We start from the raw sequence: 288,358 nt of genomic DNA, 5'->3' as shown, positions 1-288,358 counted from the left end.
GGTCCAACCGACCAATCAGAGCACATTGCACATTTCGGAAGCTGGGGCTTCATAGAGACGTTATTGACAGACTGGGAAGAGAGGTGCTGCAACAATGTAAAATGTGTAAAAAATTATGTTTTTTAAATTAGATGTTCTTTAAATATCAACATGTGGCTGTGGGTTTTGTTACGTTTGCATTTTACGTTTTAGTGTGAACAGACAAATTCTGAGAATGTTTTTGCCACTATAATGTTATTAGGGCAGATTTGCTAAAAATAGTAAGCTAGATTCAGCTATGTTTCTTTCGAAACGCAGAACAAAGGCTGATCTGAAGAAGATATTTTTCATACCTCTTTTGCAGACTAAACTATCACGCACACAGAAACATGCACTAGACGAAACTTCGAAGCAAAGCCAAAAATGGCAACGTTATCCAAGATGTGATCTTAATCCACTGACCAAAACATAAGGGTCCAGACGAGAGCAATTCTCCCATGCGTCCGCGCAAACAAAATCCTGCCAGCTCTACCGTGCCACTGACGTTACTATAGCAATTCCCATCACAGCGCCAACCAAAGAGCGGCCTTCAGTGCGTGCTTATGTCTGTGTGTCAAGAGATTAGTGTAGTTAAAGGGAGTGCCAGCCTCGTAGATGTGTGTGAGCTTGTCTGCTGTGTGTTTGTTTGTGTGCACCTGCCTCTAAAGGTGGGCATGATCGTGTTGGCATTGCTCAAGTCCAATGCAGGGCCGCTGCATACCTGAGCACACCTGAGCCTTGAGACGATAATCTGATAGCGGACGTGCACGTACAGACACGAAGATGGAAATTCCTTTCCCTCATTCACAAATCCGAGCAGAAAAAAAGGGACAGGTCTTTCTTTCTTTCTCAGCCGCTCTCTGAAGTAGAGGCGTGTCCAACTGTACATCTGCGTGTCTGCGTATTTGTTTAATGTAAATCTGTCTTTCGAAAGTCTTTGGTGAGGCAGAACGAAAGCTTAGACTGTGACTGAGAAAGAAAAAAGACGGCCTTACAAAATCACCGATCAGCACCCACCCACCTACTACATCTGGGCAATATATCTTGCAGATGAAGAATCATCATATACATGTAAGGCAAAATGGTATTTAATCATTTTCATTTATAACTACACAGTAATAAACAGCGATTTTTACCAACATGTAATCTTTAATAAAATATTTTAAAATATAAAAAACGTATGAAAATAATTTAAATGAAACGTCGAATCAGAGTTTCAAATCACTTAATTGAAACAGGCAATTTCAACAGATTAATTTCATGTAAATGCATAGTCCTTTTCAAGGGATCGATTTGGAACTCAGATTCAGTGATTCATTTGCCTCATCTCTCAAACTAAAAATCAGAGACACTCTCTGTCTTAACCCACTGGAACTCGATTGTCACTAGAAAAGCCTTAAGGAACATTAAAATCATTCTGATGGACACAATAATTCTTAACTTTAGATTGCAAGCAAATCATATATAGCATGAATATCTGATATATCGCAAAGCTCTTCCATGCAAACATGTGCCCAAATGTTCACATCCCCCCTACCAAATCCCCCTTAAATTAAAAAACCTACAGTAAAACTAATTTCCTACTCTAGGAGACGAGTGACTCTCTCTCTCTTTCTCACACACACACACACACACACACACACACACACACTAAAACACACAGTAATTATGAAAGTGCCTTGGGTTCTAGAGCCTTGCTCTCTTTAAAAGTTGACCTTTGCCTCAGTTCAATCTGTCGAATAAAACTCAAAGCATCAATCATCCCTCTCAGAGCTCTATCTCTCCTTTTCTCTCTCTTTCTGCCTTTGCTAATGGGTCTCATCCCTCATTCATGAAGACAGACAGGAGCGAGTTGTAACTCACCTCATAAAAGAGACAGATAGCGTGTCATACGCAGAGCATATGCATCATGTGAGAGGAGCAGAAGAGAAACGGCGGAGGGGAGAGAAGGAAAAGAAACTTTCCTATCCTTTTATCTTGTTTCATTAACATTTCATATTAGCATATTTTGGGGGCGTCGAATAAAAAAGAATGTGCGCGAGACAGTGCGTCTGCACATTATTCATCTTTCAGCACTGCGAGATACACTGTCCGTCTCCACACCCTAGAAATTCTTGGATAGACTTTTGTCTTTTTTTCCGACTTGCGTTTTCTTTTGCTCCCCTTCTCTCTCAGTTTGCTTCTTTCGTTCTTGTACTCTTCAGTGTCTGGCAGAGCGAGTGTTTTTCTCCATGGAAACCGACATAACAGTCTGCCTAAGCCAAACTCCAGCTCTACAAACAGAACCAAATCAAATCTATCATCCAGTCCTGTTATTCCTCTCTCTCCCTCTCTCTGTTTTTCACTCTCATGTTCAGCTCAGCCAGTTCTAAAGGATACAGTTCCGAACACAGACGTCATTCCCAAACTCCTGGGGATCGTTAATATTTGTATGATGAGGTTGCGCATGAAACGAGAGCGTGCGCAAGAAATATAAGGAATATAAAAGATGAAATCACTGACGCCACGCGAGGGTGTAAATTCAGTTTGAACGGTGCGGTTAACCTTCCTGAATGCTAACACAATTTTGAGCATGCATTCAACCAGAAAACTGGCCTTTTTTTGTTTCAAACCCACTTTCAATGACAAAACCCACAAAAATGGATATTTGTCTTGGTTACATAAGCGTTTAGCCCGCAGATGGAAAAGATGACGGATGTCAAGAGGTACTACATTTCCACAGGCTTTCCCAATGAAACACATTGTTCTCTCTGGACTTGACAGATGCATTTGATGGCTGAATTCTCGCAGCAATGCCTATATGCGTAAGTCTGCATGCAGACAAGGTAGAGTGTATCTATCCGTCCTTAGCAGAGTGTGTAGAGTGTTTGATGTTAAGTTCAATCCATAGACTACGAGGTGAAAGGTCACGCACTGTTAAGAAGCTTAAAAATACCAATACAGCCAATTGACTCTGGCTTCATAACTTCCGCATGCTAAGGGATTTGCGAGAGTGTGTGTGTGTGTGTGTGTTTGAGATTTCTAACCGCCGTATTACTGGTCCAAGTCCACAGCTACATTACAAAACAACATTTCGTAAAGTGTTGCTTTTCTCGCCACAAACCATTCTCTGTGACATCTTGCTTTGTCTGTGGCGCTGTTAATATTATGTGTTTAAAGATACAGAATGGAGAAGAATATTTAGTTCACTCTCTAATTCTTTTGTTTCTTTCTTTCAACAGGAAATTCATGTAACAAAAGATCAGCAAAAAAGCAGTGAAACGTCCACGCCAAATACTGAAGAAATTCTCAAATGAAAAATACTTTGGTGCGTAAGCTCCAAAAATTATAACAATTTCCAACAAGAAACAGAAGCTCGCACACACAATCGTAGATTTCTTGCCAAATGCTTTTATTCACAGGCCAAAAAGGGACAAAAAAGTGCAACATCGTCGTCATCAGTGTCACAACAGGAAATGTATGGAAATGATAGACAAGGTAGTATCATTAATTTAGCCATGATCTCTCCCATTCCTACTGATTCAGAAGTGCATCTCAAAGCGACACAATCACAACTTTTCAATGACAGAAAGGCTTACTTAAACTGCCATTCACAATCATGTATAAGGAAAGCATTCAAGGGAAAAAGAAGCTTTGCATAATTTTCCACATTGACTCAAAAGTGCGTTCCTTGGCTTGGCTGAGGCTTCCGCTTTTATATTTCCCCAGTCAGCCTGTGATGCAGTTTGTGCTCTGTAAAAACCTGAGTGAGAAAAATCGGAAGAAGGCAGCTACCTCTCAGCAAAGAGAGAGAGAGAGAGAAGGGGGGAAGTTACAGCGGGGTTGGGGGTGTGTGGATGAGGAGTAGGATGTACCAGCATGAGTTGGCAAGACCCAGGATTTTCCACTGACATGCCTCCCCTAAGGTTCCCCTGTCTCTTCCACTCTCGGACACTCTCATATCCTCACTTTCTCCCTTCCAGTGTTCGCGGTCTCCGAGCAAGGCGAGAGGGGCGTGTTTCCTGCTGTTCTCATTGCCTGTATCTTGGCTCAGAGGAGAGCGTTTTCCACACCAGGAAAAGAGATGGTGGAAAGGAACAGAAGAGGTGGGGAGGTTGAAATAAAATGAAGCACAAAATGTAAAGGAAGTCGCAATTCAACCCGTCTTAAGAGGGCCTGTTTACAAGAACTTTCGATATAGCTCGGTATAGTTTAGAAAAAGTTATTTTACAATATCCATTTTGTTCTCAATAAAGATTGGTAGTAAGCATGATCAAATTAGCTATTATTGCCATTCCGATTAAGAGTAAAGGAAAAGGAGCTCTGTGTAGGTCTTCTTATTGGTAGTTGTCTAATTAAAGTTAACATACTATTCTCTCCTCTCTTTCTGCCTTAATCATGCATGTTGTCTTTGCAATTTAAAACATTCAAACGTATGCATTTCCACCTGCAGGGCTGCATTTTAATAACCGTGTTCGACAGGATATTTTGAGTCTCTGTGGTGTGTGTTTTGCTAGCACAAATATTCTGCACAGGCTCATCCAGCCACCACAAATTTTTTGTCTTCTTCACACAGGTGTGTGTGCTGGCTTTGCAAAAGAATTTGGACTCAAATCTGTTTTGTTGTTTGAAGTCTGACCTGCAACACGAGCTAAAACGAAAGCTACTAAAACACTTGCCCGGTATTGATGTAAAGCTGAACTAAAATAAAAATGTAAATACTGTATGAAAAACTTAAGCTTGAGAAGCAAACTTGAGAAATGTTGTCTTGCAATCTAACTAAAATAAGTTTACTAAAATGACTAAAACAGAAATAAAAGTAACATTAAAGCTCTAAATAGAAAAGTAAAAAAAAAAAACTAATAAAAATGACAAAAGAACAAAAAGAAATGACTTAAACGAAAACTGAAAATATAAAAATAAAATACTATAATATTACACAAAGAATCGCCTACTAAAATAACACTGCAACAAAACATGAAATCTATTTGAACCGAATTGAAAAATCACATTCATATGCAGATTTTGTTTGAAATCTGATTTTGAATGTAAACCGTCTAATCAAAGGCAGAGACCAAATGTGATAGCATATACCGAGCACACAGAACAAACAGATCAGATTTCAGCACTTACAATATTATAATATTTAAAGATTGGATTTGAAACCCAAATCTGATTTATGTGCAGTGTGAACAAAGCCCTCGGGTCAAAGCCAACGAACGCAAACAAATGAGCACACTGCAGCTGAAGCCAACCAGCCAAAGCAGTGCCCTACATGACCACATGCTCTAATGCAAAAGATTGCCTGTGCCCTGATGGCAGACATCTTAATCTCTCAAGGCATTGGCTGGAGCGTTCTTGTGCCAGCAGTTCTCTGAACAGCAGTTGGGCAGCTGTGAGCGTTTTAGGGGGAAGATTTGCACCAGGTTTCAACCATAAACAATGAGCTCATTCTTTTGCATCTGCTCCCAAAGACGCCACTCACTCAGCCTGAACTCGTGCTAGAGCTCTACAAACCAAGGCCGTTCGCTATTTGAATGCTTTGTTTTGATATTATACCTGATTTAACACATTTCAATCATACGTCAGCATTGGAATAATAATCTGATGTGCGTAAAATTGGCCTGCTATGTTACAACACTTTTGTGCGCTCATTCCTGTTTTTATTTTCCATCCATTCACTTACATCACATCAAACATTCTTCTGGGAAAAACTGGCCTGAGATCAGCAGAAAAAGGGAAACATATATCAACACCCAATATGGAAGCGAGAAAAACGTCAAGCCATTTTGTCTAAGCCATTTCCTGTTTAAAGTAGGATGTGAAAGGATAAAAGCCTGTAAAGCTTTCCTGATGGGTTCTTTACTCTTTAACAGAGTCGCCTCTCTCTTTTCTTTTTTTTCTCCTTTTTTTTTACAAGTTCTCTCTTGGTAAACAGCATTTCAATTAACTTGGCCTTCGTTTAAAAGGGATGTTTTCTGACTTTGTTACTTTAATGTTTGAAACAAACTGGAGTTACGTGGAAAGGGGAAACAAACTGTTTTGATAAGGGTGGTTACTGACAAAATTTCATTCAAAATGTACTTCAAGGGCCCCAAAATTTACAAAAATTTATTTTTAACTATAAATATAAATATACTTACATAGACAATCAAATATATATATGCATGCAATCTATATTAACAATATTATTTTTGCCATATGGGCTGTCTAGACATTTTTGTACTGTTATAATTTACTCACATGTTCTAAAATATAAATGAGGGTGCTCTGTTAAAGAATGGGCTTCATGCTAAGAGAAAGCGCAGATCAAAAAGTTACTCTCAATAAATGCAATAACTGTGCATTTGACTTAATTTGGGTCAGAGACAGAAAAGGTCGACTATGTGCTTTTCTCGCTTTGTACAGTGTGTGTATGTGTGTGTATACATTCCCATGCCAGGGGAGGTGCAGGGGGTCACAATGTGTTGTGACTGCCGAGGAGGAGGACAGTGCGTTTGTGCATGTGGGAGAGAGCAAATGCCAGCCGTGCGGTGGGGGGTCTCTGCGCATTTTGACTGCAGTGCGAGGACAGACAGAGGAGCAGGTGGCGCTCAGGTGGGGGTGAGTGTGGGGTGTGGGGGATTGTGGGTAATGCCAGACTTCTCTGCCCTTTACGCTCCACATGTCTTCATATTGCACATGCTTCAAACAAGTGCACCCCTCCCCACCAGTTACTGTGTGAGCCTACAGCACGTGTATTGTGTGTTTTAAGTCTTTTCTGACATTTTATACAGTCTGAGCTGGGTTGAGCAGTAATAAGCCATACTCAAATGCACCATTGAAGCTCTGTGCAAGTGCTTAGATGGTATATGAACGGCCCCTTACACGCTATCATATCTATTTAGCAGTCAGCAGGGTCAGTCCAACTTAATAGTTGTGTATGTATGTGTGTATGCATGACAAAACAGCTCCTGACAACAGTCATTCTCTGTTGAGTCCCTGAATAAACACTGAGCAATCAGGTCTAATTATCTCATTGGACACATGCTCAAGACAACAACTCACAACCGCCAATGCGCACTTGAGAGTGATGAGAGCGCTCATTCGTCAGCAAGTTACTTAATGGAGGATGTTTATTCAATGAACAATGACATGGTGGATTATGCGAAAGGTAACAAGGATCTGTTAGAATATGTCAATATGTCATAAATTTATTACAAATAAAAGGATAACAAAAAAACAAAAAACAAGTGCAAATATCTATATTAGAATATATCAAGTGGTATGTAGCAAAACTTTATTAAAAAATGTTTCAGTCAAAAACCTTATCAGGCCCATTTAAAAAAAGTATGGGACTTCTATGCAAGTGTTAGGTGTCTATTTATTTGTTATTTAGCTTTGCATATCAACAATAGCAATCTATTGCATTTCCACATGTAGATAGCTATGCAAACATGAGTATGTGTGTAAGAAATGGAAGACAGAAATGAGGGAAGAAGCCCTGTAATATCAGCAATATTGGCTTTCATGCAGCTGTGAACACAACTTCATTAAAACATAGACTCAATATCATGTGAAGTACATTAAAATAAAGTGTTTCTAACAATGTAAAATTGTCTCTTTCCTCTCAAATTTTCACTTATGAAGGTCTCTGCAATTTGCAAGCAAGGTCATTGAAAAAAATGGCATTGGAATTAAGCCAAGATTACCTCTCTCTCTCTCTCTCTCTCTCTCTCTCTCTCTCTCTCTCTCTCTCTGTCTCTCTCTCTCTCTCTCTCTCTCTCTCTCTCTCTCTCTCACACTCACATGCACACATTCACACACACACACACACACACACACACACACACACACACACACACACACACACACACACACACACACACACACACACACACACACACACACACACACAGGAAGTCAATAAGTTTCAGCAGTCTAGCCAGAAGGCTACAGGCCCAGACTACAGATGTTCCATCTTCTCCTTCTCTCTCTGCAGAGTTACTGCAGACAAGCCTGTTTTGGCTCTTAAAGTGACAGGCACCGTTTTTTTTCTGGTCTTAGTTCACTTCAGTTATGGTCGCCGCTAACCAGGAACACAGAGCGCCATTCTTCTCTCCCTCTTTTTTTATTCCTCATTTCCCCACATTCCTCTCTCTCTCTCTTTAAACAGAATGACTGGCCAGAGAGGATATAAGGCTGACGAGAGCTGGGCAGAAAAACTGTAGGTCTTTCAGGTGACGCTATCACAGAAGCCAAGACGGCTTGTAAAGTTCTGCAATAAAGATGGAATCACAGCAGCATGGCTTTCTTTATGAGAAAAGAAGGACAGTGAGTTTTTTTTTCTCTTAAAGGTGAAGTGTGTTTAAATACTTTCTCCAGTACCAAATTAACACAAGTGTAAACAATGTTGCATTTGTTTACACTGTTTCATTGTTTTAATCTTTTTGTTTATTTTAGTTTTATTTATATACTATTAGAGTATTTATTAATATTTTGAATTAACTTGCATTTTTATATTTTCAGTTTTCATTTTAATCTTAGTTAGTTTTAGTAATTTTATTGTCATTTTTATTTGTTTATTTGTTTTATTTCGTCTATATTTTATTTTATTTCAGCTGTATTTCAAAAAACAAATACAATTGAATAGTTTTAGTTAACAATAACAACAAAGGTCATCCTAACAATATAGCAACAATGGTTCAACCAGTTAGGTGAGTTTAGGTGCGGTGACTATTTCTTTGTCTGACCATTGGGTGGAGTGTTCAAAAAACCTGTTTGAAAACAGTCAGTACTTTTGTAATTCCATTTAGTGGCACTAGTGATTGCACACTGTACTTTTATAATTTCCTCTTTTAGCCATTTGCCTTGTTTTATAGATAGCATAGACCTTATGCGCCAGATAAACAAGCGCGCAGCCATCTTTAGTATAATTTAGTTTGAACTTCCATTTTTGCGGTAGCTCTGTATATTTCTATGGCATCGCTGTCGAAGAGTAATTAGCTGGTGAAGTGGATTTACTTACTGTAGAGTTAACAAAAGTTATCATGGGCAATGTAATGTTTGAAGCCGATGTCATAACAAATGAAAGTAGACCGGGAAGATTTTAAAATGAGCAGCTCATTGATCAAATCTTACCTTCATGCTGTGGAAATACAAATCGGAAGACAGAACACAACGAGCGCAGAGCTGGAAAAGGGGGAGGGGCTACATAAGGTCTATAGACAGAGATAATTAATCATTAACAATGCCAGTACTCAAACCTAAATTGAACCCAAATCAATGACCACAAGGATACTGCTTGGACACACACCTTAACTTTAAAGAGAATATGATCAAGACATTATGAGAGTTGGATTTAAACCTTCAAAGCACTTGCTAACCATTGCAGCCTCGAATGACGTCTATAATTTGAGCGTAGTTGCATACATCACTGCTGAAAGTGCGAAACTATACGAGGTGCCTGTTGAAAAGCGTGGCCTCAGCTGAATCAGCGTTGTCACGCTCTGCAGAAGCAGACGCTGCTCTCCGCAGCCAGACACTAGCATGTGCTGAGACTGTCAGCATTAGTCCTTCCTGTCCTTCGCTCTGATCTACCTGCTCAGTATGCACACTTGCATCTCTCTCACTCGCTCGCTCTTTCAGGCTTTTTTCCTGCTCGCTGAGTGAAAAGTGGAGCCTCGTGCCAGCCAGGAGAGGAAGCCATTAAAGTTTAATGAGAGCTGAGAGATACAGAAACCCACAAGGGTGTGCCTACCTCTTTCACACACACACACGCACACTCCTCCACAAACTACCGTCAGCTCTTTTTTTAATTCCTTCACATTCCAGGCATCACCATCACAACAGAAGTCAGCTTCAGTGTACACTTGCTGAATGGTGATGAAAGGGGGGAAAAAGTCAAGGATAGAGAGAAAGCAATTATGTGATGTAGTAAGAGAGTTTTGTGGCTCTTCTTGGCCTAGATGATGATTCACATGATTTAGCCCCACACATTAAGCCCAGAGACTTTCAAGGGGTAATAGATTTACTGAAGGAAGAGTGGCCTTATCAAATGTCCACTTAGTAGTGTTTTCGCTCCCCCCATCGTTCATGTTTTAGCCTTGCTTTTTGATGAAAATGCTCAGCAGAATGATTTTTGAAGGCATGTGATACTGCGCACACAAAGATACTCACTTCCCTTTCAGTTCGGCCCTTCATAAACCTTACAAATCAATTTGACCTTTAAAAGAGTGTGCAGATTCAAGTAAGGCTATAGCAATAGCATTTATGGCATACAATTTATTACCACTAAAATTATTTTGACATCCCTTAATTTATTATTTTTATTTAAAAATTACAATTCTAAATTACCATGGAAGTAAACCAGCATTCTGGAGGGTTACAAAAAGCCAAAATATGATGTTCTTTCAAAAATATTACATTAAAAATTTTTTATAATAAATAATATTACTTAATAATAACATTTTATTTAATAATTTAAATAATACTATTATATTAAATGTTAATGTAGTAGTAGTAGTAGTAATCATCATCATCAATATTATTATTAATTATTCATAATCCTTATTATTTTTATTTAGATTTACCAATGCAATTACATAGTAAAACAAAAATTGAAAAACTATATAACTTTCAGACAATGTGAAAGCACAAAAGTTAATTATTTTCTGTGGTAATTCACATCAAGACGCAAATGCTGACTATAGCGCTTGAACTCTGAAAATATTTTCTTACAGTAACCCTATTATTTTGAATCTCATTGTCTTTAAAAAGAAATATTTTTTTTGGTTTGGTTTCCCCACAAAGAATTCAAAAACCAAAACCGTAGCGAGCTGTACTGCTGTGTACCTTTCCGATAAGACTTGTGTCGGGTGGTAAACCGTCTCGGCCGCGGTAGCAGTCAGTGTGGTGTGTGTCTCGGTCTGTCTTAAAGCCACGTTGGCCTGCAGTTTCACTACATTTTCTAAGTTCGTGTGTGTGTTTGTGTGTGTGTGTCTGTGTGTGTGTGTGTGTGTGTGTGTGTGTGTGTGCACATATATGTGCACTGCAAAAGCCGCTACCGCAAAACCATTTTACCCAGATCCTCCCTTGCTTAGGTCTAACACACCCACATGCATGCATCTCATTTACAACTTACCAGATAGTTTATATCAGAAAAATGAATGACACTTACCTTTAAATGGTAGAAAGCAGGCCCAGAAACATGAAAAAGATAAGAAAAAAAAAACAGAGAAAGTTAGTAAGTTAGTTAGTTCAAGCTAGCACAACCCCCCAAATTGCAAAACACATACAATTTCACTTATTCTGTGCATGTTTTATAGGGGAAAAAACAGTATCTCTGAAGTTCAAACGAAGGAAGACAGCCTGAAGCCTGACTCTGTTAAGCACGTACATTTTAGTTTTTGCAGTAAAAAAAAAAGAAAACAAATTCCACCCACACAAAACCACAAGCCTGCGTACTGCCACATAAACACACACAAAACACACAGAGCTTGTGAAAAGGAAGACCTCTGCAAGTCTTTCAGCACCTATTTGCTGATCTCGCTCGATCTTTCTTTCTGTCTCTCTCTTTGTCGCTCCCTCTCTGTTTTCTCTCCGTGTAAGTGGCGGAGGGCAATACAGCGGAGCTCATTAGAGGTAGTTATAACTGAGAGAATTTCAGCCCATAAACCCGCCGTCTGTTCCCCACTCTACCCCAGAAAACCACCAATTACACACACACACACACACTTTTTCGAAGATTTGTTGCACACATAAAACAAATGGCACACAGCTCAAAATGGCACACAGCTTGTCTTTTAGAGATTTTTTGAAAGACATATTTTATCAGAAATTTCATGTCTCAATATCTTATTTCCAATTCTACAAATCCACAGAAGACCATAATTGAATTGTGGTCTTCTGCTAAGCCGCATGAGTGATGTGTATTTAGTGTGGTCAGATAAGAGCAAAAATAGTACTGATAGCAAAAGCGATTTACTAATCTTCAAAGTGCAAAACCAAACCTTGCCTAACAAAGCTGTTGCTTTGAGCAACACCGCACGTTTTATTTGTGCTGAAGGTAAATACTGCGCTAACACTAACGCTAAGCTAACGAGAACCTCATGGTTTGAGTGGAACTCAAGTGGGACCTTTACAAATAGACACACTCGCATGCTTACATAAGAATTGCATGCATGCATGAGGGGAAGCCTTAGCAAATCTGTTTGCTTTTCTCACCTCACCCCCTCATTACGTCCTACTTCAGACATCCTCAAACGATCATCATTCACCGTTATTCAACAGAAAGAGAAAGAGAAAGAGAGAGAGAGAGAGAGAGAGAGAGAGAGAAAGAGAGAGAGAGAAAAGGAGGATAAATGGGAAAGGGGGGGGAGAGAAAAGTGTTCAAGCTCCTAAATCCTGAAAGCTAGCTTTTTTGTGTTACTTTTGACAAAGAATGGATAAAAAAAAAAAACATATTTCTTTTTTAAAGCAAAAATCACAATCGCAACACACAATAGAAGTTTAAAGCCAACCCTGTTCAGTAAACCTGTTTATACTTTTAAACACTACAATTGTCTAAATCAAACTTTTTGAAAAACACCACAGACCTCCGAATAGGATGATGATCTTCAAAAATGATTATATTTACTTTGATTATTACATTAAGCAAAACTTTAATTCATTTAAAATTGTATAATACTAAAATTATATCTCACTAATTTTACTGACTAATTCTAAGGTATTTCGCAGACTCATTTCCTCATGTGATGCTGGTGGAGGCTCAATCCTTGCAAATTAAAATGGGTCACCGAAGAATTATAGCGTATCAGTTTATGTTACGTCCTCAGTTGACAGATATGTTTGCTTTAGTAGCCAGGAAAGAAACGCATTACCCTCTTTGAGGGATAAACTGTGAATATCTGCCGACGGATGGGGTGCAGACAGATCAGCTGAAATTTTAAGGTGGATGATTCTCTTCAAAGACGCCACTTTCTCATGGAGATTAATCACTTAAGAAGATTGTCTTCTCCTCTTTTTCAATACCGATGCTGTTAACAGGATTGCTTTGGCTAATGTTCCTTATTTAACATAACCCAGACTGACTGAAAAGTGGCACGTTTTCATCTGAAAAGGGATCAACCCAACAGACAAAGAGTGCGAGATGATAGTTCTTGACTTCTTTTTCTCTTTCCCCCTCTTTTCCCTGTGCTCTTCTTTCTGTTTCTCAGCAGGCTAAGTCGCCCGCCAAGAGGTCTTGGTGCTAGCTGGGGGGCTAGGCTTTCTTTTCTCTTGCTTTGTGTATAAACTTCCCAAGTTTATTTCTCTCTTTTTTCCCCCTCATAGCTCCAAGACCCTTATCACTGTATAAAATGTAGTCTCACTATCCCTGGTGGGACACATTGCCGGCATACATAAGTGGTGATAGGGGGCTCTGTTGTGTTTATCTTTCTTTAACCTTTAAACCCCTAGTCACTAACTGTGAACGCCTAGTTTAGCTAAAGCCCATCTGAGAAAGCAAGCACATTTCCTTTCTCACTACCTTATCGTCCGGGCCGCATCTGAAAGCCTGGTCTGACTCTAGTTCTGTACGAGCGCAATGTTCAAAGAGGAGAAAAGACACAAAAATGAGGCGAATAAGAACTGAGAATGGAAAGAGGAAGACGCAAGTACATACATTAGGCCCAGAATGCTGTTTTCGTGAAGCATCTGTCGAAAGTGTCAACCAACAAAACTCTCACTCGAACTGAGAACAGTCTCAGAACACCCTCACCCTCACTCTGACTCTTCTCAACTTCTCAAAAGACTTTCTGAAACATGCAAGACCTCGAGAGGAAGTGTTTTACTCATGATTAGCAATTTGTTGCTGTCATTTTTGACACTTTCACCAATTGTTTTTAAGATAAACATGGGAAGTAGCCTATGCCAGGATTTTAAATATGTTGTGATGGCAATAAAGACAATGTGTTGTTTGTTATTTAAATTAATAGTCAAAAAATATATATTTTTGCATATATATGCTGCACGAATAATCGTTAAAAGATCAGAATCTTGATTCAAACGCCCACACTATTTTATCCTATATGACAACGTTTCGCTATGTTTAAATATACTACAGCAATTAACATTTTGTCAGAACCTCTAGTAAATTACATTATTTTGTACACACACACAGTTTTCTAAATATAATGTATAATATTATAAAAAAAATATTAACTGATAAGTCAAATTATTTTGACTAATATTTATAAATATATATATATATATATATATATATATATATATATATATATATATATATATATGTATATGTATATGTATATGTATATGTATATGTATATATATATATATATATATATATATATATATATATATATATATATATATATATATATATGTATATGTATATATATATATATATATATATATATATATATATATATATATGTATATATATATATATATATATATATATATATATATATATGACATGTACTTTTTTATTATGTACATTTTGTTTTTTTGTTTTCTCTCAAATTTTCTACAGATTCCTCTTGTGACCGCTTTGACAATCCCTTGCACGTACAAACTCCGATATAAACACCACAGTGTTTAACTGTATTGCACACAATGGTTGTATGACCTTGAGATGATGGTCATACATTTTGAAGGACCCCCCCTCACCCCTATTAAGACCAAAGGTTAGGCGGCCATGCCACTTTATGGTTGCCAGATGTTATGGATCCCACATTATGCCTGTGAACTAGCCTGAGCCTCTGTTAAGAATGACCGCTTGACCCTGGTCACATAAACCGGGCATTCAAGACCTCAAGGCACAGATAGAGAAAAGACACAGTGACACAACAACAACATTGTTAAAAAGCAAAAAGGAAAAGTGCTACGTAAAAACTGTGAGAGACAAAACATGCTGTTGGCAAAACTGAGGATGTCTTTGGTAGATCAAATTCTTGCACTTTTATTTTCAGGACAGTTGAAGTACTAAAGGTGACCAAACGTCTTCATCCCTTCATTATGAGCTACCATCCAATCAGCGCAGCTGAGACAGACCTGTGCTTGTTTTGGTGAGGTCGCGAACCCACGACCGCGCCACGTAACGGCTCACACCCATTTGGGTTTATAACCCTTCACACTGTAAAGTTTAGGAGGGGCAGTCTGGAGCCCTTTTAAGAATAACAGCCAGCCACTTTAAGTGCTATCTTGAAAAGTGATCAGCAAAGACAAATCAACTTAATGACGCCAAATGCAGCCTAATGAGTGCGGGCTTGCTAACGGCCCCTGGCTCGGGTCAGTCTCAGGTCAGGTTGAAACACAGGGCGTCAACTACCCTATGGCAGGAACTACAGAGGGAGGGAATGAAAGGTAAAGCGGAAATAGGGCACGGATGGTTGGAAAGAAGAATGAAGGAGAACCAGATAATCAGAGAGTGTCTTCTTTAGAGGTTTTGTAGACCGTCAAAGGGCAAAGGTTGTTTGAAGAACACAAAAGGAGGTTTGAGTTCATATATACACAAACACACGTTTGTTTCACTATATTAGTGAGGACATTGCATTGACTTCCATTGATTTTATATCAGGTTATGATATTTTCTATCACCTAACTCAAACCCAGCCCTAAACCTACCCATCACAGAAACATGCAAAATACAAGATTAAAAAAAAAAACAAAAAAAAAAAACAGTTTTGGCCAATTTATAAGCCTTTTAACTAGTGAGAACCAGTAAAATGTCATCACTAGTTGGTTTTCATAATATTTCACTTTATAAGTTAGGACATGTGGCCCTCACAAGTATAGCCAAACCTCTACACGTTTAGTATAAGCTGTTTTCCTATTCGTCAAATAAACAATATGTAACCAGTATATATTGTGCATCCCTACTAAATAATACTCCACTTCTAAATAATATTCTACTGATAGTACAAGAGCTAAGATATAGAGACTAGCCTGCTAAGCTTTTGGAAACACATCAGCCATATGTTCAAAATATTACGAGAAAATATGGCAAAAATTGTGGTAAGCTTTCCGCAATCCCATAATTCACCATGACAAAAGCAGGGCATTCAGTGAAATTGTAACCGTAAGCATTTTCGCGCTCCTGATAGGGAGGCCTCTCCTCCGTTAAAGAGAAAGAGGGAATCTGAGATTGTTAAGAGCAGGAGAGGAAAGAGGCGTCCATTTTGTTTTACAAGATCCTTTTTACTGCACGCTTTTATTCCCCTCTCTAGTTCTATTACACATCTGGAGAACAGGGAAGTTACCCCCTCCATCTCTGTTTCTCTCGCTCTCTACTGACGTCATCTTCATTCTCTGGGCTGATTAATAGCACATGAGGGTTCAGTTGATGGAGATGGGGGGACTGGAGATGCACAACCATTTTCCACCAGAAAGCCCACTTATCTACAGCCGACACATTTTCTCAGTCCTTAATTGTACATACCTAAATATACTTTAATATACATGATAATAAAAGTTATAAAATATACTCTCAATTTGAATCACTTATCCATAACCCCTGATATCTCTATATTTAAAACAAAATGACATTTTAGTAGTATGTCTAGAAATTTTTCCAGCTCTAGTTTCTGTAGTGTGTGAAAGGGTCAGATGCACAGAGGCAATAAAGGCCGCTTTGTTCCCAAGCGAGAATCACTCTCTCTACCTCAGCCATTATCACCAATTAGAGTGTCTGTCCTCATTTATGTGGGACGGCTCTTGTCTTCTCCTCCCCTCCCTTCGCACAAAGACCCATGCGCAAACACCTGCCTGAGGAAAAGCTTCATCGTCACTGTGTCCTTATGCCCTTCATTACAAAAGAATATGAGTCAGGATCTCATGTTTAAAGGAAATTGAGAAAAAGGGAAAGAAAGAGATACAGACTTGGAGGCGATTTTAGGAGACTTCAGAGCTTCAGAGAGTGAGCTGGGGGTTTTGTTATAAGGAGAAACAATCTTAGCCCTGAGGTTCAGCCATTGTGGGGTAAAGATGCTCCTCCAATTTTGCCATACACTGTTAATGTGCTATGGTTATAATACCATGAGCTCAGATGATGGGATCTCTTTCTCTCAAATCAATGAATATGGGTGTTGAATGGCAAGCACTTCATATTTTTGTATACCAAAAGTATCTGTGAATTGTCTGAGGATGCATCTCGATCTCTGTGCTGGATCTTTAGATGCATGTAACAGCTGGCTAATGCTATTAGTTTAGGATATTTAGGTGGTGGTGGAGGAGGTGGTGGTGGGGGGGGATCATTACACGCTAGTCAGATAAGCCTGCGTAATGAAACACAAAAACATCCCTGAGGTCTGCAATGCAGGTCAGCATGTTTAACCCATCGAACGCAGACTGAGCTGCCGAAACTAAATCTTAATATCATTCGTATGACTCATGAGAACGGAAATAAAACTTTGATTATAATGCTACACACGCTAGGCTGAGGTGAGCCTCGGGGGACTGTGGTCGAACGCTAAGACAGATGCTCTTCCAGTGAACAAGAAGCGAATGCTCCTATACAAAAGGCAGTTAAAGTGAATAATGTACAGTTTGCGGTTGATAATCCTTTCGTGCCAAGACGAGGTGCTGATTACCTGTTGTTGACAATAATCTGAAAAGCGGCTTAAGGGGGTTTAGAGATGCGGAGAACCGGCTGCTGTCGCGACCTGGAGAAAGGTCTCTCTGACTGGAGGTGATATCACGGGTAGGCCACAACTGAGATGGATTAGATAGAACGATTGATTAAACCTATTGATTATCTAATCTTCTTCTGATTGTCATTTTAACTCGTTTGTGAGTCCCACCCTTCCTCTGAGAACAAACACCCCCGTACGTGATGATCGTGGTGTTGTGGAGAGCCTGAATGAATCTAGATTTGCATACTATCTATCCTAAATATTATGAAAATTAGGACTGGTGCTCCTAAAGCATTGTAGGTTAAAATAACTAGCCTATCCTAAAGGTGCCCAGATTGTGATTGTGTTTAGAGTGGGTTTTTAAAGTGCAAATGCATGCAATGGGGTAATATCCCACAATCTTGCTCTGTAAAAGAGAAGTGGCTTGTGAGCGTAAGAAATGGCAGGGGATGTAAAGCAGAAGCTGCCATAACAGTCTTAAAATGAATTTTGACTTTAGCTATATGCTAACTCATCAAATGCTGTTGGGTTTGTGATGTCCAGATAAGATGTGATGCCATTGTTGTGCATCTGTTCTAAGTAATCAAAATAGCTTTTCTTGACCAGTTAGTGCTATGCTAAGCTAGTAGACTAGACTGTTAGCTTGCTATAAGAAGGCTGAGTGAAAACACAAAGAAAGATAAATGTTTTAGCTCTGGTAACAACGTGATTTTTAATTTAAACAACCAGGCTCTTTGGAAATACGCACTTGTGGCAACAGTTCGTCAAATTTAAATTGCATTGCTTCTTACACAATACACAACACTTTCAAAGAGATAAAAACATACCGGAGCATTCCACAATGCAAGCGCAGTGCGCAATGCACTACCGAGCAAGTTTACTACATTAGAAAAGTCATATGGAGCTGATTATGTGATGCAAACACAAAAATGTATTATAGTTTACAAATCATGTACTATGAGATTTTTTTTTTGATGCAATAATATAGTACTGTGCAAGGAACTGCTAGAAAATAAGTCTTTATCAATCACTAATCTGCCCCCGTAATCATAATAAAATAAAAGTTTTATTTTGCTGCCTCAAGTGTTCATTTCAGGTGGAAACTGCAGTGAAATGTTTGTATAAGTTATGCAAAAATGTAGGTAGAGGCATGTTTTCCTAGTGAGCCTAGTTTGAATTTAAAAGATATTTTCATGACTATTAATAATTCATAAATAATAATAATAATAATAATTAAACAATTTTCTTTCAATTTTCAATCAGGCACTGCATAAAATAAAGTGGCTGCTGTAAAAATAGTTCCAGACTTCCTTAACTCTCCCACGACACGAGCAGCCACACAGGCACAAACATCACCACAGAGGCCAAAGGTGCTTTGCTAGCAGAGCGATAAGCTAAGACTAGCGACAAGGGCCTCTTTCTGAAGCTGAAGGAAACTGTTTTGGCTCTATCTCAATGACAACAGAGGCCTCTCCTCTTCCCCCTCCCAGCCCTTCATCTCTCATCTTGTCCCTTAGAAGAGATCTCTCGCTAGATGATACGGTGAAGAGTGCTATATAATGCAGGCTAATGTCACACTGGTGAAGGTACTTGGAGAAATGAGCCCTGCCTGTTCAAAACCGGCATGAGTAAAGGAGCAAGGGCTATCTTCTGGCACATAAAAGGAGACTAAAAGGGTAAAAGAGCCAGAGAGAGAGAAAAAATGAGAGAGAGACAAAGAATGGTGGGATTAAAAAAAAGAGAGTTGAGTAATTGGGAGTGACAAGCCAGTGGTGGTGTATCAGGCCTTCAAACAACAGGGTTAAGTGAGTAATAGATGGAAAGAAATGAGAGAGAGAGAGAGAGAGAGAGAGAGAGAGAGAGAGAGAGAGAGAGAGAGAGAGAGAGAGAGAGAGAGAGAGAGAGAGAGAGAGAGAGAGAGAGAGAGAGAGAGAGAGAGAGAGAGACAAAAGAAAGGGGGTTGAGTTTTACTTCTGAAACCTTCGATGTTCAGGAAAAAAGGGAAATTTTTTCTTCTGAGATTGCCAAGAGAGAGCAGCCTTTTAGAGGTGACCTGTGATCAAAGCCACCAGTGCATCCCAGATCCCTCCTGATGGGAATAACCTAACACTCTTTTTCTCTCCTCCTCGGATCCAGCATAATCACACCACATCTGCACATTAATATCACAGATTTTATCAGTCTTATAAAAAGGTCCTGTATCTGCCCTCTACGGAGCCACCCTGGCCCGGGTCAGTCACTGGAAGGAGGGAAGAGTAAATGCAGCCATGCGTAAAAGCATTTTTTGCTTTTACGCTAAACTAGGCACGGTATCTGCATGGCACTGCAGAGCTGTCAGGCTACTCTGCATGGCACTGCAGAGCCTGTCAGGCGCACCGTTATGCAGTCTGATCCATAATAGAGCGAGAGAACGAGAGAGAGAGAGAGAGAGAGAGAGAGAGAGAGAGAGAGATGAGAGAGAGAGAGAGAGAGAGAGAGAGAGAGAGAGAGAGAGAGAGTGTGTTCGCCACACTTAGCTGAATCAGGTCACACACTAGCAAGCACACAGATGCAGACTCAAAACTCCACCTATGCACAGACACACGCATACATTAACTGATGACACTTTCACTCTTGAACACTAACTAACCTTAAAAAAATCTGAATATTCAAACTCTTCAAATCCTTTGAGATTTCTAAAAATATGATGCCATAGATATAATAACACAATAAAAGACACAACATCAAATATATATATATATATATATTGAAATAATTAAATTGGTGAATATAATGGTGAAGGACATGTCTGGGTCATTTCACCACAAAATCAAATGAAAGAAATTATTTATTTAATAATACACATTGTAGAAATTTGTAATAATTGGAGAAAACTTTGATTTATTTTTGCATTGTGACAATTAAAAAAATAAGCAAAGAAAATACGTAACAGGACAAAAAAAATATTAATGGTCTTAAAATAGGCTTTATTGTATTTACACAGAGTATCATTTCATATTTTTTATTTTGGGTTTGGGGTGAAATATGATCAAGAAATCATTATCAAAACTATATATCAAAAAGGAAATCAGATACTAATCACACGTCCATTGCAATAAATAAATAAATAAGACTTCTAATTTATGACTTTTATTACTTACCCAGCTAGCTCAGATCACCTGATAAAATGCTAATACCCTGCAGCATACTATACACCCTGATCTTTGGTCTGGCTCCACTGCTTCACTTCTGTAATTAAAGAACTTGGACGCTATGAAATCTCACTCCAGCATGATGGACAGTTGACCCACGGCATCAGGATTGGCTTTCACGGAACGACCGGCTAGCCGTCTTGAGTGTGAGAGACCATTACACACATGCGGTTTACATGTCTGCATGGCTGCACGGTGGAACTGTAATGTTACCTTACAGGGTTACACATGCCTACGCAACCCCATGCTGTAATGGCCAGTGTCATTTTAGTGTTGGCTAGAGTAGTAAAAGGTCAAAGGGTCCAAATTTAAATAAATGAATCTAACAGGAAAGAAGTGAATTAATAGACTATCAAATCTTATATCATCACAGTGATCATTTAATCGGGAAAATGCTCATTTCCTGTCAAATGGATGCAGCATGAAAACAATGAGTTGGGCAACCCCCCTCAGTAATGCAATTATTCTCTACATGAGCACACTAGCAAAGCCCCCATTTACACTGCATGTCTGCAGCAGGGTAGGAGTGTGTGTGAGTGTGCCTTTCCAGCCCACCAGCCAGGAAGCAGTCAGTGGAACTCTTATTTAGCACAGGAAGTGCAGATTTGCTTAGCAACCACATTAACTCTCCTGTCACTGAGGTATTTAGAATTATACCTCTTTAGTGACAGCCAGGCGTGCACGGGCAGGCATATTACACACACAGATGTGCGTTTTCCTGATATTTGAACTCACAGAGGAAATACCACTCCTGAGACGCTTGACGGGAAAAGGTCTGAGCGCTGCTGTGCACAAACCTGGTACCTTCCCTTCAGTAAATTCAATTTATGTGCCATTCAGGACTGTATTTTATTTACACTGATTTTAAATGAAACATTGGTATCTTTGGTTCCTTTAACATCCTAGGACGCTATCCACAGCACAAAATGTTCTTTAGAGCGGATTTTTTTTTTTTTTAGATCATTAAAATCATAAGAAAAACCAGGTTCTTTTTAGAACTCATCATTGAAAGGTTTTTTGGGGAACCCTAAATGGTTCTATGGCATTGCGGCGAAAACCCCCTTCTGGAACCTTTATTATATAGCCTAATATATACATAGACAGCCAATCAAAGCTCAGATTGAACCCAGTTTCAAAGCCGCTCGGCCTTTGAGAACGTCGCTCTGTAGCTCCCACAGCCAATCTATGGGGTCTTTGACTGCAATCGACTGATAGCTTGACTCTGATAGATTGTTTCTATCGCGGGCTGGAGGAGATTAACGAGAGAGAGACAGGAAGTCGAGCCAGTTCCACTCAACAGAAGCTGAAGAGGCCGGCCGATATGTTATCGAAAACTAAATAAACATTTATCAGCGTGCATGCTCTGCTCGGCCCAATCACTTCCCTGTCTCCGTGTCTGGGGCCCCAACTCAGGTTTCAAAGTTCAGCCGCACAATTTACTCGCCAAACAAATCCTGAACTCGGTTGCTATTAAATATGAGCACGAATGAACGGCACTGATCATTCTCGGTCAATGTGCCGTCAATCACGCACAATGGGCCGGTATGCGGTGGGGTTTGGTCGTTATCATTAGTCGGTTTTCACACAATGATTTCACAAGAGAGATCACCTTTGGCTGAGAGGATTGCTTGTTTACACAAGCGTCAATGTGAAATTAAACACTTTTCATGTGGGCTTTTTATTCGCCAGGGCTTTTGAAACGAGAAAAACACTAGCGCACTCCTTTTACTAAATGAGTTTGCTTTACGATCTGCTCTTTTGATTCCTTTCAAGTTGGTTAACAGTGTTGAAATGTTCCAACAACTGGCTCCTGAGCAAATTCAACAGTTCCTGCTTGGTGAGGGGTTTTGTGGATGGCGAATTGTTGCGCTTGTTGGTGCTGCTGATGTTGTTTGGCAGCCCTTGTCTTTGGGAGAGGACAGTACAAAGGAGCTTTGATTGGAGTGTGTGTTTGTTCGAGTTGTGCTGACATCTGTGTGTCTGTGTGTGTGTGTGTGTGTGTGTGTGCGCCCATGAGTCTCAGAGTGGTGTTGGCCTCACTGAACGCACAGCAGGTTGACTAGAACATGCTGGCTCTTTCCCTCAAAGCCGCCAGCATTCTGTTCCAAATGAGTTCAGCTCGGGGAGAGCCTTCGCTCTGGGGCACAATCACAAGGCTTACTGTTACAGGCATAAAAGAGGGGTGAGGGGGATGGGACCTGTGAATGGGGACAGGAGAGATCCATCCGGAATGAGAATTAGGGACAGAGAGGCAAAGAGGAAGTGATCGATAATATTTTATCTGTTACTTGTTCTAAGGTTTTGCTTCAGAAGTTAGTTTAGGACTCTGAGAAACATAATTAAACAATTTACTCATTATATTCATGATACCTATCTACCCATCTATCTATCTACCTTTCTACCTCCACCGGGTATGACTTAGCAGTCAAATGTTAGACCAGTGCCAAATTAGCCTACAATGTCAACATTCAAGATCCCCGTTTCAGATCACTGTGTAGTTCATCTAGAGCAAGACTGACAAACTGAGTAGACCTTAGGTAAATGGAGAGCCCCAGGAAGTGGAAGAACTGGCTGAGACCCAGTGAGAGCGACTACACCCAGGCGGAGGAGCGATCTGGGCCTCCTCAGGAGACAGTTTGAGCAGCAGAAAAGAGACGGGGTCTGATTTCATCTGATAAGCAGGCAGAGCTGGAATAAGGTCCCTGCACAGGGGACGTAGAGAGTGTGTGTTCTTTTGTCATTGCTGCCAAAAACTACACACTCAAGAATAGAACCTGCTGGCTTAGATTCTCTCCTTTACTTTCCTTCTCTCTGTCTTTTAGACTATCTATCTATCTATCTATCTATCTATCTATCTATCTATCTATCTATCTATAGGTTATCCAGACTTTATGTTAACAATGTTATGTTCTTACATTCACATTTAAATTGTGATTCTGCATCCTCTTTGCTACCTCAATTCAATTCAAATTCAGGAATTGGAATTGGAATTTAAAAACACATTCTCTATTCAGTTATGAATGGCGCACTACCTGGTATGTAACAAAAGTGTAAGTTGTGAATAAGCCATTTCATAAGCTTGAGAATGTGGCAGCTCTGTAGCTGGAGTGTTATTCAGAAAAACACTGAGCTGTAGCCTATTATTGTGGGCAAGCAAGACAGAAGTCTGTGTCATTGGAGAGCTGTTGTGTCTTTAAGCAAGGACAGAGGTTGAGCTGTTTTGTCTCCTTGTCTGAGGGGAGGTAAGAATACGCGCTCTCTCTCTCTCTCTCTCTCTCTCTCTCTCTCTTTCTCTCTCTCTCTCACACACACACACACACACACACACACACACACACACACACACACACACACACACACACACACACAGTCAAAATGCCTTCACATATGATGTCTAAGGAGACGGCATCAAATTCAGGAAGCCCAGTGTAACATCAGAATGTGCTTCCTGCAGCAATCAATAGATCTCAGGGCCATACACCCCCACACATGCACAGACCTTAACAAGGGCGTGAGTGGATAAACAAATTGCCCTTGCACTTTAATCAGACTTGGAGAGAAACGACAAGCCTTTTGCAAAATTTATGTAATTGTTGCTTGAAGAACGTCTTCGCTATTTCACTCTAGTTTTGCTTTAAAAGCCACTTTGCGATCGACCAACCACTTAAGCTAAGCCAAAGCCAAATCGCAGTCAAACTGAAATATTACCAGCTCTGAAACGCACCTCATTTATATATCTTTGATAGCCATCATATTTATGGTCATTATAAAGTATAAAGTGTTTAAATATGCTCGTACTTTGAATACGAATACTTTTGAAGTGTCGCCCAGGTCCGTGTGAAATCGTTCAAGAGATCCATTGAGTTGTAGATCGATGCAGCTCCTCGCGGCCAGAGAGAGACAGCATCGAAGCTGATGCTAATTGAGACAGAAGTGAATTGATAAGGCCTAGGCTGCATAATAAGCTCGCTTGAAGCTAACACAGGCTAATGTTTCCATTAGCGTCCGTGAAGAGATGGATGGAGCAATAGATGGTGATATGGAAGGCCTAGTGGGAAAGACGGATGAGACAGGGAGACCCCATTTACCGTATCCGAAAGTTCTGGACAGATTTTTAGAGTAACAATTTAAAAAAAAAATCTCAGAACATGCACTTAAATTCAATCTGAATAAAGGTAGCAAACAGGATGGAATGAATTGCAATTCAAATTAGAAATTAAGAAAGTAGAATTAAATTAAAATTAAAAGGAAGTAAATTTATTTTCCTGTCATTCCTATTCAATCGTCAAATTTAGAATTTTGCACAATCCTGGATTAGTAACAAAAAATTGTCGGCTCTCCGGTGGAGTATGAACATACAAGGGAGAGGGAAGAAAAACCTCCACAACGTTGACATTCTCTTGAAACTAAAGCTCTCTGAGGCTGAGTTAATATTTGGAAAAGCATGTTTGTTAGGCTCCATCCATACAAATAAATCCAATTAATTCAGTACTGATGCAGATGCATAGTGTATAGGATAGTCTTGACCTTAGTATTTTAAAGCACAATGTTGTTGACAAAGAGCTGCAGAAAACAGCAACCACTTTGACCTTCCGATAGAATGGATTCTTAGAAGCCAAGGTAAAGAGATAATTAAACAGACTGATAGGCCTAATAGTGAGATAAAGGTCAAAGTGAAGGGAGAAAAATAGAGGGGGGCGATACATTAAACCAGTACTACAGAAGTCTGCACAGCGCAAATGTAAATAGTAGTAACCTGTAATTAGATCCCTCTACTGGAGCGATTTATTTCAGACATTGTACTTCATCGAGACAGTCTTATAGAGAGCAAACAATGAAGTATTGTCAGATATAGGATGCCCCTTTAAAACCGGGCAGGCTAGTTGGAGGGTACAATTATCTTCAATTTCCTCTTGGGAAAAAAAAAGAGCTGGCAGAGATTGTGTTCGGCTTTCTCTCCGATTCCATGTCTGTGTGTGCTCGTGTTTGCATGCGAGTGTGTGTGACAGTCCTTTTCAGAACAAGATTACATGCGTGGGCAGGCGAGGAGTGGCTTCAGACAGTAAATCAATGGATTCAACTGTAAAAGTGTTGTAGAACGTCTACAGGTTAGCGCAGAGCGCAGGGGGAGCCGTGTGGCTTTAACCTGAGCCTTTACCTCCTTTCGTGGGCACACACACACACACACACATACACAGCTCTGGTTTCACACACATTGTTTTATTTAGCATGTCCGCTGTCAGCTCATTTGGAGGAGTGGTACTGGGTTGGAATAGTATTAATTGCGAGGGATCTATGACCTACGATCACTAACCTGAAGCACCATACTAGCCCGGATGCTAATGGTATTAAATGCCATTGTTTCCGACACTTTTAATTCACCTAGAGTAAGCCGAGAACACACACACATCTGTCTATACACATGCATATATGCTCCTTAAATCCCTAAACCTCATGGCCTTTCTGAACAACTTCTGATTGGTTAAGAGGTGTGACCATTCATCCAATCACTTCTCAGGGAGTACGTCTCCACTTACTCTACTAAAGTCAAATAAAATTACATTCGCAACCAAAACATGTAGGGCATAGCCAGACTTGATTTTGTCCATTTGTATGTGACTGAAACAAAATAGCTATTTACTAAATATTTTGACGAAACAGATATTTAATAAAATGCATATTATTCAAGATATTTCTTTTTAAATAACACATACAATGAATTGCTCACAATAAGACCAGTAACAATGACACCTAATGTGGTGGACTGGACTGTCAAATTTGTAAAACTGAGACAAAAATTCACTCAATTTATTTAAATAAAAAAAATTGTGAATCTGAAACCTTAATTCAATTCGACAAATTTAAAATAGCTAAAACAAATTCCATTAATGTGTATTTCAGTAAATCAGAAATAAGCAACAGATCATGCTCCTGTACTTTACAGGAAAACATGCTGTTTTACCTTTCAATTTATTTCACATGGTAGAAAAATGTCATTCAGTCAGAACTCTGACTGGTCCTGCACCCCACCAGCATCTGTCACATAAATCAATTTAAGTAATTATGAATTTGAAAATAAAAAGTTATTTGCTAACCACAATGTGCAATCATTGGAAAACCGCAACATGATTCATGTGGGCCACCGACTAGTGTGCCATTGTTAGCGCTTGACAGCAGAGTCTCCAGCAAGAAAAAGCACGGGGGAAGGGTGCTGTTGAACCGAGACAGACATTCTTTTGTTACCTGTTCAGCAAAACCAAAATAGCCTGCGGGCTTTAAGGCTGGAACTGATATACCACGTCCCTTAATCAAAGAACAAAATGACAAGCTTTCTGTGTCACGCCTAGCACTGCCTCTCCACTACAGCCACAGGGCTTTAACTGGCAGCCATCTTTAGCAACGGCAAACCAGGAAGTAATGAAGTTATCATATTGTTGTGTCTGGTGAAACCGCAAAAAATAAAACATATTTAGAAAATCTGTACAGGAAATAAAAAAGTCTTACGATTAGCATAGGTACTGAACTACAATTTATATTCCCCAGAGAGCACACATACATTTGACGAGACATTTTTTGAGGAAAATACATGCTGATGTTAGATTAACATTAACTGAATGTTTACACAACATTTGTGATTCAAAATTTACGTATGTTTTTATGTAAATATGACACTTAAAACTGCACAATGCTGTCTAGATTAATAATTTAGCAGACATCTTGCAAACATATGTGTATCTACTTGTTCTGTACATTGCGTTTTTCTCTCTCTCTCTGCATTACGTTACATCTTAAAGCATCAACACGTTAGCTATGCTAGGCCCGAGGCCCATTCACACCAAGAACGATAACTATGTTAGCATCCACAACACACAATAATATTGTCTATTCAAAGTGTGCACTGCAGTAATTTCATCTGCCACTTTAAATGCTCACGCTGTTTAAAGTGGGGTGGATTCTGATAGGCTGTCAGTGTTTCATTCAGAAAGTGATTCCAATGATATCTTTCCTCTGTGCCGTTACAGTTGTGGACTTCCCTATTCTCATTGAGTTAGACGATTATTAAAACTTTATATTTATCGTTATAGTTACTATCCTTGATGTGAACGGCCCTTTAGTCTGGAAAAAAACAGGACAAAAAAAATTAAGCATGGCTTGCGAAGACCACAGCCAAGACAATAGTCTCAGGCCTGGGCTTTGTCTTCTAGTCTTAGTCCTGTTCATGAGCTCCAGCTGATCCTTTTTAAAGATTTGAAGGACAAAAGGAGCCCAGTTGAACTTTAGGATGAGAGGTGGGACCTTGGCATGCTCTCCATCACCCCAAAGACAAAAAAAACCCTCTCATCACCACGAGTGTCCCTCGACATTAGGTCTGCACCCTCCCTTTATTTAACATTCACCAAGACATACTCGCGCATGCACAAAAAAAGACTCCCAATGCAATGCAAACACGCCGAACACATCAATGGCAGAGCCGTGCTGTGTTTCAGACCGCAGCGTTGCGGCTGTTCATTTAGACGGGGTGTGAGGACAGGCCTTTGTGTGGTTAGACTGGTGTCCACACACACCAGCACACACTTGCCCTCTGCCCCAGTTGTGTGGCCTGTAATCTTGTAATTCTTGGCCTGTGGCCTGTAAAAGGTCAACTTTGAAACAAGATTACTATGTGTTCTACGGTCAGGGTTTCACCTGTGTGATGTCATAGTGTAATCTACACGTCTGCTAACTCACCATTTAGTAGACCAAAGCATAACCTCAGTCAGTGCAGTGAGGCTGCACCTCAGTCAGGAGAGATTGAAGTGAAAGAAAACAAGATGGTACAAAACTGTGAAACATTGCATGATAATCAACAAAGCCGCATTTGAAACGCTCTAATGCTTTATTTCCACATATTTTATTTACAAATATCGTGTGTGAATTGATTTTATTCATTATCCCTGCTGATTCATGATTACATAAATGCACTTTATTAGGCCTATATCTTTTCAAAATTGTGGCATGTTTTTTGTGGGCAGGTTATGTAGGCTTGTGATTACATCATCATTTAGCTCTCGAGTCGAGGGTATGTATGCGTGTGTGTGTGTGGATGTTCTGATTCAATGATGAAGCATCTGGGTGGGTGACAGACAGATGGAGTTATGAGTGAGTAAATGTATTTACCTTTTTACGCATATTCACACTGAATTGTACGATTAATATCATCCATGCCCTGCTGCCGGTCTGGAACTGACATCAGAACGGCAGTCACGATAGCAAACCCATCATCTGTCTCCCTCTCGCTCTCTCTCTCTCTCTTCTCTGTAGATGTAGCCAAGAGCCCAGACAGCAGTGTTTCACCCTACCCTGCGATTCCACTCTCAGCAAACATAACTAGAGGATTTGAATTGCATATTTTCTAGCCGTGTACTGTAATAGTATGTCTGTCTACTCATTTCAATGTCAAATTACACATTATAAAGTAGACTCCTTCTGTGTAGGGCACGCTTCAAAGAACGGCAGTTATAGAAGTCTGACTAACCAACCCAAATTATGGTGCATCTCAAACCAGTGCCACTGGGCCCAGACGAACGCTTCATTTAGAACGGGGTGAGGAAGGATGTTGCGTGTCTATTTCTTCCTTTCAGAGGCTATGTTTACAAGGCTTTACATGCCTGTAAAAAGTCCTTCAGAACTTGTACGGTATAAAATAAATAGAGCAAGCTAATTTCTATATTCAGAATATTTTATGCAATATACTTAAGTAACATGGGGTGTTTATGTAGGTCTACAAACACATCAACTGTACGTTACAATGTTTCCCTCAAGATATGGCATGCAGATTTATAGATAGCTGCTATAGGGGCAGTTTGACTCCAAAAATAACAAATTTTTTTCATAGTCATTCAGTTTGAGGAAGTGTCGCTGTCTCTCAATGTGTGTGTATGTCACGCTGCCTCTGTCAGACAGCCATCTGTCCGATGGGAGCTGTATGGAGGCATCTGATTGGTCGGTCTGCCTAAATAGAGAGGGGTTTGATGGGAAGGGTCATGTGTCGGACTGCTCTTAGACACACAAACACACACTGCCAGCTAAAGTGTGACTCACTCCATCACACAAAGACAAAAGAGCTCAGCTGACATTGCAGAAAATCCCCATGTACAAAAAAAACAAAAAAACATGTATTTTGCTCAGCGATCTTCAATCACAGTAGCAGTCTAAAGAACTGCTGTGAATTTCAGACAGAAATTTCACATAGGACGCATTATATGCCCTGAGAAAAGAACTGGCCAATCAGAATTGAGTATTCCAGAGAGCTTTGCAAAATACAGCTGGAAATCCCACACAAATTGTACAAAAATGTCATTTATGATCTTAAAAGAACAACATAAAACTACTCACTTAAGTAATTTGACATATTTCAAACCGAATACTCAACAGTAAATAACATGAATTGAATAAATAACTTGAATGCATCCATCTGCATTTGATTGGATTGTGAAAAGTAGACTTTGACATTATAGGTAAATATAAATTGTCTCCGCCCACACGGCCTTGGCTACATCAGAAGAAAACAAAAATTGTTTCAGAATCATGCACAATACAATAAAAATGTTACAGAAAATAAGTAAGGTCAAATTTTGATGTAATAAAAAAAAAAAATGTTTTCTTTTTTTACAAATGCAGAAAAGACAGAAATCTTACAATCTTTATGTTAAAGCACACAATGAGACTTGAGAGGCGATTCAGTTGCGTGATGAATTTTTCAAAGCCAAACTCGTCCAGTAATTTGTCATCATGTTTCTTCTATCCGTGCTTAACTGCCATTAATAATACATATCGGCGCCATGAATGAATGAATGAATACAAAAAAGTAGGAATGAATGAGGTTTTATTTGTTTAAAGAGCGCATGTCGCAGATATAAAGCCAGTCAGAACATTGGATCTAGTTCCTTTCTTTCATTCATTCTTTCCTAATTCGTTCATTCACTTGTACTTGTTATTCTGGTGTGACTAGGAGCCCATTCCGACAGTCTGCCTGAAATGAAACGTTCATGTCTTTCATTAAATCAAACATTTACCTCACACTTTATATATTAGCACATCCAGTCTCGCATTGACAATCACAGTAACCCAGGAAACCCCCGAAACGCATCTATTTTCCCACCCCTCCTCCCTGTTAATGCCAGACACAGAAAAAGCTCCCTCCTCCATCCCACACTCTTCTGTCTGCCAGCCCCCCCCCATCACATCTTTCTCCACCTCCCCCAGCCGTCCCTATCAGGCAGGTATATGAATGCTTTCCCAAAGGCCAGCCAATACAAACACACACACATTGACTGGGCTGACTGATGTGTGGGGGCTGGTGGAAGGAGTGTGAAAAGAGAGGATGCCCTGTGATGAACCTCTCTCTTTTATCTGTGTTTATCTCCATCTGACATTAATGAGATTTTAGCTACTGCATCCTGGGGGAGGGGGTGGACAGACTAGGAGGCTTAGCAACGTGTGTCTAAGAGGGTGTGATATAATGTCACAACAGAGCTTAAGCTATGACGAGGGGAAATTATGTAAGAGGGTATAATTTTCCAAAATGTCTTCTTTTCGATTGCAATATAACTGAAATCGCAACGTTTCTGAGTTCACTAAGAATCTCTGTAACCGTGTTGGAAGTAAGGGCATCAGGTTAGCTCTCTTGAGTTACAATGCTTTGAGCTCCAAAAGCTAGTGAGCTGCCTACTATGCAGCATACTTACTACATTAGAACTTCACTACTGACTTAAAATTATATATATAATATAGCACTTATTGTACTGATACTTAGTTTCAATATTAAAGGATTTATATTTATAATCAATATTTCTCTCACTCTTAATTTAGCCAAAATAAGGTATCTAAGGAGGCAGCATTATTATTTTAATGTGGGATTTATTACATATACACAGCATATTTAATTTGATGTGAATTAAAATGAGGCTGTTTGGCAGTAAAGAAGTTCAGTCTCTTCACTGTGTAGTACTATCATGAACATGGATATCAATTGTTCAAATGACAAAACATTGGAGATTTGCCTATATAAAACATTTCAAGTGGAAAACAATTAGGGATGCACCAATATGAAAATTTTGGCCGATAACCAATAATTCTTTATATTTGAAAGCCGATGACCAATATATTGGCCGATAAATCTAATTTTTGAGAGCCTGATAACAAAAACAAAAGTCTCACCATTAAAACCATGTCCCAAGCACACACTTACAATGTTCTCATCATAATTTTATGTAGCCTATATGGCCGACTTGTGCTGTGCATGTTGCACTTAACTGTATTTTCCTTTTTTTAAAGTTATTCCAATCATATTTAAAGCAATTCAAAACCATCATGGCGAACAGTGTGCATCTGAAGTGTCTCAGCTGAAGGAAATAATCCATTATTTATCAGCTTTAATACATTGGCTAAATTTTCTTATCGGGCCGATTACGATAACATTAAAAATGAACATATATCGGCCAATACAGATATGGTGGCCGATATATCGTGCATCCCTAAAAAAACGGTTGTGATATTGCATATTGAACAAACTGTATTTCCATCCCTCACAGCCTCGCTTTTGCTTGCATCAAATTAAATAGGGTACCTAGTGTGAAGGAAGTCTATTTCTCAAGTATATTTGATCTCTCAAGCATATTTTAAAGTCATTGACGGCAACAACAAAAAAAAAACAGAGAAAGACTTACTCCCTGCTGAGGTTGCTAAATAACGATGAACAGCAAAGCAGAATAAGTGCCATTTTGATTTGAAAACTCAGTTCAAGAGGTGAAAAACTGATCAAATTAGCAAGGATGTGGCTAATAAGCCAAGCATGAATGTTCACACATGAATTGAACTGTTAAGTGTAAAAAAAAAAACACTAATGAATTGACTTGCATTTGCATTAAAGAGCCACAAAAGCAATTAGGGTTTGAATTGTTCCAGGGAGATGTTCGTGTCTTATCTCTAAAACAAAGCCACATATTTTCTCTCTTTGCCCAGTTAATCACAGTTATGATCCATCAGTTCGGGCTTGTCAGTGACGGACTATTTGAAAAATCTTAATTAGCACCTAAAGGAGACTCGTTAGAACACTCAGCTGCTGCTCACTCCTGAAAAAAACCCTGTCGAATTTAATAACCACCCAGGACTACACATGAGGGATTTTTTTTTTAAACCAGAATCAGTGGGAACTAAGAATGAGCTTTGTTGTGAAAGCAAGAGATTACCGTGCTTTTTTCACAGAGTTTCATACTTTGTAAAACTGTTCGGGTTTCTCGTCTGGCACTCTTGCGCAACAATAAAAATGACCCTTGCGGATATCCAAACAAAAGCCTGTTCATATCAGTAACCGACTGAACCACACAGGGTCCGTTTCTCTGCCTCGCAGGTCTTTGACCTCACGAGTCCAAGTTCTGGAACATACTTAGGAAGACTTTGACCAGTGAGGTCTCAGAACAGCCGTTCGACTCGGTTCTCAGACGGATCCTCTGGTTTATATCGTCGGGGCAGCTGCAGGACTATCCGTAGCCTACCCGTGAAGCCCCTCGCATTCTGAAGGGGAGGCAGAGAAATGCGCAAATGCAGCTTTTCGCGATGCAGCCATTGATATGCATACCAGGGGCCAGCTGCTGCTGAGTAGAGTTGAGCCATCCGCTGTGTGTGTGTGTGTGTGTGTGCGCGCGCAGCTTAAGAGCGATATGCCTGGCGAATGAGACGGGACATACCTAATATCCCCTTAGGGAACTGGCTTCCTCTCCCAAAGCTCTTGCACCCTCTCAGTTCTCCACCAGATATCCCAGAATTCTCTGAGGCGCTGGGGTGGTGGTAGAGAGGGGTTTGGAAAGATGCCACTCTCTCTCTCTCTCTCTCCAAAATAAAAATCACAAGTCAGCCGAACCGAACGCGGAGGACGGAAGAGAGAAAATGAACACGCAAGGTATTCATCAAAAGCATTTTCAAGGGCGTGATTTGGAGAAAATTACGTAGCTTTGTTTCCAAAGAGCGAACAATTAAGCGAGAAAACTGCTTCAAAGGCTGAGAGCGGTTAAATGCTTTAATGACTAGATGATTAGAGAGGTTTACTGCCCACTTCCAGCACCTGGGGGGAATTAAAGATCGAGAGAAAGGAAAAAAACACTTGATTGTAGAGGAGACGAGAAGTCAGCAGGAGAAGGGTTCTGATACCGAGCAGGTGTGTGTGTGTGTGTGTGTGTGCGTGCGCCGGCAGACACGGAGCGAATGCGAATACGAGACTGAGAGGACACGCTTCATTCATGCCCATTCATACACACGTTTGCATAATCAGTCTCTCGCTGCACTTCGGGAGTGGCTGTCCTGGAATGCGGCTGTCGCAACTCTCCCTTCCCGTCACTGAGCTGTGGTTTTCCTGCACTGGCGGCAAGAACACGCCGTCTGCCAAAACTCTCGAAATAACCCCTGATAAAAACGCCTCCACATTTAACAGGAAACTCAGAGGGGGAAATCAAACGCATGACTACGTGGGAAATGCTCATGATATGGGCTTTCTTGTGCCTACTGCTCTGAAAAATGAAAATGCCAACTATTTCATCAAGTAGCCTATAGGCGAAATCTGATAATGTAAAATGTGCAGTGAAAAAACTTTATTATAACAGGGCTGTTATAAATATTCATTTAGTTTTCATCCGTTTTCACAAATTTGCATCTTTGTAGTTCACATTGGAGACAATAACAGTATTGTTTTTCAAAAGTTTGCGTTTTCAGGCCCCCAAACCGCAGTTGTCGTGTAAATGAACGGCTAAAACGCATGAACTTTTTTAGCGTGTCGTGTAAACGGCCCCTCAAGCTATTTTGTCCGTAATCCACCTAATCATTCATCGCCACTCCTGACAATTACGTCCAGACATTTTTATCAGTATAGAGTAATCATGATAGCTCATGAAGCCAACTCAACACCTGGACTTACACTTTGAACCTGTATACTACGGTTCAGCAAACTCAAACCTTGTTTACCAAGCTGCCAAACTCTTTTGAACCCTTTGAACAAGATCTCAGACAAGCGTAACACAATTTTCTTCACCACAGAGTATTAAAAGATGATGTGTTTGGACCTGAGACATGCAGCTTTACAGAACATAATGGCTAGGTACATTTTACGCTTAATTATTGACTGTGTGTCTGAGCGAGGGACACAGAACATCCTGTCTTTCTGTGTCTTCCGGCTGCTGACTGAAAGCACCAGACAGACATGCACTCACACTTATATATACACACACACATGTATATGTCGAGGGAGGTTGAGCAACTACACAGTCTGTGACCTTCCCTCAGCAAGCAGCAGAGAAAAAGGAAGTTCCTTCACCCCACCCAGAGACAGAGAGAGTGAGAGAGAGAGACTGCCAGACTACTTTTCACAGATGAGGAACAGTAAGATCTGTAAATAACTCAGCAGAAAACAAAATAGCTCTGTCACAATCGCACAGACAGCAACAGAAACACAGTATACAAACATACAGACTTTTACATCTACATTACTCGCATGTGGAATGCTTGTTACGCAAGGTTGCAAACACATAAATGAATATAAATGTGCACATATGACCGTTTTCAACATGAAATGAAGTGTTTCTTGAGCACCAAATCAGTATTTCTGACGGATCATGTGACACTGAAGACTGGAGTAATGATGCTGAAAATTGCCATCACAGAAATAAATTACATTTTAAAATATATTCAAATAGACCACGATTATTTTAAATCGTTTTTACTGTATTTTTGATCAAATAAAGACAGCCATGCCTAGCTTAAGAGACTTTTCAATCATCATTTGAAATCGAGCTTATAGCTCAAAGCATTTGCATCAAGCATGTTTCAAGCCTCAGTCTTATTCTACAAACATCTGAGTGGCAAATGAAATTGTGTGGAAGCCATTATGAAGCCATCAATATCAAATCGCAGACTCTTCCTGGCAAAGGAGTGACCAGGCGGTCGGGCATATGTAAAAATACACTGAATCTCCCTCTCTCTAGATGGATATAATGATATATTCCACTTCCGTTTCCAGACGGTTTGAGAGTGTTCCCTCTTGTGTGTGGTGAGAGGAAGGAAAGCTCTTGAGATGAATAAAAGCCTGCTGTGGGGGGTCTGATAATGTGATAATGCAGAGAGCTCCGGGACATTTTGGGCTCACTCGAGACCGAGGGAAACAGCTCGATGTTAACGAGGCAACGTCATTCACCGTAAGGGACAATTCAATCTGCAAACCACTTATGACACACATCGTCCGTGCAAAAAGAGACCGAAAACGGCAAATGTGTGTAAACACGCTGGAGAGCAGGCTTCAGTTTACATTCTCTCGCTCTATTCATACAGGGAAAGTAAGCTGGAGGTGGTGGAGGGCTGATCAGAGAGAGATGGGAGGGAGGAGATGTTGGTGAATGCACTTCTTTGTTGGTTCATACTCCGTTTCCACCACAATACTCCAATCCCTGCATCATCAGCTCCATTCAAGGGAAACAGTTCATGCAAATGACCAGGCCTGCCATTCATTGAGTGTTTGTGTGTGTGTATTGGAGGGGGGGCACATTACTAAAAAACTTTTCCTCTAATCCTCTACCTCACAAACAGGACCGTGTCTGCAGCAAGAGTCAACCATTAGAGCCCCAGGGTTAAGATGAGCCGTCACACATGCAAGTAATCCGAGACTGGAGACAACCCAAAGCAGATAAACATAAAACAATCAGCCCGAGACTGCTTTATCGCATTATTCCTTCCAAAAATACCCAGAAATGAACTTTACGATGCATACTTAAGCAGCAAACTTGGTTGGAGTGCAGCTCAGAAAGCATGTTTTTTTTTCCCTCAGCAGCCCCGTGATTAAACCCTCAATGGCCTGATCATTAAAAACACATCCACTGTCAAGTACCTGTGATAGCTAAACGGCCCATTTCAGAATTACCATAACATGACGCCATTGCCGTGGGACATGTGGAAGTCATGCTGAGCTCGAGAGAGACAGATGGAGGAACGAGATGATAAAAAACAAGCACTAGACAGAGAGAGAGAGAGAGAGAGAGAGAGAGATTAAGACTACAAGCGCCCTAGCCTTTAATGGCTCTAAATGATTGTTTGTTTACGCAGTCAGCACTGTATCTACAGTAAAGGTTAACAGGACAGAGGTTGTGACACTGAGGGTTAGTTACTGGTCAATTAAATTCAGCAAAGCCCAAAAAGCAACCAAGAAATGCTCTCTGTGAGAGATTGCATTTTTTGCATCGGTCTGCTCAAGTTAAATATTTCATGCCATTAAATTTAGGCCACTGCGACGGCCATTCTATCTTGACGTCCGCCCACAGATTCCACATCTCACCCCCCTCCCGGATATCAGGTTGTAACATTTGGACTGGGAAACCAATATCATGATAGTCTCTGGAGTCTGGAGACTGGGTCACCAAAGAACTGACACTCTTGGCTCCTTTCCAAGCACTCATCTAAGGAGGGAAGCTGACACTACTTGGAATATGCCAACGCAAAACTTAAGACATACAAATTTCACCCTAGTGGTGTGGCTTAGCGGTTAAAAAATCTAGTCTGCCAACTTTAAGATTGTTGCTTTGAATACCAGCAGAGGTGATCCATGAACATCGCCACAGTGCCCCATCACACTTAACCTCAGGTTGTGCCAAAGAGGAATGTCCCTATAAGAAGTGCACTGTACATCTGCCAAATAACTACTTACTGTTGAGGCTGAAGTTTGTGTCACCAAAGAACTGACACTATTGGCCTTTCCCCAAGCATTCATCTGAAGACGACCCATTCCAACAACATCTATTTTTTTTATATTTCTAATATTTATTTTTGAATTACTAACAAATAATCCAAAAGTGACAAAAAGTTTCAATTTCACTAATTACATCACTAGTTTCAATTGTTTTTACATGCAAGATGCAATGACTAGTCAGAATGACTGTTTTATAGTTCAATATAAGTTCAATATAATTGCAGGTAAGATTACAAATATTTATAGCAGCAACTTGGGATACAATAGTGTCTAATAAAGTAGTATGATCCAATTAGTTCTAGGAAAACCGTAACAGATTAGCCAGACTATTTCTAGTAAACCAGATTGAATATTAATACATATTAAATAGTTAAAACTGAAATAGGTGGAAAACATACTAGTTGGAAGTGAACAGTTGATGTCTGAAGCACTGAAACAAACATTTGGGTTACACTTTATTTTAAGGTGTCTTTGTTACACTGTAATTATACATTTAAATATTGAGTAATATTAAGTTCCTACATGTATAGGGTTAGGATTAGGGTTTGGTTTAGGGTTAGATGCATGTAATTATGCACAATTTATAGTTATTATTACTATAGTAACTACATGTAACAATGACACTGTGAAATAAAGTCTTACCAATATTTGCCTCTACCAAGATAATAAGTAGCAGCAAAGGAATAAGTAGTTTGCAATGAATTACTTGATACCTGGGACTAATTTAATAGACACCACTAGTCACTATCTACTGGAATAATTAAGTATCTAATGAAGTTATTCGTGAAATTGGAAAAGATGGTAGCCTCAATTGGCTTACAACTAGTCATTAAAAAACAAGCAGCAAAATAGGCACTAGTGAGTTTAAAAGGATGAAACGTCTTGTCATAGACGTCTGACACATGCAGTCCACTACAACAAAACTTAATCAGTTCTCCCTGCACTAGAGCAGGGGATGCAGCGCAAAATGCAACAAACTGGCTCACCCGTGATGCTTTCCGCTTGTATTTATTGGCGAAGTCAAATTTCTCCTTAATGTCATCCAGGAGCTGCTCCAGACGCGCTTTCTCCTCTTTCCCCGTGTAATCCGGGCTCAGGAGCACATACGCCCTCCAATTTGCCGAGTCAAAGCCCCAATGGCAAGTCCTGTTCTCCAGCGATTTGTGACTGTGCACCACGAATTTCTGGGTCGGGTACATGAGCCTGCAGTCCATGCATTGTATGCAGGGCGCGTTGGGATTCGTGTAGAGCTCCGGGACCAGAAGACCCTTACACTTCCCGAAGCACTCGTGATAGATCTTGAAGCTCTTTTCGGTGAGTTCCAGCTCGATGGAGCCGTAAAGCTCCTTCTTGGAGTGCGGCGGGTACGTGCCCCCGTAGATGAGCGCGTTACACAGGCGCTCCGAGTCCGTCTTGGTGATGAGCCCGCAGGACGGCGCGGAGAACGGCAGGATCCCCATCACCTTCAGGATCTCCAGCTGGTCGGCGGTACAACGCGAGCAGTAAATGTGCAGGTCGTCGCACACCGAGTTGATCTGCTGGAGCGAGAAATCCCGCAGCACTGTGTTGAGGATCTGCGGCAGGCACAGGCGCTTCTCGCCGCCCACCACGAAGCACGAGATGGTCTCGCTCTCCAGGACCGTCTCGCACCTCTCCGTGGAGCGGTCGGACGGGATGAAGAGCGGACCGGGCATCACCGGAGGAGGCTGCATAGGGGGGAGATGCAGCACGGGCTCCGGGACGTCTTTGCCATCCTTTTTGAAGAGCAGATCGTGTTGCCATCTGGCCGAGAAAGCGGCCGGTCCTCCGAGAGAGCTCATGGAGCTCAGGTGAAACTGTTTGAGAGTTTGTTGCAGTCCCGGGTGAGGCTGGAAACTCTGTCGCGTTATTGTTTCCATGTTTCGCGCACCTTGTTGTCGTTGAAACCGAGCGTCTGACGAGAAATACGACTCAAAGGTCCTGGTACCGCGTCTCTAAATCCAAGTCTGTGAAAACAAGCACAAGAAGGCCGATAGGGCTTCATGAAATCCCCACTCAGACGAAGGTTACCACCGGCGTGTCTTCCCCTGCAGCGGGCTCTCTCCTGTCCATATCAACAGACAGACGCGTACAGAAAACTCAAGTGTAACACAAGCAAAAGCGCGCAAGTTGTAGAAAAACTATCCCACGGGGGAGCCGAACTTGTCCCACGTCAAATTCAGGAGTCAAATACACAATCCACGAACTTTAAATCCGTATTTTCCCCTGCGAGTAGAGATCGCTGCAGCCGGACACGGCGCGTCGCCTCCGCTCCTCTGCCCCTGCAGTTCAGTGTGACTGAGTCAGTGAGCACAGCCTCTCTCTCTCTCTCTCTCTTTCTCTTTCTCTCTCTCTCTCCCTCTCTCTCTCTCCCTCTCTCAGTGTTTGTGTGTGTCTGGCTCAGTCATTGAATCCCAGCCAAGAATGTGACTGACTCCGCAGGCTGTGGCTCTTCCAAGAACCAGCCTTCACTCCCCACTGCTGTAGAGACAGTCACTGACTGTACATTTAATATCTATTTATAAGATAAATATTTATTATTATTACTATTTATATTTATAAATACTTAAACGTTTTTACTTTTTATTATTATTATCTTATTTTTGTTGATTTATTGCCTTATTTTTTATTTAGTTATTATAAATCTAATTCATTATATCCAATTAATTATACTGTTAATGATTAAATATTAGGCTATTTCTTAAATATATATGACAGCATCGTTTGTCACCATTTACAATATTGTCGAAGTGTAAACAGTACTTAAAATATTAAAATAGGCATATGAAAAATAAATAGGGTGAAATAAATAAAGAAAAATATGAAATGAAGGGAATAATAAAAGAAAGTGAATTTTTAAATATTCTAAATTAAATTAGCCTAGTGTGCCACATTTGTTCTATTGTTAGTGTACTTTTTACATTTTGCACTTTGTAGGCTACTTGAATAACATAATGCAAATGTAGGCCTATATGTTTTTCCATAAACATTAAATTGAAAAGTAAGATTCATCATTATGGTAGCCTATGTGAGCATCTTTTTTTCCATCAGTCATTTCTGTTATTTCAAATGTACGCATTTCATTTGAAAAAAAAATAAAAAAATAAATGTGTAAAGTGTATCTGTCATGGGTTCTGGACTCATTCATCTTTACTTTCACTTTCATGGACTTTCAGTTAGTTTTCATTCATCACATGTGTTCCTTTGTTTGATTTTCCCGCCACTCATCAGTAACCATGGACACTAATCATCATCACAGCTGCTCATCATTCAGTTCATCACCATCATGTATTTAAGTTCCTCCCTGTTGTCAGTTGATGTTTGCGTGTTAACCTTTGTTTCATTATTATGATTATTTTTATACATTTAATGTTACATGACACTCAAGTACACCTTACAAACACAATAAAACAACCAACAATAACAAATACTCATATTAAAGCCTGGATACCAGTATTAAAATGTAAAAGTAATCACATAAAATTCATGCAGGCTCTGTAACACTTTCTGTCAGTTCCTGAGTTTATTGTGGGCTATTATTAAATCACTTCGTATTGGATCATGTGTACCTTCGTCTTTCTCCTGTGACAGTATCATTGCAGGTTTGTCACTGTGGCACCACTTTTAAATTAAGGCTGCAATTAAAGCTCAAACAGTTAGTAAAACTGCACATCTGTACACTGAACATTGTAAATGAACGTCTCGGGCAGGAGGTAATAAGAGCATTTTTTTTGCAGGCAGGCATCAGTGGGTTGATGGGTGGAGTCTGAAACAGACGCTCTAATTTAGACTGACTGCGGTCTGAGTTTGTAAGCTTTGGTTTTCCTGAGACTTCTAGACTGAGATGAGCACAGCATACTAAACTGCAGAAGTACTACAAACAAACATTTGTATGACATGACAAATTCATTTGAATATTTTGCCATTAATATCAAACAATCAGGTCAAGCACATCAAGAAATAATAATATAACCCCTTGCATCATCATTCTCCTCATAATCATCATGTTTATATTGTAAATGGATGTTCAGTATAACATCACAGATTTATACACACAGATATCCAGCACTTCCTTTCTAATGCTGTGACCTATTTAAATTCATATCTTGCTTTTTAAATCCGTATATGTATGGATGTTATGTCTGTCTGTAGATGGGACTCATTTTATTCACATTTCCTATAACACTACAGTGCTGTACATATGCCAGTGATTTATTAATAATTCTCTTTAGATCGAGTCCAACAGAGGTCAATGTAATTTGTTGCAGTAGCTCCCTCTAGCTCCAAGGTGATGTTACTGCAGGTGGAATACAATGGGACAAATGGCCTTGATGCATTAAATCAATTCACCAAACTGCCAACCATTTGTAGAAGGAATGCAAAAAATTGAATCTGTGAAATATAAGATATTAATGCACAGATCATATACATTTAAAATATTAAAATAATGTAAAATGGAGAAACAACCTTTGATCTCGCATGTCTTGCTAAGAAAACATCTAGTTTCAATTAAAATAATTGAATAATGTGTATAAATCCCTTTTAACTGTATTGACTATATGAGGACATCGTGCTACCAGTTCTTCATTCGGATAGCTTTAGTTTTTCCACGAAAGTCTATATGTGATCTGTTCCTACAGCTTCGTGATAATGTGATGAGAGAAGGGAATTCTTTTTAACAGCCTTAGATTCCTTCTTTCAGAAGTTTTATTTGGATTTGCGTCATGGATTCTGGAAAAGCCCAGCGAGTTTGACCAAAATATGATCATTAGGCCTCTGCTGTCTCTCACATTTTTGCACATATATGGAAATATATTCAAATGGGTGGTGTGAACACGAACTGCTGACCCAAACTCTTTTTGGATGCGTTTTTTTTTTTTAAATTGCCAAATATTACTCATCCATCATAATGGATGTGCAATCAAAAAATGAATAACAATAAACAAACTTTTTTTCATCCCATTAAGGCTACTCGCATTAGACGTTTTAGTATTTCTGTCCTTGAATAAAATTCCTTTGTTGGCTACCAACACTAAATAGACTAGTTAGAGTCATAAGCATACAAGCTTTATTTAGACAGCTGTAAAAGCATATGAATAGAAAAAAAAGAAATCCATTTCGTGACTATAACAACAGGTTTGTAATAAGCCAGACCCCTAAAACGCAAATGCATTGGGATTGGCTGTCTTCTGTGTAGGCGTCGTGGCATGTCCGCAATAATTACATTGCAGAAGAGTCAATTACCTATTTAAATTCATGCAGAGACAATTTAAATGGCAGACGCATTACGGATATTTGTTTTTTATGTGTGAAAATCAATGAATCAGACTTGCTAATTCATTTATTTAATCTATTTACTTTTTTTTTTCTCTCAAAAAGGTGGACAAAAATGGAACAAAGAGGTGTGAATAATAATATTTGATCAGGTGGGTTGCCATTAAAAGGTTATGAACTGCACGGTTTAAGAGAGATTTTGTGTGTGTGTGGTTGATGTTGACAGCCAGTTTTCTCTGCACCACCACCCTCTTAACAAACAGGATCAACGTATATCTGGTAGGCTCAGATAAGAAGAGACTAAAGATAAGTGATGCATTACTGCTATTTATTCATCTTTTAAGACGCAGAATTATATGCAGTGATACATCCTGATGTTTTGTAAACACACGGATTAGTGGTGGGCATAAAGTCTCTTTTTCTCAGCACAGCCAGTGCAACCTGTGCCAGCTGTCTGACAAGTGGAACCCGTCAGAGCCGTGACCTTTCTGAGAAAGGGCAGACCTGCAGCTTAATCATTCTGGTGAGAGGCCGTGCCCACATCTCTCCCTGAGGAGACGCCACTCCTCCGGTTACATACTGGCAGCTTGGCAGGCCCAGAGCTGTGGTAACAGATACGGGCTGAGAAGATTTCTGTCAGACTCATTTTGTGAACAGTGTCTTAAAGGTGATGTCTGTAGTTTTGGTAAAAGTTACAAAATACTTCCTACCAACTTAGCTTAATATGCAACTTTAGGTAAGCCAATTGCAGATTGATTTCCCCTTAAAGTCACATTGATGAAATCAAAATGAACAATGAACGAACAAATGGAATATTGCAGTATTTGATATAAATTCATCTTTAACCAAAATAACTTCCCCTACCTCTTAAGGTCCTTGCACACAAGTCCGAAATTTTCGTCTGCGTCATTCCATGGCTCTGAATTGTCAAACCATTGTCAAAATGCTTGCTACGGATGCAAAACACGCAGAAAATCAAACCCGATACGATTTAAAAAAATAATAATTTATGACGGACGGAATTTTCAGAGGCAGTGTGTAAACATGATTGCTGCAACTAGTGCAAACGCTGCGACTTGAGGTCGTATTTATTTTTTAACGTGCGAAAATTTCAGACTAGAATTTCGGACTTTACAGTGACATCTCTACTCTCTTTTCTGATGATGCGTTTACTGGCGCGAGGGCGGGACAACTTATCACTCACATGACATCAGAAGATTAGCAAACCACAACCATCCAATCAATTCCCGATGGACAAAATGAAGTCCCGCCCTACATATCTTCTTGTTCGAGAAGCTGTTTGACTCAGATATACGTCACAGTAACAGGGAAGAAAAGACTTCCGTTTCATGCCAACTTAAAAAAAAAGTGTCAATTTCAAAAGATTGCTCTAACAATGAGTTTGGGGTGGAGCTATCGGTTTAGCTGACCAATGGCAGAAAAGGGGAGTGTTCAGGAAGCCTGTTTAGAGGGTTAATTCATGAAAAAAAAAAATATATATATATATATTTACTCACCCTCATGTCATTCCAAACCCCTAAGACCCATAAGGTGATGTAAAATCAATCCATATAAATCAAGCAGTTTAATCTAAGTCTTGTAAAGAGATACAAATGCTTTATATGATGATCAGATTCAATTTACGCTTTTATTCACATATAAACACATACAAAGAGAGCATGACATATAATAAACACTCAATCTCGTGCTGTGTCACATAGAACAAACCTCATTGGTTGAACAAACCTAAAGACGCATGTTTGAAAGTCCTTGGCTGAATCACCTTCACTATTCCCTACGTTAGTCCACTAATACTGTTCACTTGAAGGAGTGAATGAAAAGGAGTGAGCGAATTCAGAGTGCCGGTGAGCTTACATTGGTTGTACACTCGTTATTGTAGTGCAATGCGGGATTGAATAAGTGCACTCAATAACAGCCATATGGTTTCGGACACCACTACAAATGGCTGTCCCCTCAAATAACGCCCTATTTGAGGGTATATGGGGCAATTTCGGATTCAGCCTGTGTTTCATCTTATATCTCTTCACAAGACTTGGATTACACCGCTTGATGGATTTGTTTAACGGTGCCTTTATGACCTATTTGAAGTCTTCTAAGTTTTAGTTGTATCTGTGCTTTTGATGCCGGACAGAAACCTCTCATGTTTCATTAAAAATATCTTAATTTGAGTTTTGAAGATTAATCAAAGTTTTATGGGTATGGAATGACATGAGAGCGGGTAAAATATAATAGAATTTTTATTTTTGGTTACACTATCCCTTTAAAAACAATTAATAATTTTGACATTTTGTTTGGTGACATTATGTAAAAAATAATCTTCAAATGAATAGTTTACCAAAATGAAAATTCTGTTATTTTAAGCTCCACAGAAGCATTATTTCTATGCATTTAAGCTTAAATATATTTAATCAGATATATCCTGAATCATACAGCAAACATAAGAGGAAAATAAGTAACCAGTTAAAGTTTGTTGAGTAATCTTTACTTAGTTGAAGTTTACTTTGCAATACACTGTTTCAAGTACATTTTACTCTAGCAATATAACACTGAATTAAGCCATATTTTTACAGTGTATGCTTTACTAAGAACATTTAAGTAAATTATAAAGTAGATATTAAGTAGACAGCAAATCTACATAATAGAACTAATGTCATCTTCGAACACAGAGATCTCTGGTACACAATACACAATAACGGTAACATTTTGGATAATTTCCGAGTATGTTATGAGTATAAAATGAACTCCACATGTTACAAAACAGCAAGTTACTAAACCTTACAAAAAAAAGCAATAATTAAACAATGTAAATACAGCTGGAAAAGAGTGAAAAATGCAACTTTGTTAATTATTTATGCCCCAGTGCATGATGGGAACACCAGTATCAGAAAGTTGAGTAGGTTTAGTACCTAATTTTATAATGGTGATATTTACGCTTTAATTTCTACAAGCTTAAATGAAGTACTAATAAAGAATTGACTTTGTTTTTGTTTTATTCTTGCCTGAACTAACTTATTCAGGTATAAATTACATTTGTTATTATTTAATTCATCACAGAATATTTTTTGTTTTATCAGTGATAGCACCACAGCAATACAAATTCATGTATGAAGCATGTGGGCATAAAGTGATACAGATTGAAAACTGCAAATATGTTGCAGTTAAGTTAATAGCTGTGACTAGCATGAAAATATAACACAGCCAATAAAGGTGAGGCATACCGTCTGCCTGAAATAAACATTAAAAAATCTGCTTCTTACAGAACTGTTAGGCCTATATCACTAACTATTCAATATCTTGTGACATTCAGGAAGCCTCAGACAGGCCCCTTTTAACGCACTGTGGATTTTCGACAAAAGCTAGCTAGCAATTTAACATCTCATGCACACTGGCCATTCTGTAATCTCTTCACTCCCTTTCCTATTCTCCCCTCACCATCTCACACTTCTTCCACAGTGCATTGAGAACGCTTGCTTTTGGAAGGACTCGGGTAGCGCCCGCTATTTTTACATTTTTCATCAGGCAACCATGGCGACGGCTCACAACATTGCCTCACACAAGTCCTAATGACATAAGCGCTCTTTCCTGGATGCAGTCTCCCCGGCTCCATCCCTGAACAGACTTGCTCAAAACTCATCTGCTATTGTACTCTCCCACTGTGTGGCTATGGAACCATCAGTGTCAGCATTAGAACCTTCTGGAATTCTCATCCAGGGGAGAGAGATGGTTCCAAACCTTGCCTCAGTCTCTCCAGGGCTCAGAGCTAAGGCACCTCGTATGGATCATTTCTTTTGGTGGTGGCCACCAGAAATTTTCTCTCAGTTTTTTTTTTCACCCCATGTGTTTCTTCATAATGCAATGACGTTGATAGTGTGCATCATGCGTGGGTTTCTTCAGTCACTATGATCACTGGATAGCTTTTTAGTTGCTATTTTGGGTGTAGCCAATTTCAGTTAATGTGCTTGTGTGTTTTTATCCTTACAATCCCATCACTACTAATTTATGTGATAAATAAGTCATCCAGGACAGGTTGGTCCTGAAAACAACAAAAAAAACCTCAGTTATGACTTGTTGATTTTGTGCACCATTTTGAATTTTTTTTTTTTTTTTTTTTTACTGCATGACTGTTTTACATACAATATTGTCAACAATAAAATATTGCAACAATACACATAATAATAATGTAAATTTTAATGTATTTGGCAGACAATTCATCCAAAGTGACATTGCATTCAGGTAGCCTATACATTTGATCAGTTATCAGATGCTTCTGCTGCTGCTGCTGATGATAATAATAATAATAATTCCACTGATTTTGTATGTATGTGTATTGTTGATTTGACAATACTGTAAAACAATCATGCCATAAATAAATAATACAAAAATAATAATGTTCAACTGAATAATGAAACTAAATTAAAAATAAAGAACGTTTCAATAACCACACTAAATTTCAGTCAATGCACATCTTTGGTTTATAATCAAGTAAACAATACAAATCCGATGCCGTATATTTCGGCAACGAAATGTCATTCGAACTGCGCAATCAGTGCGCAACTTTGACGCAAAAAAATACATTTGTGACCGAACACGGAAGTAGTTCAAAGAAACTCCCGCGTAGTTCTCATTGTTTTGGACAAGCCATGTGGTTCTGATAGAGATGCAGAGTGTTTACAACTGAATGGCTACGATGTCTAAACTGAAGAGGAAGAAATTATCAGTTGAAGAGAGTAGATCCGAGCAGCACTCGAGGATCAAGAAGTCAAATGACAGTTTGTGCACAGTACAGGACAGTAGCTGCAGCAAAACATCTAACGTTACAGGCAGGTAGGAAGCCTGATACTGCATATAATACTCTCTTTATAATACGATAATATCAAATTATTCTCTAACAGTTGTACTGATATTTTGACATAACTATTTTATATTCAATGCTACAGGGAGAGATGGTGGGAGAGTTCTGAATTAAGTGATGCGGAGAGACTCTGGGCTCTTACCTTGAGAGCTCTTTGCCCAGCTCTACAGTCAGATCAGGAAGAGTCTATTCCACAGCTCCCCCCACCTTCATCCACGGTAATACATCAGGTTATCATGATGAAAGGGGAAGGGGTTCTATGCTTGTATTATCTAGGAGAATAATAAATGGTTTGACATGCAATATGACAGATATTGTAGTATTTATGCAATACAATCTCATACGGTTGTATGACCGTATTTAATACAGCATGAATGATTTGTGAGGTGTTCATTTCTGCACTGTGTCCTGAAATGGATGTTGGATGCAAATAGACACTGTACGGTCTAGAGATGACCTCATACAGTCACATTATGTGGCAAATGCACTGAACACTTCATTCCCTTCACCAAAATAAGATTAGGAGGGATAAATCATTTAAATATTATGCAATATGCAATATCCCATAAGAATTGTCAATTTTGATTTCATGGTGACTTTAAAAGCAGGACCCACCCTCTGAGAGCAAATCTCACATTTTCCTCTGGACATGGGAAAAGTAGGCTTGATGTTATTTTCCATGGAGATGAGAGGATGAACACTACTGAATTGTCCTTTCCAGAATTATCAACAAGGCTGTAGTGTGCTTTCCTGGTCAGCATGTTTATGTAATAAGTGGCATTTTCCATGAAAATGGTACACGTGTCCCATTACTTAAAAACACATAGCAAATAACATGTGAGGCACAAATCCCAAACAATTAAAACCATACAACAATATCAGAATTTAGTCATCTATTTAATTGATTCAGTTTATGGTTTTAAAACCCCATTTTTAATAACTATTTTATTAAACATAATATTTAGCTGTGTCCCTTTATAATTTTATTTCATGGGAAAAAAATTATAAGTATTTTTTTTCAATTGTGTAAATTACTTTTTGGTAACAGGTTTGCAAAGAAATATTAATGATATATTTAGTTTTCTCATATAAAATATATAGTATGTAATTTAATCTCCTAAGGTTGATGATCAACATTGTCTGAAGGTTAATAAGCACCTCCTTTCATTGACGAAAGCCTTTTAAATGTTTTTTTATCTGATGGAATGATGATAAATGATGAAATGTTTAAAAAGGCAAGGGATTTTCTGGAAAAATATGCAAGCAAGTGTTAAAAGTTTTCTGGCATACATTTTTTCCCCATTGATTCTCTGTTATGTCATCATGACAACATACCTTGATCTGACTGTTGTTCAGAGCGATTTACAAAGCCGGTATCCAAGCAGCACCAAATATATGTGTAAATTTAGCTGCTAATGGAAAAGTCTAATTCACAAGTTTGATAATTTGTGTAATACAGAGTGATTTTCTCTCTATTTCCTCAGAAAACTCTTGTACAAAAAGTAAGTGATTGGAAATGGTGCAGTGCAAATGAAGTTGCTGATCCCCCTCCAGATCTCCCAGCTCCATCTTTCCTGACTCACTCACCACCAGTGAATGACTGCAAGAACCCTTCACAACCTCCAGCAGCAAAGACCATGGGGGAATCTGACTCACCAGCACTTGCCGATCAAGAGAATTATACATCCTCACCTGATCAGGAGAGTGTGTCAGTATGTGACATACAAACTGCTCAGCAGTGCCACCTAGAAGACGAAGTGAATTGCGTTGAGGGAAGTGAATTGTCAGACAAACGTGACAAATTTGGCCAAGCAGGGAAAGTCTCAGAAATTCAAGAGCTTACAAGAGGTTCTAAAGCTGGATTGGATGCGGAATCAAGAGCAGGAATAGATGCAAGATCAAGAGCAGGAGGATCTGGAGCAGGATTGGAAGCAGGTTCAAGAGCAGGAATAGATGCAAGATCAAGAGCAGGAGGATCTGGAGCAGGATTGGATACAGGATCAAGAGCAGGAATAGATGCAAGAGCAGGAGGATCTGGAGCAGGATTAGATGCAGGATCAAGAGAAGGAGGATCTGGAGTAGGATTGGATACAGGATCAAGAGCAGGAATAGATACAGGATCAAGAGCAGGAGGATCTGGAGCAGGATTAGATACAGGATCAAGAGCAGGAGGATCTGGAGCAGGGAAGGGTACAAAAACAGGTGCAGGTGCATATGGATCAAGGCTAGGAACAATACCTGGAACAGAAGGATTAGTATCAGTCATGGGTACAAAACAAGGAGCAGGAGCATCTGGATCAGGACAGAGAGCAAAATCTGGAGCAGGAGGTTCTGGAACAGGGCAGTGGGCAATTTCAGGAGTAAGAGGATCTGGATTAGGACTGGGGACAAAATCTGGAGCAGGAGGCTCTGGAACAGGGCAGTTGGCAATTTCAGGAGTAAGAGGATCTGGATTAGGACTGGTAACAAAATCTGGAGCAAGACAGGGAGCAAAATCAGGACTTGAAGGATCTGGGTCAGGGCTTGCAAGAAATTCAGGAGCAGGTGGACCTGGATTGGGGCAAGGAACAAAATCAGGTCCAGAAGGATCTGGAACAGCGTCTGGATCAGGACTGGATTGCTGCCCAATGTGTCTAATACCATTTTCTGAAGGGTGAGTGAACATTTCATATAAATTAGTAAAAAATTCCATTCACCAAAGTTGATTAACTTCACAATGCAGAAAAAGGGTTGACAACACAATCAATGCATTATTCAATGTAATGTTATTACAGTACATTTGCTTCAGCAGCAACCCAAAATGTTGCATGGGTGACTGCCATGAAATGTTCAAGGCATATAACCTTTAATATCCCAACATTCCCCAATTTGACTTAGCTAGAGAAGAACATTGTCGGTGGTTGGTTTTGGCAAATAGTCTTATTGGAAAACCATACGGATAATAATACCTGAAGTTCTTCTTCACTAGTTTTCAGAATTTTCAGATGCCAATTAAACAGGCAAGACTCTCCGAATTCAGGTGTTTTGCAGAACAGCAACACAAACGAAGAAGCAGGGAATGTGATCTGCTGTCATTGTAGAGTTGATCCATGTTCTAGAACACCAGAGACTAGAAGACTGAGATCAGCTTTGGCATTAGAGATGTTAAGCTTGCCCTTTAGGTAAAGCCAGAACATACATGCGCTCACTCTCATGAACCCCTTGGTAAAACTAGGCTGTAAGATGAAGTGTTGGTGGACGGAATCATGCATTCCATCACCTCTTTTTAAATTGCCAAAATAAAATTAGTCATTTGTTGGAGAAAGACATTTTATTTTCCCTAAGTGAATGGATTTGAGTGTTTGCGCCTTGGGTGCTGGTGGAGCATTCCGAGATGGAAATCACAGCCACGGTTATGTAACTCGCTCCTGGATGTGATGTCATCCCTGCAGATGTAGAGCAGAGGATCCAGTTCAGATGGGATTTAAATTTGATGCTTTATGAACACTTGATTCTTTATTTTGATTGATGAACATAGCAACGTTTAACAGCTGTTATTGTTGTTGTACGCAAAGTATTAGACAACACGTAACGTTGAATTGAGACTTAATGATGAGGTGGTAGAGTGATTGTTTTAGATGGTAATACCCTGGTACTTTATGATAAACTAGTCTTTAGATGTAAAAAAATTAGTTATATTATAATATTATAATTAATTGAAATGAGTTGGGTAGTTTAAGAAGAAATACTTTAGGAAAGTTGGCGTCTTGCGATGTGACATGATTTAAACTGCATTTTCCTATTTTATAATTATGCATGCTGAGTTCTTAATTAAAAGACTACATAATATTTGTACTTTTATTTATAAAAATTATAAATATTTCATTAAGAAAGGCATTTTCCATTGAAGGACCATTTACGGTATAAGAAATGGGAGTTAGGACTTAAAATACATACATTTCAGGTTAAATTTTTTAACTTAAAGGGGCTATATGCTTTTTTCTGAAATTTAAACTCGCGACTGACACCTGTGGCCAAAAAACGGAACTGCTCTTCCTTTCTGCTCGCTCTCGTACGTGCACACTTCACAAGTCATCCGCTGCAAAGAAGTCAACATTATGTTTACAGAGGTAAGAACAGTCAAATACATATATTGTTTGAGAAACTAAGTTTGTTTGCTGACTAGCGGTGGTGGCAGAGTGATCTGAAACGTTTAACATGAACGCGCTTGACGTCACATCCGCAGACAACGCGCGAAAAATCCGACCCGACAGAAAATAGGAAAAATAGGATACAGGCTTATAGGTGCACCCACTGTGAGCTGACAAGGTGTCAGTATGCTCATCAGGAGATGTTTGAGTCATACATGGTCAAATAAAAAGGCTATTGTTACGTTTATTTTGGGGAAACAGTTGCATATAGCCCCTTTAAGTTAAAGCATTAAGCTTCAAGCTAAACACTTTTTGTTCACTTTAAAATCTTTAATGTTATTGGTAACATCAAAGTAGATTTAAACACTTTACTAATAAGGTAACACTACTAATAAGGTCTCATTTGTTAACATCAGTTAATGTATTAACTTGGAAATTAGTTTACGGTGTATTAACTAATGTTAACAAATACAACTTTTGGTTAAAATTTTTTATTAGTATATAGAAATTAGAAAGACCTACAGTATATGAATAAATGCTGTAAAAATATGTTTTATTGTAAGTTCATGATACTTACGAATTTAACTTTGTTTTACCTGATTATCCTTGCAGATTCATATACTTTTTAAGCAAAAATCTTGATGTTGATTTTAAAAAATTCACAGGAACTGTTATATAGCCTGTATAACCACATATCAGTTTATAGGCGTCATTTTCACCTTGCTGCCATCTTTAATCAATGCCAACTCTCCAGAAAGGCCGTTTATGAACTTTTCTGCCTGTGAACTTTGGAGCACTTCTCAGAAAAAGGAAACACTATGTAGAAACATGGCAGACTGTGAGTGTACTTAAAGAGAGGAGGAAGAGAAACTCTAAGAAGGACAGTTATTCATCAAAATGGGTCAAAAAGTCACCAGATTCTTGCGAGGTCCGAGAGCAGCGCTCATTCGGCGTGGTGGGCAGCGCTGAACGTCGTAGAACAAGGCAGCGCTTTGTTGGAGGTGCAGGGCTGGCGTGCGCCTCTGCCCGCTCTCTGCCCGCCGTGTGTACATTGGCCAGACTGCAGAGCACAGCAGAACACAGGCGGCCCCGTGAGAGAGACACAATGAGCGCTCTTGTCAAGAGAAGGACAGATAGAGAAAGAGGCAGATATAGAGAGCGAGTTTCCGAGGGCGTCGATACAAGACTGGTGAAGAGATGGAAATCTTGATGGAGGGAATCAAGGGAACTGGTGGGTTGGCACGTGTAGATTCACAGAATGGTTTTGAGGTTTGCTGCTGGGAAGCATCAAGCCGTCTGGGTTGGAAAAGGGATTAGAGAGGAAAGGAAGGAGTCAAAAGGGAAAGGGGATACAAACAAATGAACGCGAGTGGAAACGAGTGTCGTTTTTTGGGGGGAGGAAGGATCTGTCGTTCTGAATCGTACTATTAACGGTCATTGGAAAGTCAAATTTGAGACCTGGTGACCTCGCAGTTTATGTGTGCTTGTTAGCTGGCAGTGTACTATAACAAACTATTCCTCTGTGGTTTATTTTTGTGTGTGCAGTGCACACATCAGTAAACTACTATAAGATTTATTCACTTGTAGTTTTCTGTGTCTGCTACTACAAAATGCCACCAACCGTTCATTAGCATTAAAGGGATAGTTCACCCAAAAATGAAAATTCTGTCGTTTACTCACCCTCAAGTTGTTCCAAACCTGAATGAATTTCATTCTTCTGCTGAACACACACACAAAAAAAAGATATTTTGAATATGGGTAACTAAACAGTTGATGGGCCCCATTGACTTCCATAGTATGAAAAAAAAAAATGCCATGGAAGTCAACTGTTTGGTTACCGACATTCTTCAAAATGTCTTTTTGTGTTCAGCAGAGGAAAGAAACTCATACAGGTTAGGAACAACTTGAGGGTGAGTAAAACATAACAGAATTTAAATTTTTACAATAAGTTTCCATGATTTGTTAAATACTCCCAGTGGTGAAAAACAAGTTTTTAATGTTGTTTATGTCTTTGTGGTGTATATGCTTTACAATATATCAGTCAACACCATTACTGAGTATTTTTTCCTTAAAACTGTGTACCAGTTTATGCCCTCTTTCTATTTGCTCTTCTAAGTTCTAGGCCTTTGTTAATGTTCCCATTAGTGATGCACCGATGTGAAAATTGTGGCCGATACCGATAACCGATATTAATATTGCTGTTATGGCCGATACCGATATTTACAGATGTCGATATATCTCTGTATAGAAAACACATTTTTATGATAATCAAATAAAAATCTATTTTCCAAAACACACATGCATTATATTGCATTGCATATAATGTGTGCTGGTCAACTTGTCTAAAATTAAGAAACCCCTAGAAAACAGTATAAAAAAAAAAAAAACATAGGAACATTGTGTATAGGATAGGCTACTTAATTTATTATTCCAATATCCAAATATGATACTAAAAAATACCACAGGGAAAAGGGCTTCTATTTGTGACGTGCTGTCTTTGCGTTTGAACATTGCACATTTTAAACAGGACACGCATTAACTGAATAAATGTTAGCCAATACAAACATATTTATAGAAAACAGTTGACAATGAATAGACAGGAGTCCAATAATAGCATAACGAATCACTTATTCTAAAAATAATAACAACAAGTAGGCTATAAGACGAATCCGACATATGGGCTGTGTTAACAGTAAAACGTCCGTCATTTAACGAATTTTAAAAACACGGATGGATAATACAAAATGCTTTCTGACATTTTGACAGAAAAAAAAACAAGTAAGAACAAAATTTAAACTTAGCCCGCCAATTTTTCATTTTACAATGATCTTCTCTCTCTGTGTGCGTGCGTCTGTGTTTGTGAGAGAGAGAGCTCGCGCAGCACTGATACAATGGTAGCCTACTTTTTAATCCATAGGCCTAAGTAACGAACGCGCTAGTTTTCATACAAAATAAATATGTAACATAATTAGGTAGGCTACTTTAGTTATTATTAACACAATAACGTAACACATGAAGGCTACGTTTCTCAACACTGAGAATGAATAAATAAACGTCTGTTTCTCCACTCGCGCTTATCATAGTAATCCACAAATCACACGTGCTGTCACTTTTGAGAAAAATCAAATTCGAACGGGTATCAAATATCAAGCAATATATTCAAATATCTAAGAGTCAAAAAACGATCAGTCAAAAATGAAGAGGAAAAAAACATAAGTCGCACTGGACTGCGTTAACAATGTTACAGACGGGACAGTTCTCCGTTACGGACGTGAGCGCTCTGAAAGACTGCTTTAAAACTTTCACAGAGACCTCAAACAGAAAGCACAAAGCCTGTATTTAAATTTAATTTCGTTTTGTATTAATTGTATCTTAATTTTGATCAATGTTTCATCATCCAATTGCTTGGATTTAATAAATAAGAAGTAAATATAGTAGAAAATATTTAATCAGGACATGGAGACGACGGTGCGTGAACCTGGAGTGCGTCTCATAAATGAAACGAAACCTACCTGCCTCAGACCTGAGACATGTATAGAAAGCTTGAAATGTCTATTTTTAAACAGAACAATTCAAAACGAAAGAAAACAGACTGTTCTCTGCTTATGTCATCTGTATGAAATGTGTATTTCTCTCAGGCGCGTTCACTACTGCAAAGATCGCGAGTCAGCATGGTCAACTTCATCTTCAACTTCACACGTCAAATATCGGCCTGTTCACATCGGCCATATTTTGACATCGGAACGATACTGATGTGTAAAAAAATGACCATATCGGCCGATATTATATCGGCGGCCGATATATCGTGCACCACTAGTTCCCATACTTCAAAGTTGCCACAGTTATTGCATACTTTGCATGTGCTGCCCTTTATTTGTACCATTCTGTTTTATTAGTACATTTTTAATTATCTATTTACCTTGTTTATTTGAAATATAATAAAGATATTGTTTTGATAAGTGAGATCTCTGATTGTAACCCTTGAAAACCAAAAAAAGTAGTGCTTGAAGTCCTGGAATTTCATTTTACATTATCTGTGCGAAACCTGCAATGCATTACATAACATCAGCAAATGGGACCTTGTTGTAAAGTGTTACCAAAATGAGTATCTTCAATTGTATTCTGACAGAGTTTTGTCAATGTTAATGTTTTCAACTGTTGGATACCAAGAGAATTGTAAATTATTGAAGTGTTTCCAGAGAAATGTTTTTTGAGTGATATCAGGGGATTGTAAACAGCTTTTCTGTAGTCCAAAACTTACATCAACATGTTTTATTCCCAAATTGTTTTTGAAAGACAGTGAGGGATCAATAACTTATCATGACTCAAAAATCTCATTTTGTTTCCAAAACTGCTCATTGTGCAAGAACAGTCTTGCGTTAGCACCCCCATGTTTGGGTTTACGAACCACAGATTACTGGAACCGGCGTTGCTTTATTTTTAGTTATTGTGTATTGGATCTAATGTGTGTGTACTTTTTTGTGCTGTTCACTATTATTAAAAACTTTGTATGTGTTCTCTGTTCTTTCAGGTTCACCCAAATGGAATGTGATGGTCATCTTGCACAATGTTTATCAGAGATGCATGACGATATTATTTGGTGATGAAAATGAAATTCTATTATTTTTGGATACCTGTGTTTTCCTTAGTAGCTTTATGTTGCATGTGCTTGCAAAATATTACTTGAATATTTTGATTACTGTAACCAGAGGACCTGTTAAGTATTTCTTACAAAATATGATGCATTATGCAATAAAGACAGTGTTCTCTCACAGACCAGTGTTGTTTTTCTTTTTCTTTTTTTTCTTCTCCACACCCAGAAATCATGAGACAAGAAATGTGAAGTCATTACAATGAACATTTACTGATTTACAGTTGTTATCTAAGATGCTTAAGACTTTAACTTCATAAAACCAAAGACATGTTCACATCTCTCTCGCTCTCCCACCCTCAGCCCACAGAAACTCTACTGGAGCTTTCATTTACAATAATTTATAAAACAAACACTTCAAATATAAAAGTATTCCCCTGTAGCACATTGATAAGAGCGTCATTTTGCTTTGGACTCAACATATGGAAAGAACCGTAAAAGAAAGAAAAGCAGAAAACGGTTTGCGACGGCTTTTGTATTTGGCAGGTTGATAAATAACGAAAGTCTCTTGCTTAAAAATGTTTTCAGGGACAGGAACTTGTATTTTATTGCAGCCTCGGGCTCTGAGTTTGAGACTAGCTGTTGGGACACTGGATTCAGAGATCTCTTATAATGGTGCAGAAACAGATTTATTTCTTTCTTTTTGTGAAAATGTTTAAGGGTTAAATTACAGATATTTACAATTATGCTAAACTCATTCCAGTGCAAATATAAACATGAATAAAACCAAAACAAAGGACAATCATAAATCTGACTGTTTCACGTGGATTCTGTACATTAGATTGAGCTGGTGGAAAATTAAGTTGATGAAGATGGTTTATTACTTTGTAATACACCATAGTACCTGTTCTCAAACAGCTTGTAAGAATAATCATCGGTTTACAGGAATGAAAATGACAATTTAAAGTCAAATAATGTCATGTAGGGCCATCGTTGTGTTAAAAACCTGAAAATTTGCACCAGCGATGGCCCTATCAAACTATACTTGAATGCCACTTGTTGGCAGTTAGCATTCACCTGAAGTTCCTGTCATAAACAATCCATTTATCATTCATAAAGAGTGGAAATTTTGTGGCTGTTTCTGTACCAGCTTTTCATTAGAGAGCTGAAAACATGGTGGGGTAATCTGGCTTTGCTCTCTGCCTCGTTATCGTTACGTTCGTCACGCTTGTTATCTCCTGGGCCGCTCTTTGTTCTTAGCCCGTCTGCTAATCTCACTACTGTCTGACACAAAAGCAGCTAATTAATCCTGTTAACATGGCAGCAATTCTTCATACAGGTCTGATTTCTTCAAAGCATTCACATCTAAGAGTGTCGTCTTCACTCTTCAGGAAAAGAAGGAAATAAAAAAACCAAAACTTGGGAGATCAAATGCAACAGAAGATAGAAAACGTATCTAGTTGCTTAATAACACCATACTTTTATCACTGTGAGGGATTAATCAGACAAGCTAGCCTGTGATTGGCTGTTTTTATTCTTTAAAGGGAAATTATGTTTTGAAGTCAAATTGAAAGCCTGGTGCTTTAGTTGTGTTTCCCTAGTGGAAAAGTGAGGAGTGTACGACTATGTTCGGAATAGCATACTAACATGATGCTCTCACTAGCTTTGCAGTATGTATACTGTGCACAGTATGCATGGGATACCCAGATGATCTCCTACATTTGCCAAGACACACACAGCGCAGAATATTGCATCCCAGAATGCAATGCGCACAACTTGACCTTCAATTTCCATCTCTTTTTCTTTTGGCTTATAATTTTGCATTTTGACACAAAATCGATATTAGATTATGAAATAAGTTGCTTATATGCAACATCACAAGATACCATGTGACAGTGTAGCATACTGATGTTTATCGACAATCATTTAACCTACTATTAGTAAAAATAGTGGAATACAGAATATACTACAAGTAGTAGGCTAGAATTCTATTCCGAACATAGCCTGTCATAAAATAGCATTCTGAGCTAATTGTGTCTTATATTGAGTGTTGTAATGGGTTGAATTTGGGCACAGTTCCGCCATGCTTTGAGGTCATCTGAGATTCACATCACTGTTGCACAATTTTACCACCACATCACACCAGAGACGTGATGTACAAACCCCTTGTTTGTGTTCTCTCGCCCTCCACAACATCTCGACAGCACGTTGACAGATCACATGAGTACAACAACACAAAACCCTCTTATCAGAGTGAGGAGCAGCCATTTGAGTAATGTAGTGTGCAGTTGTAAAGAATGCTACTGTAATATTAAACCTAGGCTCATTGGAAAATCATGGCAATGATTTTGGCAATCTGTGGCAATATTTATGCAAAATGATATCTGTTTTCGCGGATTCACGGATCGCGGCAATTTAAAAATGAGTGGCGCTAAAAGCGATTTCAGTTTTATCAGAGACAGATGAATGTGAGTCTGGCAAGGTTTTATTATGTCGGTTGTTCTAAATATCGAGGCAGTACGGGAATGAAATGTCTGGTGAGTGGAGCAAAAAGGTTAATGCTCTGTTGCGTTTGAAAATAACGTAGCACACGCACTAACAACGATAATTTTAGCTTGCTTCTACGCGTCTTTGAGCTCTTTTATCTCGACTTGTGTTTCCAAGGACACTCCACATCCATCGCATACGCAATTCTGTACCAGGTGGGCAAGCAAGTTTACTACATCAGAATAGCCATTTGGAGCTGATTATGTGATGCAAGCGTCAAAATGTATTAGTTTACAAATCATGCACTATGGTAAAAGTGTTTTCAGGTCATAACATAGTATTGTGCAAGGAACTGCTAGAAAATAAGTCTTTATTAATCAATAACCTGCCACTGTAATTATAATTTGTCTGAAATGAATGAAAGTTTTACTGCCACTAGTGTTCATTTCAGCTGGAAACTGTAGTAAAATGTGCATATAGGTATGTTTTTGGAGTTATGCAAAAATGTAAGTAGAGGCAGATTTTTTCAATGAGCCTAGGCTGGTAATATTCAGTGTCTAACCTTCATGTCTTGGTTTCATGTTAAGTATAAAAAAGCAAAACAAAACAACAAAACACCTGCAGCTCACATTTCTCATTGGATGGTGCATTGGAAAATCAACTCCGATCAAACATGGAGTTCAGAGCAGTTTGGAGCATGGTGAATTTTGGATCTTTGAGGCACTTCTTCAAAAAAACACATTTTATCTCCCATTTACTCAGTAAAATCAACACGGGTGGTTAAAAGCATGTGGTTTGAAGCACAGCTACCCACTGTTTAGGAAACCATCATGGTCATGAATTAAAATGTGCCACTTTGCATCATAGAAGGCATCATAAATTCTTCGATTGGCTACCTACACTATAATACAACATTTACCTTTAAACATTATACATTCTTGTTTCGCTTGAGGACGCACCTCATACAAGATTCAAGAGATTTAAAAAAAGAAAAAAAAAGAAAAGTCGAACAGGAAATAAAAAGTGCACATTAAGTTAGAACTGTCATATTCAGCTAGGGTTGATGGGAAATGTAGTCTCTGAAGGACGCAGGCACACATCGATGGAGCTAACTTGAGTCCCAGGCAACAGTGCGCGCACATTCACACTAACATGGGTGTCAAAATTAAAGAGGACGCTGGGAAGCAGGAAGACAATCAACAGCTGAAATATGGGGAATAGTTCTGAGTTTGTTTTCTGAAGTTCCTCCAGTCGTTCTTCTTCCAGTGTAATCCTAAAATAACTCGGGGAGGGTCCAAAACTTGAAGTCTTAGTGTTGCTTTTTGTCTTTAACGCAGTTTGAAGGAAAAGTTCTTCTCTGTGAACACATAGTCTGAGTTAAACTCAGCTGTATAAGTCTCGTGGAGCCGCAGGCAGAGAAACATCGGCCGTATTGTTCTTCCCTCATATGGTTTCTTCAGCGGAGAGCAGCAGAGGATTAATGTACTCAAATCCCTCAAACTCAGACTGGTCTATTCTCTTTATCACATCCCTGAGGAGAGAAACCAACATTATTATTGACCGAGCTACAATTCAACTGTACATGCCCCGCACTTTGGCTTAAAGCAAAGAATGTGGGAAATATATATAAAAAACAATTGAAAGCTAAAGTGCAGAAGGTATAGTTTTTGATCAACTGAATTTCCGATAGGTGCTAAAAAGCATTGCAGGAAGAACTAGTTTCTGGCATCACATCTTTTATTCATTTAGCAGACACTTTTATCTAAAGTGACTTACAAATGAGGAATTCAGCAAAGAGATTTACCCTAAGGAGGCAATAATGCGAGAAGAGCCAACAATACAAAGTTTCAAACATTGTCGAGAAGAGTATTTTGAAGATGTGTCCAATTTGACCTTCTATTTCCAGTGTGATTAAATACAGCTGTGATGTTTAATATTTCTCTTTGTTCAACAATAGATTGAATTGGAAAAAATAGAGCTATTTTCCAACAAAATTAAATTAAAAATGTACAATAAAAGTACTTTCTTGGGGATTATACACTACCATTCAAAAGTTTGGCGTTAGTAAGAGAGAGAGAGAGAGAGAGAGAGAGAGAAAGTAAAGTGACAGTAAAGATATTTATAAAGCTACAAAGATTTCTATTTCAAATAAATACTGTTCTTTTGAAACTTTCTATTTAAGAATGAATCCTGGAAAAATGTATTAATGTTTCCACAAAAAATATTAAGCAGCACAACTGATTTAAACATCTGATGATAATAATAATAATAAATGTTTCTTGAGCACCAAATCAGCATATTAGAATAATTTCTCAACAATCATGTGAAAACTGAAGACTGGATTAATGGCTGCTGAAAATCATAGAAATTAATTACATTTTAAAATACTAGTGCAAAATGCCCGTGCAAAATCAGTTTTTGTGTGTGTTTTTAGTAATTGTTGGTTTGGTGCCTGTGAAAGAGACTGTGAACGCATTGAATTCAGGGAGCAGGCTAGGTTATTACAAATGATGGCCGTGAATAAACTATAATATTCAGAAGTAAACAGTGTAGCTGACTGAGTGTTTATGTATACCTTAACCTTCTAAGTGCTAGTGCAAAATGCCCGTACAAAATCAGTTTTTGAGTGTGTTTTTAGTAATTGTTGGTTTGGTGTGTTTGAGTGCTCATTGTTACAATTACACAGCAAAAGTTCAGTGACATTTTTATTTGTGCATGGTAGAAAGCACAACGTGAACTCTGAGAAAACGCTATGCTTGAGGAAACAGTTTGTGAATAGGCTACTACAAATGATGCCCGTGAAAGAGACTGTGAACACATTGAATAGGATATGTTTAGTTGGTGAATAGCATAGGCTACTATTACACAGTAGCGATAACTTTAAGCGCACCAGAATGAAATATAATATTCAGAAGTAAACAGCATAGCTGACTTACAGATTCAGTTAACATCCACAAATGAATAAGCGTGTCGATTCAGGGAGCAGTGCAAAGTGAATTTATTGCATTTTTGGGGAAAAATAATCAGTTTTTAAGTGTCATGAATTTATTGCATTTTTGGGGAAAAATAATCCGTTTTTATAATAGATCTTTTGAATCTGGATTTGAATTTTTTATGATATTATAACCTAAAGATGCTATGTGAAAGTTTGAAACAGAAAATAGTGGTTTTCATCTTGCCACTGATACAACCCTCTAATGTCAGAATGTTTATTTTTAAACCACAACCTTTTAAAAATGATATATTTAACGATATCTTTAGCATTTCTCATCCAAACAACGTCAAACTTGGCACTGCACTTACTCGTGACCGTAGCGAGACACCTGTCAAGTTTGAAATCCATCGGACTAACGGTTCGAGAGATATGTGGTTAACAGACACACACACAGACAGACACACAGACACACACACAGACAGACAGACAGACAGACGTTTCTGTAATTTATAGATAGATATTAAAAATAGAAAAACAGCTATTTTAAAATGTCATTTAATTTCACAATTATATTATTATTTTTAATCAAATAAATGCAACCTTGGTGAGCATAAGTGACTTCTTTAAAAATATTAAGATCTTACCCTAAACATTTGTGAACCTGGACCACAAAACCAGTCACATGGGTTAATTTTATGAAATTGAGATGTATACATCACATGAAAGATGAATAAATAAGCTTTCCATTGATGTATGGTTTGTTAGGATAAGACAATATTTGGCCGATATACAACTATTTGTAAATCTGGAATCTGAGGGTGCAAAAAAATTGAAACATTGAGAAAATTGCTTTTAAAGTTGTCCATTTATGTTCGTGATTGTGCTGCATCCACTCACAGAAATAAATATTTGATATATTTACGGTAGGAAATTTACTAAATATCTTAATGGAACATGATCTTTACTTAAGGCGAGACACTACAGGTGAATAGGGTAAAATTTTAAAATAATAGATATCACCATGAAACTTCCTCAGTTGATTACTTGCACAAGTATATAAAAAAATGTATTACAAGTTTTAGAAATTTAGAAATGTTTAATTATGCAAATTAGGCATTATCTCATTAAAAATGCACGATTTTGCATATATTTTCGGTAGATAGATCTGAACATATGATAAAGCCAGGTGCAATTTTTTTTCATTTTGTTTACACACAAGATGAAAATAAAAACTCAGAGGGATTTCAGGATATATGCTTTTATTACCTAGGAAATCAAAATATACTGTCCATAGCCTTAAAAAATCGTTTTTTTTTTCATTTTTTATTTATTAAAATGTCACATAAATCAGGCCAGGAATGATTTAATAACAAATCCCTCTGAAAATATCTTCAGAATACTGCTAAGTGTATAACTGGGAAGTTTGGTGTACATAGGTGCTACATAGGCTGAGATGTTTGTACTGGAGAATGACAAAAAACTAATTTTGAGAAAACGGCAGTTAAAGATTTAAATAGCTCTAAATGAGATTTCGTCGTTAGCTTTAATTCCCCTTTGGACATTCACGATTGGTTACTGATAGAAAGGAAATGCCCATATTTGGGTTACATAGCGTTGTGCAGGAGACTCAGAGCTTTACAGCGATACCGGTCATGACAGACTTCAGTAAACAGACGGATCTCGGCGTGTCGCGTTGGAATGATAACTTCTTGGTAAATTCGGGAGAAACTTACTGCCGCAAGTAAACAAAATGTAATAAAATAAACATCTTAATGTATATTTTCAACGTTTTCTTTATAGCAGCTTGAAAGAACACATATTGAAGGAGTAAACTAGCCCAAAATCTCAAAACTGACCACTGCATGAAAAATCGATGTTTTTGCCTGCCGTGTCTCGCCTTAATATCCTAATGATTTTTGGCATAAAAGAAAAATCGATAATTTTGACCCATACAATGTATTGTTGGCTATTGTCACAAATATACCCGTGCGACATGTGACCGGGTTTGTGATCCATGGTCACATTTGAATGGTAGTATATGAAAATATCTGGTATGTTACTAAAAAAAAAAAATCTGATTTTTAAGATTGCATCTATTATTATTGTTCTTTTTTGGATTCTGCAGGGAATATATAAACTTATGAGCACATCTGTAAATGCAACAGAAATAACATCAGCGTCAAGGGGCTGGTTAACCACAAAGGGGGCTTTAACTACAGCAGTGGGCAGACAGAATTACACAAGAGTACAACTGAGAAATTCAGCGGCGTCTTTCTCCTCTTGGCTATTTTCTGCACTGGCAATGATCCTTTACATGTCTAAAGAGATGGTAACATTCTTGCTGAAATCAGACCTCTTGGTTTTCAGAACCTCAGGAATCCATTGATCTATTTTATCAGCCTGTTGAGGATACTACACCGCTGTAATGCTCCACCTCTTCTATGGCGTAATGCTGAGACGATTCAAAACTAGTTTATCACGTTCTGTCAAACACGGTCCACGGAGGGCAATTCTCCTCTCCAACAAGCTCAGCAAGAACTGATATTTCACCAGATCCGGGATCAGCGCCCAATTGTGTTTGTGCTGTGTCTGTTTGAATAAAGTCCCCAGAGGGCCACTTGACTGTATGTGGGTGTGTGTGGGGTCGAAATGCCTCCAGAAAGAGTGAAACCTAAAATAACATGAATGACACCTCTATGCCGTAATATCAGGCTCAGGTTTCAAAGGGAGTGCAGGGGGGAAATGTGCGATGCCACAGAGGAAGAAACACAGAAAGACGGACATTCTGGGCACTGACCAAAATAAACAAGCCTCTTTACTGCACAAATGTTTCTTTAGAAAAGAATTACAAGGTGGAGCTTAAAAGAATTTGCACAAAAGGTACACAGCTTTTTGAACAAAACTCCAAACTGATAACACTTCTAACACAGCTGTTCATTTAAAGCCTGCGCTTTCATTGGGGCTGTGCATTTCTTTTTACATTTTGTTTCAAAACAAGATTATTGTGACAGGAAATGAGAACATTTGGTTAATGAAAGGACATTACTTTGAATGAAAGGTGTGTGTAGATAAAAGACTCATGGTGCACTTACAAATGCACTTATCAAAAGTTTGGGGTCTGTACAATTCTTTTATGTTTATGAAAGAAGTCGCTTCTGCTCACCAAGGCTGCATTTATTTGATCAAAAATACAGTAAAACAGTAATATTGTTAATATTATTACCATTCAAAATATTTGAATATATTTTGAAATGTGATTTATTCCTGTCATGGCAGTTTTACTTCAGTTTGCAGTGTCAGAAACATTTCTTCTTGTTATCAGTGTTGAAAACAGTTGTGCTTCTGTTTCAATCAAATTCTGAAAAGAACAGGATTTGAGTGAAGCACAAATCTTTTGTGGCATTCTAAATGTTTTTACTCTTTTACTTTACGCTCTGAGACACATCCCACTCTGGACGCACATTCCTTTAATCCAAAAGACTAAATCTCTTACAAGGAAGGATTTCACCCCCCACCCCTTTTTTCGTCTGCCAGATCAGTCAAACTAAAAAGGCTTCCATCACTTCCTCCCCCTCCTCTTCTCCTCCACCGTGTGGGACGTCAGGCTTTTCCAGAGCTTGCTCTGCTTTTGAAGTGTCTGGCTGCTGCGTTCCTTTGAAGCTTGCTTGGAAAATCTCGTATTGAACTAAGAACCCGCCGTGGCTCTATAGATTACTGTCTGTCAGTTCATCTGACTGCGGCCCACTTGCGCTTCTGCTAATTATGAGTGACAGGTTTACCGGCAAATTGTCTTCAATCGGCTTGTAGACTGCAATGATTGTGTATTCAGCGGTTAGTGTTCATATAGTACGAGGTGCATCTTGGGCTTCTCATGGAGAGCAAAGATAACAAACCACCTCAAGATATCGGATGACCTCATTCGAAAGCATCACACCATGTCCTAACCAGACACGATGCCATTCGATTCCAGAGCAATTTGTCTGTCCACACATTAAATAAAGCCCATGATCAGTGCCCAAGATTATTATTGTCATACTTTGTATGTTGTTGTCACAGAAATAGAATCATCGTGTATCACTGAACATTGAAAAGACACCTTTTATCGCGTGTCGCAGAATCATGTCGCATCTGATTAGGACACTGTGTTTGAATGTAAGGAAGCAGAATTAAAATTAACTGAAACTTTAATGTTAAATTTAAACAGACAGAATGATAGACAGATAGAATGATACAACAAAACAGTGATTGATAGATAAAACAATAGATAAATAGAACGATAGATAGATAGATAGATAGATAGATAGATAGATAGAATGACAGACAGACAGAACGATAGATAGATAGATAGATAGATAGATAGATAGATAGATAGATAGATAGATAGAATGACAGACAGAACGATAGATAGAACGATAGAACGATAGAACGATAGATAGATAGATAGATAGATAGATAGATAGATAGATAGATAGATAGATAGATAGATAGAATGACAGACAGGCAGAACGACAAATAGATAGATAGATAGATAGATAGATAGATAGATAGAAAGAAAGAAAGAATGACAGACAGACAGAACGATAGATAGATAGATAGATAGATAGATAGATAGATAGATAGATAGATAGATAGATAGATAGATAGAACGATAGAAAGAATGATAGATAGATAGAGTTCTTATTCTGTGTTGAAGGGCTTTGAATCGAGTAAATTACTCTTCATTCCAATTCCACTTCTTTTTCCTGCATGTTGTGGCCAATTTAATCCAAATTCACACTCATTAATTGAAGAAGAGCTAATTCTTCAATTCTAAATTTCGCATAACCCTGCTAAGCATTGTATGTTTTGAATGCACAGTCATGGTACTAAATCACGTTGTTAATCAAAGATGCCGCCCTCTTTCTGAGCTGCATTTCACGAGCTCCATTTAATGTAAATTGAAAACAGGAATTCTTTTCAGTAGCTTGAGGGCCGCCGGTCTCTATGGATCAAATCAGAATAACAAATTCAGCCAGACATAAAAGTCATTGTGAAGACCGGAGTCCCTCTCCAGAGAAATACACCTCTACAGAACAATACGTCTCAAAGCCTGGCGGGATTGTCCTCTATGAAGAATGACTGGAATGTCTGAAGAATCTCTTGAGAGAAATGGGGTGAGACCTCAACAACTGACCCTAATGTATTCAGACATGCAATGAGTCAACCTACAATCCTCCACTGTCAAATAAACGCACATTTTTTGCACTGAGTCGACTAGCCTCTTATTTTAGCACTTGTTTTAATCACAGCGGTATTCAAAAGGACCGAGTTTATGAATGAGCGACTGAAGAAAAGACTTGAAAGCTTAAAAGCCCCCCTAGAAACTCACTTCACACTGATTGAAGCCAGTTTTCACCTGAATCTATGGTTTTTAATGCCTCTCGGCATCAGGTTTTTAGCCGTTTAAGAGCTGTTCTTTGTCCTCCCTTTCAATGTGGCCCTTTTCGGTGCACCTCATACTGTAAAGCAATCAGAAACTCCAGAGGGGATGTTTCCATATGACATCACCACCTCTTGACGATAGCCTCCAGATGGGTAAGCCATTTCACTTCATCTCGCTCTCACTTCTGAAGGGGAATCTTAGACATAAACCTCACCATCCTGGACCAGCAGAATCAAGCTGAGTGGAAACCCCCGTTATTAAACGCCTAAATCTTCTGCTGGTGCAGTCATGTAACTTTGAAGTCGTTAAATTATTACATAATCGCTCTCGAGATGGATTCCGCAGAAGTGACGACTGACTTTAATTTTCATTTAAACATTTGGAAGATGTTAAGGTGTGTAAGGAGATGCCAGTTTGTCTTTTCATAATTCAAATTCGGACATATTTTACCAAACACGAGTCCAGTCGTATTAGCGTTTTTTTAGAAACTGAACAGGTCTTTGGAAAACAGGTGGAGTGATTCTTCTGTCATAGATCTTTACTGATCATTTGTGGTAATGAAATGCCCTTCAGCCAAGCATAACATTTTTTAATACTTACTCGTCGTCTGGTGTTAGCTGCACGGGTTCGTTGGTGAACTGCGTGTCAAAGTTTTCTAAACCGTAGTCGTCTGTGATCTGAGGTTTGAACGGTGGCGTCACCTGCTTCTGTTCCAGCTAGAAGAGACGAGAGAGAAAATGATCGATTAGTACAGAATCCACTCCAACATTACAATATCAAGACCCTTGATCAGATAAGACTGTTTGATTATCTTCAATACTATGCCCTCCTCCCCACCCCAAAACACCAAAAAAGGAATCTAGTGAGCTGCCTTGCTGTCTACATTGCAGAGTTCAACAGTGAGGATAGTCCAATGGCCCAGGCTGAGTGTGAAAAAGTTTCAGGCCACCCGCAACTGCTGGGATTTTCCTGCTTTCTGTGTTTTCACTGTTATACAGTAGGGGGCGCTATTACGCATCTTCTAAAAGAGTACAGAATCTTCAGATTAAAAGAGATGTGAAGAAGAAGCAGAAACAAGCGACAGCATATGTAAGCAGATGCATATGTAAAATTATGCGATCATCTGAATTAAACCGCATAAAAATCAAAGCCGTCTAATGTTACAGAACGAAATGTCGACCCAGGACGAGCTATTTGACTGTGCAAGCTTTGGGGGTGTTGATGGACTCGAACTACTCGTTCTGAACCCCATCCAGACGTACTCTTTGACAAAAACACGATCTTCTCCGCTTTTGGCTTAAAATGTAGCTTTTTTTATAAAGCTTGTTGATAAATAAAGAATGCATGAAACTAGAACAAAACAGGCATTTTGTCTGTTCTTTCTTTTGATATATTGCATCTTCAGATATTCATACAACAAAATATTCTAGAGGCCATGAAACTTTTGTGAAAATGACCAAAAATGCTGGCGCTAGCTGGTGGGGAAAGAGTTATGCCAGCTATGGCAAGTAAACAACTGAACTACTGGCCTAATCGAGCCAGGAGAAATAAATCCTTACTGAGCCCTTAATAGGTACCTTTTAAGACAGCATGCACTGAACTAATATCCTTTAGAGAATCATGTGGTTAGTTTAGCAACATGATAACAACAGACTCTATATGAAGAGTTCAGATGCAAAAGCCTCTAAGTGCCATCTGAAATTTTCTTCTAGAATGATCATTTTTATAAAGCTTGTATATTTAAGTTAAGTAATTTCACTTAAATGACAATTAATAGGTAATTTGCATTGCCATTTAAGTGAAATTATTGAACTTAAATATACAAGCTTGATAAAAATGATCATTCTAGAAGAAAATTTCAGATGGCACTTAGAGGCTTTTGCATCTGAACTCTTCATATATTCTTAAAAATAAATGTTCTTTATTGGCGTCTATGGTTCCATGAAGAACCTGTAACATCAATGGAACATTTCCATTCCACAAAAGGTTCTTTATATTCTACACACTTCACACAGTTGTGTTAAGAACTGTTCACGGAAAAGTTCTGCACCGCAATTTCTAGTGTGGCACAAAGTTAAATCTCGAGGAAGCAGTAGGCATATAGTCTATAAGCATGAAATACATTGGAAACAAAAATACTGGGGGAAACAAGTACATTTTAAATTAGAATTAAAGTTTTTATTGATCATTTTTGGTATTGAATGAAATACAAGAAATATATATATGTAAAATTTCTCTCGACTCCTCCATCTTGGAAGGGAGCATAATGTTGCCTGACAATGTCCAGCCAAGAAGTTCATATGAACTTTTTTTTTATTTTTTTTATTTTTAAGTTGGACCAGATCATACGTGCCAATGTTTATGAGATTCCACTGTGACATCCACGTTAAAGTAAAAACACAAAAAAAAGAGACAAAGCCATTTTTGTTTGTTCTCACAAGGCCACTAATATTCCATCACTTCTGGCATTAAAACAAACCAATGGCTCTTGTGTGAGAGTTCTGAACTATTTAATAGAAGAGAATAAAGACAAAAAAGTGGAGAGGGATAAGGAGAGGAGTAATGGAGGGTAGAAAGAAGAAAAAATATTGACCACAGTATTAATTGTAGACTGAGGTTTGATGTTAAGCACTTGTCAGAACAGACCGATTCTCTGGACGTCAACACTATGGGTCAGATAAGGTTTGTTTTCACATGTTGGACTCTTTTTTTTTCCTCGCTAACGTTCTCTGTGTGTTTTTGAGGACATGATCCTGCTGTGTTCCACTCCACGCCGATCTGCACAAACTGGAACAGATGGCCCTTCTTCTCTCCTTTCACTACTATCTCACTCTCTCTATTGAGTCTAATTCATGAGTCCAGCTCAATGTCTCTTGTGTCGGTCTGTCAAATGGCCGCAAATAGATTTTTACATTTATTAAAGAATCTGTGAGTAGTGAGCCGGAATATTCTGAGTGGTTTCTAAGCAGTTACTAGGCTGTAGCATTTCTTCTGTTCTCTTACTTTCCAAATCATTTTCTCCCATTCTTCGATATATACATTACCGTTCAAATGTTTGGGGTCAGCTGTATTATTTTTTTAAAGAAATTAATACTTTGATTTAGCAAGGACATATTAAATAGATCAAATGTGACCCTTTGAAAAAAGAAATGTATAATGATACAAAAGAATGCTTTAAACTTTCTATTCATCAATGAATCCTGGAAAAAGTATCGGTTTCCACAAGAATTTTAAGAAACGCAACTTTTTTTTTACCATTGATCAAAATTTCTTGAGCACAAATCAGCCTATTAGAATGATTTTTGAAGGATAAGATGTGACACTGAAGACTGGAGTAATGATGCTGAAAATTCTGCTTTGCCATCACAGGAATAAATTATATTTTAAACTATATTAAGATACAAAACAGTCATTTTAAATTGTAATAATATTTCACAATATAATTGTTTTAACTGAATAAATGCAACTATGATGAGCATAAGAGAATTTCAAAAACTATAGACTGGTTGTGTATGTCATCCTACTCTTTCCCAAGAGCAATACATTCTGCTTTTGCATATGCATGGATTGCAGTGTAATGGCAAAACAAAAGTGGAGAGAGACATAACACAGAGTTAAAGACAGCACACAGGGGAAAAAGAGATGTTAATTGGTGCCCAGCCGCCATGTGTGCATGTTTTTTATTCCCGAGGCCATTGACTCCAGAGAGGCAGGCGTGACGCAGTTGGCTGCCTGCAACCCGCCTGGCGGAACATGCTAACGCTCGTCTCTGTAGCAGAAAACCAATTACACGCGCACACCCATCCAGATGCACAGAGACTCTTCTCACTGATGTGTGGGAGGGGATTATTCCCACACAGATCCTTCGCTAGTTCTCGCTTCCCGCCGTTCTCTCACTCTCTCTGTCGGGGTCTGGCATCATCCTCTCCGAGAAAAAATGAACGTAAACTCACTGGTAATCTGCTAGGATGACATGGTGCTGATTGAAAACGGACACTACGGCTCCCTTGACACCTGGCATTAGCATGTTTTCTGTGATCGCATCACAATCGGATAGCACTTGATCACATTAAAAATGGCAAAAATGCACCCATGCACAGTGATCTGATCACGGACTAACACATTTTTGAATCTGAAATGCATTTGACCCTATTGGATTTGTAATGCAAATGCGATTTTTTTCACGATTCTGGTCACCAGAGACAAGAACAGGGCCAAAGTCTCATTCCAAACCTGTATGAGTTTCTTTCTTTTTTTTTTTTGAAGAAGAAGAATGTGAACGTACAAAATAAATCAATGGGGTCCTAAATAGCCTTGACTTTCACTTCACTTAAAAAAAAAAAGATACAGAAAAGGATTAACCCAGTGGAGAACAACAACAAAAACACCTGTAACTACCCATCTCTAACACATACACATACATCTGCTGTCATAGGAATGGATAATTATTATTAATACATTCAAACAACTGCAGTGGCAAAGCTGGCTGAAATAAAAATCACACGCACACACACAATCATTGCCTGATCTCCCTGACAGCGAGCCACGGCTGTTCTGACTGTGTCTGTGTTCTAGAATAATAAGAGAAAAGCTTGTTTCTTTCTATTCGCCACTTAAAAAAAAAAAAAAAGGAAACCAGGTCTGAATTACAATGATTAATTTAATTGAGCCAATTTGAATAAAATGCTTTCAAGACTTAATCTTTTAAGACTAAACAATGACTCTGATTTACAGTTGTGTCCTTCTACGAACATTAGAAAAGACCTTGATTTCACTGCAGCTGTGGATAAGAAAACAGGAAATCCACATACAAGATGATTATCTATGCTGGAGTACTGTGGAATAGTCTGAAAACCAGACAAATTTGTCTAGAGTGTATATATAAATATATAAATAAATATATATCTATATATATATCTATATATGCCGCCAAAATACATTTTAAATGCTGTTAAGTGAATTTATGCATCAATAAATCAATGCATCAATCAATTTTGTGCTATATTTATGTATTTCAATTTGCAGTCTGAATATATACATGTACGGACAGTTCAGAAAAAGCATGTAAATAAACAATTACAGAGGATACACACACACACAGCATGAAAGTTGAAAGAGGAATCACAATTGCTCTGTTACACACACACACACACACAGATCCAGCGACTGTGTAAAGCATTTAACGCATTCATCAAGCTCTCACCCAATCTCAAATAGACGTCTGTAGTATTTTCTTTGTCTCCAACTTGAGGAAGATACAAGCTAATTGAATGACTGTACATGTGGATGTGAGCTGAGGAGCCTCTGATTCGTACTGTGAAGAGTGAGACTGACTCCAAGTCAGGTTCTAAACCTGGCTCGTGATGTGTGGTGTTATCAAGCGCACAAGGTTCAGATGGATAGCATAATCCAGTTAGCTGGACTGGTAGGTGTTGCAACTACAGTACACCATCTGGTTACAATAAGCATTCAAACGTAGCTGTTTTTGATGAAAAAGTTCCAAACAAACACACTTTTGGACCCCATTGTCCAGTATATATACTGTTTATGTTCCCAAATGGGCCGTCAAATTCAAACAGGTCTCAGCAAAAAACAAAGAACAGAGAGCTCAAAGATACCAATTTCTCCCCACTCGATGTTCTACATGCACCAGGTCCAAAACTCTAGTGTCTCAGATGTGGACTTCCTGTTCAGCCTCCCCTGCTAAATCTGTCTTTACATGCTGGCGTCTGTCCTCCAGGGCCCAACACTGCAGACGGTGTGAAGAGGATCTGTCTGAGCGGAGACGAGCTTTTACACCAGCGCTCAGTCTACCCCCTGCTTTCTCATTCAGCTCGCTCTCTATCACTGTCTCTCACCGTCTCAGTCCAACTCCCTCTTCTCATTCATCTCTCTCTCCTTTTCTCACTCTCTCCCACTTTGTCTCTCACTGTCTAAAATCATTTCCCTCTCCTCATTCAAGCCTTTCTCACTCCATCTTTTGCAATCTGTCTCACACCATCTCTTTCACCCCCCGTCTCTCACTGTCTACATCACAGTCCCTAAAGCAACACTGAAGCTTCACTCATTTCACTAATCTGCACTCCATGACTTTTTCCTATATATATTTCCAGTTTCCACGTTATTTCTCTCTGCCGTTTTCAAAATAGTCACAACACTCTCCGTAAACAGCTAGGATATGGGAGATTATTCAATGACAGGCATTTTTACTTTTTTTAATATATGAAGGTTACATTAAAACTCTTGGAAAATTAACAACACTCCTTCATACTTTGAAAAGTAGCTCAAATAAAATAACTTTTGTTGTAAAAATGTAGTTTTACTTTAATATATTATAGGCCGTATAATTAATATAAAGGATTACTACAATCTTTAATCCTAATACATGAAAATTCATCATACAATTATTATATTTTGAAAACCAGTTAAACTCAAACTTTTATATTTATTAAAAATAATTAGACATAAACTACAAATAATTCATTTAATGCAATTAACTTTTAATAATAAATATTTTAAAATATTTTGTGAAGTGTGAAAAAATGTGACCAAAACAATTTAGCTAAATAGTGTTAGTTGAGCATACAAGAAAAATAAAAGGTATAGAGGTGTGTAAGTTAGATACATAAAATGCTAGCTATGAAATTAGCCTTAACAATACATTTTATTCCATTTATTTATATTATTTCCATCACAGAATTTTTTAAATACTATACAATTTGAAATGCTGTGGAAGCATTTGTTGGTTCAAAAAAATTACATAAATGACGGCATTGTCCTGTGATATATGTACATCCACTGCAGGACATTTAATAAATGTGTGTTTTTAAAAAAGTTTATTTCTTGAAAAGGTGAAATGCACTCATAATTAAAGAAACACCTGTATATGGCATCTGGTAAAGCTGAAAGACAAGTTTCTCCTGACTCATCACAGGCAGGCGCCAGACACACACGTGTACGATCAATCATCAAAAGAAAGATGAACAGAAATATTTCTGCAATGGCAAGGTCAAACTGAAAGAAATACCACACTGCAAAGAAGCACAGCAGCGACAATACCCACTTGAAAAGGGTATATCAGTGTAGACACAGAAATAGTTTAGACAGGCTACGTGCTTTCAGTTGAGCATCAAATCAATGTCTTCATTCATTCATGAGCAATTAACAACAAGTGTAGCGCAACCCCGTTTATTAGCGGAGCTCAGGGGGTTGTGTGCGAGTCTGTGTGTCCAAACTCATCCATTACGCTGGTAAAGTGGCAGAAAATCCCAGCAACTGAAGCATGGTGCGTTAGTGACAGAACTCTAGAGCGCATAATTTCCTTTCCACGTTGCCGAACTTCCTGAGTGCACATCAGGAAATACACGGTGGACACGACCAGCCAACGCTAACTGCAATTACAGCTAACAAAACGCGACAGATCGCAGCTGAACGCCTGGCTGAGGACTCAGTTATGTGTAGATGTACAGTACAAGTACAGTGTCTCTGAGGCAAGTGTGAGATGATATAGTGGGGAAAGAGCTAATATGCTGCCTCTGCAGTTTTTATGACCCAGACTGAATCTGCATGCTGTTTTCAGACTCTCTGAGATGATTTTCCATATCAAGATCTTCCACATTGTGACGCATTATTGACGAATTATTGATTGAATAAAAAATAACGTAGGGTGGGGTCTTGGTTCAATCCATCGGTTGTTGATGTAAGAAAGGGACGTGGTTTATGCAGAGAAAATTATAAAAGATGTCCAGCATACGTCACCAGAGATAAGTCATGATATGTCATTTCACCGGAAGATAATAAAATGATAAATAAATTAATACAAATTAAGCATATGCATGGATGAATACTAAAGATTTGGTGAAACATTTATGACTTATAATGACCTAAAATCTATAATAAAATGTTTTTGTTTTGTTAACTTTTATGGTATCTAAAACATTTGAAATCCCTGACAAATATTTTGTATACTGGATATAAAGAATATATACCTGTAAAACCGCCATCCTTTTGTAACAACTTCCTTTGGGAGGGTTCAAGCCTTAATTAGGTGGGTCATAAGCCCACGATCCCTCTAATTTGTACCCTAAACAAATTCAAAATCAACATGAAATATTGTTCCCATTTTACTTCTGTAACGCGTATCGTGATATTCGATTAAATAAAAATGTAGACGGGACTTGGTTTTATCCATTGAACACTGACTGGAACTTGAAAAAGGCCATTACAGACCAGAATGGAGCCAGGTGGTTATATTACAAATATACATTACAAAGACAAGCTTTTTCTTCCTCTTCTTTGGAACAACATGACATGGATTTAGAAAGCAAACTGGGTCTATTTTGATAGCATGTTGACAAAAATTGTAAAGTGCTTAAAAAGAAGCTGTAAAAGAATAAAAATCTAAAATTGCGTAATTACCTAATTTACCTGATTTTTTTAACAACATGATTGCATGATGGGAGTGTAAATTCTATGGAAATCTTAAAAAATACCTTCAGACTTCAACAGGTGCAGATTCTGTGTGGAACTATACATATATATCTCTACCTCTCTGTTTTGCACCTAAAGTCATCCTCTTACACATACTAATTCATTCATTACACACACACACGCTCTCTCTGCAATTCCTGAATATTGTATGCTCTCTCACTGACTTTCATGTTTCAGCATTGTGTGCATCATTTATACCAGACCAATTAACATCCCCCCTTAAACCTTGTGCCGCTTCAGCAAAGGCTGAATCTCATTTGATATTCTCTTTCATTTCTGCTGCTTGTACGGAGGATAACACCCACCTATCACTGACCACACACTACAGCCCCTCTTCCAAAAGTGTAGTTCATAAACAACTGCTATAAACCTTGCTTAAACAGTCTCAAATAGAAGTATTTTCTACTGTTGTTAAAGCTGATTCAGGCTGGGTTTTGGTCAGTACTTTAAACCAGATCCTCTTGGATAACTCCCATTGCAACTTTTATTTTAAAAAAGTGCCCTTGATATGTTATATTAAAGGCTCCAAATTTTGTTTTGGAGGCCTCCTACAACAGATTTACATGCATCCAAATTTTCTCATAACATACATTGCAGCATTATTGCTCTTCTCTAAACAGTCTGGTCTATCTAAACCTGCTCTGATTGGTCAGATGGCCCAGTCTGTTGTGATTGATCTACCGATTACAGCACGTGCCGGAAACAAAATGTCCATTTCTGAATTTCAGCTCCGGACGCTTCCTCAGCACTTGTATACACAGTGATACGAACAGTAATGATGGCGTCAGTCCAATACCCTATCAATATGAATCTAGTTTCAGGCAGTTCAGAATCGGTTCGTTCTTTTGGGAGATAATAACTCCATTTATCGCGCACTTTAATCTTTAAAATGTTTCGGACCTTTTACATTCAGAAACAACTATATAACACACTACTTGAAAGGAAATACCAAACAACCCTTAAAAACTTTCATGCCATGAAAAAATTTACACTACGTTTGATGACACTAATTTTAAGCGGGGAAAAAAAAAAAGAGTAAAGATATCAGAGCCAGCCGAGCAACTTCCATTAGAGCTTAAGCAGTCTCTCCATATATTAAAAAGTGACAAAAAGCCTACCTGGTCCCAGTCTATGCTTCTGAAGAACGTATGAGCCTTGATGTCTGTGAATCCGGTCTGAACTTGGCATCCCAGCCTCTCTTTCGGGTCCTGAACAGAACACACACCCTATTAATAACACACCTAACAAAAGCCAGATCTGGTGTAGAGAACTTCAAAAACATGAAACCTAATTTAATGTCCTCTTTATTTCAGAAGACTGGAGTTTAACCCAAAACACATTCACTAGTGCATACGTTAGCTTGTGCTCTGAGATTTTAGATGAGGATTCAGGGGTCTTGGAGCGACTCGCTGCACTGATCTTGGCTCATTTAATCCCAATGAATCAGGCAGTGGCTAAGAGGGCTGATAACACTGATTAGAGGCTGCTGTTGAGTTTGAGGAACCCCAGAGCTTCAATAAACGCAATTTGTCTTGACGATTAAAGGAAAACGCTTCATTATTCATAGATTTAATCAACAGACACGCACATAGGCAAACGAAAAGAAGTGTGCGCACCCTCAAGAGATCAGTTTCATCTGGAGGATGATGACCCTCCTAATTATAGCACATATATTTGTTCAATCAGAGGCAAACTGTGTGCACGTTTGTGTAGAGTTAAGACCCTCATTTATAAACCTCAGTGTGCAATGTTCATGAATTATGCCATTTTTTTCCCTAAGAGCCTGTTTGTTTCTCATCCATTTTTCTTGTGTAATGGAGCGTAATAGTGATCAAGTTTTCAGCAGAAAAAGAAGAAACTACTCATTACGAAAATAATTTGAAGATGTAATTGAATCAGTCTGGCCAATACCAGTACTGTCTTTGTTTATAGTATACATTAATATACAAATATAATAAAAATATATTATACATACCTTCATATACACACATACTGTTGCAACACTTTACAATAAGGTTTCATTTGTTAACGTTAGTTAATGTATTACCTAACAAGAACTAACCATGAGCAATACATTTTTTACTGTATTTGTTCATCTTTGTTAACGTTAGCTAATACAAATAGCTGTTTATTGTTTGTTCATGTAACTTCATGGTGCATTAACTAATGTTAACAAATACAACTTTTGATTTTAATAATGTATTAGTAAATGTTGAAATAAACATTAACTATGGTTAATAAATGCTGTAGAAGTGCAGTTCATTCTTAGTTCATGTTAACTAATGTAGTTAACTACTGTTAACTAATGAAACCTTATTGTAAAGAGTTTTTTATATATATTTATTTATTCGAATAGAAAGAATCAAGCGTACCACTGACTTAACTGACAGAATTTTTATACAAATATTAAGTGAAATATTTTACAAAATATACAGAATATAAAACAGAATAGGTAAAATATTACAATACTTCAAATATCAATTTATTTCTGTTGATGCTATAGCTAATGTTATTATGTTATTTTCATTGAAATCAGTATGTAAACATTTTTTTTTTTTTTTTTTTTATGAAGCTGAAATCACACTGACTTACAATATGGCTTCGATAGAATCATGACCTTGGAGTTCATGAAATGTTGAACTGTTTTTACAGAAATTTTTAATCACAGCACTTTACTTGATGCACTACTAGTTTATTCAATAGCACTAATAATATAATTTTACTGGATGGGATTGTTCCGTATAACCTCTTTTTCTCATCTCGTGTTTTGCAAAAACATGACAGCTGTATTGCACTCTCCAGTGTTCGTTCACGTACCAAGTACATTCTGTTCTCACCTTGTTCAGAAAACCTTTCAGCACACTCGCAGCCTTGACAGACAATGACCTGGGAATCCGTATCGGCTTCTCCAAAATTACTGAAAGAGAGAGGGGAAAAAGACAGGAGATAAAAGAGTATGAGTCATTCTTGCAGAGTATGCCCGTCGTGTTGTGCGGCAGTGTCAGAGAGAGAGACAGGCTTTAACCCACACACACAAAATCTCTCGCTCATACACCCACACACTACAGACGCCTGAATAAGCCCTTCGATATTCAATCAAAGACTCAAAAGATTCCTCCCCGCTCCATGTTTATTTCTGTAAATTCATAAAATTCTGTCGCGGTGTTAAGTGGATTTAAAACACCCCACAAAAAGTAAAAAAAAATGTCTTTTTAATACGTCTCATCCCAGCATTTTTGGATTTCTTTTACAGTTGCATATCTTGGGCAACCGTCCAGAAGTAAAGCCTGTTAAATTTCATCTCTCTCTCAAAGACGGAGTGCAGACAAGCGTTTATCTTTCCCCTCTCTGAATGCCACATCCCCTGTTTGTTTTCTTTTCCAAATGAAAAGCTAAAGGGATTTAGGTCTTGCAGGGGCTCTGCCCTGCTGCTGTGACGCGGTTTGGACGGCGGCCCGAAAGCGGCTAAAGTGTTGGCTCGGCGGTGGCAGCATCTGCCCTGCTCCTGGGTGGGCGGCGGAGCGCCGTGTAGGGCCGGGGGGAGGTTGGACCGGGACGACGCTGCAGCATATGGACGAACTGAGGTTTGGATTGGGGGAACGGAGTTCCGGTTGTGGAGAGAGATCCAGGTTCATGTTGTGTGTGTCTGTATGAACGAGAGTGATCCAGGAGCACGCTGCCCTCACGGCTGGAGCACCAGAAAACAGACAGGGAAGCAGATGACCACACACTCTCTGCTCTGGAGATGGAAGGGAGGCGAGGAAAGGGGGGATGAAAGAATGTCTCGTTAAGGAATGGCACACATGCCGTGAAGGGCTCTGCAATACATATGAACATATCATCGCTGTCGGGCGGATATGTCTCCAAAAACACTACTTTCAAGGAAATGGAAAAAAACACTGTATTTTTTAAAAATATTTGGCTTTATAAGTGGATTTATATATGGTCAGACACTTGAATCTGTCATTACATTCTTAAAATTTTACCAAAATAAAGCTGAAATGCGAATTTTAGGGCATTTCGGACATATGTGTTTTGTCCGTCATTAGAACGGCCTGAGGCAGCAAGTACATCGCATTGCGTTTTCATCAACGTACATGTTATAACATTTTCTGTAGCTATGTGGGCTAAATCTCATGTTATTAAAAAATAAGTGCTAGATACAGACTATTTAAGACTGTATTGGCTATGACTCGGTGACAAATGCATCTATCAATGACTAAGACATCTTCTACACTCTTCGAATACATTACATAAAATTAGCCTTTATATATATATAGGAGAGAGAGAGAGAGATAGAGAGAGAGAGAGAGAGAGAGAGAGAGAGAGAGAGAGATTTATGGAGAAGAGATGGAGAATATGGAGAAGAGATTTATGACGTTTTACCAACAGTTTGAGGATCCAATGGAGATACAAGGTTTAGTCACAAGCTATTTTTAATACTTTTCTTTGCTTGAATACTTGCAAAACCACAAACAGATGTAAAGGGTGACCAATAGTAATGATTTATGGAAAAAAAATGTTTACACTTTATTTTGATGGTCCACTTTAGACATTCTACTAAGTGAGTTTGCAACTACATGTCAACTAACTCTCAATAGAGTATTAGTAGACAGTAGTAAAATGATAGAGTTCGGGTTAGTAGAATAAGTTGAATAGTTGCCAAGTTACTTATGTTTAGTAGAATGTCTAAAGTAGACAATCAAAAAGTGTTACCAACAAAATAAAATAAAATTCTTCAGAATTTGTCCATTTCACTCCAATTGAACATACCATCTATAATTTGGGGGAAAAAGATGAAGAGATTTGGTTACACTTTATTTTAAGGTGTCCGTGTTACTTAGTAGAGTAATAATAATTAACTAAATGTACTAACTATAGGGTTAAGGATTAGGTAAGTTTAGTAAGGTTAGTTACATGTTAGTTACTCTATGTTACTAGAGATTTAATATATATATCGCTGAATCACTGTAAAAACTGTGAGTAGGTCCAAAATTAACACCCAACAAGTGCCAAATGGAAGTAAAAATTGGCTTTGGCGAATAAATAAAACTTCCGTAATACATGGTTTACACTGAACTATTGAATTGAACTAAACGTTGAATTCACAAGTAGTCACCTTGGAAGAGATATTCCTCTGTGTTCATGTCAGGATTGTCAGTGATGATGTCGAAGGGAGATCGACCTGCCATCATTTCAAACATGAGCACGCCCAGGGCCCACCAGTCTACACTAAACCCTGAGGCACAGAAAAAGAAGAGTTCAATCTTTGTCAGTAGGGATTCACATAACACTAAATCTTTTTACATTTTACTATGTTACTTAGGATTGTGCAGTATTGACAGCAGGGGATGTATGGATTCATGTAGTCACACCTACCGTAATCCTCACCCCTCAGGATCTCTGGGGCGATGTAGTTGGGCGTCCCACAGAATGTGCTGGTGGTGTCACCTGGTCTGATTCCCTCCTGAAACAAAATCTGGTATGAGTTCTACCCTTTTTTAACAGTATTTTTTTTTTTACTTATTGAGAGATACATCTATGGCTACTTCTATTTGTGATTAGTATCAGGTTCTACCTTGCACATGCCATAGTCTGTAAGTTTGATATGGCCATCCTGGTCCAATAGTACATTGTCCAGTTTTAAATCCCGGTAAATAATGCCCTTCTCATGCAGAAAATTAAGAGCGATGCAAATTTCAGCAGCATAAAATCTGCAGGAAACAGGAAAAAATAAGTCAGTGGTAAGACTCGTCATTTTAAAACATACAGATGAGGACTAATTGAAGATGAATTGTTGATTTCCACATTTAACACACAACCGTTCAAAAGTTAAGGGCTGGTAAGATTTGTTCATGTTAATTATCAAGACTGCATTTATTTGATAAAAAAATATAGTAAAAACAGTACAATTGTGAAATATTATTACAATTTTAAATAACTGTTTTCTATTTGAATATATATTTAAAACGTAATTTATTATTGTGATGCAAAGCTGAATTTTCAGCATCATTACTCTAGTTTTTTTTAGTCACATGATCCTTCAGAAATCGTTCTAATATGCTGATTTGCTGCTCAAGAAATATTTTTTATTGTTATATATATTACCAGTTGGGCTGCTTAATATTTTGTGGTAATTCTGTGATATATTTGTATCCTGATTCTTTAATGAATATAATGTGCAAAAGAATGACATTTATTTAAAATAGAAATCTTTTGTAAGATTATAATTGTCTTTACTGTCACTTTTGATCAAGTTAATGTATCCTTGCTGAATAAAAGTATACATTTTTGTCAAAAAATACCTTTGGACGGTAATGTGTATTTTTAGTTTGTTTCATATGATTCTGTTTCATGTTTTCATAAAATGAAAATATTTTTTAACTCTTCATAAATTAAATTAATGTTGCTACTACTGAGTGCAAGTTCTATGCCTTGTATTTACTGTCAATTTAATGCTTTGATAATTGAATGTCCTTGCTGAATAAAAGTAATAATTTATTTAAAAACAAAAAAATAAATCTTACTGACCCCAATCTTTTAAATAGTAGTGTACAAGGCTTTATATTAATACATTTGAGACCATGTGTCAACCAATCAGAATCAAGCATTCAACAATGCTGAGGTACTATAATCTGTACAATAAATGTGTATAATAATCTGTCCTTTAGCATCTTTTACTTGTATGTCCATTAGCGATGTGACAAGCGTCCAGTGACAAGCAATTTCTTGAAACTAGCATTGAATACTAGCAAAAAAACAGTGGAATGTTTATTTTTTTACACTTTAGTGTTCAGTTAAGTAGATTGGGATGTTGACCAATGACATTTCACAGTGGGCTACCCAGCACAATGTCGCATATAAGGAAAAAAGCAACTGTCAACATAATGCAAAGTCAATATATATGTGAAATTGACAGAACATTAGATAAACATGTATACAAGTTGTTTTTTTTAGCCTTTCCCAAGCGGGAGCTGTGCGTCTAACTGTCTCAACCCTGTCTAAAGTTAGAAAAAAAAAAAAAAAAAAAAAAAACGAAGGTGTTCAAAGTAGGAAAAAATGAGCTGTGACATTTCCGATCAGGTTTCACGTCTGGCACTCTGAATCGTGTGCTTCATGTCGGCGATCAGCAAAGGCTCGTGAGACCTTTAGGAGCAACTCATGAATATTTAGGCTCATTACTCGTAATTAGCATGTGGATTTGCATATGTGTGGTGTGCCGGACGCATATTGATAGGACCGGTCGGGGTGAGCTTGACTCAAATAATTAGCCTGCGTTTGATCTCAGTTTATCAGACGTGTGAAAGGGGGCATTTCAACAGCGCTCAGATCAGTCGCTGTAACAGGATTCACATCATCTAACAGAGTTATATAGCCTAACAGAAGTGTATGAGATCTGCATTCAAACCAAGGGCGTGGCTTTAGTTCAATCATTAGCACGGACAATTTCAAGTTAATAAAACTACACAGATGAATCGTGTTGTTGAAGACAACCTGCGATGGTGCCAGAGTGAATGCCATGAGCCTAAAACTTGTGCATTTTTATTTGTATAAGAATTTTCTATTTGAATCATACGAAACAAAAATATTTTCACTGTATTTCTGAACAAATAATGCAGCCTTGATAAGAATAAGAGACTAAAACATTACATTTCAAATGCATACAAAAATCGTATACAGACCCCAAACATTTGAACAGTAGTGTCCATTTATTTTGCTATCATAACTATATACTATTAAGGGCCGTTCACACCATAAACGATAACTTTAAATTCTCTTTTTATGCTCCCTGGTTATGGAACGAACTGCAGAGTATAATAATGTTATAAACACTCTACTCTTTAAAAGTTTTTAAAAATCTCTTATGGACCAATTTAAAGGAAACCTGTGCATGTTTTGTTAAGTAGCTTTTGTTATGTCATTTTATGAGTGCTGGGTAAAATTTTATGTAAGATTTTTAGTTTTATGTTTGTATGTTGTTTATGTGAAACTTTTTGTGCTGCCATTTTGGCCAGGACTCGAAGAGATTTTATATCTCAATGGGACTATCCTATGTAAAATAAAGGATACATAAAAAAATAAAATAAAAAAAATAAAAAAACTATACCGATAAATACACACCAGCAGATGATATCGTTCTGTTTATTCTAAGCACGTGCTTGTCTGTCACTTTAAATGCTCGAGCTTGTTACAGCAGGATGATTCTGATTGGCTGTCAATGTTTTTATTGTTCATCACTTGAATAAAAAAGGTTTGAAAGTGATTCCAACAATATTGTTTCTCTGTGCCGTTATCGTTATAGCTGTGGTGTGAACTCTGCTATTCTTTAATATTGAGAACGATTTTTAGCTCTATGGGCCCTATTTTAACGATCTGAAACGCAAGTATCAAACGCGAAACGCAAGTAACTTTGTGGGTGGATCTACGCAAATCTAATCTAAAATGGGTTGGTCTGAAGTAGCTACATTACTCATAGGTGTGGTTTGGGCGTAACGTGCAATAAACCAATCAGAGCGTCATCTCACATTCCCTTTAAGAGCAGGCGCGCTTGTTCCATGGCGGCTGCTATTATAATGGCGGATTTGCCAGGCGCACGCCAGGAGCGGTTCACAGCCGAGGAGACCGACGTTCTCGTCAAGGCCGTAAAAGACAGAGAAGTGACATTGTATGGGGATGGGAGAAACACACCCAAATGATCTGTGTAGATGAGAGAAGCAAAGTGTATGTGCGTTGTGCACACGCTACATTATGGCCAAGCATGCGCCCTTAAAATAGCATCTGAATAATGCACACTGACTTTAGACTAGGTTTTTCATGGTCAGTGGCGGAATTGTTTTCTGAAACTGCAAAACAGCACCAGGGAACGTTTGCACCGGAACACGCCTCCTCTTTTCACTGAACCGCCCCCAGGAGCGCAAGTTCATTCCCTAATTTACCGACGTGCGTCTGTGGATGGAAAAGTCCGCTGTGCGTCGGGTGCAGAATAGGAATGATACATGCGTTGGTGTACAAAGTCAATTGCGCTGGGTGCAAGATAGGGCCTTAAATCTTAATCGTTATCCTTATAATTATTGTCCTTGGTGTGAATGGGCCTTTAGTCTATATGGTATTATCTATATATTTATAGTTGATGCTGAACAGACCTGCAACCCATTTTTTGGCTAGCAACCCACCAGTTGAGAATTGTTCATCTAGTGAACTACTTCATTGGAACTCATTGTTACTTTTCTCCTTCATCCATCCATCCATCCATCCATCCATCCATCCATCCATCCATCCTATCCCACATAAAATTAGGCCTAATCTAAATGGAAAATATCAAATCAATCAATCTTTTTTTTTTTTTTAATTGCACATACCTGGCATGTTCCTCTGGAAGCTTCCGCTGCCTCTGCATATGGAACATAAGATCTCCTCCATTCACATACTCAATCACTAGAAACAGCCTGAACAGAGAGCAGGAGACATTCATCATTTCTTTATAGTTTTTGTTTCAGATGTGCTGTATGTGAGAGATATACTGGCTACACTGTACGTTCACACTACGTTTGGTCATGAAAAGATTGACAACCATGTTCTATAACAGAGACCTTCAATTTTCCAGTTGATTTACAAAACTTGTGAGTAATTTCTCACTATTGTTAGTACTGTCAACCTCTCAAGTTATGAAAAACATCAGTAAATAGTGATATTGTGCAGATGAACAGCTAGAAAAAAAAATCCTGTTAAGAATTTCGGTGGAAGAGAAAGAAAAAAGCTTTGGCTGCATTTCAGAGGGAATGAAGACAGCAGGATTGTTCCAAAATGCCCAAAATAGCTCAGAAGAAAGACACAATATTTACTATCATTATCTGTTGCCATGGTTACAGCCTGTAAACATGGCTATCACCATTGACTGGTTTCCTGTTCATACAGACATTGTTTGATCCGCTCATACCTGCAGTTTTATGTGCAATTTGAATGGCAAATCTGTGAAAAAACACTGTTGTCAATCTCAAACGCTGATTTTGTGAATGCAGCCATAGTTTAACAAAACCGTCCATTGTGATTTATTGTTTCACATTTTATGACTTTTTCTCGTGGCGAAGATTTCTTATTTTAAGTGTGCTATTATAAAAAGCTTTGGTGAATGAAATACATTCTCCTCTTACCGGCTTTCTGTCTGAAAGCAAGAGTGAAGACCCACTAAGAATGGATTGGTCGATGCTTGTTCAAACACATGTTTCTCTGTCTGGACCCAGTCAATGTCCTACACCAGGAAAAAAAAAAGAGAGAGAGAGAGAGAGAGAGAGAGAGAGAGAGAGAGAGAGAGAGAGAGAGAGAGAGAGAGAGAGAGGGAGAGAGAGAGACATTTGCCTTATCATGAATAATGAACTGCAAATGATCATGACAGGAATCTGTTTCACTGCTTTCTAAGAATTAGAGGAGAGGACATTATGTTTCACCGCCTCTACTAGGGGACTATTTCAGGATAAAGAAAAAAACAAGCCTGTGTTTTCTGAGAAAAACCTCATCTATTGATTGTTTAACAGCGGAAAACACTTGGCACTATTGCATGCTGTCACTTTGGGGAGTCAAATCTCAGATTTAAAAGAAGAAAAGCACCTTTCTCTTCTTCTTTAAAAAGTGCAGAAAGGAAAGACAACAGAGAAAAGAGAAACAGACATGTAAATAAATCACAAGATAAGCCATTAAAGGTATATATTGTACAGTATCTTTCAAATGTACACCTAACACTCATTTTCTATCTGTCAGAAGCAAGATTACACTTTCGTTTCACAGAACCGTCCAGACAGGATGTTACAAAACATCTGTATTGAGAATGTCTCTGGGTGTGAAGACACGGCTCAGTGATGTGTTGATAAAGTCAAGTAATTTTGTTCTGTCAACACTTTAACATTAAGCAACACTTGCAATCAGCTCGAAGAACTCCGGAGAACGTCTGTTACTCAATAACTAAAGTTGAAAAATGACAATGAACGTCTTTTGAGAGGCTACGGGTGAGATGAGACATCTCAGCCCAAACAAACACTTTGTTTTTCTATCATGTCTGGACGTTTTCATTGGCGAATACTGTTTTTAAACCAAACTAATGATGTTTTCTATCCCCTGACCTTATACTTAACACTAACAGACACTTGTATGGATTTTTATTTTATTTTAATTAGCATGTTTAATATGTTATGTGCTTTTCCTCATGGGAATTTTGGCCCCACAATGCAGGCAAAACATTATCCACACACACACACACACACGCACACACACACACAGTCTGATTTCCAAAACCAGAACAATTTAATTTCCTGGACGAGTGGAAAACAGATTACAGGAAAGCAGTGTCAGCATAAAGACATGAAGAGAAACAGATGATATACTTTATGTTAATTTTCTCTCTTCCTACATTTCTCCATCTTTCTTTGTTTTCTTTCTCTATCTTACCATCTTTCTCCCCTCAATGGAATAGCCAATCGTTCTGCTATCAGCCTATTGAGAACATAAATATTTGTCTTGTCAAATAACACTGACTTCTGACCTCTAACATAGTATGTTTCCAGTATAATGCATTATTTTATTATCATTGAGATACTATTATTTATTTTAGTGAATGTTGTAGTATTTTGTTGTTTTTATCGTTATTTATTTCACTTTTAGTTTGAGTTATTTTACTACATCAAGTCAAACTAAACAAAAATGAGAAATGTTGCTTTGACAACTAACTGAAATAAAATACGTTTCTGTTTTTTATACCATTAACTATTCAGTTAATGTTTATTTTAATAAATGAAATTTTTTACTTTTTACTTTTTAATTTAATTTGTAATCAACAAATAACATGGGCATTAATTAACTCATTAATGTTGTTCATCATCAGGATTTTAAGCTAAAATGAATATGAATGTATTATAGGGGAGTGTATTTTAAGTACTGTGACTAGTCAGCATTTTTTTTAGCGTTTTTAATTTTTAACCACTTTAATAGTCTGCAGTTTATTCATGCACAAATCTCTCTCAATTCATATGAGGTGCATAAATGCATATATGATAATCAGACAAGAATTTGAAAAATGTTGTCTAAAATAATTTTAACTAGAAAACGGATAGTTCCAGTCCTGGATGCTGACAGGTCAATACAGCATTCTAGCCAAACTAAAATAAACACAATAGCAGCAGTTATGATGCAAAACACATGTTTGACCAATAGCTATGGTGTATTATACGTATATTACTGCACGGTATCCATAGAGAAAAAACTATTATCCTTAGTTTACTTTTTGTAACGCCTTTATAGAAGCAAAAGACTTTAAATGTACGACTTTAAGACCTTTTTAAGACCTGCACAAATACAATTAATACATTATTCCTATACATAATAAACTCATACAATCTCAGAATAAATCACATATCCCAGATTATTTTACTTAACATTCATCAAGAACGTAATATTAGCAAAACAGGGTAACTGCACGTAAAATACTCAAGACATTTTTTTCAATATATACTTATGCACTGAAATTAGTATATATACTAATATATCAATAGTACTGTACACATTTGAATTGGATTATGCTGATAGGATAATAATGTGTTTAAAGAAAGGCAATAAAAAGGTTATTGTTGTGCAGCAGCACCACGTTTTGACTTTAAACATGCATCGCTCACATTTATTTAATTCCATCATAACCTTTTGAAAGTTAATAATCCGATTCCTGTATTTCGGTCCTCAAAACCTCTTCAGACCTCTTAAAATGAGACTTCTGTTATACCATTTGAGACTTAAGTTTGATTAAACTGAATTTAAGACATTTTAAGACTTTTTTTTTTTAGAACCAGCAGGGATCCATGTTGTGAATGTAGTCAAAGTTTAAGGGGTTAACACTCTCTGTGAATATATTCACAATATAGCACGTATGTTATTGCTTAAGTACATCATGTCAAACTGCAATTTGTTGCATAAAATGCCAAACCGAGTGCATCATTAAATTGCCTCAATAAGCCTTAATAAGTGTGACTGCACAACATACACAGAACACACATGAACCAGTTCAGTTTAAGAAAAGGAGAACACATTCCTTGAAGGAACGCCTGCCTTCCAGGAAGCAATTACATTGTTTGTGCATATTCAGAGTTCAACTGCATGTCTCTGTCATTCTGGAAGGACCTCTGCTCCTCGTGAACTTCATTCATGTGCGTTAGCTGACAGCCATGTGGCTTTATGTTCCTGAGCGAGCCAAGTTTACAAAGACACAATAGCTTTGACTGTACAGAGTTTACATTGTGATGAATAGCTGTAGAGTTCAGTTTGTCTTTCTATTTGATGCCTGTTCACACATATCAGGTTTCACTACAGGGAGAGAAAGAAAGAGATACCGCTAATGCTATAGTGCACAGAAACTCGGTTTCTCTTTGATTTTACAAACAAAACAAAAAAGTCTCTCAATGTTATATTGTGCTTTTTAGAATAAAGTCAAATCCCACTGCATTTAAAGGCTATATTAAATAAATACACTAATATTCAAAAGTTTGGGGTCTATAAGATTTTTTTATATTTTTGAAAGAAGTCTCTTATGATCATTATGGGTGCATTTATTTAATCAAATATATAGAAAAACAGTAATATTGTGAAATATAATTGCAATTTAAAACAACTCTTTTCTGTTTTAATATATTTTAAAATGTAATTTAATCCTGTGATGTAAAACTAAATTTTCAGCATCATTAGTCCAGTCTTAAGTGTCACATGACCCTTCAGAAGTCATTCTAATATCCTGTTTTGCTGCTTAAGAAGCATTTCTTATTATCATCAATGTTGAAATGTGACCCTGGACCACAAAACCAGTCACATGGGTCAATTTTATGACATTGAGATTTATACATTACCTGAAAGCTGAATAAATAAGCTTTCCATTGATGTATGGTTTGTTAGGATAAGACAATATTTGGCCGATATACAACTATTTGTAAATCTGGAATCTGAGGGTGCAAAAAATTTAAACATTGAGAAAATCGCTTTTAAAGTTGTCCATTTATGTTTGCGATTGTGCTGCATTCACTCACAGAAATAAATATTTTATATATTTACGGTAGGAAATTTACTAAATATCTTCATGGAACATGATCTTTACTTAATATCCTAATGATTTTTGGCATAAAAGAAAAATCGATAATTTTGACCCATACAAAAATGTATTGTTGGCTATTGTCACAAATATACCCGTGCGACATGTGACTGGTTTTGTGATCCATGGTCACAAATCAGTTATTTTTGTGGAAACCGCAATACATTTTTTGATGAATAGAACGATTAAAAGTGTTTTTTTTTTAAAGTCTTTTTTTAAATGTCTTTAAAAAATCCACTGACCCCAAACTTTTGAACGATAAAGTAATTAAATAAATTAATTAAATTACATTTCTTAGTGCATTACAATAAAAAACTATATATAGCCTACTCAACTATATAAAACGTTTAATATATGATATAAATTCTAACATTTTTCAAAGTGAAATTAATCACCAAGAATCTAAATATACAAAACAAAGCAATATCTTTTCTCAGAAAATTGAATGTGGGCGTAACCAGGCTGCTTTTAAAACTGAACTGACGAATATAATGATGTTGTGACAAAGTGAGTAATCCAACTCTTATGACCATTATATAAATTAGCTATCTTTCCAAAATAGTAATTTTTAATTAATTTCTTGTATTATTTGCAGAAGTTTCCTTTTATATTTTATTTTATTGTATTTATTTAATTATTTAAATGCCATGCTCATTGATGAGCTTCATTTGGCTCCTAAAAATATTATGCGGACACAAGAAAAAAATAATATATATAATTCACAGGCAAACAGTCTGATAAACAATAAGAACAAACTGCCTTTATCTTTAGTATGAATAAACCATTTAAGATGAACTGCAAGCAATTTAAAACGAGCACAATCCCACAGCACCACCTACTGGTGTCAATTACACAACAATCACACGTCCAAACTATAGGAGAACGTCCTGCATTTTCCCAGATCTGTGAGGTGCAGCAAAGACACTGACACACCATGATAAAACTGAAGAAGTCTCATCAGCCTCTCATTACCTCATCATCATGGACCAGCTCTTTCTTCACCACCTTCATGGCGTAAATCTGTTCGTTCTTCTTGAGTCGGACCAGCAGCACTTTAGCGTAACTGCCTCTCCCGATGACCCGGATCATGTCAAAGTCCCCCAGGCCGAGACACTGAGAGATCTGAATCCCCTCGATCCCGTCCACCACCGCCTTCAGATCCTGTGTGCACACACAGCGGAAACCTTTTGTCCAAACTGTTAGAACATTTCTCTTGGACAAACTCGAAAATGCTGCAGACATACTGTACAGTGTCAGTGAGGTTTCATGTTACATGCATTCCTTTAAACAGTAGATATAAAGAATGTGAGTTAGAGCATTTGTATATGATTATTAGCGAATGAAACCTTGTGGAAATTTGGGATAATCAGGATAATGATGGGATAATGAGCTGCGTCTTACCTCTGTGTCATCTTCAGCTTTCTCCACTTTCCGGTTGTGTGCTAAGAAAGGGACTGGAACTGAGAGACAAAGAAAAAGAGACTTTCTTATTATTTTCTTGTCCTTTACATTTTTGTTCTGTAGTGTTATTCATTGAATCTTTCTTTTTCCAATATTCTATATATTTTGTCTTTTGAACTTACGTTTGCAGTTTTGTTTTCACACTGTTTCCAAAAGTTCAAAGCAGTCGGATAAGCAAGTCTGATTTATTATAGTGAATTGGTTCATTTAGAAAAACTTTAAAAAAAAAAACCTTTTATTTTGCTGCATCACACATAAATAAGAATGACTATATGACTATAACAATAATAATTATTCATATTATTAATTTATATATTAAGAGAGTATAGGATAAAGTTTTTCAATAAAAAAATAAAAAATTATTTCCCATTTAAGTTTCACAGCAGTTTGAATTAGTTGGTCTAATTCGTGAACTGGTCCTTTCAGACAGTTCATTTCAATGCAGTAGTAAAAAAAAAGATTCATTAATTAGTTTGATGCATTACTCAGAAATAATAATACTTATCAGCAATTATTATTATAATTATATAAATCTATATATTAGGATAAGATAGAAGAAAGTATTTTAACATTGAAAAGAATGACATTTTTTCATTATAGTGAATTGCTTTATGCAGCAGTTAAAAATGAAAAAAAATTAGTGTAATTTTAACTGTAAAATATTTTAAAAACGCTATGGGAAAAAAATGTTAATAGGTTAACGGTAAGTTCCCGTAAAAACTTTAACCGGACATTTCGTGTAATTTTCTCTTTTACCACCTGCATTATCATGGTGGTTGTCAGTGTGTGTTAAAGGCACAAGACAGATTTTAGTAGCAGTGTGCATTGTTGGATTTACTGGTTTAAATTGCAATTTTCTTATTTGCAAATTACAGTTTTATACTGTTTTTATTCTGTAAATATCTTTACATTTGTACTGTATTTTTTACAGAATTATTCAGGATTCTTTTTGTAAATAAACGGGATTAGTTCGATTCATCACTCAGAAAAGTTCCCAAAAAATGTTTACACTAAAATACATTGTATGTTTTGAATTAGATTAAATAAATCAAATGTTGTTTTTTGTTCTAAACCTAACTTACAGTTTAACCCCCAAACAAAGTCCCCCCTTACAGTTGAATCACTTCCAAAAGTTTTAAGAAATTAGTGTAAAGTGCCCCATGCTTTTTCTTTTTTTAAATATTACCTCTCATGTAGTGTGTAATATAGTAGCTGCGTGTAGGGGTGTGCCGGTTTCAGAATTGGTGATGACGGTTATGACGTGAGTCAAATGTGACGGTTCGTAACATAACCGTCGTCGGGGGGGGGAGTTGCGACGTTCGTCTGTTATAGGACAACTTATTTGTGTAGTGTTCAATGTTGTTATCAATAGAGATACGCGGATGGGGTATTAGTTCATCCGCAACCGCATCACATAACTCATCATCCGCACCAACGTTTTTTGACCAGATTTCAAAGCCGCACCCGCCCGCCATCCGCTGATTGTTTTGCGGTCTATGGGCGATGCAATGCTCTGCTGATGCGAGCCGCAAGAAAACCCTTGTCTGTTCTAGAAAGGATACAGCAAAGATATTTAATGCTAATGTATGAGGCATAGGCCTACGCTGAGTTTCATTCATTTACAATGAGATGCGCTCTAGTTCACAATGCAATGCAAGTGAACGCACCGCATCGGAGCCTCGATGTCACGGTTATTACATTGTCTCCTATATTTGCTTTTTATTTATTAAATACATGCAATTGGTTGATGAAACATTTATTAAAATTAAGATACAATTTGTACTAAACGAAATTCGCTTTAAAGAAAGGCTTTCTAAAAAGCAAAACTTAAGGAAGTGGTAAAAACCATGTCTCCCGATTGCAAATGTTCATTGCTAATGTTTATTATTGCAAATGTTTTTCATTTGTTTAATAAATCTCATAATGATGGCACATCACTATATCATAGCTTTTATTTCTATCTCAAATGATTGGCGGTCGGTCAGGGGGTACTTGGCAAAGAATCAAATACAGTTGGAAACGACGTAGACCATTAATAACACAGACTGTTAACAATTGTTTTTAATTAGTATTTAAACATTCTCTATGATAAAAAATGTTTGTAAAAAATATTTTAATAACACGGTTTTGGCGGTTATAGAGTTCTAATGACGGTGTTCAACTATAACCGTCGGTCTCACGGTTATATACTAACCATCACACCCCTAGCTGCGTGTGAATGTAAAATGTCTGTAAAGTTTTAAAGGTCAAAGTGCACAGCAGATAAAGTTATTGTCTCCTAAAAGAAAGAATCGATTCTGAACTGAACTGAAACGAATCGTCAGCATATCCTGTCTTACTTCCTGTTACATGTAACAATGTAACAAATTTGTACAGCGCCAGCCTATGGTCTTCATTGGCTGCCCGCGAATGACGTGTACTTTGACCCGCCCTCAAACACTGTAGATGTAGCTGAAGCCTGGAAGAGTTTGGTTCGTGTTGCCGACATGTCAAGAAGACGCTGTTTTCTGCGCTGTGAATCAACTCTGCACGCACTTCAAAAAGATTAGGACTCACAATGGAATTGATACGGAAAAAACGGCGCCATCGGTCCCCGATACCACTGAGGAAGCCTCCAGAGCTGAAATTCAGATATGGAAATGGGCGTTTCGTTTCCAACACGTGCTGTAAGAAGTAGACCAATCATAAAGGACTGGGCCATCTGACCAATCAGAGCACAGTAGGCTCACGGAAAGGCGGGGTTTAGAGAGACTGAAGCTCTCTAATTAGGTAATGTGCGATGTATATTGTGAGAAATTTCATGTGTTTTTTGACCTTGGATGAATTGTAAACCTATTGTAGAAGACCTCCAAAACAAAATTAAGAACCTTTAAAATAGCACAATAGGGGCACTTTAAATTGATCAAATTCAAAAGAACAATTTCCTTTCACAAATCACTAAGAGAAATGTTTAATGTGTAATGCTATAAGATTCCAGCAGGGGGAGCCACAGACTGGACTGTCTCAGAGGGATGAGCATGTCTCTCTCTCTCTCTCTCTCTCTCTCTCTCTCTCAACTGGGTCAATGTGACATTACTCACACCTGATGTACTACAGTATCCTACCACAGTCAGCAGTGCCCTCTGACAGATAGAGGACAGAATGACCCCAATACCCCCACAAAAACAGCATTTACACATGCACACAGTGGAGATGGAGACCTACTTGCGTCTGTTTCTTCAGGGTCCTCAGGGGGGAGCTCCACTTCCTCTCCACTTTTATCATCATCTACCAACGGCTCCTGTGATGGCATGACTGGATCCTGCAGAGAAAAAACAGATGATACGGGCAAGGTATTTTTCAAATGTCTTTTTCCCCTCTCCTCTTTGAGACTCCAAATCAGAATCTCACTTATCCCAACATGAAATCAAAACCTATTTACTTTCTTAATAAAGGTCCTTTGTGCAAAGACATGTATAAATATTTTCATAATCTTTTATCAAAATCTAATAACTTTCTCTACCTCTGAAATGAATTTTCTTATCTGTTGACATAAACAAAAAATTATGTTAACCAACGTCACAGTTTGCTCTTCACAATCCAATTAAAACACAATGGATTAAATTATTCCATGTTCTACATTATTTCCCACTGAATACTGTTTCACAAAATGTCATATTTTGAAATGTTTCTGAAACTTTTCAAACTATCTTGACCACAAAAAGTAAATGATGATTATTATTATTATTATTATTATTATTATTATTAACATATTATTGAAACATTAATATAATAATAATAAATTATATAACAATAATAATATGTGACCCTGGACCACAAAACCAGGGTAAATTGATATTTATACATCATATGAAAGCTGGATAAATAATACATGATATTTGATATCAGATATTTGTCCGATATACAACCATTTGAAAATCTGGAATCTGAGGGTGCAAAAAAATCAAAACATTGGGAAAATCGCCTTTAAAATTGTCCATTTATGTTCGCGATTTTGCTGCATTCACTTACAAAAATAAATGTTTTATATATTTACGGTAGGAAATTTACAAAATATCTTCATGGAACATGATCTTTACTTAATATCCTAATAATTTTTGGCATAAAAGAAAAATGTATAATTTTGACCCATACAATGTATTGTTGGCTATTGCCACAAATATACCCGTGCGACTTATGACTTATGGAAATTGTTTATCCAGATAGATAGATAGATAGATAGCTAAGTATTCTCAGTCAAAACTCAAGACCATAAATGTGTAACAATGAAATGATGACAAACTTTTGAGAGAAAGATAGAGAGAGAAAAATAGCTATAACGAAAGGAGGCAGGCGAATGACAGAATGTCTTCACAAAATGAGGAAGTTTTGGGTTCTGTTCGAAAAACATCGGATGTAGGAAATCAGAGGTCTGATGTCTTCTGTCATGTAAATAAATCAGGAGTACAATGTTGAATTTCATACTGAATTTCTGACATGCAGAAACCCCTGCGGAAACAGTTTCTTGCAGAAGGTGGTGTTGTGAAGATGTTTGATGTTTAATGTTACAGTTTTTCAGTCTATGATTTCGACATTCTAAGTAAGCACAGAATCAGGTCAATTCAATACTGACAAAGACAGTGTTATCATCTGACAAATTCCACAAGGGTTATCTTGAAACACTGTTTAAAAATCCAACAACACTCTTGAGAAGTGAGAAGAGAGGCAAACTCTTTTTTAAATGGTCAATAAAACATTACAATGAAACAGCGGAGGATGTGCTTATTTGAATGAAATGACAAATGCAAGAAAAATTATTTTTACATTTTGCAAGTCAAATTTTTCACTTCTTTATGCTTTCAAGTCTGACTTCATTTGAATTAAGACTCTCAGTGACAACAGACAGATGATGAATATTTTTAGAGATGACTAAAAGACTCACCATATGCCTTTGACAGGTCAGTGAGACGAGCTTGTGACAGCGTTTATGGACCAGAAGCTTGCAGTTGATACACTTGTATCCCTGACGCCCCAGTCCCCATATCCTCTCGCTGCAGTGGCCACAGTACGCTTTCTGAGAGAGACACAGACACACACGACTACTGAAGTTAGGCTATCGTTATCTGTGATCAGATTAGCAAGTCGAAACACTTCATGAATGAGTTAATCTGTTAACAACAAACTTAAGTAAACTGGGAAAGAAAAGGGATGTCTTACAGATATCACATGAGTAGATGGCACACATGAGCTGAGTAATGAATGCTGAATTCAAATTGAGTTGAAATAAAGCATGGTGACATGAATACACTACTGTTCAAAAGTTTGGGGTTTTAATTTAAAAAGGAAGCAAGGATTCATTAATTGATCAAAAGTGACAAGTGATGGGTTTTTTTTTTTTAACCATTTCACTTTTCTTTTCTTTTTTTACTCATCAAATAATGCTGATAAAAGTTGTAACAGTGTTCCCACAAAAAAACATTAAGCAGCACAATTGTTTTCCACATTAATAATAATATTAAATGTTTCTTGAGCACAAATCAGCATATTAGAATGATTCCTCAATGATCATGTGACACTGAAGACTGGAGGAATTCAGCTTTGCCATCACAGGAATAAAATATATTAAAATAGAAAACAGTTATTCTAAACTGCAATAATATTTCACAATATTACCTTTTTTTTTATTGTATTTTTGATCAAATAAATGCAGCTTTGGTGAGCATAAACATTGGAACTGTATGTGAAGATCAACAGTTTCTGACAGGACGTTGATCAGATAAATATCCCGCATCAGTTGTATGTATCAATGTATTATTTACATTTTATGTATTGCTAAACACATTCTAGATGACACACGCTCAGCATCTGTACATACTTAAAGCCTAGCTAATGATTTCAACAGATTTTGGTTTTAAAATCCAAGCTCGGCAGATCAGAGGACTCTGCTGACTGCTGTAACCAACAATAAGGTTTCAAAAGAACACACACACACCCACACCTGCTCACACACATGCCCTGTGAGTCATAAATAAATGAAAATATCTTTAGCTCAGTTTGTTGTGAGGTTCTCCATCTGTCTGCCGGTGAGAGAAAACGAGCAAGAGACTGAGAGGGACACAATGTTACAGCAAAAAAAGCATGATAGAAATATAGTAAATAATACCGGTCAAAACTGTGGGAATGATTTGCAAAATAAATACAGAAAAGGAGGACATGGGAAAGACCAAGAAAGATGCTAGGCACAAGTCTTCTGTGCATGTGATATGCAAAGCGTCCACCAGGGGGCTCTAACAGCAGGACTTCAGTGCTACATGTAGCATAATCCTATTAAAATATGCTAATCTTTCATTAACGGGCATACTCTTCCACTGACAGTTTCCCCTCTGCCATAGCTGATAACTGAGCATCATCTGGTTTAACGGACCTTCAATAAACCCTCAGAGAAGGACTCAGTGGATATGAGATGCTCTTCTTGTCAGTGCTTGACGTTTCCTCCGTGTTCCTCGACTCTATTTCACAGCTCTGTGAGCATGTCATGATCCCTGTGCTGCCGGTGAGGTTTTAGACAAACACTTTCTCACCATCTAAGGAGATGTTCACCTGCTGCAGTGATTTCTCTGTATCTTTGAAGCCTCCAGCCCTGATGAATGACCTACATTTTCTTGCCGCTTTCTGTCAGGTGCTCAGTTTATGTAACTGGGGTTAAACGTTCGGAAATCAGGGCTTGAAAGTAGCACACATCATCTAAAGCTTGAAGCTGGCACCGGGAAATACACGTTCCTTATGATTAGGGATGGGAATAGTAAAGAGTTGAACCGTTCTGGTTCATCAATGATTCCATTAACAATTATTTTAGTACATGAAAGGAATAAATATTAGGGAAAATGATATGACGCAGTGCCTGAAAATAGGTCTAATATGTTATACAAACTTAGTCCCGGTCACGTTGGAAGTTACCAAGCTGGGGACTATTTTCAGGCGCTGCGTCATATCATTACGCCTGCTGGACTCATGGTACGGCAGTAAAGTTTCTTGATTATTACGCAGGAATGAGAGTATAGTTCCTAGCCATATCAGCCTAGAAAATCGCAACTTTTCATTTTCCGTCGGTCTTAGTACACGATGTAACTACAGAAGAGTCAAGTTTTAAATGGGAAAAATATCGAAACTCTTTGCTCATTTTTTTGAGAGAGATGCTAATGGTCCTGTCCGATTCAATGATCTATGCTAAGCTATGCTAAAAGTGGTACTGCCAGACCCGGAGTTCAGCTAAATGGATTCGAAAACGGTAAGGCTCAACTGTTTAACTCTGGGGGAGTTGTAAAATGAGCCTATTTCCAAAAAAAGTGGAGTGTCCCTTAAAGTGTCAGTCATTCTCTAATTGGACTACACTGGTTGTGCTGTATGTGTCTGATTCACTAAAAAGAAGAGACTCATATGAGTCAGTCATTCTCTAACCAGACCAGACTGGTTGCCCTGTATGTGTTTGATTCACCACATTGCGTCTGTTTCACTAAAAAAGGACCGGATCATTAAAAGAGTTAGGCCTATTCATTCTATAACTTGGGCGCACTGTCTGTTTCGCACTGTAGATTCAGTGTTTCAGTGCTGGTAAATAGCAGTGTAGGAAACACTGTCCGAATATTTTAGTATGCTGATATGTCCATGCAAGAATGCACATACAAAAACTGTTTTTTGAAAAAAACTGAAGCGACTTATCTGAAATCCAGCCGCTTATCAAGACCTAATCTTTTGCTTTTTGTTGAACTAGCACAAAAGACTTCCTGTGTTTTGACAGGGAATGAAAAAACAGAGAAGGTAGTATTAAATTTCCCAACGCGTCTGTTTTATTTCTGACCAAAATCTCAGGATCTTCCTCAAGGACGACTAGAAGGCAGCACCATCAGCAGGAAATGATCAAAGAACAACATCATGAATTCACCTGAAGCTATATCGTTATTCTTAGAAATCTGTGCAATCTTTCATATAAACATCTCTTTCTTCTCTCCCCCTTTCGCATCTGAATCCCAGCACAGCTTCCACCCCATGGACTTTTTGAACATATCGAGCCAGCGCTGCTAAGCAAACGCAGTGCCAGAGAAACAATGTGTATCTGCACCCATTTAAAACACATCAAGTCTGCACGTATCGGGCTTCCATTCAGGACAGTGGATTAAACTTTAAACCCAACCAATTGTCCCCAACAAAAAGCAAACATTTAACACAGCTGAGCGAAAGGGGCCTTCAGGGCCGAGCGTGTGCACCACGTATCCCGGATACAGCAAGAATATCATGGGAATGTAAGGAAAGATCCTCTACTCTCTAAAGACTTGAAAATACTACTACTGCCACTGATGACTGAATACAGCTACTGAAACATCCAAATAAGCCTTTGTTTGTGTCGTTGTGATTATTAAAATGAAAAAAAGGAAATAGATTGAGAAAAGCAGCAAAAACGTTCAGAATTCAACATGATGTACTGTATATGATCAGCATGTTTACATACCAACCTATATGAGTGTTGTAGTGTGGGTGTTGTTAATCTTTAATATCTTCAATATGCGAAGAGTTTAGCCAATCACGACAGAAGTAATTCGCATAAAAAGGTATACAGCCTGTTTAACTCTTAATGTCAGAGAAAGGGTGGAAAATAGTCTTTAAAGACTAATTACGACTGTTCTTGGTGCAAATTATAATTGGACTTCGGAAAATAAAAGAGGATTGATATGAATTTGGCATCTTAAAATCTGAAGTATAAGTGGGTTGGACAGAGTAATGTCCCAAATGACAAAAGAACAGCTTATTTCTAGCCTTTTTCAATTTCACTTTCAATGAAGCAGTTTTTGAATTAAGTTTGTCAATCTATTAAAATGTTTAAATTAATGAATTACATAATATGCAGACTTAGTCCAATTCACAAATATCAATATTTGCTAATAAATAAATAAAGCTAATTTAAAGAAAGTGGTACATTATTTTGTTGCCATAATGAATTAATTATACTAAATTAACACATTAAATCAACAGATCAGTTGTTGCAAATGAAGACAAGAGAACATTTCTAGCCTTTATCAGTTTTCACTTTCAATAAAGCCGTTTTTGAATAAAGGTTGTCAATCGATTCACTTTTAAAAAATAAATTAATAACATAATATGCAGATTAATTAAGTGAACAAATCAAAAATATCCATATTTTATAAAACATAAATGCAAAAAATTCTATAAATAAATCAAACAGAAAAATCAATAAATAAATTCCAAAGAAAGATGATAATTCAAAGACATTATTGTGGCAAGTGTAGTATAGTAAAGTATAAATGAGCAAATAGACAAAAAGTGCATGGTCAATATATATTGTTTCCATATTAATAAATGAATCATACAAAATTAACACACTAATTGGACAACACTAATCTGAATCATTTATAAGTATGTCATATAGAGCAGGAGATGGAAAATGACCAGAGACACGACATAAACATCTAATGCAAAACTTTTAACCCAGCAGAACAATATCAGTCTTCTTTTTGTAGCTCACTATTTTTTTATGAGGAACAGGAAAAAGCACCAAGAGAGGCTCAAATGTTTATGTCAGACACTTTCACATGCGCACCCACCCTCCCACACACACACACATACATACACACACACACACACACACACACACACAGCCCTTCTCGCCTGCCTCTGTATTTTTCACTTCCTCTCCTCCTAATCCTCCCCCTTTCTCTCTCTTTTGTAAAGAGGGAATAAAACATGTCTAATTCAAAGTCATCCATGTCGTTTAGCAGTTTCTAAAACACACACACTCCTGAGCCATAAGTGGGACACTGACAATAATTACAAGGACCTGAGGCTCTTCAGAGTGACATCATCTGTGAATCATCCGCATACATATGAGCGCTGCCCTATCGGCCCAAAAACGCCCACGTACATAGCACACACACTCTGATCACACACACACACTAATCACAATCTTAGATACATGCTCAGATCTAAAAAAAAATGGACTGGGGCTCATCAACCTGAGTTCAAGTTTGAAAGGAATGCAAAGCATGCTTGGCAGAACTGGCACAGAACAAGGACAAATCCTGAGAAAGACATTTACATTGAAAAGCAGTGACAGAAAACAAACACAAGCAAGTAAAAATAGAGTTTCTGCTCACATAGGAGAACACCACGTAACTGCTTCAGCAGGAAAAAATGTAAGGATGAGAAAAAGCATGGGAGAAAGACACGGGGTGTGATTTCATTCTGTTCCCTCACGACTTGGCAAACGCTCCACAGCATCCTTACAGCACAGCAGAGCTGGATCAGACTCACCATGAGGATTCACCCGAGATGCCTTACAAATGATTCAACCGGGATGGATTTCTGAGTGCTGGATGAAATAGATTTCCATTTACAATGTGCTCCATGGAGTTAATTTGATAGGGATTTTGGCCATCATCCCTTACGACTACACAGAATGCAATGGAGGCAAAAAGTACAATCTGTCCAATGAAGCAGAACATGCCTTAAACTAATGAAGGGACTGAACACTGGAGTTGTTGGTATATTTGATAGTTAGGTCGTAATATTTATACATTCACACTTATGTACCACAAACGCAACACCTGCCGCCTCCATCACAACGGCAACAGATGCCACTTGCACTTTTTATGACATCATAAAATAATCTCTATGAATATGAATACGGTCTCAAGTTTTAAGAATATCTGCTTCTCTTTACATTTATATAAAAATGTAGAATACGGCCCCTTTAAATAGTTATTATTGGTGTCTAAAGGTAAAGGTTAAGTGTTAAGAGTTTGTTATCTCTGCCAATGGTGTTGAAAATACAGGTCAGTCGGCTAAGAGATGAGAGAAACCCAGGCTCAGATTTTATCGACCGTGCCCTCAGAAGAGCCAAGATGAGTGAAGTGCCTGGAAATGATCTCAGCGCATTACCACACACACACACACACACACACACTATTAAAACACTCACCATTAAAACAGTGCTATTACTGTCTAGAGTTTGTGCATGTCAATATCCATCACTTAATGCGAGTCATTTGAAATCTGCACTTTGTTTTCTTACCTGTTAAGGAAGGACATGCTAACAGCAGAGTTCAGACAAGGTCGGTCTTTCGTAGCATGAGCAAACCTTTTAAACATTTGAAATTTAATATCCACAGAAAAGATCAAGCCCTATGACATTCTCCCTTAAAAACAATATCAAAAAGATTTAAAAAACCACTACAAAAACACTAGATGTGAAGAATTACGACCATATCTCCATTTCTGTAACCGCTCCATTGCAGTTTGCTTAGTTTTAGGGGCTGTTTCTTTTATTACAAGTACCTGATGTCTAATTACGCTCTCGAGCTCCAACGCTCAGTCTGATACACCACAGACGCCACACCTGCCACCTTCATCGCCTCGGCAACAGATGCCAATTTCCTTATTTATGACATCATAAATTAATCTCTGTGAACTGCAGACTCAAATTTAAGGGTAATCTCCTCCTCTTTTCATTTTCAGACACAACACACGCGATCAAAGAGCCAAAACAACACGGACAAGCGGAAATAATCTCAGTAAACTGCACAAGTCTTGTGTCGTTCCGCCACATCACAGGAAAATAAACTTCTAGAAGTCGAAATGGGCTTTGAAATGCATCCGTGTTGTTTGTGAGAAGGACGTGACTTGATTATTCGGTCACACATATGATAGATGAAAAGCACATGGAAACAGTGAGAAAAAAAATTAATGGGTAAAACTCAATCTATTATACAGCCTTTAAATTGATTTGTTACAGATTGTACACATCATGTCTGTCCAAAGGGAGCTGCAAACTAAGAGACAAAGATAGATCCAGAGGTGCTGAATGGAGAGAGGGACGGAACGAGTCAGATCCTTAAAAGAAGGACAGAGAGAGGGAGAAACGTGACCCACTTCTGCTCTGGCCCTTGTTTCTATGGAGAATGAGAGGAGAGAGTGGAAAAGTAGCAGGAGGGCAGAATGTGTTCTCAGAGAGATAGAGATGCGCCAACAGGATGTTGAATGGACTCTGAATACTAGCTAACTACTTATTGACTACTATTTAAAAAAATAATAAGTGAAATAAGTATCATGCAACGTTAAATTATTTAAATGTTAGTATGCTACATTACTGTCAGAAGACTTTACATTGCATGTGGTTGGCAATGCATCTAGTTATCATCTTATGAATAAAAAATATATAATAATATAATTATAATATTTTGTAAATATGTATTAAACAATCACGTTATCAAATATTATTCAGATATTGAAAAAGAAAAATTATATTTTATATAGTTTATTTATATAATGTTAATCAAATAAGAAAATGTTATCAAATAATGATTAGAAAATAGATATTAACAATAGATGCTTCTCACTGGAAACGGAAGGTCTGGCCGGTTTGCAAATGTATTATAATTTCATATAAATATAATTCTTTTTTTGTAAAAATTATCTATATAAACAAATCTGATATAAAATTCAAATATAAAAAAAAAAAAAAAAAATTCAGAACATTATTTTTAAAATGTTAAAATTAATAAAATATAAATCAAAGAATTTTATTATTTCAGGATTTAAAGAAGAGATTCTTACATATATTCAATTCATATAGAAAATGTGCACACAGTATACATATAGTATGCTGTTTGGAACAATGTTTTTGTAATTCCGTTTGGTGTCACTAGTAGCGCAGAAATTATGCAGTGTATCTTTAAACAGCCACCATTAGCTTGGTTAAAAGTGTTTTACACTCATGGACTCAAATGGATGTCAGGAAATCTGAAAAATGAGACTCTACTCTAGACATGATTTTGGAGAACTGCTTATTTTGATGATGTCATCCTGCAGTTTAGCCATATTGCTCATAATGTGGTCAAACATTGATCCCCTTGTTAAAGAGACATGAGAAGAGTACTTAACGCACATTACCATGACACACACCTGCTGTGGTGAGGAGTTTTCCGAGGGCACTGTATTCATCATGTGTCTCTCTAAGCCTCTTTCTCTTTCTGTTTTCTTCTTATCCTCTATCTCTGCCAAGGGCCATTGAAACATCTCCAAGAAAAGGGACATTTCAGTGTTCGCAATAATAGCACAAGCGAAATTGAACAATGTCCCTCTCCCTCTCTCTCTTCTATCACTCTCTATTGTGTTGTTTTGGTGTTCTTCTTTGTCTGGCACATGTTCTGCTCAGTAAAAGAATGAAGACTACTGGAGGAAGAGGTCTGCATTAACATAACAAACCCTCAAGAGATGATATCTGATTAAAGGCAGGGCATCGCTGCATAAAAGAGACATCGCACTCAAGAGCCTCGGTCTATCTCTCCCTTCCCTTCCTATCGGCTTTCTATCAGTCAGTATGATAAACAATTCACTTAAGCACTAGATTGGGGTTGCAGTGGGAGAACTGGGGCTAAAACCAAACACTTTTCAAGCAGACCACTACACCACACCACCAAAAAAAGATAAAAAGGATAACACCAAAACCCTTCAACAGCTCCAGATAATTATTGATGGTTTAAGAGTCAGATACTTTTTGTAACAGTTCCTACTACAGTTTAATATGCTAACAGTTGCTATTTCACCAACTTATCAGCAGTCACTAGTAAATCTACAGATTTGTAACAGCTGTAGATATTCATCATAACAGTCAATATTATGCACTAAATATGCTTACAGTCACTACAACTGCTAACATGCTAACAGTAATCTAAATGCTAACAGTCGCTATTAGGGCTACTTAAAGGGTTAGTTCACCCAAAAATGAAAATTCTGTCAGTAATTACTCACCCTCATGTTGTTCCAACCCCGTAAGACCTTCGTTTATCTTCGGAACACAAATTAAGATATTTTTGATTAAATCTGAGAGCTGGATCACTCCTCCATAGGCTTCTAAAGACATTATAACTTGCTGGCCCAGAAAATGCATTAAAGAGATCGTTAATATAGTCCAAGTGACTACAGTGGCTCAATCTTAAGTTTATAAAGCGACGAGAATACTTTTTGTGAGCAAAAAAACACAAAAATAACGACTTTATTCCACTATTCATTTCCTTCTCTCTGGGCCTCGAGTTTTTTCACGTAGTATAACTGCGCAGCGCATCTGTGTTGTACGTCACACGTAGGCTCACTATTGGCCGACGCTGGTCATGTGTGTGATGCGTGTGACGTGCAACACAGACGCGCTGCGCAGTTACACTACGTGAAAAAACTCGAGGCCCAGAGAGAAGGAAATGAATAGTGGAATAAAGTCGTTATTTTTGTGTTTTTTTGCTCACAAAAAGTATTCTCGTCGCTTTATAAACTTAAGATTGAGCCACTGTAGTCACTTGGACTATATTAACGATCTCTTTAATGCATTTTCTGGGCCAGCAAGTTATAATGTCTTAGAAGCCTATGGAGGAGTGATCCAGCTCTCAGATTTAATCAAAAATATCTTAATTTGTGTTCCGAAGATGAACGAAGGTCTTACAGGGTTGGAACAACATGAGGGTGAGTAATTACTGACATAATTTTCATTTTTGGGTGAACTAACCCTTTAATCATTCAATCATTTATTCAGGAACAAAAAAAAAGTCATTTAAAGAGAAGGGTTAGACAATAAAAATATATTTGCTATTATTATATATTAAATAATTAAAAACACACTACCATTCAAAAGTTTGGTTCGATATAGTTTTTTTTATGTTTTTAAAATGAGTCTCTTATGTTCAGCTCTTATGTGCCGTAGAAACGCAACATTTTCAAATATTATTAATATTTAAAATAAATGTTTTGTCTTTAATATATTTTAAAATGTAATTTATTTCTGTGCCAGCAAAGCTGAACTCAGCGTCACATGATCCTTCAGGAATTATTCCAATACGCTGATTTGGTGCTCACGTAACATTCCTTATTATTATCAATGTTGAAAAACGTTGCGCTGCTTAATGTTTTTTCAGGATTATTTGATTGAAATTGAAATTATTTTGTACCATTATAAATGTCTTTACTGTCCCTTTTGATCAAATTAATGCATCTATGCTGAATAAAAGTATTAATAAAACAATTACAGTAAAGTACTTTTATTAAAATTAAAAAATAGCTTCACAGATTTTTTTTTAAAAACTCGTCTACAGTTGTTGCTTACAGCAGCTACAGACTCTTATCGCAACAGTCTACTTGCCCATTTTCAAGTGTATAACATCCACGACTTCAGAGTTATTAATGCAGCTCTCAAACATAAACAACTCTAAAAACCTCAAAAATGTGTTCGCTATTTGCCATAAACAAGATCTATCATGAAATGCACCCACAAACAGACCATAAATCTGAAGAAAGTGGGTTATACACATTAAGAATCCAATAAGATGTCCTCATTCAAGCTGGAGAGAACTAGAGACTTTAACTCACCCTGTTAAAGCGCTTGGCCTGGAAGAGGTGTCCGTTCACCCGGTACAGCTTCCTCCATCGTCTAGCTCCACGGCGATAGATCGATTCTAGGAGAGAGAGGAAATGGTTGTATAGGAGCAACATCGAGACTCGAGGAATGAAAAACAAATCAATTCCAGCACGGAACGAGGGAAGAGAACGAGAGACAGAAGAAGGGAGATGGACAGAGGTGTGGCTGGTCTTGACCCCGAGTGAATGTGGACGAATTTCAACTGCGACTGGATGAAAACATCCCCACTCAAAAGCAACGGGAAACAGCTATCCCTCCCCTCTCTCTTGCTCTCTTTCATTGCTTCAGTGTCTCCATCTGACCCACCCTCCTCTTCTCACTCTCTCGTTTCTTTTCTCTTGTCGATCTCTTATTCCCTGCAGCATCACTTTGGTCACATGTTAACTGTCTGATGTAAAAGTGAATAGGTAGGAACCTAAATAGGTTCAACCACAATGAGACTTTGATCTGCTGCATTTTGTCTTTATGTCTCACCACCTTGACAACATGAACGATTACCTTTATGAAAGGTTTTTGAGTTTATGTACACTCACAGACCAAAATACTGGCTTCAACTGAACTTACATACTATAAACCCTAAACAGTATATGCAAAACTAAGATTCATGTGTCCAAAATAGTGAGTTGAAATAGTATGCCAAATTCCATTGTCCATACATTCACTGAAAGTCAATAGGGTCCAAAACAACCCTGAGACATTTTCAATCTTTTTCTGTTCCACAGAAGAAAAAAATGACAGAATTAAAATTTTGGAGTGAACTATCCCTTTAAGTATCACATTTAGTAGATGAATTGCTGCTTATAAATGAAAACAATGTGGACATAACCAACATTTTGAATGGTATTTATCACTAAATATACAAATGATATTGCTCTTTTAAAGAGTTTAAATACCATTTAGTCTCTCTCACTGTCCATACAATGAAAGTCGATGAGGTCCAAAACAACACTGGACACTATTGACTTTCAATGTATGGGCAAATAAAACAGACATTTTCAATCTTTTACTGTTCCACAGAAGAAAGTAAGTCATACATGTTTAGAATGACATAATTGCTGTTATTGTCTAAAAAAGTATCACCTTTAGTGACAATGATGTTGACAAAACTAAATTATCAATGGAATTTATCACTGAGGATACAATGATATTGCACAAATAATGGCATTTAAACCCTGAAAGTCCCATATTGCCCTCGCTAGTGACCCACAGGTACCTCAGATACCCCAATATCTCTATGTCACGCTCTTATCTAATGTTCCAGTTAAGTTGGCAGACCTTTTTTTCAAGCATAAGTGAGAGGCTGAGAATTGTGCTTGAGCCCTGGAGATTTGCTCTGTCTGCTGCCGTTTCATGTTTCTGCCCTCAACTGCAGCTCAGTTATGTAAAACCGATAAATATTGAAATATTGTTGAAACTTTCAAGTGTCAGCCACTAATGAGCACCGGAGGAGATTCAAAGGCCTGGGACGCTTGTGTGTATGAGAGAGAGACATCTAAGAAAATGAGAAATTGAAAGTCTGTGTTAAGTCTTCAGAAACTACTGTGTGGCATAAAGCAAAAGCAGTGCTTGAATATTAAAGGGGTGGTTGATTATGATTTCACTTTTCTAACTTTAGTTAGTGTGTAATGTTGCTGTTAGAGCATAAAACAACATCTGCAAAGTTACAACACTTAAAGTTCAAAGCAAAGGAAGATATTTGCTTTTAAAGAAATCATTTTTTAAGGACTACAATAAACGGCTGGTAGGGACTACACGACATTCCTCCCGGGTTAGTGACATCCCTAACCCTAAAATTTACATAAACCCCACCCCCAGGAACACGATTTATAGATTATCATGGCAGAATATGCTAATCAATGACTAGAAGATAACTATAAGCTACCTAAATTCATCAACTAACCATTCAGAAACGTCCTGTTGCATTCTACATGTTGTCACTTCTTCTTGAGGCTCTCCATCTTTGTCCAACTCTGGTTTGAACATAAAAGGCTAAAAGTTTTTGAAAATTTCAGTGCTTGTCTTTGTGAGGTAAAAGGACACAGGCTGTTGAAACTCCGCCTTTTTTGCCGGGAGCAGCAGCTCATTTGCATTTAAAGGGACAGACACAAAAACGATGCGTTTCTGCTCACCCTCAAAAAGTGACAATTTTAACATGCTATATGAAAATATCTGTGGGGTATTTTGAGCTAAAACTTCACATACACACTCTGGGGACATCAAATACTTATTTTACATCTTGTGAAAAGGGCATTATACCACCCCTTTAAAACATAACACCAATAACAACACATATTCAGCTTTGGAGTGTACTAAACCTAAAATGTCACCGTGAAATGAACACTCGTCGCATATAAACACACCACACGCATCCAGACATTCAAAGTCTCGCTTTCATCAAAACTACACAACATGAATAATTTATTAATAGAACATGATAAAGCTGAAACTCACACAGTCTTCCAGAGGAATAACTGATGCCCCAACAGAACAGTTAGACATGAGGAGAGGAGCACATTTTTAAACTTTAACATCAAACCCCATGAGGCCAGAAAAAAAAAAATCTGTATTTTTTTCTTGTGTGGATTACATAAAGAAAAGCTTGCTAAATTATATGAATACTTGAAATATAATTCATAATTTACTAATACTATTTCTTACTGATCATATCATGAAACACATTAACATGATGTTGAAAAATTAGAATCTTGTTCCTAAAGAACCATGCTGTTGTCATTGGTCAGAAATACATGATGGCCCCGCCCCAAAATCACACCATTGGTTGAGCCAAAGTCGCTGTTGTCGGGCTGGTTAAACAAACAGAGCAATGTTTTGATGGGGCCACAGAGCAACAGTGTTTACACTTGTATCAACCTTTAATTAATTAACGCATATTAAGCTGAGAAAAGATTAAAAACAATGTCAAATTTCACCATTTAGAAGTGACATGCCTGGTTAAAGGTACAATAAAATACTAAAATTAGTACTGATATTTAAATATCAATTAACAATCAGCATCTTGGTCTACCTTAATGACAGTTCATGCAATAGTAAAGCTGATTTTTATTGTGTGGAAACCATGATACATTTTTGTCAGGATACTGTAATGAATAAAAAGTTCAAAAGAACAGCATTTATTTGAAATAGAAATCTTTTGTAACATTATAAAGGTCTTATCAAAATTTAAACATATGTATTGACCCCAAACTTTTGAATGGTGGTATATCTTAAAGGCATAGTAGCAAAAACACCCTTTTAACCCTATTAACTATGGCTGTGTCGGAAATCGCCCCCTTTACCTTAGGGCACTATTTGAGGGGACAGCCATTTATAGTGGTGTCTGAAACCATAGTGGACGTTATCCAGTGCACTTATTCAATCCCACAATGCACTACAATAATGTGTGTACAAACGACTAGAGAATACCCATAATGCAATGTGAGTCCTTTTTGATTGATTATTAAATTGTTTAATTACGGTTTATACATATTAGTTTCCATGACAGAGTTCAAGATAAATCTTTTCATTACTACTGGAGCTGCAAGTTTGTTAAGTTTCAAATAATTTCAAATAATAATAAACCGCAAGCACAAATTATGCAAAAGCAGCAGGTCTTCCGGTGCACTCAGTGCCCGCATTCACTCGCTTGTTTTCATTCACTCCCTCAAATGAACTATATTAGTGGACTCATGTAGGGAATAGTGAATGAGGGTATAGAGGGCAATTTCGCACACAGTGCTTGACTAATAATGGACCTCAGGTGAAAAATAAAATGCTACAGAAGTATATAACAAAGCACCCTTAAATTAATATATTTCTTAGTGCAAGTTATTATACTCTACCTTCTTCCAGCAAACAAACAATTCACAATGTTCCTCTCCTTCATCAAACGAGTGGACGACTTCAACAGAACTACAAATGATCACCCCCCTCACAGAGCACAATAACAGCTGCTCAGGAAACAGCTACGTGACGTGTTTGCTATCATAATCATCCAGATGGGCACCGAAACACCTGTTCTTCAACCTGTTAGGCAGCATGTGTAGGTCTAAAGCCCTGCCTGACATCTTGGTCAACTTAATTTCTCAGTGTCGAAGATGAAACCATGTATTTTGTTATGAACTACCTCAAGGAAGTCTCTCTTCTCAATCCCACAATCCTCACTGACTGTCACAGTCATAAATGGTCTCATAAGGTCCCATAAACCAAAGCAACTGTAAATGTAAACATGACTCTGACTTGCACTGGAAAACTTGGCACGGCAGGGTGGTTGGCTGCCACATCTTCCATGACATGTTAGTGATTTTGAGTCACAATGATGCATTCAAGTGATTCAGTCATGAAGGAGCTGCATTTAAAGGCTCTTTCCTGCTTGACAGAGCTCTTTTAGTAGAGCTGATACAAATCGCCTGGAAACGGCCTGGTTGAGGGTGCGGCAGGCACAAATTCAATTTTTCCATCATCGCCATGGCAACACACACTCTCTCCTGTGCCATAAGTGCCAGATGCCAGCAGCTCCGTGGACGTGAGAGCCGGCGAACACTCAAGCAAACACACCACATGCAATATACACTGAACAGCCAGCAGCGGCTACAGCAAAAACACAAAGCAGTTTGCCAAATGTTCTGCAACAAAATGCATCACTGACAACACTGTGAAGTGCAAAAACAGGCATCAAAGGAGGAACATCAAAAATAAGAACTAGAAGCTCTACTTTTAAAACTAGAAGCTGATCTGAGCTCCATTAAATCAGAGCAGTGTCTCGCTCGGTTATATAATCAGGGTGGTTTGTAGATATTTGCATCATAAGCACACTTTTTTTCATTCCCTGTAGCTCAACTGGAAAAGCACGCTGTTAATAAAGCCAAGGTCAATGTTCGAGTTGCAGGGAACACATTAATTGACTAGGCAGCTTGGAATAAAAGCATCTATCAGATGCAGAAATCATTTCTCAGTAGAATGTGATGGGAGGGGGGAACACAAAAGCTGTATAATTGAGCATTCTCTCTTCTCTTTCTGTTTTAAAGGAGCTGGATCTACGCATGTCAATCTGAAAGTGTTTGATCTTGCAAAACACTCGCAGGCCTCAGACAGCATCAAATCATCAAAAACAAATGCTAGATGACTCTTCTGAACAGACTGAATTAAGGCCGACCTAACACGGTACAGTAGCAAACAAAAATATCTTCAAATTCAAATATTTCTTTTTTGATTAACTGCTTTTTTCAATATGTGACCCTGGATCACAAAACCAGTCACATGTCCCACGGGTATATTTACAATACATTGAATGGGTCAAAATTATTGATTTTTCTTTTATGCCAAAAATCATTAGGATATTAAGTAAAGATCATGTTCCATGAAGATATTTTGTAAATTCCCTACCATAAATATATATAAACTTTTTTTTTTGTGAGTCGATGCAGCAAAATCGCGAACATAAATGGACAACTTTAAAGGCAATTTTCTCAATGTTTCGATTTTTTTGCACCCTCAGATTCCAGATTTACAAATAGTTGTATATCGGACAAATACTGTCCTATCCTAACAAACCATACATCAATGGAAAGCTTATTTATTCAGCTTTCATGTGATGTATAAATCTCAAGTTCAAAAAATTGACCCATGTGACTGGTTTTGTGGTCCAGGGTCACATATGCTAAATTATTGATATGATAAAACTGACCATTTTATAAATGCAAAAATAATACCAGCATAACACAGAACAAACAGGCTAAATATAGTGTTTACCAAATTATCATGTGACAGATGTATTTACAGCAGAATACATACACATACACACATATATAAACACACGCATGTATAAAATGGTTATTTCCCCATAGCATTATTTTTGCATTAAATACAAATTTTAGATTTTGTACAGTACAGGTCAAAAGTTATAAATATTACTATTTTTAATGTTTTTGAAAGAAGTCTCTCACGCTCATCAAGCCTGCATGTATTTGAAGAAAAATACAGAAAAAAATGTCATATGGTGTAATATTATTACAATTTAAAATGTATTTCTGTGATGCAAAGCTGAATTTTCATTAGCCATTACTTCAGTCTTCAGTGTCACATGATCCTGGAATCATTGTAACATGCTGATATATTATCAATGTTGGAAACAGTGTGTGTGTGTGTGTGTGCGTGTGTGAGAGAAATTGAGGGGCTAATTAAAAAGACAGAGCCGAGGTCTTTAGTGCTGCCATCGCTGAGATCTATCTCTAATCTTATTAACTTCACCCCTACAGGGAGAGACCAAGAGAAATCACACTGTGCTGTTGCCATAGTTACCCAACACTTTTTTTGTCATTATTTCTAACATTTGACCACAGAAAAGAAAGAGAAAGAGTACTCCGTGTCCACAACCAACATCTCTTAGGCTGGATGTCATGTGACCATATCGTCAACGTATTTACCAGTTCTTCCTGGGTTCTCAAGCTATTGTATGGCTTCTGACAACTTAACTATAGAGCGCTAGTCATATGAACCGCATTTATGGTGCTTTTTTGTGTTTATGTGTGAAAAAAAAATACTTTTGTGTACTACACTCTTTAAATAAAGGTTCCAAAAGGGGATTTTCACAGCGATGCCATAGATGAACCACCTTTGGTTCCCTAAAGAAATCTCAATAAACAGTTCTTGAAAAAAACAAAAAACATAAAAATTAAAAAAAAGAACCTTTGGAAACACTTTACAATAAGGTTTCATTAGTTATACTTTGGTTAACATGAACTAAGAATTAACAATACTTCTACATGTATTAATCTTACTTAATGTTAATTTTCAACATTTACAATACATTTTTAAAATTAAATGTTGTATTTGTTAACTTTGGTTAATGCACTGTGAACTACCATAGACAAAGATGAACAAATACTGTCACAAATGTTGACAAATTGTTAGTTCATGTTAGTTAACTACTGTTAAACGTACAGTATGGAATTTTTCGCCACTAGGGGTCGCTAACCTCTTTACAATAACAAAGGCGTAGTTTGATGACGCAACATTTGCTAAGAATTATGGATCTTGTCATCAACGTCAAGCCGACCGATCTAATAATGTTTATGGATGACTGAATACATCGATGTTTTTATCATGACTGTGATATGAAGCAGTTCAGGATTGCTAAGAGACAGCTATCAGCTCCACAAGCGACGCGAATCCCGCGGATATAAAAGGAATATGGACATTTCATTCTACCAGACTACACGCAAGAGCAGAATTACAACTCACAGGTCAGTTTATTAGACAAATTAAACTTGTGAGGTAACGCAGCACTGTTTCACTTGGTCTAACATTACACTATCACTCTAGTCTAAACTGCATTTGAATGTGTTGAAATGTATGTGTTAGTTTGTCTGTATGAGACTAGCAGTAAGCTAGATCAACATTAGAATAACATACAGATCATATTCTAACATTTTATCATTGTTGAACTATATAACATTGATTAGTTTTATGTAAATGTGCTCACCTGTTTAATAAAGCGGTCGAAGTCTCGGACGTGGAGCTCTCGTTTTTATACCGTCTATGGGAGCTCTCGGCATCTCAAAAACACCGCGCTGATATTGATTCTCGTTTTAGTTCTCCTTTTTTATCCAAAGTCTGCTTGCCATGGTCCATAATGTTTGAACGAAACAACAACAGCGTGCAGATAGACATTGCGAACTACACAGTTGTCCGCGTCAGTTTGGTTACTATCAGAGGGCTCTGGTTCATAGCTCTGGTTGCTATGGCAGCACGAGCGGAAACCAGGGACAACGCGGATATGACGCCATTGACGGCGACAAAACGGAAATAAAGAAACGGGACGTGTCTTCGAATTAAATTACAAATTTATCCTGGTTTGAAAGTTGTTGGAAACAGTCGGGATAATGTAAGTACACAACTAAAAAAAATATATAACATAGATATAGTGATTTTTGCTATTTTTAAAGCAAAAAAGTTACATATTGTGCCTTTAACTAATGAGACCTTATTATAAAGTGTTACCAAACCGTTTTTCACTATAAAGAACCTTTTGTTTTTTCACTATAAAGAACCACAGGCTCAACTCCCTCTTACTTTCACTCGCTCCTACGAGTCTACATCCCCACCAGAAGCCTACGATCAGTCAATGAGCGACGGCTCGTGGTACCATCACAGAGAGCCACAAAATCACTCTCCAGAACATTCTCATTGACGGTTCCGTGCTGGTGGAATGATCTCCCCACCCTCATCCGGAATGCAGAATCCCTGACAACATTCAAAAGACAACTGAAAACTCATCTCTTCCGTGAGCACTTAACCTCATAAAAAAATAATAATAATAATTCTTTCCTTTTCTTTTAATCCTCCCTTGTCTGGCTTATGCTACTCTGAGCAATGCCTGAACTTTGTGTTTTGAGCACTTCTTGCGTTGTTTTTGCCTCTTCACGATGACTCACTTAATTTAGTCCTCATTTGTAAGTCGCTTTGGACAAAGGCGTCTGCTAAATGACTGAATGTAAATGTTTTGTGCAATGGAAAGGTTTCGTTGATGTTAAAGGAACCATTGGATGCCAATAAAGAACCTTAAAGGGATAGTTCTGTCATCATTTACTCACCCTCAAGTTGTTCCAAACCTGTATGAATTTCTTTGTTCTGCTGAACACAAAAGAAGATATTTTGAAGAATATGGGTAACCAAACAGTTGTGGGGCATATGCTTAAAACACTATGGAAAAATACAATGGAACTCAATGGGGTTCATCAACTCTTGGGGTTCATCAACTCGCAGTCCAAATGTGCTAAACAGTGTCCAACAACAATAGTGAACATGTTCCTGAGATGTTACTAATATGAAACATTACCAACCTTATAGTTCATCTATCAGAACATTCTTTTGAACTTTCTCCACCTCTGAAATGGCTTTTCTTTTCTTTCCTTAAAATGAATTCTAGGTCACATTGGCATGAACATTAATATTAACAAATAACATAATAACCTACTTTTTATGATCCAATCAAACCCTGATGGCTAAAACTAAGAAAATCTTATTTCCCACTCATTTTCAGTTTCACCTGGAAATACGTCACACTATGGAAGTGAATGCGGTATCATGTAATTAATAAGGAAAAATCATCACAGTGGACACATTCATCACAGACATTAGCGCTTACTATACATACAATATGACGGTTTAATAAGAAAAATGACGGTGATCTTTCGCGCTTCTGATTGACTCTAATCATAACTGTGCTGTCATTCTCCATCCCTGCTGTCCTCAATTGCTCTGTCCTCTTTAACGGCTGCACTTAACCGATGACACCAACTGCTCAGTCAGAGCACGCTCATGAACTTACACACGTCATTATAAATCTGCCCTTGCTCCAGTGGATGGAGGGCGACGCTGCACCCGAGGGTATAAGCAAGACTGGAATAGAGTTGATGCTGGCATTCTCCACACTGAACTGAATTAGCACAGCAGAGATGTGATCACACAACACTACTTAGTCAAGTCAGTTGTTATCAGTCATCATTGTGACCGCACACACATGCGGTGCACTTAACATGTTCATTTGACCTTATTAATTAGACCTGGAATCATGCCAGTCACAATCACACTCAGTCATCTATTATCTGTGATGTCAGAACTGAAGACAGATGACAGGCATCTTGTGACTGCTGTTTATGATGGTTATGACTACAAAGAGGACAAGTGTTAAAACAACATGGTTGGTGTGTGTGTGTCCTGGTAAACCCAACATTATGAGGACAAAATGTCCCCACAAGGATGGAAATATCCAAAATGTAAAACCGCAGAAAGTTTTCTGTGATGGGTAACGTTAGATTTAGGGGTAGGGTTAGTGTATGGGGATAGAATTTTCAGTTTGTAAAGTATAAAAATCATTATGTCTATGGAATGTCCACATAAAACATGAAAGCACAACATGCGTGCATGTGTGTGGCGGATGTTGGTGAGCCTGGGTCAGGTCAGTTTGTCTTTTTATTCAGTGGAATTTGTTTAAAGTAAAGAATGCACAATAACATTATTTTGGTTTAATAAACTTTATTTAAACTTTCATTTGGAGTTAAGTGCGCACACTCTTTAACGTTTAGTTTGCTGAGTTTATTCTTGCCGCTCTTTTTGTTTGCTTGTTTGTTGCGTCTGAGCAGAGCCATATAGAGATATCTCTTTATTTGGCTCTGCGTCTGAGTCCCGTGAGCTGGTGCACCGCCATAAGGGGTTCGGGCGGAAACTTCGGACATATATACAGTTCCAGCCAATGATCGGACTTAGGCAATCAGGTAGGCTACTGACTTCAACGAGGCGGGTAATAATTTGGCAGGGGGTTGAAATGGGACTCCAAGTACTATTTTGCTTTCTTTTCTTTTATTTATGTATAGTAAGTACATTTATAAAGTGAAGTCATTAGTATTATATATAATATATAACTATAATAAACACTATAATATAAAAATAATAAACGATTATAATAGTGGTTGACTATTATTTGAAGTGTTTGTTTGTGTATATTTGATGTTTTCATATTTGTTTATTTTGTGTAATAGCCATTATGTGTCTGTGTATCCCCCTTTTTTGTTAATTGGTGCTGGCCACCAATGTATACATTTGTTAACTGTTTCTGTAGGAGTTAGTTGTGTTCTGTGAGAGAACAGGTCCTGTAGTCCCTAGACCTCTGTAATTGTTTGAGAGGCAAATGCAGTGACTCATGTTTATTGTAAGTTTTTTTTTCTCCTCTTTATTAATACGTTGGTTGGTTTACCTCAGTTGGGTTAACTTTTGCTTTACCAGGGTTCCCACTCTTTTCTTGAAATGATTTTCCAGGACTTTTCCAGGACATTTTCAAGACTTTTTCAGCTGCTACAGTGCGAGTCAAGTTATCACAACTAGCTGGGCGATATACCGATATTATCATATCGAGATATATTTTGAAACAGATGTGATATTGTACCTATACCGTTATATCTGTATTATAGTTGTGCAAAGATTGTTGTCTTTCACAATGCCACCTGCTTTCCTCTACTTGCAATGCCACACTACTAAAACAGAAGTTATTCTCTACTTTAGTTCATACACTGGTATTTTACTTGCTGATATCAGTGCACATTTGCCACAGAACTCACAAGACCGTAGTTTAGAGGGGCAAGTCCTACCAGCGTACATACTTGCCAACCTTGAGGGGGGGGGTGTCGTCATGGCCCGCCAAAAAGGGGTGTGGCTAGCCTATAAAACCCCCTCGCACAGGTTGCACAAGTGATTTCAGTCGACTAGAAGCGAAACCAAGTGCAGCACAAGCACGGCAGGCTACGCAACACTCGTTCCCTCTCTAGAGAGAACCGAGGTTACGTTAGTAACCGAGTGTCGTTCTCTTACGAGAGTACTCTCGTGTTGCGTAAGTTTAGCTTACGCTACGGGAAAACTCCTTTTCTCGAGAATACTGATATAACATACTGCATATTTTCTCTTTTTATTCGCCATGGTCTCTTCTTTCTTCCTTTTCCCCTTCCTCTTCTGCTTCTTTTTCCGTTCTGATTGCCGCGCTTGACTTCGAGGTGTAACCTTTATTATTGTTCGGTCTGAAACGGCGCCCAGTGACGGATAGTGTAGCAATATTGTTGTCCGGGTGGAAATCGGGAGAAATTCGTGAGAAAGGTCGGTCCGGGAGATTTTCGGGAGGGGCTTTGAAATTCGGGAGTCTCCCGGAAAAATCGGGAGGGTTGGCATGTATGCCAGCGTACTGAGATGTCAAATTGCGTACTTGCTACGCAAAATGCGTACATATTGGCAGGTTTGTGTCACGTGGGGCGCTGTGCTGGCTACATGCAGAAATGAAAGCAGACAGCTCCAGCCCAATATTACCAGAGCCTGTCTACGGAGAGCTTTGGCACTTCCTATTAGCCCCATTGTATCAATATTAACCAACTGCAGAACCGCAGAACCATACGTCATAGCAGTGTGAGGACGACAGCGCCAGCCTAACAGTCTGATGCCGGAAGTGGGCGGGGTAAAAACATCTAAGGGGTGGAGATGGGTAGGTTTAGGGGTGGGTTTAGCGGTCAGGGGGTGGAGATGGGTAGGTTTAGGGGTCAGGGGGTGGAGATGGGTAGGTTTAGGGGTGGGTTTAGTGGTCAGGGGGTGGAGATGGGTAGGTTTAGGGGTCAGGGGGTGGAGATGGGTAGGTTTAGGTATGGTATATGCAAGGTGGCTATGTATGGTATGCGGTTCCGGCATCAGACTGTTAGGCTGGCGCTGTCATCCTCACACTGCTATGACGTATGGTTCTGCGGTTCTGGTTGCAGTTCCATTAGAATTCCACTGGAGGTAATCGCGGGCGAGTGCAGACTGAATGGGAGTCAATGGGGCTAGACGGCTAAATTTGTCTCCCTCACCCGATTGCCATTGAGAAATCTCAGATTTTATTGTAGGTTTTGCAAGTTCAACATGGGTTATAGGTCGAAAAATTGAATGAACTTGTTTGTTCTTATGTCCTTTTGATTTCTTACAGGTTGAGTTGTTGTTGCCCATAACACGCTAGCATTCTGCTAATGAATATTGATTGGTCAGTGAAGGACTGATTACAACCAGAGATACTGCTTGATGGCATCGTGGCATCCGAAGCGGGACCAGAAACAAAACAAAAACTCTTCTAGCACGTGTGTTTACCTGTGTCAGCTGTGTTGTCGATGCCTCGAGAGAAAAGAAGGTGCAGAGCGCGAACTCACCAGAGTGAGTGAAGGATTGCCGTGAAGCAGTATCTCTGGTCGTACGATGTGTATGACGTTATTGGACATTTTAAAAGACTTTTTAAAGCAAATAAGTGAATATACAGCCATTCGTCTACATTTGAAATAACGAACTTGAGCGCGCAAAAGACGCGATATGTGAACAGGCCCTTAGACATTCTCTGATATTACCCGTTGAAGGCAGCTGAAAACAGACATACATGCGTAAAATGTTTAACCCGTTTCATCCACAAGGAGGGAAAATTATTTTCCAGGACAACGCAAACGTTTCCAGGACATTTTACTTTTTTTCCCATTTTCCATGTGTTTTCCAGGACTGGAAAATTAGTCTTTCATTTTCCAGGTTTTCCAGGTTTTCCAGGACGCGTGGGAACCCTGTTTACTTTTTGTAACCCCATTCTATGGAAATAAACCGTTCTTTTTTTTCCCTTTACTGGCCGCATCTATCACTGTGTGTGTGTGTGTGTGTGTGTGTGTGTGTGTGTGTGTGTAAAAATATATGTTTATAAACTCTTAAAGAAGTGTTTTTAATGTATACTTAGTGCATACATATTACATAATTTGCATCATAACTGACAACGTACATCTATGCTTATAAGCATCAGTAATCTCAGAATAAAATCTAACACCACCATTGTACTGGCCAATTAAACAAACTAAACCAAGCAATTACTTTATGCATATTTAACACTATGACAATAATGCATTAGAGAACCAGCACACTTGTAAAGATCTCACTTGATGAAACACGAGACAAATGCACCATTAATGGTAGCCTAAGTTAAAAAGAATTGATGCAGCTCCAGCGAGACTGCAGGTATAATGGCAGTGATCCAAATCTCTGACCTTAAATTGAACAATGGCTTTGGAGCCGGAAAGTCTACACTGGATTGCATTGAATATCTGCTACTGGCTATGAAAAGAGAGTAAGAACCGGAGTTATGGAATAATCAAACTTCATCTACACATCAGAACCCATCTCACGTCTGTATATAAATCCATGAAAGCATGAAAAGAAGACAGGATTAAATTTCATTTGCAGCTAAATATATTAACTAAATAGTAGATTGTTTTCTGTACTTTATCTGATAATGAGACTGACATCCTGTGTTAAAACCCAGTCATATCATAGACATTCCTCTGTTGCATATATATATATATATATATATATATATATATATATATATATATATATATATATATATATATATATATAGCTGATCCTTGATAAACTCACTATTAATAGATAAACTCACTATTTTAGCATAAAACTGTCTGTGCTGTGTATATACACTGAAAAATTAGTTTTTAATTAATAATTTTAACTAGTTTTCCAGACAAAATTTGTTAACATCCTTAAAACAAGTTATTTTTTAAGAAGCCACACTGTACAAAGTAATTAGCCTTTTTGCATAGATTGCATCTTGCATACAAGTGTGTTTTGTGTTTCTTTTTTTACTTTTTTAAATAAATTAAAAACAAGTGAAAAAAATCTGCCAGTGCATTAAGGCACATTACACTCATATTAAAGACACATTATCTGCAAACAAATCGTAATATCTTAAGCAGCATTGCTTCTCAAGTCAGTTGGTCTTGTTTCAAGAATTTTAGGATATTTTACCTGGAAAATAAGACAAAAAAACTGCCAATTTTTTGCAGTGTTGTTCAGCTTTTTAGAGTATCACATCATCTCCCAGGTTTGCTGCCTATGTAGAACATTAAATTTCAATTTCATGTCCCCCTCTCCCCACTGCTAAGATAAACGCTGTGAATACCTCCTGTGACAGTCGGAGAGCAGACCAGTATTGCGTCACCCCACATTCTTCCACCACCTCCACCTCCGGTCAGAGGAACTACGACGAGGGAACACAGCGGCACGAGAGTTAGAGTTGCACCTTGCAAGTTCTGGATCGACACGGAGAAGCCTGCCATGGCGTGCCACGCTGGCCCCAGAAAGCTCCAGCCAGGGCTGAACGTCCTCTGTGAGGGTCTTTGTCTGGTGAGCGAGTAAAGGCTGGAGGCTCAGAGAGCTGGACCAGTTAAAATGGGTTTGACTCACTTCCACGCATTGTTGGTTGGGCTGGCAGGAAGATGATAAAGGGGGCTTTTCCTTTGCTGTGCTTAGGGTGTGTAGGATCAAAGCAGGCAGTGGGATTTAAGCTGAATGAACAGCTGGGATTGAAGCGCACAGCTGGAATGCAGCAGGAGCAGAACATTTTAGCACTCTCTGTAAGGGCCCTTATATTTGGCCACTGAGACCTGAACATGAACACTGAAACACTAACTGTGCTTGGCCACTTCAAACTCACTCTTCTCAGAGAGGCTTTACTGCTAAAAACATTTTATTAATCAGTATTTCGTCTTGTTTTCACTAAAAATACTTAAATAATCTTAAGGCAAAATAAATGTATTATAAATATATAATTAATTTATATATATATATATATATATATATATATAAAAATCACTAACAATGATGTAAAGTCAGTTAGTAACAAAATCTGGCAACAGTTACACCCACCACTTAGAGTTTCCTGAGAAGAAGATCAGGACCTAAGATGACCTTTAATTAACTTTTTGACTAACAATCTAAATGGGTCATGGAAAACAGGATTTTCCTTGATCTTTAGAAGACAAATGCAGTTGCATGGCACATTTCTGGCCAAATTGTGTTGTGAACTTGCTAAGAGGCTGTTATTGGGGAGGACGAGATAACTGTAAATAAGAGTTGTTAGAAAGAAATGTGCAAAAACTGTACCTTTAGAAGTACAACAGCTTGTCACTGCGGCAGTACCCTTAAAAGGCCAACTTTGTGCCTTATCAACCCATAAAAGTTGCATTATAGTACCTTAGACCAGTAATACCCCAAGTTATAGTAATACCCTTAAAGACCGGGACACACTAAGCCAATGTCAGGCCGTTTTTGAGCGTCGGTCGGCTTAGTTTTTCCGGTGTGATCCGCAAAGATTGGCTCTAGTCGGATGCCGTTGTTTTTTTTTTGGGCCGATTCAGCATGTCGAGAGAGAACTCTGACTGGCTGTTCAGCTTAGCGCACAAGAATAAAAGTGAAAGTGATGAAAGCAAGCAAATAAGTCAAGATGGTACAGACAGAAGGCTGTTATAATAAGTTTTCTTAGAGTGTACTCATTACACAGGCAAATTGTTTAGTCAATCATGGTAGAGGTCATTTACATAGAATTCAGAACAGGTGGTTTTTGCTATTGTACCTTTAAAATTTGTCAGAAAGATTGGAAAAATATGACAAAACTGCCAAAAAACAATGCTATAAAAGTGTAGGGTATAGCCCTTAATCATATAACAGGGACAATAGCAGCTGAGAAAATGACAATGAGCGTGTTAGCGGCAGCCCGCTGAGAGGAGATGCTAATTTCAGCAGCAGACATTAACGTAATGTGTTAATTGACAGGGAGGAGCTTCATAAACCACTGCAAGGCAAATAACATTATGTTGAATAGGCTGCTTTGAAGTTTGTACTTAATTTAAAAGGAAGTTAATTTATCAGCCGTGTCCTAATCCAAAAGATTAGACAAAATGTTATTACTTTGGGAGTTAGTGTGCGGCACAAGACTAACCATTCACACACACAGACGCCTCTGATTCCTGTAGAGTGCTCTATGTATGCAATCGTATTGTTTTAACGTCGTTTTGAAGTCTCCCACAATGTCAGAGCAATCAGATCACAACACATTTTCACTCGTACACTCCTTGACTGCTGCCACATTTCGCTGTGATGTAACCCCTCTGATCTGCTCTCGCGTGGGATGGGAGTGTATCTGTACATTTCACACAGAGTGTGTGGGACTCACTGGACCAAAGCCAAACACACACACACACACTGCTTCTCTGTATACAATTGGTGAGTCAAGCCTTAAAGAACATTGTGACAACTGGCACCTACACAATATATTTGCATAAACATAATACAGCATATTTGACTCTGTGAACAACCAACATATTATTGAATAAATACAGAAAAAACTTTTAAAATGTATTAAATTAGATAAACGAACTTAGAGACGTCAATCAGACACTTAAAACAATTCAGAACGCAGCTGGAAAAATGCAGACTAAATCCTGCTTAAATGTACCTGTGTAACACAGAATTGATTTCAAAATTACCTTATTCATTTTTAAACAAATGTCGGTCACCATACTTTAGCAATATGACTGAGATATACTTCTAATATATATACTAAATACAAATAGATATACTAATTGAAAGATATACTAATTAAAAGAAAACAAGTTGACAAAAGATTGAATCCAATATTTGGTGATAATAAATCCGCTTTTTTTTGTAGGCCAGTCATTTTAACCGTGAACACCACAAGTGTGACTTTGTGCCATATAAAAGCATTTCAAAACAAACTTCATGGTTAAACATTAAAGCACACTAGTGTGATAAACAGTGCAATTTTTTCTCATATTTTATTGAATATTGACCAAACTATCCACAAATACTGCTATTTTCACTCAAAATCTGAGGTGCATAAGCTCAGATCAATAAGGACTACGATCCATCAGTTAAAAAATAAATGCTAAACTGCCCTAATTGAAAGAAAACAAGTTGACAAAAAGATTGAATCCAATATTTGGTGATAATATAGCATAACGAGAGATTTATAAGCTACAAGGTAATAAAAAAATTGTGAAAAAAAAAAAATCCTCTATGGGTCAAAAGGACCCGAACACAACATAAGGGTTCATTTTTAAATGCTACTCTTAAGTAAAACATTTTATAAAATGGCAACCACCCTAGCAACCACTTAGTAGCCATCCAAAACACTATAGCAACCGTCCAAAACAGAAAACACCATAGAAAATGCATAGCTACACCATATCAACCAAAATAAAATGAAAAAAATACAAATAATAAGATAAATTTAAAACGTTACTAGCTGACAAGTCCGATATATCCTTTACAAACTTCCTGTTTCAACAGGAAATGTCAACACAGGAAAGAACACTGTGTCCATCAAGCGCTTTCATGTGTCTTTTAGTCTCAGGATGATGCTTGTACTGAATCATACAGTGGAAATAAACTCCACAGCAGAGAATGAGTTCTCAGCTATTTAAGGTCACAATGTCTCCAAAGCCTCGAGCAAACACACACACTCATACAGAAAGTTCTCTTCTTCATATCACCTTTCATCTGTCATCCTTTTCTTTCCTGAAACTTCTTTGAACTTTTGTGATGCATTATGAAAGGCTGTAAAAGTTACGTAGACAGTTGTCTTGTATCTGTGTCACACCAACTGCAAGTCCGAGATATTCAGGCTTCAGCAACAGTCTTAATAATCGCCCGGGTTAATATTTCATCTTATGGGGGTGGGGGGGGGGGGGGGGATTCTCTCCTGAAATTTTGTGCTGCTAGAAAAGCATAAAAAATGTGACATTAGAGTGGCAGCCTTTACTTCAAGCTCATCAGAGTTATCCTGGATGAAACGGCAGAGCTCGCGGCCAACTCTTTGATTTTATGCGTCTCGTTTTGAGCCTTTCCTTTCCTTCACTGGCCTGCCCTTCTCTTTCTTATTCCCTTACGTATGAACTGAACACATATTCTTCATAAATAATTCGCTTTTGGCTCCTCGGGATGTTTTTAAAACTTTAAAACACCCCATTCAGAGCTTCAAAGGTTTATAATGTCACTGTTTCCCAAAAGTGAGTCTCTCGTGTCGTCACGTTGAGATGACCCTGAGACAATAAATGTGCTTAGGGCCATGTGTGTGCACTATATTAGTACAAGTCTAGTATTACATAAGTATAAGTGTGAGCTACACAGAATTAGGCAGTTTTAGGTAATTAGGAATGAACCTAACAAAAAAGCTTCACTCTTGGAAGAACAACACTCCCATGAGACACCACTGCCGAGTGTACATGCGTGATAAAGTCTTTGAAATGTTAAGCATACACTCAGGGAAAAATAAAACACACATACAAATATGACTCCAATTCCTCATTCTAGCATGATATGTATGTACTGTATCACCACACACAACCAGGGCTGTCACACAATGTCGCTTTAGAAAAAACACTTATTATTTGAAGTGTTAAGCTTTTCCAGTATCCTTTGTGCTACAAATGGAAATTATGTTAAAGAGATGTGCTACTAGTATTTTCTAAGCAATAATACTTAAGATTTTTGTTTGGTGAATGATAAAACAGGCAAAAGCTCCCATAAGCTCACACAGGAAAGCCACATAGGAACCAGAATATCAGATTTTCTTTTAAAAAGTAATACTTTTATTCAGCAAGAATGCATTCAAAAGTGACAGTAAAGACTTGATGTGGTTCTTTTGAACTTTCTTCTCATCAAAGGATACTGAAAATAATCTATCGCCATTTCCACAACAAAAATTAAGCAGCACAATTGTTTTTCACATTGATAATAATAAGAAATATTTCTTGAGCTCCAAATCTGAAAATTAGAATGATTTCTTAAGGATCATGTGACACCAAAGACTGGAGTAATGATGCTAAAAATTCAGCTTTGCCATCATATATAAAATACATATATATAAAATTTCACACTATTTCTGTATTTTTGATCAAATATTTGCAGCATAAGAGAATACTTAAGCAACAACCCTGCCAAACTGACAGGGTCACTTTCCCCAAATTTTCATCCACACCATTTTTTGGCAAGGCTAATCACTTATATATTTGAAGAGCTTAATTTTGCTTGTCCATGGTGTGAAGAACAAAACTGTAGCCAGACACATAAAACAACAGCTTTTATGACCAAGCAGAAGCCTCAGCCACCTGGCTGCATTGACAGTAAACTGAACAGCTACTTTTCAGATCGTTCTCATACAGTACACATTGTTCATGGCAACTAAACACTCTAAAACCACAAGCGCTTGAACACCTTAACAACCACACAGCAAAACTCTGTCATCCACCCTAGCATTGCAGCGTAACCTTTTGCAAGAGCAAGAAAGCTGGGGTGCTGTACTGAAGGGTACGATATGATGATTTATGGTTTAATTGCTAACGCTGAGCTTTAACCACTACAGCACACCACCCTTAGTAATCTTTTCTAAACACAGTTTGCTAAGCTTACAGCACATGTGAAACTGTCAACATTTTGCTTTGAAACAAAAGTGGACAGCGCACAGAGCCCTGAGGAACTATTATTGAGCTATGCACTAAAATAGACACATAATCCATAAATAGACCTTTTAATGCAAAGGAACTTACTTTCAAATGGTGCAAAAGGGACACATATTATCTACTACACATAGAATCACTACACGTACTCAGATTACATAGACTTTGATGATTAATAAAGATAGACTCAACTGAAAAGTCCTACTGAACTCTCATTGAGTGAAGAAAAGCAAAAAGTTTAATACATGTAAAAGATCCTGTCAACCTGAGTGACAGATCCAGGATCTAACATTACAAAGACAATTATTGCAGTCATGTAGAAAGCGTGTAGCTGTTATGTCAGTGAGAGCAGACCATGAGCTAATTGAAAACTCTCTCAGCATAGAGGACAGTTAAATAACAGACAAGATAGAGACACAGAAAGAGGACTGAGAGGGCATACAAAAGCAAAAATAGAATGAAAGAATCCTTTCATCAAAATACACAACCATTAAAGGGATTGTTCAACCAAAAATAGCATTTCTGTCATTACTTACTCGCTCTCATGTTGTTCCAAACCTGAAATATTTTCTTTACTAAGATGAAAGTCAGTAAAATAACCAGTAACAATCATGGACATTATTCACTTTCATCAGAGGAAAAGGAGCAGCTTTGACATTCTGCTAAACATCTCCTTTTGTGATACACACAAGGAAGAAAGTTAAACAGGTTTGATATAACATAAGGTTGAAAACATTTTTGGGATGCACTATCCCTTTAAGGAATCATATAAACAGGCATCATATAAAAAAGCCATTCTGTCTTATTTCTTCCTCCATTCGATCTTTTCATCATATCTATTTGTCTATCTATCTATATATCTATCTATCTATCTATCTATCTATCTATCTCTGTGTACGGCATACAATGGTACCTTTCACTCGCAGATAGAACAGCAGTGTTAGCAGCATCCCTATATGGGCTGGTGGTGCCTGGATCCACTTCACTGTCCCTCTTCCATCCTTTCTGCCATGCCACTGGAGCTCAGCCCGTGTCTCTGGTCCCCACTGTCTCGTTCCCACTCCTGCTCAGTAGCAGACCATCACACACTCCTCTGTCTCATTCTGCCTGCTTGCACACACACATCTGAAAAGCACAGCTTCACTGAGCATGCTCAGTTTATCTCTACTGGATGTTTAAAGGATTTTTGTGTGTGGGTTTTTTTTTTCTTTTCTTTTTTTTTTCTTTCTTTTTTTTTGTTGGTTGTTCCACTTCTCTTTTCTCTCTCTTCTTGTTTCACGAGGACCCCTGCAGGTTGATGCCCTCGCTTGAAGACACATTATAACACGCACCTACCACAAGAGGGCGAAGCTGAGTTTTCAGACTGTACTGGCCTGGTTGTCTGACTCACTGGGGACTTGGTGCTATTATTAAACCTTGTGCAGCAAGGAAAGTCAGGAAAGGAAAATCGTGCAGGTGAAGTCATATTTTAGGATTCAGAGACTGACACATAGCAGAGATAAGCATTTATTATTTTGTGAGACGATGACAAGGACATGATTGCTAATAAATTTAAGCTTTAACAGTGAATAGTAGGCTACTAAAAAATTAGGGTCTGCAAGATTTTTATTTTTTTATAAATACATTTTCTTAAGCAAGGATGCATTAAATTGATCAAAAGTGACAGTAGTAGACAGTAGACATTCATAATGTTATAAAATATCTCTATTTCAAATAAATGTTGTTCTTTTGAACATTGATAATACTCTTATTGTTTATTGAGCAGAAAATCTGCAAATCAAAATGATTTATGAAAGATCATGAGACTTAAGATTCTGAAAATTCAGCTTTGCCATCACAGGAATAAATTACATTTTAAAATATAATAAATTACAATAATATTTCTCAATATTACTGTTTTACCGTATTTTTATCAAATAAATATAGCCTTGATGAGCATAAGAGACTTCTTTCAAAAACATTAAAAAAACGTATCGATCCCAAGTTTGCATTCCTGCTGTTACTAATTTAATAAAAATAATAATAAAATGACCTTACTTTATCACATACATAAACGCACATAATAATACACACACACACACACACAATAGATCAGAGTTCAACACACTTTCTCCACTGATGAGCCATAAATTATGAATATTTGACCTCTATTTATCTCTTAGCCTCTCTTTCTCCTGCACAGACCTCAATTTCTCTCCTTGACTGACTGATGTTGCAATACTTGGAGGTTGTGAAAGCATTTCCCAAATATTACAACAGTAAGAACATATCTCTTTCCTCAGGATGGGCGGCTTTATCAGAGTCCAGCCCCGCTCAGGAAACTCGTCTCATCTGAGGACTTTCACCTCCACCGCTGCTCCAGTTCAAACTGCCTACTTCAGCTTCAACCTGCGACATTCTTGCGTCCACTTCCTTTCAGACGTTAGTTTATTGTCAGCTCAATGAAGCAATTATTGCATTCCACAGTATCTATAAAAGGAGGACGCGACCTTCGGTATGAGTCAGACATTTAATGTGACAAAGAGAAATGGCAAGAGTTTGACGCAGATTTAAAAATGATGCCAAGAATTTCTGCAATGAGAAAGAGCACATTATGTCCAGTGCTGCCAATCGTACTTCCTGTGCTGAAGCCGATGCGTTTTAGTGACGGCAAAATGATTTGCCACCTTAACAGGATTTAGAAAAAAAAAACCTCTGCAGAACAGAACACTGTAAAACTGTAACCTAAAGGCAAACTCAATACAGAGCCATTAGACCTTAATTCAGTTCTGTTTATGTGCCACACTACATGGAATGAACCTCTCTGGTCTGTCTGGTTTGGTTTGTTTTAGCAATGTATGTTGAGTGAGCATGCATGTTTTCATGTAAATAAAGGGGTTAATGGAAGGCCCTGTGACTGGTGCTTAGACAGACAACAGCTAAAGATTTGTGCAACTCTAATGGTTTTCCATTATGGCCCAGTGGTGCATCACCGAAATTAAATTGTATGTGTGTGGATCAGTCATTGAGCAGATGTGCTCAAATATCATCCTGCGGTTAAAACACAACATAAATGCATTTTAGCAATTCAAACAGTTTTACCTCTCATTTAAAATGGCCAGGGAAAAAAAATACAGTGCAAACATGTGGTCTAATTAATAAATTATTACACATCAGCTATTAAAATTAACACATCACTTCTGCACCAATTCAAGCAACGTCTATTAAGTAATGTTGCTTTATAATAAAATATATATTATACATACACACACACACACACATATAATTGGTTAAATTTGCATACGGAAGACCAATCACAATGCAATATGCAAATTAGGTGTAAGAAAAAAATATATATACCTAATATTTATAATTGAAGGTTTAGAACAAACCTGAGTATGTTTAAGGAATGTCAATAATATCAATGGTCAATAACAATTTAAATCAGTCAAAACACTCCACAAGATGATGATAATGATGATGATGTCATAGTATTCCATGTCTCTCTCTCTCACACACTCACACTTCCTGTCTGAGTCCGACCACACACTGAATCCTGATACAACAATCATTCCGAGCAGCCTGTCAGATGTATTTATCAAACACATGTGTCTGCGTAATCGAATCGTGACGCTTGACAAATGTTTTATGCTTGTAAAAATGAAGCGAATTGGACAGAGCTGGCATTGAAGAAAATGTGAAGCAAAAAGCCATGTACACTGACTGACAGGATGACATCACTCACAGGAACAGCCGGACACTACTTGGAGAAAACATTAAAAACTCCATCAAAGAGGTTCTGTGACTTTTAATCATTGGCTATTATAACTATTCTCGACAGAACCAGAGACAACAGAACTTTGTTTCTTTGTAGCTTTTCAGAAAATCAAGCTTGAAGATGTCAAATGAGCTGGTAAATTTATAGTGTAGAGCAATTTTTAAGTCTAATATTAATATTCATTGGGGATATGAAGAAAACATTACAGTGCGTGTTCAATATGTTTGATGCAGATGAGCAGATGGTGTCTAGGAACTTCAAACTGCACATTCATAAACACACACATACACATAAGATGGCAGAAACATTCTCCCTTTATCCTGGGCACTCCTCCAAATTAAACAGTTTGAAGAGGGGGGAGGAGGTGGTCACTTTAAAAGCTTTTGCAAAGGCATCCATCCCTTAGACAACAAGCCAATTAGCCTAACAACCACTTTCTTTCCAAAAGGAAAGAAATCCACAGTACGTCCTTTTACACAACTGAGAGGTTATTTAGGTTAATACAAGTCGAGGTCAGTCGCGAAACATCAGATGGCAAGACCTTCAGCCTGATTCAGCAAGAGAGCATAAGGAAGGAAAGGAAAAGGTCAAAGGTCAGTATCATATGTACTGTCTTGTGTTAAGGCGGGCAAAGAAATTTCAATACATTAAAGAATGGATAAAAAATGTCTTAAAAAGCTATTAATACAAATAGGTTTGTATTTCGGCCTAAAGGGGTCTAATCTGGTTCTGAAGAGGTCTTTACTGGTCTTAGAAGGTCTGGTACCAGTCAGCATCTGGGTCCTAGGGGGTATATTCTGCATCTGAGTCTGGGTCTGTGTAGCAATGATCATTCTCATATTTCATGCTTTAAATGTAACACATGTAGAGTCATTCAGATAAAACGTTTTCCAGCTGTAGAGTGTCAGAAGGTCACACAAACACATTAACTGAGAGCAGGTCAGCTGTGCCATCTGTGGATCAATGGTTACGTAAGTTGAGCGTAAGTTTGGAGAAACAGAGGAAAAAGGAGGAATGGAATCATCCGATGATGTCACGGAATATGGAAGAGCCTGACTGTATCGGATTTTAAACGACATCATCATACCCACCTTTTTTTTTTTCAGGTAAGAGCTGGTGCGGCCATTTGTAATTTTAATGTGTCTGGCTTCCGGTGTCATTCGAGTCCAGTTATTTTTAGCTTTACAAAACAGCTCGTTATTCTGCTTGATATTGCAAACTGGTATTTCTTACCATATTATTGTAATGTATTGTCTTAATTATAAACACGCTGGTTTATAGCGCAAACAGTTTTACAGTTTGCTGCACTTATATTCTTCTCGTTATTTCCCTATGGTGGCTAATAAATCGGAAGTCTCGCACATTCACAGAAAAAAACCTTATTTCCAAATTGGATTTTAACAGAAAAGACTGGAAGAGAGAGAAATATGGCACACTTTTTAAGAGATAGTTTTAACAAGAGAGGCTGGATCTTCAGAGGAAGGGTGGCGGAACAGTTTGTCAGCGCTGTAAAAAAAAAAAAAAGAAAAAAAAAGAGGATTAACTGTGGGGCAACTCCCACCAGAGACTGTGGCTATATAAAATACAGAGTAATGCATTATGGGAGATTATGAGCACACCGCACACTCACTTAAATTTCACTTGCGACTTCAACACAGAATAAAGTTACGAAAGCTGATGTCAGCCATTCAGGCGCAGTAATCCTACAGAGATTATGGATCCCCTTGAAATCTTTAAATATCCAACTGCGGACATTAATCCTGAGGTCCAATTCTCTGGAAAAAAAACTGGCATGCTGATCTTTAAAGAGCATTATGCAATCACAAATATGATTATTGATCTATTTTCTTTTTAATAAATTCTCAAACCCTCTAATAACCCTCAAACCATTTAAACAAACATAACACTCATCTGGGGTGTGTGGTAGCATCTACTGTAAATACTTTATTTGTAATCTGACTAGAGATCTGCATTGTCCTGTGAATAAACAATGGCTTCTATAATGACTGTGGATTTCATCATGTGACATTCTGGGCCAAATCACTTCCTGTCCTGAAAAGGGCTTTTTGTCTCTCTGTGGACACTGCAGTATCGCTGTATTTTTGTGTGGGGGGGAATTCAAATAAAATATGCATTAAAAAAAATCATGATATTCAGTTAATTGTACAATAATTAGAATCAGAAATATAGAATGAAATTAATCATTTTCATTTCAAATTTGTTTTTTGAAAGGTTAGGGGAGAGTGAAATGCTTTACTTCAAAATCTATTTTATAACTGCTGTAATTTGATAAACACCCCAATTATTAACTTTTTCCTGGGAGATCAGAAAGTTGTGGGATGACTGGGATCATTGCTCATCTTGTACCGCACGGAACTACAGAAATCTAATACCAATCCTACAACACAGTATTGTCATATCATAATCCAATTTAGTTAAATGACCCAACCATGATTCAAACTCAGACCATTTGCTCCTGGATACGTCTCAGACCACATTCATTACCCCTGAAACCACATCTCTATTCTATTCTATTCTATTCTATTCTATTCTATTCTATTCTATTCTATTCTATTCTATTATTAATTTTTTAGCTTGCTAACATAGATGAGGATTTGTCAACATTTCTAGAATGATTTGTGGTTTTAATGAAACAGTTTATGAAAAATAAACAATAAACCAAATGACTATTTATCATATTTAAATAGTGGTGAGGCTAGTGAAGAAGATGGAGGGAAAGCAAACATCTGAAATACTGACCCAAGTAATGTTCCTTGTTTGTTTGTTGCTTTGGATAAAAGCGTCTGCTAATTGATTAAATGTAAATGAATCCTATTCTATTCATTCCTTTCTCATAGGGTGTCAAATATTTGATTGCTCATCAGTCTTTCTGTTTATTTGTGCATTTCCATTGAGAGCTACTGAATATGGATTGGAGGGGTCGTGGTGGTGTGTAGCTCTGAGCGGTGATGAACGCACCGTCTGCTCTTCAGGAGAACGCTCCGTATTTACACACGACAGGGACAACATAATAACTGGGGCTCAAACAAATAACTTCTGTCTCATATATACCCTACTTTCTCTTTTCTTCTCTCTGCTCATGCCAATTTCACTGTCCTTCTCAAACTTCCTACCTCCTTCCATCATTTCTATCCAAAACTAAAGTGGGTTGTCCATCTTTCTGATTAATAGCATTGTCTTCCAATTACATACAATATATCCTGCCATGCATCATTTCAGAGAGCAACTGCCAATTATATATATAAGTATATAAATTATAAGTACATATAGGTATTTTACTATTTTTTACAACAGTATATATAACTATTTATTAAAACCAAGCTGTCCATTTGCATTGTCAGCATACTGGTGTCACCGTTAGACAGTGTTATTCTAGAAGAAAATATTAAATTATATTTGATCTCACATTAATTTTAGAATGAATATGAGATCAAATATAAGGATATTTAATATATAATTTAATAAAATAATAATTGACAGTAATAAAAACAAATGATATTTTTTTAGGAGACACTGCCTCCCTTATTGTTTCGGTCAAAGCGCCTCTGCCAGTCCCTGTCCACCCATCACCGCCATCATCCTCTAAGCGTCAGAGATTTCATTACAACGACAGCTGGTTCCATCATGCATGATGACAAGCAGCTCAGTGGAGACAGCCAATCAGAGCCTTAGATCCAATCACACAAACGCATATATACAAACACCCCTCCTCCATTTTCTCTACTTTGACCCAGAGAACACAGAGCCTCTTATTTTTCTCTTTTCAGCCCATTGGGGTCAACTCACCAACACAGAGCTTTGTCTGAAAATCCTTACAGCCGCTAAACATGAAAATCTGACGTGTGTGTGCTTGCTGTAGAATATAAGACATTGTGTAGTCAAGGTCAGCATCCAGTGTACAGGGATGGAGGACTAATAGATTAATTTACAGAACCAATCCCGAGACAGCAACGTCAATATGAATGCAAAAAAATGTATCAATGACAAATAATCAGAAGTCTGGTAGTGTCACCCCATAGGAAATCATCTCTACAGTGGAAAGCAATGATCACTGCAGGCAGATCAAACCAGGTAATGTTTAGTTCATGATCATGAAGGGACATAAAGAGCAGGCCTGCAGGCTCTGAATTTACTGTAATCTTCTTCACTACTTCCAGCGCCTTACAAGTAAATATATCAATAAAAGACTTGAGGGACAGTCACACCAGACTTGAACCAAGAATTTAAAGCATACCAAATGAACAACAACTGTGATGTATAATCATAATTTATTGTAGTAAGTTGTATATATATATATATATATATATATATATATAAGTAAATAATTCAAGATGCTTGATCTAAGATATGATTCTGGGTGGGCAAACAGAGTAACTGAAAGGAAAACCATCTGAGCATAGCTCTAATCATGATGACCTTATCCACACCATGCAAACACATGTTAAACACTGATGCTATAAATAAAGCAACATACATGTGGCACACGTACAGTACATGCTGCGCTCATTAGCGACGACCCACCTACACTGCCATGAAGACAATTTTAAAGAAGATCTCATTAGGAGGTGTGGGCTTCCTAACAAGTTTAGCAGTCGCATAAACAAGGTTTGTATGGTTGTATACTTAATCTTTTGTAACAGCTGATGAATTATTCAAAATGGTAGGTCAATTTCATGCAAAACTATAATTATTCTAGTAAAAATCCTCCAGCAGTACACTAGCTGAGCAAAATTATCCCACAATCCAATTTAGTTTTATTAGTATCCTCAACAATTGGATTATAATCCAATAAACTTTCCAACAAAGGTCAATAGACAGCCAATATGGGATGAAATAATAATGCATCCTCCAAAAAGGAGGTCAGTAGGACTTTCTTGACAGATTCGTGTTAAATAATAAATGAATAAAAGGGTGAATAAAAGCTTTCACATTAGGCTGAGCTGATGAGCTCAAGAATCTCATTGGCTGTGAGGTGCTACAGGGAGGAACATCATTGGCTGTAGTGCTATGATGTGTGTTGCCAGTGGTTGGAGGACAGAGCTGACTTTATTATACTGAACAAATCATAAATTGAGACTTGGGGTGGAAACAAAGACATAGGCTTTTACTGAAAGCCATGGTGAGATATTCCCTTGGAAGTGAATCACAAATCTTAACCATTATGCCAAAAACATCAAATCTTTCTAAAAGGACAAAGTTATTGCCATCATGTGGCAGATTGCACAAGCCCACCATAATTTCTTCAAAGTCTCTTAGCTGCTGCGCTACACAATCACATGTCCAAAAGATTCTGGCTAAATAATGATTTGATCTGGATTCTCAACCATTTTATAACCAGAGTACATTTACAGGACGTGCTAAGATGTGCCTGAAGAGAATAAGCTGACAGTCCCTGGTGAATTAGTTTGGGTGTGTGCACCGATGAGACTGCAGCTGAAAAATCCCTGAGTCATCATAATCACAGCATTCGCTAATTACAAAACAAAATCACTGCAAACATCAAATCATCATGCAAAGCATATTGCTCTTGAGCAAACATCCTTTTTACATATACTTTTACAAAGACTGTTTGGAAATTAACAAAATGACTGTTTTGCATTGGTTTCCATATCAAATTTGTATGAAAAAAAAGGCTAATTGTAAGGCAGCAAATCAGTGTTCAAAAATGTAACTAAATAATCATACTCTTAATTATTATATCTTTGTCAAGTTTTTTGGGTCAAACATTTTAAACATCATTAAAACAAAATAATTTTCATTTTCATCTTGATTAACTTAATTGTAAGATATCGTAGATGGCATTTTATGCCTTGTTGCAACCCTTACTAACTTTTGATAGAGACCAATTACAATTCAGTATGCAAATTTTACATTGACATCATCACTGGCAGTTACTGTATATACTGAATGCCTTTCTGTCAGTCAATGAGAGATTTCACTACTTTAATCTAAAATTTTCTTAATTATAGAGGATATAAAAACACCTTGCAAGAACTATAATTATTAAAATTACTAAGATATAAACAGGTTAATGAAATGAGTTTTGAGTTGAGAAGAGCCCCAGGTATTTAACTGAACATGAGTAAAGATGCATGTTAACAAACCTCACAGCAGAGCACCACTGAGAGTGTGATGTGGGTGGAAAAGTGAAGTCACCTCTTTCTCTCTGGTGGGCGAAGGAGAGAAAAAAGTGGCAAAACACTTGTTTATTTTTCAAGCATTGTCACAAGACAGACCGTTTGAGAACATCCGAAATTCAGATCCCTAATGTACCCTTAAACCTCTGCCCGTTGCCCGCAAAGTCAACACTCTAGGAGCCATTCACAGACCGCTCCTTGAGCCGCCCATCCTTGGTTTAGAAATGTTTGAGAAAAGCGGTGATAAGCAGTCTGGAAAGTTTCACAACTCTTCAAACTTCTATTTGAGTCCAAATCCTCCTAATAAGCCTCCAGCATTTCTGAAACTAACCCTAAAGTTATCCAGTATCTATTCAGGGCATGTTATATCATAATCGCCCACATGTACAGCACTGGAATGACAGCGCAGCTCTCAGCTTTTGCTTAGCCAACACAAGAGTGCACTGGAAGAATTGTGCTATCCCTTTATTACTGAATCAAAAAAAGCTGCCATTTAGACTTATAGATCCCCCAAAGGATCTACGTGGGGTTTAAATAAAATCAAAGAACAAATGTGCAATGATGACTCATCTAATCCAAGATAATAAAACAGTGTTATAGCCAAAGATCCAGCTTTCTTTCTCTTTCATATTGCTGCACTGAACGCGGACTCAAGCTACAGTACAAAAAATATTAAGATTGCTGGTTTACGAAATAAGGAATCTCCCCCAATGATAAACACACAAGCTTTACTAAACAAAACTATGACTATAATTACAATTTTGCTCGGATTGATCTTAACAGGTACATGTTTGTTAGAGAGCGAGCGAGAGAGAGAGAGAGAGAGAGAGAGAGAGAGAGAGAGAGAGAGAGAGAGAGCATGTCAACAACTGGTGTCTCTCACTCTGACAGTCATCTGCTCAGGCTGTGAAACATGAAGGGAGGGGTAAGACAGAAAAAGAAGGCAAAGTGAGGAAAGAGAAAATGTGAGAAAAGGCTGTGGACCCCAAGATAGAGACAGAATTGTACTTATTGCTCACAGTCAAATAATCTTACCATTTTCCTCATCTCATTTCTTTACAGTGGAAGGCCTTCAATTAAACTGAGACAGGCAGAATGGTATATTTAACTTGAACCTGAAAGAAAATATTTTTCCTCAAAATGTATGGGGAAATAATGGACAAATACTTTGAGTTTCAACTGCAACACAAAGAAAACTTGTAACTGCTACTATATACAGGACACAACTAACTCCTCTGACCAAAATTGGACTGTGGCTTTTAGATCACACAAAAATATTAAGCAGGACAACTGTTTTCAACGTTCATAATAACAAGAAATGGTTCCTGAGCTGGTTCAAATCAGCAAATCAGAATGATTTCTGAAGGATCATGTGACACTGAATACTGAAGGGATGGCTGCTGAATTAATACTAATAATGTTGTTGTTTTATCATACTGACCACAAACTTTCGAACGGTATTATACATTCAAAATTAGCAGAATTTCTGAGAAACAAACTAAAAATATGAATGACATCCTGCACAACACAGATTTTTGTCCAATCAAATGGTCTAGAATGAGAATGTACCAATACCACTTTCAAATGACAAGTGAGAAGATAAGCACAGTATTAAAATATTAAAAAAAGGAGTGTCTTTTCAATATGTCCCATCCAAACTTAGGTTGTCAAAACATGAAATAAAACTACACTCATCAAGCCATAAGCATTACATAACTTTACACATTTACACCATCTTAAAACAGCAGATCATATATTCTAATAGGCACAATACTGGAAGGAACATGAACACTTGTGAAGGAAACACAGAAATGCCATAATGAGAGCACTACCTCAGCATTTAATTCATCTTATTGATTAAACCATTAATTGGCTTGAACATCCTCTCACCCTGGATCACACTGTGATTTTGTTGCTGTATAACAAAACGGTTCAGGATAAATAACAGCATCAAACTGTGCTCATCAAACTCTTCATGTGGTTCTGATAAGGTTTTCGTCTGAAAAAGTAAAACTTGCGGTTTGTTAATTGACGTGAGGGAAGCAAAGCTTGATAGACTGTTTAGGGAAGAGAGCATCACATTGATTAAGGGAACTATGCAAATAATATCTGACTGATTACTCGGCTACAAAACCACTCAGATCTAATCATTGCAGAGCGATTTCATTTGCCAGCTGGACAGATCTACTCATCAGAAAGACACCAAGACACCATTTTCTCCGCTGGAATAATCTACCTTTACATCTTAGACTGGCTCCCTCTTTAGGTTATTTTAAACGAAACATGAAATTACATTTGCTAGAATTAGCGTTTGGTTCAGTAGGTTCATTGGAAAGAGGCTCTTCACAGATGTTTGTTAGTCATTGTTTTGTCTGAAAGTACATTTTATTTATGTAATTTTATTGTGTGACTATACAGCACATTGGTCAACATTACGTTGTTTTAATTGTGCTTTATAAATAAAATAAATAAAAAAATTAAATGAATGAAATTTTACCATAAAAGTGCAAATATTGTCTATTTATTTATTTGTGGACCATATATATATATATATATATATATATATATATATATTACAAGAAAAAAAGATAATTCATGATTAAGAATTATTATTATTATTATTATTTTTTTTTTTAAACATTTGCAATTATGTGCACCTTATAATGTTCACAACCAGGGTTGTAGCAACCATTATACCATCACCATTACCATTTTTTGAGAATAACCTTTTGCCTGCCCTATAAAATGACAACGTTAAAGGGATAGTTCCACCCAAAATCAAAATTCTGTCATCATATAGAATATGGGTAACCAAACAGTTGATGGGCCCCATTGACTTCCATATGGAAAAAATACTATGGAAGTCAATGGGGCCCATCAACTGTTTGGTTACCCATATTCTTCTAAATATCTTATTTTGTGTTCAGCAGAAGAGAGAAATTCATACAGGTTTGGAACAACCTGAGGATGAGTAAATGATGACAGAATTTTTATTTTTGGCTGAACTATCCCTTTATGACCGAGCAGAAGCATGATCTGCCACCCTCCTCCTTTCAACAGGTCAACAACTGGTGACTGTTTAGCCTAAACAGAGTTTATTTAGCTTAGTTTAGAGTTTACTCTGTTTAGCCGATTTACTGCGTAAAAATGGCTCATAAAGATTGGCAATGTGCAAAAATAAGGGTTTATAAAGCATGACATCTATTTCGAGAGAGCCTTAAAACACAAAACAAACCAGAAAAGGCAAATCATTATAGCCACAGGGAAAAATCTCTCCAAGCCATTTAGTAAATCGAGAAAAAACAAGTGCATTGTAGTGTAGTGTTAACACAAGTATTCTCTTGTAATAGCTATTTATTTGCGAGTTTGACAAACTGTTCAAATGTGATGAATTTATATACAATTGCATATATTTGATACATATATTCAAATTTATCCTTATGATGTAAGTTACTGAAGTATAATGGTTCAAGGGAATGTTTGAATGTTCTTAAAGAAACACTACAGCATCATAATATGGCATCAAACTGGAAGTACAGCACAGAGAAATGAAGTCCTTGGCCTCTCTGACAGTAGATAAGAGGTCTGGGTCGGTTATTGTGTGGACAGAACACTAAGCACTGGCACCCACTTAAGACTCCTGCAAACATTGTTCTGGACCACAAAAGACGGAGAGAGAAGAGAAAGAGGCAGAGGACAGGAGGATATGGGGAGAGAAGTACTAAGAGGATGAATGCATGTCTATTTTAAGATGGGTGTCTGAGCAGCTAGGCTCACGGCTCGGGGCACTGCTGGTGTCTGATCCACATTTCAGTCCTTCATTGTGCGAGCAGAATCACATGACGGAGAGAGAAGAGGGGGATTGGACTCATGCTCTTTGTAAATTCAGATAAAACCGCTTTCTAATCGTGGCTGCTTCTGGTGGTGATTTCACATGTAGATCTGGGGGGATTTCATTTATCTGCCTTATAGTGATCTGTAAAGTATGTTTTATCTTAAAAATAGTGAATAGACTATCCTCATCTAAACATATTTACACCACAAAAAAAAAATAAATAAAAAAAAAAAATTCATGGCTAACGGCTTGAGAACTACCAAGTAACAAAACTGTTTGTTGAAACAAACTGAATACTGTATATCAGGGGATTTCTTCAAATATGGGAAGCATTTTTCAAGGGGTTAATTTTATTTAAAAAAAATAATAATAATATATATATTTTTTAATTAAACCATTACAATAAGAAAACAAACAGCAAAACAAAACAACAATGAAACAAAAAGCAACTAATAAAAACAACAATGAACAAATGAAATTTTATACTTTTTTATTTTTATTATACAATGTTCACATATTTTTAAAATGCCTTTTATGTAGAGATTTGATTATTTTACCCAGACATTTAATCTTAAATTATGAAAATCCAAAATAAAATAAAAAACTTATTATCAATTACATTTTAAAACTAAAATAATCTACACAAACATTTAAGTAAAAAAAAGTTTTAATATTTATTTTGTGAAAATGATATACATTTTAACGGTCCGCCAGTCTCACAACAACCAACAATCTGACCCCTATTAAAGTTAGCAAAAAGTTTATTCATAATCAAGTTATAATTCAAATTACGCAAAGAAAAGAAATTTTAAGAAAAAATAATTTTGTGTATTTAAAAACGCTAGTAATGAAAATAGCCAAGGCAATATTGATTAAAAACGTTATTTCCACCACTGTCATTTCCACAATGATGTTTGAGGGGGGGGGATACATTTTTAAAAAAAATCCACTTTTGGACATTATTAGTTGACAAATGAAATAAACTAGAAATGAAAAAAAAAATTAAGTGAGTTTTTTAATAAAAGTACCCATAATTGAAGAAAAACCCATAATCATATTTCAGAACACCCACTTAAAATTTGTAAGAATAGTTACAAGAAATGACTAAGTAACCACTAAATAATGAACATCCAGCATATGTTCCAGCGTGGATGTTTTATGACGGAAGGTTTTCATTGCGGAGGACATCGAATAAAATCTAACCTGGCTGCTGGAGGAGTGGAAAGAAGGAGGAAAGAACAGCAGCATAGATAATGAACAGAAGAGAGTGACCAGCGTGGGAGAGAGGGAGATAACGATAACAGTGGAGGAAGAGAAGAGTGAAAAAAACAGAAAGATCATGAGCGCAGGAGTGAAAGATGGGCAGTCAAACGCAGCGGAAGAAGCTGAGTTGGTAAGATGGTTAGAGAGAGCTGATGGACAGAGAACGAGGGAGAGAAAAGAAAAAGAACAACACAGAGGAGAGGAGGGTGAAGTCAGAAAGTCAGTTAATGAGCAGGAAAGAATGACGAGTGTGGGAGAGAAATAATGAGGGGGGGGGGGGGGGGTCTTCAACACTTCATTACATTCTCCATTTTACAGCAATCTGTCTTCCTGAGAAGATCCACCATATTTATTAACCTCATAACAGCCATTACATGACAAAAAAACCTTACCCGGCAACAGCTAACATAACAAGCTAGCACCTTCTTACACCTATTTCCTAAAATAGCCACAAAACATGGGCGCAACAGAGCAGAATGAAAAGAGAAACCTCCAATGCTTTTGCCCTCCATTAAACCCTGAAGAAAAGGTTAAACTGAGAACTACAGACTTATCACTGACTAGTTGCGATACATCACATGCAATGACAGGATATAAACCAGACATCTGGATTCATTCTTTCATTGTTTGTTATATGAGCAAGAAACCGTTCTACGTCAACTCTGAAGGTCACTGAACTGTTGGTCACTAGTAGGTGGATTAAGTTGTGGGCTGCCTAGCTGGAAAACACAAATTAGTATTGCGGGTAAAAATTAAAATGCAATTTTCAACATGTTGCTGCTAAAAGGCAAAATGTGTGAATATAAATTGCAGTAGTGCATAATGCATTATATGAACAAGATCAATGCATGAATCAAACTCAATGCCCACGGTTTCTGATGTGGTTTTCCAGGCATCCTTTTTTATTTATTGCTATATGTGGGCTGAGACAAAACATTTAGGACTGTGAATTTGTGTGAAATCACTCACAGTAGCATGAATTTCTTTCTCTGTCTTGCATACTCTTGTCTCAAAGGAGACGAATCAAATGAGATGTGCTGTCTTTGTTCCTACTGATCGTTGGCGTGTTGTCGCTTCTCATTTGAATAAAATTCAACTTTTCTGGTCTTTGCTGAGTCGGTGGACACGTCCACATCATGTAGGAGACCCTGAGGAGAATCCACCAACAATGTTGAAACCGATTGACTTTCTTTCATGAAAATGATCTCCAGAGGTGACTCTACAATATCTCCACCGGCGGAGAACCTGATAAATCTGAGAAGCATCCATCATCCTGCTGACAAAACCGGCTGACTGGCTTCTGCTGGTTAGTGCTGGCTTGGTGCTGATAGCTTGTGGACCATATATCTGCTAAAACTGCTGACTGAAGTTCTTCCTTGTGAAGTTTGGTTTAAACTAGTGAAAAAAAATCTGAAGGGTGTAAGGGGACTTATGTTGATGTGTTTAAGTGGTTCAAATCTGGCTTACGCCCTCATTCAATCCCATCCCAACTCTATGGCCCTGTCCCAAATGGCACACTTCATATGCACATTACGGTCTTGTGGACTTACAATGGCTGCCGTGTACGGGTGTCCGTTAAGTCCATCAGACCATAGGATGTCCCATTTGTCATTTTAGGTGTCAGAAGGGTGCTCGTAAGCGACACTTTTGCTGAGCCCGCATTGGTGCAAGCTCCGCGGCAGACTTCTTCCCGACAGTCAAAGTGGCATTACATCACGAAAGTGCAGAAGACCGTGAGAGCTTAGGGTGCCATTTGGGACAGGGCCAATGTTTCCCTGCATTTTCCGGTCTACTCTATATCAGTGGTTCATAACCTTTGTTATGAAGGTTTTGGTCCATAACCACCCATTGTCCACAGTAATAGTCGAAGGCCCTACTTTTCCAGTTGTTCATTATTTACTGGATAATGCTTAAGAATTTTAAAAAGTATTTTTACTTATTTTACTTATAGTTTAGAGCTTGGTCAAAGTCCCTTTAAGACAGGTCATTTCACTCGGCGGCCATCTTTGAAACGCCTCTCGGCCATGCAAGTGCAGCTCCTATCTCTTTGAATGGGGAAACATCAAATTCTCCAAAACTGTTCACCAATCTTACGATTAAATTTCATATTTGAAATCACCACAGTTACTGTCTGACTGTTTATATAGGAACTGGAACTTCTAATGGCAGCTGCTGTGACGCGATGACTTTACCAATCGGCGATTGGCTCTTATTTAGAAGGCGGGACTTATTCCACCATATTGAGCATTGCACTTTTCCCCATTCAAAACAATACGAGTGACGCGTCTTGTGTTATTCTATAGTCTTTGGCTTGGCTTAACTACAAAAATGTATATTCATAAAGTGTATAAAATGCCATAGATTAATTTATATGGCTTTTCCAAGTCTAGAGACTTTATAATTCTTTCTTTTTTTTTAAAGTTGAGAGGGAGAATTAAATAAAAAAACATGACATATCATGGAAACTAGCTTTTAAGTCTGAAAGTCAAATGTTAATTGTGCAGAGTGAAAGAGAAATTAATGTGCAATCAATCAGTTTTCAAAGAACAAATCATCATGCATTTATGTTACTTACATAATAGTTAGCCAAATACCTTTAAGATACCAGCATCACATCTGTATTAGCTGGCTACAGCAGAAATGTTAATATCCACTGAACTGAACCATCATCTACAATATAATAAATCACCAAACTCATCAATAACCCTTGGAAGATTTGTTAGAAGACATTTACATCACATCATCAGGGTTCTCCCGAGCAGGCGCAGTTGTGCTGCAGTGGCCATATTTAGATTTATTGCCAATCAATACTGGAACAGGTGGATTATATGACATCCCAACACAGACACTGCAGCTAAAAACAGCAACACCGAATAGCGTTCAACACACAAACTACTGCTTTCGGCAACTTTATTGGCCTCCTCGGTCTGAAACATCAAGGACAGACTAAATGCACCATGAAAACAAACCAAACAGCAATCAATGAACCAAAGATCCCAAAGGACCCGCCATGCATCTGACAGCAGGGTCAACCCAAATCCCGCTGTATCTGCAGGTACTTGTGGTATAAGTCAACTCAAAATTAATCTAGCGTCACACAGCAACAGTATCAGGGTCTTGCCGTTCCAGCAGAGCACAATTCCCCTTTGTTATTTTCCCAAGAGCGTCAAAAACAAACTAATGCGAATGTGACTCCTTGTGTCTTTGGACATGGGAAGGATGCAGAGCCTCGTGTTTGGGTGCATCATGGCCAAGAGGTGGTGGATAACTGACATCTCGCTAATTATGTCAGTCAGACTTAAATAATGCATGAGCGTCTATTTTAACCACCCTCTTTGGAGAGCGAGGGGCAGGATGAAGCCACTCATAATGACATAAATACCCTCATTTTGAGTCGACAGTCAAAACTGCAAATTTCCTTTCATTAGTGGCCACAAACACAAACCCCACAGCCTTTCTCGTGACACATCTGAAAAGAAAATAAGCACACAATAACCCGAAGCAAGATGATACAATACCGTTCACATACCGTCAGCATTCTTAGGATGCATTGGGTCTCCAGCACCAAGAGAGAGACCGAAGTAGGGAGTATGTGTCTTCCTTTGTGTATGAAAGCTAAATGAAAGGATGCTAGTTGCTCACTGGAACTCTGACTAAAGCATGCCAGGTAGGTAGTCGCACACACATACACCCGCACGCAACGCTGCCGCACTAGCCAAAAGGGTTTAAACCCAAGTATGGCAAGTAAGGCGGGCCATCAAATCACTGCAGGTGAGATGAAAATAAAGAGAATGCATAAAACACACATGCTTGCACAAGGACTGGACACACAGCGGATTCGGTCACGCTAGCTCAATGTCAATCACATCCGTACACAAAGACAGCGGCAAAATGATGGAGTGGACAAATGGAAGAGATCTCAACAGTGCGGTGCTCACCAGTATCTTCCTGTTTTCTGCTCGTTTCAGCACATTTCCCCTGGCAGCCTCCAACGACGCACCGGCTACATCCCCTCCTCCCTCGCGGTCTCCTCTGTTCGCTCAATCTCTCCTCTTCCTTGTGACTTATTTAATTATTTCTCCCCCTCCCTGCCGTTCTGTCGCTCCCTGCATGCAGTCGTTACAGCTGGCTGTCCTTGTATAGGCTGCGTCCTCGATGGACGGACGGATGGATGAAGGGATGTTTCTATCAAGAGCGGACGGCTCTGCTGGAAGCCTTAATTGAGATGGGCGGCACAGACAAAAGGAGGGAGTTCCTGCAACACAGACGGATATTTTTGCTACGGTGCCTGGCTCTGCTCTGCACTCTTTGCCTCTTCTCTCTATTATTTCACTCTCTCACCCTTTTCTCTCTCTCTCTCTCTCTCTCTGTCTCTCATCCTTTCGTCAGGGTGTAGCTGGGTCCCCAGAGAGCCGGTGGCAAACAGCTGAGGGGCATTGTGGAAAACGCGGCGTGGAGCAGGAGGGTGACTGGAACGGAGCATCAGGGTGGATGTGAAAGAGCTTAGTGTGTGGTGAATGAGGAGGAGTGGAAGAGGAGAACGGGGGATGAAGTGTCTGATAATGGCAGGGACTGTTTGCTAATTAGTGGTAATTTGAACAAACCCAAACTCAAAGTATTACATTTCACCATTTACTGTTTGTGGAACAGACACCTCAAATAATATGGATTGTTGAAGAAAGCCATGCTAGCACTTTTTTAAGTCGGTTGTGTGACGGATAAAATAGATAAAATACTTCACAGATTAACAGTGAAAAAGGAATCTGAGCAACATCATATTATATAGAGACTTGGAGGAGGGCTCTCTTCACTTAGGCCTGTAAGCAACCACCTAGCAACTATCCAAAACACCATACCAACCACCTAGCCACGCCCTAGCAACCATAGCAGCCACTTAGACATTACCTGGCGATCACCCAGAACATTTCACTTAGCAACACTTAGCAGTTCAACAACCACTAACACTTCCTTTGGAAAAATGTAGTACCAAAATATCATGAAAATATTATCTATTCAGTAATGTCCATCGCCCTAATGAACTGAGGATAGCCAATTATAAGAGAGCATTTGCATTTAAAATGGAGGAAAAAATGTGGGGGGGAAATGTGCAGTGATTTGTAGATTAGTCAGTCAATGTGCACTGTGCAGTGTGACAAACCTTCTGAAATAATCTAGTTTTTGATGTTAAACAAACAGTAAGTGTTTGCAACCACTGATAGAATCAAAGGACTCGAGACAGCAGCGAAAACCCTGAAGACTTTGAGATCAGTGATTAAACTGACAGAGACCTCCTACACACCTCAGCGGAGACGGAGTCTTGTAGAAACGGGAGAGACTGAGCTTATGAAGATCCTGTATGTCTTCCTATCAGTGACTCTCAAGAGTGTCAAGAACCATCATCAAACAAGGAAGCACTTTTGCAGAGTGCTATTATTGCTGCAGCTAAAGCACTAATTCACCCAAAAATTACAATTATGTCCCTATTACTCATTACTTTTGGATGAACTATCCCTCCATAAATTTCATTCTGTTCCATGCACAAAATTATTATGGTTTTTAAAAGACTTAGAATAAGTCATATTGACTACTTTTGCGGTTCTTTTATGAAAATGAAATGAAATTGAATTAATTTGAATAAATATATTTTTTAAATGGTTTGAATGAATGATTCAATGACTCACTCATAAAGACTTCACCTGTCTCATTACTGGATGAACAGCATTTTTGAACGAATCTCTTGAATGAATGATTCAATGACAAATCATTTTTTTAACAGTCACTTGTCGCCACCAACCAGTATAACGAACAATGTAGATACAATCTTTACTAGATACAATCTTTACTATAAGTGTCAAGTTACTTTCAAAAGGTGATTTACTCGATTTCTCGCTACTGTAGACAACAGTGTTTATATCCAAACTAAACTTTTAGTTTTATCCCAGTACATCTTTGATAATTTGAATCAGTGTAACGCAAAAATAATGATACTGTGTGTTTGAAAGACTGTTTGTGAAGCTGTTTCATACCTATAGCCTACATGACAACTGCCTTCTCGGGCTCAGTGGCAATGCAGATTTGAATGTTTGCTGTAATCATACTTGTCAAAGGTTTAATAAACAGAGACGAATCAATGTCATTTAAGAACAAGATCACGTGTTTGAAACGAGATTGCAATATTTTAACAATTATTCGTGCAGCTCTACTAGTCACAATCCCACAAAAAGGCTTTAACTTTTCTGTGGATAAAAGCAGCCATGATCAGTGAAGCAGATTATTCCTGAATAAAGGTTATAATTCTTTGTCCCTACAACACTGTACCAGAGCCACTCAAAGTTACTGAGCTTTCATGCACGACGTGAATAACTAACCTTTCACAGTAATAAGCCCAGACCAATTCCACACAACAGTAAACAGCTGAACCTGAGGTCTTTACACTGTCAAATCACACAGTCACTTTGATTCCTGTGTTCAGCACCGCTGCATCACACATGAGTGTGGACTGGACTTCTGAAATGAGGGAGCAAAGTCCTTTTAGGGTTTTTTTAGTCTAATAAATTCATGTTCCATTTGATGTCCACACAGTTTCTGGTTAAATATGATCAACAAACACCCAAATCGAAAACATTTGTATTTTATATATAAGCATACTATTTATTTAAACCAAGTCGCATCAGAGTAAAAACCATTAAAGTTAATATAATGCCCTTTTCACAAGATGTAAAATAAGTCTTTGATGTCCCCAGAGTGTGTATTTGAAGTTTTAGCTCAAAATAACCCAAAGATATTTTTATATAGCATGTTAAAATTGTCACTTTTTGAGGGTGAGCAAAAACACACGTTTTGTGTCTGTTCCTTTAAATGCAAATGAGCTGCTGCTCCCGGCACAGAGGGCGGAGCTTCAACAGCTTGCATTCACACAGACATGCACTGAAAATTTCAAAAACCTTTAGCCTTTTATGTTCAAACAGGAGTCAGACAATAATGGAGAGACTCAAGAAGTGACAACATGTAGAATGCAACAGGACGTTTCTGAAGGGTTAGTTGATGAATTTATGTAGCTTATGTGTAGTTATCTTCTAGTCATTGATTAGCATATTCTGTCTTGATAATCTATAAATCGTGTTGAGAGGGCGGGGTTTATATAAATTTTAGGGTTGGTGATGTCACTAACTCTGGAGGAATGTTGTGTAGTCCCTACCAGCCGTTTGTTGTAGTCCTTAAAAAACGATTTCTTTAAAAGCAAATATATTCCTTTGCTTTGAACTTTGAGTGTTGTAACTTTGCAGATGTTGTTTATGCTCAAACAGCAACATTACACACTAACTAAAGTAAAAAAAAGTGAAATCAATCAACCACCCCTTTAAGTTTATGCATTTTTTTTTTTATTGTTTCTGAAAATAATAACTACAGAAATACAACAAAAATGTTGCTTTTTTTGGAATTTTGATTTGTTACTACGTTACATGATAAAATAAAAGGCTAAATGTTTGCAGACCAATTATTTTGTGATATCAAAATTATTATATAATTATTGTATTTAATAATTACTATTTATTATTATTATTAAATAGTTTATTTTACAGTGAAATATTCCAATTTTTTATTTAATAATGATAATTATTATTATTATTCAATAAAAATAAGAAATATTACTATCATAAAATAGTATTTTAAAAAAACAAATAATAATAATAATAATAATAATAACAACAACAATAGAAAACTGTAAAATTACAATACTAATATTTATGCCTGAATTAATGTTTTAATTTTCAAATGTTAATTCATTAAGCTTTTACTATGGTGGAAAACTACGACAAGCCCAATTTTCTCTTTTGTTGACAATGGCCGGTTTGTAAGCACGTTTGGAATAATGTTGTATAAGCATGTTTGGAAAGATGGTTGTATACATTCCCAAAATGCATAAGTGACCCAAACTTAGAGCACGTACAGAGATGAGATCATGAGTAGCAGCATTTACTTCGAACCGAACCGTTCCAAGACACTGAAAACCGTGCTTCACTGGAAAACATGCAGCATATGTATTTATTTTATTTAACTGCCTCTCTCACCTCCTCTGAGAAAACACCTGACACAAATACAGCACAAATTGCTGACAAGGAGAAAGAAAACTGGGCCAGAACAGAAACGAACACAGACAGGAGTTAACAGCCTGTCACAAATCATTATGTACCGACAGAACGGCATTCAGAGAGGGTCAGACAAACACCTCTCATGTACAAAGCAAGACCACATCCACAGTTAACTGAAGACATCATTCAGACAAAGAACAGAAACGCAAGGTACTTTCATCTGTATGCAATGCAAAGCAAAAGAGGCTCCAAAACACACACACACACACTCACAAGTATACAAAGCATATTAAGAGCATTCCTCGTAGGCACATTCAAGATGCACCAGGGAACCATCAACAGAATTAGCACTATGACAGGGCAGCACACAATTCTCTCTCACACACACAAACAGCACAGACCGCATCTTTCACGCCTGAGCCGTAGGCAAGAATGATCGTGAATTCATAATGCTTTCAGAAAGGGGCAGCCATTCTCTGTACGAGGCACTGAGTCAGCAGTTCAGCCCCGTCTGGCCTTCAGGGCAGTAAATGTGCACATTAACACAGGATTACTGTGCAGTTACCAATGTGGCATACGACCCCACTGAGAGAGAGGACATTTTTCCACCATAAAATCTTACCTAAAAGACACTAAAACTAAATCTATCACCCTTTTTCAAGAATAGTTCACCTAGAAATAAAAATTCTCCTTGAAATAAAAATGTACTCCTATTAACTCCACCTCAAGTCATTCCAATGTATAAAACTTTTCTCTGCATTTTTGTATTCTTGCATATATATCTCTGTACATTTGACTACTAAATTGCTATTTGTTATTATTATTTATTCATTTGTTTTCTTAAGTTCATCTTATTTTACCATTTTAACCCATTTATTTATATTCAATACACAATCTAAGTAGTAGTAAGTTGCATCCTGCATATACACTCACCTAAAGGATTATTAGGAACACCATACTAATACTGTGTTTGACCCCCTTTCGCCTTCAGAACTGCCTTAATTCTACGTGGCATTGATTCAACAAGGTGCTGAAAGCATTCTTTAGAAATGTTGGCCCATATTGATAGGATAGCATCTTGCAGTTGATGGAGATTTGTGGGATGCACATCCAGGGCACGAAGCTCCCGTTCCACCACATCCCAAAGATGCTCTATTGGGTTGAGATCTGGTGACTGTGGGGACCATTTTAGTACAGTGAACTCATTGTCATGTTCAAGAAACCAATTTGAAATGATTCGAGCTTTGTGACATGGTGCATTATCCTGCTGGAAGTAGCCATCAGAGGATGGGTACATGGTGGTCATAAAGGGATGGACATGGTCAGAAACAATGCTCAGGTAGGCCGTGGCATTTAAACGATGCCCAATTGGCACTAAGGGGCCTAAAGTGTGCCAAGAAAACATCCCCCACACCATTACACCACCACCACCAGCCTGCACAGTGGTAACAAGGCATGATGGATCCATGTTCTCATTCTGTTTACGCCAAATTCTGACTCTACCATCTGAATGTCTCAACAGAAATCGAGACCAGGCAACATTTTTCCAGTCTTCAACTGTCCAATTTTGGTGAGCTCGTGCAAATTGTAGCCTCTTTTTCCTATTTGTAGTGGAGATGAGTGGTACCCGGTGGGGTCTTCTGCTGTTGTAGCCCATCCGCCTCAAGGTTGTGCGTGTTGTGGCTTCACAAATGCTTTGCTGCATACCTCGGTTGTAACGAGTGGTTATTTCAGTCAAAGTTGCTCTTCTATCAGCTTGAATCAGTCTGCCCATTCTCCTCTGACCTCTAGCATCAACAAGGCATTTTTGCCCACAGGACTGCCGCATACTGGATGTTTTTCCCTTTTCACACCATTCTTTGCAAACCCTAGAAATGGTTGTGCGTGAAAATCCCAGTAACTGAGCAGATTGCGAAATACTCAGACCGGCCCGTCTGGCACCAACAACCATGCCACGCTTAAAATTGCTTAAATCACCTTTCTTTCCCATTCTGACATTCAGTTTGGAGTTCAGGAGATTGTCTTGACCAGGACCACACCCCTAAATGCATTGAAGCAACTGCCATGTGATTGGTTGATTAGATAATTGCATTAATAAGAAATTGAACAGGTGTTCCTAATAATCCTTTAGGTGAGTGTAACTATATTTGACAAATATTTTTTTTGAATCGATAGGAAAAAGTTTGAAAATGCACTCTTTTCCATATAATCAAGCACTATATTTCGTGTTTTCTGAAGCCATTTAGCTTTGTGTGATGAATAAAGCAAACACTTTAAGTTCACTGAGCATCTTGACATCAGCCTTTGCTTCATGGCCTGTTTCTGACAGTAGTAGCAATTTCCGATTCACGGATGCATTATTCTTATAAGTGAGATATTTTCAATGAATCTTTTGATCCAGCTCCCGAAAACCAGTCTGAATGATTCCTTCACAGACTTGAAAGAGATCATTTTAAATCTGTTTCCTGTATTGAGTGACTGTAACTGACAGAATGACCTCTTTAAACCTGATCAGCACTGAAGAGCACATGAAAAAGCCTGAAAGTGGCAGGATGACTTTTGACTTACTGTCCTCTCCTGGGCACGGCATACCAGGTTTTTCAGGAATGCTTGGGAATACTAGACAGAGAAAGAAAGACAGAGAGAAATGAGTGTGACTCAGTCCAGTGGTTTTATCTATTTATAGATGTGGGGTCATCAAATGTGAAATGTGCAAATAAATAAATATTTATTAAGTGCTTTAGCTGTACAGTGTACACATGATATTTTGAGTGGTTTGGCAGATTTCCGCTGTGTGGTTCGAATCAGCATTAAGCGTTTTATAAATAGACGAATACAGAAAGAGTAATTCTACTACTGGAGTAATTGAAAATTGAAAAAACAAGGGGAAAATATATTCATTTTGTGTTTTGAGTGAATCAGTGAGTACCATGCAAAAGGAGTCCTGAGCACCGGTTCCGGTTGTAGATCCGGAATGCTTCCTCCAGCTCCATCTGGGATGAGATGGTACACGGGTCTCCTTAAAAACAAGAAATGACAATGCAAACAAACAGTCTAAAATATCATGGGGCAATATTTATAGTTGACATTTAGCCCAGGGATTTTCAGCTCAGGGTCCAGGGAAGTGCTGTTTTAGTATTATGTATTTACTATATTATTGATTAATATTTTGAATAGCTTCTATTTTATATTTTTAGTTTTCATTCCATCTTAAGTTTTTAGTAAAAAAAAAAAAAAAAAAAAAAAAATTTTTTAATTTATTAAATTTTAATTTTAATTAAATTGTAATAATAAATTTTTATTTATTTATTATTATTATTTATTATTATTATTTATTTTTTTTATTTTTTTTTAGTAATTTTAGTACCTCTTAAACTTATTTTATTTCAGTTAATTGCCAAGGCAACATTTATATGCTTTATGTAAGTTGTTTTTTGTTTTTTTAATCTAATATTTATATTGTATTTTATTTCTTATTTATTTTAATTTAAAAATAATTTTATAGTTTTAGTTAACAATAACAAGACTGGGCTGAGGACACCCAGATTCAGAGAAAAAATGTAAAAATGTAAAATATCAATCATATTTATATTTATTAAATATAAATATAATTCCTTATATAATTTTTTTTAAATTTGCCCCTGACATCAAAACATTTGAAAACGCCTGATTTAGCTGATGTTTATAACCAAAGCGACTTAAATACTTATTATTATATAAGTATATACTTATTATTATATATTATATATAACTATAAGCACAACCCCTGGGCTTAAAATCAACATGAAATCAATATTGATCCCATTTTCTTTCTTAATGCATGTTCCTGGTCTTATTGTGAACGATTCATTGGTGCGGTATTTAAAACAAAAAAGAAACAAAAATATATATTTTTTGTCTAATTAATAATAATTTAGCCTACTAATTTTTCGGTTTGTCTAATTAAAATGTACTAACTTGCTCTACTTCTGAATCAATTTCCCCATACATACCTTCATCGTCGATCCACTTGAGTGTTATCGGCATCTCTCTGCGGACACCACACATCTTTCTCACCTCCTCACACACCTCTGTGTATGTCATGGTCAAATCCAAGTCAGAGATCAGCATGTCCCTACAAAAAAAACAAAAAACAAGGCATCTGAGAACAGTAAAATTCTCATTTAATAATGGGCTTTATTTTGGTTAAAGGTAAACAATACAAGACAAGTTATTTCACACTATAAAAGATGCAATCTAAAGTTGGACTTCTGCATTTAAACACTAGCTGTTTTAGAGGAGCTCTCTGTAGCTTTAATTTGCAACACTGGACTGACATTGTGCATCCACAGCCAAACAAGCCACATCTGTTTGGATACAAGAGACTTTTCTTACGAACCTCTAGTACACAGCTGCCTAGTCTGGTCCCTGTCCCACTTTCACACCGCATAGGGAAAAAGCTGCCGGAGAGCCAAGTACAAGAAAACATGATTTGGTGCTGTGCTCAGAATCACTTCAGATAGAGATGGTTGTTTAAGCCAGGTACACAAGTGCAAACATATTACTAAGAAATGTTTAAATCTAGGGATGCACGATATATAGGCTATCATGTCGCTATCAGCCGATACATGTTAATTTTTGTGGTATAATATTACGTGGTTAGATGAAACAAAAAAAATTGCTTTTTTGGCAGCAAACATGGGTTTGGTGCACACAGGGATAAAAAAAAGTAGCCCATGTATAAAATGAAATACTCTGCTGTATCTTTAATGCTGTGGGCCTAATTTTCTGCCAGAGGTCCTGGACATCTTGTTCAGATACATGGCATCATGGATTCGATCAAATACCAACAGATCAAATATCAAAACCTGACAACCTCTGCTAGAAATCTTATAATGGGCCATGTTTGGATCTTCCAACAGGACAGTGATCCAAAAACAAACATCAAAATCAAATCAAAAATGGGTCACTGAGCACAAAACCAAGCATCTGCAATGGCCATCCCAGTCCCTGACCTGAACCCTATAGAAAATGAGTGGGCTGAACTGAAGAGAAGAAGCGCCAACATGGATCTGGGAATCTGAAGGATCTGGAGAGATTCTGTATGGAGGAATGGTCTCTGATCTCTTGTCAGGTGTTCTCCAAACTCATCAGGCATTATAGGAGAAAACTCAGAGCTGTTATCAAAAGGAGGTTGCAAAAAGTATTTAATAAAAGTGGGCAAATAATTGTTCCCAATGTGTTTTGGAGAAAAACATTTATTTCATAATGTGATTTCCCACCCACTTTTAATTCTTTTAGTTCAATAAAAGGTTAGATTTTTGCAGTTTTATATTTTAATAAAATATCAAAAGGATAAACAATGCAGATTTATTTTTTACAGCCATCTTTGATCATATTTACCAAGGGGGCAAATAATTCTGACCAGCATTGTATATATAAAACCTAAATATCTTATTAAATCGTCGGCATTATCTTACCTGCATACTTAAATGATATTCTTCATTACAATTAGTATTTTTTAGATCCTTAGTTAATGTTGAAATATTACTGTGACAAACATTTTTTTACCATTAAATATTATTTATTATCTACAATTATTATAAATTTCATTTCTTTATGTAATCATATAAAGAGTTTGGGTTAATTTTTTAGCAACCTTTTTTTTTTTTATTAAAAGCTAAAGAAAAAAATACCCACAATTAGAAAAATAAAATATAAACGTGTAATTATAATACAACCCCTAAATATCTATATTTTAAATATTGCATGCTTAAATTATTTTCTTTATTATTATTATTCGTAATCTTTAGTAAATGCTAAATGTGACAACAAACAAATTATATCATAAATTATATAAATGATCATTTATCATAAATTATTTTAAATCTTTTTATTTGTCTTGGTTAAAATTACAATGTTTCTTTTGACCTTGAATATAAAAACAATTTATACAATATTGTTTATTACTATTATTAATATTATTATTTTAAATCCTTATTTGCTAAAATATTAATGTGACAACAAAAAAAAGATTCATGATAAATAATATAAATTATAATTTATATTATAATATAAAATATATATATTAAAGCTAAAGAAAAAAATACCTTCATTTAAAAATATTAAATATTTAGCGCATTTAGACATTTTTTTTTAAAGAAATGTATGTTTTACAAATCAGTCTATAGACCTTCCCACAGTTCCTTTGTTGATGGAAAATGTGATGTATGACAAGTCAGCAATACAGTGAGTGTGTGTGTGTGTGTGTGTGTGTGTGTGTGTGTGTGTGTGTGTGTGTGTTTCTGCTGAGATGAGCTCTATAGCAGCTTGCCCCTCAGCGGGGAAACCTTCATCATGAGTCTATCATCTGCCACTCTGCCCTTATGCCTCCATCCGTCCCCAACCATGCTCAGCCCCCGTGCGACTGGCCCGCACTGACGCTTGGGGTGAAAGGATCTCCTACTGCACGGCTCTCTAAGGCCTGATCAACTGATAAACGTTAGGAGTCCCTCGAGCACCTGCCGTTTGGACGGCGCTTCGCTCGGCACTGACGCAACTGAAGAGGCTGGCAGGGAAATTCAATTCCAGAGCGAGCCATGTGAAACATTTCTGATTAACACTAATAAGTGCTAACCATCCCTGAGGATGCCAACAGTTAAATAAAGTCATTTCAGAGGTGTTAATTTCTCACTCCATATTAAAACAGAGAATGGTGGTTCTGAAATAGAGTCATAAGAGAATCATACACTCAAAAAAATGCTGGGTTGTTTCTGTAAACAAATTGTTGGGTTGATTGTGCTGGGTCAAAAAGTTGGGTTTTTTGGGGTACTGTAAACACATTATTGGGTTGCTCATGCAGGCCCGTCGCGACAAGGCAGGCAAACCAAGCAATTGCTTGGGGCCCCGAGCTGGCCTGGGGCCCCAAGACAACGACTGGTTAAGAATAAAATGCAACGACAAACTGTGTGAGCGCCCCTTTGATAGTCAATGTAGTAAAGTGCAATGACACTGTTATCGGGATCCCCCTCAAGGGGGCCCCCCCTCAGTAGTCGCTGACAGCAGCCAGCCAACCACGCGATCTCTGCTGCCGGCAAAATACAAAACCTCCTCGGCAGTTATCATGAAGCGAATTATGCTTCAGGAAGCCAGAAAAGAAAGAAGATAAGGTAAAAAAAGATAGTGATAAGTGATAAATTACACTGGATAAAACTTGTCTTGTACAAATGGTGTAATTTTGCAGCAGGTAGGCTAGCAAAAATATGTTTATGTTAGCTATCTGCCTGACGGCAAATGCTGCTTGTAACGAACAGTTAGTGCAACTTTTTTTTCGAAAGGACGGAATATGGTTACATACTGTAATATGTTTTTTTAACGGGATAAGGAAGACGCAGATCTGTTCCAGAATCACTGTTTATCGTATTTAATGACATGACATTGCTATAGCTTTGTAATAGGTTTTGATGAAAGTGGCATAGCATGCTATACTAACTATTCCACCGTGATAATCTATTTCCCAAATGGGGGTTAGGAAAACCACACAATAAATTCCGTGCATCAAACATTAGCTCGGGATGTTTTTAAGCATTGGTAGTTGTGAAAGCAGCTGCATCCCTTCCCTTCTAATATCAAAATATGGAATTGCTAACATATCTTTTCGGTAACACTTTATTATAATCAAATCAAGTATATTTGTATAGCGCTTTTCACAATACAGATTGTATCAAAGCAGCTTCACAGTATTAAATTAAAATAAAATAATACAACAAGGTTTGTTTCTAGTGGAATTTATTGATTGATAGAATAAAATTAAATATCCCCAAAATATCCCCAACTGAGCAAGCCAAAGGCAACAGTGGCAAGGAACCGAAAAAAACTCCATCAAGTGACCTAATGGTGTCCTAAAACTCCATCAGGTGACCTAATGGAGAAAAAAAAAACCTTGGGAGAACCCAGGCTCAGTCGGGGGTAATAACCATCATTAATAGATGGTAAATTGTTAGTCTTTAATTTAATCTTTAGTTAATTGTCATTTAACTGTTAGCAAACAAGTCTTTTTACTTAATAAATACTTTGTAAGTTAATCCATCTATAAACATTATTTAACCAGAAAGTGGCAGAGGAACATGATTTTTTCATAGCTTATCTTAATGTGCTAGTGTCGGGATATAGGCTTCTGTAGTGACAGTTTATGCAAATATGACATTATAATATCAACAGTTACTTCAAGGTTACTGCAAATGTTCAATTGTTGAAAATGTTCAAAATTTTATGCACAGTATGCAACTGCAGTATTTGCACTATAAACATTTTTTCTTTATATAAAGTGTGTGTGAACTATGGCTATGCTGCGGTGGGGGGTGTGTGTGGGGGGGGGGGGGGGGTATTGGGGGTGTGTGTGTGTGGGGGGGGGGGGGGGGGGGGGGTATTGGGGGGGCCTCCATGTCCATTTTGCTTGGGGCCCCCAAATTCCTTCAAACGGCCCTGTGCTCATGCTGGGTCAAATGAGTTGTAAGGGGGTCATTCACAAATAAACCGCTGGTTGGGTTATTTTGACCCAGCAACTGGTTACTTTTTTCATTCTTTGCGGAACTTTCTGGATTCTTCACTTCTGACCTGACTCGAGGAGCACGCCACTCGGAGCAGGCAGTGTTTTATGGTAAGCTAAGTTAATATGATGTTTACCTATATTTTTAATAAGTTGTGGTGGTAGCAGCAAGCTAATTTCACTGTTCAACATACAGTCTTTGATATGGAAGTGTGAGGGGTAACGTATTTTATCCTGTGAAACATTAATTAGCCACAGCTAGCCGGTTAGAATTTTTGACAATATGCCGCATCGTTTGAAATTAAACCAGATATCAGCAGCCTTTTTGAAATATGCAGTTTAAATTCTAAATTCATCATGTAATTATCGTAGGCCTATTCATTGTGGACGTTGCATTTAAAAGTGAGAAAAGCGTTTTGTATGAAATCCACACGCGCAGTTTCCCTCACAGGGCTCGCGCGTAAAATCAGCGGGAAATGAGTCTTTAATGTAGGCTAGCTAACGTTAGTGAGTTGTGAGTGAAAAGTCTGCTGGCGTAGTTTTAGAAATACTCGTCAGAAGAAATGACTGAGGTAAGTTCCAGCAGTCTGCGTGTGTCTTCTGTAATGTCTCGAACCATCGTTTCTGACAAAAAAAAGGCTTTCAAGAGCTTGATATAGCCTAGTTTTTTTTTAGTAAATGTATGACTTGCAATCTTTATAAACATCGACTGAGGAAAGGAGAAATAAATGGACAGGCGCCAGTTTTGAGAAGAAAAGTATACCCGTTTAGTTGAACGAATGATCGTCAATATTTAAAACTTAAAAAATGTAAACTTATATGATAGCCTAGTAACCTACCATAATGCATGTCATCTTTCATTTTATTGTGTGCAAGTTAACATCTAAACGAGGCGATCATCAGCGCTGCCAGTCAGGAGATTAACGAGCAGCTTTGTGGGTTTGTGAGTTTTAATGTTAAAGACACTTTCAACATTACAGGAATATTTTACTTTTAATAAAATAATGTTTTATTTTAATGCCTTAATGTTGATAATATTTGTCCAAATTACTATTTTATTACTATTACTATAATTCAGTTTGCAAATGCTGAATACACATTTTGTGTGTTTTTCACATTTGGTCATTTGGTAATGTTTGCAATAATTTTAATTGCATATTCAATAATAAATTAATGTTAAAGACACTTTCAACATTACAGGAATATTTTACTTTTAATAAAATAATGTTTTATTTTAATGCCTTAATGTTGATAATATTTGTCCAAATTACTATTTTATTACTATTACTATAATTCAGTTTGCAAATGCTGAATACACATTTTGTGTGTTTTTCACATTTGGTCATTTGGTAATGTTTGCAATAATTTTAATTGCATATTCAATAATAAATTGATACTTCCACAAAAAAAGCTTAACTTGACATAGGTCAACATTTAACATAGGTCAGCTGAAACCAGGGATGTTGTCTTTCTGTTCATTCTAAAGTTTACTGAAGTCAGCCGGATCCAGGCCGTATCCAGATCAGAAGGTGGACCTGCGCCTGGACCCATCCATGACGCATCCCTGAAGGCCCAGCCTCATCAGCCCTGTGAAGGCCTCATCGACACGACTGATCCTTAACAAACTCGTCTCCATACCGGTGTGATGACTCCAACTTCCAGCCAGATGAAACTGGATAAATATTCTGAATGTTCTTATTCAATCTGACCTCTGACCTGTAATGCTGCCTGGATCATAATCATACACTGTTCGCTCGTTGGCCAGAGGAGAACTGAGCGACTGAGACTGGGTTCTCCCAAGGTTTTTTTCTCCATTCTGTCACTGATGGAGTTTTGGTTCCTTGCCACTGTTGCCTTGGCTTTTGGCTTGCTAGTTGGGGACATTTAATATTCAACAATATTATTGATCTGCCTTACTTAAGGTGGATGATGATGCAATATTCTTCTAGAAACAAACTTTGTTGTATTATATTCATGTTACAGTATCACTATGAAGCTGCTTTGATACAATCTGTATTGTAAAAAGCGCTATATAAATAAAGATGACTTGACTTGTGTAATCAACAGGTGAGGACCAACATGGTTGAATATTTACAAAATGAGATGACTGGTGAATTGCTGCACATTCTGTGCCTCAGGGATGAAATGAGGGGGACATGTCAGACCTTTGACATTGATTAACATTTGTATTCGATAAAGAAAAGTATTAAAGAAATGTATAAAAAAAAAAAAGAAGAGATTTAAATCATACAGTGGCCTCTCTGGTTTATTGTATTACAGAGATAATAATTATTTTACATTCATAATATAACAAATATTTGTTTCTAATTTTATTAAGGCAATGAGACAAGAAATAACCCAGCACATGAGTAAGACTTAACCCAGCAAGAGGGTTAATTTCACCCACTGGTTGGGTCAAATGAATGACCCAGAAATATGGGTTAAATGGTAAAACCCAGCACTTGGGTCAAACCAACCCAGCGCGTGTTCTGTCCAATAGTGACCCAGCCGTGTGGTTAAGGTTGGGTTATTTTTTAACCCAGCAGTTTTTAGAGTGTAAGAGTGGCAATAATGTTATTTGCACTGAACAGAAGAAGAACAAAGGTGATAAATAAGGAGTTTCTGGTTCAATCTGATCTTGATTTGTGAATGATGATCACACATGCATTTGGCAATTTGCTCTGGCACAGCATAACATAAACTCAAACATTTGACAAAGGTGTGACTAGCAGCTATCACAACGTCAAGAAATAAACTCCTCTAAGGAAAACACTGAAATTCAGCAGAGATTCATCAAGACAGCAGACACTTAGTCTCTTAGCAGTGCTATTTTTAATCAGGGATTTTTATAAAAAAAAGAAAAAAAAGATGTTTAAACAGATTTTTAAACAGTAGCTTATTATTCAGCAGCTAAACCTCTTTTTATGATTCATAATCGGATAGTGTGAATTAGTGCACTACAGACTGAGTTTTGTGAAAATGATCTGATAACCATTTAACAAGAAAAAAACATGTAAAAAAAAAAAACACTAACAAAAAGTATGGCACTATCATGGTGTTTTGGATAGGAATGGACGACGGTCGCAAAGTTGCTTGTTGGATGACAAGTCGACCCATCCCAAATTCAAAACACCATCCAAAATGTTAATAGTACTGAAAAAAAGTGTCAAGAGACACAAGGACGTATCTGTCTAACTTAAATATAAAGATGAATGTGGTATATGAACATGGAAATAATTCAAACCCAGTGATTATAACCCCTAAATGTCTTAGACATACACTACCGTTCAAATTAAAAGGTTATATAAGTATGTTAGCTAATACTTTTATTTGGATGCCTTAAATTTAAGTAGCAGTATACATTTATAATGTTACAAAAGTCTTCTATATCCAATAAATGCTTTTCTATTCATCAAAGAATCCTGGAAAAAAATGCATCAGTTTTCACAAAATATTAAAGTGTTTTCAACATTAATAATAAGGAAAAAAAATTCTTGAGCAGTACATCAGCATATTAGAATGATTTCTGAAGGATCATGTGACACTGAAGACTGGCGTAAGGATGCTGAAAATTCAGCTTTGACATCACAGGAATAAACTACATTTTAAAATAGGACAAAATACATTTTAAATCGTAATAATATTTCACTGTTTGCTGTATTTTTGATTTAATAAATGCAGCCTTGATGAGAATTCTTTTCAAATAAAAAAAATTAATTACAGACCCCAAACTTTTGAACAGTATTTCTATATAATATAATTTTAAATTCTTAATTCTAAAATCTTCTTTGACAAAAAGAAGCAAGCTAAAGTAATTTTTATATCATGCAGAAAATGTAAAGTAACATATCACAGTCAGTCATCCAGACTTTGCTAGTACAAAGTTCTAGAATATTAGGCCTATGTGTGTTTGAAATTTCCAAACTAAACAGGATCCAGAACTGTGGTGAATTCTGAAACTCTCTTTTAGAATTAAATCTTTGGCTCCATGGTAAAGAACTAATAGCCTACATGTGTGGCCTGCCTCTTTTTTGTTGTAAAGAAACAATCCTCAAACCCTTGGATGATGAGCTGTCCAGCTGAGTGCAGTTTTGGGTAACAGCTGTACCTCATATGCACAGGCTGAATCATCAAGAACACACCCTACTCGTTGAGTTCCCAGACTGAACTATAAATCCGACCTGAAATGGTGCAACTAGCCAATGAGGAAACCCACACGAGAGATGAAGCTCAGTGAATTTAAACAACGTCCTGTCTCTATGGAGAATAGTGTCATCAGGTTCAGTACTGGATACAAACTCAAATTCCCACAGAGTAGATTTGATTGATGGGAAAAGGTTTAAGGATGCTAAGTCCGTGTTATGATGTCACTGATTCTAAACTTAGCACTAAAACTTAAGAATTTAAGTGGAATTAAATTCACCTATTCACTGATTCTGAAAAAAAACAAAAAAACAATGTCATTGGTAACATGAGAATTTTGATTACATTATAATGGACCCAAAAGTTTCACTTGTGGTTTAACATATGGTAGTGATTTATGGGTGGTGCGCATTATCTACAGTTCTGTCTGTGTGGTTGCTGTAGCAAATCAAATCTCTCTGAACCTCATGAGTCCTGGACTAAAGTCCAGCACTGGAAATGGAAATGAGAAATACCTGCCAAGTTAAACTCTCTGCTGGCAGCGCAGGCTGCCAATGGTTGAGTGAAGTTAAACTCTTACCCTTTTTTGTCATTTTTCAAAAGTTAACAGGTTAATGTTAATTCAGTGTATTGCCAAGAGTTGAAAGTTTGTTTATGGTTATGTAAAATAACCATTATAATTTAGCAAAATCCATAATGTAATAAAATAGTTTCTTGAGCAGAAAATCAGCATATTCGAATGATTTCTGATAGATCATGTGACACTGGAGTAAAATTCAGCTTTGACATCACAGGAATAAATTACTTTTTTTTTTTTTTTTTACTTTTTTTTTACTTATATAAATGCATGCATCCTTGGTGAGCAAGCATAAGTGGCTTCTTTCATAAACATTAAAAACATCTTGCAATCGCAAAATTTGAACGGTAGTAGTGTTCATTTTGGCAGCTATTTTTTTTATTTAGTCCTTAGTCCTGTGTCAATTGTACTTATTTAGTCAACCTTTTCCTGTTTTTGTTTAGTAAAGTTTTAGTTGACTAAATGTCTGGGCATTTCATAGTTTTAGTCAATGAAAACTTAGTCACATCATGCTGCATAATGGTTAAATTGATAATCGCAATTATTTTGCTCAAAATGATTATCACAACGATTGTCGTCATTTGAGAAATTTATTCCAGTTTTTCCTCTGTATTTACAAAGTTATCAAGTGTATGGCGCGGTTTCACAAACATGGTTTAGATCAGGGGTGCCAAATCCTGCTCCTGCCGATCGACTGTCCTGCACAGTTCATCTCCAACCCTAATCAAACACACCTGAAGCAACCAATTAACGTCTTCAGGATCACTTGAAAATTAAAGGCAGGTGTGTTTGATTAGGGTTGGAGATGAACTGTGTAGGACAGTCGATCGGCAGGAGCAGGATTGGGCACCCCTGGTTTAGATTAAGCCAGGACTAGGCCTTAGTTTAATTAGGGCATTGTAGATTTTATAAACGTGCCTTAGAAAAAACATTTCTGGTGTGCATCTTGAGATGGCAGTGACAGTTTAAGATATGTCAGTACAAGCTGCTTTCAGTTAAAACAGCTCAAACATGTATTTTAGTCTGAGACTAGACAAAGGGGGGCTAGTATTTTAAAATATGTTTAGTAGGCTATACAAAGTATAAAGTGTATATTTCAGCCTTTAGTCATGAGAAAAAAAGCTTGTTGACGATTTTTCACCATAGTTTTCATTAACAAAATTAACACTACCAATTTTTTATTTTAATTTTTTTCTAAAAACCTGAAGTCTAATCCAATGAAAAACACAGTCCGTTAGTTTATGTGGGATAACATCAAGTGCTTTAGCATCAACAAAGTTTTTTTTGCTAACTTCTGCTATAGATTTAGCCACTAAGACCAGCCCCCAACACTTCAACCACAAACCCCACCCTTAAACATATCATCAAACCCAAACCTGCAAAATGATTGACAAGCAGAAAGCATTTCTGATTGGCCAAAAAAAAAAAAAAAAAAAATCAGGCCCTTCCCCTGGCACATTTTAGCTGTTTGCATAGCCTATAGGGCTGTCGCTGAGACTCAAGGCATAATGGAATATCAGTATCTGTCAAGTAATAGTGACATTTTATGTTTGGCAAAACAGCGTACACTTTTTATCAACATGACAAACAACTTCTGTCTATTACAAATGTACAAAGCTAAAACGTGACACTTCAGGTGACTCACAGGCAATTTCCCCGTAGAGATGTGCTATTTAAAACCGTGTAATCTCTCTCTTGATTGCTCAACAATGAAATGTTTTGGACTGAAACCGAGAGGTCTGTGCTTGAATAAATAGTGCCTGGAATCTGTGAAAAAGTGTCATTATTGAGGCTTATAACTTGTTGCTAGGCAACTGCCTGGCTCAGGTTGTCAGCCAGTCACCAAAATTTCTGTCCCGCCTGGTGCTAACTTCCTCCAAAATATTTTTAGAAGTGGGAATCACCAAGGCTTTCAAAATGCACTAAAAAGGCTGACCCAAATTTAGAGAGCTCTTTTACACACTCATGTAAGAGATATTTTACACTTCCACAGACAGTGAGGAACTATATTCACTCTTCACTTCCTATACCAAGTTCACTGGCACGCCAACAGGTAATTGTGCTCTTGATTCAAAGGTCTTTCTCCACCCACTAAGCTAGCTGGACATAATGTTGCATAAATATGTAAAGCATGCAGTTCAACAATGATGTATTATCTCATGCTTTGCTATATGGAATGCAAAACAACCACCCCAGAGATGAATATTAATATAAAAAAGCAAAGAATCCATGTTCCGCATTATTTGAAAAACTAAGTAAATAAGTGAAGTTAAATATTACATTTGAAACAGAAGACAAAAATACAATCAAAGCCGATTTTTTTTTTACCCCATAAAACAGCATGAACTTACAACATGAAAGGCTGAATGAAATGAACGAATGAAAGATTGAACTTTCTCTATCTAATCTCTTACATTTTTCAAAACTGTATTTATACAAAAGTAACTATTTTGGAGTGTTACCTTCTCTAATTCAAGGTGTGAAAATGAATATTACTACCAGTTGTAACAAAGATAAGTGTTAAAGGGGTCATATGATGTGTTTTCATGGTTTCCTTTTGATTTAGTGTGTTATGTAGCTGTTGTATAAGATCTGCAAAGTTACAAAACTCAAAGTCTCCCACAAAAAGATTTATTCTATCTAAAAGAATGCAGAACCAGACCTAGCTGAAAAGCCTCGATCGAATTCTCCCTCACGTCACTATGTGGAAATATTTGCATAATGCCGCCCAAATGCATACGCAAAGAAAAAAGGCATGGCTTCAGATAGTTATCCAAGTATGTTGCCACCATGTCGTGGAGACACTGTGTGTTTCAACGCGAAAGCAAAAGCACTTAATTTGGTGGACTTTAACGTGGACGCAATTAGGAATCAGTGGTTACGATATATTTACAACACTGTTCCAGAACAGTACAACTTTAATGTTTGAGTGTGTGCAGCGCGTTTAACGGAGGACAGTTTCCTGAAGCTGGGAGAGTACAAGGTTATAACATCGTATCTGAAAGTTAAGAGATTTGTAAAATTAAAAACTTGCCACTGTGAAATGTTCTGCTGAAGTCACGCTTGCAAAGTTGGTTCCGATCGATCGGCTTGGCCATCTGTATTATCAGACTCTGGCTCGAACTGATATGGTCAAATTGACGAGTACGACATTATTAACTGTCTTAATAATTGCTTTGGAAGCTGAAGCTCGCGATTATGGTAAGGGGCTTTACATTTCCGACAAATGTTTGAGGTCTTTGGCCAATCACAACGCTGGTCTGCCTCAACGCTCGTCAATGCCAAAATGATTGAAATGGCCAATCAAATCAAAGAAGGCGGGCCTTACTGTTCACAGAAGATGAGTGCGAATTCCAATGCAACACACTAATGTGTAAAAGAATGCGTGGTAAGATGTAAGTAGCAAAACATTTCATATTTGACAACTTTTTGTATGACAGAAATGGTCAATGACCGACAGGCCTAATATCCAGTGACGCAAACTTTTGAATAGCCATTTTGAATTAAAAATATGCTATTATATAGCCTACATGATTCATGTAATTCATAACTGAAAGTGACGTTTGCGTTTTTCGAGATATTAGACACGAATATGAGTGAATGTGGGCGTATTTTAAAATAAATTATTATTTGCAAATTGTTTTAATTGATTCCTTCATAACTACAATTATAACAAGAACTTCAAGAATTTATTTTTCTTTATTCGCCTAAATCCCTTTTAATCCTTAATTCCTTAAAATCAAATGACGCCATATTCAAGACATGGTCAAGGCCTTGTTTAAGAATGCTGTACGACTACACATTGAGGTTTCGAAAACGAATCTAAATCATTCACATTGTTGACCAAAACCCAGGTGATATCACCCTCTGTGCACTGAAGCTGCTGAGTGATGATGTGATTAATAACAATGATTCACTATGATGCATGTAGACAGTGCATGTTTGTGTTATCTCACTCTCTCCTGACCGCCTACATCATGGCACTTTTAGCCAAAAGCATTTAATCAAAATATAAAGCCTAGATTTTAAAGCCTGAGGAGGATAATTACAAGTTGGAAACAGTAAACAATTCTCTATTGTTTAATGACAGAAGACACAGCAGGGGTCAGAACCAATGCAGCCAATTCAAGCCATGTCACTAATATTCCTTCAGTTCAAGCTAAGCTGGTGGAATAACACTGATCTGACTTCACCTCTTCAAAAGATCTCTCAAGCAACCATCAGAATCAAAAATGTCTGAAGGTGATTGAATTGTCAACACTGAAACTTGTCTTTTATAATAGGCTACTAATCAAAATCCTAATAAAAGATGTAGGTATGCAACAGCATACAGTAGAGGTGTTCTGAGCAACAAGTGGCAATAAGAGCCACACAACAATATGTCATACTGAAAAATGCACTCAGTAAGTTACTGTTTACTTCTAGCTGGTCAAAAACATACCAACTTTGGTCAATTGCATGGCTGGTGGTCATGTGATGTCAATATGGTGGCACCCATGAGATGGCAACATGCTTTAAGTAAACTAAAAGAGTCTTCATACTTTTAATGATATTTTTCAAAATATATTGTTCATTTCTTTATATGTAAAACGTCTCCAAAATAACTAAATATACATCTGTTAAAAGTCAATCAAATGAATCTTAAGTTGAAAGAAATATCAAAATATTCAATATGTCAAAGTTTTCCAGGTGTGGGAGGGAAGTTCTGTTTACATTAATCTGCCAAAAACCGGACATATTCCGACCTTTGACGCCACTGAACAGCAGGCCGACTTTAAACCATTAACCTGTGAAAGTTTACAACACTCACCCTCCGTAATGCGCCTTTATTTTCACGTATTCCGACGGCAAATCCATCACCGATCCGTTACTGACAGGCATTATAACTCCAAAAGTCTACAAACACTCCCTTGGGACAGAAATACACAGCCTCTGTCTATTAAAATACGATATCATATGTAAAGTGACATAATTCCGAATGAACTGTGTCAGTAGTCAATCTTAACGCTTAACGCTGTCCAGTGTCACGTAAACGTTGAAATGATCCACATCGCGAGCGCGTTATTCAGCTTCTTTCCGGTACGCTGGATTTTACTGTGTCTTCGCTATGGTTACTCATAGGGGCGGAGAGACACAGAAGTATGGCTACTTCCAGGGCTGGATTGGCCTCGGAATCCACCTGTTGTTCACTTGCGCTTCCGTGGGACATTCCGTGTCGCGAGTTAATATTCCAAAGTGCACTTCATAACATCATAACCGCTCGACAGCGTGTTTCGCGTGGCCACCGTTCCATTATTCGATCCGCCGTGACGTCAGCGAGGAATGTGCAGATTCCATGAACGCTTTTTTTTGCAGGTGGATAACGGTTTGCACAGAGTGGGTCCAGCCGGACTCTCTCTCTCTCTCTCTCTCTCTCTCTCTCTCTCTCGGTAGAGACTGAGTGCTTATCCAATTAAACAGAAGTAGGTCGGTGAGAATAGTGTTCAGAATAATGCACGTGAATGGGCTGAAAACTACTCCTGAACTCTCGAGAAAGATGCAGGCTTAACAATTTGGCTGTACATAGTAGAATGAACATGGTTTGGTCAATATTAAAGATGCACTGAATTTTTTTTAATTTTTTTTTTTTTTTTTATCTTGACTAAAAAATCATTAAAATGACAGACTGCAGGTAAGGGTGGGGTCACACACACGTCACGTGTTATGTTAAATTATCGAAAAGTTCCATTTTAATTTTTTTTTTTTTCAAAGTGCAAACAAGTAGGCTAATAAAAAAGGAACAAGTTTATCTGAGCCGTTGACCTCATGTTTCCAGTTTAAGTTATTGAACGAAGTACTATCTGAAATCAAACGCGATTCACAAACATTGCATCATGACACCAAAGGTGATTTATCATCCTACAAACTCTAAACTAAAGTCTTGTTTGACTCCCACCTTGAGGTTGAAATTTGTAAAGACAACCTAAGGGAATTAAATCAGAAACCATTGTTTTTCAGTAATGATTTAATTATTTTTAATAAATATGTTTTATTTGAAATAAAACTTTCTGCTTTAGTTTTCTGTAACATCGTGTCTTGATATCAGGTGCATGGGTAACACTTTACAAAAAAGTTCGATTTGTAAATATTTGTTAATAGTTCAAATTAACTAGCAATGGAAAATACTTTAACAAATATGTATTAATCTTAGTTAATGTGAATTTCAATATATTAATAAATTATTTAATCAGAAAGTTGTATCTGCTAATACTCTATTTAATGGACCTGAGCTAACATGAACTAACAATAAACAGTTGTATTTTTATTAACTAACCTTAACGATGATTAATAAATACTGTAACACATGTGTTGCTTATTGTTGGTTAAGGGTACCTGCGACTCTACAGAGGATAAGCAGTTTAGAGAATGGATGGATGAATAGATGGATTGTGTTGTAATGCTAATTGTATCCACTTTGTGTCGCCACAAGCTCCTTCACTTAAATGCTTCCATGTAGATGTCGGATAAAATAAATTCCACCACCGCTTTATATAAAAGTTATGATCCTGATGCTCCAGCTAATACTACTTGATGATATTATTAATTGTCATCAGTACTGTGAAAACGGAAAATTAATATAATACTTAAATATGAACAGGAAATAATAATAAATACATATGATTGAAAAATAACATGGCATAAAGAAAACATATTTTACACTCCGAAATTAGATTAAAGTGGTGGATACATAAAATTGCTGTATTGTAGGTCTCACACATAGACGGTCTCACAGCAGGGTGATGTTTATATTTATGGTGTCATTAAATGGTGTCTCTAAATGTGTTATTTTTCCACCTCTAAACCTAAATTTGTTTCAAGCCCTCAGGCAAATCAGCGTGGTCGAACGTTTTTATGCACATAAAACCTTGCGCAACGTCGCAGAACAGAAAAACATCTACAGTTAATGTCTACACACTCTCCTCGTCTTAATCACTGATGGGACGTCTGAATCGTTTGCGCAAATCTGTTCATATGAACGGTTCATTTAAAAGAATCTGTTTAGAAGACGATTCAGTGATTCTTGTGCGTCCGAACATATACGTCATCGCGTAGTCCTGCATTTTCCCCAATAACTGTTGTTTATTACGTTTATTAATACGGCTGTTGGTAACACTTTATTTTACAATGTCCTTGTTACATATGTTACATGTAGTTACCATAGTAATAACAGTAAATTATGCATAATTACATGCAACGAACCCTCAACCAAAACCCTAATCCTACCCAAAACATATAGTAAGTACATGTTTTATTATTATTACTCGGTACTTAAATATATAACTACACTGTAACAATGACACCTTAAAATAAAGTGTAACCCGGCTGTTTAATATTATTTAATGTGTCGTTTGTTTCAGATTTGCCATTATTTAGCTTACGAGAATGAGTCATTTAGAAACTAATTTGTATTTACATTAACATTCATTTACATATCTGGTCGGGGAAAAAAACGTTTTGATATTTAAATTATGGATGTAATTTAATCATTAAAACAAACTCTGTTTCGTGTGTGTATATTGGTGGAAAGTAACATACAATAAAAAGTAACCTTTCCGCACCACCAGTCAAACCCTCGCTTCACTGCAAATGCTCTTCTGAGTCGTTTTATTCTGTTGATTCAGTCTGTTCGGAAAGGTTCGTTCAAAAGATTCGACTCACCAAAGCAATTAATTCACGAATCGGACGGCGCCAGTCTACTCTGCATTATGACGCTGTTCGTGGGGATACCGAACGCGCGGAGAACACCAACTCACGAAGCGTTACTGAACACAGATTTACGCGGTTATTCCTTGTAAATACATCAGTGTTTCTTTAGTGTCTCGCTCTACAAATAACTCTTTTTACTTTAGGGCAGCTTTAGCATATTAGCCGCCCAGCCCTACAGGTAGCTTCTGTGTCTGACTCTGAATTGTTGTGTGTTATTTGCTATTATCGAGTATTATGTTTTGAAGCCTGGGTTATGGTGGATAAAGTAACTGTATCAATCGCATGGTGGTGAACAGAAACAGTTTAGGCATTCAGAGGTGCTAGTTAGCCAGCTAGCTAAGTAGACTGAAGTGCTATGCATCAACTTGCTCCTGGTCCTCCTCACACCGGAACCGTCAGCTTTTGGGTTGCGGACACTGACAGGGACATTTAGTTAGTTAGTAAATGAACCCTGGCACTTGCGTTACATGGGAAATCTAAAATGTCGAGGATTCTCCTGGGCCTGGTAATGCTTGGTTAGTAAAATACAAATTTGGTTTTAAAATAAATTATTAAAGGAGACCTGAACATTGGCAGCAGCTGCAAACATTCTGATTCATGCATACAGAATTTTAAAATGAATATGTTAATATTATATCATACTTTTTTCTTCTTTTTCAGGATGCAGTGTTGCTGTTGAAGATGTCCATGCCTTTGGTAAGTTATTGGCTTTATAATGCTGTCTACAGAAGGTATTTTCAAACTATTATATATCTAAACTCCTAACTCCCAAATATGATGGTCCCTCTTCTAAAATATAAAAGCGGATATATATTTTTATGTATAGAGACTCATTTAGACTGTGTGAAACCAATGTATTGGCTATTTTGTCTTTGTACCGCTATGTACAAAAGCCGAAACACTTTATTAAAATGATACCTGTAAAATACTTGTCTTATATTAAGTTAACAGCCTATAGTTATTCTAAAAATATCCATTTTTTTTCTATCCAACTTTAGGATATTTGAAAAACATTTTCAATTTAATTAAAATTTAGCTGTATGTTTTTATATTTAGTTTTCTTTAATGTTTTGTGAATGCCAGTCTGAAAGCCCTATTCTAAGCAATCTTAAAATATGGATTAGATTCATTCACATTCATAGTCATACTATAGTATCTAATAATATTTTGAGTTAGCTTTTATTTTGAATTTCTCAGTTTTCTTTTGATTTTGATTTGTTTTAATATTTTTATTAGGTTTTTTTCAATATTTCTATTTAGCTTTCATTATTATTTTATTACTTCAACTTAAATTTATTCATTTCATTTAGATTGTTTTTTTTCTTTCAGTTTTTCATCTAATATTTGTATTTTATAACCAGAAGCGGTTAATAATGTTTTTAGTTTCAGTTAACAATAACAACACTGGTTCATTCACATTGTTTCCACAGACGACCCGATCACCAGACTTGTGAATGACAGACCGGGTGAACGATGTTCGGGGAGAGTGGAGGTGCGTAATGGGCATCAGTGGGGCACCGTGTGCCAGCGCGGTTGGGATCTGGAGGATGCTGCAGTGGTTTGCAGAGAGCTCAACTGCGGCTTCGTGTTGGACATCCCGAGTGGCGCTCGTTTCGGACGGGCCGGCGGAGAGGTGCTGTGGAGGAATGTGAAATGCTCGGGTGACGAGTTTGCCCTGGATCTCTGTGAACGTACCCCCAATGGTGACGTGTGTATGCACAGTGAGGATGCTGGAGTGGAGTGTACAGGTACAAAATTGTTTGGAAGATTTATTTTAATAAGACTGTGTTTGTTTGTTTGTATTTGTTCATAATTCTTTCTCAATCTTTCTCTGTCTAGGAAAACTTCCTGCACCAACCTTGTCAATTCAGTCACGCTTCTATGCCTATTCGACCGGAGAGGCCGTTCACTTCAAATGCACTGCCCTGTACTGGCAGTCCGTCATTGACTTCCATCTGTACAAAAGAGGTGTTGACACACCACTAGTGACCCAGCGAGCCGATCCCAGACAAATGACTGTGGATCTGACCCTGTCAGACCTGGAAAACTCCCACCAGGGCAGCTACAGCTGTCTGTACAGGATACACAGCAAACTGGGAACCTCTCCCTCAGGAAATTCTCCACACAGCAACTTCATCAACATCACAGTCTGTAAGTCGCATCTGCTGCTAACGTTATAATTGACAGCTAAAAGTCTCAGACTAACTTTTATTTTCTCTTCGCAGTGGAGATTCATACTCCCCAAATCTGGTACAACACATCTCCTGAGGCCCGGCCAGGTTGGGTCACCCGAGGCCACAGTTTCAATGTCACCTGTTCCATTCAGCATCAGTATCCTGGAGGCTCCTTTCAACTGCGGCTCATCAGGCCCAACGGGACCGTCCGGCACTCTCTGCCAGCCCTCGCGCCCTCCGTCACCTTCACCTTCTCCAATGCCCAGTCCAATAATGAGGGCTACTACTGCTGTCTCTACAAGGTCCAGACTGGAGAGCGCACATTTATCTCGAGGGAGAGTCAGCCTTTACCCATCTCTATTCGAGGTGAGCTGTGTGGTTCCAGCCCAGGTGGACTTGGGATCTATGTAAACATAAAACCATGTCTGCATTTGTGATCGTAGAAACGACAGGCAAGCGCTACTCTATACTGCTCAAAACTCGCCTTTGAATAGTCAGTAGCAAATTCTTAAAATATGAAAACATACTTGCAGGCCCAGAAGCGCCAGAATGTACCTGCAAAGATGGAATTGCCACACTTTTTAGAATCAGCCTTTGTGCACAGCCGGCCTTGTACACTCCCAGGCTCTGGAAACAGTCCTCTGAAAAATGCGCAGCACACAGTCGAAAATTTTAGTTGTACTGTTCTGGAACAGTGTTGTAAGTAAAGCTTAACCACTGTTGTGTCCTCTTTTGGAAGGCCAAACAAAGTAGTTTGGCTTTCGAAACGAAAAACACAGCGTCACCACGACATGGCGGTGCTGGTGGCAACAATAATACAGCGAGAATAAAAGTTACGCCTTCTTTCTTTGCTTATACATTTGGGCGGTGTTATGAAACTCTGCTCCCACACACAGACGTAGATTTGTGGGGGCGTTTAAATGTAGCATTTTAGGAAGGCGTGGCTGAGCCTTAACTTTTATAAAGAATATCTCTTTAAGTTTAAGACTTTGAGCTTTGTAACTCTGCAGATCTTATATTTGCACTAACAGCTACATAACACACTAAAGAAAAAGGAAAACAAGAAATCGCATCATATGACCCCTTTAAACTACAATTGATGCATAGAATGAAGTCCTTGTCCTGCATTTTGCCTTTTTCGATAATCAGTTACACTCACAACACAATAGATGTACGTCACAATACTAAAGAAAAAATCTGCCGCTACTTCCATTTCATTGTGACTTTTAAGACATTTATGCATCTCATCTTAAATTGGTTTGCTGTTCTATTAAAATCTCAGAAGTTGATCCGGTGATGAGCCCGGTGGTCATCAGTTTGCTGGTATCCGGTCTGACGTTTGTGGTGGCAACATGTGCCATTCTGATTGTTGCCAAAGTGTACTGCAAGAGAGTGAGGAAACCCATTGAACTGGAGCGAGAGAGCAGGACCTGTGAGTAACTATGATTTCAAAGAATATTTAATCATTTGTGTTTCTTTTACTGAGTTGTTTTTTGTTTTTTACAGGTGTTGACAACACATACATTGCCTTGACAATCAAGTAACGGGAGTTCAAAATGAAGGTAATGCTAGTTGTTTTTTTGTTGTTTTTTTTGTGAAAAAAGTTTTGTCCTAATCAGGCATAACAAGGCGATGAATGATACATCTGGACTTTTTCATGCTAATCTGAGTTTTTGTGCCAAAAAGCCAACAAACACTAATAACTTTAATTACTGAACACTGGGCACATGTCACGCCACATGGTTAGGACATGTTATTATATATATATATAAACGGCACATAACTGCATATGTATAATATGAACACAATCCAGAAGGAGGGGGGAGCAATCGAACCCGGGTTTGGACCAGGTGATCAAACCAAGTGGGGGGAAAAAACTAGTTTTATGAACAGACATGGAAAAGTCAATAAAGAAATAACTTCTGTGTGCTGATTTTTGTGTCTTTTTGTTGTTTCAGCAACTAGAGGCTTCTCTAAACGGGTTACTTGGTCCATCTGAGGTTGGCGTTTCAGTGGCATGTCCAGACCAAAGGGAAGATCTAAGTTTCAAGAACCACAGAAACCACCATTTCTTACTATTTGCCATTCTCTGTCAGTAACAGAGAAACACATTTCGATTGTATTTAGTTGGAGGTTTTTTCTTTCTGTGTTAATGGAGACGGGAGGATTTTTATAAGTAAAAAAGTAAATGCTGAGATCACTAGACTTGAAGAGGTGAAATTACAACACAAGCTGTTGCACTAACAAGGTTAAAAGGGCTTTTTAGTTTTTAGAGGTACCATGTCTGACCCATCCTGAGGTCTTCCCATATTGCAGGTAAAGACTGTAAAACTGTGAAATGTTTTGGGGATTTTTTTTTTTTTCTTTCATTTCTTTGTATTCTCTGAGGGGCTTTATAATTTAAAATAATGTATTTATTGCTTTTTCTACTACAATTGTTTTTAAAGAACATGTGTGTATGTTTGGTTAATCACAGGTGGGAACAGGGACAGACAGCCCTAAGACCAACCTCTATCGCATTAGGTCACTACGTTTGCCTGGTTTGTTCATGTTCTCATTGAAATCAAAGTGAACTTACTGAACTCATTATTCACTAGATCTGATTTAATGCTTGAGCAAACAAAAGAACAAATCCTCATTTGTTTCTAACATAGTACAGCGCAATATAATGTCTGTATTTACAAATATTATGGAACAATAATTAATAATAGTAATGTAATATAGGCGTACGGTGAACATTTTAAGCAGCACTACTAATGTTGAGTAAAGCTAAGAAAACAGTTGCAAACACTACAGTAGTATTGAATATACACTCCATTTGCAACAAGGGAAAAACAAAATGTGAGGTTCTAAATCTCATCGGTACAGGCTGACAGATTTGAAATGAACAACTTTAGTTTAAAACACTTAAACATGTTTTGTACCCTCAAAAACGATAGTATAGCAAAATAATAAAAAGGTGTGTGACAACACTACTGTCACTTCCTGTCATTCATGTATTGCAGTGTGTAGAACTAATGGTGGTTCTTTTATTGTAGTTTTTGGTACATGTAATAAAATTTTTACTTTTATTTTGCCATTAAAAACAAAAATCACAATTTTTGACATGCCTGTAGTGTTTTTACTGTAAAAAAAAGAGAAAAAGTTAAATAATGAACATTTTTATATGTATCTAAAATTTACCTTTTAATAAAACCTGTTGTTTTTAAATAACATCAGAAACCATTGATTCTGACGTTCATATAATGTGGCTCCAGGGTATTCAAATACTGTCCCAAATACAAGTTTGATACTTCCAGACATATTGCATGGAAAAATACACCAACACCACCAAATCCAGTAACTAATCTATAAAATGTTTAAGTAATAAGGCTTTCTAGTAGCACTCAAGTAGTAATATACCAAACGATTAAAAGCCCAAGAAATGACTAAAAATACCGTACTGTAAAATGGATAGCAGTTTTAAAATGGACAGTTATTGCATCTTAACCCAGTAACAAAATAAAACATTTTAAAAATAATTCTTCAACAGGTGCATCCTGTAACACCCACTTCCTTTATATTCTCAAAAGAGTAGCAGTGTTGGGCTACTACTTTGATAAATCATCACACAAAATAATCAACAACATTTATGAAGTTAAAATACACGGAAAAATGTGAATTGAAGGTTTTTTTTAAAAGCACCTACTGCATTGAATATTTGCTGTTTTAAAAAAGTAACACCAGTTTGATTGGATCACTAAAGGAAAGGTTACGTCAGTCTTTTGACAGGCTCTGCTGGTTCCATATTAATAAAAACTAAGTACAGAAAACCAGAAACAATCAGAAACACTAATATCTGTAGCCAAACTGGGACCAAGTGTGTTGAACTCTTCTCTGGTGTTTTCTGGATTTGAGGCTCCGGCGACACGTTTCTTGTTTGTGACGTATTGCGGTAAGAAGTTTGAGTCCTATATACAGCAGGCCTTCAAAAGGAAGAATTAATGCATTTAGATTCATTCATAAAAATTACACACTTTCAGTATAATAAAAGCTATCTTACTCATCTATGTAGTCCATCCCTCTATAATCGGACCACGTTCTAAAAAACAAAAGGTTTTTGTTAGTTTCACAATTTTACCATAACATGATTTAATCTGCTGCACATTTTAGAATGCCTTACCTGTCGCCCACATCACCATATTGTTGCTAAATAAATACAAATGCAACAGAAGTCAGAATGTCAAGTCTGAAACTAAATAAGTCTGTTTTAATAAGTGCGTTGTTAGTACTCACAGGCCTGCGATGGTGAACGTATGTGACTTCCTCTGAAAAAGAAAAGGCATAACCAGTTCAAATCAGTGGTGTGATATGACATTACAACTATAGATATTCATCGTTTTGTGTTGATTTTCTTGTAAGGATTACCCTCCTCCTCCCTGTAATATGTCCTATCGGATTGAGGTTGGGTTCTTCTGTGTTTACCCATGGCTTCTCTCAGCTTCTTCTCATAAAGAGCTCTGGTGGAATCTGTTGAAGACAATAAAACAGCATGAAGACAATTAAAAGAAAAGAAAATCCAGGTTTTAATGACTAAAATAAAATATTCAAATAGTATTTCAATGAGCACAACAATCCCATTCAGAATACAGTGACTATTTTAAATCACGTGGAGTTAAACTTACCGACCACAGGACCATGTTTTATTCCGTAATCATCCAGCATATATCGGATCTCGTCGTTGGATTTACCGCTCAACATTGTCATAACTTACACTGAATGACAGTAGCTGTGGTTCAATATGAAATACTTCTTTTTCTGTGAAACCGAAAATGAAATACTCGTTATTTCATGTTACTAACGTTAACAGTGGCAACAACCCCTTATTGAGATGTTAGTTGATTTACCTTGACTGATACTATATTTGAAACATTGTTTTGTATCTTATGCTATATATATATATAATATACAATATTAGGGAATTGCATCTAACGTTATTAGTGTTGCATTGTGAATACCGCAGCGGTATTTCATTTTACATTTGTTTAGAAAGTTAGTGGTAACAAAATACCTTAAAATGAACCCACGCGATGTTATTTTTCAGATCATACATTAAAAAATAACGACTTAATTTTGTGTTAAATGTCTTATTCCATATATAGCATCTGCATTGGCTTTACTCGTGACTATTTTTGGTCAGTGACGTGAAATCTTAAGTTATGAATTGCAAACTAACCTTCTTCCCAATGGCCAGACTCGCTTTGAACATGTGTCACTAATATAATACTTAAGCAGATTAAATAAACATTGTGATTGCTGTTCAATCACGCTGAAGAATCTGTGGTTATGTTGTCGCGGTCGCCTACTACAAATAAGCCAGATCCGTTAGAAATGTAAACAATGTGACGCACTTCCGCAAACCGACCAATTGTGGTCACTCTCATTGGATGACAAGGATGGATGGATTGATGGATTTATTTATGAAATGCATCATATTATTTATGCATAATTCAATCAGTTAAACTTTCTAAAATGTTATCCATTCTATACAGCGAAAAAAACATTTATAAACATTGCTGTCGTGTGTTAGTATGCATTATAATAAAAATAAAATAATACAATTAATTAGTTTAATTAACCTCATACATTATTTATTTAATTGTTTATTTGTTTAATCATTTTTTTCTAATAAATATTATTTAAATAATTTTTTTAAGGGAGACTCAAAAACGTGCAGGAAAATGTGATTCTTAAAGTGGGGTGTACATATACATTTATTACAGTTGATAAGATTTATAGCAGTAATTGTTGTACTGTAAGTTACACTGCAACCCTGAATAGACAATCACTTGGTTAGAAAAAATGTAATTGAAAGAGTGATCTGTGGAAAATAGCCTACTAACACTAACACAAGATGGCAGTACTGACCATGAGTCAGTACATAGCTAGGTTTGTCATCCATAACTCCATCAAGGTCAGCCAGGAAACTTGGAGTTGTGATTGATGATCAATTGAATTTTACAGACCACATTGCTAGAACTGCCCGGTCCTGCAGATTTGCCTTGTACAACATTAGGAGGATCAGGCCCTTCCTATCAGAGCATGCTACACAACACCTTGTCCAAGCTCTTGTTCTATCCAGACTGGACTATTGTAATGCTCTCTGGCAGGTCTACCAGTATGCACTATCAAACCTCTGCAACTGATCCAAAATGCTGCAGCAAGAGTGGTCTTTAACGAGCCGAAGAGAGCACACGTCACTCCTCTCCTCACAAAATTGCACTGGTTGCCAGTTGCCACTCGCATCAAATTCAAGTCACTGACTTTTACTTACAGAACAACGGTGGAATGATCTGCCTAACTCAATCGGAGCTGCTTAGTCCGTAGCCATTTTCAAGAAACGGCTGAAGACGCATCTTTTTCGGCAACACCTGATCCATTAATACTAACACTTTATCTTCTATTCTATAGCCTCTCTATTATCTTTAAAAAATAAATAAATAAATAAAAAGTAGATACACTGTGTTAGATTAAACTTGGAAGGGTCATAGCACTTGCATAATGTTGTCCTATTCTCATTTGTAAGTTGCTATTAACTTTAGCTGCATCCGAAATTGCATAGCCTACTTCCCTAGTGGGCACACACACAAAACAACTCTCTGTGACAAAAGAAGTCTGTCCGAATTCACAGTACTCATAAAAGTGTAGCCAATATATACCCGGATGACCTACTATACAGTAGTATACCTACTTCCGGTGAGATTCTGAAGTGTGCATATGGTGGACACTTTACTATCCAATCAGGCCAAGGGAGAGGATTTGTGCATGGAGGTGAAGCGATGTAACTGACGTTGGTAGGTCACCTATGATAATGGCAACATGGCAAATGTATTACGTCCAAATTACATTCATACTACATATAAAAATTTTTTTGCATACTTTTTATTCAAAGTAAGTACCTACTCAAGAGAGTATGCAATTTCAGACTCAGCCTTATTGTCTGTTAAGGGAATGACAAACTGGTATCATTCATGGCAATGTTTTGTTAAAGCATTCTATGACATGCTTAGATGGAGAAATTGTGTGAAACTGAACATTTTTCTAAGTAACAACATAGAAAACTCACCCACCTTCAACACAACCCTCTCCAATCAGAGACTATTTCAAACCAAGTTGAAATGTCACTCACACCATATTTTATTCAGGCCTCCTTCCTGATTTAAGGTCATCCGTAATCACGGTGTTGCCTCGGGTGAGTGATTACAGGAGCAGCCAGCAGAGCTGAATCAAAGACCAGCCTCATTTACTGACTCCTGCGTCCTTTAAAGCCCTTCAATTTCCCTAGACTTCCTGAGGGACAGTCGTTGTTGTGCTAGGCACATTCGCCGGCCACTGCGAATAAGCAGAACTCATAGAGTGATATCCTATTAGACCAGAGCAGTTCCCATAAGCCTGAGCAAGAACACAGAATGTCACACTATTAGCATTCCACATTGGGCCCCAACCTCCAGCTGTAAAGGCAAAATGAACAACGTTGCAGGCAGCAAGTCAATACACTCTCACACAACCTTTATAATGGGAATTGAAGGAAGACCAGTGCGGAATTGTAAAACAATTTTTTTTTAAAGACAGCTCTCTCTCTCACTGTAAAGGTCATGACTCATGCTGTCATGGTCAGAGTTGGCAGTTTTGGTTTGCTGTTGTGGGGAGAACAGTAAAGACCACAGGGGTTAATATGAGGGAATGTTTTAGCATTTGTGCCAGAGTGCAAAGATGATGTAAAATATATCTGTTGGAAACTCCAATATAATTGATTAATGTGACAAAATTCAGCAAATAACTTTTTTGACACACATGGTTTTTGAGATTTTATCACAATTAGAAAGTTCTTTATGTTACATTTAAGGTCTGCATGGATACATTTTAGCACTGGTTACAGGTACCATTTTGCTAACAGAGAAGTAAAGGCCTCCTTGGTTCTTTGAAGCAAAAGTACTTAGATGGTTTACAAAAGAACCACATAACTCAAAATGTCTTCAATACAAAGCCCCTAAACGCTGGCCCCTTTGGATCCCTTAATCAAACACAACTACACAAGCTAAAGATCTTCAGGATTACTAGAAAGCTACAGGCAGTTGAGTCAGTTTGATCAGGGTTTGAGCTAATCTCTGTAGGTAAGTGGATCTCGAGGGCCACCCCTGCCATACAGGGATATGATGATGGAAAAAATATGAAATTGGGGGAAATATTATTTGGGGGGGGGGGGGGGGGGGGGATTATTGCTGCCTTCATGTGCTATCGGAAATGTCCTACTTCCTACTTCTGAAGCTCATTGCATTCAAAGTTTTACTTGAGAGGGTGTTCATGTCCAATTTTTTGAACTAGGAAGCTAGAATTTACGATAATTACGATTGATTTTAGCGATCCTCAGAGAAACTTTGCATTTGCTCACAAAATGTTTTCCGAGGGGCGGTTAGGTTTAGGGTAGGACCTTCATCAATTCACATTGTATGAATTTATATGAAATCACCACTTCATAGTTATTTTTCACGTGAGATTGGGTTGGTCATATATTATGTCGTTTCACTGTCGGATTCTGTTAAGGATCCGTCGAAAGATTTGTCACTCTTATTCACACCGATAACACCCGAGTTTGCTAGCCAAATACAAGTTATGGCTACCAACATACTTCGATCATTTGATACGAATTCATATGAATTAGCCACCAAACGTAAAATAGTCATATAGAATTGCCATGAAACGGTCTGGGAACCTCTGATTTAGAGGAAAGACTAGAACTACTGAGAACATCACAATATAATTAGCATTAATCTACATTTACAGCTTAATTTAAGAGATAAACATCTTTTTTACATGTACTGTACAAAACCTAAATCAGACAAATCTAATGAGGTCCTATGAATTTTTTTGGGAAAATGCACAAATTGCAAATGGTTCTGTTTCATGCCACCAAGAGAAGTACATTTGTAACATGCTTGACACTCTTAAAGTGGCACAAATTAGTGAGGCTCTATGTATACTTTAAATGAAATTACACCGGGAGAAAAATAATGGCCTAGATATCAAACTAGTAATTGCTGGCAACAGAATATGTGATATAATTATACAGTAACCCAGTTTTCTGAATTATGAACCAATGTGGATCATAAAGTATACTGATCATAATGTAGGCCTGTTCTAACTGTTCATAACTGTTTATGTCCAAGGATGTTTCAATCCTCTAGAAAGAACAGTATAATTCATAATGTGTTCAAGTTAAAATGTTTAAGTTAAAACATTCATTTGTCCTCAAAAGGACACACTGTGTCCAACAGGTTCTGAGTCCTAAAAACAACCCAGAGTTCCTCAGGAGGAGTCTATGCTGTTCTTTGCGACGGGCACCGGTCTCCATTCAGGTTGATGGAAGTGTATGTTGAACATACGTGCCCAGTTGGCAAAGACACGTTTCTCTGTGATGAAACGATGGTGGCTGCCATGCTGGTCCTGCTCGTGGGAGACATACATGGTGCATTCATCTGGCCCTGCAGGCTCGTAGTAGTGATACGGCACTGAGGGCTTGGGAGACCTGAGAAGACGTGCATATTTGAATCTGTCATAAACCACCAAAATGCAATGAAGTTTGAATTAAATCATGTTAAACCAAAGAGTGATCCAACAGCATCATGGTGAATATCAAACAGAAAGTCTCACTTGCAGAACTCAGGAGGAATCATGCCATAGACGTCGATTCTGTCACAAACCTCCATAGCGATTGCCATGGTGAACCAACCCGTGCTGAGCCATGAATTGGACCTTTTCCTGAATAAAAACAAAAGAGAAAAGAGGACATCTAGCTGTGATTATATACATACATATATATATATATATATATATATATATATATATATATAGACATTAACTTTTTTGCTCACCAGCCACTGTGGCTAGTGGTTTTCCCAAGCTACTCAACATTTTCACTGGCCACAATTTTGACATCGATACCATGGGGAAATATATAAATATTTTAATTTAATTTAATAGTACCTCATAATTTGGCAGCTTTAAGACCTGATGCTTGGATCCATTATACTGTTACACATGCTTTTTCTTTCTCAACTGTTTACGTTCACTTAAAACATTTGCGTGACACTCACTCACCAAAACCGGCATTATTGACATTATTTTGTCTGTATTTGCGCAATAATATTTTTTATGCGCAATATGCACAATCCCACACTGAAATTTAAGCCCTGTAACACCAACAATATTCAAATGACGCAAATGAAACAAGTGAGTGAGGGAAGGCGGGTTTGTGTGTCAACCCGCTGTCCGAGAGATGAGAGAGCGCGAAAGCCAGCCGGTATCTTGTATTTATTACACGGGAAATAAGTAGGCTATTGAAAGCGTTTCAGATTTTTCAGAATCGATATGTAGACTATCAAAAAATCATTGCACTTAGTTTATTATTTCAGACGCATTTTTAAAAAACTACAATTGGAAAATGTATTATATGAAATTCAACCCACCAAAGAAGTGGCTAGTATGAGTGAATGCGTTACACACGGGGTACACACCAATGCTGAAATCCACACGCATTTCGCGGGTCAACCCCTGTATATAGGCACACAAAAAATGCACTGCATGTTGTCTATATGGAAACATGTTTCGATTTTTGAGGAAAAACATTTTCAGCATCATGTTTTATTTCCATTGAATGACTCGAGTCACAATGGGAGATGGATGGATATGGGCGATATAATCTAGGGCTGTGCCCAGAATATCGATACATCGTCATAAACTCCTGACGATGCGCGTATCGATGCTGTCGTGCTTTTGAATGTAGCCAATTCAGGGCTCGAATTTTGGCGCGGGATTGCGGGTATTGCGCATAATTTTAATAATTCCCGCAGGTCTCCCACTTATAATGCGGGAAATTCCCGCCATCATTGCGTCACTTAGCATGTAGACACTACACTCTCACAAAATTAACATGCACAATAGGGCCAGCAGTGCATCGTGACTAAAGTGTACCATATCACTGATTCTTGGGAATTTGGCTAAAACAGGTTTTAATTTTGAAAATAAAAAGTTAGTAAAATTACAAAATCTGAAGATATATTATTATTGACCAAGGTCTTGGCTGTTCAGCAATATATCGGTGCAACCTCCTCATTTTGTATTTTTTTCATAAAATAGGCGTTTTTCCAGTTATTACTTTGTTTTTGTCAACACCGTCAGACACAATAAAAAGCAAATCATTTTTTATTTATTTGGTCTAATATGTATTTAGAGTTTTTAAATCATTATCTGGCATTCTTAGTACACATATTTGCTGTTAAGTGTTAAATATTCACTTTTTTTCATGTTTTATACTGTTTCACGTGTACTCCTTTAAAAGATCTAACATCATACAACGTTTACTTTAAGCCTAAATAGAAAAAGTGATGTTTTTTTATTTAACAAACATATTTTTTGTATTAAAAGATACCATTACTTTAATAACTCAACAGCACTGAAGAAACATATTGTAAGCATATTCATTTAAAACAAATAAAACTCCCTCTGACGGTGGTGACTTTAGAACTGAGGGTGGTGACACTAATCTGACGGTGGTGACAGTGGCCTCATTACAACATACAATTCCAAAATTTATACAACTCAAGTCAATGGCTTCTTGCTTAACAACTTTATTTAACTATTTGGTCCAAAAAATAACAATCCTGAGCACTGTGATAAACATTTAGCCTGCCTACTCCGAGCTGGATCGTGTATGGCCTGATCCACCGGACTGTTTGGGGGAGTTTCTAGGTGATCTGAGCCCTTTCTCTTACGTTCTCTTGATACTTTTTGTCTATGTTTCCAAGCCTTTCTCTGACTTCTCTTTTCCCTTTCATTCAAGTCATTGCTATTTTTTTAGCTTCCCTTCCTCCACCCTCTTCTTCCATCTTTGCCTTTCCGTTCTGAGGTATTCCGCCTTTAAAGGAGAACTTGGCAACTTTTTTAACTTAATAAAACTGTCTAGAAATAATTTGGATGGTTAAACAACCTGTTCTGGTGATATTGGTGACTTTCCCCGCTCCCCCCAGCGTTCCCATGCGGAAAACCAACCTTGCAACTTGGGGACTACCGTCCCGGCAAGATAGAAATTGGAAGTCTTATGAGAAGGGAGAACGAGAAGCGAGAAACACGAACTGCTTTACAGCAATTCGACATAAACACATGCCATATGATACTGTGTATGATGTATTACCCACCTCGGCCGGCTACGATAATAACATATGCACATGAGCAGTGGTAGAAAGGGGGAGGAGGGTGCCTCAAGTGAGTTTTTTTTACGACTGTGTTGTGAAATATACGGCCCACAGCTGTAGGGGGAGCTCTTTGAGAAAACACGCGACAACAAAAGTGAAGATCAGCGAAGAAATTACTAGAGTTGCCGAGTTCTGCTTTAACTCTGCCTCACTGTGTATTATCTCTCTCCGCTTCTTTTAATATTCCCTGTTTCTTCTCCTCCACAGATAGCTGCTACCTAGCAATAACTTCCTAAAATACTTAAAGTCAAAGTTGACCTAAAGTAATGACTATGAAATTGGGGGGGTGGGGGGATTACAGTGAATGTTAGATTTGGTTAAATGTTGTCATGCCATTTTCATTTGGCTTTAGTCATGGGAGATGCATAGCCTACAAGGGATATTGTATGTGCTATATAGGTAGGTAGTAGGTGCACTATGTGCATCCCAAATGACGTAAGCCAAATGAACATGGCATAATAGTGAATTGAGAGAGAGGGAAGGTTACCAATGGTTATACCGCAGTTAGGTCCGGTCTAATTACACTGAACAAAATTATAAACGCAACACTTTTGTTTTTGCCCCCATTTTTCATGAGCTGAACTCAAAGATCTCAGACTTTTTCTATGTACACAAAAAGCCTATTTCTCTCAAATATTGTTCACAAATCTGTCTAAATCTGTGTTAGTGAGCACTTCTCCTTTGCCGAGATAATCCATCTACCTCACAGGTGTGGCATATCATGATGCTGATTAGACAGCATTATTATTGCACAGGTGTGCCTTAGGCTGGCCACAATAAAAGGCCATTCTAAAATGCAGTTTCATCGCACAGCACATTCCAACAGATGTCGCAAGTTTTGAGGGAGCCTGCAATTGGCATGCTGACTGCAGGAATGTCCAGCAGAGCTGTTTCCCGTGAATTTAATGTTCATTTCTCTACCATAAGCAATCTCCCAAGGCGTTTTAGAGAAACTCGTGTTCGTGAGGATGTTCATGGATATCCACGAACATCCTCACTCTCACTCGTGCTATATTGCTTAATAGTAGCATGCGGTGTAGGCCTGTATGGAAGAAATATAGGGAGAATTACATAAATACAAATATAAAACAGGTTAATGCAACATTACAGGCCATATTGGTATTTATTGTGATCAACAATTATATTCTAGCCTTCGTTGAGGACCATTTGGAGGTTTTTGTCACCACCGTCAGACTGTACGTCACCACCGTCAGACAGAAAACCTGATGGTGGTGACGTATGACGGTGGTGACAAAATATACTCTTTCACATGATATGCATGAGTTGTTCACATTAGCCATCTTTTTTTCCCTCTGTTGCTATCTACTTCAGACCTCTTCTTAAAAAGTATACATTTATGTCATAATCTAATCTAATGTTTTTTTATACAAAAGAGACGGTGTTGACATGTTATGGTTGTGACAGTAGCAGTGTCCAAAAATATGAACAAGTCTAAGAGAAATTAGCAAACTTACAGGAGCTTGAGTGATCTTGAAGCATGCAGAACAGTTGAAGGTTTGAAAATGGGGTCCCCAGGAATTAAGTTGACCTTGTAGTTGCCTGATTTTATTGCTTTTTATAAATATCTGACGGTGGTGACGAATATGTGGGACACATTTTGAGCAACCACAAAATAATTGTAATATGTATTAAAAACTACAAACAGTGAGGTTTGAACAATATTTACTATGTACTCTTTCATGTGGTAAAGATATTTTTCAATTTAATTATTACATTTTGTTTTTTTAATCAAGTTGAAATGATTATCTCCTATCCGAGGACAACTGATTTTGTAGGCAATGGGCCAGCATATAATCATTAAATTAATACAAATTAAAAATAAACCTATAAAATAACCTTACATATGTGCAAAGGACCCCCTGATTATAACCTTGATTCTTTTTATTCATGAAAATGTTATTAATTTCCAACAGAATTAGCACTTTTCTTCGTGGGACATGTTTTATCCAAATTCCCAAGAATCAGTGATTTGCATTTGCATGTCTTTACCAGTTTAAACATTCAAGCGATTTTAAACTCTTCACTACTTGCGTGCTCTATGAGAGATGGTTTTGTATAGTCATTGAGCATTGTTGACATGCTTCAGTGTCACTATAATTGACACTATAATTGTCATTTCAGTTATTGAGACAGAGACTTTAAAAGCACAAGGAAGAAGCATTCAAAGCTTTTTTGTGTCAATTTTTTTATATTTGTTTTTTTTAATGACAAAAAATAAATAGTTTTTCAGTTATCACAACTGTTATAACACTGGTTATTCAATAAACAGATGCTAAACTCTGCTCAAAAGAAATTTAAATTCCAAATTGATCCATATCGTGAAACGTATCGTATTGTGGCTTTAGTATCGTGATACGTATCGTATCATGGCTTTAGTAGGGCTGGATGATTAATCTAAAAGTAATCGAAACCGAAATTCAGAGCCTATAACCGACGTCGGTTATTTCCCACTGTGTGTTAATGTACTTTCCCCTTAAAACATATTACCGCGTGTGTAGTCACGTGACTCCGCCCCGTCCCTCTGAACGCGCGTCTATTTCGCTTCAAACTCGCTTATTACGCGCGTCCTATTCGCTTTGGACGCGCGAATGGATTCAAAATGTTTAAGCGTAGAACTAGACGCGAATTTGACGCTCTATTCGCGTTTGGTGTTAACGCAGCATAATGAACAGGCTGCGATGTTGTGTGTGTGTGTGTGTGTGTGTGTGTGTGTCAAAGAGAGAGAGAGGCACGGGCGCGATCTAACAGTGGAAACATAAAAACATCATTCGTCATTATAACATCAACGTCAATTTGTTCATACAGGACATCATTAAAACTGCAAAGTGTTTAGCCTACTTATATTTGTGTAAAACATTGTGCTTTTGTCAAACTGTAAACTCTTGTCAAACTGTAACCTACAACTGTCACCCAACCAAAATCACACACACACACTGTAAATTTTTTTTTAATTATTAATAAGATTATTTTATTTATTAAATGTATTTATATTTTAATTATTTAATAAAAACATTTTAATATCAAAAAGCAAAAATGATCTCATCTTTTGGACATTCATCATATTGCCTTGGTTTTCATTTCTTGTCCTAAAACAGAGCACTAAACTTTTTATTTTTAAGTAACACATTCTACATTGATTAAAAAATAAAAATCTAATGTGTTTTTAATGGTAGTATTATTTTATACAGAAATAAATGATTTATAATTCAGATGAGAAGTTAAAGTTAATTTAAATTTTAAGGAAACAAATATATTGATCTGAAATATAGCTAATTAATTTTAAATTCATTCAGGTTACCAAACATATCTCAAGGCCTTTTGAATAAAGGGTGGCAGTCTTTCATTATCAACTGTTGATGTGGACTATATACTGAAGAAGTATTTGTTCTCCATTTGAGTGAGATGTTTTTATGTGGCTAATTGAGCAAAGTGCTTCCATATATTTTATTAGTAGTAGTATTAGTTCAAGAATAAAATAAAGATATCGGATTGATATCGGTATCTGCAAATAGCCAAAGCTGCGGTATCGGTATCATATCGGAAGTGAAAAAGTGGTATCGGGACATCCCTAAATCTTTCATTAGAAAAAGTAACCGTGAACGTATTTACAGTATAAGCCTTGCCAGTGACATAGGAATTTTTTTTTTTTAATAATCGTTCAATAATCGTAATCGAGGTAACTTGTTTGATTAATTGCGATTATGATTTTAGCCAAAATCGTCCAGCCCTAGGCTTTAGTATCGTGATGCGTGTCATATCGTGACATTGTTGGTGATACACAGCCAAAATATCCACAAACTGACAGAAAAAAAGCCAAGAGTTTAAGAACATGTGAGTGTTTTGCCCTGAGCAGTTTGTGTCTGATTGGGTACATCCCAGCTGGCAGCTGTCTCCAGCTGGCACTGATCCTGTACTAACCCTTAATCTGCACTGATGCCAAGCTGTGTGCCCCGTGGGCCAACGATATCAACCCTCCAGCAGGCTCTGGTGGTCTGCACATTAGTCGACAAACCCTCCCGCAGTGAATTAGTTACACTTCCACCTCTCTCTTTAAAAGATTAATGATGGTCATGTGTATAATCGTTTGAGAATATTATTACAATATTTTCCTCCTACCCCAGTTTTAATGTTCAGAGTTAAAGGTGCTGTATGTAGTTTTTTGACTGTACTAAAGCATAAAAATACCATAACATGTTTGCAGATATTTAGGAAACATACTACTGTAAGTTCACATATTTGTTTCTCTGAAAAACACTTCTACAGCCAGTTATTCTACTTTGAAATGTGTGTTCTGTGTCGGAATGTCTGTTTTTGTTTTGGTCTGTGTGATTCCGCCCACTGCCAATTTACCCAATATTATTCCGACACCCTGGTTTGCCAGCCATGGAAGCCAGCTAACGAACTGGGTCTGAGATCACAGATTCTACCCTATTCTAAGCCTCGGCATTCATCTAAAAAGCTTTATGACCAGAGGCATATTAAAACGCAGATACATTAGCTGATCAACTTTCTATCTATCTATTGTAACTAGTCAATAATAAATAAAAAAAATTACTTGCTATTTTGATTTAACAAATGCAATAATAATATAGTTGATCCAATATTTTGCTGTGATGTACTTCCACACAGAAATAAATTATAACATGCAGTATATTTTCTACAGTATTTTTCAGCAAATGGCACAAAATCAAGAGACATGATCACATTTCATTCATCCATCCATTCATTAATCTTAGTCATTTAAAGGGGTCATATAATGTCATTTTTGTACAAGCTAATATGATTCTTTAGGGTCTAAATTAAAAGTTTGTAATATACTTTAATTAAAAATTCTCATTAGTATTGTAAGAAAACACTCATTTTACCTGGTCAAAAACAGCTCTGTTTTCAGCACGCCGTTTCAGTGCATGTGTCTTTAAATGATAATGAGCTTTGCTCACCCCGCCCCTCTGTTCTGTGCGTACACCGTTTAAAATAATAATACAAAAACCATAACGCGTTGTTCATTATAAACGTGGGATTATGAATTATATTGAGAAAGTCGTACATAGAAAACATGCCATAATGTACCCTGAGTGTAAAAATAGCCACATTCATCGTGAAGCGTGCAAGCTATTTGCAAAGATTAATATAAAGATTAATATAAAGGTCAATAAAACGTTACACTCACTTGTTCTTCTGGAGGTTCAGCAGGAACACGAATAGTTGGTACTGATCCTTTTTTCTGGAGCAGCTTCTTAGCAAAAACAGCTTTATACTGACCCTCGTTTGTAAAGCAGTCTGGTGAAATGATTCGCGCAAACATGACAGCATTGACGTTGATCGTGGGGAATATTCCCTTCGAAAACAAACTCAGCCACTGCAACTTCAGCTGTACGGATTTAGAAACATCATCAATATGACTGCTGTGTTCGTTATTACACCCAAGAACAGAACACCACAATCGCTTTGACGCCATTCTACTCAGCACTCCAGCTATCAACAATGAACGCGCGTCGGCGCGTGCTATGATTGACAGCTCGCTCACGAGGGCGGGTCTGTGTTTGAAACGCTGCTGTCAATCAACCATCGTGGGAGGGGCGTCGATATTGTGACGTCACAATATCGAACAGCTTGATTTGAGACAGGAGGAAACATATAAGAAGATTAAAAAAAAACACTGGATGGATTTTTATCATTTTATGATGGTTGTGTACAGGCACTGCCAACACACATTTCAGTACAATCAACTTGTAAAAGTGCATGTACCATTATATGACCCCTTTAAATATTTTTATTTGCTAATTTGGTTTTACAAATACAATAATACCCTAGTTTAATTAATATTTTTGCTGAGATATACTTCCACATATAAATAAGGAATTTTAAAATAAATTATATAGTTTTAAGTGTTATGCAGCAAGTGGTACAAAATCAAGCAATATAATCAATTTCCTGCTTTGATGGCACTAATAATCCACCGTGCTTCAACTTACATCCCCTGGAAAACTAACAAAATGATGTAAACTAACTAACACAAAGAAAAAATGTTATCCTCACCTGTCTTTTCCTGTTTCCTTCTTAAAAAGCTCATCAAAATGCAACATCTTCAACCGTGAGATGACATACACCTGTAGTTTAGGCATCGCCTGCTTCATCAGGCGCAGGTTGTTGTAGACGAGGCCTTTGCCGTCTCGTCGCATGTAGTTTCCGGGCCCCCAGAAGACAAAGTAGGTGTCCTGGCTGGAGCTGAGCAGCTCAAGGCGGTTTCGTAGCACACGTTGCATGCTGGAATGTGCGACCACACGCAGGGTCGTCCGCTGGCCCACGTCACTCTGGTAGCCTTTTGTCGGGGCGTCGTTCATACGGATGACGCACTCCTTACGATCAATCTCTGCACCTCGATCACTTCCTGTCATGTGACCTGAGCTGATTACTAAGGCACAACTTCTGCAATGCATCCTAAGAGGCTGAGGATGGAGACAATGATGAGAAGTTTGAGTTGTCATGTACACAATATAATAAATTCAAGTTGGTTTCATACACTTTTGAAAAACATTCACATTTTCTTCTCCAAAAAGTTTGATCTAATAACTAAAACATTTCAAGTGGTTAAAGTACTAAAATACTTCCCTTGCATCTTGAATACACACAAGTTAACTAAAATTGTTTTGCAAATATATATATATATATATATATATATATATATATATATATATATATATATTACTTTTCTTTTTTTTTTCCAAAATTCTAAGTTAAAAAGCAAAAATGTGTTTTTGCGATATAAAGATGTTTTCCGAGTCATTCAAGTCATTTTCTTACTCCATTTCCTAAACAAAAAACTGCCGTTTCATAAAAAGGTCAAAATATTTATTATTAATATTAATATAAATATTATTTATTTATATGGCATCCTGCATGTTTGATATAGCAGACAGACTTTTATTTGGAAGACATAATTTGAAATAACCTGAATTGCAAAATTGCTTCACTGCTTATAATTTTAAATAAATTACAATAAAAGATTTAGCCAAACTACACAGAACAACATTTCTTTTTTTCAAGACTTTCAGACTTATAATTAACTTTTTTCCTTTTACCTCCAGACAGTTAAACTACCAAGATATTTTTAAATCGACTACCCACACTAAATATCAAAATGACTTTAATTTAGAAATTGAAAACTTGTACATCATTTTATATTATTTTTAAAAGCTACTATTATAAAATGCTACAATTATGAAAGCCAAAATATAGAAAAGGATAAACCTATGGTGAGTGAATGATTTGCATACATTTAAATGAGATCACTGGCAAATGAATGCATGAAAACACATTGAAAGGGCAGAACAGATCAAAGTGCCTGGTCCACAAAAGACTCTCTTTACCTTCATTGTTACCTTTAGCTCCATTATTGAATCCCTCCAGTATAATCAACACTAAACCATTGAACAAACCCACGAGAACAGATTCGAGGGAAAGCATTCTGAACCCTCATCAAGAGACAGACTTGCCTTAGTCTATCTAGAGCCTATACAAACTCTACTTAAGTACAGCTTACAACTCAAAACATGTTCAACATGAATCCAGATTCCATTTAATTAACCAAAAATCTGGTATTTTTATCAATATTCCAGTAAATACAAACAGTTGACCTAATTTACATGTTCCATCTAAATATGATGCACAGCACTTTATATTTATGCAAAATAAGCTTAATTCATTTTATAGTTGAGCTAAAATAATTAATTTACCTGACCTCAAGACAAAAGGGGCGATTTCATTATGTGTAATGTTACAGACCTGTCACTATGTAAGATGATGCATGTGAAGCCGTACGCCCTCAGACAGCACCTTTCCCTATGCGGGTATCTTTGTCTGTTAGCTGTCGAGACTCTATTAGATTTCTTCTGCTGTGATAAACAGGGTCGTTTCCAAGGAGATAATAGCCCAGAGGAGAGAACACAAATCAGGCCCAGTAAATAACCATCCACACTTATTATTCCCTCATTAACATCCTCATTCTTAAGCTCTCTCCAGTGGGACATATGATCATAATTACTCTAACAGCAATCTCCCTCTCTCTTTCTGAGAAACTTTCTGAGGAAAAAGGTTAGATTCAGGCCGATTCAGATTATATAAAATATTTTGGACCATATCGATAAAATAGTTATTAAAGTTATGGCTGATAACTGATGGCCGATATTGAATTTAAATACTACACGTGAATATAGGCAACACAACATTATAATGTACAGTATAAAGAATTTATATTACTTCTGAGATTTGCTACAGATTAAGCGTTATTCAAACATTTGTGTTTTTGAAGAGTAACTTTAAATGTTAGATCTTGGCTAATGTAATCTAAATGTAAAAATAGGGGAAATTAATAAATTAAATATCCAATATTTTATTTAAGTCCCACTGTAGTCAATCATTTCATTCCTTAAAACTCATCTTTGATAATCAGAATGATGTATTTAAATGTTTTTTCCCTGTGAAAATAATTTCTTCATGTCTGAAAATAGCTTGAATGTAACTACACTTGCTTCATTTAGTATACGCGGATCCATGAATATGTAAACTAGTCCCCGCCTCCACTCACTCACACCAGCTCTGACCAACTGATCCACTCTGTCAACTTTAGTAAACGCTACACAATGGCAAGTGGAAATATCGGTTTATTTCAGTCATATATGTTTGAACCAATAATAATTCAGAAGAAGAGGAAGAGCGAATTATACAGGGTAGACTACAAGTCGATGTATCAGAATGATACATAACGGTAATTGATATGATTAGACTTTTGCTTGTCTACGTTATCAAACAGCTAATAATGTGTTGCTAACATTACACAAACCATGTTCCCGTTCGCCCATCTCAAAGTCAGATGCCTTGAACGCTATGAACCTCATGTTGTTTGAAAATCATGGCATTTAGTTCATCAAAACATTTTCTGTCCCTTCTCAAAGGTGTTTTTGTGCTCACTGTGGTTTCAAACTGCGTTTTTAAGACTGTCTTTGGTACACTGCAGTTTTAAGAAGAATATACTCTGCAATGGTTTGTCTTAAAGCATATTAAAAAACCCACATAGACATTAAAAACTTCATTTTCAACACAGGGAGTCTTTACAACATCATATCTTATGTTTGAAGATGACTTAAGTCATTCACTAAAATGCCAAAAGTAGGTTGATATTGGATCATAGCCATCACACCATTCAAAATGAGCTTTTCTCATCAGACAGATCCTCTGCATGTTTTCCGGCTACTCTTCAGGGTGAAGTGAAATCGGAGAAACCATTTCCTTCCACTGATAGTTTGAAAATGCTTGGCGATAAAGGCTTGTTGGCATGTTCATTTAGCTATCTTCTACACTGGCTATTCATTTACACTAACACGAGCAAATCTTTCGCTTCTGACTGTTACAAAATTACTTCCACGCAGTATTCATTAAAATCTGTCTCTAAATCCTGGAGCTCTTATTAGCACGGATGAGAGTGCTCTTTTTCGACTAACGAGAACCGGTAGACTTGAGAGCTGTGTCTGTCAGTGAGAAGTATGATAGAGATGCTTTGATGAGCATAGGTCAGGGTCAAATCTTATTAAAGGGATAGTTGAACCAAAAATGTACGTTCTATCATAATTTACTCACCCTGTCTTTCTAAACCACTTTCTTTGTGGGTTATTTATGAATGTCCAAGCTGCTCTTTTCCAGACAATGAAAGTGAATGGTGACTATGACTGTCAAGCAAGTATACTATGTTCCTTGGCTTAAACTATTTACTTCTGTTCCTGACACAAAGCTATTGTATGGCTTCAGAAGCCTTGGAATATAGAGCATACGGATGCTTTTTGGTGCTTCTTTGTTCTTTTTGGAGCTTGACACTTCTCGGTCCCGATCCACTTTCAATTTATAGAGAAAAGCTGTGTGAACATTCATCACAAATGTCCTTTTATCTTCCACATAAGAAAGTAAGTCACATGGGGGGGTGAGTAAATGATGCAGACCTGAACTAGCCCTTTAATGACCAAAACATGTCATCCTATATACTTACACGAGTAATAAGTGTGTAATAATCTCTTATTACACACACAATATACATAAAACTACATGTGCATTTAAACACCCAGAGAGTAAATAGCAATAACAGTTAGGACAGTGTTAAACCAAATCCTCAGTGACAAAATACAGATGAGGGAGAGAGAGAGAGAGGCAGATTTACATCCTTGATAGTTCTGGTGATTACAATGCCTTAAGATGAGGCCAAAGCTTGACAAACACCAGCTTGCAGCTTTCCACATTATCTGATCAGGGATGAAGGTAGAAATTATAGGATCACTGGATAGTTTAATTTAAAAGGCTTTAAAAGCCTGCACCTGATTTATCATGAAAAACTGCAGAGGCAGAAGACCGGAAAATTCCGAAAAATGATGGAAAGAAAGAAAAATGGTCAAGTCTTCTGAATATTATTGTGCACTGCATATCATAAATGGCAGTGCCAATATAATAATGTATGAGGATATTATTTAACGACTAAGGAAAAAAGCAACTGCATCAAAACAGTTTGATAAAAAAAATGTAAGTATACTGCACAGTCCAGTTATTCTTCACGTTTAAGTTATCATCCAAATGTCTTGACGTTTTCAAAGACGATTTAATGGGTTTATACATTAGAGAGCAAAATTTCAATTCTAGGGACAATGAAGTTTTTGTGCAAAGGTAAAGAATAGGAGACCACAGCCTGGTCTAAGAGTAAGATTATGGATTTAAAGAAAAATGTAAAAAAAAATCCAGATGTTAACATTTACAAAAAAAACACGACATTTTGGAGCACTTCTCCATGTTAAATTCAGGACATAAAGAACAGACTGAGGTGACTCGATAGTCATCAAATGCGACATTCAAAGGAAAAAGCAGACTGTTAAAGCTCCAGGAAAAAGGAATATCTAGAAACTTAGAAACTCTAGAATTTTAGTGCTTGATAGCATTTTACAGACCTAAAGTAAGTAAGTCACCTTATGATCAATGATGCTGCTGTAACCTTCTAAGTAGGATGTTTGCTGACTGAGAACGTTCATCTGATGTCCATCTGATTGAATCTGATCTTCACGTGTGTTGGTAGAACTGCTGTTGTACAGGAATAATAAGATTGTAAGCACGGTCACAAAACCAATCAATATGATCCCATGACGCTGAAACAAGAGGAAAAAGAACAACATATTTTATCAAGGATGCTCAGATTATCCTCCATCTATGGTTCTGCTGACATACAGTATGCATGCATCAGTAAACAAAAAGAATCATTTTGAGGCATGAATGAAATTGTTGGGTGAATATGCGTATTATATATCAAATAAAAACTCTCAGTACATTCAGTGCCAAGAAGGCAACTGAAATGACTACCCATTAGTTGTAAATTCAAACATGTCAGGTAATGGTGGGTTTTGTTTAAGGCTCAGAACAAGGTAAACTGCAAGACACATGATTAAATGATAAACAACTGCCAAAAAAATTATCCAAAAAAAAAGAAAAAAAAAGATCTGTTACATAGCTTTACAATGGAATGAGTTCAATGGACTGAATGAACAGCTAGTGCGTTTCAAAAAATTGCATAAATTATAAAGCATAGATAATACAGATAATATTTAGGGTTACATTTTATCTTAAAGAACAATTTAATTGCGATATTACAGTGTAAATTTATTGCAAGAAGTCCAAATGAATGTTTTATAATTTTGCCATTTGAAAAATATTAAAGTAGGCTAAGTAATTAACCAAAATCATATATATATATATATATATATATTTTTTTTTAAATACCTCTAAGTTTTTACATTTAAATTACTTTGCATTTACATATCAATTTCATCATACAAACGTGCTCACCAAACATTTATTTGTTTAATCAAAAATTAACCATGTGGACACCTGTTGTAATGATTATCTTACAATAATTTACAATGGCAGCCATAGTTTCCACCAAAATAGTATCAGGCTTACACAAAAGATATAAAAAAATAATCAAGACAACTATAACTGTGATAAATACGCCGCTGTGACGGAAACTATATACCATGGTAAATGTTTGTAAGGGCAGCTAAAGTTACTCTAAATAATGTCAAAGAGAGTTTGCGCTACCGTCCGCGTCTTCATATTGTGAAGTGTATAATTCGGTCCGTTTAGTCCAGGCGTTGTTCAGCCTCACCGACAGCAGCTTTACAAACCCACAGTTCTGCTCGCTCACACATCTTTCTCTTCACACTGAAGCTCCAGCCTCCACTGAACTCAGATCTAGAGTCGTCAGTCCACACACACACACACACACACACGCTGTGCGCACGCGTGGTCTTAAAGAACGCCGAGTCACAATCCCTTGCAAAACGTTAACAGTTATTGACGGACGAAAATGATTAACTATTGAAAAATATTTAAAATTATTCAAAATTGATCAAAATGATTTAAAAGCATTTAGGAACATTGGTTTGTTAGTAATTTTTTTTTTTTTTTAAACGCCAGGAACTAATCACAACTCCACCACTTTAGGCTAGCCTACAATATATTGCCTATTGCTAATGCTTACTGTATTATCTCATTGACAGTATATTGGATTTTCACTGCACATCCGTTTAAAAAAACGTTAGGAACTAAGGGCCATGGATCACAACTCCTCCACTTTAGACTACAGTATGTAGACTATATTGCCTATTACTGTATTATCTCATTGATATACACTACTATATTGGATTTTCACTGTAGCCCACTTCCATGAAAATAAAAAAACATTTATATTGTAAAATGTTTAGGTAATGTAACAGTAAAAAGTCACAGTGCAAACCATATCAAATTAGGATCTTATTAAACTCGTTATTATCATTGTACATTTGTAAAAGGGTTGATGTACAATAATAATAAAATACAATAATAGAGTTTCGTGTTATTCCCTTCATGCCTTACAAAAAAAAAAAAAAAAATTGTTATGACTTTGACATATGACTTTGGTGGACTTCAAAGGAATAAAGTACTGTTTGTAAGGAATGATTTCTGTGATGATATTACTGTAATTCAGTTCTCCATTATGTCCTATTAGTGGGATGGTTTGATATATGATACGTTAATGACCATCAGTACGCAGCAGATGATATTTAATCATGTAATATGTAGTCATTTGATATTTCTGTCTGGGTCTGGCTGACATATCATGAATGATTTTTAGTGTGACTCATAAAGCAACATACAGCATTGAGTTCAGATATGTATACTTTTTGTTAACAATAAAATACCATCTTACTCTTTGAAACTTTGGACAGGACACTGAATGCTATTCGACAGAGTATGTTATGGTCATATCAAAAAGTGACACTGAAACCTTCGGTATGAACATCAATAGGAGCATTCAAAAAACACCATATACTGTAGGCAGGCTGTAACAACGTAATCCAGGAGGCAAGCTGAAGTGAACCCAAATGCAACTTTAATTAACAAAACAAACATTAAACAAAGGCTGGAAACAGGAAACAAAGACAAGAACCTGGAAAAACATGCAATACTAGACCAAGACACAGGGCAAACAGGGCTTAAATACACAAGACTAACGACAAGGGACACCTGTGAATAATAATCAGACGATTAACCAATGACAAGACACATGGCAGGATCACATGACAAACAGGGAATCACATGACAAGACGAGAACCAGGAACAACAAACAAAACCCAGAACGTGACATAGCCCCCCCTCTATGGGCGGCTCCCGACGCCCATCAAAACAAAACAATAGTTCAGGAGGGTGGTGGAGCGGAGGCGGACCCGGGGGCGGGATGGAGGGCCAGGCCCGTGGAGCGGCAGAGGACCTGGAGACTGCGGCAGGATGGGAGGCCAGGGCGGAGCAGGCAGTGCAGGCGATCAGGGCGGAGCAGGCAGTGCAGGCGACCAGGGCGGAGACGACCCTTCAGGCAGCCAGGGAGGAGACGACCCTTCAGGAGGCCAGGGCGGAGACAACCTTTCAGGAGGCCAGGGAGGAGCAGACGGTTCAGGTGGCCAGGGAGAAGACAACCCTTCAGGCGGCCAAGGAGGAGACGACCCTTCAGGAGGCCAGGGAGGAGACGACCCTTCAGGCGGCCAGGGAGGAGACGACCCTTCAGGAGGCCAGGGAGGAGACGACCCTTCAGGAGGCCAGGGAGGAGCAGACGGTTCAGGCGGCCAGGGAGGAGACGACCCTTCAGGAGGCCAGGGAGAAGACGACCCTTCAGGAGGCCAGGGAGGAGCAGACGGTTCAGGTGGCCAGGGAGGAGACAACCCTTCAGGTGGCCAGGGTGGAACAGACGGTTCAGGAGGCCAGGGAGGAGACAACCCTTCAGGCGGCCAGGGCGGAGCAGACGGTTCAGGGGGACCAGGCGGACCTGGCGGTTAAGGGCTACAGGGCGGACCAGACAGTTCGGCCATCTTTGCTGAGGGCTCAGGTTCAGCCGTGGCGGCGGCCCTCTCTGCTGAGGGCTCAGGCGACGTGGCGTCGGCCATCTTGTCCGGAGACACTGGCTCGGCGGCGGCCATCTTGTCCGGAGACACTGGTTCAGAAGACGTGACGTGAACAGTCTCTGGATCGGCTGGAAACTGGAAAGGCTGGAAGGCTGGAAACTGGAAACAAAGACAAGAACCTGGAAAAACATGCAATACTAGACCAAGACACAGGGCAAACATGAGGGCTTAAATACACAAGACTAACCACAAGACAAGGGACACCTGTGAATAATAATCAGACGATTAACCAATGACAAGACACATGGCAGGATCACATGACAAACAGGGAATCACATGACAAGACGAGAACCAGGAACAACAAACAAAACCCAGAACGTGACATAGGCACTTTCATAAACTGATACAGCAGACGGTAAACCAGCATGTATGGTTTTTGATGTATTTGCTTTTAAACTCGGCCTCAGCGATTTATTACAGTGCATTAATTGATGAGAAATTCAGGGTTGCAATACATCAAACTCAAATTCAGTTCCCTTAGGTCATGCGAGATGTCACTTAAGAAACCATCATAATCCATCTTTTTTTTTTATTATAGGGGCGCAGTGACTGACATATTAAATAATGCTTATGATTTCTAAAATTCTCCCATGCCAAATGACAAATCAGAATCATTATTTTGGTGATCTAACAGTCAGCTCTCAGTCTATCACATGCATGGTCACTATATGGATCTTCATGATGTCATGGGTCACCAACACCATTAACTTCATGGTTTATGCATGAGAGGCAGCGCAGGTGTCTTAGAATGAGAGTAATGTGAACAGTTTATAGAAAACAGCCTACCCCAAACCGCCGGCGAATGGCCTGGATGTAAAAGATACCATCTCTTCTAAAAATGGCATGCAATGTGGCAGAGATTCTCACGGGAGCAGAGATTTGCTGGAAGCTGCGTGTAATTTCGTCCGGAACTAGGCGGAAATAGAAATACATCTTTTCTTGTATTTCATATACATTTTTCAAATCTGACATCCTTTCTCAATCCTTCACTTTTCAGATTTATAACTGCTCTCAACCTTTTGATTATGTGAAAATGAGACATTTTGATTTATGATCTGTCTTGCTGTGTGCTTCAGTTTTGTATTACAGTTACGTTTTGCAAAGAATTGAATTCCACATCTGTGTTGCACATGACATATACCTACTGAAGAAAATTGCCTATAGTTATGCTGCAGAATGTTAGTTTACCATTTCCATGCTTTCTCATCAATATCAATGCATAAATCAATACTTTAATAAAAATTGGGTATTCATTCTTTTTTTTTTTTAAGCAAACATTTGTGTGATTTTTAGAGTTGAATTAATTTACTTAATTTTAGGTAAATATCTTGAATGAAGTTGGCATGACTTAAAATCTGCCATCATTGTAACAATTACCTTTATAGATTATGTATTTTTTGAGTTGTCTTACGAGTTCCACGCATAATATTTTCCTTTATATTATTTACTAATTTCGTGTTTTCTAAATGTTGAGGTAACAGAAAGTTCAAATATATGCATTAATCCAACTCAGTCAACTGATTGGTTATTCTTCAGCATTATTTTCTTGATCCAAGAATCTTGCTCTGGCTTGTATGTGGTTGTTTGTATGTGAAAACAAATTAATCAAAAGAAGTCAATGATCTTCTAGAGCACCTAGAATGAAATTTGCTAATTTCCTTCATTGAGCGTGGGTGAAAATTAGAAAAGGGCAAAGGCATCTGATGGGGATTGATTCAGTGTTTGTTGTCATTGGAGACAAATGAGAATTAGATTTTGCTTGCCTTTCCGTCTGTCTCATTAGTATATTTGATTAAATCACTCCTTGAGGCTGAGGCTGTGGCTGTGGTGACAGGAAGATAGTTGGTGATGTGTTTGGCATAAAATTAAAGCTTATCTGAATTAAATAGTCTTACCTCTCTGATGAGGTCACAAACCGCTGCTCTTCCAGTGAATGGACAGATATATTTTCAGAATGATCACATAAAGTTGGTATTACTGCCTTGAAAAAGCAGCAATCAGATATTGTGCCTCTTTGCCCATCTCTCTAATGCAGCACTAGGCATATGTTTCAGGAGTTTATTTAATAATCTGAAATCCTAAACAGTTTTAATCACTGAAGGCAAAGAAACAGCGAGAAATGTTAAAAAAATGAATTATTAAATATGAATATAGCAAGGAATGAAAGTAGTCATGACAGCTGTGATGGATTTTTTAATTAATCATAACTAACATTTATTTTTCTTGCAGGAACAACATTCATATGCTTTTGAATTTTAAATGTATGTTTCCCCTTTGGCTAAAACACATGACTGAGTGTGTGAGTGTAAAAATAACAAGTAGGGGAAATGAAACTACAGATGTCTAGAGTTTGCTTCTACCTAGTAACAGAAGGGTTTGTCTATGAAGAACCAATCAAATTGTAGGGAAATTATGTAATGTATCATGTCATTTTCGCCATGCTCTTATTCTATAAAAACTGTTGTATTCCTGTTTGCTGGTGGGATTCTCTCTGAAATTTGTCTGAGAACTCTTCCGGCCGTGATTAAAGCATTTAAAGGACATTTGCTGAAGTCTGTCTATTATTGCTGTGCAGCAAGTTAGTTAGGGGAACAAGTTAGGTCTAGGGGACGTCAATTGTAGACGAGACCCAGATAGACTAAACGTCGACTGTAGACGTTAGGGGATGTCGATTGTAGACGAGACCTAGGTAAATAGGTTAAGGAAAAATCTACCACACAGCACTTTATTAAACAGTGACATGATGTGAAGGACAAGTATGGTAACCCATACTCAGAATTTGTCCTCAATTAACCCATCCAAATTAGTCCAAGTTACACACTGCAAACCGTGGACACACACACAGTAAGCAAAGCCTTTTCTTTTCTTTTTTGCTGCAGTGCCCAGGGAGCCCACAACCTACCGGTTACCAGTCTGGCTCTCTAACCATTAGGCCACAACTGCCCCAAGCAAACAGTAGGGAAAAAAAAAAATATTTCCAAAATAAGAGTCTCAAAACCAAAAGGGAACAGATGACCCCTGACACCGGTCAAAAGTTATTAGCCTATAAGTAGTTTTTTTTAAATATTTTTGAAAGAAGTCTCTTATGTTCACCAAGGCTGCATTTATTTGATGAAAAGTACATTAAAAACAGTAATATTGTGAAATATTATTACAATTTAAAATAACTACTTTTCTTTTTTAATGTATTTTAAAATATAATTTATTCCTGTGATGGTCAAGCTGAATTTCTATCAGCCCTTACTAAAGTCTTCAGTGTCACATGATGAAGCTTATGACTGGTAATATAGTATTTTATACTTTTTTACTGTCGTTTTTAATAATTAAGTAAAAAATAAGAAATTGGCCTATAAAGCCTATAGGCTATACATCAGATCAATTGAAGCTTCAGAGGACCAAATTTCCCGTTATTTTCTGAATGTCAATTTTCACATAAAATATTTACAGCATTTCAAAAAGTTGTAGATAAGTCATAGCTTTTGATTCTGAATTTGCAACCTTTCATTGACTCGATAAGAGCTGCACGATTCAGTAGCCTAAAAGATCTCGATTCAAGCAGCCACGCAATCTTATTCCTAAATGACAACGATTCGGCTCTGTAAACCTCTGTAAAGCCGCCGAACAAGGTGTAGCTCTCTTCACAACAACACAGGTGACAGGTCGTATCCTTAAAACGGGCGTTTTAATTCTTTGGCTCGTCTTGTTTACGCCGTGAGAACTGCATTCATAAATGAACATAGTAGCCTATAAACACATCAGCATATTAAACAATACAGTCTTAAAGGAAACGAGATGCAAAAAAATGATGCTTTCAATAGCTACATCAAACACACGTGAAACAAATACCTTGTTGTACCCATAGATATCATATAAAGGCTAGATGTCTTACGGCGGAGTCACTTCCGGCATCACCGGCGGCCATCTTACCACAGGGAAGCAGTGAATTAAGGTGAGTGATCAGCACGCACACAAATCCTCTTATCTCGCTGAAATCTTGACAGATTTACAAACGGTTTGGTTTCTTACAAACGTTATTAACGTGGCTATAATTCCGAATGCTTGAACATGTATGTTATAATTATTCATATGTATGCAGTGTCATAACGGTAAATCGGTAGAAAATTGAGCAAGTTATGGTTATTTAAAAGTACATGCACCATGTTACGAGTGAGCGAGCACACTGTGGTAAGATGGCCGCCGTGTGCGGACGTCGACCTCCATTGGCCAGCAGCGCAACGTAAAAAAAAAGAAACAATACAAATATATTTGAACTGTTTAAAAATTCGTCATTGAATCATTCATTGAATCAGTATAATAGAGTGCAGCAATTAACATTTTAATAGAACCTCTAAATTACATGTTATATGTCTATTCAGAATTTTAAACATGAAAATCGTGATTCTCAATTTATCCAGAATCGTGCAACTCTAACTCTATTACACCACTAGGCCTACTCTACTGCAGCCCAGAAATGTTCAGGAATCTCCATGAATATCCATGCGCAAGCTATTTTAAGATCCTGAAGCAGATGGAGCCAACCAAAACCCAACAAGTGTCTGGCCTTTTTACGTGGCACCCTGAACAGATGAGCTGTCTCCTTATGAGACAGTGGTGATCACACAGATAAGCAGGGGAATTTTGTGAATGTTAATATATTCATAGCAGTGAAGAAAGGAACTCCCCCAGAGTTTCACATGGTGAACAATCCTAAGATTGTTTATCTAAGGGCACCTTATAATAAACAGAATGGAGCATGTGTCTGTCCTAAGGAATGAATCCAAAGTTTTGTAGCCAAGCTTGGACAGTATCTGGTCTAAATGTATCCAAACCATTTATTACTGCTGATAGCTTCAGGGGAAGAAATACCTCAAATTTCAATCAGGCTCTCAGATCAAAATGAATAGAAGATATGTAAATATTCAAGATGGACCATTCCTAAATTACTTTAGACCTATTATGAAATTAGAGCAGCCATTTTCCCAAAGGAAGAATAGTCTTCAGTAGCTCACTGTTGGTCAAGAGGGAGGAAAATTATATGAACTAGTCTAGTATATAATAAGAGCATTACATGCAGATGAACGTTCTGTCACGAAAAAAAAAAGGGACTGAGGCTCTCATTGTATGTAGCTGATTTACTGTTCAAACATTTGGGCTTATTATGATTGCTTTAAAATAATCATTATTATACTTTTTTTTTTTAGCAAGGACACATTACATTGACAGTAAAGATATTTATAATGCTACAGAAAATTCTATTTAAAATAATTGTTCTTTGTATTCATCAAAGAATCCTGAAAAAAAGTATATGTTTACAAAAATATAAAGCAGCACAACTATTTTCAACATTGATAATAATATGAAATGCTTCTTGAGCACCAAAATTAGCATATTAGAATGATTTCTGAAGGATCACGTGACTCTGAAGACTGGAGTAATGATGCTGAAAAAACACATGAATAAGTTACATTTTTAAAATATATTAAAATGCAAAACAGTTATTTTAAAATGTAATAATATTCCACAATATTATACTGATTTTACTGTATTTTTGATCAAATAAATGCAGCCTTGTTGAGCATAAGAGACTTCTTGCAAAAGTATAAAAAAAATTTAAATGGTAGCCTATACAATGGTTACATAGACTACACTTCAAAAGCCTTTTCAAACAACATTTCATAAAGTACAATGCTAGCAAACATCTGTCACGTTCATCTAAAGAGTAATCATAGCAACATTAATATTACAGTATTAAGGCTTAATCATGCAGATTTATCCTGTTTAATTTTATGTCCAGTCTTTTAAAGATGCAGGTTTATATACTTCAATTTACTAGGAATAATATAAACATCAAACACTGAAAGCAAACACTGCTGAGCAACAAACTAAGAATATACACCATGTATGCTGTTGGGTTAGAATAAATGGACGGAAGGCGCATGTGATCACTGGCACTGCAGGCACAGCTTGTTCAGATAAGACCCAAAGCCAAAACAAGATACAGTACAGTATCTAACAGTACAGCAGCTCTTGGGAGTAACTGACAAAAGAACACAATGGGCAAAAACATAGATCAGCAACATACAGTATGCCTCTTAACTAGTTATGTAATTTTTTTAATTGTTATTTAAAAAATTTATGGAATATTGCATTACTTATTAGAAATAATTTATACGTGCACATCATTATTTTTTTGTTAAATTCATGTACCCTCATAATATTTAAAATGGTGGTATAATACGCTTTTCACAAGATGTAAAATAAGTCTCTGATTTCCCCAGAGTGTGTATGTAAAGTTTTAGCTCAAAATACCCCACAGATATTTTTATATAGCATGTTAAAGTTGTCACTTTTTGAGGGTGAGCAAAAACGCACCGTTTTTGTGTCTGTCCCTTTAAATGCAAATGAGCTGCTGCTGTTGGCACGGAGGGCGGAGCTTCGAGAGCTAGTGTCCTTTTACCTCACACACACATGCACTTAAAATTTCAAAAACTTTTAGCCTTTTATGTTCAAAACGGAGTCAGACAATGATGGAGAGACTCGAGAAGAAGTGACAACATGTAGACAACATTTCTGAATGGTTAGTTGATGAATTTATGTAGCTTATGTGTAGTTATCTTCTAGTCATTGATTAGCATATTCTGTCTTGATAATCTATAAATCACGTTCCCGGGGGCGGGGTTTATGTCAATTTTAGGGTTAGTGATGTCACTAACCCGGGAGGAAGCTCGTGTAGTCCCTACCAGCCGTTTTATAGTCTTTAAAAAACGATTTCTTTAAAAGAAAATAAGATCACAGTGTACACATCTTCTGAGGCTACTTCTAGCAGGATAACACACCATGTCACCAAGGTCAAATCATGTTTTCTTGGACATGACAATGTTCACTATACTCAAATAGCCTCCACAGTCACCAGATCTCAAACCAATAGTGCACCTTTGGGATGTGGTTGATCGGGAGATTTGCATCATGGATGTGCAGCCGACAAATCTGCAACAACTGAGTGATGCTATCATGTCAGTATGGACCAGAACCTGTACATATTTCCAGCACCTTGTAAGGCAGGTCTGAAGGCAAAAGGGGGTCCAACCCGGTACTAGCAATGTGTAAGTGTACCTAATAAAGTGGCAGGAGAGTGTACACCACAAGCATTTAATACCAAAACAGTGCAATACCTATGCAGCAGCATCAGTTTGTTGTTCTTCACACATTTTAGTGCAGCTCATGACATGTAAGCATCTTTACAAGTTAGCCTTCAATATATGAGATGCAAAGCCATCATTATTCAAATACAAATTCACTCAGCAATTCATAAAATAATTCAGGCAGTACCTTCGTCATCCTAATCATTTTGTGTAAAACTGACCATTTGAAATACGGAAACTCAGTAAATAAAACCATTGTGCAATTAATTTAATTAAAAATATGGTTTATTTGCATGTAATCTTGACCCTGATGACAGGTATATAGATCTACCTGTCAGACCCATTAGACACACACACAAAAAAGAAGAAAAAAAAGATTTCAATTAAACTAAAAACAATATACTTTATAGTTCCTTTGTTCCTATTGGTCCTTATAGTACCTTAATCATTTTGTCCTGGAGTCTTTCAGGATCAATTAGTTGCTGCTGCTCCCATTTGCAAGAAAATAAAAGATCATTATTGCTTATTAGACCAGTTACTGGAGTCTTAATTGATTTTTGATTGTCTAGTCAAAAGGTTTCTGAAAGAATGCATTGCATTTGCATGTGTATTTATCTTTGGAACTCTGCATTACTAAGAATTAAGATATTGACAGTAAGAGACAAAAAAGAAAAAGTTGGATACTGTTAAGAACTGGATTTTACCAAACCTTTAATCATTAAGTAATTTCACTGCATTACTGTATGCAACAAATCAAAATTTGAACTTTCAGGTTGCCTAAACCAGGGGGTTTCTATCCTGAGGGTTGCACTGCATATTTTATATGTTTTCCTTGTTTAACGTTTGTTTCAGATCAGACATGTTCATCAATTTACATTGGCATCTATCACAACACATTACTGCCATCAGGTGGTGAAATGCAAACGTTGGCAGCCACAATAATGTAATACAATGGCTTTCCACAGCTTGTGGTTGATTAATGTTTTCCGTTTTATTTAATTTTTGACAGATTTGATATGTTAAAATTATGTATATCTTAATAATCAAACAGTTTGTCTACATATATTTTGGTTCTTAAATAAATGTAGTTGTTGTTGTTTTTTAGGATGGAACAATGCAACCAAACCAGAAACCTTTGTGACCTTTAGGCCTTACTTCATGATTTATATCTAATTACATGGTCACCAATCATTGTGGTTGTCACAAGGCCATAGTGTACATAAATACTCACAAAATACTTTCTTCTGTAGAGCAGCACAGGGGAATTTCAAAACACTGGCACATTGTTTTCAGCTGATTTACTTTGTTCTCATGTTGTCGCTGAAGTGTTTTCCCGTGCCTGTCTGAGAAGTGAGATATGTCTCTATTTTCCCACCAGTATTACGATATGTCCTGCCTCCTGAGTTTGGATTGGCTTTTGGGAGACGATGGCACTCAGCGATTGGACAATTGAGGCGTCACTCATCCAATAGCCCGCCTCTGCGTGCGCATTGTCTCACTGCTGATGGCGCTGTAAACACAGTGACGCGGCGTTGCGTGGCCCAGCAGATCACAGATTAGCGTTATATATGTGGACGACTAGTGCTAGAGACGCTATTCACGTCCACAGCTTCATATGCAATCACATAAACAAAAGACACGCGAGGACTGCTCGTCGGAGGTGCAATGGCAAGGAAAAGTGCAATTCCTCCTTCATACTATGGTAAGAGAGCAGCAGTTTGTGATTCGCTTTAAATCAAGTTTTTTTCTGTGAGACCAGTGACAAAGGGAACTGACCTAGCGGTGCTGGTGTCAACTCGATTCTTTATTTTAAGTGTTCGGCTGTTTTCTCTCGCAGTTAATATTTTAAGAACCTACACAGCACAAAAGCTACACTGATATGTTTTCATTTTGATCTGAGTTACTTTGTTTTTGCAAAACTGGATGAGGTGCAGACAAAACGCTGATTCGGATTCTGAATTCGGAGAGGATTTAATTGTTACGTCATAGAAGTTAACTGGAAAGTAACCAATGCAATAAGAGCAAGAATTGGAATAATAGAAAACATATGGTGTTAACTCCGCGGGTTTTGCTATATTGAGATGTTTTTCTTTTTCTTTTTGCTGTGTGAGTCCTCATATTACGGTAGGCTACTCGTATAGTACATAATGTGGACACCTTAAAATAACTGTTTGCTATTTACTGAAGTTGGATAGCACACGGGGGACGTCTATTTGACGTGCTTGTTTCCTGTCAGATGTCAAATAGACGTTTAGAAAATGTCTTTAAGATGTTTTTGATTTAGAATGTATGTAAAACTGACATCTTAAAGACGTCTATCAGATGTTAGTAAAAGGCAGATGCTTTCCAGATGAAGTGATCTTTAAAATACATCTTGCAGACGTACGTGTGCTATCTGTTTAAAGAGTTTTTAAAGATTCACTCAATATTGCAAATTATCGGATTTGATCACATAAACAAATTAATGGCACTTTTAAGAAATATAATAAAATTATCCTACACACATGAAATGAAGATGGTAACTATAACAGTAACTATTTTAGCATCCACACCAACATACAATAACATACTGTTTATTATAAGTGCACAATGTGTCATCTGTCGCTTTAAAGTCAGTTGGATTCTGATTAGCTGTCAATGTTTTTATTGTAAAAATTGTTTTGAAAGTGATTCCAAAGATATTGTGTATCTGTGTGGTTATCATTAAAGCTGTGGTGTGGACTTCCCTATGATCTTAGAATTAAGATTAGAATGATTATTCTTGGTGGAATGGTCCGTTCTTGGTGTGAACCGCCTTTACAACATGTTTAAACTATATTTACATGTTGCCATCACATGACCTGTTACTTTGCTGCTTTAAAAGCTCCAGCTCTTTAAAGTTTGCTAGATTCTGATTGCCTGTCATTTATTTTATCGAAAAAAATAGTTCTGAAAGTGATCCTAATTATATTGTTCCTCTCTGTCAATAATTTTCAATGACATTGATTCAATTGCTGGAGTCACTGTTTTTAGTCGATACATCATGTCGCTAATAATTTCTTTAGGCTGAATCCAAAAATGTGTGATACACAAATATGAATCTGTTTGTTATGAGACAGAGAAAAACAGATGAACAAAAAAAACAAAGTGACAGTTAGTAAACAAATTTAATTCTCCACGAAGTGTCAAGTATGCAGTCCAAAACCACTGGTATACAGATCTTTAAAAGCCAGCAAAATGCAAACCAGAACTCTTTGAGAATAGTCGGTCTGGAGTCAGTCAGATTTACTTTACATTCCTCCATAGTCATCACAGACCTTTCACATTGTTCTGGAAACCAGTCATTCGCAATCCCCCATGAGCTTGAGCAGAGCACTTATAGGTCCCCCCTAGCCATTTAACACTACTGCGCTAAATATTTTTCAGAGGCAGTCTATCTAATTATAACACTTAATCATGCCAAAAGGATGCATCTGGTACGCCTACACACCCACTCAGTATAACCATCCAAATAGAGTTGTAATTATTATCATGTGATGTACTGCATTTTAAACTCTATTTTTAAAGCCTAGATGCCTCACCATGGCAGTGCTGTTGAAGTGTCAAAGAACGAAGTTTTCTTTGTCACGTAAATTGTGCGGGGAGCAGCTGTTTCTTTGACTCGCTTGGGCAGGGTCAAGCTCTTTGGCCTTTGCCAAATGTATTGTTAAGTTCCCACGAGCCACTTATCAATCACAACTATTGTCAGCTAGAATTGGGAAGTAGTCTGTGGAGAGATATCCAAATCAAAATAAACTGTTGTTCCAAACCCGTAAGACTTTCATTCATCTTCAGAACACAACTGAATATATTTTTAATGAAATCTGAGTGATTTCTGTCCCTCCATTGACCGCTATGCAACTGACACTTTGATGCTTCAAAAAGTTCATTAAGAGCATAAGAGATCGTAAAACTAATCCGAATTGAGCAGTTTACCACTGAATTCATATGGATTAGTTTTACTATCTCTTTATGAACTTTTTGAAGCGTCAAAGTGGTAGTTGCATAACTGTCAATGGAGGGACAGAAATCGCTCATTTGATTTAAAATGTCTTCATTTGTGTTCTGAAGATGAACGAAAGTCGTACGGGTTTGGAACGACATGAGGGTGAGTAATTAATGACAGAATTTTCTTTTTTGAGTGAATTAACACTTTAAGTCATAATTCCCATTTGCTGTAGCTGGATATAGTATGGGTGTTCAGATGCCCTGTTGCAATAAACTCGTTATACTTTATATTTTGCTGTCGACAGACAATTCCGGTTAAATACGATTGAGCAAATGTATCGTTCAAGCTCCTAGTAAGAAGTAGAGAAACTAAATTGCATTGGGTTCCTGGCCCAATGCGGATGTAAATTTTAAAAAGCCTCCCTCTGGATGTGGATGGATCTTATTAACAGTTCCTCAACAGGACGATCTTCCCTTAAGGACCGAAAGCAAATTATATTCCTGCTTCAGAGGTTGCTACAAGAGGTACATTGAAGATGCCTGCAATTATGTAGCTAATAGAGAGGACAGTCAGTGCATTTATGAGGGACCAGATAGTCTCTCGTTATCTCTTAAGAGTTTAACACAGAAGATTCTCTATCATGTCCACTGTCGTTCAAAGCAGCTCTCAGTGACAGTCCACCATAGAGTTCAGAGTGAGCTCTCTACTGTGCGGCCGGGACATTAACAATGACAAATTCTACTGAAGCTCCACGCTAAGGGATGAATGGCTCATAATGGGTGTCATCTCCCTTTCCAGTGCCTTTATAAATGACTAGGAAGTTGTATAGGTTCCGCTAATGGAACCTAAATGAAAATCTGGACCTCTATGAAAGACTACAAATGCATCTTCTTTGGTTCTTGATTCAAGCTGATTTTGAATGGAACTTGCCAAAAAAAAAAGAAAAAAAGAAAATTGTGACTATGTCGGAAATCACTCATTCATGCCAGTCCAATCTTTTTCACTATAGTAAGGCTTCAAAACACTTGAAATAAAGTGCACAAAGTATATAGACCACTTTTATGGTGATTTTGTGCCCTTTTTGAAGTTTAAAAGCCCCATTTATTGTAATTTCATGGAAAGAATGATCAGTCTTCAGATTTTTTTTATATATATATATAATTTCTATCAGGTTTCAATGTCTCCTAAAAGTTCTAAAGGTTTTTTGCATTTGTTTTTCTCAGGAACAAATGTGGCTGGACTGCAATTGGTTGCACTGCAAAAAAGAAGTTGCTGAAAAAAAGCATATATTGATTAACCACTTGTCTGTCTGTTCTGGATTTCCGTTTTACATTTGCACTTGTTACTGTGAACTTGTTTCGTAATTGATTAACTTTGCAACATTGACATTGTTACTGAACGGAATTGAAACAACATTATTAAATTACACTATTGTCTTCTGTAGGGCTGCTATAAAGCTGAAATGAAAGTCGTTTCATAATTGACGAATTATACAGTATTACAGCAGCCAATATTTTTGCCTCCTAATTGGGCTTGAACAGTCAAATACACACACTTATTTGTCAATTCCTGTCTTTGCGAGTAACGCATTTATGTTTTAAATGAATGTAAACAGTTGAGAAGGAAAACGTGCGTGTAGCAGTATATTGGATCTGTGTATTCGTAAAAGTGACAGCAGCCTAATAAACCTGCTGCTATCTGTCATTAATGTTAATCAAACAACAAAAGACAAAGAGAAAATCTCTCACTGCTCTTGACTGAATCACTTTTGTAAGTTTAATAAGAATTCATTTATATTTAATGTGCACAGTGAAGATTATGTAGTGTTTTTGTACATTTAAGTAATTTTAATTTATGTATTTTCTTATTTCTAGTGCTTGAAGTTTTTCAGGTTTATTGTGTCTTTGTTCTATTCTGGATCTTCCTGTTGCTTAATTAATTTATCTGTTCTTATTTTATCGCTGACTGTTTTCTTGTTTTCAATAAGCTTAAGGCTAGTATTAGGGTTTTTGTGACATTGAAATTAGTGACAAGAATTATGAAATTTCAATGGTATAATTTTTTTCATATCATAACCTTTTTTTAAGCATAAATAAGTATATAGTGATATTGATATCGTGAAAACAAAATTACTCATATTGTGATAAGACTTTGGTCGTATCGCCCACCCCATGCCTCTGGATGTAAAGGCGTGAATCACATTTCAGACAGTATCCAGGAGTCATATTCACACTCACACTGTCAGTGTCTATGCTGTCCACCTGGTGCTCAAGACTAAAGCTGGTGTCCTTGAGAGATCTGCAAGCAGTTTTACACATTTGAACAGGCACTGGCTGGCCTTTATGCATTACCTCTACTTTGTGATAAGGACTGAGCAACAGAACAACATCCATGTGACAAATTTGAATGCACTTTTGAGGCATTTTGCCTAATAAACAAACAGTCATGTGACTTTCAAATTTAGTACTTGTCGTTTTACATAAAGGTGGCAGAATTACCTCCAATTACATTGAAATGTAAGCATATCAAGTGTTGGGATTATCATCACACGATAAATGATCAGAATAGAAACAGCTGAAGTGATGTCTCTGTTGTCATTAAGTAACAGCTCTCATTTGAAAAAAACAATTTGCTGATAAATTAAGAACAGCTCTTTGATTAGACGTAGTAATGAAGCAGCCACATGAAAAGTAAAGCGTGTAAACTTCAAACCTCTTATTTGAGTATAGGCCAGTGATAACCGGCATGTATCAGCAAAACACACAAGTCCAAAGGGAGGGGAGTCTCACGTCACCATCTGCTCTGTCTGTCACTCTCGTCACTTTGCCTGTCCATCTGTCCCTGAAGGGTTGCGTGTCTGTCACTCGGTTTCTGTGATGACATCCAAGTTAAGCTTGAGTCAGAGAAAATAGTTTTTATGTATTTTGTAGTACCCACAGATGAGAGATAACAATAAGTGTTGTATAAAAGAGTGTGACTATTAAATAATATGACTATTATTCAGTATTTTTACAGATTTAATGACAGCAAACACAGCACACAAAAATTCTGAAATTATATAATTTTACAGATTTAATGACATTTGCAGTATTGATCAACCACTCATCTGTTTAACCTAAATGTTTTTTTTATGTAGTTAATTATTTATCCATTTGTGCATTTAATTTATAGCAGTTCGTTAATTATTTTAAACTGGCCATTTTCAGCCGATTCATTTTAAGTTTGTGATTGAGATGCAGCATATGTAAGGGGCTTGTTTGTGACTTAATGCCATGGGGTGGAAACTCCATGTTCTGGTAGGAAGAGGAAAACGTAACCACACAGATTTTCCATTCGACCAAACTCCCAATGTCTGCACCTGCACGCCTTCCCAGGCTGTTCCTTATGGAGAAACACTGAAAGAGGCTTGTGTTATGCAGCAAGGCACGCAAAACACTGCTCTCAGTGTGTGAACTCATGTGTGTGCATGGGGGAAAAAAAGATCTTAGTGGAAGTAGAGGATGACAGGAAGAGGTATAGAAAGAGAGATGAGACTTCCAGAGACTTCACTGAGCAGGTCAAGGAAGGAATTACTGTACCCCGCTATATCTGAAGCCAAAAACTATTTGGATTGTGCTTTCTAAAGAGTAACAGTTGCTTTCTGTGCCAGTGAATTCTCATCTCAGCTATAAACAATTGGAAGAGGGGGTAAAACAAGATAAATCTCTGACAAGAGTGAATGTTTTGGGAAATGTGATTCCAAGAAGAGGATCTCGCTGTACAGGCTTTTAACTGGAACAAGGAAATGTATAATTTATGAACGTTTGTGTATATTAAATTCTATTCAATTCACATTCATTTGTATGGCGCTTTTCACAATACATATCGTTGCAAAACAGAAAATGCATGTTTCTACATTACAATTTAGAGTAATTTGTTATACATGCATATGTATTTATACATGCATATGTATATATGTGTGTGTATATATATATATATATATATATATATATATATATATATATATATATATATATATATATATATATATATATATATATATATATATATATATATATATATATATATATATATATATATATAATATACAGTGAGGAAAATAAGTATTTGAACACCCTGCTATTTTGCAAGTTCTTCCACTTAGAAATCATGGAGGGGTCTGAAATTGTCATCGTAGGTGCATGTCCACTGTGAGAGACATAATCTAAAAAAAAAAATCCAGAAATCACAATGTATGATTTTTTTTAACTATTTATTTGTATGATACAGCTGCAAATAAGTATTTGAACACCTGAGAAAATCAATGTTAATATTTGGTACAGTAGCCTTTGTTTGCAATTACAGAGGTCAAACGTTTCCTGTAGTTTTTCACCAGGTTTGCACTGCAGGAGGGATTTTGTCCCACTCCTCCACACAGATCTTCTCTAGATCAGTCAGGTTTCTGGGCTGTCGCTGAGAAACACAGAGTTTGAGCTCCCTCCAAAGATTCTCTATTGGGTTTAGGTCTGGAGACTGGCTAGGCCATGCCAGAACCTTGATATGCTTCTTACAGAGCCACTCCTTGGTTATCCTGGCTGTGTGCTTCGGGTCATTGTCATGTTGGAAGACCCAGCCTCGACCCATCTTCAATGCTCTAACTGAGGGAAGGAGGTTGTTCCCCAAAATCTCGCAATACATGGCCCCGGTCATCCTCTCCTTAATACAGTGCAGTCGCCCTGTCCCATGTGCAGAAAAACAGCCCCAAAGCATGATGCTACCACCCCCATGCTTCACAGTAGGGATGGTGTTCTTGGGATGGTACTCATCATTCTTCTTCCTCTAAACACGTTTAGTGGAATTATGACCAAAAAGTTCTATTTTGGTCTCATCTGACCACATGACTTTCTCCCATGACTCCTCTGGATCATCCAAATGGTCATTGGCAAACTTAAGACGGGCCTTGACATGTGCTGGTTTAAGCAGGGGAACCTTCCGTGCCATGCATGATTTCAAACCATGACGTCTTAGTGTATTACCAACAGTAACCTTGGAAACGGTGGTCTCAGCTCTTTTCAGGTCATTGACCAGCTCCTCCCGTGTAGTTCTGGGCTGATTTCTCACCTTTCTTAGGATCATTGAGACCCCACGAGGTGAGATCTTGCATGGAGCCCCAGTCCGAGGGAGATTGACAGTTATGTTTAGCTTCTTCCATTTTCTAATGATTGCTCCAACAGTGGACCTTTTTTCACCAAGCTGCTTGGCAATTTCCCCGTAGCCCTTTCCAACCTTGTGGAGGTGTACAATTTTGTCTCTAGTGTCTTTGGACAGCTCTTTGGTCTTGGCCATGTTAGTAGTTGGATTCTTACTGATTGTATGGGGTGGACAGGTGTCTTTATGCAGCTAACGACCTCAAACAGGTGCATCTAATTTAGGATAATAAATGGAGTGGAGGTGGACATTTTAAAGGCAGACTAACAGGTCTTTGAGGGTCACAATTCTAGCTGATAGACAGGTGTTCAAATACTTGTTTGCAGCTGTATCATACAAATAAATAGTTAAAAAATCATACATTGTGATTTCTGGATTTTTTTTTTAGATTATGTCTCTCACAGAGGACACGCACCTACGATGACAATTTCAGACCCCTCCATGATTTCCAAGTGGGAGAACTTGCAAAATAGCAGGGTGTTCAAATACTTATTTTCCTCACTGTATATATATATACATGTATACAGTGTGTGTATGTGTATGTATATATATATATATATATATATATATATATATATATATATATATATATATATATATATATATATATATATATAAATATATATATATATATATATATATATATATATATATATATATATATATATATATATATATATAAATATAAATACAATTTATATATAAATATAAATAAAATATATATATATTTATTTTTTATTTATTTATTTTTTCCAGCAGGATTTGTACCTACCCACACTGCCAAAAGAACCAAAACCTGGTTCAATGACCATGGTATTACTGTGTGATTTCATGTAATATTCTAATTTCCTGGGATTTTGATTTTGTGGGTTTCAGAAGCTGTAAGCCATAATCATCAAAATTATAACAAATAAAGGCTTGAAATATCTCACTTTGCATGTAATGAGTCCATATAATATATTAGTTTCACCTGTTAAGTTGAATTCTTGAAATAAATCAACTTTTTGATGATATTCTAATTTTATGACCAGGACCTGTGTGTATATACACTGTTTAAAACGAAACATTCAGTCTGTTTTCGGGCTGATTATAAATGAGACGGAGAAGTGGGGATAAGCTGTTGATCTGCTGTGATGTGAGATGTGTCTCAGGGGACGGCCTGTTAGCCGAGTCAAGTTTATTGCCATTCTTCTCGTTACAGTCAATTTGAGTCAATTGAACAACATTGTAACTGCTTGATGGATCTGGTGGTTGTTGTATTTTGTATTCAGCAGTTAGATAAGACCAGTAAATCTGTCCTTCAGTTATTTGAGCTGACATTTTGTAGAAAGCTTTCATTTATTCTCTACTTATCCTAATGAAACACTTTCCCCCTAAATTCTGAGGATAAGTAGAGAGCTTTTTTCCCAAATATTTTAGACATTTAATTGTCTTGTATTTGAGGGGCACATATTTAGAGCGTTCAAACTTCTGAAACCTAAAGTCAGACGGGACACCGCATGTGACAGGGCAAGCAATGCTGACATTTTTTTCCCCCATAATACCTCAGGGGCATTTTCCTGATGTCCTGGCCTGTTTGTCCACTGCTGCGTGACCAGACCGCAGTGTCTTATCAATTTCTCATTCCCCTCTCTCTCTCTCTCTCTGTTCATCTTTCTTTCTCCCAAGCCTGCCTGTAGTCTTTATATCTCTTTATCTTTCTCATTGTCTCTTTTGGTCTCTTTTTTGTCCATCACTCTCTTTATTCATATTATTATTCACAATACTGTAAATGTTCATTATCTGTAAATGTTTATTCTGACTAAACCTATCTTTGTCTTTATACTTTCTTATAGGCTAAATGTTATTCTTAAATGTTATTATGTGTCTTGTTATATTTATATGTGTGTATTGGAAGCTTCAGTACCGAGGTAAATTTCTTGTTTGGTCAAGCACACTTGGCAGTCAAGTTCTTTCTTAATTAACTTTGTGTTTTTATTTTTGTATTTTTACTTCTCTTATACCTAAACTGAAAAAGCACACTTTATTTATTTTTTCTATATTTATTTGTCCTATTAATTCTTTACTTTTTACTGTACATTGAGGAAACCTAGTATTAGTTTTTATAACAAACTTAATTTCCAGCAAAAATTACTGGATAACAGATAACTGGATATATCATGATAACGTTGTCATGAAATAAAATGACTCCTATTCTGATGTTAGAGTTCAGTCATATCGCCCCAGCCCTAAGTCAGTAGTTTGGAAGGAGTGGACTTTTCTTAAATTCACATTGTTAAAAGCTCAGGATGTAGTTCAGCCCTTGTGATAATAGAGACCAAAAAGTGGCGCTGACTACTGCTTATTGGAGCTCATCCAAAATCTGGTGTGCATTGTACTTTCTTCTCCTTTGTCAAGGTCAAGAGGTCCAGAATGTTTTTGCAAATGGTGGTGGTTGTGTGAATGTGAAAGATCTTCTGTGGTTTCTCTGAGATGTGTTAAAGGGGTGGTTGATGATTTCACTTTTCTAATTTTAGTTAGTGTGTAATGTTGCAGTTTCAACATAAACAACATCTGTTAAGTTACGACGTAAGTTCAAAGCAAAGGGAAATATTTTCAAGAAATTGCTTTTTAAGGACTACAGCAAACGGCTGGTATAGGGACTACACGACATTCCTCCCGGGTTAGTGACATCATGGAACACAATTTATAGATTATCAAGACAGAATATACTAATAAATGACTAGAAGATAACTACACATAAGCTACCTAAATTCCTCAACTAGCCTAACCATTCAGAAATGTCCTGTTGCATTCTACATGTTGTCACTTCTTCTTGAGTCTCTCCATCTTTCTGACTCCGGTTTGAACATAAAAGGCTAAAAGTTTTTGAAAATTTCAGTGCTTGTCTGTGTGAGGTAAAAGGACAGGAGCTCTTGAAGCTCCGCCCTCTGTGTCGGGAGCAGCAGCTCTGTAGGAGCCATTTATGTTTATTGTTGGTGTAATATTTTATTTTGTTTAGATCTATTTATATTAGTATTTTGGACACTGGGTGACAGTGATTAGATGCACATGGTTGTAGGGGGCATAGGTGACAGGAAGTGGGAGCCACGGGTAGGGGGAGCACACACAGTTCTCACCAGACCACAGAGCACAGATCATAGACCACGGATTAGAGTCCATAGATCAGAATATACGCAAACAACTGGAAACAAGATAAGAAATCAACCGGTATGTTCATCTGTTTGTACTATTTACTGAAATAAACCACAAACCTCAACTGCAATAATCTCTGGAAAATCTTTGTGTGTCTGCATAAAAACTTCACTCGAAAAACTTGCATGATGGCAAAGATAAGTATAGGAAATAAAGCTAGAGGTACAGCAAGCTCATTTGCATTTAAAGGGACAGGCACAAAATTGTGCGTTTTTGCTCACTCTCAAAAAGTGACAATTTTAACATGCTACATTAAAATAAAATATCTGTGGGGTATTTTGAGCTAAAACTTCACATACACACTCTGGGGACATCAGAGACTTATTTTACATCTTGTGAAAAGGGCATTATACCACCCCTTTAACAGAGCTGTTATTTTGCCATCTAGCCTAAATTTCCACAGACTGAATCAATCAGAAGCCTCTTTGAAATGTTTGTCTATTGATAATGAATACAGTGAGTATGCATAATTGTTTTTTACTAATTTATGCTAAGATTTTTACTAATTAACCTTTTGGTGGTGTCAGTGTTTTGGGAAATGTGATTCCAAATAGAGGATCTCTCCTGCCTTTGACTGAAACTCAGCAGGACAATAAAATATGATGGAACTATTCATGAAGAGAAATATTCAATATTTGAAAACTGAATTAGTCAATTTGGCTATTTTAGGAAGAAAAACTAAATTTTAAGCACAAAAATACATATTGATAGCGGGAAAATATGTAAATTATAGTGTATTTAACATTTCGTTATAAATATTTTTCCACACAATGTATAGCATACTATCATAAACCAACTTTGATTTACACATTGATGGAATAAAACAAATGAAATACTATTAAAAAAAAATTCCCAATTAACTGAATAATTGCCAGACTCAAGAGTAATCAATTATGAAAATGATTGCTAGTATGTCTTTCTCTCTACTCATATCTGCCACTGATACCATCATAAACATGACAAAAACTGCTTAAACCACTCTGGTTTGCTGGTCTTTTGGCTGGTTTTAGAGGGGTTTTGGGGACTTTTCAGATCAGCTGAAGACCAGTTTAAACCAGCTAATCTTCGTCTTGCAGGATGGCATCATTGCCTGATGCCCAAACTCGGGCTGCCTAGGCATCTATCATCATATGTGACGCCTGACGTCTGTACACTCAGCTTGTTCAGTTATACTGGCACAGATACTAGCAGACCTACATGTTTGTTCTGTCAAAACCTGCTTTAGTCTATTCATTCTATTAACTAATTGTGTTCGTAATTCCACTGAACAGATGTGATGGTATGTTTGGCGATGTACAAGCTCCACTTTGAGTCTGTGTGTGTGCAAAGCTATGAGCAGGTGGCTGCCATGCTGTTGTCTCATTGTGTTTGGTGTGTCAGTGGATGCATCATGCTGCCAATCTGAGCTGCGAGACACCAGTGCTGTTTCCTTTGTGAGCGTGCGAGAGAGAGAGAGAGAGAGGGAAAGAGGATAAGGAATGAGTGAAGGAGTAGAGAGTGGATGGTGTGAGAGAGAGGCAGATGGAAGCGATGAAAACGCCCACCAGCCTCCACCTCTTCTCGCAAACACAGCTCAGTGTGTAATGATTAACCAATCGCAAAAAAAGATGAGAAGATACCGCGTCATTCCTTATAGGAAGTGACACGCACACAGTAACATTATATAAACACAGTGTCTTCGCTCAGAGAACAGTGAACATGACTGAACCAAAAGGAGGATACTACAAAGCAGAATTGGGTAGGAACTTATTGCAAATACTTTGCTTTGTCTCAAAAGTAGCGGCATCTGCTGTGTTTCAAACTGTGGGAGGTACATGCTTTTGTTTGCCTGTGCTTTGTTATGGCACTCCTAAGGCATTGTGGGGATATTCAGACCTTGGCTACTTGATCGAGTGCTTTTTTTTTTTTAACTAACAGGGTGATGACAAGATGAGCATTGTTTTACATTGTTTCAATGTTTGCTTGATCTGTTGGTTTGTTTGCTCTTTGACCTGGTCATAAGCCTATACATGGTTCAAGCTTCCTGATGAGAATAGCAAAAAGATTAAAGGCTTTTGGGGTGCTTGAGGTTTCGCAATCGTTATTTTCACCATTTAAATGTGATTTTGACACCTTGCTCTTGTGTTACAGGGGAGCCACACAAATTTGACCCCACATTCACAGGACCAGTTCACAATAGGTAGAGTACATCTTGTTTCTTTTTTATGCTTTTTGGATTTTATTAAGGCTATTTGAGCATTTATCACTTCATATGTCACTTCATGTACACGGATACTTATTATTCAGTATTGGTATATATAATGTGTATATGTATGCATTTAAAATGTTATATTTTAATATATATATATATATATATATATATATATATATATATATATATATATATGTATATGTATGTATGTATATGTACGTATATATGTATGTATGTACGTATATGTATGTATGTATGTATATATATATGTATATGTATGTGTGTTAAAATATTAAATTATATATATATTTTTTTTCCCTTAATGAACAATATAAGAACAACTACTAACAGTTTTATACATAGAACAAATGCTTACATATCTAAATGGTGACTTCGTATTCACTTCTTATATACTTCCTATTATTGACTTCCTACTATAAGCTTACAACCGGACATCAAAAGTAACCCTAAAATACTTTTGCTATTTATAGAAGTGAATAAAGCCATTATTTAGTCTTTTATGAATCATTTTTACTTTTAAGACCTCTACAAAGGAGTTTTTTTTCACATTTAGCTAACTTGAAATATTGAAATATTTAGCAGAAATAATGCCCTCAAAACCACAGCTAGGTCACAAACACACATGCACACCCTAAAAATGTTGTCCTTTTCTCTATCCCTGATTTGCACGTGCCTGTTATTGATAAAAAATATTGACTTCATTCATGGACCTGTCGCTCCGCTGCTCTAATCCAGAGCTGCTGGTGGATCAATGGTTAGTTCAGCAGTGATAGCGGACAGAACAGCTTTCACCCCACCGGAGCAGAGAAATCAATGACTGTTGCTCAAATGTCTTGGGTCGCTATGCATAATTAACATGCATGCTAAATAAGATTCAGCAGATTGTGATGTAATTCTGCTATTATTGGACAACAAGCCATGGGTTTCATTTTAATTTTGTTGCTCTCAATACAAAGTGTGCAGCTCAGCGTGTTTCTATAATAGGGTTTTCCTGTGCTTAGTGCATATTTGTAAAGCCTGGCTACTGCTAATTAGGGCTGACTGATGTAAAACGCTTAAGCTCTGTTGGGTTAGTACAGCATGTGGAGCTTTGCTGTGCTTTGTTTGCTGTGATCAGGTGTGGTGCATTCCATGTCACAGCTGACCCAATTGTTTATAGTAGTGGCTCAGTAATAACATGATAAAGTAATTTTTTTTTATTCGATTTTTTTTTTTTTTTTTTACTTTTTTTCCGGTGAAGCACAAAAAGAAGAATGTATGATAATGTGTGATATATATATATATATATATATATATATATATATATATATATATATATATATATTTTTTTTTTTTACACAGATTATTCTATACAACAGCAGTTTAGTGATCACGTACCTAGCTACAAAAACGCCATAAAAGTCCATATGACTCTTGCACTATATTCAAAGTACGGGTGCAACAGATCACATGGTTCGGATCATATTCTGTTTTTTGAGTCACGGATCGTAAAAATGTTCGGATCAGCCAAAAAAAGGGGTGGAAAAGATGTAACTTTGCTTTCCATTTATTACATAAAGAACGCTTACTACTTCGACACCACAGCAAAACCTACTAGCCTGACTTATGAGGTTCAAACATTATAAAAGACAAGTGAACAGTCAGTAATAAAATAAAAACACATAAATTACAAGCATAGATAAATACAGTAGAACAAAATAACAAATAAAGTATGGTCTAACAGTTGTATTCTGGTACAGAAATGTAAAATGTGTAAAATAACACTGTTGGCTGTATACAGTGTTCACTGTATAAATTAAATGCAAGTAGATTTTTGTTAAAGCTGTGTTTTGTTGTTTGATTAACATTAACGACAGACAGCAGCAGATATTTATACGCTTAGGAACGATGGCGTTGGTTTTACCGTATCAGTTTGAGCCTGAGTCATCTTCATTTGGAAATGCATGCAAAGTGGATTTTCTTTCACAGCACGGAAAAAAGCGTCTTCTTGACATGTCAACAGCAGGAGGACGAGCAGCATACAAATTTGTTACAAACATAGATCTGTGCAGGAAGTAAGACTGGAATTACTGACGACTCATTTCAGGCAGTTCAGAATCGGGTTCTTTCTTTTGGGAGACAATAACTTGCAGAGAAATTGTAGACCTTTTACATTCATAAACGGCTATATTACACACTACATGAAAGGTAATACCTAAAAAAGTAAAATGGTGCACTTTAAGATCGTTTTGTGTGAGGAACATTTGATAACCTTCTCCTCCAGTGCACATGACTGCTGCGACTGGATCATTGAGAACCGTTTGGATCATTGTTTGCATCGGATTGATTCGAATTCTTTTCAATTTGTTCTGAAAAGATAAAAAGACAATTTGTTTCAATCAACCTCAGAATGATTCATTCACATTATTATTGACTCACTGGAAGGCATGATTAATGTTTGGTTTGTTCCTCACACAAAGTGATCATATGACTTGCAATGTAGTGATATAGTCATATGAGCTACTTTTATGGTGTTATTTTTTTATTTTTTTGTGTGTGTGTCCTTTCATTATATGAAAAAGAGTTGCAGGAAGACTTATAAAACAAAAATAACAGAATTTGGGTAATGATGGGTATTATTTGTGTAACTTTTCCAGTGACTACGCTTTTTTTCCTGATTCTTAGTTGGCCAACTTTCCATAAGTCCATTAACAAAATATCACCAAAAATATCACCCAAGCTGCATTACATTAAATGTCACTTACTCCCAGTAACACGTCAACTCCACACCTTTGTGTGAAAGAGGCCCGGCGCAACCACCCACTTCCCGTCTGTGTTGAGCAGAATATAAATATAGCTCAGGAAACACTTTTACAGACGATACTAATGGAACTATGGGTTTGTAGTTTACACATCAGACGCGTCACTCATTTCTGCTGTCCTCCACATTACTGTGAGTTAGTAAGATTTGGTAGTGGAGTCAGTACTACTACAAAACTTAGGATGTCCCAGTTAGCTTTATGTATACTCTGCACTACATGTACTTTACTGGTGGTCCATTCTTTTGAGTGTGTGTTATTAGGACACGTTACCACAACATAAAGTTGCGTCTTAGTTCTTCAGACTTCCTTGTAGCATATTGTTTATATTAGCATCTAGCTAACTCATTAGCTTAAAATTCACGGTTTCACTTTATTTGAATGGTCTCTTTAACACATTCTGTTGACTATAAGTAACGTTCCACCTACATGTCTACTAACTCTCATTAGAGTGTTAGTAGAGTATTAGTAGAATGGTAGCGTTAGGGTTAGAATACGTTGACATGTAGTTGCAAAGTTACTTATAGTCAACAGAATGTTCAAAAGGGACCATCAAAATAAAGTGTACCAAATTCAATATTACTTAAAGTTGGCATGAAACGGAAGTTGTGATGGTCTTTTCTTCCATATTGTTACATATAGCTGAGTGAAACATCTTGAACATGAAAAAATTTAGGATGGGACTTGATTTTGTCCATCGGGAATTTATTGGATTGTTGTGGTTTGCTGTTGCAGTGATCTCATAGTGAGAGACTGTCCCACCATGTCATCAGAATATGCATGGATAAATCATTTGGAATAAATCCTGCAATATTCTATAAAAACACATTTTTGTTTAAAGAAACAAGTTTAAGTTTTTTATCTAATTATATTTTATTTCAGTTAACATAAAACAAATTTTGAGTTATTTTTAGTTAACATTAGCAGCCCTGTGCACTACTTTACATTAATTTTATACTATTTAGGATGGATGATATGCGAATGGGGATTCAGCACATCTGTTAATCTGTTAGTTGCCCTGCTGTGACCTCAGCCTCCTTTTCTCAGTCTGCAAAGCTGCTATATAGACCAGTTGTTTTCAATTAGTTGGTTGGCACTCAAAAATGGGTCACAAGTCTGTTCTGTTGGCGTTACAGTCAGCATGGAAAAAACAATGGCAAATACAGTATATGCTCTGTATTTATATAGCCTAGTTATTTATTTATTTTTGTACACTGTGGTGGTGAAGTTTTTTATTTTGTTCATAGATTGAGGGTTCACAATATGTATAAGAGTTTTATTGACCAACATTTGATTAATTGTATATAATTCATTAACTTATTCAAATAATTATTGAAATGCTAGTATGAATGTAAAAATACTGTGATTTATTCATTCAGTCCTCACATTCTCTCTTTCTCACATTCCCACTGCAGGGGCTGCACAGACGTGCTTTGCTGTGTGATCTTTGTCATCGTCATCCTCGGTTACGTCGTTCTGGGAACAGTGGGTGAGTTACACTCATTAACGTGCGCTTCAGCAGAGAGGGTTGCATAATGTGGCTCATGAATCCAGCGCTATTAAGCAGCCAAATAGAAGCGGCGGGGGATCGTCAGTCCTAAACAGCAGCCTGATGTGGTGTCATTATGTTCAGCTACACTCCCCTCACTGTTTGTGGCTGTTTTTTAAGGACAGTCATTTAGTCCATTCTCAAAAAAAGCAAGAGGACTCACACGAACCCATTCATTCACTGTGACATTTGATTGTGTGCATCATTCATGGTTTAAATGTGGAATCTGTGGTTAAAACTGTCAGAGGCTCTTCTCTTGTGCCGTTTCTGGGAGACTCACAGCTTGCTGACTGTTAGATCTGTCTGTTTTGGAAACATGCCGCCAGGGTTATATATATATATAATATATACAGTGGCGCCCAAAAGTTTGCATTGAAAATCTGGGATGCAACTTCTAATTTTAAAACAGGTTTTCGTTTTTGAAATTTGGAATGGGATCATGTGAAACTGAAGACTGGAGTAATGGCTCCTGAAACTTTAGCTTTAGCCATCACAGGAATACATAGTTTTTGTTTTTAATTAAAACAATTATTTTATACGTATTTATGTGTAAAATAATGTAAACTGATATTTTTTACTGGCACACGGCAGCAAAAGATATAAATAACTGGCTTAAAACCATCTTTTTGGTGAAAATAATAACGTTCCTAAGACTTTTGCACAGTACTTTATATATATATATATATATATATATATATATATATATATATTTTTGTATGCACAAGGAGTCTGACAACAGTTGCTAACGTCTTTGAGACGTTGCCAGCCGCAGTTCTTCTGGATTCAAGCAGCTTGAGTGCTGCTGCTGTGGTTATAGTAAATTGGACAAACCAAACAGCAAAACGTTCTGAAATTGAGGTTAATTTTTCATTCAAATTATGATACAAATTCTTTAGTCTCTGTACATATTGTGTCTGTGGAGTGTTTGCTGTTTCTCCCAGTGCATTTTCTTTCTCACACTGATCTCATTCCACTCCTCTTTGATGTCTTATTGGTTTAATCCTGACTAGGCTAAATTAATACGACTGGCTTTTCTGTTGCCCTTTGAAGTGCACTGACATGTCATGTGACCCTTTTAGACTTGAGGTGACATTCCTTGACCCCTGAAGCTCAAATTCACTTTTCCATGCAGACTTAAGTGGAGAGAATTAAATCATTGGGCACAGTCATTCTCCACAGAGCTGCAGTGTTTTCGATTAACTGTGGATTTGAATCGCTCATGTTAAATTACATAAAGAGCTTCTTATGCTCTAAATTAAATATGGGGTTTCACTTTATTTTTAGTTTGTTTTTTCATGCATCTTTTCTTGTTTGTCCTCTTTGCTTGTGCCTGTTCATTCTCAACAGGAACAGTGGGTATAGTGTCAGTGCCATAAAATACTGAGGTTGCTGGTACAAAATAAAATATTTTTTAAATTATAGCAATTATTTGAAATGCATGATGTTTGAAATGCAACTCTGGTGAACTTATTTGAGAAACATGTTTCAGATGACATGGCTTGTGTTATGTTTTTTAAGCTTGGATGCATGGAGACCCCCGGAAAGTGGTCTACCCGACAGACAGCTATGGGCAGTTCTGTGGACAGCAGGAAACTCCTAATGCGTGAGTATGAGTCGGAGAGGAGGATAACTGATCATTCTTTATATTTGAAAGCCAATAACTGAGATATTGGCCGATGAATCTAAATCCAAATATTTAGACAATTTTTGAGAGCCTGATTACAAAAACAAAAGTCTCACCATCAAAAGCCATGTCCCAAGGACACAATTATAATGTTCTCATTATAATTTTATTACAGTTATTCCAATCATATTTCAAGCAATTCAAAACCATCATGGTGAATTGTGCACATCTGAAGTGTCTCAGCGGAAGGAAATAATCCATTATTTATATGCTTTAATATATCGGCCCAATTTTCTTATCGCGCCAATAACGATAACATCGAAAATGAACATATATCGGCCGATACTGATATGGTGGCCGATATATCGTGCATCCCTATATTATATTATATTATATTATATTATATTATATTATATTATATTATATTATATTATATTATATTATAAAGACATTCATGTTTCAAAGCTCAATTGAAACACCTTCTGTTTCTCCCCCACAGAAATAAAGCCATATTATTTTACTTCAATATTTTACAATGTGCCAATCCTACAGTCCTCATTAACCTCCAGTGCCCTACAACTCAGGTAATACGGATACTTTTGCAAACTATGTGTCATTATTTCTAAGCTAGATTGCTCTGTTTTTTAGCACATGCCTTGTTTTATTTGTAGCTGATGTTTCGTTTCCTCTCTTGTTCACCTCAGCTGTGTGTATCCAAGTGCCCAGATAGATTTGCCACATACATTGACATGCAATACAACTATAGACGCAATAAGAGCTACTGGGAATACTACAAGCAATTCTGCAAGCCGGGCTTCAACAATCCTGATAAGGTACCATGTGGATATCCAGAAGAACCAGAACTTAATTTAAATTCAGAGATGACAGAACAAAACCATGTACACTGGCTTTTGATAAAAGTTTGAATGTTCTTGAAAAAGTTGTGGAAAAAAGTTTTATTTTCTTTTTTCCCCAGGCCATTGATATGAATAAAATCTTATTCATTGAAAGTCATATACATTTCTATAGTGAATATATAGGCTATATATTTATATATATTTCATATTATTCTCTGCTCTGAAATATTTCTTTGTCCAGAAGTTGCTCTTGTGTAGAATAAAACTAGTCATGTCCTATTTAAAAGTGAATCTTTCTTTTGATTTTGTTCTTTTCAATGCATCGTTGAATCTAAATGATTTATTAGCAAGTTTATCTGAATTTAAGTGATAATTAATTGAATAATACTTCCAGTAATCACAAATCACTGGAAAAGTCATGGAAGTTTATTAGTTAAAAAGACGGTGGGAACCCTGTTATTTCTAGAGGAATTTTATGCTTATTGTCAGATAGATTAGTACTTGTGATGACGATGGTTCATCTTAGCAAGCCGATACATGAGCTGTATCACCCAGCAGGCACCACATTTCCTTCGCGTGCGTAAATGTACCAACGCAAAACCGTCAATGATCGAATTCTGCTGCGTCACTGGATTTTCACACATGAACATTTAGAAGCTCACATGGTGACAGTTTTTGAGGCAGGCCTGACATACTGGAGAGATATTTTAGAGAGAAGAATGCTGTATAAGGTTTATTTTTGTAAAATATCTTCTTTTTTCCCTCTTCTATTTCCATTTGGCAGCCGGTTTCTCAGGTGCTACGGGATGAAGATTGTCCCTCAATGATTGTGCCAAGCAGACCATGTGAGTTTTTATTTTAAAAAAATATTTTGAGAGGAATACATAGTCAAAACTATGCCTTCTGTCCTAAAATGTTTCATTAAAATTCCCTGTCTTAGTGCTGATGTGCATTTAAATTTATTGGGTTGAAATTTTCCACCAATAATGTGCAAATGCAATTCCAGGAGAATCTTGAAAGTTTGAGGGGTGAACTAGTGCCAGAACAAAGAAAACCCAACATATATGTGTATAAGTGGGCTAAATTAATTCATGTGAAATCTTGTTCATGTGTAATTAAAATGAAGTTGCTAATGACACGAATGTATGTGAACATGAATAGAAACTTGTGCAGCAAGAGATCAAGAGTTTCAGTTCAGGCCGCTGGATCTCTTTGAAGCCATCATAACTGCTTCGATGTAAACATTGTGAGTAATATAAGAGATGGAAAAAGAGAAAATGTCACTGGCAAGGCTTAGAAAGGTCGCTGTGTCCTCTCCATATCGGCAGAGGAGGCACAGAATGATACAAAACCCTTGGATAGCAGCTGCTTATCACTTATCGGGAACTCAGGCCTTGAAGTCAGGGTGAAAAAACACAAGTGCAGACAGACACAAAGCATGTCCTGAACAACTTTTGAATACTATATTTGAATATTGTAGGGGATTATACAGTTAAAGACCCATGGACCAGATATGATGAATTTCATCAGCAGAAGTCAGCTTCAGCACTCACAAGGAGTTCGTAGGCCGCTTTGCCGTACATTCACATTTCACAGCAATTATACCTTTCATCAAAGTCTAAGCTACTTCATTACTTCAGGTTAAATGATTCTGATTGGCTAAGAAAATGAATAAACATAGTAAATTTCCACACATGGACTGATAGACAGAAGCATATCTTCATTGATCTCGCGGCTGACACCCGGACCCTGGATTTAGGCACGACGTGACCCTCCAAGGTCACATAACTGTGTTTCTAGGCGCCAGCATTCCATCGCCCCAAGGTGCCAGTTGTTCACCCCACCAATACTGAGCTGTAACACAGAATATTAGCATACACACACACAGATACACAGGATACACAGCTTCTTCAAGGTTGAAGTTGTTCGAGCCATAACTATAAACAGGAAAGTTTCCCAAAACATACAGATAACATGTTCTTTCTTTCAGAGGTTCAGACAATATTCACCATTATTTTCTAGTGTTTGAATATAGAAAAGTAAAGTAAATGCTTTAACTAAGAAGTGGGCATATAGGTGACAGGCGGAAGTGACCCCAGTTGGGACCCCAGAAGTGACACTGTTGGGTGCCTCTCTCAAAAACATGGAAAGAGCACATTCCGTTATAATAATAATAAAAATAATAATTTGTTACATTTATATAGCGCTTTTCTGGGTACTCAAAGCGCTTTACATGGAAGGGGGAATCTCCTCAACCGACATTAAACAGACATATCATTTTTGAAGAAGTCATTCAAATCATTTAATATTTAGAAGAATAAATATTGATTAATACATTGATTATACATCACTCAAAAGTTAAACATTGAAGCGGCAGTGAATTCCAATATCCACCCCTTTCAATATAAATACTTAGAGGGATTTTAATTTAGCTTTATTCTTTACTTTCTATCAGTTCTCCAGAGGTGCTTTCCCGATTTCATCACCAGAAACGGGACGTTAACTGTTGCCAACCAAACAAGCTTCAAAGATGGACATGGTAAAACCAGAAGTGTCATCGATCTGAGAGCAGCGGCAAAGTAAGTTTCACTTATTAAGAGTGTTCAGCATCACTCATTAAAGGCTATAGCCTTCTACTAGCCTGTTTAATAGCTATTGGACTGATGCTGCACTGTCTGTCTGGCTACAAAATTGCTCTTATTTGGTGTAACATGAGTAGGAAGACTAGTCAGGCATGTCAAAACAGCCATGCTGTGACATATGAGCTTAGTTTAGTTTCTACAGTATTTCTCAAATATCCACCCTAAATTACACGCACCATTCTGTTGTCAAATAGTGTTATACAATGACTGCTAAACTATATCATTTACCTACGTTGTCATATTACATATTTAACTGTGCTAGTTTTATATGTCTCATATCTCTCCGTGGTCTCCTTCTCACATACTCAACTTTTTATATCTATTTATGTATTTATTTGGTTAAGTAGCTGTGTTACAAGTGGGATAATATACAGCTAGTTGGTCATTAACACAAAATAAACCCCTTCACTTTACTTCAGGGTCCTAATCACCCTGTTAGGGTTTATACGAGTCAGATTTTAAGTGAGTGTACACTACTGTTCAAAAGTTTGGGGTCTGTGAGATTTTTTTTATTTTTTTGAAAGTTTTTATTTTTTATTTTTTGCCCAAGGCTACATTTATTTAGTCAAAAATACTGTATAAATATTGGTATATTGTTAAAAATGTGTAAATTTAAATAACTATTTTCTATTTTATTGTGCGTGTGTGTGCGCGCGCGTGTGTGTGTGTGTGATATTTATAAGCTGAATTTTCAGCTGTCATTACTCCAGGTGTCACATGATCCTTCAGAAATCATTCTAATATGCTGATTTGGTGCTAAAGAAACATTTCTTTTTATTATCAATGTTGAAAACAGTTGTGCTGCTTGCTTTATATTTTTGTAGAAACAATTATACATTTCCCCCAGTGTTTTTTCTGGATTCTATTTCAAATAAATGCTGTATGAAAGGTAATTAATCATCTTTCATACAGCATTTATTTGAAATAGAATCCTGAAAAAACATTGTGGGAAATGTATAACTGTCTTTCAAAAAAAAAAAAGTACTGACCCCAAACTTTTGAATGGAAGTGTATGTTTAATATTGCATCTTGATATTAAAAATATCTGCTTTTGACTCGGTAGATACAGCAGGTAAACAAATAATACAGTTATTTTTAACATTTGTTCCTAAATATACTGTCTTTCCATCCAGGCAAGAGAGGACAGTTTTATCTGGGTATGACATTAGGCCTTACAAAGGTCAGAGAGAATCTGGCCTTTTAAGCCACGCAAATAAGTCAAGCTGTGCATGTTTGCATGAGTTTGCTCCTGCCATAATAGCACTTATGTAAATGCCTGGGGTGAAAGGTCACATGGGGTACATTCTTAATTTAGCAGGCAGGTTTCTTATAACTAATAGACATTGTTTACACAGGACGTGTTCTTACGTCTTCAGCCATTGCATTGCATCTTTCTACATGGTAAAATTTGTTAAAAGATTTCCATCTAGCTGTTTTTGAATGCAAGACTGTGCCTTGTGTAAACAGGCTTTGGCCAATTATACTTTTGGATTGAGTTTCGCTCACAATAATCTGCTGATGCTTTTTACAACTCTTTACCTGAATTAAAACATCCAAGGTTTTTTCTTCCTGTGTGTCTTTTGTAACATGCTCAATGCTTCTTTTTTGTAGCAAAGTCACGGCCATGCAGCAAGGAACAGAAAGGTCTTAATTTCTTGTCAGCTTTGAAACTTGACCTTGTCCTTCGCTTATCTACAAACTAACCTCCCTCATCACACATTCTGCCCCTGCAGCATCTCAAAGAATCTGTAGAACAGAAAAAACACATCTGTTTTTTTCCCCTCATCAGAACTGAGGTCACTGACAAAATCCCACTGCCTTTCAGATGCCTGTCTGCTGAAAGAGCATTTAAGAATATAATGGCAAATGTAAGGAAGATCGTTTTGCACAGGAACCAGGTTGATCATGTTTTTTGCCATGCAAAATTGAGCGTAGGAGTTTGAAATGCAGATGACGCTGTTAAAATCTCTTCCATTCACCAACAGCTTCTCTGCTCTAGAGAAACACACTTTTCTTTAGCATTACTTGGAGAACTTCATCTCTGTTTTCCAGTGTTTGGAAGTAACTAACTAAACCTAACTGTATTTTTCAGTATCATGACAGTAGTTACAGTTTTCACTTTTTCCAGCAAGTAGTGGTATAACATGACAAAATGCTTCTTCTTTTTTCCGAATGAACTTTCACACTCTCTCATATGAATCTTTCACATGATTTTTTGAGTCCATGTGCAGATGTATTTTTTTGTAGCAATATACAGTTGTTGTTTTTTTTTGTTTTTTTACAATTATACAGCATAGCTACCTAGCTAGCTAAGTGTAGACAACTGCATTTTTTTAAGTAGCTTTAATGTAGTTTAACTAAACTACTTTAAATTTAGAAGCTTGTAGCTTTACAAGCAAATTGCTTGCACAACACTGCTGCTCTCTGTTGTGGCAAAAATTTCTATTAACCCCTCATCACTGCGTAAGAGACACTCTGAATCCAGTTGTCTTTTAAAAAGTATTTATTCTTGCAAGAAGGCCCAGTCGCCACATAGAAGTTACACTACATGGTGAGTGAGACACAGACAGGAAGAGCTGGGCACACTTTATACTCATTTCAAGGTCTTCTTCAGCAGGGCTTCTTTCCGCTCCGCGTTCCACAGATAATGGACCCATTGCTGCTAGCTTGATTTATCGCTAGCTGACCCTTAAGCCCCCCCACACTAGATGATCTCTGACCTCAGAGGTCCCTGCCCAGCCATTCCCCGAGTGTCTCGCTCCTGCACTCCAGGAGCCGGTTGCATAAAAATAGCCCTTATGTTAAGACTGTGTCTTAAGTACTAGTATGACCATCTAGCGTTGAGTCAAGGGACAATCAGTATTACTTTCTAGTATCAAATTAGACTAATCTACGTTTTTATATAACTGACTTAAAACAGTTATGAACAGTCGTAAAGAAAAAAATGTGATGACTAAGTTGTAAGACTAGTCTTAACCATTTATGCAACCGGCCCCAGGTGTATAAACATACATACATTTCAGAGACGTTCCCCGTTCCCACACCACACTACAAATGATAAAAACATATGACATTCCTTTGTAATATCTACTGAAAATCAATGAAAATCAAATTTTTCCATTGCATGTCCTTTTCAAAAACACCTCACTTCTGTACAAATCAATGAGCATCACATAACTGTATGAAATATTCATGTAACTAGCTTACAGGTAATAAAATCAAATCCATTGAATACACTACCATTCAAAAGTTTGGTTCGACTTTTTTGAAAGAATGTTCTTATGGTCACCAAGGCTGCATTTATTTGATTAAAATACAGTAAAAACGGTAATATTGTGAAATTTTAGTACAATTTAAAATAACTGTTTTCTATTTGAATATATTTTCAAATGTAATTCATTCCTGTGATGGCAAAGCAAAATTTTCAGCATCATTAATCCAGTCTTTAGTGTCACATGATCTTTCAAAAATCATTATAATATGCTGAATTAGTGCACAGTTGTGTTAAAAACAGTTGTGCTGCTTAATATTCTTTTTTTGTGTGTGTGTGGAAAATGTGATCCTTTTTTAGGATTCTTTGATGAATAGAAAGTTCAAAAGAACAGCATTTATTTGAAATAGAAATGTTCCTGTATATACATTATACTGTAAATGTATTTACCGTCACATTTGATCAGTTTAATCCATCCTGAATTAAAGTATTAATTTTTTTTTTTTTTTTTACAAAAAAAAAGAAACGTATGAACGGTAGTGTATATACCATTATACAAATACTTCTTCACCATAGACTTACATAGACTGTGCTTTATTAATTTGTATTTTGACCTGAATGATAACGAGACTGTGATGGTTAGAAATAAAGTCTGGAGACAAAAAAAAAATCTGTAAAAGATGGAGAAAAAGAGATGTGACCAATGACCTTTTTTAGACCGAACGGCTGATTGCTCAGACTGTACTTCTGCCCCTCACAGCATCATTTTCAGTTGTGTCAGATACAATTAACAAAGTCTTAACCCTAGTCCTCCACTGTGCATGAAAAAAACATGGCTTTTTTCATGAATGGAGAGCAATAGAACAAAACTGATGTCTTCTTACACTGGTAACACTTGTGTGAAACATCCACCTGATCACTGTTGATCTGTAGTGTGTCATTGCTTCTTAGTCCTCATATACTGCTCTGTACAGTTAAATGTGCAGTTTGTATTGTTTTTGATAGTTTTCTTGCTCTTTTACAGTGGCATCACCAGCCTGTTGGATGCAAAGGAGGTCGGCACCAAGATCTTTGAGGATTACGCCAGCTCGTGGTTTTGGATCCTAATGTATGTATCACATTAGTGTTTAACCTTTAAACTAAATACAATAGATCAATATGTTGTTGCTGATCTGTTTTTATGGGTGTTTTCAGTGGTTTGGTGATTAGCATGCTGGTCAGTCTGATCTTTATTCTGCTGCTGAGGTTCACCGCTGGCGTTCTCTTCTGGATGGTCATCTTCGGGGCCATCGCGGCTGTGGGCTATGGTTGGTAATGACTACAGAACCCCATAGACCAAAACTCAAAACTAAACTGTCATAAACTAGACTTCAATGTTTTACAATAATCTCTTAAAGGGATCACTCTCTTGACTGTCGTTCTTCAGTGGAACTCAACAGAAAATCACTCTTTTAAAACTCCTTTTTGTCTTCTTTTGAGTCAGATCTTTTCAGTGAATCAAATGATCCAGTTCGAATCGTTCGTGAATCGGACTGATCTGGTTTTCTTATGAACTCTCAGGATTAGTTCACCCAAAATTTTTAAATCTGCCATCAATAACTCACCCTCATTTTGTTCTGAGAGATTTCTGTCCCTCCATTGAAAGTCTATTGACCCCAAACTCTGATGCTTCAAAACATTCATAAAGAAATTGTAAACCTAATCTTGGAAGAAACACAGACACTATATGATGAACCAATTAAATTAGATTTTATTCACATTAAAAAAATGTAAATTAGTGAATATACATAGTGCACCATATTTAAATATGGTAAAGGAAAGCTCATGCATTGACTTCGAGAACCAATGAGGTTGTTGTGGCAAAAATTCTATTAAATCATCATCACTGCGTAAGAGACACTCTGAATCAAATAGTCTTTTAAAAAGTATTTATTCTTGCAAGAATAGGCCCAGTCAAGTGAGTGAGACACAGACAGGAAGACAGGAGCAGCCTTTATACTAATTTCAAGGCCTTCTGCATTCTTCAGATAAAGGACCCATAACGTTAACTCTCGCATGTCACCAGCACGTTTGAGCTTCCGCAAGAACCAATGAGGTTTGTTCTTGCACATCAAGCAAGTATGGTTGAGCTTCTGTTTATGTGCTCTGATTAATGTTTATATGTGAATAAATGCCTAAAATCAATCTGTTCTTCATATAAAGAGAGTGTTATAGCAATGCTTATTGCTCTAAGCATTATTTTAGCATTGCTACAATGTCTCTTCAGAAGACTTGGATTAAACCGCTCGATTTGTATGGATTTATTTTATGATCTCTTTATGACCGTTTTGAGCGTCAGAGTTTGGTGTCGATAGACTTTCAGTGGAGAGACAGAAATCTCTCAGATTTCATTAAAGAAATCTTAATATGTCTTCCAAAGTTGAACATAAGTCTTATGGGTTTATAAAGACATGAGGGTGAGTAATTGACAACATAATTTTTGTTGTTGTTGTTGAACTATCCCTTTAACACTAAATGATTTGTTAGATAAGTTGGTTTTTGAATTTCTCTACACTGAGTTCACCCACTGTGTCCTGACTGTCACTTACAGGAATATGGCATTGTTACTGGGAGTACAGTTCACTCAAGGGAAAGCCGGACTCTGATATGACCATCTCAGACATTGGATTCCAGACTGACTTCCGGGTTTACCTGCAGCTGAGTCAGACCTGGCTCATATTCAGTGAGATTTATTCAGTTATTCCAGTCTATGAGTGTTTGTAGTGCAGTTTAAATCAAATAATAAATCTCAAACCAAGCAAACCTGCACTGTCAAGTTGATAAGGGTTATGAAAAGTTCAGTTTGATGGAAAAATGACAGCTTGATAATGTACCGCAGTGATCTCCTTGGCTGTCATTGAAGCTATCATCATCTTAGTGCTGATATTCCTGCGGAACAGAGTTCGTATTGCCATCGCTCTACTGAAGGAGGGCAGCAAGTTAGTTTCCTTCTCTTTTTTTGTTTAATGCTGGTGCATGTAAATGGAAAGAATAGAAAAACACATGAAACAAAGCTGTCAAATGTTGTTGTTTTTTTTATTTTTTTCACGTCTCTCTCGTTCCTACAGGGCGATTGGCTGCATTATGTCGACACTTTTCTATCCCATCATCACCTTTCTGCTGCTGGCTCTCTGCATCGCATACTGGGCCGTTACAGCTGTGTATCCAAATCTCAATTTAATTGAATGCTGGATTAAAATTTATATATGCATATACTAATCTTGCATATATTAAAATGTATGTATGCATGATTTTGGGGTGAGACTGATTTGTGTGAGCAATTTTTATTTTAGCAGTTCCATTTGCTGGAACAGAAATGACACACTTCAGCTTTAACTAGTTTGTGTTTTAGTCTCCTTAACCATAACTTCTTTCAGGTTCCTGGCATCCTCTGGCGATGCAGTATATAAAGTAATGTCAACACTACCCGACTGCAAGTATACCAATCTGACCTGTGACCTAGAGGTAAGCACTAAACCTACTGTAAACTGTGATTACCTACTCAACTGTGATTGAGTACTGAGTCCATTTATCTAGTAAATGTATCATATTGGTGATTGTTTGTGTTTCAGACCTTCAGTCAATCAAACGTGACTAAACTGTGTCCGGGCTCCCAGTGCACGTTTGCTTTTTACGGTGGGGAGAGTTTGTACCACCGTTATATCTTTGTTCTTCAGCTTTGCAATTTACTGGTCTTCCTCTGGCTGGTGAATTTCACCATCGCTCTGGGCCAGTGCACCCTCGCTGGAGCTTTTGCCTCATATTACTGGGCCTTGAGGAAGCCAGAAGACATCCCACCTTGCCCCTTGGCTTCATCATTTGGCAGGGCTTTAAGGTATGCTGCCATCAGTGCTTTTAAAGCTGGTAGGCGATTGATTATGTCTGTGAGTGGAGGGCTGTTGGACTGAAATTAAATGTTCACTATAATCACATTTCAATGCTATTCCAGGTATCACACAGGCTCTCTTGCATTTGGAGCTTTGATTCTGTCCATCGTACAGTTCATCAGGATTATTCTGGAATATCTCGACCACAAACTGAAAGGTATAATATTACATTAAAATTAGGGCTGTCAAAAGATTAATCGCGATTAATCGCATCCAAAATAAAAGTTTGTGTTTAAATAATATATGTGTGTGTACTGTGTATAATTAAATTTATATCTAGAAATACACACACATGCATGTATATATTTAAGAAAAATGTGTTATTTATATATAAAAAAAATATATTTATATATAATATAAATTATATATAAATATATACAGTATATGTATGCAAATATTTCTTAAATATATACATGCATGTGTGTGTATTTATATATACAAAATAATTATACACAGTACACACACATATATTATTTAAACACAAACTTTTATTTTGGATGCGATTAATCGTGATTAATCTTTTGACAGCCCTAATTAAAATGTATAGGGTGTGTTTACACTTGGCAGTTTTGGTTTGCTTTAGACTAACTCTAGTGTGATTGCTCTATTAGTGCGGTTCATTTGAATAAGTGTAAACGCTGCCATCCGTACCCTGGTGCGCATCAAACAAGCGGACCGAGACTGCTGAAAAGATGGGTCTCGGCCCGCTTCCAAACGAACTCTGGTGTGGTTCGACTGAAATATGAACGTAATACGGACCAAAGACATGTAATCGAACCAAAAACAGGAAGATGAGACCCTAAAAAGGACAGAATGCTCATGCATACCTGTTTTTTTCTCTCGTCATAGTCGCTTAGTCTCCTCGCAGCAGATCTTCGTTTGTGTGTGACGGAGGGATTCCTGCCGCTGTTTAGACTCCTTTACACATTTTATAAGCTCTTCACGAGTTCTCAGCTGGTCAAAATACCATCATAATGTAGGCTATGTACATACAACAAGCACATTTATCCTAGCACACAGCATTGTTATAGATGTTTGGTAAGTTACGTCTCAAAATAGGCAATACATCATAAGAAGCTGACCAATCAGGTTGTGAACGTATCCCTGTGGCTTTAGGTTTGGTATCTTAAGGTTTGCTGATAAAAATGCCAATCTGAACGCTAAGCGGACCAGGACTAAATGTTTTTTTTTGGTCTGGATCAAACAAACCAAACTACAAGTGTGAACTCACCCTCAGAATTTTGATTGTAACTGGTTCACTGACTTAGAAATTCATCATTTAGAAATGTTCAAAGATGTTTTAAAATGTTGTAAAAAAAAAAAAAAAAAACTACACTACTGTTCAAAAGTTTGGGGTCAATACAATTTTAAATGAAAGAAATTAATACATTTATTCACAAGTAATGCATTAAGCATTAAGTAATTAATCAAAAGTAAAAACATTTCTATTTTTTTTTTTTTTTTAAGTTGTTTTACACGTAGTATTCATCAAAGAATCCTGAAAAAATATGTAACATGATTTCCAAAAAAATTTACACAGCACAACTGTTTTCAACATTGAAAATTATAAGAAATGTTTCTTGAGCACCAAATCAGTATATTAGAATGATTTTTGAATGATCATGTGACACTGAAGACTGGATTAATGATGCTGAAAATTCAGCTTTACATCACAGGAATGAATTACATGTTAAAATGTATTCAAATAGAAAACATTTATATAAATTGTACTAATATTTCATAATATGACTGTTTTACTGCAAATACAGCCTTGGTGAGCATACAAGACTTCTTTTATAAAAATTTAAAAAATCTTATGACCCTGAACTTTTGAACGGTAGACTGTATCATTATAGAATACGTTATGAATGATGCTGATCTTCCTTCTGTCTTTGTCTCAGGTGCTCACAATGCATGTGCACGCTTCCTGCTGTGCTGCCTCAAATGCTGTTTCTGGTGCCTTGAGCACTTCATTAAATTCATGAACAGGAATGCTTACATTATGGTGAGTCACCCCACTTTTTCAAGGTACAGGCATTTCATAACTTTATTCTATATATATATATATATATATATATATATATATATATTACTATATAACCGCAAAGAAAAGAAAGGCAATGTCAAACCTGAGTTGTGGAGACAGACCGACTGATAGATCTGTCGTTTATGGTTGCTTCTCCTTTTATTCCTCAGATTTCAATATATGGGAAGAATTTCTGTGCCTCAGCGCAAGACGCTTTCTTCCTGTTAATGAGGAACGTTATGAGGTAAGACTCTGCACAGCTGAGACATTTATAATGTCATTGTCAAGGTGTAAAGCTGCAAGGACTTTCTCTTACACACACTTGTGCAATAATTTGTTTCAGTTATTGTGACATTTCCAAGATGTTATTGTTGATGTGATTTATTTTTTTCTTGCTACAGTGTTGTCAAAGGATAATCATTCAAATTTTACTAAATTCTGCCTCCATATCATAAAAGAAAGCATAATTGTGAAGCATAATTTCAACAATATTCAATTAAATTAGTCAGACATCGAAAAAAAATTGTCACACAACTCGTATTCAGATAAAAAATAATCAATTAAATTGTGAATTGTTTAAATATTCCATATAATTAGTTATCTAATTTATGTAACATTACTAAGACTGAATGCAACTATATACAGAATCTGTTTATTGTGGGTTTTTTTGTCTAGAGTTGCTGTTCTGGACAAGGTGACTGACTTCCTGCTGTTTTTGGGCAAACTGCTGATCTCAGGGAGTGTGGGTGAGTCGACGTTCATCTGTGTCATACATACAGACGGGGAAACATTAAGACTAATAGAGGCTGAGGGCTTTAAACAAACGCACACAGACACTGCATAGACCTAATGCCTACATACACGCATAAATGAAACGATGTCAGTCACATTGTTTGCAGGCTCTTTTTGTTTGCTGATGTTTTGAATGTTTTTTGCAGGTGTCCTTGCATTCTTCTTCTTCACCCGCCAAATACCAGTAATCCAGGAAGAGGTGCCATCATTAAATTATTATTGGGTCCCTCTACTGGTGAGTGAAAGCGTTACAGCTTGCTTATGTTAAATAATGCTTTTATTTGATGTTAAAATGATTTTAAATATTAATAGAGGAATATATGTTAAAAAAAAAATTTAAAAAAAAATATATATATATATATATATATATATATATATATATATATATATATATATATATATATATATATATATATATATATATATATATATATATATATATATATATATATATATATATATATATATATATATATATAATTTTTTTTTCTTTTTTTCTTCTTTTTTTTTAGTATGCACTGCCCAGCCAAAAAAGTCACTGTTTGGATTTAAATAGGCAAATGCTTTAGAGTCTATGATTGGATCCTTATTGCAGTGATTATTATGTTTCTAGCATGTTATATTTTTGGCAACAATTCTTCTAACCCTAATTGATGGAGTGTGTAGCTTTTCATTTCTTAAACAACCATGTAGGATGACACATCATGGCCATATTCCAGGAGGACAATGTCAAGATTCATCAAGCTCAAAAAATTATGAAAGAATTGTTGGGAGGGAGCATGAAGAATCATTTTTACACATGAATTGGCACCTCTGAGTCCAGACCTTAAATTCATTGAAAGTCTTTGGGATGTGCTGGAGGAGACTTTACAGAGTGCTTGACTCTAGCATTGACACAATACAAGATCTTGACCAAAAAAGTATGCACCTCTTGATAGAAATAAATGTTGTTGTGATATTTCCATCAAGAGGTGCATACATTTTTGGTCAAGATCTTTTGTTAGTTTATTAATAAACACATTTATTTAAAAAAAAAAACTTCTCATCGACCAAGAGGGTATGGGAACCCTCACCTATAAAGACGGCATGAAACGAAATTTATGATGACCTTTTCTTCCATATTGTGACGTGTATATACAAGTGAAACAGTCGAACAAGAACAAATGGAGGGCGTGTCTTGATTTTGTCCATCGGAAAATACTTTTTCATTTTGATTTCATTGTGACTAATTTCTCTTGTAATCTTTTTTTCCATCCACAGACTGTGATATTTGGATCCTATATGATTGCACACGGATTCTTTAACGTCTATGCCATGTGTGTAGATACATTGTTCCTCTGCTTCTGTAAGTACACCTTATTAAATCTGCAACATTCCCATACTGGTATGTGCGTTTGGTAACAAGTTCTGAACATCATGATGTTTTCAACTTAAATACACACCCACTGGTCTTCCTTTATTTTCCTCTTCTTTTTCTGTGCTTGACTTTTATCTTTTCTGTTTGTTTATAATACTAATGTGATCTTTATGTCTTTTATTCTTTTCACATCTTCTTAAACTGCAAGACTACTCACTAACTCTTTCTTATTTCTTTTACCCCTTTTTCCTTGCAACACTGTGTCTTTCCTCCTTCACTCTTCCATTCTTCCGTCGTCTGATTTGCCGGGACACCCTTCAGGTGAAGATCTTGAAAGGAACGATGGCAGTCCTTCCAAACCGTATTACATGCCTCAAGGCCTGCACAGGATACTTAACAAAAATGATCAAGCAGGCAAAAAGTATGCTGTGTCCTGAAACTGTTACCTCAGTGGGACGTGAAGAACTGCGGTAGTACTGTAGCACGCTGCATCTCTCCACGGCAGAGCAAGGCATTCTGGGATATGGAATCAGGAGCCGATAGCATTTATAGAAGCGATCTCCTCTCTGCATTCTCTGCTGATACTGACTGGCTCTTGCTGTACTTTTTTTCTATACTTTTTCCCTTCCATTTCTTTTTGCTGATATTCTGTCCATCATTGCCTTACACATTGTTTGTCTTCTGGAGCAAAGTAACTGAATTAAAGTCTGATGATATTCTGGTAGCGAATTATGAAAGCAGGCTATTCTATATATTTATTCTCTAATGAGAAAAGATCTTGTATCTTGCAGTATCCTTCTCTTTCTATACAACCCTTTGTTTTCATGTCATTTCTGGTTTATAAGCTCATGCAGTACATAGGATGTGCGTGTGGATGGATTGATTCTCAGTCCATGTGCCACATGATTTTAATATTAACTTTATCATAATCTAATGGCAAATGTTATTGTATTGGAGGATTCATAATAGATACAGTGTATATTCACTTTTAACCATGTTTTGATATAATCTATGAATTTCCAGGTGTTCTGATGGCAGTATTTAGTAAATGTGCCTAGTTTAAAAGGAAGAGTACTGCTCTTCTTTGGTTTTTTGCAATCAGTCTGAAAGTTTTTCCAGTTCAATTTATAAAAGGAACATAAAAGCCATTTTTGTAATTTTGTAATATGTAGACAGGTTTGATGCTGCATCTACTCTGTGAAGTTCAGTACAAGTTGTCTTTTAATGGGGGAAAGTTTTGTAAAAATACAATGTTTTTTTTTTTTCAATTAGAATAAAGCTGAACTAAATATTATTATTGTTTTGAATACTTTTTTTTACAGTATGCCGACAAATATTAACTATTTATTTGTATGATACAGCTGCAAATAAGTATTTGAACACCTGAGAAAATCAATGTTAATATTTGGTACAGTAGCCTTTGTTTGCAATTACAGAGGTCAAACGTTTCCTGTAGTTTTTCACCAGGTTTGCACACACTGCAGGAGGGATTTTGACCCACTCCTCCACACAGATCTTCTCTAGATCAGTCAGGTTTCTGGGCTGTCGCTGAGAAACACGGAGTTTGAGCTCCCTCCAAAGATTCTCTATTGGGTTTAGGTCTGGAGACTGGCTAGGCCACGCCAGAACCTTGATATGCTTCTTACAGAGCCACTCCTTGGTTATCCTGGCTGTGTGCTTCGGGTCATTGTCATGTTGGAAGACCCAGCCTCGACCCATCTTCAATGCTCTAACTGAGGGAAGGAGGTTGTTCCCCAAAATCTCGCAATACATGGCCCCGGTCATCCTCTCCTTAATACAGTGCAGTCGCCCTGTCCCATGTGCAGAAAAACCCCCCCAAAGCATGATGCTACCACCCCCATGCTTCACAGTAGGGATGGTGTTCTTGGGATGGTACTCATCATTCTTCTTCCTCCAAACACGTTTAGTGGAATTATGACCAAAAAGTTCTATTTTGGTCTCATCTGACCACATGACTTTCTCCCATGACTCCTCTGGATCATCCAAATGGTCATTGGCAAACTTAAGACGGGCCTTGACATGTGCTGGTTTAAGCAGGGGAACCTTCCGTGCCATGCATGATTTCAAACCATGACGTCTTAGTGTATTACCAACAGTAACCTTGGAAACGGTGGTCCCAGCTCTTTTCAGGTCATTGACCAGCTCCTCCCGTGTAGTTCTGGGCTGATTTCTCACCTTTCTTAGGATCATTGAGACCCCACGAGGTGAGATCTTGCATGGAGCCCCAGTCCGAGGGAGATTGACAGTCATGTTTAGCTTCTTCCATTTTCTAATGATTGCTCCAACAGTGGACCTTTTTTCACCAAGCTGCTTGGCAATTTCCCCGTAGCCCTTTCCAGCCTTGTGGAGGTGTACAATTTTGTCTCTAGTGTCTTTGGACAGCTCTTTGGTCTTGGCCATGTTAGTAGTTGGATTCTTACTGATTGTATGTGGTGGACAGGTGTCTTTATGCAGCTAACGACCTCAAACAGGTGCATCTAATTTAGGATAATAAATGGAGTGGAGGTGGACATTTTAAAGGCAGACTAACAGGTCTTTGAGGGTCAGAATTCTAGCTGATAGATAGGTGTTCAAACAATTATTTGCAGCTGTATCATACAAATAAATAGTTAAAAAATCATATATTGTGATTTCTGGATTTTTTTTTTTAGATTATGTCTCTCACAGTGGACATGCACCTACGATGACAATTTCAGACCCCTCCATGATTTCCAAGTGGGAGAACTTGCAAAATAGCAGGGTGTTCAAATACTTATTTTCCTCACTGTATATATATATATATATATATATATATATATATATATATATATATATATATATATATATATATATAATGTATGTGTGTAAATATATTTTTTATATATTATGTATATATTAATATTTTTATATATGAAGGAAGAACAAAACATGGTTAAGGTATTTATCTGAAAAAATTATTTGGCAAAAAAAAAGGGCAAAATACAGCTACAGGTTTATTTTACTATGCAAAAAATGCATAGAAAGACAAAAAGCTCACAAGAATTGTGACTGCATTGACTGCAAAATATTCAGATTTAATTTGTTCTCTCCTGTTTTTGCATTTGTTTATAATTTCTTTGTATGACAGCCCGCAAAATTTGGCATGTTTCATTGCTTTATCGCAAACTAAACAATTATACTATGCAATATGCTTACAAAATCTTTAACACATTTTTAATAATATTTTTATAAACGGTAAAAATTTAAATTTTCCTAGGCCGGACATCACTTTTGTCCACTACTGTATATATACGTTTTCTGATATACAGTATAACTTTCTCCAATTGAGTTTTCCTCGTATCCAAATATCCAGCATTGCCTCTGATTGCAGACAAAATCACATTAACGATTGGTTGGCATTAACGTTGCTTATGCTTCTGTTCTCAGTGCTTGATCTGGAGAAGAACGACGGCTCAGCAAGCCGCCCGTATTACATGGGCGGCAGCCTGCGAGCCATCCTCAACAAGAAGAACCACAAGAGACCAGAGAAAAAGAAAGGCAGAAAATAAAAGCAGCAACCAACAAAAAGGCACTGACATGAAAAACGGACACCGCCGATTGTTATTCTGTTTCCTGACCATCAGCATCCTAAATGGTCATGTCATGTCCGTAGGCAGCTTGTGTTATAAATCTTATTAGAAGCCCAAAAACATAAATACAAGAGTCTTCAAACTGATCTGCATCTTTTTATGTTATCATTATATAAGTAAATATAATTGACAATAAGCATGTAAATCAGCTGAGATTATTTCCTGTTTGTAAGTGTCTATGCATTTTTATAGAATTTAGTGGGGGGGGGGGGTTATTTTGTTTTTTTTTAAACTGATTCTTGTCTTTTATATAACCATTGCATTCTGTTAGCACCCATTTGGGGTGAAACTGCCACTTTTCTCATATTGAGAAAACGACCGGTAACGCATTTAATTGCTTTTCACTAGATGAATTTTCCTCAACTTTTTAAAGTTGCTGTTTGTACTTGCAGTTCAGCTGAAGTGCCTTACTCCAACATGCCGTTAACATCTCTTTTAACCTCAACCACATGTTGATTTGAGCCCTTTTCTGCTGTGCAGAGCTTTAAACTATTTATTCCTTAATTACTGCTCTTATTCATCCTTCCAACTGCATTTCTCATCAGATCGATTGCTCTCTAGCAGCAGGAGGTTACACCCCTCGCTCCTTCAGAGATTTCATTGTGTCCATTCACACTTCATTTTAGCCAAGGACTTGAATTTACGTTAATAACACCTTGATATGAATATGTGTGCAGAATATTGGTAGTTATCTTAGGTGGACTAATTGCTCATATTTTGATGAAGTTATGTGATTTACAAACCATTTGAAGTTTTACCTTCTTTTTTTATACAATGTACACTTTTTTTCTCATCATTTGAAAGGGATGTTTCTTCTAATATTTAAGTCAAAATGTATTCTGTACCATTTTTATGTTAAGAACACATGAATGTGAATGCTAATACAGTGAGTGCATGTGCTGAAATTAAAATCAGCTCTCATAATTCATTTAAATTGCATTATTCTTTAGTTTAACACTTGTCTTATCTTATTAGTATTTAACTTTATTTAATTCTCATTTTTTACAGTGTGGTAAACATTTTTATTATTTTTGTGACTTTATATTGTGCTAATTTACAATGCATAATAACATTGTATGATGTAATCCAAGTGCATGCAAGGATCAATTTGGAAATAAAGTATTTCATATAGACACATGACATCAAGTTATTTTTACTTAAACCGCATGGGATAGGAACAAAATACACATTAATAAATGAAAACATACAAATGAATAAACTTAATACAAAGGTATTAGTGGCATAAATATTGTTATAATAATTGGCACAACATTTACAACTGAATTGTTAAATGCTTAGCTGCTGCTGATCGGTAGATGTGTTGATTGTTGGGACAGTAATGGCTGATAGAGTAGAGATGTTGGTGTGTGAACTGGAGATAAAAGAGAAACAGAGCCATTAACAAAAGCACAAACACACAGGAACAAATGTATGTCATCTTGACACTATACCTTTTCCCAGACATGTTTACAAGTCTTTGAGGTCCAAGTCTTTGCTTCTAAGTCCAAGTCAAGTCTCAAGTCTTTGAGGTCCAAGTCAAGTCTCAAGTCTTTGAGGTCCAAGTCTCAACTCTTTGAGGCCCAAGTCAAGTTTCAAGTTTTTGAGGTCCAAGTCAAGTGTAAGTTTTTTGAGGTCCAAGTCAAGTGTCAAGTTTTTGAGGTCCAAGTCAAGTTTCAAGTTTTTGAGGTCCAAGTCAAGTTTCAGGTTTTTGAGGTCCAAGTCAAGTTTCAAGTTTTTGAGGTCCAAGTCAAGTTTCAGGTTTTTGAGGTCCAAGTCAAGTTTCAGGTTTTTGAGGTCCAAGTCAAGTTTCAGGTTTTTGAGGTCCAAGTCAAGTGTCAAGTCTTTGACCCAATCATTGAATCAGTGAGTTGTTGACTCAAGAACAGCTGCAATTGGATCAGTCTGATTTTCAAATGAATGCGCTTTAAGAACCAATTTGGCAGGTTCATTGGAAATCTGCTCCCTCGTGAATTGAACATCGCGATTGTGTCTCGGATTGGTATTGGGTGGTTTCTTCAGTTTGAAATAAGGAGGAAAGATATGTTTTTGCCTTTCCATTTGCAGTTTTCATCAAATCAGCAAATTCTTCCAGTATTTCTGCTATATCAGAACAGTTTTTCGCACTAAAAACTGATAAAGTACTATTTATAGAGTATTTGGCTGATTGTACTACATTCCCTCAAATCTCACCATCGATGCAGATGCTGTGTAAGGCTGTAAGCATGGATGTGTCTGTATAATGCAGTTCATTTAGGTTGGGAACCGCCCGGAGTGACGACAGACCCCCTGCCGATATTCCTGAATGAGGGGGAGAGATGTTCTTCTTATGACGGGCACGACAGTTTTGAAACCAGACCTGACCAGAAAGAAATCAGAAGAAATTACTTAGACAGCATACGCATTCACTTCTGTTGCTACATACGTTAGCAAATGGTAAACAATGGTAACACTTTTAAGTTACAAATTTATAACAGCTCAATTTAGGCACTTTAGAAATTGCTAAAGAAATGTAACCTGAATGACGCGTCGACTAAGCCCAGTCTGTTCAGCAAGCCTCTGAAGTGTCTGTGCGTCTGGGTTATTATCCTGAGCAAACTGAGCCTGCATAACCTGCATGCCACAAACATGGAAATAGCGTCAGCAGGATCAGAGTCAGTAAGGGAGTGGGAAATCTGTACAAAGTACAACATAGCAGGGATCGATTATTTCTTTCATTGAACTCATTTGGGACACATTGAACAGCGAGAGTGATGATTTAGTTTACCTGTAGCTGGTCAGAAGTGAAACTGGTACGTGCTCTTTTTGACGGCTTTTGGTTTATCTCACAACCTGTAGGCAACGCACCATCAGGACAAATGGTTTTGGAATAATAAAAGGTAAGGCACAGGTGAAATTATATTTTTTCAGACAGAGCATGCTACAAACTAGAAAACAAAACCAGAAGCCCATCTATCAAAACCAAATAACTGTTTGTTTTTTTTCCTAAGATATCTTGGTTTGTATTATTTTTACCCAAACTATGCAAATAATGTTTAGTTTAACCCTGTAAAGCCTGACATGAAATAATAGTCTGAAGAATCAATTTTTTAAATGGAACAGTTTAGAGAACCTTTAGACAAAATCTATAAAAAAGTTTGCATACTGTATGTTGTTGTTTTGTTGTTGAGTGTCTTATTTGTTACATCAGGCTTTCATGGCTCATTGTATGATATATGAGAATACGGAGCTCATGCTTAATTTTTATTCAGAGACCCAAACTGAGCAAAAATATGCGATTTGGTGCAGTTGCTCATATTTATGTGGCCAAATAAGATGAAATTCTTAAATATTGTAATGTAAATCAATTGGATCTTTATAACAGTATAGCAGACTACTTACATGAAATGCATATAAATATCAGTTGTTGTCACTCTGTATCTCCTAATAACATTTCTTAGAAAAATTCTGTTTATTATCAAAACTCAACAACTATTGTGGGGGGCAAAGCATATAATGCAATGCAATACAATGATGATAACGACATATACAAACATTTCTCAAAAGCCTGATGTACAGCATCATATTTGATACTCACGTTTTTAACATGATTTTTCTAAAAATGTTAATCAAGTTAACCTAAGTTGCTTCAGTCCAGCAAGTGTATATATATATATATATATATATATATATATATATATATATATATATATGTATTCTTATGTTCACTTTATAAAAATCAGTAAAGATCTCACAGCAAAAAAGATGTGTACCACAACCTGAAGATGGACTTTTTAAAAAAATTATACTAAAAGGTCTTTAGAATACAGAAGGCATATAGAAGATTGTGTACAACAGTTTTTTCAGCAACATTTTGATCATGTTGATAATTTACAGGCTTTAGAAATGTGCGTATCAAATATAACAGTAGGCTTTATAGGGTTTTAAAGTATGTCCCCTGTATGCATGCAGGACTCTCAACTCACCTTTTTCAGAGGCCCCTTTGAGTTTGTCTAGCATGCTGTCGTAATGGATTCGACACAACAATTTTTGCCCAACCAAAGCAAACTCCTCGCCTGTGGACAGTTGCCTCTTACAGGTGAAGCATGAGAAGCATGCCAGGTGGTAAACGTTTCCCTTCGCCCTGTGTACCCAGTCCGAGGATTGAACCGTTTCCCCACAGCACGAGCAGCATGCCCGATACCTTCTGTCAAACATCCATAATTATGTTTGGATTAGGTTAAATACATACTGAAACATCTTGTAAGCATAAATATTCTTTACATCTTCAGAAGAAATACCTTAAGTAATGTAGTTTGCAGAAGACCTCTCGACCTCTAACATAGCAGGTTGTGTTTCCACTCAGAGTGGTTTGGCACAAACTGCATGAAAGGCATCGCACATGCCAGCACAAGTCATTTACCTGCATTCAATAATTACCAGGTGAAAGAAATTACATTACGTTAGAATTATGCAGCAAAATTGTCAATGAATAAATATTTTAAAGGAAAAAAATCCTTCTCACCTTAAGTAGATACCTGTCTAGGATGTCATTTCTACACCCCGTGCAAACTACTTTGCCTGAGAAAGCATCAGATGCCATTGCTTGGGGTAAAGCAGATGGAGAAGCAGGATCTAATCGGCCATTCACAAGTTCTGATGAAATCTGTAGAAATGGAAATTATATTTTCAAACATACACTATAAAAAAAAAAAATTTGCCTCAACTTTTTAAGTACAATCAACATGGGTGTTTGAGTCATTTCAACTTAAATTGCTTTAGTTAAATCTTGTATAATTTAAGTTTAATAAGAATTAACTTATTTTGATGAGCGTCCGATGTAAAAACATGTTTTCATAACTTATTGATCAGATATTCTTTACAGTGCACAGCTATGTTGGTTCAACACAATTGAAAATTAGATTTAAACTGCACTTGAATGCGCATATCAATTATAGGCTCCTACATATGGTTTAATAGCATTTTCTATAAATATTTCAGTAACAAAAAAATCGCATTTCCGCCGCCAAAAAAATAATAATCGCGTTCGCTTGAGGAGGTGACCATATAGCTACCAAGCTCGTGCCCTTATTATTGGGATGTTAACGTTATACCGGCAAAGCACATGTAGGTTATTATTATTTTATTTAATTTTTTGTAGTTTTCATATCACACGTATATCACAAAACTGTTTTAGAAAAAAAAAAAAAAACATTTTAAAAGTAGCCTATTTATAAGTAAGAGCCAAGGGCGCCAAAATACGGTTTGCGAGAGATGAACCTCAATGGACCAAAACATATATGACCCTCCTCAACAATACATTACAGCTAGTAGCTTATATCACTGACTGAAACGGGTTCATGGTTTATCGATGGCTTCTGGTTATGGTCAAGCAAAATATATATATATATATAAAAATATTTACCATGCAAACGTCGCTTGTAACTTCTCTGCACTTGTTGGTAAAATCCTCACTGCGACCCGTAGACATGACTGTGGTGAATTCGCTCCTGATTTCCAAAGTCCCCATCGAAACAGCCTTTAAATGCACGCGCTCCATCCCATAAACATTACCCAATCTTCTCTTCACCATGACAACCGCAACCAAATTGGCCTGCCAAAACTACATTTAGACTTTAAGAATTTCAGTCATTATTAAAACACGTCCGACTGTTAGAGTAGGCTAATGGTTATCTGTGCATGTATTATGTACTTGAAATCAGCATTAGTGGTTCGGAAACGGTTCACACATAATGCCTTAACCCCACACGTATCAATTACGAATGCCAGTCAAAACCTCTGAAGAATCAGTGGAAGAAGAGAATTGATTTATTTAATAACAGCAATTAAAAGCCACACGTTTGGCACAAACGCTCAACCAGAGCGACCCAAAGGTGAAGAGGTCTCATTAAACTCTTGACACTTAATTGCCGTGATTTCAAGGCGGGTTCTTTTCTTCTTCTAGTATAATTTAGGGGAAATGGCGGAAATATTTCTTCCGAACTGTGCACGGAACACATCACACCGGGACAAAAAAAAAAAAAAAAAATCAATTTATCATTATGACATGTAAAGCGCTTTATTTATTTGTTCATGGTTGATGTTCCAGAATTAAACAAAGGGTTTTGGCCTAAAGCAATTTCCGGGAATTGAAAATGAGCGTTTTAATTTTAATTGTAGCCTAGCTATGCAATTTTAAAGTCTTTTATGCACCAATTGACCGACACTTAGCCTATGTGCCGCAAAACCTACACAGTTTATAGGATGTTTTAAAATATGTTCTTACTTTATATTAATAGGATACTTAATGATTTAAAGGACAATAATGTAAAATAATAATAATATAATATATAGGCTAATATGTTCGAAGGCCTAATGAGGACTAGGCTTATCTGTTCGTTAGTCCAATAGGCCTACTCTAGCTACTTTTAAGGCCTAGTCTATAAAAGTGTATTGCTGAAATTTGGTTAAAATTAATAAAAAGAGACGTCTCTTTTTATTAATTTTAACCAAATTTCATCAATTGTGTCTAATGACTGATATCTATTTACTTAATCGTGTAGTAGGCGTTTAAACATGAAAACTATAATAATAATACATATTTTTAAATATACTAACTTGTAACTGTAGCCTAGCCTACTAATGCTGTGAGTTTGACATTGGCATCTGTTGTGTATTCATTTTGTTTGAAAGGCACGCAACCTTTAATGTTCATTGTTTTAAGTTATGGAGTTTTGGGTGGTTTCGGTGACGATTTTTCTTACGTATTTAATTGTTAAAAGTATTATTATTTATATATATTTTTTTAACAAAGTGTTAAAATGGAAATTTTCGCCGGTGCGATGAGGCCTTCAGACCGCATGTTTTGAGTGATGATCTGTAGGACTGCAGTGTCTGTCTGTCCAATCAGAGAGTTGTGGGAAAATGCTCTAATCAGGAAGTGATTGCCTTCTCCTCAATCACAGCATAAATGTCCAATCTAACACTGATTGCACTTGCTGCAGTGCCACCCACTATACACACCCAAACACTGCGACAATCCCCCAGATGCCATCCGACACACACACACACACACACACACACACACACACACAGCGTTATGTTTTCACTTTTCAGAGTCGTTGAGTTTTTATGTTTTATGGGGACTATCTGTAGACATAATGATTTTTATACTGTACAATATATTCTATACCCTTACACTAACCCTAGCCCTAAACCCATCACAGAAAACTTTCTGCATTTTTACATTTTCAAAAATCATCATGTAGTCTGATTTATAAGCTGTTTTCCTCATGAGGACCAAAAAATGTCCCCACACGGACAAGGATTTCGGATATTGCCATCGTTGTAGGGACATTTTGTACTCATAACGTATGGTTTACCTGGACCACACACACACTCACACATGTTGGGTTTCCAAGTTTTATGGGGACTTGACATAGTAATGATTTTTATACTGTGCAAACTGTATCTATCCCCCTATGATACCCCCACCCCGCACCTACCCATCAAAGAAAACTTTCTGCATTTTTACATTTTCAAAACACTTCATTTTATTATAAGCTGTTCTCCTCATGGGGCTAAAAAAAAAAAAATTCCCCAAAAGGTCAAAATTGACTGTTTTTTACTATCCATAACGTGTAGAATACCAGGCCACACACACACACACACACACACACACACACACACACATTTTATGGGGATGCGACGCATAGAGTGCTCATATTTTTGCAGTTGTAATAGAGTAAATATTTTGTGGTAGGCCTACAGTTAGAAGAATATAGGCTAGGTGAAAGTAGGTCTAGGGTTAATCGGAATATGTACATATAGGGTAGAGTAGGCTATTACGGCAAGCTAATCTAGGAAAACGACCTGGTTTTCCATGTCAGTAAGTAGAGTTAATTCACCTCTACTTCAAATTCTAATTTTATTTGTCACACAATTTTTTTATTTTTTTTTTATGTTTCCAAGAATGAAAGGCCACGGCATTGAAATATCATGAATATTTCAGTGATTCTTCAGTTTGTACAGACAATCTCCAGTGAAAACACTAGAGGGCGCCAATGTACAGCCTTATAAGGCTTATTGGAACCTGATCTACATTAACTAAACCCCATGTTTAATAAAAGAAAATCGACAAAACCATAACATCTGACAAAAGCGATGTTACATAGCTACACAATACATAACATAACGATAATTTTTTGTATTTTACTTTTCCATTTCAATTTAATAAGACCTGTATTTTTATTGATACTGCAGATATATTTCCACGTCCATTTGACTTTTAGACGCATCAATATGAACTTATTTAAGTATTATAATATCGTATTTAAACAAAGCACAAAGAATGCGTAGAGTTATTGGCATCATCACGTGATTCACCATGGCAACGCAGGCTGTCATCAGTTCCTCGCGAGGAAAGGTGTTGAGTATTCAGAGCCGGGCAGACGGGATGCACACATAGTTTTAATGTCCCCTGGATTATAAAAACTCTAATATTATCGCTTGTTTGCTCTATTCATATCAAAGATCACTACGCGCCGACAAAATGAGTCATCTGAACCCAGGGTGAGTAACTAAGCTAGACCAAGTTGCAGTGTTGACTGAAATGTACTATTAAATGCTCTAATTAGCTGTCCTGTAGACTGCCATTTGCATTACCAAGCAATATGCATTATAATGATTCATTTTCAGCTTTATTTTTATGGCAAGACACTATATGACCAAACGCTCTTGTTACTGTGGAGATGAAACAACAGCAATAACGTTAGATCATGTCACCCGCAAAGGACAGGAAATATTGTTCATGCATGACTTAACTGAATGTTGTTTATTTGTTGAACATTCCTCAAATATATAGCTGTCATACTAAATATATGTCTGACATGTTAAATAAGACACAACTCATTAGATTTAAGTCTAATTAGATGTTTCCTAAATGTATAGGATGTCTTGCACAGACATCATGTTTTATTTCTGAACAATTTTAGAGGGAGATATGAATTCAGTGGGGGGCCATGGGTTAAGTGTGCTATCCATCCACACTCAATTCCAATAGAAACCAGACACTGGTAATGGTATCTACTTGCCCTGAGGATTGGCGTACAGGTTGTGTTGTCTTCTTTACAAACGCTCGGGGAAATCAAATCTGTATCGGAAAAAGCCAGGCAGACAAACAGTCGAGCATTTCCAAGACTACACTTGACACAGATGTAGAGTGTTCACCTCAAGCTGAAATCCATGGCACTGCTGGCCTTGAGGATCACTGAATCATCCCATCAGCCTGGTCTGGCCTATCCTTACATTACAACTCCACGACGCCTGGGATGAGTTACATGAATGTTTTAATGTGCCAGGAAGCAGACTGTTTTTTTTATACATTGTTGATAATGTCTTTGTCTATGTAGTCTTCTTTCAGCTTACAATAGCTTAACTGACAAACATCTGACTGGATACTTCAACAATGTGAGGATACGAAGACATCTTCAGAAGGTTGGGCTGGTAAGATAGTCCAGCTAGAAAAGAATGATGTTATGTATATTCATTGGGATTAACCTAGAGATTTGATCAAGTTAAAATATTTACAAACTAACATCTCTCATATATTAATCAATCTCTGTTATATAAGTTAATTAGCATTCTCATAATGATCACTTTATAGATAACCTGTTAAAGGATGAAAGGAAAAGCACTTTTATGTTATACAAGATCAGATGCTTCAGTCATTAAATGCAGGTGCATGTGCTTCAGATCTCCCGGAGCGGACGGATTGTTCCTGATAAGGAGTACAGGCACAAGCTGATCCAGCGAGCACATCAGAGACATGTGAGAGAGTGTCTGGCTCAGGCCATCTTTCACAAGGTGTTAGACATGGAGGTGAGAGCATTATGCAGTCTACATATCAGAAGCTCTATTAGGCTAGAATGTTGTGTTGTGTTGTGTCGTAAAGTAAGGGTTATGCTGATATCCTATTCACATATAGTAGTCTACATACTGTATATTCATCTCATTGTATAATACAAGTTAAAAGGTGCATAAGAATTAAACATTTCTGAAGTAATATTGTATAAGTATGGATATAAAATATGTAAATAGATCCTGTACTAAGGCAAAAAAAAGTATTTTCTATATTTCATTTTTTCCACTGTTTATGCAGCGCCTTCATCAAACCGAGATCAAGAGAAAACTTGAGGAATTTGCACGGAGGGAACGAATCCACAAAATAAAGGTTTGTCATTTTGACAAAACTCCTTGGCCTTGGTGACGTGGTAAAAAAGTACATTTTGTGGTTTAACTTTTTGCGCTTCATGCTAGGCTGAGCGCTCCAAGAGATATGAAGATGAACCAAAGCTAATGCTGTCACCTCGACCACCCACGGGGCCAAAGATCTCTCACGCACGGCATTCTGGGCCGGAGGAAGAGCATTCTGAGTCAACAGAATCTGTGAGTGGCCCATATCAGTTAATAATGGGTAAAATAGCTTTACAAACTAACCATTTCCTTACAGTTTACATACCATACAATTAACAGGTACCACCTAAGTGCACTTTAATTCTATATTACAAATGACTGTTCTCCTAGTGATAATTCATATCCTGCCTCTTCTTCAAAAAGATATTATGAATTTATTATCTGCTTTATGTTTATTCTAGATAGTTACCTAGCTAGTCCTAATGGTTGCTTAATTGTAGATTCAGATCATTTGTTTGCTCATTAGGCTCTGACATGTTTAACAGAAGGTGATATGAAGTGGTGTGGTGGTTCCCATCATGGATGTTTGCCTGTTGACGTTTTAGGCACCTTGAGAGTTACTGCTCCAGCAGATTGATGACACATGAGCTTTTTTGTTTGCTCTGGTTTCTCTAGATACCTTTTTTCAAACCCAGATGTTAAGATCTCAGTTTTACTAGTTTACGTTCAAGTAATTCTAGAACACTCTGTTTAGTCTCTATTAAGCCCCTTCTTCCGAAAAGCACAGTGTGCTCTGATTGGTCGGATGTGATTGGTCAAACGCTTCGAGTGTGTTTCAGAAATGTCCCTTATCATAACCAAGAGTTTCAACATAGTTAACTCAACCAGGCCCGCCACTTTTGTGTGTGTATGTCTTTGGCGAATTATTTAAATGAGGAATACTGTGATGTGTACATTCCCAGAAGAAAACTCAAGACTACAATCTAGGTGGTTCAGGGAGTTCAGAAACAGTGCTATATATATATATATATATATATATATATATATAATTCATAACAAGAGTTACATTAGTAACTCTTTCTACTTTCTACTCTTTTCTACTATTCAGCATATTTAATATTTGGTAAGTGATTTGTCTTACTCCTGTAGCCGAGTTCCTCAAGGCCCAACACGGCTCCAGGGAAGATGCAGAGGCCTGTTCGTCTCAAGCCCCTGAACAGTAACAGTGCCACGGCCACTCTGAAGAGAACCTCCCCTCGAAACAGACCCCCGGACCGGGAATCCTCTAACGACACCGATCAGCTCCTCAGTTATACGGTGAGACATCCTCAGGTCCTAATACTTACATGCTTGCTTACAAAACCCCTCATCATGTGTCGCGTACAAATACAGTGCAAATCACGCTCAGACAACTAATAGTACTCATTTGCATACAGCTCTGCTGAAGTATCGAAGACCAGCGTTTTGTGTGTCTTCCTGTAGGAAAGAAAAATCACAAATTAGATATCTTTAATATCTCTATTGTTACTTCTAGAGAGAAATAAGAATAAATGGTAGCAAAAGTTTCTCAGATTTATCTTCAGAGGAAAAAGGCCCTAATAATCTCACGTTTTTCGCCTAGTGTTTCAGAAAAGATCTCAACAGTGTCCGAAATAGTTCTCAAATTTGCAGAGATACCAAAGTCTGTGAAATCAAAAGTCAGAGATATTAATATTAAATATAAATATTTCTCATAAAATTTCAAGACCAAATGATCAAAGCTATGATATTCACATTCATTTTATAATTTCATTTAAAAAAAATTGTTTTTACTTAAAGTCAACAATTTGTTTATTTCTTATATTACTTTGTTTCTACTAAAAATCTGCATAAGAACTCCAATAGGTCTCCAGGGCTATAAACAAACAACCTCAGAGTAATAACATTTTTGTCTCTCTGGGTTGTTTTATAGCTGGACAAAGACGCCATGAGACATTTGACCATGACAGACTGCTCTAGCACTGTCTCACCTTACCGTCTTCCTGTCATTAACAACTATGTGACCCCTGTGCCGCCCCTCACGAAGAAAAAAGAGAGAGGGCCGAGAGCGAACGGCACACACAGGGGTCGGAAGTTAAGACCCACTACAGCACCAACTACAGAGGTCTATATGTTGAAGTTATTTACTGAGTATTCAGGGACATGAAGGTTGACATAACCATCAAAATAAATCTTCGCTCACATATATTCTGCTATTACTCTTGTCTGCAGCCATCTTCTCTCCTGAGGACATCAGCCCAGAGTAAAGTGTCAGTAAGCATGGTATATTTTGGGAAGAGTGTTCACCTGTCCCATGATTTGATGGACCTCAGAGATGATGTCAAGGTCTTCCAGCAGCACTGTGGAGGAGAGAACCTCTGTGTCTACAAAGGGATGCTGAGAGAGGGAGGTATGTCCCTGTACACGTGTGCTTTGTAATTCATATCTTAAGGACACCATGCATTACACTACTGATCTAGGGGCTGTTGATAATGAGTGGCTCTTACCTGGCAGTGTTGCATATATTAGAATATATTATGCATTTATTATGTGATTCTCCTCTTTGATTTTAAGATGCAGTCATTTCATGCAAGTGAACTTTCTTTGCCTATCCTGTATCCTTACTTGTAGAAGTTTTCCAATTTGTGTCAAGACGTCACCAAGGATTTCCCTTCAGTCTTACATTCTTCCTGAATGGCCTGCAAGTGGATAGGCTCAGCTCCTGCTGTGAGTTCAAACACAGGAAAGGCACTCGGCTCGGAGGCAGACATGGACACTTTGGATTTTGCGGGGTGGAGGGAGCCTCTCCTTGCTACAAGTAATGATAATGCATTTCTATAATGATATTTTTGTGTTTAATGTTAAAATGAAAAAAATTATTTCAAAACTGTATTAGTTTAATAATACAGTAAGTGAGAAAAAACACATTTATATCACACACACACATACTACTGTTCAAAAGTTTGGACTTTTAAAAAGAAATTCATACTTTTATTCATCAAGGACGTGACAGTAAAGACATTTATATTAATACAATTATAATTTACAATTTATTAAACATGTATCCACAAAAATATTAAGTAGCACAACTGTTTTCAACATTGATAATAAGAAATATGCACCAAATATGCGTATCAGAATGATTTTTGAAGGATCACGTGACACTGAAGACTGGAGTTATAGCTGCTGATAATTAAGATTTGTAATCACAGTAAATTGTAACAATGTAAAATTATATTTGATAAATATATATTAAAATAGAAAACAGTTAAACTGTAATAATATTTCACAATATATCTGTTTTTATAGTATTTTTGAATAAGCTGCAGTCTTGTTGAGGATAAGAGTCTTTTTTTTTCAAAAACATTTTAAAAATCTTACTGAGCACAAACATTTGAACAGTAGCATTATATCTATCACACTCCCTATTTATCATTATTGGATCTGGCCATTGAAAAACCTACATTGGTCCGTCACTAATAAAGATTCATTATGGTTTTGTCTGATGTACTTCATCAGGTGTATTATTGCCATGGGCTTGGATAAAAAACCCACCCCTCCTCAAAAAAGAGTGAAAGAGGAGCTGCCCACCTCTAAATCCCCAGATGCTAAGGAGGCCACGGATGTAGATGAAGACATAGACACACATTCTAACGCAGTGCCTGACACACCTCAGGAAATGCAGACAGAGCCTAATGGAGAAACAACAGGGAAGAAAAAGACCAAAGATGGTACAAACTCCAAGCTCATTTATTTTTATTTATTTTTTGAGGCTTTCTGTCCTCAAGACTCAACTAATTTCTGCAATTCCCCAGCTGTGATCCTTGGAGACTCTTTGGCCACTCGAATTAGGCCTTTGGGTTTCTTCAAATTTATACTCATGGCTGGATAATTTCATGTTCCTATCACCCTGGTGTGCTAAAAAAATTCATTTCATAATAGTTTCCCCCCAATTAATTTTTTAATCATTTACCAACAGTGCTAATAATTCTGACCAGGACTGAATACTGATACAATACACAGTATGTGTAATACATACCAAGTAATTTTGGATATGTTTTTATTTATTTAATATTGCATGGACCATATTTATGCTATGCTCTCATATAGACTATGAGGAAGACTTTGAGGCAGATGATGAAGGGCCAGTTGAAGATGTTGATGAAGTAGAGGAAAAGACATCTGCTGCCAATGGTGGAGAAAAAGAGACCAGGGATGAAAATGACATAAATGAAGTGAAAAGCAACACTGACAGTGATGACGCCAGTATGTCTAGTTAGCATTACTTTATGGTCACCTTTTTCAACAATATTTGTCAACATCTAATACATTCTGTTTGTGTTCTTCAACACCTGATCCTCAGAGATTATTTGTCTTCTTCCTTCAGAGGTCAAAAGGTCATCATCTGTCTCATCTGGACGAACGTCCAGCTTGTCCAGCAGTGACGATGACAACAGTGAAAGAGAAATTGTGGAGGACACCAAAGAAGTCACCACTGTTAAAGTTCCGGAGGAGAGCTTACATGCAGAGGAGGACCTCACCACAGCTGAGACCAAACCGGAGGAGACAGAGGTCACAGAGTCCAGCGACATCACATTACCTCAAGCTGCAGCGGAAGACTCTGGGACACAGGATAGTCCAGGGGATGGCATGGAGAAGAGCGACCTGGAAATGTCAGAAGACACAGACAAGAAAGAGGGAACTGAAGGTGAGCAATCTGGGGAGGATGCCAACCCTGAAGATAAGCCACAAGAGAATGAGCCAGAGAGAGGTCAGTGTCTGCATGAAAACTAGTACTGTGTGCCTGTCGTCATCATCAGACATTTTGTGTTTATGCATGTTGGCTTTTTCAACATCAGAACTGGAGGGCCTGTTTTTTTATTCACAAATAAACATTTTGAGCAAGATAAACAGTGTTTAGTTACTTTACACAGCATTTTTAATTAAAGAGTCAACTATTTTACATTTTTGCTAAATTTTGAAATTGTACACAAGCTTTAACTACTTAGCAACTTTTGAAAACATAATATTGCCTGAAATAGTTTGCTTGCCGTTACCTGTGGAGAGCAAAGTTTAGATGATGGCATGATTTATTGCAAGTACATGATCCCACTAATGACTTGAGTTCTGATTGTGTTAAAAGCACACTTCTGTGTAATTGTCAAGGCCCCTGAGAGTTTGTTTAACTCTAGGTGGTCTTGCAAACATCATTGCATTGATTGGTTTTGTGTTTGCTATGTGGCATCAAATGTGTTTTTGATTGCATGTTATTTGTGTTGCCGTAAGCATACTGCTCAGTATAAACCTCTGTCTTGACTTTCACAATCCATCAAGAATGTTTAGACTTAATTTTGAGATACTTCTTGGATTTCAAAATAGGCCAAGTCACTGCAAAACAACCAAATCTATAAACAGCAGTATGCATTACATGTTGGCTCTTGAAGATTTGCTAGTTTAATGAGTGGGGAAACAGAGCAGTGTTTTCTGTTTGTGATTTTGTCTTAAGTTTCTGATTTCAACATGTTTGAACCATTTAAAATGTGCTTATAACCATTTTTGATGTGTTTTCTATTACACATTTTCTATTAAATACACTGTTTGGCTTAATTGGTACACTTCAAGATATGGTTGTGCAAAATCCATGCGTATTCCCATCAGAGATGGTTATGGATCCTTTTTCGGACACCTGTCCTGTGTGAAAGCATTTAAGTGATTGTTCCCTGTATTCTGTGTTCCCAATCAAAGTGTTTGCTGTGCTTTTGGTAATAAACCCTTCAGCAATTATTTCATTTACACTATTATTTTTGTGTTTCATTGCTTCTGTGTTTTATTTTTAAATACATTTCAAATGAAATTCATCCCACTGAATATGTGACTGTTATTCATTTAGTTAACATTAACATTTTGCCATGGATGCCATATGTCTGTCTCATTCCCCGTGACTATAAACAGCCAAGTCAATGCAAGAAAAGTTGGCTGAGGCCATTTTGAAGGAATCTCAATGTAGTTCAGAGCCAGAGTTTAGTGATACAAGCACAGAGGAAGATGAAGGGGCCTCAGTGAAGACCCAACAGGACGCCCAAGGTAAAAAAGTTGCCGCCCTCTTTAATTGGGCAGTCTACAGATAATATATAAAGCTCAATGACAAATTACTTCATTTATTTATTTTCAAAATATCACTAGTAGAGGTACATTTTTCATACAACGAAGTAGTTCCTGCAGTCCTCGAAAAAACCCTTGACAGTTTTGCATTTGTAAATATGATTAAATCTGAAATGGTTTAATTGTAAATGCTCACTTTTACAGGAGCAGAAATGGAGAGTGCTGTGGGTTTCACCTCACCACAACCATCAAACACACTGGATGAAATTTCAGAGAAAGGTGAAGCCAACACACGAGAGTCTCTATGTGAGGAAACGGCACAGGAGCCTCATGTCCACACAGAAGAGGAAAGACGAGAAATAGGAGGGATTCAGGAGGCGGGAGCAGCAAGTTTAGACATAGAGGAAACGCAGAAGGACGAACAAAGTGAGTGGACAAATGAAGTTGAACAACCAGATAAAAGAGAGGAAGTAAAAACTGAGACTGAGGATATGCAGGAGAAAGATAAGGACATGGACAATACAAATGCAGAGGTTGCAGAGGTTAATACGGAGTTTAAAGAAGAAGAGAAAGACTCATTAGTACAGGAACCAGAGACACATACTGAAATGCTGGACACTGTAAATACTGACACTGAAGTTCCAGAGATGGAGGAGATGGATTCAGTATCTCATACAGAGAATGATACACAAACAGGGGCAGGTGACACTCAGAGGCAGCCAGACGCTGATGACGCAGATCAGAACATAGAGAGGAGGAGCGACGGACAGCCAGACAGAGATGAAAGAGAAGACCTAGCAGATGAGGCTGGGGATGATAGGTCAACTGGGGAAATGGCACAGAAGACAGATGGCAAGGTTGGTGATGGGGACTCTGTTGGTAAGGATGAAGAAGGTGAAAAATCTAGTGAAGAGATAGAAGAGACAAAAATGCTAGAGGTTGAGGATGCAAGTGAAGATTTGGGAATAGAGGAGGCAGAGAAACCTGGGGAAGAAGAGATTCAAGTTGGTGAGAAAGATAATGAGTTAGAAGGTGATCAAGATTCAAAGGCAGAAGATAAACAAAATAAGGACAGTACAGAAAAAGACAAGGATGGTGTGAATGATGAACATAAAGAAAGTGAAGATGTAAAAGTGTCTATTGAGGTTATAAATAGACTAAATGAGTCACAGGAAATTCAAAATGTAAGGGCAGAGGGTAATGAAAAAGAGGATGATGGTGTGAATGATAAACAAAAAGAAACAGAAGATGGAGAACAGGTTAAAAACATACTTAGTGATGGAGCTGAGGAAGAAGGGCACGAGAAACCAAACAGTGAGGTTGAGATTGGAGGAGAAATCAAGACAGGGAAAGATGAAAAGATGGAAAATAGGTCTCAGGAAGAGGAAAAAGAAGAGGACGGGAAGATGGATGAGATGGCAGCGGGAACAAATGGAAATTATGTAGAGAATGAGGCAAAAGACAAAGAGCATGAGAATGAGTTAGAAACAGGAGAAGAGTTTATAGAAGAGCAAGAGAAGGAGATGGCAGATATAAAAGAGATTAGTGAGAATACATTAGAGGCAGGAGATGGAAAAGAGGCTGTTTCTGGTGAGAATACAGCCCAAAAATTAGAAGACAACTTTGAGGACAAAAATGAGGAATCAGTTTCACAGGAAGAACAAAAAGAAATGGGTTCCAGCGGGACGCTCAAGGATGAAACAGAGGCCAGTACCAAGGAAGAACTGGATGAACCTGCTGTGGTGAATAATGACCTGCTGGATAGGAACGTAGATGCTGAAAATGGAGAGAGACAAGATGTGGGTCTTGAAGAGGCTGATAAGGTGGAAGAATATCTCCAGGAAACGCGAGACAAATCAGAGGGTGAGATTGGTGATAGTGCTCAAGAAGTTATAGATAACACTGAAAAGACAGAGACTGATAACGATGTGAAAGAAGAAGAAAATGGTAATGACAAAGAGCAAGAGATAGAAAACAAGTTGAATGCTCAAGTTGTTCCCTCAGAAAGAGAGTCTCAGTTGGGCGGTGAACAGGAGGACCAGGGCAGTGACAACCAAAAAGCTGACAAAGAGGCTGACAAAGAATCAGAAACCTCTGCAACAACATTCATAGAAAACATAACTCCTCAGATAACACAGACGATTGTCTCAGCCGAAGCTAAAGTCACAGAAGAGGAACCAGAACTGAAAGGTACTGACGATGAACTGATAAGTAGAGATGCTCCTGAAGGGATGGACAGTGATCAAGTGCAACCTTTGGAGAAGAAAGGGAATCTTGTCAATGAAGAGGGTGGCTCATCAGTTTCCCATACGGTGGAATCAGAACCTGTGAAGAAAGTCAAAAAAGGGGACAAAGATCCAGTTCTGAGCATTAATTCAGACGATCTGGATGATCATCCAGCAGCTTTAGCTAAAGTAGTTGGAGTGGATCGAGTGAGTAACTGGATTAACATACACCAAGAATCAAAGTATTTTCAGACATTCATCGAACCCCTCGATGAAGAGGGTCTCATCTCGGAAGAAACCGAGGAGAGACTAAACGGTGAAGTGTTAGATGCTACAGATACACCACCAAGTACTGATATTGGGGGCCTTGATGAAACACTCAAGAGTAGAGATGAAACTGCAACTCCCATAAGGAACAACCTCAATGAGAACACTGAGTCTGTAGTTGAAAGCTTGAAAACAGAGACTAAAGTTGAGGCCATAGAGGCAGATGCTTACAGTAATCACTCTGATGACAGCATACATACCTTAACCAAAGATGAAAAAGTCCAGGAGGCTGGAGATACTAGAGGTTCTTTGGTCACTTCCTGGTCAAGGCAGAGTAATAATGAAGACACCAATCAAAAAGACACTGCTAGACAAGAAACTTTGACGTCAGATGACGTCATAAACATGGAGATAACAGCAACATCTGAAGACATTCAAGACAGAGCCCCATCTGAAACAGAACAACAGAATGTACCTAGAAATGTCGACCTGAATGCAAAAGAGACTGAACAAAGTAATCAACAAAATATGACTGATGAAACCAAACATTCAGCCCAAACAGAGGAAGCAAGTAACAAAGAAACCTTGGATAGTTTGGAAGACAATTTGAAACCTGAGCATGTACCTCAGTCAGAGTATATCGAGCCACAGAGTCCAACAATCACAGTAATTACAGACCTCACAATTGTCAATAAATCAGAGAATGGGAGCCAAGATGAGACAGCAAGTGTAGACTTCCATTCCAGACAGTCAGATGGAAGCAGGAACGTGAATGGAAACAGGAGAACAAAAGTAATTGATGGCCATTTCAAACAGACTCTAAGCACAGAGACCTTAAGCACTTTCTCATTGGATGATTCAAGATTTTTTGGGCCCACAGGATATCCTAGATTAACGACTGCTCACACGGAGAATAGCTATTAGTACAATAGTAAATCTTTCACCTAACCCAGGGGTGTCCAATCCTACTCCTGGCGGGCCACTGTCCTGCAGAGTTTAGGTCTAACCCCACTTAAACACATTTGAACCAGTTAATCAAGGTCTTCAGGATTACTAGAAACTTCCAGACAGGTGTATAGGGGTAAGTTTGAGCAAAACTCTGCAGGACATCTGCCCTTGAGTAGAAGGATTGGACACCCCTGCCTCAACCCATATTAATGGGTTTAAAATAATGGCACTTCCTTTTCCTTATCAGAGACCCATAGTGAGTCTTGTGTGCTTGGTAGGGAAGCTATCAACATCCCACTGAAAATAGACACCGTAGGACGCACGCAGCACAAATAATTTAATTATTCATGATGCGGAGCCCTCCAGTTGGTTAGGCTGCACTAGCAGTATACCGACCCACTTCAGACACGCATACCTTAACTAAGAGAATTGAACTAAAACCCCAAAGCCTGCACTTTCCTCTGTGTTCCTAATTAGTATCCGGAACACTTTAATTTGCTGTTGCACAGTGTGATGTGAATTACACGAACACCTTGCTGATTTCTGGCACTAGTTTAATGGTGTTTTCATGATTTTACACTGGATTAATCATCCATCATCAGTTCACATACATTGCTATGATACCTTCTTTCTTTCTATACTCTTTCTATAAATATTCTATAGATCTATTCTATTTATGAATTATTGCTCGTAATCATGCAGACCATGAGAGTTAGAATCAAAACTTGAGATGTTTCAACCCCAGAAGCAAGGCCAAATTGCTCTAATAGTGCCTATGTTGTTAGGTGATGTCATTCATTATCTGTTTAGATAACCTGTCAAGCTCCTGTTTCACACATTGGCTTATTTGTCAAAAAAGGTTAATGTTTGCTTTTGGAATTACAATAAAATATTGAAATACACTCATTTGTCTTTACATTTAAACACCAAACACAATATAAAAAACCCTTGTACAAAAGTTTTTGACTTTCAAAATCACAACTTTGAGATAATTGTATGTATACTGAATATAACATCACATTATACATTATTATTATTAAAAAAAAAAAAATCCTTGTGAGGTTTTGATGTTGATTAACATTTGTCGTGCCGTTTTGGTTGATTATGGGTCTTTAGACGTCATGAATGCAAGGATTTATTTGCGTGTGATGTTCTTCAGAGAGCTGCTGCTTCTAGTTGCTGTCCTCAAAACTTCCATTGCTGCTGCATGAATGGAAACGCATGGTGCTCATGGGATCTGACACATATCCTGCGGGGAATAGCACAGAACACAGTGACTGACACGCACTCAAATGCAACCACCCACTTGTTGCACCATATGCTGGAAAACATGCACAGAGTGCTCTCATCTGAAAATGTCATTTTAACCTCAGAATGAGTTTGCGTGGATTATATAAACATGATTGTTGCCATATTCCATGTAAATTAAAATGCAAAAACAATGTTGCCCCACATTAAGCCATTACATAAACAGATGAATCACTCATTTGATAACTTCCAGTTGGACACAAACCGTTTCTGTCAACGGGTGGGAATTGCATGTTCCTCCTCAGCTCATCCAGTGACAAACCCTGTGAAGACCTCCGACCAGAGCTGTCAAAAGAAGAAAGGCTTGATTCAACAATGAGATTAGTATTGGTTTACGCTAAAGACCACAGAACAATTACTATTCATCCGTGATATAAAATTTTAATGACGCTAAATGGGATACACTTCTTTTTCTTTGTTGTTGCTATATCAGCTCAATGAGGCCTTGCAGGGTTTGTCCTGCTCAGATGATCATCTATTTGTTTTTTTCATTAGTCATTCGCAGTGTCACTTTAGCCTTATTTATTGCTCATACCACCTAACTGCTTACAATGCTAGATCTAGTTACATAAAACATCATATTGCAAAGATTATAACAAAATTAGGCTCGAAAGTTGGAGTCCCTTGTGGTAATCTGTTGATGGGTTTGTTGACAGTTGCCAGGTTCCCCCACAACACACACATTCATCATCACCACCCATAAAGAATTGAGAGGTGACCACCAGCAAAGGATCTCAGTGTGAATGTCATGCAAGTTTCATTGCAGTCACTTTCTTTTGTTTTCATGCCTCGGTTTCCAAGCAACAGCACTTCAGACTGTACAGAAGTGTTGTGGTTGGACTGCATGACACTGACCAAACAAAAGAGCAAGGTGACCTAACTCCTCCATTAATGCATGGGAATGAGGTAATGGCCTCTATTTAGTTTTTATTTTAAAACTGTTTTTTTAGTAATGTATCATTGTAGTTTGGCAATAGGTTGGTGGGTGAGCTCTTCTTTTTGCAATATCATAGTGTCATTCTTGAATAGTGTGTATGTTTGTGGTAGACTTAGGGTGCCTGAGTGTTTGTATGTGTACTTCTGGGTCCAAAATGCATAGGCACGAGCGTTAAGGGCGTATTCCAACTCGAAGCGCGAGCGGAGGGCAGCCACGTGACTTCGTCCAGGACTGCCACGTGCTACCAGGCTATCCATGGAGGATGAGGGTGAAAGAGAACCACTGCTGTTACTGGAGGCTGGAGACATAAGCTGAACACACATAGAAACACATATAAATATGTACTAGACAAATAGAATAGTACTGAACAGTGGATATATGGGTTATGTGCATGCAACCTACCTCCACGTTACACAGGCATTCCTCTAGTTTGGCAACCACCTCGGAAAACTCAGGTCTTTCCTGTCACAGAGAGTCAAAAATAGGGGATTTTCATTGGAGAGGTTTGTTTAAAAGTACAAAAACATATCTCTGGCTATCCAATAGCTATCTGCTGAAGAGCATATATAAATTACTGTTAAAAAGTTTGGGGTTAGTAGTTTTTTTCCCCTCTAAATTACAATTTAGAAAGGATTTATTAAATTGATCAAAAGTGACAGTGAGAGTAAGGACTTTTACACTAATACAAAAATCTATTTCAAATAAATGCTGTTCTTTTGAACTTTGCATTTATCAAAGAATAAGTAGAAAACAATGTATTACCATTTCTGCAAAAATATTAAGCAGTACAAGATTTTCCTGAGCAGTAATGATGCTGAAAATTCAGCTTTACAAAGGAATAAATAAAAACTTTCATAATATTACTGTTTTTACTGTGTGGAATGTTGGACATTTCATGCACTCGACTGTCGCAGCTTTAATTACATAGTGGAGTATGTTTAGTTGGTTCTGTTTCGCCTGCATTCCAATGTTCTCCCGAGCTGTGTGTTTTTTTGTTTTGGTTTATTGTTAAATAAAGTGACTGTAACATAGATTTTGCCTCACTACTATCCTTGCTGCAACCAACTGTGGCACACACACAATATGTTATTCAGCTCTTTAATCAACACTAAATGAATGCACAGTACAAGCTGTAAACATCCTGGCTCTTTTCAAGTGTTGCTCAGCAAAAGCTCTGTGCTCTACAGAGAATAGTGTCAAGCTGCACTTTGTACCAGGGCACATTCTTAACAAGCACACTTGACACAGTTTCTGCCACACACCTGAGGGACCAGCGCTGAGAACATTGCAAAGATGCTGTACCTGACAAAACACCTGGCACAGCTTTGTCATAGAGAATCATGGTATGGTAGGCAAGCAACTTATGCTCATTAACAGGAATAGAAATAAAACTTGTCCTGAACTCCAGAGATAGACATTCTGGGTATTCTGACGGATTATAAGCAGACTCAGAAGAATGGATGTAATAGGGACATGTAAGGCAACAGAAAATAATTTATTAAATTTGAATATTCCTAAATTAGATTAAGATCATTATTTCCTCTTTGATCCTTATTCAATAATGGTTTACTTACTTACAATCATTTTCTGCTTCTCACCTCTCACCTTTTTACCTAAGAAGCAACTACATTTTTATAAAATACCAAATCGCAGCTAAACAAAGTTCACAGTGAATGTGCATGTCTCTTGATAAACCTATTATATTTGACTTCTTTTCTGGGCATATTTATGCTAGATGTGGGTCCCTCACCTCTGGACAGGCATTCCAGCCCCTCATCAGCAGTGCTGAGATGGGTTTGGGGATTGAGTATCCAATCGGAGGACGGACATGATGATACGCCATATCTGCAGCGGCTGCAGCTGTAAAGAATTCACACAGATAGGGCTGAGGTCTTTTTTAATGAAAATGTACATTTACATTTACATTTAGTCATTTAGCAGACGCTTTTATCCAAAGCGACTTACAGATTAGGACTAAGTTAAGCGAGTCATCATGAAGAGGCGAAAACAACGCAAGAAGTTCTCAAAATACGAAGTTCAGGCATTATTCAGAGTAGCATAAGCCCGGGGAAAAGGGAAGGTTTTTTTTTTTTTTTTAAGGGGTTAAGTGCTCACGGAAGAGATGTGTTTTCAGTTGTCTTTTGAATGCTGTCAGGGATTCTGCATTCCGGATGAGGGTGGGGAGAGCGTTCCACCAAAAATGTAATCACAATTATATTAATATAATACTAATAACATTTAATTTAATAATTTAACTACTATTTAATAGTTTATAATTCATCTTGATTTTCAAACCAAGACAATTTGGGTGGGGGGGATCTCACCTAATGCGATACAGAGAGCACTGTCAGCTGGTATTATTATAAAGGGTTAAAAATCACACCGCATAACCTAGAAAAAAGATTTTTAAAACTGGACATTTTAAATGTTCAGAGAACATTCAGAAATAACGTTTTCATGACTTAATGGGAACGTTATAAAAACATTCTTAGATCCATTCTTAGGTTTGTATTAGCTATTACAGTAGTGAATAGAGAGGTGCAGTGCATGCCTGGTTTGAGATGTGCAAATGGAATCTCGCCCGTGAGCAGCTCCCATAAGCAGAGGGCATAGCTGAACATGTCTGCTTTCACCGTGTAGCGTGTACACTGGGTAAACACCTCTGGGGCCATCCATCGCAGGTTCTGCACAGCATCAGGGAGAAAAAAAATTATGAACACAAAACAAAACACCTGCTAACCCCAAAGGACAGGCACACATACCTCCCCAAAGACACACTGACGTACTTAATGTGACGTACAAGAGAGCCAAAACCGCAGTGTAAGCAGTATTAAAATTGCTTACAGAGGATTTGTAGGTGGCTATTAATGCATTACCTTTTTGAGGTTTTAATTAATAAACAGAATTAACCAAGAACACAGAATGCCTGTACCCCGGGTTGTTTAGTCATATTGTCCTCATCCACTGACAAAAGGAAGCGAGACTCTGCAGAACAATACAGAAACATTTTCATTACATAAAAGTACATTTCATTTAGTTTTTTATTACAAATTATAGTATCAGCATAACAATTTGAAAAACTCTAACTGAAATGTTAACATGAATTTCATGTCTATGTATTTGATTTGTCCCAAGCTGGAAAAGTTTGTGTAAAAACGTATGATCATGTTGATTGACACTAGCATGATTTGAAATGATCCAAAGAGCATCTTTTGAAAATCTGACCCTTTGTACAAAGGAGTTCACATGGTCAGTGTCACAAATTTGATTAGTGACCAAGAAATTGAGCTTTCAGTTTCAAATTCGATTTTGAATCCAAGATTTTCAATGCTGACTCAACTGTTTTTGCTCTAACTAAATAAAGACCAAAACTTGGTTCAGGTGTCATGTTAAGTGTGTGTGGCTTTCCTTACCTCCAAAATCAGCCACCACAGCGTGTCCATCCTCATAGAGCAGAATATTATGACTGAAAAGATATCACTAGGTGAAGGGAGGTTTAAAACAAAGAGCTCAGAACACTGTTTCATCATCGCTGCCAGCATTGACAGTCTAAAAATATATGGATTATCATGTAATTGGATGGTTTTAACAAATGGACTGAGAAACACCAAGGTTATTGAACAGCATGTGATGATGATGATGATGACTAACCTGTTGAGGTCTCTGTGAATGATTGGTTGGGTCAGATTGTGCAGATACTCCATGCCCTTGGCCACATCAATGGCAATGATGAGCTTGGACTGCAGATCAATGATTCTGGATGTAAAGACATTGTTAAGTGAACACCTCCTCCACGCCACTGATCAATGCACACTCCCATCATTCCAACTCAAACAGATCAATGAGATGAAGATCACCTTAAACTGCATATGGAGCACAAAGAAGAAATCAGACGCTTATTGGAATTGATGCAAGTCTTAATGTACAAACAGATCCTGGATTGCCTCAAATTTCGATTCTATTCTGGTCACATTCTAATCAGGGCTTTTGTAATAATGTAATGTAAAACAATATTATGTAATATATGTAATTATTACAAGTTTTAAATTTTCAGCATCATTACTCCAGTCTTCAGTGTCACATGATCCTTCAGAAATCATCCAAATACGCTAATAAGATTGTTTGATCAATAGAAAGTCATCATCAAACATCAACAGAATGCCGCTTCAGACAGCGCGCCAGCACAGCATTGAGTTCTCTTCTGCGCTTTAATGGACAAAAACACACAAAATTACGTAGAAATGTTATTGGCAAGTATCCTTGTAAGCAGAGTCTTAAACAAGTTCAAAAGAGTTAAATGAACATAAAGAGTTGTGTCAGGTCTTAAAGTGACAGCAGCCTAATAAAGCTGCTGCTGTCTGTGCCATTAACGTTAATCAAAGAACAAAAGACAAAGAGAAAACCATTCACTGCTTTTGACTGAATCACTTTTGTCGCTTTAATAAGGATTAATCTATATTCAATTTATAATGTATGCAGTGAAGACTGTGCAATGTTTGATTATTCAATTTCTGTATATTTACCTGTGAGACCTACCTGGAAATCTTAAAGCACTGTTTACAAGGTTACATGGGTCAAAATCAACAGCTTAGTAAAAAGATGCCATTAAACAAATATTTAAAATATGCTGTCTTTATGTTGTTTATTATTTTAGAAATTCAATAAATTACATTATAAAAAGATATTCAAAACTTGAATGTTAGGTGCAATTAAGCGTGATTAATTACAGAAAAATTTGTATATACATATATATATATATATATATATATATATTTACACTAATTAATCACAGGACGATTCACTAACCATATAAATATATATATTCTTAAAATTACCTCTTCTGCTCATGCAACAGCGAGAACAGTGATCCTCCGGACACATATTGCGTTACAATGGCAAACTGACTAGGGTCGTCCAGACATGCCCCCACAAACTGGATCACACAGGGGTGGTTGAGACGACACAGGATGGAAACCTCCCGACAGAACATATCGGTGTCTGATTTTGAGCAGTATGTGTTTGCACGGTACCTGTGGAAAGGTATGAATGTCATGCAGTTCGCTCTGTATACGCAAAAACAAGTTAAGAGCTCTTACCGTTTAATTGCAACTATCTTATTACGGCACCTTCCTTTGTAGACCTTTCCAAAGGAGCCTATGGTTAGAGTGTTTTAGTCAATTAGGGTTTAATGGGTACTCATGGAGAGCTCTTATTTATTATTAAATTGACATACCTGATCCAATAATCTCATTAAATTCCAGTTCAGAGAGTTGAAGTTGAAAGTTTGATGGAAGACTTGCTCTCAGGAGAAGCACATCTGCCTTCTCTGAAGAGAAAAGAGGGCAAACAGGAGTTTGTTTGTTTTAATACCTTCACATCAATCATTGTATGAAACTCTAATCATGTTTCCTTTAGCTTGTTGTTGACATGCCGATGAGTCATGAAAGATTGGTTATGTTATTTGTAACATCTGTGGCAGATACAAAGTAATGACTTAAACTGTAGCAATCACGCAGCGGGAGTATGTTTGGAGATGGTTTCTGACTCACTGACTCACGGAAGATTTTGGTGACTGTGGGTAGCAGTATTTCAGGACATAAAAATAGTATCATAGCAACAGTGATTCTGTGAGTCAGCTCTAAGTGTGTGCGTGCATGTGTGTGTGTGTGTTTTACCTTTAGTCATACTTTTGATCTTTCCCAGGGGAGAGGGGACAGAAACATAAGACCCATCTGCAACAGACACAACTAACAAAAATGAACTATTTTTCTCATGCTTTCACTAAATTTCACAACAGCAACAGAATTTTACATACAGTATACACTAATTCACAGTACAAATCTGTCAGGCTACATGTGGAGAGTGTCTCATACCCCCTCCTGGTTGAGAATACTCATTGCAGGGTGAATCGTCCTGAGGCCGTTTGTAGTGTTTTAGCAGAGTAACAATGGCATCGTGGCCTAAAAAGAACATGCACACATAGATCATAATATATCACATCCATGAAAATCAAGGCCTTTATTTCAGTTGATTTTAGCCTTTAGAATTTGAAAATGTGATAGATCAAGAGCAATGTTCTTAATTTGTCATTTTAGACATACTTTGACTATATAATTATAATGTTAAATTATATATAATATAAATGTAATTATGTATAAGACAGACAGACAGACATATAGATAGGCCTATAGATAGATAAACTAACCTTTCTCATAGGCCCACATTAAGCATGTCTGTTCGTCCTTTTCTCCACTGGAACGGCTGGGGTCACAAGCCACCAGATTCATATCTGCCCCATTGTCCAAAAGAAACTGGACCAGTCGGATGTGTCCATGGAAACAGGCACTATGCAGACCTGTTGTTTCAAAGGTCAACTTGAGATGTCAAGACATTGATGATGAAAGCAGAAATATTTTCCAAATTATTGCCATTATTACTGATGTAAAGCATAAATTACTGTTGACAACCTACCTGTGTGTCCATCTCGCCCCTGATGGTTGATGCTCACGGCATTCTGACTAAGCAGATACTTGACCATTTCCAGGTTCTTGCCGTAGGTGCAGGCACTACAGAGAACAGTTAGGCCTACATTTAGTATGTAACAATAAGACCAGCAGGGACCTTAACCTTATAACAGGGGTGTAATCTGTCAGGAGATGCCCATATAGATTAAAGTCACCATGAAATACTGCAGTATTTATTATAACTGATTTATCCATCCACAAATTTCTTTAAAAATGAATGTGCCCTCATAATCTTTAATCAAATAACTTCCACTTGCTCTAGCCCTTCACACAGAGCGCTGATCCCAGAAAATTGCCATAGAATTGCTAGAGTGCCTTCCGGGATTGATCCCTGGGTTTGATCCCGGGATGGGGACCTAGTAACATTACTGGGATCAGTCCCAGAACGTGCCCGCTGTTACACATCACATCCTGATGTCACATGTCTTTACGGGATGTGTGTGAACGCACGCACAGATTCCAGAAGATCACTGGCAGTGTGAATGAACCAAAATCAAACGATCCCGGGACTCATTATCAGTGTATTTAACGGCATCTCTGTGTACAAGGGGCTTCTGATGACGTGTTTACTGGCGCAAAGACGGGACAATCTGACATAGAAAACCACAACCATCCAATCAATTCCCCATGGACAAAATCAAGCCCCGCCCTAAATTTTTTGTCTTGTTCAAGAAGCCGTTTCACTTAGATATACGTCACAAATAGGGAAAAACTGAGGAATGTTACCTATGAAAAGCTGTCTCGCTGAAGATGTTCTCCTTAGACAGACTCTCCGTGCCAGACAACTGAATAAGCTCTTTCACCGCTTCAAACTTTCCATTGTAGCAGGCTCTGACGGGGAATATGACACTCAAATCAGAATCACTATTACTTCTGTCTGAAGCACAGATGATTTGTTGAGTTTAACTGCCACCTTGTGTTGTGTGTGATTCACTTCTCAGGTGAACTCACAGGTGGAGAGGTGTGTCGCCGTAGATGTTGACAGAGTGCGGCTGTACGTCAAAGCTGCCCTGCAGTAAGAAACGGACAACCTCTTGGTGTCCAAATCGAGCGCAGAAATGAAGGGGAACGTGGTCCTCATTGTCTTGAGCATTGGCTGTATAGAGTCGAGATTTAAAATTTATCAATTATGAAAATGAGTTCTAAAGAAGGCAAAAAGCATTGTTATTCAGCTCAAGTCAGATCAATGTTAATTCATTTCAGTTTTAGAGTACAAGGAACAAGCTCTAACCATCAGTTTTGCTGCCGTCATCCATCAACAGTTTGACAATGCCCAGAAAGCCTTTAGCTCCGGCCAAGTGAAGCGGGCTGTCCCCTACCTCTCCACTCGCATTGACATCAGCCTCAAACTTCATAAGAAGCTTGCACACCTGTCCCGCAAGAAAAAAATAAAATTAAATCATGAACAAGCCATTAAGAAGATCATGGACATTTATGATACAAAGAACATCCTGACCTGCTCATTGCCAAAGTATGCTGCAATATGCAGAGGGGTGAAGAACACTGCATCTTGGACGTTGACGTACGCCCCGTGTTGCAAGAGAATATCGACGGCCTTGAGGAAAAGTAAACAGATGTTAATGACCTTGTTTAAACCCCTATAATTATTATAACTTAATTTCAGGTCCAGCACGCACCTCAAGATGTGCGGCCACAGTAGCTATATGTAGGGCCGTGAGGGCTCCGTACCCAACCTGCTGGATATCTGCTCCACCATGCAGCAGTGCAGTGACCAGTTCAGCATTATCCTACATCACAGAAAGAAATGCCAAGTTATCATATTATTTGGGATTGTTTATAAGAGGAAAAGCATCCCAAATTTACCCTTGACTGACCTTGAATGCAGCCAGGTGTAGAGCAGTGAATCCATTCCGAGTGAGTCTGGATGGACGCAAACCTTTCAGCATGAGGGTCCTGATGTGAACTTTATTCCCTGGTTGCGGAAAAAGAAAACAACTTAGAAAAACATTGAAATGTATGAAAGTGCCATAACAACAGAATGTAATTCATCAAGCAATTAAACAGGTGGAAATTCACTCCTAAAAAGTAGGTTAAATATCATTATTCAACACTAATATGTTAATGCAAAGGAAATGTCAGTTGGAATGAGTCATGTATGATGTTTTCAATATCATTGCATCATAGTAGATATAACTTTATGGCCCGGTTTCACAGACAGGGCTTTGATTAAGCCAGGATTAGGCCTTAGTTCAATTAGGACATTTGAGTAGCTTTTATAAACATGCCTTAGAAAAAATTGTCCCACTTTATATTAAGTGGCTTTAACTACTATGTACTAACATTGAAATTAATAATTTGATACAATGGACTTATTGTGTACATACATGTTTTTACATTGTACTTACATTTTGAAAATACCTGCATGTAATTACAGCTGTAATTAATTTATGTAATTACATTTGTAATTACACTGTTGACCCTTCCCTTACACCTTAACCCACCCTTAAACCTACCCATACCACCACACCTATCCCTAACCTTACCCGTATCACACCTCAATAGCAGTAAACATGTTTTACAATACAACATGAACACAATAAGCACATTGTACTTATTTTTCGATGTAAGTACATAGAACTCAAAGACACTTAATACAAAGTGGGACCGTAAAAGTTTTATGTTTTAGCTCTACCTCCACATACACAGCAGAGATGCAGCAGGGACAGTCCACCTTCGGTGCGATAATTCAGGTTCACTTTATTGAATGCTTCGTCTGAGCTGTATGGTAAAAACACAGAGAAATCAAGATATAATAAAAACAGAAGCTTAAACAGATCTCCACATTTACTCTCTTTTTGCTGTAGTTTTATTATAAAAGATCTGTCATGACAGATGCCAGTGCCAGTGTGTGGCATGGTAATGGATATGACAATGTTAATATGTCTGGTCTTAGCAGAATAGATCAATGTTAATACAATGCTACAATGCTACAATGTTAATGTTGATTATTGCTGCAAATGTCAATATATAACGTTCTGCTGTGAGCAAGACCTGCTGCTGCTGTATAATATAGAATACATGAATTACCCATAGCAGATCTATACAGGTGGAGCTGGGGAAGATGGAGGGTTTCTGAAAGTGCGCTGCAACTGCTAAGACAAATGCTGACCAAGTATATTAATGTTGAGTAGCAAGCTTATTGGCTACTGATACAGCAGGAACCAATCAACTGTGCCCTATAGAGAATTACGTGATTGCGAGCAGATTGAGTTAAGGACTTATCAGTCTATGCCATTTGTAGAGTTTCATGACAGAACTTTGTATATGTCCACACCTCAAGCCTCATTTGTATACACTAATAATAGTACACTACAAAGGAGGCTATAACACTGCTCTTAGTTTTAATCAGTCTCACCTGAAAACATGCTTGAGTTCCTTGAACTCCTCCTCTTTAATTCTCAAGTCCTCCTCCAGTCTCTCAATAATAACAGCATATGACTCACTCACTTTCTTTTTCCACTCATCTAAAGCAAGACCACAACAGTACATGAACACAATAAACACCCACTGTATAATCCAATGTTACATACAGAACAATTACTTAGTCAATGGAGATGTCAACAAGGATTGAAAGACTGAAAATGTTAGTCTTAATCTATTCATATTAACATCGACATGAAAAGCATGAATAGAACTAATCAAACAGTCAATTAAAGAAGCTTAATGTTTACCTGTACAGGTTTGAGTGGGTCTTGATTTGTAATTGCCCATTGGACTGATTGGTTTGAACTTTTGTATGCGATTAGCTGGAGAGAAAGTCTCATGCAGTGGTAACACAATGCTTTGGCACAATAGAGAAGAGTCCGATAAGGGATCGCAGCCCGTGCTAAAAATACATCAGCTTCAGTGTGGAATGTGTGACAACAATGACAGCTGACCTCTCTGAGGATCTGTACCTATTACAGGGTGAAGCCATGGCCGATTACTCTCTTCAGACAACAGCTGAATATCTTCTTATATCTATATATCTCATCTACACTGTATATATATTTCCTTTTCTAGATTATATCTATCTCTCTGAACTTAGATCTGACAAAACTACATAATGTCATGTTCTGTAAAGAAAATACACTACCGTTTAAGTTGGGAGTCAGTGAGATTTTTTAAGATCTCAGACTTTTACACAGCAAGGACGCATTAAATTGCTAAAAAAAAAAAACAGTAAAGATTTTTATAATGTTTTCCATTTCAAATAAATAAAAAATAATTTCTTTAGAAAAAAAAGATATTTAAAAAAAATATATATGAAGCAGCACAACTGTTTTCAACATTGATAATAATAAATGTTTCTTGAGCACTAAATTAAAGGATCATTTGACACTGAAGCCTGGCTGCTGAAAATTCTGCTTTATTATTATCACAGGAATGCATTACATTTTTTAATATATTCAAATATAAAACAGTTATTTAAATTGTAACAATATTTCACAATATTTTACTGTATTCTTGACCCCAAACTTTTGAACGGTAGTGTACATTCCAGATGCATACATTTAAAATATAGCATAACACACATTTAAAATGGGACACTTTTAATGATGATTGCATAGGATTTTTTACCCTCTCGAAAGTGTGAGGGCTTTTTCTCCTTTTATCTTTTGTGATTGCGCACCTGATATAATTCGGCCTTCATAATGCCTTGATTTGTGTTTGGTGAAGATGCTCAAAGTAAGTCGAAAATGTAAAACATAGTAGAAGCAATAACTCTGAACACAGAACATTAAAATGAGCCAACACAAATTTAATTAAAAAAAAGGTTCATATTTAGAGAAAACTGATATCGAATCAATTAAAATCCAGTAAAACAAATCTGAAGCCATTTTTTTCCCAGTAGTTACTGCACTTTGCCTCTGTTGGGCATGGGCAGTTTATGCAATGAAACTAGTGGTAACAGAATTTCTTAAATTCACCCTGAGAATGTCTTCATAAAGTTCTTTCCTAAATTTCAGCATTTCCTCCAGGTTCTTGTTCTGTAGAGTTTCCTGTAAAGAGGTTAGTGTGGTACTATTGGGAAGAGTGAATTTGGTTCCACTCTCCAATGCCTTTACCATCCCCAGTGACATCACAAATGAACCCTTTAAATCGGAACACAATGGGAAAATGCAGGCGTTCCACAAACTGCACATGGATGCGTCTCCTGAGAACCTGATCCTTTCGAGACACAAGCCCCAGAGTCTAACACAATCCTCCAGATTAACCTTACACAGACTCAGAGCTTTCATATCAGCAGGGCTGTATACGTTTCTCTTTAGATCATCTTGAATACCAAAAACCACAGTCACAAAACCTGTTTTACCATCCAGGTTTACAGACAAAGAGTGCATGAAAGTGTCACTTGGCACCATTATATCCGTGCCAATCCAGCATCCGCTGATGATAGATCTAGTACCCACTTTAACCTTAGTATCCAGTCTGGAGTATTCCACGACACTGCCCTGGGATACAGTCACAGTGGGATGCAGGATGCTATGCATCACGCAAGCTCTAGTTTCCTCCAATGGCTCCAAGTCGCACACGCTGAAAGCGGCAGAGAGAAGGCCAAGTTCTTCTCTGAGACAGGGGTCAGCGGTAAAGTGGAACAAGTATTCCTCTGTGGTGCCGACATGATAGAACTTGGAGTTGTTGAGCAGGATGACGTTAAGTGCTGTGCCTTTGAGACGACGGAAAATCTTTCTGCGAATCTCAACGAGACCTTTTTCCTTCTTTGTGACGTTGGTTGTGTTTTCTGTGTAATCCACAGTAGCTTTTCGTCCCAGAGCTTGAAGAAAGTCCCCATAAGCATCGATTTCACATGAGAGAGGGCTGATTTCACTTAACAAGGTCAGCAGTGTCATAGCAGTCCCGTAATCAACATAATAAGTGCTGTCGGTGTAAACAAACTCCTCTCCTTCCCGCTTGCATACTGCGTTGCATATGCGCATCTTTTCGATGTTTGGCTTATGCAAAAATTGAGAGCAATTTCTATATTCCATGTCACAGATAATGGGTGTCTCTGCTGGTTCTAGAACAAAAACTCCATGTGTGGTCCCAACAGAGAGAGGGGAGGGATGTGCCAAGGCAGTAAAACCGGACTTATCAAACACAATGTTCTCTTGGTCAAGAACACTATAGAGCTCTATATCATCAGCACAGGTAACCAGAATTCCTGGCTTCATGTGTGAAGGGAAATCCACATACATTGCAAGTTTAAGCTCCAGCATCTGATATAAAGGCTTTCCTAGGGGCAAAGCTGTGAATATTTTACCCAGGGCACTGGCATTGGGTAAACGTTGACTGAATCCTCCTGCATATATAATAAAATGAATAGATAAGTAAGTACATAACACAATAATTCAAAATTATATTTTATGTCCATTTATTTATTTATTAAGTAAGAAGATGTGTATATATAAAGCAAGATAATGTACAGTCAGCCAGTCATTATCACATTTTTAGGATAATATACAAGACCCCTGAGTTTCATTTTGGGGTTTATTTTGCCCTAACCCTTTACAAACACTACCATTAAAAAGTTTAGGGTCAGTAAGATATTTTTTTAATTAATGCTTTTATTCAGCAAGGATGCATTAAATTGATATGACAGTAAAGACATTTAAAAAGTTACAAACGTTTACCATTTTAAATAAATTCTGTTCTTCTGAACTAAGAATCCTGAAAAAGTATCATGTTTCCACAAAAATATTAAGCCGCAACTGTTTTCAACTTTAGATAATAATTATAAGGAACATTTATTGAGCAGCAAATCAGCATATTAGAATGATTTCTGGGGATCATTGAGACTGAAGACTGGAGTAATGATACTGAAAATTCCATCACAGGAATCAAATAAATCTTTACAAGTTTTAAATTGTAATGATATTTCACAACATTACTGTTCAATTTTAATCAAATCAATGTAGCATTGTTGAGTATAAGATACTTAAAAAAAAAATAATCTTACTGACCCCAAACTTTTGAACGGAAGTGTAATGCTTATTAACAATGAACAAAATTAAGGAATGAGGGATGATAATTAAAATAAATGTATATAGTACCTGCATGAATTAGGATGACTTTAAATCCAGACAGTGACTTGCCATATTTATCATGAAGAAACTGCAGTGAATGTAATGTGGACCCACCATTACCTGTATGGACAGATGATATAACAGTTCTTAACAATGTGCTTGAAATACAATTTTTAAAAACAAGTTTTTATATATCACACCAATCTTGCATCCTGGAGGATCTGCAAACACATGATAACTGATGCCAAGGGGCAGTTCTTTCCTCTCCAGTTTCTCAGTGATCTGAATTTCATAAGCAGACCTCTGGTCCTCATCCACGGCAGTAATGACCACCAGATCCCAGAATTCATTAGTCTGAACTTCATTACCTGTGGACAGGAAATTAATAACTTTTATTCTTATTAAAGAAGCCCTCATGAGCAGCAGACAAGTGTCAGTATTATCAGCAACACTAATAATAAAAAAATACCACCGTATTACCATGTTTATTTGGACATGTATCACATGCCATGGTATTCCAAGGGATTACAAAGAATACCATGTAAATACCATAGTATATGAATCAGGTAATCACTTAGCCATTTCTGATACCACCACTTTACCATGGTACCATAACAGTACAACACAAGTCAAACAGCTTTAAATTCTATAGAAAAAGTAGTTTGAAGATATAATGGAAACTTTACCTCTCAACTGGTTGAATTTTTTTATTTTCTCTTTGGTGGATTTTTGCAGGTAAACGTTTCCGCGTTCTGCCATTGTGAGACCACTCAAATCCACTATTTGTCTATATCACTTCAATAAAATCTGAACTTTCAATCAACGGCAAATATGAATCAAACCGACGATTACTGAAAACAGATGTACGGAAACATATGTCAAAAATAACGAGTTAATTGCCGTTTTCAAAAGTCAGAGAATCTCACTTAAACTTGTGTTTACATGTGCACTTCCGGGTTTCAGTCATGTGACAAGCGAACTCTGACGTCTGTGTTTTAATTTGTTTATCGCTCTCTTCATCAAACTCATTTACGTTAAACTGAATTAATTAAATATTCAACCTCCCGACATAAAATGAATATTCTTTGTATTTTATTTGAATGTAGTGTAAGTGGTTTGCAAGAACATGTTTGGAGAAGATTCTTGTATTTCCCAACCATTGTTGTCATAGCAACTTTTATCTTGCTTTCATACAGCCAACAAAAGAGTACAATTGAGAGCCAGGCACACAACCATGGTAAGAACAAACTCAACAGCAGATTGAGATTTGAACAGTTTAATTTCAGTAAATCATGCAAATATGTATTTGGAATAGTACTGTCATCATGCAGTGTTGACAATAGGTCTAATTTCAGGATGTTTTGTATCCTTCAGAAAATGGAAAAGATATGAATTTCAAAAAGATGTAAAAATGAATTCGCTGAAAGCACACTGGGCCTATTTGTTAAACTGCTCCCAGTCTCTTATACTGGATCATGGCTACTGGAAATCAGAGGGTGAGAAAGACCCGAAGGACATTGTGATGGTCAGATTGAGCAGTTTGCTTTTAAAGAGTCTGGATCAGATTGGATCTTGCAGAGCAATGAGGATATGCATCTTGGCTGACAACTTTCTGACCAGGATCGAAGCTCTGATGGCATGCACTCACTTGGTGAAGTTAGATTTAAGAGGCAATCAGGTATTTACTTCATTTAATTGAACCCTGAATATTTGATTCAGTTTTTTTAAAGGGATAGTTCACCCAAATCTGAAAATTCTGTCATTAATTAACTTACTCTCATTTCATTCCAAACCTGTACGACTTTCATTCATCTTTGAAACACAAATGAAGATTTTTTTGATGAAATCTGAGAGATTTTTGTCCCTCCGTTGACAGCTACGCACCTGACATTTTGACGCTTCAAAAAGTTCATAAAACTAATTCATATGAATTGAGCGGTTTAGTCCAAATTTTCTGACTTGATCGCTTTATATGATGAACCGATTTCATTTAGGCTTTTATTCACACATTGATCAGCGAACATAAACAGAAGCTTAACCGAACCTGCTTGATGCACGAGAACAAACCTCTTGAGGAAGCTCAAATGTGCTGCGTAACACAAGAATGACCCTCATTGGTTCTCACACGTAAAGCGAACATGCTTGAGATTCCGTTTACCACAACTGATGTGTGTTTATGTTTATATGTGAACAGATGTGAAGTTGATTGTGAGATGTGAATAAAAGACTAAATGAAATCATCATATAAAGCGATCAAGTTTCTTCAGAAAATTTGGACTAAACTGCTCAATTCATACGGATTAGTTTTACGATCTCTTTATGAACTTTTTGAAGCGTCAAAGTGGTGGTTGCGTAGCTGTCTATGGAGGGACAGAGATCTCTCAGATTTCATCAAAAAGATCTTCATTTGTGTTTTGAAGATGAACGAAAGTCTTAAAGGAACCGTATGTAAGATTGTGGCCAAAACTGGTACTGCAATCACTTTCAAATTGCTGTAGAGCGGTGTATCCCCTCCCCCTCCCCCCTGACTCGAGGTTGCCAGATAGGCTGCAGGATCCAGCAGGAACGTAGGCTGCTACAAGGAACTTTCAACTAGAGCAGAGCTGGCAACCCGGATGCCGAAACATACTGACTTCGTGATTGGTAGATAGGTGGAGGGTGGGGCATCAGGCCAAAACACAACATGACAACATCAACATCAGTTGAGGGCTGCAACTTCACTTTTAAATGACAATATCCTGGCCGGACTACTGTTGTCAGTGATATAAGTATTTGAAATGAACATGATTTCTTAATGTCTAGTGACATATCTGGGCCATTTTATGATTAATTTAAATACATTTCTTACATACGGTTCCTTTAAGGGTTTGGAACAACATGAGGGTGAGTAAATAATGACAGAATTTTCATTTTTGGGCGAACTATCGCTTTAAGGAGAACAAATCACTAATAATCATCTTTTTGCTCAGATCGTTGAGCTCCCTGATGCTTCATGTTGGAGTAATCTGAGAGAATTACAACTTCTATATCTACACGACAACAACATGTCAACCTGGGACAATATTAAAGGCCTCTCGGGCTGTTTAAACCTGACTGCTTTAACTCTCTATGACACCCCACTCAGTTTAAAGAAGAACTACAGGCACTGTCTGGTCAACAACATATGGTCACTGAAGGCCTTGGACAACTTTGTTATCTCGGACGAGGAAATCATCCAAAACTGGTCCCTTCCTTTACATTTCAAAGCAATGAAGCAACACTTTTGTGTCAGTTTGTACCCGTCTACAAAGTCGGTTAGTGCTCATTATTTTCTTCTTTGTTTGGTGTGTTTACTTTTGTGTCCAAATCATATTTTGATGTTTCCTTTTTCTTCAGGATTCATTTGAGACAGAAATGAAAGCTGTGTATAAGATAATCACTGAAATAAACAGGATTCAGGCCTTTTATTCTCCTACACTTATTGTACAGCGCTGGATCCGAGGCCATTTAGTTAGAAAAAGTCTTGGGTAAATATGTTATGTTGCAGAGTTTTTTGATATCTTGACATTTGCTAAGCTTGACTAAAATTTACAGGGCAATTACTTAGCAGTAGAAATATTATTTGGGATATTTGTTCAGTGGGTTTATAGAAGAATTCTGCATTGTCAGACTTTGTAGTACTAAGAAACACACAGCGTCTGGGAAACCATTAATTTCCACCCCGCCTGTGAGGGCAGAAAATGAGCATCAACCATCTCAGTCTCAGAAAACCATGGAGGAGGACACAGATGACAACCATGAGCTAGTATGTACAATATTTGACTGATGTACACTACCATTCAAAAGTTTAGGGTCGGTAAGATTTTTCAATGTTATTTTTGATAATATATTTGATTAAAAAACAAAACAGTTAAAACAGCAATATTGTGAAATATTAGTACAATTTAAAATAGCTATTTTCCCTTTGAATATATTTTAATTTCTTCCTGTAATGGCAAAGCTGAATTTTTAACATCATTACTCCAGTCTTCAGTGTCACATGATCCTTCAGAAATCATTCTAATATGCTGATTTGCTGCTTGAGAAATAATTCTTATTATTATCAATGCTGAAAACAGTTGTGCTGCTAAACATTTTTGTGGAAACCATGATAAAAAAAATATTTTCAATATTTTTTGATGAATAGAAAGTAAAAAAAAAAAAAAAAATGCATGAATTTGAAATGGAAATATTTTGTAATATTATAAATGTACTCACTGTCACTTTTGGACAGTTTATTTGATTAAAAGTATTCCTTTCTTTCAAAAAAATTATAAATCTTACTGACCCCAAACTTTTGAATAGTATCACATATACTGCATATTGTTAATTAGTTAAAAGTGTGTGCTTGTAACTCAGGTGCTGTATTCTAACATGTAGTTATGTTTGTCAGCCAAAGGAAAAGAATACAGAGATCAAAAGGCTTCACGTAAACCTTAATAAGCTGATGCAAACTCTCTGCCCAGAGGTAATGTGACAGTATAAGTATTAATACTTAACACTATATCTAAAAGTAGACTGTTTAGTAATCATGCATTGGTCACTTTTACACAGGTTTTTGAGGAAGCTACAAATGCCGAATCATTTGATGGTCAACAAGGCATGATAGTACCATACAACAGCCCTAAATGCAGAAGTCTGAAATCTGAAGGCCAAATAAGCACATTCAACCAAGGTACAACATAGTTTTAGCTTTAATTAGCTTTCTTAAATTTTATTCACCAATATTCTGTTTTGTATGTCCAGATAATATTGTGAATGGTGGCCTCTGTAATGAAGAAATTGAGGAAGGAACCTTTCATGTTTTGGGACTTAAGGCTTTGGTCCACCAGAGTGAGCCACTGAGTGACATGTTGTGGTCCCGTAAAGCTGCGGGACAGGACATCCCTGAGGCTTTCAGACATTTTCAGACTCAGAGACCTGGTCTACAGCCTCACTCACCAGCCATTACTTCAGGGAAGCGGCTGGTTGGTCGTTGCCATGACAACATCAGCCTCACCCCCTTTAAAGTAATTGAAAGAGCCCATCAATCATTTGACGAGGCCAGAATACAGAAACATCTTGCAGAGAAGGTAACAGAGCACCACGTTGACCATGAAGTGGCCAAAGGGCGCAGATACGACTTCATGGAGGCTCGGAAGACAGACGTGCGCCTGCGTCAGGAGCGTGAAATGGCTGATATGGAGAAAACTCTCATTATACAGAGAGGCAAGCTGGAACGGGACGTCCATCATGCGCGTCAGACACATGCCCAGTTTCTGGAAGAGAAGAGGAGGAGGATCCAGGAGCAAAAGATGGTTTGCAGTTTCAGCCAACAGCACATCTCTCTAGCAAGGGCCGTACTCCGATATAACACATGGAAACGTGCTAACCAGCAATAGATGCATGAATCCTATTAATTAAACTCAGTTTAACATGGAACATGACATTTGAATGTGTTAGTTTGAACCCCTTGTGTAGATTTCAAAAGCAGATTTACTATACTATAGTGTAGAATAGTCTAATATACAGTGAGGAAAATAAGTATTTGAACACCCTGCTATTTTGCAAGTTTTCCCACTTAGAAATCATGGAGGGGTCTGAAATTGTCATCGTAGGTGCATGTCCACTGTGAGAGACATAATCTAAAAAAAAAAAATCCAGAAATCACAATGTATGATTTTTTAACTATTTATTTGTATGATACAGCTGCAAATAAGTATTTGAACACCTGAGAAAATCAATGTTAATATTTGGTACAGTAGCCTTTGTTTGCAATTACAGAGGTCAAACGTTTCCTGTAGTTTTTCACCAGGTTTGCACACACTGCAGGAGGGATTTTGTCCCACTCCTCCACACAGATCTTCTCTAGATCAGTCAGGTTTCTGGGCTGTCGCTGAGAAACACAGAGTTTGAGCTCCCTCCAAAGATTCTCTATTGGGTTTAGGTCTGGAGACTGGCTAGGCCACGCCAGAACCTTGATATGCTTCTTACAGAGCCACTCCTTGGTTATCCTGGCTGTGTGCTTCGGGTCATTGTCATGTTGGAAGACCCAGCCTCGACCCATCTTCAATGCTCTAACTGAGGGAAGGAGGTTGTTCCCCAAAATCTCGCAATACATGGCCCCGGTCATCCTCTCCTTAATACAGTGCAGTCGCCCTGTCCCATGTGCAGAAAAACACCCCCAAAGCATGATGCTACCACCCCCACATGACTTTCTCCCATGACTCCTCTGGATCATCCAAATGGTCATTGGCAAACTTAAGACGGGCCTTGACACGTGCTGGTTTAAGCAGGGGAACCTTCCGTGCCATGCATGATTTCAAACCATGACGTCTTAGTGTATTACCAACAGTAACCTTGGAAACGGTGGTCTCAGCTCTTCTCAGGTCATTGACCAGCTCCTCCTGTGTAGTTCTGGGCTGATTTCTCACCTTTCTTAGGATCATTGAGACCCCACGAGGTGAGATCTTGCATGGAGCCCCAGTCCGAGGGAGATTGACAGTCATGTTTAGCTTCTTCCATTTTCTAATGATTGCTCCAACAGTGGACCTTTTTTCACCAAGCTGCCTGGCAATTTCCCCGTAGCCCTTTCCAGCCTTGTGGAGGTGTACAATTTTGTCTCTAGTGTCTTTGGACAGCTCTTTGGTCTTGGCCATGTTAGTAGTTGGATTCTTACTGATTGTATGGGGTGGACAGGTGTCTTTATGCAGCTAACGACCTCAAACAGGTGCATCTAATTTAGGATAATAAATGGAGTGGAGGTGGACATTTTAAAGGCAGACTAACAGGTCTTTGAGGGTCAGAATTCTAGCTGATAGACAGGTGTTCAAATACTTATTTGCAGCTGTATCATACAAATAAATAGTTAAAAAATCATATATTGTGATTTCTGGATTTTTTTTTTTAGATTATGTCTCTCACAGTGGACATGCACCTACG

The 288,358-nt window shown here is 37.3% G+C and overlaps 13 protein-coding genes across 25 annotated transcripts in view; 6 read left to right on the top strand and 7 right to left on the bottom strand.

The window, feature by feature from the left end:
• skia (v-ski avian sarcoma viral oncogene homolog a) overlaps window positions 1–39,922 on the bottom strand; it is a 63,327-nt gene extending 23,405 nt beyond the window's left edge. Inside the window, exon 1 of the mRNA XM_084138582.1 lies at window positions 38,549–39,922. Coding sequence (XP_083994708.1) covers window positions 38,549–39,460 — 912 coding nt within the window. The 5' untranslated portion in view covers window positions 39,461–39,922. The remainder of the gene's footprint in view (window positions 1–38,548) is intronic.
• A 7,534-nt stretch (window positions 39,923–47,456) lies between these two features.
• On the top strand, window positions 47,457–56,634 carry LOC311066285 (uncharacterized protein). Of its 2 annotated transcripts, XM_084087367.1 has the most exons (5): window positions 47,457–47,699; window positions 47,813–47,945; window positions 49,212–49,662; window positions 49,726–50,380; window positions 56,389–56,634. In XM_084087367.1, the coding sequence occupies exons 1-5, from the start codon at window positions 47,554–47,556 to the stop codon at window positions 56,459–56,461; spliced, it is 1,458 nt and encodes a 485-aa protein (XP_083943493.1). In that variant the 5' UTR covers window positions 47,457–47,553; the 3' UTR covers window positions 56,462–56,634. The 2 variants fall into 2 exon arrangements, with proteins under 2 accessions (XP_083943493.1, XP_083943492.1); XM_084087366.1 differs by having other exon boundaries at window positions 49,212–50,380.
• A 67-nt stretch (window positions 56,635–56,701) lies between these two features.
• On the bottom strand, window positions 56,702–168,440 carry prkcz (protein kinase C, zeta). 4 transcript variants are annotated; one of them, XM_084087362.1, is made up of 18 exons: window positions 167,839–168,440; window positions 153,774–153,895; window positions 152,711–152,800; window positions 152,350–152,400; window positions 106,762–106,847; window positions 96,281–96,412; window positions 94,564–94,660; window positions 91,300–91,358; window positions 90,871–91,059; window positions 85,934–86,031; window positions 85,142–85,228; window positions 81,361–81,496; window positions 81,162–81,249; window positions 80,902–81,021; window positions 78,620–78,699; window positions 76,901–76,990; window positions 67,893–68,008; window positions 56,702–60,466 (listed from the first exon to the last, which is right to left on the bottom strand). In XM_084087362.1, the coding sequence occupies exons 1-18, from the start codon at window positions 167,907–167,909 to the stop codon at window positions 60,379–60,381; spliced, it is 1,800 nt and encodes a 599-aa protein (XP_083943488.1). In that variant the 5' UTR covers window positions 167,910–168,440; the 3' UTR covers window positions 56,702–60,378. The 4 variants fall into 4 exon arrangements, with proteins under 4 accessions (XP_083943488.1, XP_083943491.1, XP_083943490.1 ...); XM_084087365.1 differs by lacking the exons at window positions 152,350–152,400; window positions 152,711–152,800; window positions 153,774–153,895; window positions 167,839–168,440 and adding an exon at window positions 145,627–146,038; XM_084087364.1 differs by lacking the exons at window positions 152,350–152,400; window positions 152,711–152,800; window positions 153,774–153,895; window positions 167,839–168,440 and adding an exon at window positions 145,218–145,427.
• Window positions 168,441–170,719: 2,279 nt separating this feature from the next.
• Window positions 170,720–176,051, top strand: LOC311066477 (uncharacterized protein). The gene is made up of 8 exons (XM_084087703.1): window positions 170,720–171,289; window positions 171,435–171,470; window positions 172,205–172,522; window positions 172,614–172,925; window positions 173,000–173,314; window positions 174,231–174,380; window positions 174,455–174,510; window positions 174,907–176,051. Exons 1-7 carry the CDS (start codon window positions 171,256–171,258, stop codon window positions 174,490–174,492), a joined length of 1,203 nt encoding a protein of 400 aa, XP_083943829.1. The 5' UTR covers window positions 170,720–171,255; the 3' UTR covers window positions 174,493–174,510; window positions 174,907–176,051.
• A 42-nt stretch (window positions 176,052–176,093) lies between these two features.
• Window positions 176,094–178,336, bottom strand: LOC311066479 (uncharacterized protein). The gene is made up of 7 exons (XM_084087705.1): window positions 178,164–178,336; window positions 177,613–177,745; window positions 177,356–177,457; window positions 177,224–177,255; window positions 177,111–177,136; window positions 176,991–177,029; window positions 176,094–176,913 (listed from the first exon to the last, which is right to left on the bottom strand). The coding sequence occupies exons 2-7, from the start codon at window positions 177,692–177,694 to the stop codon at window positions 176,700–176,702; spliced, it is 495 nt and encodes a 164-aa protein (XP_083943831.1). The 5' UTR covers window positions 177,695–177,745; window positions 178,164–178,336; the 3' UTR covers window positions 176,094–176,699.
• Window positions 178,337–181,203: 2,867 nt separating this feature from the next.
• Window positions 181,204–197,565, bottom strand: st6galnac5b (ST6 (alpha-N-acetyl-neuraminyl-2,3-beta-galactosyl-1,3)-N-acetylgalactosaminide alpha-2,6-sialyltransferase 5b). The gene is made up of 5 exons (XM_084087704.1): window positions 197,383–197,565; window positions 196,260–196,436; window positions 191,299–191,708; window positions 182,639–182,746; window positions 181,204–182,513 (listed from the first exon to the last, which is right to left on the bottom strand). Exons 1-5 carry the CDS (start codon window positions 197,395–197,397, stop codon window positions 182,294–182,296), a joined length of 930 nt encoding a protein of 309 aa, XP_083943830.1. The 5' UTR covers window positions 197,398–197,565; the 3' UTR covers window positions 181,204–182,293.
• Window positions 197,566–198,708: 1,143 nt separating this feature from the next.
• Window positions 198,709–199,981, top strand: LOC311066539 (uncharacterized protein). Its single transcript, XM_084087762.1, has 2 exons — window positions 198,709–199,546; window positions 199,601–199,981. Exons 1-2 carry the CDS (start codon window positions 198,983–198,985, stop codon window positions 199,823–199,825), a joined length of 789 nt encoding a protein of 262 aa, XP_083943888.1. The 5' UTR covers window positions 198,709–198,982; the 3' UTR covers window positions 199,826–199,981.
• Window positions 199,982–208,417: 8,436 nt separating this feature from the next.
• Window positions 208,418–247,027, top strand: slc44a5b (solute carrier family 44 member 5b). 8 transcript variants are annotated; one of them, XM_084086386.1, is made up of 23 exons: window positions 208,418–208,622; window positions 221,400–221,448; window positions 225,695–225,768; window positions 227,347–227,431; window positions 227,952–228,036; window positions 228,157–228,285; window positions 229,094–229,154; window positions 230,765–230,888; window positions 232,563–232,595; window positions 235,187–235,270; window positions 235,357–235,469; window positions 236,753–236,884; window positions 237,041–237,140; window positions 237,270–237,362; window positions 237,579–237,666; window positions 237,774–238,036; window positions 238,151–238,245; window positions 239,990–240,093; window positions 240,285–240,358; window positions 240,790–240,860; window positions 241,053–241,141; window positions 242,167–242,251; window positions 245,690–247,027. In XM_084086386.1, the coding sequence occupies exons 1-23, from the start codon at window positions 208,586–208,588 to the stop codon at window positions 245,809–245,811; spliced, it is 2,190 nt and encodes a 729-aa protein (XP_083942512.1). In that variant the 5' UTR covers window positions 208,418–208,585; the 3' UTR covers window positions 245,812–247,027. The 8 variants fall into 8 exon arrangements, with proteins under 8 accessions (XP_083942512.1, XP_083942514.1, XP_083942516.1 ...); XM_084086388.1 differs by lacking the exon at window positions 245,690–247,027 and adding an exon at window positions 242,585–243,557; XM_084086385.1 differs by lacking the exon at window positions 208,418–208,622 and adding an exon at window positions 220,822–221,007.
• A 34-nt stretch (window positions 247,028–247,061) lies between these two features.
• On the bottom strand, window positions 247,062–251,461 carry LOC311098528 (LIM/homeobox protein Lhx8; the record flags this gene model as incomplete). The annotated part of the gene is made up of 8 exons (XM_084138759.1): window positions 247,062–247,264; window positions 248,083–248,248; window positions 248,407–248,502; window positions 248,657–248,721; window positions 249,855–250,075; window positions 250,170–250,291; window positions 250,394–250,534; window positions 251,294–251,461. 8 exons carry the CDS (start codon window positions 251,459–251,461, stop codon window positions 247,188–247,190), a joined length of 1,056 nt encoding a protein of 351 aa, XP_083994885.1. The 3' UTR covers window positions 247,062–247,187.
• Window positions 251,462–254,298: 2,837 nt separating this feature from the next.
• erich3 (glutamate-rich 3) lies at window positions 254,299–266,176 on the top strand. Of its 2 annotated transcripts, XM_084086754.1 has the most exons (13): window positions 254,299–254,439; window positions 255,279–255,372; window positions 255,622–255,747; window positions 256,028–256,099; window positions 256,186–256,314; window positions 257,212–257,379; window positions 258,014–258,205; window positions 258,313–258,490; window positions 258,712–258,898; window positions 259,600–259,811; window positions 260,191–260,346; window positions 260,468–260,851; window positions 262,387–266,176. In XM_084086754.1, the coding sequence occupies exons 1-13, from the start codon at window positions 254,420–254,422 to the stop codon at window positions 265,596–265,598; spliced, it is 5,130 nt and encodes a 1,709-aa protein (XP_083942880.1). In that variant the 5' UTR covers window positions 254,299–254,419; the 3' UTR covers window positions 265,599–266,176. The 2 variants fall into 2 exon arrangements, with proteins under 2 accessions (XP_083942880.1, XP_083942881.1); XM_084086755.1 differs by lacking the exon at window positions 262,387–266,176 and having other exon boundaries at window positions 260,468–261,874.
• Window positions 266,161–278,253, bottom strand: tnni3k (TNNI3 interacting kinase). The gene is made up of 25 exons (XM_084086756.1): window positions 278,084–278,253; window positions 277,768–277,876; window positions 277,045–277,130; window positions 276,227–276,324; window positions 276,029–276,139; window positions 275,848–275,946; window positions 275,623–275,761; window positions 275,343–275,487; window positions 275,118–275,222; window positions 274,339–274,433; window positions 274,073–274,222; window positions 273,741–273,827; window positions 273,543–273,599; window positions 273,101–273,193; window positions 272,964–273,021; window positions 272,703–272,897; window positions 271,519–271,623; window positions 271,281–271,333; window positions 270,800–270,852; window positions 270,419–270,551; window positions 269,618–269,727; window positions 268,270–268,329; window positions 268,009–268,178; window positions 267,136–267,215; window positions 266,161–266,871 (listed from the first exon to the last, which is right to left on the bottom strand). The coding sequence occupies exons 1-25, from the start codon at window positions 278,121–278,123 to the stop codon at window positions 266,795–266,797; spliced, it is 2,508 nt and encodes an 835-aa protein (XP_083942882.1). The 5' UTR covers window positions 278,124–278,253; the 3' UTR covers window positions 266,161–266,794.
• An 883-nt stretch (window positions 278,254–279,136) lies between these two features.
• Window positions 279,137–282,388, bottom strand: fpgt (fucose-1-phosphate guanylyltransferase). The gene is made up of 4 exons (XM_084086757.1): window positions 282,106–282,388; window positions 281,620–281,787; window positions 281,447–281,539; window positions 279,137–280,695 (listed from the first exon to the last, which is right to left on the bottom strand). Exons 1-4 carry the CDS (start codon window positions 282,176–282,178, stop codon window positions 279,281–279,283), a joined length of 1,749 nt encoding a protein of 582 aa, XP_083942883.1. The 5' UTR covers window positions 282,179–282,388; the 3' UTR covers window positions 279,137–279,280.
• Window positions 282,389–282,830: 442 nt separating this feature from the next.
• lrriq3 (leucine-rich repeats and IQ motif containing 3) lies at window positions 282,831–286,898 on the top strand (the record flags this gene model as incomplete). The annotated part of the gene is made up of 7 exons (XM_084138758.1): window positions 282,831–283,097; window positions 284,389–284,712; window positions 284,795–284,925; window positions 285,068–285,203; window positions 285,831–285,905; window positions 285,992–286,112; window positions 286,184–286,898. The coding sequence occupies 7 exons, from the start codon at window positions 282,831–282,833 to the stop codon at window positions 286,816–286,818; spliced, it is 1,689 nt and encodes a 562-aa protein (XP_083994884.1). The 3' UTR covers window positions 286,819–286,898.
• Between the last annotated feature and the right edge of the window lie 1,460 nt (window positions 286,899–288,358).

This window comes from Abramis brama (assembly GCF_963993115.1).
Source record: "Abramis brama genome assembly, chromosome: 16".
NCBI lineage: Eukaryota > Metazoa > Chordata > Actinopteri > Cypriniformes > Leuciscidae > Abramis > Abramis brama.
This window is presented reverse-complemented; position numbering and strand designations above follow the sequence as displayed.

Bases quoted from the DNA above. Each gene is read 5' to 3' on its own strand.
- st6galnac5b (XM_084087704.1), bottom strand. The intron at 191,709-196,259 runs GTGACTTACTTA...CTCCATCCTCAG, and splicing joins GCAGCATCATTGATCATAAG to CCTCTTAGGATGCATTGCAG. The intron at 182,747-191,298 runs GTGAGGATAACA...GTTTTTATTCAG, and splicing joins AAGGAAACAGGAAAAGACAG to GAAAAGGTCCAATTCATGGC.
- erich3 (XM_084086754.1), top strand. From the start codon at position 254,420: ATGAGTCATCTGAACCCAGG. The intron at 255,373-255,621 runs GTAAGATAGTCC...CATGTGCTTCAG, and splicing joins ATCTTCAGAAGGTTGGGCTG to ATCTCCCGGAGCGGACGGAT. The intron at 257,380-258,013 runs GTGAGACATCCT...GTTGTTTTATAG, and splicing joins ATCAGCTCCTCAGTTATACG to CTGGACAAAGACGCCATGAG.
- LOC311066285 (XM_084087366.1), top strand. From the start codon at position 47,554: ATGGCTACGATGTCTAAACTGAAGAGGAAGAAATTATCAGTTGAAGAG. The intron at 47,700-47,812 runs GTAGGAAGCCTG...TCAATGCTACAG, and splicing joins ACATCTAACGTTACAGGCAG to GGAGAGATGGTGGGAGAGTT. The intron at 47,946-49,211 runs GTAATACATCAG...CTATTTCCTCAG, and splicing joins TCCCCCCACCTTCATCCACG to AAAACTCTTGTACAAAAAGT.
- tnni3k (XM_084086756.1), bottom strand. From the start codon at position 278,123: ATGGGCAATTACAAATCAAGACCCACTCAAACCTGTACAG. The intron at 272,898-272,963 runs GTAAGAGCTCTT...ACCTTTCCACAG, and splicing joins AAGATAGTTGCAATTAAACG to GTACCGTGCAAACACATACT. The intron at 271,334-271,518 runs GTTAGTCATCAT...ATATCTTTTCAG, and splicing joins ATTCACAGAGACCTCAACAG to TCATAATATTCTGCTCTATG.
- fpgt (XM_084086757.1), bottom strand. From the start codon at position 282,178: ATGGCAGAACGCGGAAACGTTTACCTGCAAAAATCCACCAAAGAGAAA. The intron at 281,788-282,105 runs GTAAAGTTTCCA...TCCTGTCCACAG, and splicing joins AAAATTCAACCAGTTGAGAG to GTAATGAAGTTCAGACTAAT. The intron at 280,696-281,446 runs GTACTATATACA...TTATATATGCAG, and splicing joins AGTCATCCTAATTCATGCAG to GAGGATTCAGTCAACGTTTA.
- LOC311066539 (XM_084087762.1), top strand. From the start codon at position 198,983: ATGGGCGGCTCCCGACGCCCATCAAAACAAAACAATAGTTCAGGAGGG. The intron at 199,547-199,600 runs GTGGCCAGGGTG...ACAACCCTTCAG, and splicing joins GGGAGGAGACAACCCTTCAG to GCGGCCAGGGCGGAGCAGAC.
- prkcz (XM_084087362.1), bottom strand. From the start codon at position 167,909: ATGCCTGTCAGTAACGGATCGGTGATGGATTTGCCGTCGGAATACGTG. The intron at 152,401-152,710 runs GTACTCACTGAT...TTCTCTGTCTAG, and splicing joins CTCAGGACTCCTTTTGCATG to TATTCCCAAGCATTCCTGAA. The intron at 78,700-80,901 runs GTGACTACTTGT...TCTCTCTTTCAG, and splicing joins AGAGGAATATCTCTTCCAAG to TAATTTTGGAGAAGCCGATA.
- LOC311066479 (XM_084087705.1), bottom strand. From the start codon at position 177,694: ATGACAATGTTGAGCGGTAAATCCAACGACGAGATCCGATATATGCTG. The intron at 177,458-177,612 runs GTAAGTTTAACT...TGTCTTCAACAG, and splicing joins AAAACATGGTCCTGTGGTCG to ATTCCACCAGAGCTCTTTAT. The intron at 177,256-177,355 runs GTAATCCTTACA...TTTCTTTTTCAG, and splicing joins ATATTACAGGGAGGAGGAGG to AGGAAGTCACATACGTTCAC.
- slc44a5b (XM_084086385.1), top strand. From the start codon at position 220,968: ATGACTGAACCAAAAGGAGGATACTACAAAGCAGAATTGG. The intron at 237,363-237,578 runs GTATCCAAATCT...AACTTCTTTCAG, and splicing joins TACTGGGCCGTTACAGCTGT to GTTCCTGGCATCCTCTGGCG. The intron at 242,252-245,689 runs GTAAGTACACCT...TTCTGTTCTCAG, and splicing joins TACATTGTTCCTCTGCTTCT to TGCTTGATCTGGAGAAGAAC.
- LOC311066477 (XM_084087703.1), top strand. From the start codon at position 171,256: ATGTCGAGGATTCTCCTGGGCCTGGTAATGCTTG. The intron at 171,290-171,434 runs GTTAGTAAAATA...CTTCTTTTTCAG, and splicing joins CCTGGGCCTGGTAATGCTTG to GATGCAGTGTTGCTGTTGAA. The intron at 172,523-172,613 runs GTACAAAATTGT...TTCTCTGTCTAG, and splicing joins TGCTGGAGTGGAGTGTACAG to GAAAACTTCCTGCACCAACC.